We start from the raw sequence: 265,354 nt of genomic DNA, 5'->3' as shown, positions 1-265,354 counted from the left end.
TTATTGTTAATCTTTTGGATTTCTACATGCTGTCTCTCTATGGATTCTTGCAACTTATTAATTTTTCCACTATGTTCTTGAATAACCTTTTTGAGTTCTTCAACAGTTTTATCAGTGTGTTCCTTGGCTTTTTCTGCAGTTATCCTAATTTCATTTGTGATATCTTTAAGCATTCTGTAAATTAGTTTTTTATATTCTGTATCTGATAATTCCAGGATTGTATCTTCATTTGGGAAAGATTTTGATTCTTTTGTTTGCGGGGTTGGAGAAGCTGTCATGGTCTGTTTCTTTATGTGGTTTGATATGGACTGCTGTCTCCGAGCCATCACTGGGAAACTAGATTTTCCAGGTAATCAGCTGGTACGCTGGCTCCTAGTTCTGAAAACGATCGCTGTCTGCCTGTATTTGTTCGTTCTCCGTCTCTAAGTCTGTGTTTGTTGTTCAGAGTTCGTAGATTGTTATATATGTGATCGATTCACTTGTTTTTCCGAGTCTTTGTTGCAAGAGGGATCCGCGGTAGTGTCCACCTAGTCTGCCATCTTGGCCCCACCTCTTCCCTGCCCTCTTACATTGTCATGTTTGGCTTAAGGAAAACTTTTACCATTTGGTTTCATCTAGGTGGCTATTTAGAGATGCACAGTACTCACGAGTGATATTATTTATTTTATGGGCCAATCTGTCTTTTGGCTGAAAGGTGACCTCTGGGGGTGATTTGACTTTCAAGTTTAAAGGGTATCCCAGGGCTATAATTTTGGGGAGTCATTCAGTTTCTACCAGTCCAGTAAATCTGGCCTTTTTAAAGGAATTTCCGTTTTGTTTTACATTTTTCTCCTATTCTATCCGGGACCATTTATTGAGTCCCTATCTGGGAAGGTTGGTAGTGGGAGCCAGGCACCATCTAGTTCTTCTGGTCTCCAGGTAGGTGAGGACATTGTGTAGCCTGTTAGTTCTGTAGACTAGTTCCTTCTTTGAGTCTTTGGTTTCCTTCTTTCTCTTGTGCTCCAGAAGAGCAGAGACAAATAGTTTTATCTTAGATGGCCACTCGCAGCTTTTAAGACCCTCCCAGGGTTTTTTTTTATGCACATACAAGCAAAGAAGAATATATATTCCTGCTCTCATCTTTTTCTTTTTTTTTTTTTTTTTAACAAACTGAAGTTTATTTTCTCATAATAGAGTAGGCTAAAAGTCCAAATTCAGAGTGTCAGCTCCAGGGGAAGGCTATCTCTCTCTGTGGGCCTTCTCATCAATCTTCCCCCAGCCTGGGAGCTTCTCTGCGCAGGGACCCCAGGTCCAAAGGACGTGCTCTGCTCCGGCACTGCTTTCTTGGTGGTGTGAGGTTCCCCGTCTCTCTGCTCGCTTCTCTCTTTTACATGGCAAGAGATGGCCTCAAGACACAATCCAATTTTGTGGACCAAGTCCTGACTCACTAACACAACTGCCGCCCATCCTCCTTCATTAATATTACAGAGGCAGGATTTACAATATGTAGGAAAATCACACTATACCAGGAATCATGGCCCAGCCAAACTGATACACATATTTTTGGAGGGACATAATTCAATCCATGACATTCCACCCTTTGGCCTCCCCAAAATCACACTCTTACAACATGCAAAACATATTCATCCAGTCATATCACAGCAAAAGTCTTAACTCCAAGTCCTAAATCCAAAAATTCCTCTTCATCTGTGAAATCTAGAATACATGTTATCGACGTCCAAGGGTACAATGGCAGAATGGACACAAGCTAGATGTTTCCATTACATATGGGAGAAAGAGGAGGAAGAGAAAGGATAACAGGCACCAAGTGAGTCAGCAAAACACATTACACTCGCCCTCAAAGCTATGAAAATAACCCTCTGTTCTCTGAGACTGTTTTACACAATTGCCCTGCCCTCTGGACTCTAGGTATTGGCCACACTCTCTGGCTTCTGAGTGGAGGCCCCTCGGCTCTGGGCTTCAGCTCTGCCTTCCAGGCCCACTGGGACAGCAACTCTGCTCCCTCAGCTTTAGGCGCACCATTCTCCTAGGCCATCTGAGTGGCAGCTCCGTCCTTAGAAACACCAGAGGCTACGGCTCCACCCTTTGAGCCCCCTGAGGTCGTGGGCCTGCCTTTTGAGACTGAGGCAGCTCAGCTTCTTGTGTTGTCTCTTCAGCTTCTGTTTCCTGGTTTCTTGGCTTCTTAGCTCCTCAGGCCTCAAGCCCGCATCTCCCCTGCTGGGGCGAGTGTTCCAAAGCTCCGTAGCTCCACCAGTAAGTGCCTGGAGCCACCCCACTCCGCCAGGAAGCCTCCTGCACACGGGCACTCAGCTCTCTTGCTCCGTGGGTTGGCCCCAGTGCGGTCTAGCGCTGGTCTGTTAGTTCTGCTGCTGCCGCCGCTTCCGCATCCATTCGGTTTCAAAACTACTTCCACATTTTAGGTATTTGTTAGAGCACCCCGCTCTCTTGGTACCAGATTCTATCTTGGTCATCTAATGCTGCTATAACAGAAATACCACAAGTTGGTGGCTTTAACAAAGAGAAGTTTATTTTCTCACAGTAAAGTAGGCTTAAAGTCCAAATTCAAGGTGTCAGCTCTAGGGGAAAGCTTTCTCTCTCTGTCGGCCTTCTCATCAAACTTCCCCTGGACTAGGACCTTCTCTGTGCAGGGACCCCAAGTCCAAAGGAGGTGCTCTGCTCCTGATGCTGCTTTCTTGGCGGTATGAGGTCCCCTCTCTTTTTTTCCTTAAACAAAAGGCGGCATACCACACACACTGCTGTGAATTTTGCCCTTTCGTTCACCCACCCCCAAACCCAAACCAAACCCATCACTGTTGTGTCGATTCCAGCTCATGACCACCCCATGAATTACAGAGAGGAACTGCCCCACAGGGTTTTCTTCGGTGCAGTCTTTACAGAAGCAGGTCACCAGGCCTTTATTCCATGGCACCAGTGGGCGGATTCAAACCACCAATCTTTAGGTTGGTAGTTGAGAGCAAATCCGTTGTGGTACCCAGGGACCTTCACTCACCAAGGAACCCAGCGATTTTTCCCTTTCAGAGCAGCTCGTCTGTTTTTCACCTGCGAGGTGTTTCATTCTGAGGCTGTGCCATGGTTTGCTTGGCCTGTCCTCGATGATGTTTGTCTTGTTTCCATTCTTTCCCTATGAAATATGCCACCTGAACACCCGGTCTGTGCCTCTCCACTGACCTGTGCAGCTGTTTGTAGGATAAATTTCCAGAAGTGGGATGTCAGCCTCAAGGGCTGAACGCACTACTTGGTGCTTTGATGCTGTCTCTGCGTGGAGCTGACTCGACTCATGGCTACCTCACGGGCAACAGAACAACACGCTGCCCCGAGCTGCACTGTCCCTACGATCAGCAGCATGTCTGAGTCTGTCATTGTGACTACCGTGCCAATCCATCTCGCCTGGACTGGTCTCCCTCGCCCTCGCTGGCCCTCTTCTCCAGCGATTGATCCCTCCCGATGACGTGTCCAAAGTAAGAGAGTTGGGCAATGTTCTGTTGGGACAATAAGGTTTTCATTGGCTAATTTCAGAAGTAGGTCATCAGACCTTTCTTCCCAGTCTTTCTTAGTCTGGAAGCTCCTGTGCAACCTGTCCACCACGGGTGACCCTGCTGGTGTCTGAAATACTGATGACATAGTTTCCAGCATCACAGCAACAAGCAAACCACCACAGGACAGATGGGCGATGGGGTGTTTTGATAGATTTTGCCAAGTTGCCCTTCCCGGGGTTGTACCATTTTGCTTGTTCTCCAACCACGTGTGGGAGTGATGGCTTCCCTGTAACGGAGTGTGTCACCTGCTTTCTGATTAGGTGAGAAACGGCGTCTCACCAATGGGGTGGTTTTAATGTGCATTTCTTCATCATGAAGCAGAATGGGCATCTTTCCCTGCGTTTCAGGGCCACTTAGGAGTCCCTGGGTGGAGCAAACAGTTCATGCGCTCAGCTGCTAGCAGAAAGGCTGGAGGTTCAACTCCACCCAGGGCAGTCTCGGGAGAGAGGCCTGGCGCCCTGCTTCCAAAAAATCAGCCAGGAACGTGCTTCTTAGATCGATCGAGTAAATGAGACCAAACGGGCAACACCTGCCCCAAAGCAAAGACGAGAAGGCAGGAAGGGACAGGAAACCTGGACGAACGGACGTGGAGGAACCAGGGCGGAAAGGGAATGGGGGAGAGTACCGACACATTGCAGGGACCACAACCAATGTCACAAAATAGTTTGTGTATAAATTTTTGAATGAGAAACTAGTTTGCACTCTAAACTTTCACTTAAAAACACAATAAAATTAAAAATAAATAAACCAATAAATCAGCCATGAAAACCGTAAGGAGCACAGCTCTGCTCTGACACACATGGGGACCCCATGACTCAGAGGTGGCTCTACGGCGACTGTTGTTGTTTGTTTGTTTTTATGGGCCGTTTGTATTTCTTTCTCTGTGGAATGCTTGCTCCCGCAATCTGTTTTTTCTGTTGTAAAGTTGGCCTTTCTATCCCCCTCGGTTACAAAAGTCTTCAGATTCTAGGAAGATTAGCCTTTGGCCTTTGTTCCGAGTCCCAGTTTATCGTTTGTCTAGTGACTTCACTTAGGGAGGTTGGCTTGTTTGTTTGTTTGACTCTGCGGGCTGGTTCTTTTTCTCAATGTGGTAGAATTTATTAATCTTTTATTTGTGGCTTCTGGGTTTTGAATCTGCTAGAAAGAGCTCCCACTCCAAGCTTATAAAGGAATCAATCTCACTCTATTTTCTTTTAAAAGCTTTTGTGGTTTGGCTTCTACAGTTTAGTCTGCTATATAGGTTAGCTCGTCACTTATTAGGAAGTTGGTCTTAAACCCCGTCCCTAATTTGAGTGGGCGTAATGCTAGCTCCCCGTGTGTATTTGGGTTTATTTCTGGCTTTCCTATTCTGTGCCTTTGATCTGGCCAACTATTCATGTACCACACTGTAACCGCACTGTTTTAATTGTTGGGGCTTATAATACGTTCTTTGGACTTTCTTATTCCAAAAATTTTCGGACATTACAAAAAGTAGTTTATTAGTTTCCCGTGGCTGTGGTGACAAATTGTCACAAACTTAATGGCTTGAAACAACACAGATTTATTCCCTTGTAGCCCTGGAGTCAAGGGGTCTAAAATCGAGGTGTAGGCAGGGCTGTTTACTTCTGGAGGCTCTAAGGGAAAATCTGTTCCTTGCCTTTTCCAGCTTCTAGAGGCCTCCTGCACGCCTTGGCTCGTGGCCCCTTCCTTCCATCACTCCAACCTCTGCTTCCGTGGTCCCATCTCCTTCTCTGGCTCGGACCCTCCCGCTTCTGTCTTATCAGGACCCTGTGATTGCACCGGGCCCAGCCGGGAATCCAGGATCATCTCCGGTCTCCAAAGCCTTAACTTCAGCACACCTGCAAAGCCCCTTTTGTAGTAGAAGGCATCCTATTCACATGTTTGGGGATTAGGACACCTTTAGAGGTACATTCTTCTGCCGACTACTAGTAAAGAACACCCTTTAATGACCCCCTATGTGTCCATCGGAGTCCTGGTGGCTCAATGGTTAAGTGTTCGGCTGCTAACAAAATGCTCGGCAATTGGATTTTACTCGCCACTCCTTGGAAACCTTATGGGGCAGTTCTACTCTGTCCAATAGGTTCACTATGAGTTGGAATTGACTTGAGGGCAAGGGCTTGGGTTTATGTGTCCAGCGCCCCATTTCAATAACCACTGACTCCTGGCCAGTCTTGTTGAATGTATGCTGTCCTCACTCCTCCAGCCCCTTCAGCCTGCTGCGGTTGCTGGGTGCCGTCGAGTCGATTCTGACTTATAACGACCCCATGTGACAGGGAACAGCTGCCTCATAGTTTCCCAGGCCATAATCTTTACGGAAGCAGATTGCCAGGTTTTTCTCCCGCAGGGCCACTGGTGGGTTTGAACTGCAGACCTTTCCATTAAGCGCTTAATCATCGTGCCACCAGGGCTCCCTCTCCTTCAACCTACACTGGATTATTCTGAAGAAAATTCCAGGTGTCATGTCATTTTATCTGTAAATACTGCACTCTATCTCTGAAAGACGAGGATGCTCTGTCTTTTTTTAAAATATAACTGCTGTATTAGTTTCTAGCGGCTGCTGTGACTAAGTACCACAAACTGGATAGCCTGTAAGAACTGAAGGGGGTCCTGGTGGCGCAGTGGTATAGCGCTCAGATGCTAACCGAAAGGTTGGCAGTTTGAACCCACCAGCCGCTCTGCAGGAGAAAGATGCGGCAGTCTGCTTCTGTAAGGCTTACAGCCTTGGAAACCCTATGGGGCAGTTCTACTCTGATCTGTGGGGTCGCTACAAGTTGGAATCGACTCCACAGCGACAGGTTTTGTTTTGTTATAAGAACAGAAACATATTGTCTCACAGTTTTGAGGCTAGATGTCCAGGTTGAGGGTGTCAGCAGGGCCATGCGCTCTCCATAGGCGTCGGGGGGAAGAGTCTATTTTCTTCCCCCTTATTTTATTTTTATTTCATTTTTATTGTACTTTAGATGAAGGATTACAAATCAGTGTCTCATTAAACAATTAAGACGCATTTTCTTTGGTGACATTGGTTGCCAGCCCCACACCATGCCAGCACTCTCCCCTTCTTGACCTTGGGTTCTCTGTTCCCAGCCTTCCTGCCCTCTGGGAGAAAAGTCTTTCTTGCCTCCCTTGGCTTCTGATGGCCCTGGGTTTCCTTGGCTGGTAGATGCACCTGCCTCCTTCACGACAGGGCGTCTCCCCTCCGTTCTCTGTGTCTCTTCTTCTCTCTTAGAAGGACACCCCTCAGATGGGCTTAGGACACCCCCTCCTTCAGTATGATGACCTCATGTTAACTGATAACAACTTCAAGGGCCCACACAAGCTTACCTCCACAGGTGCCAGGGATTAGGACTTCAAACTAAATTTTAGGGGGAACCCAGCTCACTCCGTAACAGCCACAATTCCATTACCCTCCTTTAGCAGTCGCAGAAACTGTTGCTGAGTTCCTCCCGTCCTTTGAGAGTGTTCACAGCTATTCTTGCTTGTTCATTTTTCTGTATGAATTTTCAAGTTAGCGTGTCTAGCTCCAGGCAGAAGCTTTCCAGTATTCTGACCGAGATGATACTCCATTCACGAATTAACTGGAGCACAGCTGACGTCTTTACGTCCATAACTCCTCCCACTCCACCTCACTTTCTGCGTGGCTACTTCAGGGGTGTTTCAGGTTTTCTCCACACCGTATTGACTTGTTTCTTGCTATATTTATTGCTAGTTATTTTACCTTTCTGTTGCTTTTATTGTTGTTGTTAGCTGCCATCAAGTCGGCCCTGATTCATGGCGACCCCATGCACAATGGAAGAAAACACTACCTGGTCCTGCACCATCCCTAAGATCAGCCCTGAATCAGATCGCTGTAATCCATAGGGTGTTCACTGGCTGATTTTCGGGACTAGGTCACCAGGCTTTTCTTCCTGGTCTTAGTCCGGAAGCTCCACTGAAACCTGTTCAGTGTCATAAAAAGCCCATTGCCTTCTAATTGACTTTGACTCACTTCGACCCCATGTGTGTCAGAATAGAACTGTGCTCCGCAGGGTTGTTTTGTTTTGTTTTAATTGTGTTTTAGGTGAAAGTTGACAAAGCAAATGAGGGTCCCATTTGACAATTTTTATACAACTTGTTCCATGACATTGGTTAGATTTTTCACAATGTGTCAACACTCTATTTCCGTTCTGTTTGTTCCGTTTCCATTAATCTAGGTTCCCTGCCCCTCCTTAGCTTCTCATCTTTGTTTTAGGGTAATGTTGGCCATTTGGTCTCATATATTTGATTATTTAAAAGAGTACAGTATTCACAGGTGATATTATCTTATAAGCTAATCTATTGTTTGGATGAAAAGTAACTGTTAGGACTGGCTTCAGTTCCAAGTTGAAAGGGTATTTTAGGGCAATAGTCTCAGGGGTTCCTCTAGGCTCTATAGGTCCAGTAAGTCTGGCCTTTTTTTAGGAATTTGAGTTTTGTTTTACATTTTTCTCCCCTTCTATCCAGGACCTTCTATAGTGGCCCTGATTAGAATGGTCGGTAGTTGTAGCTGGGCACCATCTAGTTCTTCTGGTCTCAGGCTAGGTGAAGCTGTGGCTCATGTGGGCTTTTAGTCCTGTGGGCTAGTTTCTTCTTTGAGTCTCTGGTTTCCTTTCCAAAGGGTTTTCCAAGGCTGATTTTTCGGAAGGGGTCTGAAGTCTGGCAGCGGTGTCAGCAGTGGACACATCTAAGTTTGGTGCTGAGAACTCAAGCTCTCGGGTGGATCTCCCTCAAGCCTGTGCAGTAGGGCAGGGTGATTCAGCTCGCTCAGAGCCCCTAATGAGCTGATTTTGTGAAGATAAAAGGAAAAATGAGGGCTGGCCTAGCCCTCAGCCAGACAAAGGAGAGGGACTTTCATGTTCTCGGCATCCGAGAAGAATGGGGCCTAATTGTGGAGTACCAGCACCTCAGAGGCGAAGATCTCAAGCCGTCTGCCTCCTCTTTCATCTGGGGAAGAGCTGAGAAACAGGCTGGGGGACTCTGGGTGTGTTCGGGCTGAGAGCCCAGCCTCGTCACTTAGCTCAGAAAGGGCCCAACTAAAGCCGTCCTTTGCACCCTTGGCCCTCCCGAGCCCCATTCCCAGGAAGGGACACAGTGTTTCTTACTCATTTTGGGGGCACCTTTTAGCCCACCACTTCCCCACAATCTGCTACCTGTTACCTGAGAACCTTCCATAGGGGGAAGACTTTCCTCAGCCAGCAGGAGCCCAGGACAGGAAGGCCTGTTCCTTGGGTCCAGTCAGGCCGTGGCTCTGAGGCCTCCATGCTCCTTCGCTCCCACGGAGGCCCCCAGCCCAGCCCTTCTCCTTGTCTGGCTCCAGACATGAACCTTTTCTTTCTTTCTTTTTTCAATATTTTTATGGCTCTTGTTGTTGAAAATATACACAACAAAACATATATCAATTCAACAATTGCTTCAAGTAAAATTCAGTGACATGGATTACATTCAAGTTGTGCAGCCATTCTCACTCTCCTTTCCGAATTGTCCCTCCCCATGAGCATAAACTCACGGCCCCCTCAGCTTCCTATCTCACCTTTGAGTTGCTGTTGTCAATTTGATCCCCTATAGATAGAGCCTAAAAGAGCATAATGCTCAAGGCAGACGTTCTTTACTAGTTAAGCTAAATTATTATTTGGTTTTAAGAAGACTTTAGGGGATATTTTTGGTTTAGGGTCTAAGGTTTAAAGATTATCTCAGGGCAATAGTTTCAAAGGTTCGTCTAGCCTCAATGGCTCCAGAAAGTCTGGAGTTTATGAGAATTTGAAATTCTGTTCCACAGTTTCCCCCTTTTGATCAAGATTCTGCAGTAGATTTCTTGATCAAAACGCTCAGTAATGGCAGTTGAGCACCATGCGATTCTTCTGGTCTCGTGGCAAAGGAGGCAGTTGTTCCTGGAGGCAATTAGCCACACATGACGTGAAGCTTTTCTGAAGACACAAAGCAGAAGAGGGCTAGGGCTTGGCCCTGCTAGCGAAGAAGGGTAAGAGCCAGAGGACAGAGCTGGGTTCACTGTCAGAAGAGGGGAGCAGAGGACTGGGAAAGGGTGTGGGCCGAGAGACAAACCCTCCCTCCTGTTGACTCCCTACCCCCACATCCATCCCCAGCCCCACATGACTTTTCTCATTATTATTAATTTATTATTATTGTTATTGTTCGGAATTCTTTTTTGTTATTGTGGTAAAAACATACATAACAAAACGTTTGTCATTTCAGCATTTGCTGCGTGTGCAATTCAGTGACATGAATTACATTCGCTGTGTTCTGCAACACCCACGCTCCCTCTACGTTCCAGACAGCCTCTTAATGTGAATGAAAGGAAAGCTGAAAAAAAACATAATATGAACCCAGTAGTGAACTTTCAAAAAGGAGCAGGGAGTGGTGAGTTGAGGGTCTCTCTTTGCTGCTAGAAGTGGTCTGAGCTTCAAGCGAAGGGTGCTGAACCTGGGGCTACTTGACTCGGGGTGTGTGGACAGCTCAGGAGGAAATTTGAAGCAAGCCATATATATGCCTCTACCATCCATCTGTCTGTCTGTTGTGCTTTGGTGGCTTGCACGTTGCTGTGATGCTGGAAGCTATGCCACAGGTATTTCAAATACCAGCAGGGTCACCCATGGTGGACAGGGTTCAGCAGAACTTCTAGACCGAGACAGACTAGGAAGGAAAGCCTGGTGATCTACCTCCAAGAATTAGCCGATGAAAACCCTGTGGATCACAACAGAATATTGTCCGATACCGTGCTGGAAGATGAGCTTCCCAGGTTGGAAGGCACTCCAAATACGCAGTGGCTGCAACAACGGACTGGAGCACACCAATTGTCTTCCTTATCTAGTGCTGTGATAATGGAAATACCCCAAGTGGATGGCTTTAACAAACAGAAGTTTATTCTTTCACAGTCTAGGAGGCTAGAAGTCTAAATTCAGGATGCTGGCTCCAGGTGAAGGTTTTCTCTCTCTGTCGGCTCTGGGGGAAGGTCCTTGTCATCAATTGTCCCCTGATCTGGTAGCTTCTCGGCACAGGGGTTCCAGGTCCAAAGGATATGCTCTATTTCCGGCCCTTCTTCCTTGGTGGCGTGAGGTTCCTCTCTTCTCTGCTCGTTTCTCTCTTTTATATCTCAAAAGAGAGTGACTTGAGATACAACCTAACCCTGTAGATTGAGCCCTGTGTCATTAACATGACTGCCTCTAATCCTGCCTCGCTACCTTCATAGAATTTACAACACAAAGGATAATCACATCAGATCACAAAATGGTGGACAATCACACAATACAGGGAATCAAGGCCTGGCCAATTTGACACACATTTTGGGGGACACAATTCAATCCCTAACAACGATCATGAAGATGGTGCAGGACCAGGCACCGTTTCGGTCTGTTGCATATGGAGCGGCGATGAGTCGGAGCCACCTCAACACCAACTAACAACAACTTGCCTCTGGGAATGTTTCTGGGTTGGGGGGCCTCAAGGGCATTTCCAGGTTCAAAGACCTCTGCCCTCGATGGGAGCGCATTCCAGGGACCTCTGCGAGAGGAGTCCCCAGCACAGACAGAAACATGCTGCTGACAGGTGTCTCCTAAGAGATGTTTGCTTCGCCTGATTTGAAAGCACTTATTTCACTTTATCGACCGGTCAGTCTGCCTTCGTCAGTCCACGTCCCCTCTGTATTCCCCTCAAGCGGCCACGATAAGAACGGCCTATTTTGTACCATTAGGCTCATTATCGTCAAAACATGGTCAGATTAATGCAATTTGGGGTTTTTATGCTCATTTTTCTCTTCCAGTTTTGAGCCACAAAAGGACAGCGAGAAAGAACGGCGTGATTCGTTTCCGTAATGAAGAGAGTCACAAAGTCACCTGGAGATAATTCAGCCTTACTTCAAACCCATAACTGTGACAGGAAGAAAAGAAACCTGCATTTATCTTCTCCTTTTGAAAATAGTCGAGCCGTGGAAATGACTGTTTGCGTGATGACACGCTAACCAGGGAGATACTTCAGCATTATTTAAAAATGTTCTCTTTCCCAAGAAACCGTATGAAGAGATGGAGACATAGTTTCACCAAGAATAAGGCCTCCAAAAGAAAAGTTCTTAAAGACGAATGAATGACAATGGACAGAGTGAGAGAGTAGGAATGTGTCACCTCCTATGGGCCCAGGAGGGGCCTGGAGGGGGCTCACCAGGAAGTCAGACCCCATCCTTGCACCGCCCCATGCCAGCAATCCCAAACATGAACAGTTGAGCTTTGAGAAAGATGAAAGCCACCAGCAGATCTCAGATGTCTGGAGGTCTGGCCCACTCTGCCTGTTCACTTGCGAAGTTTGCTTACGTCCATTAGAGGCTAGCCTCTTTGCTCTGCTTTGAAATAAAATAATTTGGCTCCTTTGGGTCACTTTCGTGGTTTCATTTCCCTTTTCCCATCTCCCCACGTGGCCTGAGCACGTCCATTACAGGGACTTTCATCTGATGTTTTCTTTCTGAATCCAAGCTCTGGATGGCTTGGGTGCTGAGGCCGGGCCCTTTGAATTGCCAAAGATGACTGGGTGGGGTAATTTTCCTCAAAGTAATGTCATTCTTTGCAAAAAAAAAAAAAAAAAATTGGGGGCGCTGGGGAAGGTAATTTGGAAAAATGTTTTTATGAAGTTCAAAACCTAACTTCCAAATTACATTGTCTTCCTGGTCAAATTGGAGACACGGGTTGGCGACGTTGCATGACTAATGCCATAGTCACCAAGGCGTCCTCAGCCGGGCTGCAGGGCTATTTAATGTCGAAAACGCTTTTTCATGGTTATATAAATCTTTGCCTGTCAAGAGACTCACTGGGCGTCGTGACCCTGTTGATGGTATTATCCCAGCTTCTTGGAGTCTCACGTCTAGGTCATGGTGATGGAAGGGTTGAGAGATGAATACTGTCACTTAGATTTGAAAATCCCAGCTGAAATCTTGCTGGGTTCCATTTGGGTAATGGTTCTGAATACAGAACTGTCCCGGGCTCACGAAGCCCACGCCGGGTGTCTGGGCCTTTGTTTCCTTGGGGTGGTTAGGCACTGGGCTAGTTGGGGGCTGTCTTCCCAACGATTACTCTTCTTAAGGATTTCAGGACTACGGGGAGTTGAAGAGGGGCAAGGAAGACATTGACGCGGGAGGGTTGTTGTCGAGTGGGTTCTGACTCACGGTGACCCTCGTGAGTGGGGTAGAACGGCTCCGGCGGGTTTTAAGGCTGTGGCTGTTCAGAAGCTGATCGCCAGGTGCTCCCCAAACCCAACCCAATGACGGAACCCCTTTCCCTCTTCCTGCTGGGAACTAACCCACCGGCCACCCAGCCTGAGCCCCAGGAAGACCTGGATGCTTGTCGGTCGGCCCTTCACTTGTCTGCCCCCAGGACAGGAGGGTAGAGCCTCCTTGTAGGTGCCCTCCCCACCCAGGGCCCCTCTCTGCGTCTAGGCATCTGTCCCCCAGCCATCGTCCATGCTGAAGGCTCACTGTCAAACCTTTCTGGAGAACTGTCCTCAGCCAGTGGGACCTGCCTGTCTCCGAGGGGCCTGTGAGGCTACACCTCTTCTACTTGAGGCCAAGCTGCTTTCTTGTCTTTACCCCAACACCAAACCCATTGCTGTTCTGTCAATTCCGACTCATAGAGACTCTATAGGACAGAGTAGAACTGCCCCATAGGGTTTCCAAGGAGCGGCTGGTGGATTCAAACTGCCGACCTTTTGGTTAGCACCCGTAGCTCTTAACCACTATGCCACCAGGGCTCCTCCTGCCCTTGGGGGCCCAGAAATACACCTTGAATAAATTCTCCTTTTTAGTTACCTTCAACCAAAAATTCCTAGCTAATTCAGGGTTGAGATTACTAAACCGCTTCAAGAGTGAGGAAATGGAGGCTCAGAAAAGTTAAGTAGCTTGTCTGAGGTCCAGGAAGAAAGGGCTGAGTCAGGATTTAAGCAAAGGCCAGTGTGGCTCCAGAGATGTGCCCTCAAGATGGAGGGCTGCCCCTGCTGAGGTGACACTTCCAGGTTGTCCACTCTCTCGGTTGGGGGAGCTCTCCCAGGTAGCCCTGCTCCCACCCTGACCAGGCCTCTCCCTTCCTGCCCTCATCAACCGTCAGGGCTCTGTCCCCTCAGGACACCGAGCTCCCCAAAGCCGTCCTCCTCAGCACTCCGGAACTGAGGCCTTTCTCCGGAGTCCTGACTCATCGCAGTGAGAAGCCAGAGCAGGAGTCTCCGGAGACATCAGCTCCCTCTGGGAAGAGCTCCGCTTATCCGACATGATGTTCCCAGAACCTGAGCTCAGACATTTTCCAGACACCTGGTGCTGCAGCTCCCCAGGGCCGGAGGCCCCATCCTCTCCCACTTCCAGGCGCTTCCCGGCTGACGGGGCTCCGGGAAACTGCTCATAAGTTGCATTACAGACGGGACAACTGAGGCCCAGGTGCAAGCTGGCCGGGGACACAGGGTGAGCCGGGTCTGAGTCAGGCCCTGGACGTGGCCTCGGGCCCAGCTCATTCCTCCTGGGCCGATTCCTGGCCTTTCTCCCCCAGCCTGGAATTTCCAGGATCCCTCCCACCAAGAAGTTTCTGTATCAGAAGCCCTCCACACAGCGGGAGAAACAGCTCCCATTGTTTTAAAGGAATGTGATCGGTTTTCTTTTGTTTTGGGTTTTGTGTTTTTTTTTTTTTTTGGCGGAAATACACACAACAAAACATATACCCACTCAACAATTTTAACATGTCCGGCTTATTGACGGAAACCCTGGTGGCGTAGTGGTTAAGAGCTCGGCTGCCAACCAAAAGGTTGGCAGTTCAAATCCACCAGGTGCTCCTTGGAAACCCTATGGGGCAGTTCTACTCTGTCCTGTAGGGCCGCTATGAGTCAGAATTGACTCGACAGCAACGGATTTGTTTCTTTTTTTTAGTTCGTCGACAATGTTTACACCCTTCACACGGCGTCACCATCGTTGCTGTCTCTTCCCTCTATTGTTTCACCAACTTTACCTTAGACTCTCTGTCCCTCAGAGCTCTCGTCTGTGCTTTAGAGTTACTGTTGCCATTTCTATCTCATATAGGTGATTCTTCAAAAGGGCGAAACGCGCAAGGCAGGCTATTGAGCTAAGCTGTTGTTTAGTTTAAAGGTGACTTCACGGGACGGTTGTAGCTCAAGGTTCAAAAGTTGTTTCCAGGTAATAGATTTGGGGGTACCTCTGGTCTCAACGTATCCAGTAAGGCTGGTTTCAGTAAGAACATGAAGCTCCCCTACTGCTCTGACAGGGATCCCAATAGACAATCCCGGACAGAAATGGAGAAAAATGCAGAACAAAATTCAAATTCACAAAAAAAAGACAGGACTTTCTGGTCTGACAGAGACTGGAGAAACCCCAAGAGTATGGCCCCTGACACCCTTTTAATTTAGTACTGAAGTCACTCCTGAACCTTCAGCCAAAGGTTGGGCAGGTCTACAGGGCCAACAATAATACACGTGATGGACGTGCTTCACAGTTCAATCATGTGTACAAGACTAATGGGCACACAAGCCCAAGAGCAAAGATGAGAAGGCATGAAACAGGAAAGCTGGATGAATGGAAACCAGGGAACCTGGGGGGAGAAGGGGAGAGTGTTGACATAACATGGGGCTGGCAACCAACATCAAAAACAATTTGTGAAAAAAAAAAAATCTGTGTATTAACTGTTTAATGAGAAATGAATTTGCTCTGTAAACTTTCACCTAAAGCATACACACACAAAAAAGAATTTGAAGTTCCGTTTCACAATTTTCCTCCTTTTGATCAAGATCCAGCCATCTAGTCCCTAATCAGTAATGGTAGCCAGGCACCATCCATTTCTTCTGGCCTTATGGCAAGAGAGGTAGTAGTTTATGGAGGCAATTAGGCCTGCAAACCATTTTCACGAATATGTAGTCTTGAAATCACAGCAGCGTCACTGCACAATGGAACAACATAGCACGCACCAGGCGTCGTCCAGCTCACAGGACAATTTGCTGTCAGCCTGGAGGGTTAGCCTCAGCCACAATGGCAGCCAGCTGCCCTAATCTTTGTCCTGCTTCCAACTAGGAGCCAGCAGAGCAAGCCAAATATACTCCTAAACCAGCCACATAGGATGTCTGCTCCTAGTTAGCCGCCTCCAGACTCCCTCCACCAACCCCTCAGATCAGCTTCCTTTTGTCACCATAAAGCAGTCCCTCTCTGGCCTTGAGTCTCTGTCAACACAGGTGATGGCGCCCAGCCCTTTTGCTGCAGCTTGCTCTAAGTCAAGAGCCCCTGCTGGTTCTCATTTGGGTGGTCTTTGTTGATTCCCACAGGGCCTTCCAGGGACTGTGAAGGTCCAGTTTGACCTGGGCACCAGGTGTGGCTGGGAGAAAGTGGCAGGAAAACACTTAGCAGTGTGGTCTCCTCTGTTGGGTCTGCAGCAGCCTCACAACCTCTGTGCCACGTGGGTCCTTAAGCGCAGTGCTCTGGGCCCCCAGGGGAAGAAGAGAGGCCTCCACGATGGATGGTTGGGAGAACACAAGAGAACAAGAACTTCCAGAATTGCCCGCTGTCATCTGAACTAGGATTCTGAGCACCTGCTGGCCCCTGCAGACCTGCAGCAGATGGGTGTAGTGTCCGGCCCGTGGGCGCCTCTGCATGTGTGGTGTGCCAGTCCCTCAGTCACCCCCACATCCACTGCCAGGACACCTGGGGCCCCTACCTGGATGAGAAGCTTCCAAAGTCCTGACATATGTGCCCCACCGCCCAGCATCTGCTTACAGCTACCCAGGGGTCCATCCACTGTTCATCCCCCCGGGGGTCCATCCGCTGTCCATCGGCTCCTGATTCCTCCCAGGCCCATCTCCTGGGGCACTGACCTCTGGATGAGTCCTTCCCTCCAGCTCCTCTGAGACACACCCATCGCTTCTCCCCCCACAGCTGTCCCCGTGCTGAGATGTGAGTGTGTGAGCCTGAGCACGCCTGTGTGTGATGAGCCAGTGTGTGCATACATGCGTAATAGCTTGTGGCCTGAGTGAACACATGTGTATGAGTGTGCAAATGTGTGCTGACATGCATGTGTGAGTGTGGGTAAGGCTGTTTTATGGTGTTATGAGTGTGCACAGACATGTGTATGAATGATGTGCATGTGTGTCAGTGTGCATGCATGTGAGTGTGCATGTGTGTGAGTGTACACGTGTGTGCATGTGTGTCAGTGTACATGTGTGCGGGAGCATGTGCCACAGTGCATGTGTGTGTGCCTGTGTGTGTGGGCTGTGTGTGCATGTCAGTGTGTGTGCTGGTGACTGTACGTGTGTGAGCCTGTGTGCTGGTGAATGCGCACGTGTGTGGGCGTGCACGTGTGTGGGCGTGCACGTGTGTGGGCGTGCATGTGTGTGGGTGTGCATGTGTGTGGGCATGCATGTATGTGGGTGTGCATATGTGCAGAAGCATGTGCCACAGTGCCTGTGGAGTGTGGGTGTGCATGTGTGTGCATGTCAGCATGTGTGCTGGTGAGTGTACATGTGTGTGTGCTGCAGTGCTTGTATGGCAAGTGTGTGCGTGTGAGTGGGTGTGTGTGTGTGCACGTGCCTGGGTGGACTTTTAGTGTAACCTGACCCCAGGTCATGGCTCCTTGCTCGCCCAGGTGCCCCTGCTTCTCCTGCTGCGACAGCCCTTCCTGTCCTTGCACCCTGCCGTGGCCTCATTTCCGGGATCTCAGGTCCCTAGGCGGGGGGTATCCTCGAGCCTGGGGTCCCTGCTCCCTGAGTTCCAGGAGTTCCTGAGCAGGGGCCTGCCTGAGAGAGGGGACAAGGCTGGAGGGTCAGAGACCAAGCACCCTCTCCTACAGGGACTTGGGGTCTAAGTTGGCTACCCATCCCTCCCCACCCCCGTCCTGCCTGGCCCCACCCAGTGTCCCATGCCCCCTGGAAGCCTAGCCACCCACCTCACTGCCCCTGCCCGGCCTGTGTCCCACCTTCTTGGCCCCTGACTCCCAAATCCCTTCTTTTACTCACTCCCGGTCTGAGCCACGTCAACAGTTCAATTACACTTGAAAACGTACAGGCTCCAGTTTGCCAAATCAAATTGGTCTTATTGAGTTATTCTTGGCCTTTTAAAAGAGTGCAGCCATGCCTGGCGGGTCCCCTAATTGAATAACATATAGCAAATGAACTTTCCTTTAAACAACAAGGTCCTGAAACCATTCTAAAGTGAGGAGGTACTTCTGTCTCCTGTTTCTTGAGGGGTAAGTCCCTCCTCAGCAGAGAAGATGACCCTGACACCCCCAAACCAGGCAGACTACCAGGGCTGCTTCTCTCGTTACAGACTCAGTTCATTAGAGCAAGAAACCTCGCTGTGGCCAGGGGTGGGGTTCAATCAGGAGAGCTCGTGTGTCCCGGCAGGAGCGCACACTCACCCAGGCTCCAGGCTGGGTTTCTCCAAGGGCCTTTCTCTGCCTATTCAACAGGGGGCTTGACCACTGATGGGTGACAGTCCCCCAGCTGAGAAATGGAGATGCTGGTGAAAACGCCTGCCTCCACCCTGCCTAGACTCCCAGCTCCCTTCCCAGCTGTGTGGGGTAGGGATGCCGTTCATGCCTGGACCTCAATTTTTCTAAGCTGGGCCTGTGTAGGGGTTAACTATCCAAAGTCCCAGGAGCCCCAGAGTGGCACAAGCGGTTAATTGCTGAGCTAGTAACCAACAGACTGGCAGTTCAAACCCACCCAGAGTGCCTTGGAGGAAAGGCCTGGTGATCTGCTTCTGAAGGTCACCGCCTTGAAAACCCTACTCTGCACAGAGTCGCCATGAGTCGACAGCCACTGGTTTGGTTTTAGGCATCAGGATAAAGGGCAGAGGTGGCTCCTGGTTGAATATTCACCTTCTGGGTGGGAGACCGGGCTTTAATTCCCAGCCAGTGCGTCTCATGCACAGCCGCCGTCCATTGTCAGTGTGGGATTGGGGGCTGGTGTCTAAGGCGCTGCATCAGAACCCATTGCTTCAAGCAGAGTCCATATTTGCATTTTTCAGCAGCTCCCCGCTGCCCCTTATCTGGGCATTCGCGGTCCCCTGTTCCCTCATGGATGCTCTGTCCAGCCTGGCCTTTCGAGGCCCCTCCCCATGCCTTCCCTCATTCTGTTTCCTCTTGGCGGTGCCCTTCCAGCAGCCAGCAGTGGGCCAGTGGGTCCCAGGCCCTGAGCTCCCCAGCTGCCTCGGGCTTGCACCTCTGTCTCCAGAGGCCCCTCCTGGTCACCCCATCCCAGGGGCACAGAAGGGCAGTGCCTCACCTGTCACCAGCTCAGTACGTGTGGTCAGGGCTAGACTCAGAGCCTCTCCCCAGCTGAGCGGTGATCCCCTGAGGTCCCCCGAGCCTCCTCCTGGAGCTTGCCCCAGTGAGGAATGTGGGACCAAGCTTGCAGCCTCCACCCTTGTCATGGCGGGCAGAGTGGGGACCCCTCCCCTGCAAGAAGGGGAGGGCACGGGGGTCAATTTCCCCACCACCCCACCCTCCCAGCTCCTGACGCCGGAGGAAGACAATAAGACCCAATGCTTGCTTTACATCGATGAGGAAAGAGCCCAGCAGCTTACACATAATGGCCAACTCATGCTGAAATTATCAGTAATTTGGGCCATTGAAGCTCAGGGCTAATGACTGCTTTTCCTGAACGTGGAATAGAAACAAACTCTTCAGAGTCGCTGTTTCTGTGTTTATATACATATATATTTTTTCTTTCTAATGTTCCTCTGGGCTCCTTTTTTTATTTTTATTTTTTGCTGTGGTCCTGAACTCTTCTACTTGTATCTAGAAAATTGCAGCGACGCTTCCAGACTTGCCATTGTGTGGGTCAGGTTTTCTGAGCTTTGTGCAAGACGGTGACGCGGAGGGCACGCCTCGGCCACCCACTGCCTCTCCTCATTTCATTTGCATTTTTATTTCTTTAGTTGCCTCTCTGTTGGTAATGTATGGCTATTAGGGAAACTGTGAATTTCAGAAATGTTAATATATGGACCTGTGAAAGCCATGGCCAAATGGAGATATATATATATACGTATTTGAATTCGCTTTGGCGTCACCTAACAAGATTTGAGTTTCATTTGAAGCTATTAAAATCACATCTTCAGAATATTTGCCAGAATTAAGAACTCGAGTGGAGAACATTCTAGAGACTTGGCCCTTCCGGTGAGGGTCAGCACTGCGGATGTCAGGAGATGAGCTGGTAAATGAGCCAGTCACCTCACAGGAGTCTAGAGTTTTCCACAAAACCTGGCTGCAGGCAGGGGCCCCAGCCACAGCCTGGAATCCTGCCACACTGAGAATGCCCAGCGCTGGTGTCAGGGATCCAGGAGAACCCCACCCCTGGATATCCTCTAGCGTCAGGGCCCCCGTGGCTGCCCCAGCCTTGGCTGGGGAGGTTCTTCACAGCCCCCTGCCTGTCCCCTCCCTGCCTCAGACCTAGCAGGGCTGGGGTCTGGCTTCTCACAAGCCCCCAGGAGATTCCAACAACAAGCCCTGTTTGAAGAGCCCATTCCGGGAGACCTGGGGAGGGAGGTAGCAGTGTGCCCGGGGCCGCGGCTGAACGCCATTCAGTTACTCACTGACTCCGCAGCCCCTTGCTGGGTCACAGGGGACCCCCAGAGGAGGTGGCTGGGTCCCGGGCGAGGGGAGCTGAGAGGTGGACCAGGATGGGCAGGGTTGGGGTCCCACCGGAAGGCCATGGGGCAGAGGAGTCCCTAAGCCAAGCCTGAAAACAGAGGCGATTTACCACGAGGCAAAGGAAGCTAGCTTTCAGCCTCCTTTGCACAGACTCCTTCTGGAAGGGTCCCCTGTGACGTGTTCACATGGTCAGGTGTTTTGGTAAAATCTGCAAAAGTTATTTTAACCATAATCTGTCAAGACCCCTGTCTCGCTTCTTTCTGGCGCCCCCCCTCCCCACCCCGCCCGGTCTCCCTTCCTCTTGGTAGGATTGGGAGGTTCCCTATAGGGAAGCTGAGTTGGGGACACATTTGGTTTGGGTTTGGAGGGTGCGTTTATATGGCTCTCCATCATCTCTGTGTGCAGTTGGTTTGTCACTGGAGGAAGTTTGGAGATGGGACAGGGTGGGGGGCATATCCTGCCAACGAGCCTCGGTCCACTCCTCACCTCCCTTCCCCAGAGACTAGGGGCCAGCTGTCCCCAGGGGCTGGGACTTTCTCTCTGAAAGGGTCAGCTTCACCTGCTCTGCTCTGGAGAGACACACCTCGGGTCAGATCGGAGGGCCCAGGTGGGGCAGGCAGAGGGCTCTCAGGGACCTGAGCTCCTGACAGGGTCCCGGGCAGCTTCCAGCTAAGTTCCTGTCTCAGGGGACCTCAGGGGACCACTGCTTAGCTCTAGAGAGGCTCTGGGTCCCACTGAGCAGGCGTGAGTGTCCCTGGTCCGTCACCTGCGGCAGTGCCGAGCACCCAGCAATCCTGCACTGTTACCATGGGGATGCCCATACCACGCCAGCCTCGTTTTTGGAGCCAGATTCCCCCAGAGGGAGCTCCGTGATGCAAGAACGCGGAAAGGACCAAGCAGGTCATCTGTGTCTGGGCAGGAACAGCAGCAGAAGGTAAACTGCCTGCACGTTGGCACTGCTCTATAGAAAGTGTCTGGGGCTTCAAATGTCTGTGAGGAGGGCAGAGCCATCTGTGTCCGGGAATGTGCCTGGGGGCGCCATCTCCCTCCATGGTCCCACCTCTAGAGCCAACCTTGAACCACAGCTGATGGGGCCTGGGGTCCTCACAGACCCTGGGGCCACGTATCAGGCCTGGCCCAGGACCCTGGTCCCAGAGAGGCGTCACCAAGCTGGACATGACCAGGCACCGAGCAGGCACGGGGTAGGCAGGTCCACAAAGAAACAAGCACCCTCTTCCTGTCCCCACCTCAGAAGCACAACGTGACCCTGTGTGTCCGTCTCCACTGCAGCTATGGAGCTGTCAGCAGCAGCTCTGCTCCCCCCAGAGGCTTGGTGAGAGCAGATTTCAGCCCAGCCAGTTCTACTGGGTGTCTACCTCAAGTCAGGCCAGATGTGGGGCTGGGCAGAGGTGGGGATAAGGCGGTTGCTACAGGCTGGGGGAGACCCTGGTGGCACATATGGCTAAGTGCTGGGCTACCAACTGAAAGGTTGGAGGTTTGAACCCACCCAGAGGTATCTTGGAAGAAAGGCCTGGCAGTCTGATTCCGAAAACCCTACGGAGCGCAGTTCTACTCTGCACACATAGGGTCGCTGTCGCAGTCAACTCAACAGCAGCTGGTCCTGGGAGGGCCGGTGTCTTTTCATGAAGACGTTGCTCCTGCCTCAGTTTCCCTCTCTTGGCCAGACCTGGCCAGCCACCAGAAGCCAGAGGTAGGTGCCTCCACAATATCCATGGGGCAGTTTTAGCGACTGAACAAATGATGGGGAGTGTGTGTGTGCATAAATGCAGGATCTCAGGCCTGCGGTGGGAAAACACACTAATTGTGCCCTCTGACCCAGCACCCCAGCCTTGGACAGCCCTCCTGGGTGGCACTGAACAAGGAAAGGGAAGCAGCTAGGGTGTGAAGGGACCAGGCGGCCGGCGGATGCTGCGGGCTGTGCCGTGGTGTCTCTCACGTCAGGCCTTGAAGGGCAATCCTCGCATCAGCTCCTTTTGCTCTCTCAGGCCCAGCCCGGGTGCCCATTGGCCCCTTAAACATACCCTCTGCATGCAAATGGAGAGCTCTGGGCTCTGTGACGCCACTGTCCACCGCCCCAGGGTGGAAAATGAAGGGCAGTGCTTGTTCAGTGGGTGCTCAGGGCAGTTCCTGGGGCAGGCAAGTGGGCGCCTTCACAGAAAGTCCTGCATGAGTGTCCTGGGGCAGCCCTAACAAAGCCCGGCAAACCACGGGTCTGTTGTTCTCTCACAGCTCAGAGCCTCCAGTGCTTGAGTCAATTCCGACACATAGCGACCCTGTAGGACAGAGTAGAACTCCCCCACAGGGTTTCCAAGGAGCAGGTGGGGAATTTGAACTGCCAACCTTTTTGGTTAGCAGCTGAACTTTTTTTTTTTTTTAAACATTTTTAAATTTTATTTCGTTGTTGAGAATATATACAGCAAAACATATACGAATTCAACTGTTTCTACATGTACAGTTCAGTGACGTTGATTACATTCAAGTTGTGCCACCGTTCTCACCCTCCTTTTCTGAGTTGCTCCTCTCCCATTAACATAAACTCACTGCCCACTAAGGTTCCTATCTAATCATTTAAGTTGTTGAGCAGCTGAACTCTTAACCACTGTGCCACCAAGGCTCCTAGTTTGGAGGCTGGAAATTTTGGATTGGATACCAGCAGGGCTGCGCTCCCTCCACAGGCTCTAGGGGAGGGTCCTTCTTGTCTCTTCCAGCTGCTGGCGGCCCCAGGTGGTCCTCAGCTAGTGGCTGCATCACTCTGACCTCTGCCTCCGTCCTCACGGCCGTCTCCTTTGTGTGCGTCTTTTCCTCTCTTAGGAGGATGGCGGTTTTCAGAGCCAGCTTTCCCCAGAAGATGCTTGGTGCTGTGAGGCTGCAGAAAAGACAAGACAGGCTGTTCTGGGACTCGGTGACACCCTCAGACTCCAGTGTGACCCTATGTTCGAGTAACCAATCACATCTGCAAAGACCCGAGTTCCAAACAAGAGCACATTCATAGGTTGTTATGGATTGAATTGTGTCCCCCACAAACGGTGTGTCAGCATGGCTGGGCCATGACTCCCATTATTGTGTGACTGTCCACCGTTTTGTCATCTGATGTGATTTTCCTACCTCTATGATGTCAATGAGGTGGAACCAGAGGCAGTTATGTTGATGAGGCAGAACTCAATCTACGAGATGAGGTTATATTTTAAGTCTTAAATCAGTCTCTTTTGAGATACAAAAGAGAAGCGAGCAGAGAGACAGGGGGGACCTCATACCACCAAGAAACAAGAGCCAGGAGAATAGTGTGTCCTTTGGACCTGGGGTCCCTGTGCCAAGAAGCTCCTCAACCAGGGGAAGATTGATGACAAGGACCTTCCCCCAGAGCTGACAGAGAGAGAAAGCCTTCCCCTGGAGCTGACGACCTGAATTTGGACTTGTAGCCTCCTAGGCTGTGAGAGAATAAACTTCTGTTTGTTGAAGCCATCCACGTGTGGCATTTCTGTTATAGCAGCAGTTGGTGACTGAGACACCGTCCACTGTGGTGTTTCTGTTACAGCAGCACTAGGTGACTGAGACACCATCCACTTGTGGTATTTCTGTTATAGCAGCACTAGGTGACTGAGACACCATCCACTGTGGTATTTCTGTTACAGCTGCACTAGGTGACTGAGACACCATCCACTGTGGTATTTCTGTTATAGCAGCACTAGGTGACTGAGACACCATCACTGTGGTACTTCTGTTACAGCAGCAGTTGGTGACTGAGACACCGTCCACTGTGGTGTTTCTGTTACAGCAGCACTAGGTGACTGAGACACCATCCACTTGTGGTATTTCTGTTATAGCAGCACTAGGTGACTGAGACACCGTCCACTGTGGTACTTCTGTTACAGCAGCACTAGGTGACTGAGACACCATCCACTGTGGTATTTCTGTTATAGCAGCACTAGGTGACTGAGACGCCATCACTGTGGTACTTCTGTTACAGCAGCAGTTGGTGACTGAGACACCGTCCACTGTGGTGTTTCTGTTACAGCAGCACTAGGTGACTGAGACACCATCCACTTGTGGTATTTCTGTTATAGCAGCACTAGGTGACTGAGACGCCATCACTGTGGTACTTCTGTTACAGCAGCAGTTGGTGACTGAGACACCGTCCACTGTGGTGTTTCTGTTACAGCAGCACTAGGTGACTGAGACACCATCCACTTGTGGTATTTCTGTTATAGCAGCACTAGGTGACTGAGACACCATCACTGTGGTACTTCTGTTACAGCAGCAGTTGGTGACTGAGACACCATCCACTGTGGTATTTCTGTTACAGCTGCACTAGGTGACTGAGACACCATCCACTGTGGTATTTCTGTTATAGCAGCACTAGGTGACTGAGACACCATCACTGTGGTACTTCTGTTACAGCAGCAGTTGGTGACTGAGACACCGTCCACTGTGGTGTTTCTGTTACAGCAGCACTAGGTGACTGAGACACCATCCACTTGTGGTATTTCTGTTATAGCAGCACTAGGTGACTGAGACACCGTCCACTGTGGTACTTCTGTTACAGCAGCACTAGGTGACTGAGACACCATCCACTGTGGTATTTCTGTTACAGCAGCACTAGGTGACTAAGACACCATCCACTGTGGTACTTCTGTTATAGCAGCACTAGGTGACTGAGACACCATCCACTGTGGTACTTCTGTTACAGCAGCACTAGGTGACTGAGACACCATCCACTGTGGTATTTCTGTTACAGCAGCACTAGGTGACTGAGACACCGTCCGCTGTGGTATTTCTGTTATAGCAGCACTAGGTGACTAAGACACCATCCACTGTGGTATTTCTGTTACAGCAGCACTAGGTGACTGAGACACCGTCCACTTGTGGTATTTCTGTTATAGCAGCACTAGGTGGCTATGGCACAGGTACAAGGGCTAGGACTTCAACATAGCTTTTTGGGGGACACAGTTCAACCCCTAACAGGATCTAGTGCACGTCTGTCTATGGTGTCTGTCACTAAATTGGGATACCTTTTTTGGGGGGGGAGGGGACAGGGCTGGGGGGGCACTGTAGGGAGCAGATGTTCTGGGCATGGCTCCCGGGCTGTGAACACACCTAGAAATTCCCTGGTGGCTTGAGTGGGTTTAAGTTATACTGAAAACATGTGTTGAGCCTGTGGTCTGGGCTGTAACGAAGCGCACCGGCTACAGCCAAACCTGGGAGCAGGGTGTTTTGATTTTGGCTATTGCAGGTTCAATGTGTGTCACCCCTCCAGAGCATCCACTCCAGGGTGGCAGGGACCACGGGGTCCCAGCACCCGTGCAGGGTGTGCCCAGAGGGGATGTCGGGTGACAGGGGGGTGTGGGGGTGGCCACACCAGGAGGAGAGGAGAGGCACCAGCAGAAGGAAAGGACTTCTCAGCAGGACCTGATGTGGACAGTGGTGACGGGGCCCCAGGAAGCAAGCACTGTGCCTGTGGACAGGGCCCTGAAATGGTCCCTAATAGGCCCCGATGCGAAATGGGAAAATGGAGAAAATTGAACATCCAAAGTGTGATGAGCGATGGCCTGGCGTCAAGCACAGAGGAGAGGGGGAGTGGAGCCGTGGGGTGAGGCCCCAGTCCTGGTCCCTGGCCCTGGCTCCAGGCCCCAGTCCCCAGCCTCGGCTCCCAGCTCCTGTCCCAGGCCCCATCCCTGTCCCCAGCCACCGGCCCTAGTTCCCTTCCCCCCCTCCTATTCATTGCTTCCTCCCCCCATCACCTGCCCCCTGGCCCTGGCTCCCCACTCCAAGCCCAGGCCCCCAGCAGCCTGCATAGGGCATGCGTCCTAAGGGGACAGTGACTGAGTCCCCTGCCCAGAATCCCTCTAGACAGAGCTGAGGGCGTGCTGGGAGGGGACCTGGCTTTCTCCTCCCTCACCTCTGGGTGGGTGTTCTCCTCCCAGAGCAAGGATCCCAAGTCTACAGCATGAGCAAGGTGGCAGCTCGGCAGTGGGGAAAACAGCCAGGGGCCAGAGGCTGCAGGAGGCCTTGGCGAGGACCCTCAGGTGGGTCTACGGGCGCATGGAGCCCCCAGGCTGAGCTGCAGACAAGCGCAGCTTTGGAGCCTTTTTGCATTGTCTCCCTTAATGGGCTTAATGTCTGGGTCGGGCTCTAATGCCAGCAATTTTGCCTCCCACTCATAGATTTCAGGAAAAAGAAAAAAAAAAAAGTACAATGGCCCTGGTCCACATCAGCAAAGAAAATAAAATAGTCAAAAAATAAGTCAAAATCGCCGTACAACTTTCATCACCTTTATTTTTCTTATCTGCTCGCTTATGTTTTTCCCTCCCTTTTCCTGACTTCCTGACAATGATGGAGGTTGTGGGTAATTTCCGGACAGTGTGACCTTTTTGGAGATGTGCCCCTCTCCGCAAATGAACAAGCGGCTTGTGGTCATTAAAGCAATGCCACCCTGTGCCCAAACTGCTCGTGCTAACGAGGCTAATTGACAACAGCAGGCATCACCCGCGATTAGTCATACGCACTTAATAGCATCGCTGCGCCTATAATTTTCTACATAGATGGAATTTTACATCTGTTTTCAGTCACTGTCTGCTTTCAGGTTTTGGACTCTTGACTCTGTATTTCTGTCAAAAGGACCCATTTTGTGCCTGGCACTCAATAGCCGGTGTCTGTTTTCACGAGTCGGAGAATAGAGTGCTAGTATAGAACATTCCAGGTTGGCCAGTTTTGAAAATGAAGAATGTAGGCTCCAATGTCATCAGAACATTCTAGGACGTGGTATTTGTCAACAGGGACAAGCACAGAGGCCGTGGAAGACCCCCAGATGCTTGGGACTCAGAGGCAGAATTCACCCAAGAAATACCACATAAGAGAAGGAAGATGCTAAAACCTAATATGCTTTTAAAAAGGGAGCAAAACAACCAAATACATAATTTTTAAACCACCAAAAATCCTATTAAAATAATATATTTGAGAATCCTCACCAAGGAGCCATCTCAGAACGTGTATTGCTGACTGTTCTTTCTCTGTATCTTTTTCCCACCGGAGAGTGGAAGAAGCCCTGGGGGCAGGGCCAAGGATCTGGCTGGATGGAGTGAAAAAACAGTTTAGCATTTAACTTTGTCCCTCAAAAAGATGTTGGTGAAAGTTCATGGAACAGATGAGGGTGACAGTGGACACCCTGAAATCAAGCTTTCCATGGGTGTCCCTGAAACCCAGAATCACAGGCAAGAGTTCTCAGAAGGAAAAACATGGGCTTCCGTATGGGTTTAGAAAGAATATGTCAGGAGGTAAGCAGGAGGGTCATGGGGGGTGCATAGTAGAAGTCCTTTGTTTTTGTTGTCATTGGGCACTGTCAAGTTGGTTCCAACTCATACAGACCCCGTGTACAACAGAATGAAACATTGCCCAGTCCTGTGCCATCCTCACAATCATTGCTATGTTTGAGCCCATTGTGTCAATCCATCTCATTGAGGTTCTTCCTCTTTATCGCTAACCTTGTACTTTACTAAGCATGATGTCCTTCTCCAGGGACTGGTCCCTCCTGATAACATATCCAAAGTATGTGAGACGAAGTTTTGCCATCCTCACTTCCAAGGAGCACTCTGGCTGCACTTCTTCCAAGACAGAATTGTTCGTTCTTTTGGCAGTCTACGGTGTATTCAATATTCTTCACAGGGAACTGCCAGACATTCAGGCCAGATTCAGAAGAGGACATGGAACCAGGGATATCATTGCTGATGTCAGATGGATCCTGGCTGTAAGCACAGAATATCAGAAAGATGTTTACCTGTGTTTTATTGACTATGCAAAACTGTGTGAATCATAACAAATTATGGATAACATTGCAAAGAATGGGAATTCCAGAACACTTCATTGTGCTCATGAGGAACCTGTACATAGATCAAGAGGCAGTCGTTTGAACAAAACAAGGGGATATTGCATGGTTTAAAGTCAGGAAAGGTGTGCGTCAGGGTTATATCCTTTCACCATACCTATTCAATCTGGATGCTGAGCAAATAATCCGAGAAGCTGGACTATGTGAAAAAGAACGGGGCATCAGGATTGGAGGAAGACTCATTAACAACCCGCATTATGCGGATGACACAACCTTGCTTGCTGAAAGTGAAGAGGACTTGAACCACTTACTGATGAAGATCAAAGACCGCAGCCTTCAGTATGGATTACACCTCAACATAAAAGAAAAAAATAAAACAAAAATCCTCACAACTGGACCAATAAGCAACATCATAATAAACAGAGAAAAGACTGAAGTTGTCAAGGATTTCATTTTACTTGGATCCACAATGAACATCCATGGAAGCAGCAGTCAAGAAATCAAAGGACGCATTGCATTGGGCAAATCTGCTGCAAAGGACCTCTTCAAGTGTTGAAGAGCAAAGATGTCACCCTGATGACTAAGGTGCGCCTGACCCAAGCCATGGTGTTTTCAATTGCCTCATATGCATACGAAAGCTGGACAATGAATAAAGCCAAAGAAGAACTGATGCCTTTGAATTGTGGTATTTTTGAAGAATATTGAATATACCATGGGCTGCTGAAAGAATGAACAAATCTGTCTTGGGAGGAGTACAATGAGAATAGCTCCTTAGAAGCAAGGAAGGTGAGATTACATCTCCCGCACTTTGGTCATGTTATCAGGAGGGATCAGTCCCTGGAGAAGAACCTCATGCTTGGTAAAGTAGAGAGTCAGCAAAAAAGAGGAAGACCCTCAACGAGATGGACTGACACAGTGGCTGCAACAATGGGCTCAAGCATAGCAACAGTTGTGATGATGGTGCAGGACTGGGCAGCGTTTCGTTCTGTTGTGCACAGGGTCTCTATGAGAGAGAATCAACTTGACGGCACCTAAAAACGACAACAACGACAGGCAGACTCAGCAGCTTATTGGAGATGGCAGGAGAAACGATGAACTTGTTGATAAAGATAGAAACTATCTAAGCTAAAGAGCACAAAGAAAAATGATTGAAGGAGAAGGAACCCATGGGACAATATCAAGCAGTGCCACACATACATAATTGAAGTCCCAGCAGAGGTTTAGAGAAAGAGAGAAATATTTTAAGAAATAATGTTTCCAAATCTCCCATATTTGATGAAAACCATAAATTTACAGATCCAAGAAGATCAGTGAACTCCAAGTAGGATAATACAAACTAATAAAAACCTCAGGACATCATAGACAAACTGCTAAAAGACAGGAGGAAATCAAGATGGAAGAGAAAAGAAAAAAAAACATTAACACACAGAGGAACAATAAGAGTCCAGAAGGTAAAGAAACAACATAATGACATACTGAAAGAAAATAAACCTGGGAGAATTCTTTACCAGTTGGTTTTCACTATAAAAAATGCTAAAGGAAATTCTTCAGGTTGAAAGGAAATGACCCCAGATGAATCTATAGGAAGGTATGAAGAAAGCCAGAAATGATAAATAAGTACATAAATATTAAAGACCATTCCAAGCCATTTTCCTTGCCCACACAAACTTACAAAAACATAGACAATTACATGGGGACTTTTTTGTGTGTGTGCCAAATGACTTCCTCTTTTGTTTTTTTCCTTAAAGTACACTGACATTTGATTTTTCTACTTAAAATATCATGGACATCCTTCAGATCAGTAACTACACATTTTTAAATATTCACACCATTTTATAATTTTACATAGTTGGAATCATATCATCTATGCTGGGGTTTCTGTTTTCAGACAGAACTTATCACCCTCCTCTTCCTCGTGTTTTTTCTTTTTTGAAGCTGGACTATATGAAGAAGGACGGGGCATCAGGATTGGAGGAAGACTCATTAACAACCTGCGTTATGCAGATGACACAGGCTTGTTTGCTGAAAGTGAAGAGGACTTGAAGCACTTACTGATGAAGATCAAAGACCACAGCCTTCAGGATGGATTACACCTCAACATAAAGAAAACAAAAATCCTCACGACTGGACCAATGAGCAACATCATGATAAACGGAGAAAAGACTGAAGTAGTCAAGATTTCATATTGCTTGGATCCACAATCAACACCCATGGAAGTAGCAGTCAAGAAATTTAAACAATGCATTGCATTGGGCAAATCTGCTGCAAAAGACCTCTTTAAGTATTGAAAAGCAAAGATGTCACCTTGATGACTAAGGTGTGCCTGACCCAAGCCATGGTGTTTTCTATCGCTTCATATGCATGTGAAAGCTGGACAATGAATAAGGAAGAGCGAAGAAGAATTGATGCCTTTGAATTATGGTGTTGGTGAAGAACATGGAATATACCATGGACTGCTAGAAGAACGAAAAAATCTGTCTTGGAAGTACAGCCAGAATGCTTCTTAAATCAAGGATGGTGAGACATTCTCTCATAAAATTGAACATGGTATCAGGAGAGATCAGTCCCTGGAGAAGGACATCATGCTTGGTCGAGGGTCAGTGAAAAAGAGGAAGACCCTCAACGAGAGGGACTGACACAGTGGCTACAACAATGGGCTCAAACATAATGATTATGGGGATGGTGCAGGACCGGGCAGTGTTTTATTCTGTTGTACTTAAGGTCACTATGACTCAGAACCTACTCGATGGCACCTAACAACAGCCACATCCTTGATTTCAACTGAGCATGTGCCAAGACATTATCCTATAGCCTGCTTAGTACTCAAAGCACAACTTTTACTCTGAGGAGTCATGCCTTTCTCTAATTCTGGAAAACCACCAATATTTCTTCAAATATTGCTTCTCCGCATCTTCTGAAACTCTCCTGAGACCACACTGAAGGCTCTTGATCCATCCTCCAAGTCCCGCAACAGCTCTCTCATACCTTTATTATTTTTATGCAAGGTTCTGGATGAATTTCTCAGTGTTGTTGTTGGTATTTACCGCTGGGTTGGCTCTGATTCGTGGTAGGTAACCTTACGTACGGCAGAAGGAAATATCTGGTTCTGCGCCATCTTTACAATCATTGGTATCTGCAATGGTGTCATCCACTGTTGAGGCCATTGTGTATTTTGAGTGCCTTCTAACCTAGAAGCTCATCTTCCTGCACTATGTTAGACAACATTCTGCTGTGATCCATAAGGTCTTCATTGGCTCATTTTTGGAAGTAGATAGACAGGCCTTTCTTCCTAGTCTGTCTTAGCCTGGAATCTTTGCTGAAACCTGTTCACTACGGATGACTGTCTAGTCACTTAGTGCTGCTATAACAGAAATACCACAAGTGGATGGCTTTAACAAAGAGAAGTTTATTTCCTCACAGTAAAGTAGGCTAAAAGTGAAAATTCATGGTGTCAGCTCCCGGGGAAGGCCTTCTCATCAATCTTCCCCTGGATTAGGAGCTTCTCTGCACAGGAACCCTGGGTCCAAAGGACATACTCTACTCCCAGCACTGCTTTCTTGGTGATATGAGGTCCCCCCTCTCTGCTACCTTCCTTTCCTTTTACCTCTTGAGAGATAAAAGGTGGTGTAGGCCACACCCTAGAGAAACTCTCTTTACATTGGATCAAGGATGTGAGCTGGTAAGGGTGTTACGATCCCACCCTAATCCTCTTTAACATAAAATTACAATCACAGAATACTGGCAATTATGGCCTAACCAAGCAGATACACACATTTTTGGGGGGACACAATTCAATCCATGACAATGACCCTGCTGGTATTTGAAATACTGGTAGTATAGCTTCCAATGTCATAATAAAACTGACAGATGGCTGGTAGAAATTTCTTAATACTATCTTCTAAATTGTCAGTTCTCTACCTATATCTAATCCAGAGTTTATCTTGCCTATTGGAAAAAAAAAAATTTTTTTTTATTGATTTGTTTAGTTTTTTTTTGTTTCAACAATATACTTTTCATTTCCAAAATTTCCAACTGTTTCCTTTTTAGCCTCCTGTTTTAACGTTGTGCATTTTTTCCATAACTTTATGTTTCTCTAGGTAGGAAAAGATGTATCTTCATTTCTCTGCTTCAGCAGCCTAGGCTTATTTTGGTTTTTGTTATTCTATAAAATAAATTTCATCTGAAGTGAATTTTAAATACTGAGTTTGATAGCTATCTATTACTGCCAGAATTCTGGATGAATTTTGGAGTTTTGGTGTGTAAGCTCTTTGGAAGTGGCATGGTTTTCTGTGTCCCCCCCATTCTGTCAAATGATTTTAGGGTGGCCTCCCCTGACTCTGCGGTTCCCCGGGGACCCATCTCCTGTACGGCTGCTTAGTGCCCTGTGGAGACACAGAGTGTTCTGGGGTGTGTGTGTGTGTGTGTGTGTGTGTTCCTGCCTCCTGAGGCCAGCTGCCCTGCGAAAGCTGCAGCCTCAGAGGTTGCGTTCCTTTCTCTGCTCGCTCACCCAGCCTGGCTCCAGCCTCCTGTCTGCAGGGACCTCTGTTAACAGCGTCACCCTGCAGCACCTGAGCTCCCAGGTGCCACTGCCCATTCCTGGACTTGGAGCTTCAGCCCTCTATCCGATTCTGGTCCTTGGAGAAGTCTCCTTCTTTCTGAGCCCAGCACTGCCTTCTGTTTTCTCGTTTTCAGTTTCACGGGCCCTTGCTCTCGACTGTGTCTAACGTACCGAGTTTGTCCTGTCTGTTGAGATGACAGGTCACAGTGTGAACATACTGTATCTCCTGGGCTAGATGTTCAAATCATTCTTTTTAAAAAGCTCCATGAAATTCCACGGCATCAGACACTGCCCAGCTGATGGAGATGATTGTTTCAGAATTTTTGCCACAAGGAACAAGGCTGCAGTACACACCCTGGTACAGACATCCTTACCTACTTTTGCTTCTGTGCCATTTTAACAGCCTTTTACAATTTCCTAATTCATTCTTTTCGTAGTTTCAGCTTTTTATCTTTATTTTTTTTGTTGGAGTTTCTTTTGATAAATTTTGCTGATCTTTTTCTAAATTCTTAAAACAAAGACCTGTACTTTAAAAAAAAACAATCTTTCTTAAATAAAAAACCAGTTATCATTGAGTAGATTTCAACAGCTGAGTTTTCAGAAGTAGATCTCCAGGTCTTTCTTCTGAGGTACCTCTAGGTGGACTCGAACCTCCAGCCATTCACTTAGCAGCTGAACAGATTAAACGTCTGTACCACCCAGAGACGCCATTCAATTTACAGATCCCGTTATTCCAACACCATTACCTGAAAACACTATCCTTTCCCCCATTGAATAACCTTGGCAATTTTGTCAAAAACCAGTTGACCGTATGTTGGTGGGTCTATTCCTAGACTCTCTATTCTGTCCCTTTGATCTATCTGTCTAAGATCACTCCAGTATTAGTGTCTTGCTTACTTCCAGAAAAAACCAAACCCACTGCCATCGAGTCGATTCCGACTCGTAGTGACCCTATAGGACAGAGTAGAACTGCCCCATAGAGGTTCCAAGGAGCGCCTGGTGGATCTGAACTGCTGACCTTTTAGTTAGCAGCCATAGCACTTAACCACTACGTCACCAGGGTTTCCAGCTTAGTGCTATAGTTAAGTCTTAAAACCAGCAAGTATAGTTCTTCAGCTTTTTCAAGATTGTTTGGCTATTTAGGAACCTTCTCATTCCCATATAAATTTAGGGTGTTTGTTCATTTCTACAAAAAGGTCTGCTGGAATTGCTTTGAATCCACGTGTTGATTTAGGGAGGCTTGTGGTTTTAATCCACGTTTCTGCAATGATTAGTTTGAGCACTTTTTTATGTGCTTATTGGCCATTTGGTGTCAGTGAACGGTATTGAATATACCGTGGACTGCCAAAAGAACGAACAAATCTGCCTTGGAAGAAGTACAGTCAGGATGCTCCTTAGAGGCAAGGATGGCCGGGCTTTGTCTCACATACTTTGGACATGTTATCCGGGGGATCGGTCCCTGGAGAAAGACATCACGCTCGGTAAATCAGAGGGTTAGCGGAAAAGAGGAAGACCCTCAGCAAGAGGGACTGAGACAGTGGCTGCAACAATGGGCTCAAGCAAAACAACAGTTGTGAGGAGGGCGCAGGACCCGGCAGTGTTTCGTTCTACTGTACACAGGTTCGCTGAGTCGGAACCGACTCAACGGCACCTAACAACAACATCAAATGGCCACTGGGATATCTTTTTTTTTTTTTTTTTTTATGAATTGAGCGAGCTTTCTTTTTCTCTTTGATTTATCTTTCTTTGTGTATTCTGGATATGAGTCTGCCAGATATATTACTGCAAATATCATCTCTCAATCTGTGGCTTGTATTTTTCATTTTCCTTCTGGTGTTTTTGGTGAGCCGAAGTTCTGAATTTTAATGAAGTCTAGTTAATCTTTTGTGATTTGTGCTTTCTGTATTCTGTTTGATAAATCCTTGTCTACGCAAGGGCACGAAGACATTCACTCCCCTGTGCTACCTTCTAGAAGCTGTTTTACCTTTTACAGTTAGGTCTACAGTCCACCTGGAATTGATTTTTGGAGGGATAAATTCTACTGAAATATAACACATACACACACAGAAAGGTGCACAAATGTAAGTGCACAGCTCACTGACTTTTCTTTCACAAAGTGAACACACCCGTAGCAGCAGACCCAGGTCAAGTAGTTCATTCTGAGTCCCCAGGAGTCCCCTTGCGCCCCCTTCTGGTCAGTCTCCACACTCCCAAAAAAAGAAAAAAAAAAATTTTTTTTTTCAAGTGTAACTGAAATCCTGATTTCTAACACCACGTTAGTGTTGTCTGCTTATGTACTTTATATACGTGGAATCACATATCATATACTCTTTGGTGTCTGCTGCTTTCACTTACTATTTGTGAAATTCATATATATTTGTGTGTAGTTGTTCATTAAATCTGCTTGCTGTATGGTATTCCTTTGTGGAACTAGGTTGCCATTTTGATGGTTATGTACAAAGATTAAGGCTATGAACATTCTCACACACTGGTGAGCAAACACATACATGCATTTCCGTTGGGTACATACCTAGGAGGGGACTTGTTGGGTCATACGGTGTGTGCATATTCAGGCTTAGTAGATTTTACCAGTCTTCCCAACATTCTCCAGCAGTTTGAGAGTTTCCGTCACTTCACATTCTTGCCAGCCCTTGGTATTACCTTTCTCATTTTAGCAGTCTTAATTTGCATTGCCCCGAGGACTAGTGAAGTGGAGTATCTTTTCATACATTTAGTGGCCACATGGATTTCTTTTGCGAAGTGTTTAACTCTTTGGCAATTAAAATAATTGGTTTTGTCTCTTTCTTACTGGTTTGTAGGTGTTCTCTGTATATTATAGGTGCAAGTCCTTTGCTGGATGTATCAGAATTATTTTCTCCAAGTGTGTGGCTTGCCCTTTTCCTCTGTTAATAGCATCTTTTAATAAAAAGAAGTCTTAAATTTTAATGTAGTCCAGTTTAACTATTTTTTCCCTTCATAGTTAGCACTTTTTGAGTCATGGTTTAAAATTTTCGCCTACCCGAAAAACCAAAAAACCAAACCCATTGCCGTCGAGTTGATTCCCACTCATAGAACGGCCTCATAGAGTTTCCAAGGAGTGCCTGGTGGATTTGAACTGCCAGCCTTCTGGTTAGCAGCTGTAGCTCTTAACCACTACGCCACCAGGGTTTCTAAACCTGAAGGTCATGAAAATATTTTCCTATGTTTTCTTCTAAAATCTTAATTTTTTAACTTTCACATTTAGATTTATGACCTATTTGAAATTTATTTTTTGTGTTGGAAGTTACGAGTCGAAAACTCATTTTTCAATAAACGTGGTGGGTCGATTGGATACTCACGAGGAGAAGAGGTCACGCTTCCCCCAGTGCCCTAAAACGCCACGCGTGCAGCAAGTCAGCAGGTTGTAACCCGTAAGACAGTTTCTGACTCTTTTGTTCCTTGGATCTTTACATCTACTCTTGAACCAGGATCAGTAACTGTAGGTTTTTAATACACCTGGAAATGGCATCCTGTAAGTCCTCCTGTCTCAGTTTCCCAGTGCTGCTGGGACACACGTGGGTGGCTTTAAAGAGCAGAGATTCATTTTCTCACAGTTTAGGAGACTAGAAGTCCAAACCAGGGTCTCAGCCATGGCGATTCCTTCCTCGCCGGTAGCCCTGGGTGTTCCTCGGTCCCTCGGATTGTACACGGTCCTCACTTGGCATCTGTCTTCCCATGTGTGCGCGCCTCTCTGTGTCTTATTTGCTCCTTTAATAACTCATACCCAGGTATCGTCTAATTAACACAACAAACAGGATCACGCCTGTAGGTATAGGAGTTAGGAGTCCAGCGCATATTTTGGGGAGACACAATGCAATCCCTAACACCTCCTGCTTTGTTCTTCAAGACTGCCTTGACAATTCCTGAGTTTTGCATGTCCACACAAGTTTCAAAATCAGCTTGTCAATTTTCAGGAAAAAAAAGTTTGAATTTTGGTTGGGATTGCACTGAGCCTAGAGATAAATAGATTCCATAGCGAGAGCTGATACCTTTACAATACTGAGTCTTCCAAACCATGAACATAATATATGTTTATTTAGGTCTTCTTTAATTTCTCGCAACGTTTTATAGTTTACAGTATAGTAGTCTTTCACGTGCTTCATTCAATTTACTACTAATTTGTTTTTTAAGCTATTGTAAATAGAATTGTTTTTAAATTGCATTTTCTAGATGTGTGTGGTTAGATTATAAAAGTAGAACTGATTTTTTATACTGAACTTTTATCCTGACACCTTGTTAAATTCACTTAATTCCAGTCTGTTATCTTTAGATTAGTTTTGGTTTTCTACACGCAAGTAAGTTTTATTGCTTCCTAATAATAGTTTTTTCCCCCTAGCTTTGATGCAGCTTCAGGCCTCCGGGTACTGCTGGAAATAAGGGGTGACAGAAGACACACTTGCTTCATTCCCTAATCCCAGACGGGAAACATTTTATAATTCACATTACGCTTGACATCTGCTGTGGGATTTTTGTAGGTTCCCTTTAATCAAATTGGCAAGTTCCTTTCCACTTTAGTTTGCTAAAAGTTTTATTATGAATGGGTGTTGAATTTTATCTGATTATTTTTGTGCATTTGAGCATGATTTTTCTCCTTTATTCTCTTAACGGGCTTCTTTTTATAGTATTTAGAAAAGACTACACTACCTTGGACACGTTATCAGGAGGGACGAGTCCCTGGAGGACATCATGCTTGGTAAAGTAGAGGGTCAGCAAAAGAGAGAAAGCCCTTCGACGAGATGGACTGACACAGGGGCTGCAACGATGGGCTCAAACATAGCAATGGCTGTGAGGATGGTGCCGGGCCATTCTGTTGTACACAGGGTCTCCACGAATCTGAACCAACTTGACGACACCTAACAACGAGAGATTCCTTTTATGCCTAAAAAATTTCACTGGTGAAGCTGCGGTGGGTGGAAAATGGCTTCAAAGATGTCCATACATGTGACTGTTACCTTCCATGGGAAAGGCGGATTAAGGCGGCTCGTCAGCTGACATTCCCGTAGGCAGAGTAGCCTGGATTATTCTGGCATAATCGATGCAATCATCAAACCCCACTGCCGACAAGCAGATTCCGACTCAGAGCGACCCTAACGGACAGGCCAGATCTGCCCCAGAGGGTCTCTAAGGCTGTAACCTTTACAGGAGCAGACTTTCTCCCATGGTTTGGCTGGTGGGCTCAAACTGCCAACCTTTTGGTTAGCAACCAAGAGCTTTAACCTCTGCACCACCAGGGCCTCTAATGTCATCGCCTAAAAACAAACTGGTTGCCATCGAGTCAATTCCGACTCCCAGCAATCCTATAGGAATCAAAAGGATCCCTGCAAGTGGAAGAGGGTGGCAGAGGAGGTGAGCAGTCAGGAGGCTGTGGCGTAAGGATTCCATCGGCCCTTGCCAGCCTTGCAGATAGAGGACGGGGCCGTGAGCCAAGAAGTGCAGTCTCCAGAAGCTGGAAAAGGAAGCAATATTGCCTACAGCCCCCATGAGGACTGCAGCCCTGCTCATACCCTGATTGTAGGCTGGAGAGACGGGGCTGGGCTGCTGACCTGCTAAGCGGTAAAATAACCTAGCTGTGTTGCTCTAATCCACTAAGTTTGTGGTTCTTTCAGAAAGGACTGCAAATGGAGGACCCAGACGTACCCGGAATTTTTGTGGGAGTATTTTGAATTACAGATTAAATTTCCCTGATACTATAATGCCAATTAGATTTTTTCTCTCTTGTGTCAGTCTTGGTAAATTGTGTTTTTCAACAATTAGTCCATTCCATCTAAATTTCCAGGTGTTTTTTTGGCATAAATGTGTCCACACTGTCATCTTATATTTTTGATGTCTCTGGTATCTGTGGTGACTCTTTCATTTCTGCTGTTATGGTCTTTTTTTTCTTCATCAGTCTTACCGGTATAATCCAGGCTACTCTTCCTATTGTAGGACGTCAAGCTTGGTAAAGTAGAGGGTCATTGAAAAAGAGCAAGATCCTCAAAGAGTGGCTGCAAACATAACAAACATAACAACAATCCTGACGATGGTGCAGGACTGGGCAGTGTTTCCTTCTGTTGTGCACAGGGTTGCTATGAGTCGGAACTGACTCGACAGCATCTGACGACGACTCCCTATTGTAAAATCAGCTGATCAGCTGCCTTAATTCATCTACAACCCGAATTTATGTTGCTGTTGTTGTCAGGTGCTGTCGAGTCGGTTCCGACTCATAGCGACCCTATGCACAACAGAACGAAAAACTGCCTGGTCCTGCGCCATCCTTACAATCATTATTATGCTTGAGCTCATTGTTGCAGCCACTGTGTCAGTCCACCTCATTGAGGGTCTTCCTCGTTTCCACTGACCCTGTACTCTGCCAAGCATGATGTCCTTCTCCAGGGACTGATCCCTCCTGACAACATGTCCAAAGTATGTAAGACGCAGTCTTGACATCTTGCTTCTAAGGAGCATTCTGGCCGCAGTTCTTCCAAGACAGATTTGTTCGTTCTTTTGGCAGTCCATGGTGTATTCAATATTCTTCGCCAACACCACAATTCAAAGGTGTCAACTCTTCTTCTGTCTTCCTTATTCATTGTCCAGCTTTCACATGCATATGATGTGACTGAAAATACCATGGCTTGGGTCAGGTGCACCTTAGTCTTCAGGGTGACATCTTTGCTCTTCAACACTTTGAAGAGGTCCTTTGCAGCAGATTTGCCCAATGCAGTGTGTCTTTTGATTTCTTGACTGCTGCTTCCATGGCTGTTGATTGTGGATCCAAGTAAAATGAAATCCTTGACAACTTCAATCTTTTCTCTGTTTATCATGATGTTGCTCATTGGTCCAGTTGTGAGGATTTTTGTTTTCTTTATGTTGAGGTGTAATCCATACTGAAGGCTGTGGTCTTTGATCTTCATTAGTAAGTGCTTCAGGTCCTCTTCACTTTCAGCAAGCAAGGTTGTGTCATCTGCATAACGCAGGTTGTTAATGAGTCTTCCTCCAATCCTGATGGCCCCTTCTTCTTCATATAGTTGAGGCTTTCGTATTATTTGCTCAGCATCCAGATTGAATAGGTATGGTGAAAGGATACAACCCTGACGCACACCTTTCCTGACTTTAAACCAATCAGTATCCCCTTGCTCTGTCTGAACAACTGCCTCTTGATCTATGTAAAGGTTCCTCACGAGCACAATTAAGTGTTCTGGAATTCCCATTCTTTGCAATGTTATCCATAATTTGTTATGATCCATACAGTTGAATGCCTCTGCATAGTCAATAAAACACAGGTAAACATCCTTCTGGGATTCTCTGCTTTCAGCCAGGACCCATCTGACATCAGCAATGATATCCCTGGTTCCACGTCCTCTTCTGAAACTGGCCTGAATTTCTGGCAGTTCCCTGTCGATATACTGCTGCAGCCACTTTTCAATGAGCTTCAGCAAAATTTTGCTGGTGTGTGATATTAATGATATTGTTCTATAATTTCCACATTCGGTTGGCTCACCTTTCTTGGGAACAGGCATAAATATGGATCTCTTCCAGTCAGTTGGCCAGGAAGCTTTCTTCCGTATTTCTTGGCATAGATGAGTGAGCACCTCCAGCGCTGCATCTGTTCGTTGAAACCTCTCAACTGATATTCCATCAATTCCTGGAGCCTTGTTTTTCACCAATGCCTTCAGAGCAGCTTGGACTTCTTCCTTCAGTACCGTCGGTTCCTGATCATATGCTACCTCTTCAAATGGTTGAACATCGACTAATTCTTTTTGGTATAATGACTCTGTGTATTCCTTCCATCTTCTTTTGATGCTTCCTGCGTCATTTAATATTTTCCCCATAGAATCCTTCACTATTGCAACTCGAGGCTTGAATTTTTTCTTCAGTTCTTTCAGTTTGAGAAACGCTGAGCGTGTTCTTCCTTTTTGGTTTTCCATCTCCAGCTCTTTGCACATGTCATTATAATACTTTGTCTTCTTGAGCCATCCCTTGAAATCTTCTGTTCAGTTCTTTTACTTCATCAATTCTTCCTTTTGCTTTAGCTGCTCGACATTCGAGAGCAAGTTTCAGAGTCTCCTTTGACATCCATCTTGGTCTTTTCTTTCTTTCCTGTCTTTTCAATGACCTCTTGCTTCCTTCATGGATGATGTCCTTGGTGTCATTCCACAATTCATCTGGTCTTCAGGCACCAGTGTTCAATGCATCAAATCTATTCTTCACATGGTCTCTAAATTCAGGTGAGATATATTTAAGGTCATATTTTGGCTCTCGTGGATGTGCTCTGATTTTCTTCAGTTTCAGCTTGAACTTGCATAGGAGCAATTGATGGTCTGTTCCACAGTCGGCCCCTGGCCTTGTTCTGACTGATGATATTGAGCTTTTCCGTCATCTCTTTCCACAGATATAGTCAATTTGATTTCTGTGTGCTCCATCTGGAGAGGTCCATGTGTATAGTTGCCGTTTATGTTGGTGAAAGAAGGTATTTGCAATGAAAAAGTCATTGGTCTTGCAAAATTCTATCATTTGATCTCCAGCATTGCTTCCATCATCAAGGCCATAGTTTCCAACTACTGATCCTTCTTCTTTGTTTCCAACTTTCACGTTCCAATCACCAGTAATTACCAAGGCATCTTGATTGCATGTTCGATCAATTTCACACTGCAGCAGCTGATAAAAATCTTCTATTTCTTCATCTTTGGCCCTAGTGGTTGGTGCGTGAATTTGAATAATAGTTGTATTAACTGGTCTTCCTTGTAGGCGTATGGGTATTATCCTATCACTGACAGCGCTGTACTTCAGGATAGATCTTGAAATGTTCTTTTTGACAATGAATGCAACATCATTCTTCTTCGAGTTGTCATTCCCAGCATAGTAGACTATAGGATTGTCCGATTCAAAATGGCCAATACCAGTCCATTTCAGCTCACTAATGCCTAGGATATCGATGTTTATGCGTTCCACTTCATTTTTGATCATTTCCAATTTTCCTAGATTCATACTTTGTACATTTCAGGTTCCGATTATTAATGGATATTTGCAGCTGTTTCTTCCCATTTTGAGTCATGCCACATCAGCAGATGAAGGTCTTGAAAGCTTTACTGCATCCTTCTTCCTAGTCTGTCTTAGTCTGGAAGCTCAGCTGAAACCTGTCCTCCATGGGTGACCCTGCTAATATCTGAATACTGGTGGCATAGCTTCCAGCATCACAGCAACATGTAAGCCCCCACAGTAGGACAAGCTGATAAAAAAAACCTTAATTTATACATTGCATTAATTTTTTTAAAGAACCAATTTTGGCTTTGTTGACTTGTTCTTTTTCCATTCTACTAATTTCTGCTCTTTATTCTTTCCTTCCTTTTTCCTCCCTAATTCACTGTGCTTTCTGCAATTTTTTGAGATGAATAGATAACTGATTTTCAGCCTTTCTTTGTTTATATTATATACTTAAGGCTATAAATTTTCCCCCAAGTATGGCTTTACTGGAAACCCTGGTGGTGTAGTGGTTAAGTGCTATAGCTGCTAACCAAAAAAGTCAGCATTTCAAATCTACCAGGTGCTCCTCAGAAACTCTATGGGGGAGTTCTACTCTGTCCTGAGGGTCGCTATGAGTCGGAACCAATTCGACAGCAGTGGGCTTTATGGCTTTACTAAATTTCACAGAGTTTGGTATGTCTTGTTTTTGTTATAATTCGATTCAAAATATTTTCTAATTTCTATTTTGACCTATGGATTATTCAGAAGTATACTGTTTAATTTCCAAACACCTGGGGGGTTTCCCAGTTTTCTCCCCCCCCCCCCCCCCCCGCTGGCTTAATTCCACTTTGGCCAGAGAACATACTCTGCGTGATTTCGTTTCTCTGAAATTTGTTCAGACTTTTCTATTTCTATTTTCTATGGTCAAATTAGGAAATGTTTCGCGTGTACACAGGAAGAAAGTGTAGCTTAGAGTTGTCGTGTGCAATATTCTGTATCTGTCAGTTGGATCGATCATACTAAATTGTCCATTCTTCTGTCATCTCTACCTTAAAAAAAAATTAATCCTATCAGTTACTGAAAGATTTGTGTTTAATTTTTCCAGTGATTGTGGGTCCTTTTCTTTTAGATCTGCCAGATTTTGCTTTATATTTGAGACCAGGTTATCAGGTGCTCTTACTCCTACGATACGGAGCCCTGGTGGTACAGTAGTTAAGCGTTTGGCTGCTAACTGAAAGGTTAGTGGTTCAAACCTACCAGCTGCTCCATGGGAGAAAGACCTGGTGATCTGCTCCCATGGAGATCACAGCCAAGAAAACCCTACAGGGCAGTTCTACTGTCACACAGGGTCACTGAGTCAGAATCCACTCGACGGTACCTAACACCTTGTATGATGTATTCCTTTTAACGGTTTCAGCAGAAGCCGTGGGATGCTTACCAGAATGCCACCTCCTTCGTAGTCCCTGAACCCTAACCACCTCTGTTTCCCCAACGCTGAGACATCTGAAAACTCTCCTTAGCTTTTTAGCCTAGCTGCTGTTTTCTGCTTGGCTTTTCTGCCTTTTCCCCTACATAGCTCAGGAATCCTTGAAGGCTGAGTCCTAGTTTCTCCAGGATCTTGGCTCTTGTCTCGGCTTCCTTCGTTGCCCTAAACTCCAGTTTCTGTCCTCCCAGCCCTGTTAGACTGCAGAAAGCTCCGAGCCTGTGCCTTCTGCCTGGCCTCATGTCACTTAATCCGCAGAAGCTACAAGAGAAGTGGTATGGAGAAGCAGGCTTCCTTCCACGCACTTCCTTTCTCTCCAGGACATGGGCCCTTTGAGCACTGGTAGCCTTGCTTGCTCTCTGATACCTTTTAACAGCTGCTGTTAACCAAGGAAACCCCTGTGGCGTAGTGGTTAAGAGCTACAGCTACGGTCCAAAAGGTTGGCAGTTTGAATCCACCAGGTGCCAAAAAAAAAAAAAACACCCAAACCAGTTGCCACGGAGTCGATTTCAACTCATAGTGACCCTACGGGACACAGTAGAACTGCCCCACAGCCTTTCCAAGGAGCAGCTGGTGGATTCAAACTGCTGACCTTTTGGTTAGCAGCCTGGTTAGCAGCCAAACTCTTGACTATGAGACATAACTGACTTGACGGCAACAGGCTGGTGCTGTCAGTTCTGACTCATGGAGACCCCACGTGACAGAGTGGAGCTGCCCCATAGGGTTTCTAGGCTGTAATCTTTACTGGAGCGGGTTGCCAGATCTTTTCTCCCATGAGCCTCTAGGTGGGGCTGAACCAATCTTTCAGTTGGCAGTGAGCACTTAACCACTGTGCCACCAGGGCTCCTTTTTAAACAGCTAGTTTTTAAAACATTTAAATATAACTTTTATTGTTGTTTGCTGTCTGAAAAAACTGGAAGTAACTGTTACTTTTCTTGCCTTTCTAATATTATGTTTAGCTGCTGTATTTATGCTGTTTGACGCATTCTCTTAACCCTACACGGTGCTTTCAACTTGGAATCTCCTCGGCCTGATACAAACAGTCACACTTCTTTTTGTTTGTACTTGCCCTGTTTTCCCATCCCTTTACTTGCTGCCTTCATCACTTTCATCACTTCCATGTAAACAACACATTGCTGGGTTCTCTTTTTCAACCCGGGTCTGACCACCTGTCCTGTAAGGAGTGAATCCAGATTTAGGGCCACAACTTACATCCCTTCATCCTTGTTTTTCCTTGTTGGAGGCTGTTAGGGGAACCTGTCACTCCCACCCCAAGTTCAGAAGTGACTGAGAATCAGGACTTGAGAGACGAATGGAGAAAACCTTGTTAGAACATCTGGCTTCAGATGTGGCTACATGGGCTTGCTAACAGCTCACTCTTGACACAGAATTACTCAGGGCCACCATGAGTCGGAATTGACTCGATGGCAACGAACAATGTACCTCATCACAGGCAGAGCTGAACAACCACAGGTCTTGTGCACAGGGACAGACAGGTGACATATATGTAATGGGCCAGGCACACCCCTTGGTGGGCAGCCAGGCCCCAGAAGAGGCACATAAAGGGCTGAGCCAAAAATGCAGATCCTCCAAAAGCGGGGGAAGTATGGAACAGACCTTCAAACTCTCACGGACTTCAGAGCTTCTGGAGCAACTGAGCAGGATGTACCTGCAAAGCTCTTGTCCTGAGATAATTCTGAAACCTTAAACCAAAAATGAAACCCTCGACAACTTCAGTCTTTTCTCCATTTATTATGTTTATCAATATTTTTTACTAGTTCAGCTTGACTCACTACTGTGTAAAATGAAATCCTTGACAACTTCAGTCTAGGATACCATTTTTTTTTGAGGATTTCATTTTTGGTTTAAGGTTTCAAAATTGAAAATTAAACTGAGTGGTTTAAAGTCAGAAAAAGTGTGCATCAGGGTTGTATCCTTTCACCACACCTATTCAATCTGTATGCTGAGCAAATAATCCGAGAAGCTGGACTATATGAAGAAGAACGGGGCATCAGGATTGGAGGAAGACTCATTAACAACCTGTGCTATGCAGATGACACAACCTTGCTAGCTGAAAGTGAAGAGGACTTGAAGCACTTACTAATGAAGATCAAAGACCACAGCCCTCAGTATGGATTGCACCTCAATGTAAAGAAAACAAAAACCCTCACAACTGGACCAATGAGCAACATCATGATAAACGGAGGAAAGATTGAAGTTGTCAAGGATTTCATTTTACTTGGATCCACAATCAACACCCATGGAAGCAGCAGTCAAGAAATCAAAAGACGCACTGCACTGGGCAAATCTGCTGCCAAGGACCTCTTCAAAGTGTTGAAGAGCAAAGATGTCACCTTGAAGAGTAAGGTGCACTGACCCAAGCCATGGTATTTTCAATCATACCATATACGTGTGAAAGCTGGAAAATGAATAAGGAGACCGTAGGAGAAATGATGCCTTTGAATTGTGGTGTTGGTGAAGAATATTGAATATACCATGGACTGCCAAAAGAACGAACAAATCTGTCTTGGAAGTACAGCCAGAGTGCTCCTTAGAGGCAAGGACGGCGAGACTGCGTCTTACATACCTCGGACATGCTGTCAGGGGGGATCGGTCCCTGGAGAAGGACATCATGCTTGGTACAGGGTCAGTGGAAAACAAGAAGACCCTTACTGAGGTGGACTGACACAGTGGCTGCGACAATGGGCTCAAGCATAAGGAGGACTGTAAGGATGGTGCAGGACCGCGCAGTGTTTCGTTCTGTTGCGCACAGGGTCACTATAGTTGGAACCAACTCGATGGCACCTAACAACAAACCAAAAATATTCCCTGAAGTCTTCTTAAAACCAAACAATAGTCTAGCTTAACTAGTAAAAAATGATAAACATAATAAATGGAGAAAAGACTGAAGTTGTCAAGGATTTCATTTTACTTGGGTCTACAATCAACACCCATGAAAGCAGCAGCCAGGAAATCAAACGACATAGTGCACTGGACAAATCTGCTGCAAAGGACCTCTTTAGAGTGTTAAAAACTGTGGTGTCATGGATGACTTTCTGTGTGGTCTTCCTAGCCACGACCTTGTAACTCCCACCCAAGTGAGTGGAAAGGACCGTGCAGAATGGTAATTGTAGCCCACCAAAGGGATTGAAATGAGCGACCCCAGAGGTGGGGAAGATCACACTGGCTCCAGGGAAGAACCACCAGGAGCCAGCACGTGCTTTGGAACTGGGATCCCTGCACTGAGAAGCTCCTAGAAGCTGAGACAGAGTGAGTGACAACCCCAAAGACACTGAGGCCCAGCGGCATGCTGGCAGGAGAGCCCCAGGGGCAGGAGATGGCGCAGGAGGCTTCCTGGCCTATGGGACGGCTGGGAAGACGCTGTCCTGATGGAAGAACTGTATCCTAAGTGTTCCTGAGCCTGAATTATAACTGTCACCTCCCTGAATAAACCCCATAATCATGAGTATGGTCTGTGAGTTCTGCGTGGCCATTGCAATGAATTATCAAACCCAGCAGAAAAGTAGAGAGTATTGTGGGGAGGGACAGTTGGTGCCGGAACTGGTAAACATGGCAGAGAGAGGAGGCATGACTGACTTCCACCTCATAGGAACCAGCCTTGGGTTGTTGACTTTGTTTTCCTTCCCCCTGGTGAAGTGAGAGGTCAGATGCTGCCCCTAGGTCATTTTTACAAAAAGCAAAGATGCCACTTTGAGGACCAAGGAGAAATATTTTCAAATGCTCATATGCATGCGAAAGCTGGACAATGAATAAGGAAGACCAAAGAACTGATGCATTTGAATTATGGTGTTGGTAGGTAAATATTAAGGTAACCACAAAGGAGACTATCCTACACATCAAAATAAAATACAAGAAAAAAAAAATAGAGACTCAGCAGAAACAGAATCAACAATGAATAAGAGGAAAAGACAATACATAAACTACTCGGCACAAAAATTAAGTGGGAAAAAGAAACTCAACAACACACACACACAAAGATATCAAAATGACAGCATTAAATTCATTCTTATCCATAATTATGCTGAATGTAAATGGACTAAATGCACGGATAAAGAGAGAGTGGCAGAATGGATTAAAAAAACATTATCCGTCTATATGTTGCCTACAAGAGACACACCTTAGACACACAAACTAAAACTCAAAGGATGAATTATGGTGTTGGTGAAGCATACTGACTATACCACGGACTGCCAGAAGAACAAAAAAATTGCTTTCGGAGAAGTACATGCTCCATAGAAGCAAGGATGGTGAAACTTCGTCTTACGTACGTTGGACACGTTGTCAGGAGGAACCAGTCCCTGGAGAAGGACATCATGCTTGGTAAAGCAGAGAGTGAGTGAAAAAGAGGAAGACCCTCAACGAGATGGGCAGACATAGTGGCTGCAAAAATGGGCTCAAACACAGCAATGATTATGAGGATGGCGCAGAACTGGGCCATGTTGTTCTATTGTATATGGGCTCACTACGAGTGGGAGCTGACTCGATGACACCTAACAATAGTAAAAAATGTCTGCCTTGAGCATTACAATCTTTTAAGATCTATATGGGATCAAACTGACAACAGCAACTCAAAAAATTAGATAGGAACCTTAGGTGGGCAGTGAGTTTATGTTGATGGGGGAGGAACAACTTGGAAAAGGAGGGTGAGAATGGGTGCATAACTCAAAGAATGTAACCAAGGTCACTGAATTGTACATAAAGAAACTTGAACTGGAGTATATTCTGTTGTGTATATTCTCAACAATAAAATAAATTATTAAAAAAATGCAGATGTCCCCCAAATGTATCAGAGAAATCACTCTACCTCCTGTGAGAGAAGCGGTAGAGAGGCCCAGAGTGTTACTCCAGCATTAAGACCCCACAGGCAAATATGACACCACGTGGATGAGCAGTTACCAGAATATTCCACTGAACCATTGAGCCCGTGGCCAACCACACCTATGGCCGCTCCCTTAGAAGGGAATCAGCAGCCCGTCTGGGCACTTTCGCTCCCACCTTCCTGCCTCACCCACTACAACTGCTGCTCCATCGTGCTTTTCACTGTGACCAAAGGCTGGAGGCTTAGTGGAGAATATAAACTCCCCCTTCTGCCTCTCTAAGAGTCCTGGGTGGCACAAAGGGATAAGCACTCGGCTACTAACCAAAAGGCTAGCAGTTTGAATCCACCCACTTGGAAGAATGCCCTGGCAGTCTACTTCCAAAACCCTGTAGAGCACAGTTCTACTCTGAAGCACATGGGGGCCACGTGAGTCAGAACTGACTTGATAGTAACTGGTTGGTTGGATTGTCTACCTCTGTAAAGTTTGTAGTCGACTGAGAAAAATGACAGGTGACAGCTGACAATACCAAAAAGATGGAAGCAACCAAGGCGCCCATCAACCGATGAATGGATAAATAAATTATGGTATATTCACACAATGGAATGCTACACATCGATAAAAAACAATGATGAATTCGTGAAACTAAACATGGAAGAATCTGGAAGCACTATGCTGAGTGAAATTAGTCAGATGCAAAAGGACAAATATTGTATGACACCACTATTATAAGAACTCAAAATATAGTTTAAACAGAGAATATTCTTTGATGGTTATGAGAGCGGGGAGGGAGGGAGGAAGAGGGGTATTCACTAATTAGTAGATAAGAACTACTTTAGGTGAAGGGAAAGACAACACACAATACAGGCAAGGTCAGTACAACTGGAGTAAACCAAAAGCAACATTTCCTGAATAAACCGAACACTTCGAAGGCCAGAATAGCAGGGGCAGGGGCTTGGGGACCACAGTTTCAGGGGACATCTAGGTCAACTGGCGTAATAAAATCTATTAAGAAAATATTCTGCATCGCCGTTTGGAGAGTGGTGTCTTGGGTCTTAAATGTTAGCAAATGGTCATTTAAGATGCATCAAATGGTCTCAACCCACCTGGAGCAAAGGAGAATGAAGAACACCAAAGACAGAAGGTAATTATGATCCCAAGAGACAGAAAGGGCCACATAAATTAGAGACTACATCAGCTTGAGACCAGAAGAACCAGATGGTGCCCGGCTAAAACTGCTGAGTGCCCTGACAGGGAACACAACAGAGAACCCCTGAGGGAGCAGGAGAGCAGTGGGATGCAGACCCCAAATTCTTGTAAAAAGACCACACTTAATGGTCCGACTGAGACTAGAAGGGCCCCAGAGGTCATGGTCCCCAGTGGCTGCAACAAGGGGCTCAAGCATAACAAGGATTATAAGGATAGTGCAGGACAGGGTAGTGCTTCGTTCTGTGGTGCATAGGGTCGTTGAGTTGGAACTGACTTGATGGCACCTAACAGCGACAAGGACACTGAAAAAAGCCTTGCTGGCACAGTGATTAAGTGCTCAGCTGCCAACCGAAAGGTGGTCAGTTCAAACATACTGGACCCTCTGAGGGAGAAAGACATGGCGGTCTGCTTTGTAAAGACTATGGCCTTGGAAACCTTATAGGGCAGTTTTGCTTTGTTCTATAGGGTCAGAATCGGTTTGGTTTTTTTCATAATTTTTATTGTGCTTTCAGTGGAAGTTTACAAATCAAGTCAGTCTCTCACACAAAAACCCTTATACACCTTGCTACACACTCCCAATTACTCTCCCCCTAATGAGACAGCACGTTCTCTCCCTCCACTCTCTTTTCGTGTCCATTTCGTCAGCTTCTAACCCCCTTCACCCTCTCATCTCCTCTCCAGACAGGAGATGCTAACATAGTCTCAAGTGTCCACCTGATGCAAGAAGCTCACTCCTCACCAGTATCCCTCTCCAACCTATTGTCCAGTCCAACCCATATCTGAAGAGTTGGCTTTGGGAATGGTTCCTGTCCTGGGCCAACAGAATGTCTGGGGGCCATGACCACTGTGGTCCTTCTAATCTCAGTCAGACCTTTAAGCCCAGTCTTTTTATCAGAATTTGGGGTCTGCATCCCACTGCTCTCCTGCTCCCTCAGGGGTTCTCTGTTGTGCTCCCTGTCAGGGCAGTCATCAGTTGTAGCTGGGTACCATCTAGTTCTTCTGGTCTCAGGATGATGTAGTCGCTGGTTCACGTGGCCCTTTCTGTCTCTTGGGCTCCTAATCACCTTGTGTCCTTGGTGTTCTTCATTCTCCTTTGCTCCAGGTGGGTTGAGACCAATTGATGCATCTTAGATGGCTGCTTGCTAGCGTTTAAGACCCCCAGACGCTACTCTTCAAAGTGGGATGCAGAATGTTTTCTTAATAGATTTTAATATGCCAACTGACTTAGATGTCCCCTGAAACCATGGTCCCCAGACCCCTGCCCCTGCTACGCTGGCCTTCCACGGATTCGGTTTATTCAGGAAACTGCTTTTGGTTTAGTCCAATTGTGCTGACCTCCCCTGTATTGTGTGCTGTCTTTCCCTTCACCTAAAGTAGTTCTTATCTACTATCTAATTAGTGAATGCCCCTCTCCCACCCTCCCTCCCTCCCCCCACTCATAACCACGAAAGAATGTTTTCTTCTCAGTTTAAAGTATTTCTCAAGTTCTTATAATAATGGTCTTACACAATATTTGTCCCTTTGCAACTAATTTCACTCAGCATAATGCCTTCCAGGTTCCTCCATGATATGAAATGTTTCACAGATTCCTCACTGTTCTTTATCGATGCGTAGTATTCCATTGTGCGAATATACCATAATTTATTCATTCATCTGTTGATGCACACCTTGGTTGCTTCCATCTTTTTCTATTGTAAACAGTGCTGCAGTAAACATGGGTGTGCATGTATCTGTTCATGTAAAGGCTCTTATTTCCCTAGGATATATTCCAAGGAGTGGGACTGCTGGATCGTAGGTCTACCTCTAGCTTTTTAAGGAAGTGCCAAATCGATTTCCAAAGTGGTTGTACCACTTGACATTCCCGCCAGCAGTGTATAAGTATTCCTTCCACTCTCTGTACAGCCTCTCCAACATTTATTATTTTGTGTTTTTTGGATTAATGCCAGCCTTATTGGAGTGAGATGAAATCTCTTTGTAGTTCTGATCTGCATTTCTCTAATGGCTAATGATCGTGAACATTTCCTCATATATCTATTAGCTACGTGAATGTCTTCTTTCGTGAAGTGTCTATTCATATCTTTTGCCCATTTTTTAATTGGGTTATGTCTTTCTGCAGTTGAGTTTTTGCAGTATCATGTAGATTTTAGAGATCAGGCGCTAATCAGAAATGTCATAGCTAAAAACTTTTTCCCAGTCTGTAGGTAGTCTTCTTACTCTTTTGGTGAAGTCTTTGGATGAGCATAGGTGTTTGATTTTTAGGAGCTCCCAGTTATCTATTTTTTCGGTTTGGTTTTTAATGACATTGAACATCTTTTTGTGTGCTTACTGGCCTCTTATCTCCTGTGTGAACGAACCTATGTTCAGGTTTCTTGCCTATTTGTTAAATTGGGTTTTCATTTTATTCTATTTTTTTAAATTTCTTTTTATTGTGCTTTAAGTGAAAGTTTACAAATCAAGTCAGTCTCTCATACAAAAATTTATATGCATCTTGCTATATACTCCTAGTTGCTCTCCCCCTAATGAGACAGCACACTCCTCTCCACTCTGTATCTTTGTGTCCATTGGGCCAGCCTCTGACCCCCTCTGCCCTCTCATCTCCCCTCCAGACAGGAGCTGCCCACATAGTCTCATGTGTCTACTTGAGCCAAGAAGCTCACTCCTCACCAATGTCATTTTCTATCTTACAGTCCAGTCCAATCCCTGTCTGAAGAGTTGGCTTTGGGAATGGTTCCTGTCTTGGGCTAATAGAAAGTCTGGGGACCATGACCTCTGGCATCCTTATAGTCTCAGTCAGACCATTAAGTCTGGTCTTTTTATGAGAGTTTGAGGTCTGAATCTCACCGCTCTCCTGCTCCATCAGAGATTCTTTGTTGTGTTCCCTCTCAGGGCAGTCATCAGTGCCAGGCACCATCTCGTCCTTCTAGTCTCAGGTTGATACAGTCTCCGATTTATGTGGCCCTTTCTGTCTCTTTGGCTCAAAATTACCTTGGGTCTTTGGTGTTCTTCATTCTCCTTTGCTCCAGGTGGGCTGAGACCAATTGATGCATCGTAGATGGCCACTTGCTAGCATGTAAGACCCCAGGCGCCACTCACCAAAGTGCGATGCAGAATGTTTTCTTAATAGATTTTATTATGCCAATTGACTTAAATGTCCCCTGAAACCATGGTCCCCAAACCCCTGTCCCTGCTACTCTGGCCTTTGAAGCACTTGGTTTATTCAGGAAATGTTGCTTTTGGTTTAGTCCAGTTGTGCTGACCTCTCCTGTATTGTATGTTGTCCTCCCTTTCACCTAAAATAGTTCTTGTCTACTATCTAATTAGTGAATATCCCTCTCCCTCCCTCCCCTGTCTCATAACCATCAAGGAATATTTTCTTTAAACTATTTTTTGAGTTCTTATAATAGTAGTCTCATACGATATTTGTCCTTTTGCAACTAATTTCACTCAGCATAATGCCTTCCAGATTCCTCCATGTTATGTTTCACGGATTCATCACTGTTGTTTATGGATGTGCAGTATTTCATCGTGTGAATATACAATTTAACCATTCATCAGTTGATGGGCACCTTGGTTGCTTCCAGCTTTTTGCTATTGTAAACAGTGCTGCAATAAACTTGGGTATACACGTATCTGTTCGTGTAAAGGCTCTTATTTCTGTAGGGTATATTCTAAGGGGTGGGATTGCTGGATCATGTGGTAGTTCTATTTCTACCTTTTTTAAGGAAGTGTGAAATCGATTTCCAAAGTGATTGTACCATTTTACATTCCCACCAGCAGTGTGTAAGTCTTCCAGTCTCTCCACAACCTCTCCAACATTTAGTATTTTGTGCTTTTTGGATTAATGCCAACCTTGTTGGAGTGAGATGGAATCTCACTGTAGTTTTGATGTGCATTTCTCTAATGGCTAATGATCGTGAGCATTTCCTCAAGGATCTGTTACCTGAGTGTCCTCTTTAGTTTAGTGCCTGTTCATATTCTTTGCCCATTTTTTAATTGTGTTGTCTTTTTGTTGTTGAGTTTTTGCAGCATCATGTAGGTTTTAGAGATCAGGTGCTGATCAGAAATGTCATAGCTAAAAACTTTTTCTCAGTCTGTAGGTAATCTTTTCACTCTTTTGGTGAAGCCTTTGGATGAGCATAGGTGTTTGATTTTTAGGAGCTCCCAGTTATCTAGTTTTTCTTCTGCATTGTTAGTAACATTTTGTATGCGGTTTACGCCATGTATTAGGGCTCCTAGCATTGTCCCTATTTTTTCTTCCATGATCTTTATCATTTTAGATTTTATATTTATGTCTTTGATGCACTTTTAGTTTTTGTGCATGGTATGAGGTATGGGTCTTGTTTCATTTTTTTGCAGATGGATATCCAGTTATGCCAGCACCATTTGTTAAAGAGATTATCTTTTCTCCACTTAACTGACTGGGTGCTTTTATCAATATCAGCTGCTCATGTGTGGATGGATTTATGTCTAGATTCTCAATTCTGTTCCATTGGTCTATGTACCTCTTGTACCAATACCGGGCTGTTTTGACTATCGTGGCGGTAGAATATGTTCTAAAATCAGGTAGTGTGAGGCTCTTCTTTTTCAGTAATGCTTTATTTCATTTTTGATTTTTTTTTTCCCTTATAGTCACAAGTCCTTTATCAGAACTCAGATTCTTCTTTTCCTGGCATTCCATGCCTGCTAGCTATGAATCGGACTCAAAACCATGGTCAGTTTGGGTTTTTTTTTTTTTTTTTTTTGAAAACCAGAAAGTTTTGACAGAAGCCCAATTTCTTTGTTTTATGGTTTGTGCTTGGTGCCCTCTGAACCTTTACTCATCCCACAGTTGTAAAGATACTTTTACTTTCTTCTGGCAGCTTTACTGTTTAAGCACTTGTGTCTAGATCTATGATCCACGTCTTTCCATTCAAATCTTCACTTGTTCTTGTTGTTAGGTGTTGTCGAGTCAGTTCCAACTCATAGCAACCATTCGTACCACAGAATGAAACACCGCCTGGTCCCGTGCCATCCTCATTATCGCCGCTGTGCTTGAGCCCCTCGTTGTAGCCAGTGTCGGTCCATCTTTTCACAGAGCTTCCTCTTTCACTGACCCTCTGCTTTACCGAGCACGATGTCCGTCCCCAGGGATGGCCCCTCTGATAATACGCTCAAAATACTTGCAGTCCTCACTGCTAAAGAGCATTCTCATCGCTTGTTCTTTCGTTCTGAACACTTTCCTTATCTCACTGAATTGCCTGGACAACTTTGTTGAAAATAAATTGACCGTATACTTGTGGGTCTATTTCTGGATTCTATTCTGTTCTATTGATCTAGTTCAGGGGTTGGACAACTTTTTCCGTAAAGAGCCAGATTCTGGGATTTGTCATACGGTTTCTGCTGCAACTACTCAATTGTCATGGTGGTGAACAAAGCAGCCTCAGACGGTATGTAAACAGATGGGCGTGGCAATGTCTCCATAAACTTTATTCACTAATAAAGATGATGGGCTGGATCTGACACGATGTAGGACGTGGTTTGCTGAACCCAAATCAGAACAATTCAACCCATCTGGTTGGAGAAAAGGGGTTTATTTACTATAACCCAAGGGAAACCCTGGTGGAGTAGTTGTTAAGTGCTACAGCTGCTAACCAAAAGGTCAGCAGTTCGAACTGACCAGGTGCTCCTTGGAAACTCTATGGGGTGTTCTACTCCATCCTATACGGTCCCTATGAGTTGAAATCAACTCGACAGCAACAGGTTTGGTTTTTTTTTTTTTTTGAAAGCTAAGAGCTGCTCTAGCTACTTTACTGGTATTAAGTCTATGAAACTGGTGCTATCATTTCCCCCACCTGTCAGAAAAAGCCAAGGCAAAGAGAAGTTAACCTGCCCACAGTCACAGCATTACGAGTGGTTGAGCTGGGATCTAAACGGAAGCCTGGCGAGCCCCCTGCAACGGTCCAGGAAAGCCCAATTCCACGTCCAGGCTTGCAGCAAGGCAGTGCAGGGGGACATGGTGACTAATTGGCCACAGGGGATAAGAAGAACCAGTGGGACACTTTTTTATTCACATAGGTGGAAGGGCAATGAAGAGTAAGCAGCTGTGAAGTAGTATCAAATTCAAATTGTCATGGAAACCTGAGAAGTTCTACCAGGAAAGTGCTATGTGGAAGGTTGGGAGCCAAAAGTTACAGGTTGCGGAGGCCCCACACAGGAAGATAACAAGCTCAAGGACCAGATAGGAGCCAGTGGCAGGCAGTTCCTTGCCAACCAAAGGTCCCAAGCACCAGTACAGCCAGTGTAGAGCGGGACAAGCCATTGTGATGGCAGTGACGCATTTCAAGTTGCTCCAGTCTTCCCTGCACAGGGAGTGGGTGCACGTCAGCTCTGCCAGGACGCTGTGATCTGCCCGAAACCAGCAGTGGATCTCTCACTATAGTCCCACACCCATTTGCTTATTAAAGCCCAAGCAAGGTATAAGAGAAAAGGGTACGAGAAACAAAAATCAGGCTTTATTTTTGTTGATGTTACTTTTAATACAGGTATCGTAGACATCCGTTAGTCTCGCAATTCAGCATAGCCAATACACAGAAATTAAAGCAGAAATTAACTAAGTGTCCTTGCTCCTGGCCCATGGGCTGCCACCCTCCAACCCTCAAGGACTTTCTACCCTTGCTCATGGAGTATTCCTGCCATATAAGAAAGCAAAACAAAATACAACCCCAAAGAAATACCCCCAATGCCCATTCACCAGCAGCAGGTTGGATGAAATAAGACATTGTTACCTTGGGTGCAACGAAGAAGCCAACCAAATCAAAGCAGAGGCAGCAGTTGGGACCCACTGCAGCCTCGCCTTGGCCTCGGCCTGCAAAGCTCTCCACCGGCCGAGACAGGTGCATTATCCAACGGCAGTCCCGTGGTCCCGGCCACACAGCCAGGCGTCCTGAGACAACTGACGCTGGCTCTCCGGAGGAGCCAGGTCCAGGTGAGAACACAAGAGAACAGTCTCTTCGGAGAGGAGCACAGGGCAGCAAGAGGGTTCCTGAGGAGGCGTGCAAATGTCAAGTGAGCCACCCCTGCCATCTGTCCCAGGGGCTACCGCTGAGTCCACTGTCCTCGGAGTGCTAGGGTGGCCTGGGAAACCTCACGGAAGGGTTTCCACACCATTTAAAATGGAAAAAGGAAATAAGAAATAAGGCATTAGACGTTTGATTTCTTTATTTCCGTACGCAATGTAATGCTCAGGCACGCTGCTTGGGGCGCTATTTCTAAAAAAATCGTTGGCCATTTTTCAGAATATCCTTTTGGTTTTAAATACTGGTCAGGAAAAACAAATGATGTAAAAATACGTGAATAATTTTCTATTACAGAAATGAAAAACTGATTTGCATCTAAAAGTGCAAGAGGTGAAGTCATTTAACCCTTTCACCGGACGATATGGCAATATACAGTATATTGCTTCAGCTGTTTGAGAAGGCTATGATGTATTTTTATATTGACATAGAAAATTATAAATTACATTGAATTAGTATCCATAATCACTATATATACACAAACCAGCTCTAAAAAAAAATACACTGGTTTCGAGTTTATGAGTGGGGACCTCAGGCGGCACGCACGGAAAGCAATGGGCCCCCGGAGGTGCCAGGTCCTGGCTCCGCCTCAGCCCACCAGCCGGCTGTGAGCAGCAGGCCCGGCTCCGCCGACGCGCTGACAGAATCTCGGTCTGCTAGACGTGCAGACTGCTCTGAAATGTTCGTTGGTGATGCTTGGTAACAAGGGAAATTGTGGTGAATGGGTTAAAAAGGCAGATGAACTACCAAAACAAAAAACAAAACAAAACAAAAAAAACCCAAACCACAAGCCATAAACACTCCAAATAATCTAGTGTTTCACCTGTAGGAATTATCATTTCAAGCAAACAAGACCTTAACAGAACATATGGCTTTACAAGAACATCAATTTTTCAACTAAGTTGTAGCAATAAATACTTCATCTCTACCAAAAGACTTACATTTTTGATCCGTTTTAAACAATACAGAAAACAGTTACCAAATGAAAGCTGGTTATAAAAAGAACACCAAAGATTTCGTATTCAAAAATCACTTTTGTGAGTTAGAACCACCAAATTAACACTCAGAGGGCATTTGACTCCTACAGCTCCTTGTCGTCCTGGAGGAAAGATGAATTCAGAATTCTGTACAAGGTGAAAAATGTATGAAAACTGCCTAATCCTTTGGTCACACTAATAACTGTCAAATAGTTATGTTTCAGACACAATAGATCTGTGCGTTGACTTTTATAAACCTGTCCTTACAGCCGTTGTAACTACAGCATCACTACTATCCTTACATGGACGGCGAGATCTTATTTCACAGGCCACCCATTATTTAGAACAATACAATATAAACATACGCAAAAATTCTTGGTATTTGTCAATGTGCAATCTTTGTACACGTCTGAGTTTCTCTGTACAATGTCTTAGAATCTAGAGTAGAAAGGTTGCTGGTCCTGATCCTTGCAGAGTGAGTGCAGCAGTGACTGGCTGGGCGGGCTCCGAGGAAGCCCCCGGAAGCCCCGGGGTGCTGGCGGTCTGCGGTCCTCAGTCAGCAGCAGCAGTCACTCATCATACAGGGCCATTGACCGACGTGTCACCTGGCACGCTCAGCTGGTCAGTCCTGAGGGCGAGACACAGATGGGTGAGGCACCTGACGAAGGAGTGCAGGAGAGGAGATGGGCTGCACTTTGCTCCCTGACGGCTGAGCGCACTTGTTCTAATACTGTTTACCCAATGCCCAGCACAAGACCTGGCACTTACCCAAATCCAAACCAAACCCAGCGCTGCCGAGTCAATTCCGACTCATAGCGACCCCACAGGACAGAGCAGAACTGCCCCACAGAGTTTCCAAGGAGCGCCTGGTGGGTTCGAACTGCCAACCCTTTGGTTAGACTTAACCACTACGCCACCAGGGTTTCCACCTGGCACTTAGCAGGCACTTAAAGGAATCTTTGTACCTTTAACCTCCAACACAACACATCAGGAAACTGCCCTGATCTTTGCCGTGACAACAGTCTAATGTCACCTTCTCAGAGAGGCCTTTTCCCAGCCCCTCTCTAAAACGGGGCTCCTGTCACTGTTCTGTCACTCTGCTTTACTTAGTCTCATAAATGAGTTAATCTCGAACTCCACAAAACCCAACTGAGTCACACCTAAGGCTCCCCAGTGGCCACTGGGCACTCAGCCCAGACTGCAGCAGAGCAGGGTCCTGATGGAAACCCCCACCACCACCTCCTGAAAGCAGACTAGGCCAGCGGTTCTGAAACCGTTGCTTCCAGAGTTTTCAGGAGCCGTGTGCTCACCCTGCCTCAACAGAGCCTTTCTCCGCTGCGTATGTTGAAATCCACATAAAATTTCACTTGAAAAATAGGATTCTGCTACTGGAAAAGGGGGGAAAAAAGGAAATGAAAGAACAAGTTGTGAACACGGCAATTTGTTGAAATGAAGATCAACGACCGAGAAAACCAAGGTGTGCACGTTAATAAATGTATTTCCACAAAGCAAATGTCAAGGTTAACATGGGGTGGGGGGCACCACGTAAGCACAGTGATGACAGAATGTACAAGGCTTTGCCTTCCTGCAAAAATTCCAACCGGAACATAACTGAAATATTCCTTAAGGCTTGTCATGGATTGAACTATGTCCCCCCAAAATATGTGTCAACTTGGTTAGGCCATGATTCCCAGTATTGTGTGGTTGTCCTCCATTTTTTGATTGTAATTTTATATTAAACAGGATTAGGGTGGGATTGTAACACCACCCTTACTTAGATCGCCTCCCTGATCCAAGGTAAAGGGAGTTTCCCTGGGGTGTGGCCTGCACCACCTTTTATCTCTCAAGACATAAAAGGAAAGGGAAGCAGCAGAGTGCCTCATACTACTGAGAAAGCAGTGCCCGGAGCAAAGCACGTCCTTTGGACGTGGGGTCCCTGCTCCTAGTCCGAGGGAAGACCGAGGAGAAGGCCAACAGAGAGAGAGAGCCTTCCCTAAGACAAGGCTTTATCAAATTTATAAAGCGGCTGGCCTTGGAGAAGGATGCCCCAGCTGGGAAGCCACACACACTTCTGAACTAGCATTTAAGATTTACACAGAGAACGCCTTTGAGGAGACCACGGGAGTTCTGACCTGACACCTGCTAACTGTAACAGGAACAAAGGTGTCAGCTCCACACAAGATGCCCTCTCCTTACATCCGATGATGTCTCAATATACCAGAGACACGAGAACAGAAAGTTCTGGAGCCAGCTCACAGCCTGCCTTCACCACGTTTATAAACTGATCCTACGAAATTTCTGAACCTCTCTCAGTTCAGTTTCTAGCCCGTAAAAAGGGGGACGACACCTCCTGGCCCAGCTGAGTTTTACAGGTATACATGTATGCACAGGGCCTGGCACTAAGTACACGCTTGACAAACGTGGTGAGAAGTAAGTGACGGCAAACAGCACACCCATCTGCCACAGAACCACTCTGCTGACGGTCACAGGTGCCATGTGGCAGGACTGAACACCGAGAATCCCAAGTGATACCTTTAACCTCCGAAGCAGCACATCAGGAAACTGCCCTGATCCTTGCCATGACAACAGTCTAATGTCACCTCAGAGAGGCCTTTCCCCAGACCCTCTCTAAAACGGGGCTCTCGCCACTGTTCTGTCACCCAGCTTTACTTACGTCTTCGTTTGCACGCCTTCCTAGGCGGCCCTCTCTTAGCTGTGTGCCTGTAACTCCTTCATTGCCCTGCCTGGAACAGGGGCTGCCACGCTCACACACGTGCTGGGTGGAGGACAGATGGACCCAGGGACACGCGAGGGCCTCAGTGTCTCCCTCAGCCGTCTCAGCCTGGGATTTGAAAGGCAAGCTCTCCCAACCAGACATTTACTAGCCAGGGAAAAGAACAGGCAAAGACAATCCTTCTGCACTCTGGAGAGCGAAGGAGATGGCCCCAGGGTCTCCTGCGTCACTTACGTCAGAGAGAATGAAGAACGAACTCCTGAAGCAGCTTTTCCAAACTGACACAGAGGTGGATGACCCTGCCTACTAGGCCTCCCCCAAGTATAAAGAAAACCCACAGGCAGAAATTCGGAGGATGACATAATTAATTGGGAATCAGAATTACAAATACTTCTCAAAAGCCCACACACTGAAAACCCTGGACGTGGCCCAACCCTTAGAGTAACCGGGGGTGGGATTCCACAACGCTGAGCATCACCGCCTTCCTCCTGGGGCTACAGCCACTGCCTCAAATAGTTCCTATAATTTGTGAACATGCAGGATTTTTTAATCATAAAAATAAATTCCTTCTGGCTATAATGCCCACAAGAGAAATGAAAATGAGGTTTGCTGAACTCTGAAGATGCAGGTCTGCTGACCAGTGGAGAGAGAGCGCCCTCTGCTGTCCCCACTGTTGCATTACCCATAAAATACCTGGAGGTGTTGAGCTGGGAGGGGGAGGTGCCCCTCTGAAACGGCTTTAGAGGTCACCTAATCCTTAGGGACTGGATGTGATTCACCAGAAAGGTCAAATTGGGGAAGTGCTGACAAAGTTCCCTCTGGTCAAGGACAGGGCATCGCCTGCTGGCATGTGCTCTGGGGCCACACAAGGACACCCTCACTTGAGGAGCTCACTCCCCAAGGCCCAGCACCCACCTCGGCCTCAGTCTAAGCACAAGGTGACAAAGAAAACATCACATCCAAATCACATGGCTTTGGTGGTGGGATTTGAACCCTTAAACACACAAGATATTTTGAAAAAAACACCACCGAAACAGGGAGGGGCTCTTTTAAGAGTTGAAAACATTTAGCTACAGTTCCAAAGGGTCCCTGGGGATGCTGTCCTCTCATGGTGTCACAGGCCAGTGGAGAGAGGGGCCGCAGCAGTAGGCTCTCGGGGCGTCAAGAGCCACGTGTGGTGGCTGGGTGGCTTGGCAGGGCGGACTGGCTGCCAAGGCCCAGGGAACTCCCACCCTGGACGTAGCCCAATATCATTCTCCACTCAGAGCCTCACAGAAAAGGGGGCCTGCCACCCCAGTAATGTTTCTCAGAGAGCCAGGGGTGCTACTGGCTCTCTACTCCAAGTCATCCGAGACCAGTCAGCTTCGCCCCGGAGTTAAGGAGCTAAAGCTGCGTTTCTAGCTCCCGGCTGGCTCAGTCACCTTGATCCCCAGAGGACAGGGAGGACAGGGAACCGCCCGCCGTGGTGGCCCACCTCCACCCCCCCTCCCCAACTCCCCTCCAAGTGCCAGGAGTCTCAGCAGGCAAGGCCAGGGGCTCCGCAGGGCCTGGGGAAGCGGGCAGTTACCTCTGCTCTGGGCTACTGCTGGGGAGCTGGGCGGCCATGGACCTCGCCTCCGCCACCTCGGGGCTCTCCTCCACCACGTATTTACAAGCAGCATCTTGAGAGGTAGGCAGTTTTCCGTCCTCGCTGCAGTAGAGAGGGCGACACGGAGCGTTACAGGTGCTGGCACGGCGCCCTGCGGGACGCGGTCGCATGCAAATGGTGAGGAGTCATGGCTGCCATGGAGTCAGAGCCCTCGGGCGGAGCATGCTCAGGGAGAAGCACAGGGACAAAGACAGTGGCCAGGCAATCACAGAGGAGGGGACCGCGTGGCGGGAGCCCGAGGGATGGCGTGATGCAGCGGGTGTCGGAGGAGAAGGGCCCGGTTACCGCACATACCGGTAGCACTTCAATACTCTGAAGCCAAGTGTGCGAAACAGAAAAAGAAATGGACAAAAGTTTCAGAATACTCCCGTGAGTGAGGGACTGGGGACATATGTCCACCACTGCACGTTAGCAAAGCCGCAGGCGCGGGAGGTGGCAAACGAACCTGTTTGAAGGAACGAGTCTTTAGTTAAAGCGTTCTGCTTTCAGGGCCGAGCCCACTGTGGAACAGCTGGCCAGAGCCCACATCTGCTGGCTGGCCAGCAGCCCCGTCAGGTGAGGAGCGTGCCTGTCATCTGAGGCAGGATCTAACGCCTTCGCAAGCGGCTCTCAAATAATGCGTGAGAAGCACAAAGGTCACGACGGGGAGAAGCACAGAGAGCCCCCAGGACAGATAAACTGATGAGAGGGATGAGCGGGCCTGGGGAGACGGAAGGACGAGGCTCCTTGTCCTCCTCGGACCGTTCTCGGGGCAGAAAGGAAAGGGGCAGAGGCTGTCCTCAGCTGCCTTGGCTGGAACAGACCTGGCCTACCCTGGCTGGGACCGTCGTCCTTACAGAACACCACGGCCCCAGGTGCTGCAGAGGTTCCCTTTGGGAAGCCTGGATCTATCCTGGACTGGCTTATACAAAGCCTAATTTTAGGATGATTCCTGGCACAGCTTCCAGATGGTTCCAGGTAATTCGTAAGCAGAAAGTGAATTAAAGTTTAACGGCTTGCTGACCACCTGAATTGCCTGGTTCGTTACTTCTTTTTAACCTCACTCACCCTTATGCCATTCACCACTCCTCCCAGCGAGGCAATGGTTCTGCTGGGGCTCTGACTTACGACTTTCAACCTGCAGGACGTGCAGCCATCCGTCCGTGTGTGGAGTCACTCGCTAGCGCTGCGGCGCACACCCCGTTTTCCTGACCCCTCTATCTCAGCTAAGCGTGTAAGCTCCACCAAGCTGCTGCAGTGAGGACGGTGAGTCCGCTCCTCCAGACTGTGACTCGGTACTCCGCGCGATGCACCTCCTGCTTTCCACCTGGTTTCAGGCAGAGCTGGACACCCAGGCTGGCCCCAGCTCCACGCCTCTGTGACAGCACCTCTGTAACGGACATCGCTGTCCGCACCCCCTGACGGTACTGTGTGGGCATGTCTCAGAGCTCCACACCAGGAGCAGATGTGGGTCACCTTCCCACCTACAAAGCACGCCCACTCACCTCTCCAGGTACCTGACCCAGTCTGCGCTCCCCACGAGCCGGTGACAGGGTTCCGAAAGCCCCCAGGCTGCCACCACTCAGCAGCATCCACCTTACGTCTGCTGCTGTCTAGAAGAGGCGTGCCGTGGTCGCTGTGCGATCAGGGGCGAGTTCTGAGCACCTCCACAGGGGCTCTCACGGGGCTTCCTGTCTGCACGCTGCCTACTGCTGTCTCCTGCCTATTTTCTCCTGTGGGTTTTCTATCTTTTCCTTACTGGTTTACAGGAATTCCGTGAATGTTAAGTATCAGTCAGTCTCTTGATTTAGATCCTATAAATCATTTCTCTTTACCTGCCTCTTCGTTTTGTCCAGAAGGCTTCATCAACCAGAAAGTCCCAACATGGATGCAATCAAATTCAATTCTTTGCATACTGTTTATGCTTTTGAAAGTTGCTTTAAAAAGTTCTTTTCTGCCCTTAGGTCAGAAAGATAGTTCCATGTTTTCCTCTCTTAACCACGTGATGGTTGTGTGTCAATTTGGCTGGGCCATGATTCTCAGTGGTTTGGCAGTTATGTAGTCATTTAATGATGTAATCTCCTCCATGATGAGATCTGCTATGAACAGCCAATCAGTTGAAAGGGCATTCCCTTGGGGGTGTGGACTACACCTGATATACATGGACTTTCTGGCAAAGTTTGCTGGTTTTTTGCCGTGCTCTGCATCCTGCATTCGCCTTGTCATCATCTGATCTCCGGTTCTTGGGACCTGAGCCAACAGCCTGCCGTCTTACCTGCTGATCTTGGATTCATCCGCCTCTGCAGCCTGTGAGCCAGCGGCCTGCCATCTGATCTACTGACCTTGGGTTCATCAGCCCCTGCAGCTATGTGAGTCAGGAGAAGCCTCCATCCTGACGCCTGAACCAAGGACTTGGGACTGTGCAGCCTCTACAACCTCAAGAGCCATTTCCTGGGGATAAATTCCCCCCCCACCCCCCCCAAAAATATACACACATATACGTTTCACTGGTTTTGCTTATCTAAGGAACCCAGCCTAAGACAACAACCACGAGACTCTGACCACGTCACCCCACCCAGTGCCTGGCTTTGTCATGTGGAGAGTGGGGTGCTAATCACAGTACTGTACATGAAGCGTCTGGAGAGCAGTGCCTGGCACACAAAGAGTACCGTGTGTGTCTGCTCCGTTCTTGCACATGAAGTCTGAACCCATCTGGGGTCACTCAGCATGGGGATCAGGCAGGATCTTGTTTCACTCTTCCTTGTGGTGAGCTGGCCTCCCCAACACTGCCCACTGAACCGTCCTTCCTGTCCCGCATCGCTGAGCCTCTGGCCCACCGCTCCGGCTGCCGATCCGTCCCTGGGCTCCAGTCACACTGATCAGCACTGTGACGTGGCAGAGGACTGGCTACCTGGCCCTTATTTACTCTTCTTTACAGTTTCCTAAGCAGCGTGGGAACCTTTATTATTCCACATAATTTCAGAGTATGCTTTAAGGACCCAGCTGAAATTCTGACTGAGATTGCATTAAATTTATGATTACATTTTGTGCACATATGCTCAAACACAAAACGAGAATACACTTCATTTTTCCCTTTCCTGTGGTGTTTCTTTTGACATCAATGTGATCGTGGCCTCATAAACCGAGCTGGGAAGTCTTCCTTCTGCTCATCAAGAGTCTGTATGAGGACTGACCAACCCTGAAGCAGTACTGAAGCTGCATCTCAGAAGTTTCTTTATTACTCTCTAAGTTTTAAGTTTGTAGTTTCCATTTATGACCCCCTTTTGACCCATGAGTTCGCAAGTGAGGTTGTTTACTTCTCAATATAAGTTCTTTTGTTTTCTTAAAGCTGTCATTTTGCTAATCACATCTAACGACTTCGTTACATCTGGAGAAAATGACCTGTATGAGACGAACTTTGAGATGGAACCTTTGGTTCTGATGGCCCATGTGCTCGTCAATTCTCACAAGTCTGTCAGTTTTTTACTTTCATATATGCCGAATCCACCAGGCTCTTTTATTCTATTTCTGAGGAAACTACAGTCCTCTGAATACAAAAAGAGAGAGAGAAAACAGAGAGAGAGAGACAGACAGAGACATCGAGCACCCAAACTCTCCATCTCTTCATCACAATCTACCTTTGAGAAGCTCAGCGAGGACGTCAGAAGACGAGGGGCTGATGTCTGAGCCCGCACTGGAAGCAGATTACACACGGTCCCATCTGTGCCTTCTCCCCACCATCCTCCCAACAACCTGCAGCGGTAAGGGTCTTGCCCCTGGTTACCTTTTGAAGACCGCGGTTTCTGTCTTGGCATCTACAGTGAGGCTGAGCGTTTCCTTCATGCCGCCATTCATTACTGTCTCAGTTACCTTGTCTGCGCTCTCAGCATCCTCCTCCCCGTCAGAGCTGGCCTCCATGGCCACACTGCCTGGCACTGAAAAGAAAACACAGCTAACGGTCACACACGCAGAGCCAGGTGGGAGCCGCCGCCCCTCCTTTCTGCAGGCCCATCCACTCACATTACACCTCTGGCTCGAGGGGAGGAAAATGCGAGCTGGTCTGCCTGCTGCTGGCGGGCCAGATTCTTGGTGGGCAAAGACTTCTGAAAAATGTCCACTAGAGAGAAGTTCAGTTCCTGACTTTCCTTCAGCAAAGAGCTAGGTACGCCGCCCCCCACCCCCCCGCCAAGCCTTTCCAGCTCAGAGTCTACCTGTACTCAACTTCTCCTGGCACACGCTCTTGCCCCTCATTTTCCTGGGCACAGGAGGCAGTTCATACATACTCTAGCCTCTACCCACTTGAACCCTCAGGGTCTTGGCTGTGGCTTGCCCACTATACCATTCTAATCCACTCTTTTCCTTTCAGTTATCCCCATTCAGGTCCTTTTTTTTTTTTTAAAGTTACTTTCCTGGGGCTTCCTTGTAGATTATTTCTTTGTCCCGTAACAGGGGCCACGTGGGCCCACTGATTATGACCTTGTGCCCTGAGGTCAGACTACCTGGACTCAAATCCCAGTTTTACCACTTCTGAGCTATGTAAGCCTTCGGCAAGGTGCCTAATCTGCACCTTAGTTGTTTTATCCATGAATGGGGACAAGTGAGCCTACCTTCTACAACTATTGAGGGATACGAGGAAGTAATCTACATAAAACCTTTAAAAGAATGACAAGAAAACAAACCAAGTGCTAGTTCCTGGCTTTATTCCTCCCTGCCCCCTGCTCCTCACGCTGTTTACTGTGCCCTCGTTTCTGTCTAAGGGCTCACTTCTCCATTCCCTCCATGAGGTTCTTGCCCTCCACATCCTCAGTTCCCCATCACACCTCTGCCTGACATTCCCTCCCCACATAGCCCTGTTCAGATTGAAAACAGTTCTGTGAGCACATGTGAACATTCTGAGTAACAAGACAACCCACGGGACCTTTACGCAGACACCCTTGACCGTTCATCTGTTTCTGAAGGCGAGGAGAACACAGTTAATAACCCCATAGCCTGAAACATGCCCGGATATATATACACACACACACCCACACACACACACTCAAGCAAAGTCGACTCCAAGGGACAAAAGAACTGGCTGCAGACTGGGCGTGAAGGCCCAGGTCTAGTTCTGGTCTTAGCCACCCTGGGTGACGCAGGCTGAGGCAGTCTTCCTTTTGGGTATCAGTTTCCCTATCCGCACACTGGTACCTGAGACCCCTGCTCCTTAGAAAGTCAGCATGCTGTGGTTCTGGAATGACACACCCTGTTTCCTCTCATCAGTGACCCTGTGGACAGGAACCCCACCCACCTCCCTTGCCTGGTCCTTTCAATCCCTGAGCCTGAGAGTTAGGCCTGGTTTATGAACCTGCCATGCAGACAAAAACAGTTTTTCAGATCTAGAAAATGAAGCATAAAGCTCAGGCTTGAGAAATGCCACAACCCAACAACCCCGCAGTCCAGGCTCCCAGGGCCCCTGGGCATGCACCTTCTGCTTGTGCTGGGAGGGCAGCCGCACTAGTGGTCAATGGGTCCAGGGGCTCAGCGCTGGTCTCCATCTCCACGGGAGAATTACTCCTTAAAGAGTCTTTTGTACTGTTAGGAAAAAAGCAAATTCAGACATTAGCAGTGGGAAAAGTCCTTGGTTGTCATCAATCACACAAAACCTTTGAAAATATTTTCAGGCTCCATTAGGGAGATATGGGCATCTGCTGACAAGCAGTTGGATAACAGACGCCAACGACAAATTGGTCCAAGAGCAAGTGGCTATTTGAAGCAGGTTCGCATGGGGTGGGTACACATTCTGCTAAAAAGAAACCCAGAGACTTGTCAGAGATTTCTGGACAGGTTCAGAATGCCTCTTATCACCACCAGGAACGCCAGCTCCCAGGGCTCGGACAGCAGAGGTGGACATGAGACAATTTCAACTGCATCTATCACATCAATTATCTTCACAAAAATTCTTATCATGTTGACCTAAGCCGCCTGGAGGGCCTGCCGTTCTTTACTGAGGCTAGCTGTTGGCATTGTGCAAACACATAAGAAACACCGGATAACTGAATGGTGGCGCATGTGAGTGTGTTTAACTATAGTTTCTCTTTTACCCCCCACCCTATGTTTGCAACATCCTTCGGCAAACCCAGGGAACCCTGTATAAGGGGAAAAGGAAGGCAGGCTGCTCCAGCGACACTGGTGGGCAACCACAGGCTCTTACCTTCCAGTTACAAAAAGACAGAAAACAGGGATTGGAAACCTGAAGCTCCTGTAGCGGGGCAGGGTGGGTGAAATGACTCACTGTATTTTAGAGACACCTTCCCAAGTCTCACTTTTACCTCTGAGTAACAGCTGAATGTTAGGGAGACTGCAGAGAGGCAGGGGTGTTCACCTGCTGTCTGCTTTATCTGAGATGGTCACTGTCACCTGCTGTCTGCTCTATCTGAGATGGTCACTGTCACCTGCTGTCTGCTCTATCTGAGACGGTAACTGTCACCTGCTGTCTGCTCTATCTGAGATGGTCACTGTCACCTGCTGTCTGCTCTATCTGAGATGGTCACTGTCACCTGCTGTCTGCTCTATCTGAGATGGTCACTGTCACCTGCTGTCTGCTCTATCTGAGATGGTCACTGTCACCTGCTGTCTGCTCTATCTGAGATGGTCACTGTCACCTGCTGTCTGCTCTATCTGAGATGGTCACTGTCACCTGCTGTCTGCTTTATCTGAGATGGTCACTGTCACCTGCTGTCTGCTCTATCTGAGATGGTCACTGTCACCTGCTGTCTGCTCTATCTGAGATGGTCACTGTCACCTGCTGTCTGCTTTATCTGAGATGGTCACTGTCACCTGCTGTCTGCTCTATCTGAGATGGTCACTGTCACCTGCTGTCTGCTCTATCTGAGATGGTCACTGTCACCTGCTGTCTGCTCTATCTGAGATGGTTACTGTCACCTGCTGTCTGCTCTATCTGAGATGGTCACTGTCACCTGCTGTCTGCTCTATCTGAGATGGTCACTGTCACCTGCTGTCTGCTCTATCTGAGATGGTCACTGTCACCTGCTGTCTGCTCTATCTGAGATGGTCACTGTCACCTGCTGTCTGCTCTATCTGAGATGGTCACTGTCACCTGCTGTCTGCTCTATCTGAGATGGTCACTGTCACCTGCTGTCTGCTCTATCTGAGATGGTCACTGTCACCTGCTGTCTGCTCTATCTGAGATGGTCACTGTCACCTGCTGTCTGCTCTATCTGAGATGGTCACTGTCACCTGCTGTCTGCTCTATCTGAGATGGTCACTGTCACCTGCTGTCTGCTTTATCTGAGATGGTCACTGTCACCTGCTGTCTGCTCTATCTGAGATGGTCACTGTCACCTGCTGTCTGCTCTATCTGAGATGGTCACTGTCACCTGCTGTCTGCTTTATCTGAGATGGTCACTGTCACCTGCTGTCTGCTCTATCTGAGATGGTTACTGTCACCTGCTGTCTGCTCTATCTGAGATGGTCACTGTCACCTGCTGTCTGCTCTATCTGAGATGGTCACTGTCACCTGCTGTCTGCTTTATCTGAGATGGTCACTGTCACCTGCTGTCTGCTCTATCTGAGATGGTTACTGTCACCTGCTGTCTGCTCTATCTGAGATGGTCACTGTCACCTGCTGTCTGCTCTATCTGAGATGGTTACTGTCACCTGCTGTCTGCTCTATCTGAGATGGTCACTGTCACCTGCTGTCTGCTCTATCTGAGATGGTTACTGTCACCTGCTGTCTGCTCTATCTGAGATGGTCACTGTCACCTGCTGTCTGCTCTATCTGAGATGGTCACTGTCACCTGCTGTCTGCTTTATCTGAGATGGTCACTGTCACCTGCTGTCTGCTCTATCTGAGATGGTCACTGTCACCTGCTGTCTGCTCTATCTGAGATGGTTACTGTCACCTGCTGTCTGCTCTATCTGAGATGGTCACTGTCACCTGCTGTCTGCTCTATCTGAGATGGTTACTGTCACCTGCTGTCTGCTCTATCTGAGATGGTCACTGTCACCTGCTGTCTGCTCTATCTGAGATGGTCACTGTCACCTGCTGTCTGCTCTATCTGAGATGGTCACTGTCACCTGCTGTCTGCTCTATCTGAGATGGTCACTGTCACCTGCTGTCTGCTCTATCTGAGATGGTTACTGTCACCTGCTGTCTGCTCTATCTGAGATGGTCACTGTCACCTGCTGTCTGCTCTATCTGAGATGGTCACTGTCACCTGCTGTCTGCTTTATCTGAGATGGTCACTGTCACCTGCTGTCTGCTCTATCTGAGATGGTCACTGTCACCTGCTGTCTGCTCTATCTGAGATGGTCACTGTCACCTGCTGTCTGCTCTATCTGAGATGGTCACTGTCACCTGCTGTCTGCTCTGAGATGGTCACTGTCACCTGCTGTCTGCTCTATCTGAGATGGTCACTGTCACCTGCTGTCTGCTCTATCTGAGATGGTCACTGTCACCTGCTGTCTGCTCTATCTGAGATGGTCACTGTCACCTGCTGTCTGCTCTGAGATGGTAACTGTCACCTGCTGTCTGCTCTATCTGAGATGGTCACTGTCACCTGCTGTCTGCTCTATCTGAGATGGTCACTGTCACCTGCTGTCTGCTCTATCTGAGATGGTCACTGTCACCTGCTGTCTGCTCTATCTGAGATGGTCACTGTCACCTGCTGTCTGCTCTATCTGAGATGGTCACTGTCACCTGCTGTCTGCTCTATCTGAGATGGTCACTGTCACCTGCTGTCTGCTCTATCTGAGATGGTCACTGTCACCTGCTGTCTGCTTTATCTGAGATGGTCACTGTCACCTGCTGTCTGCTCTATCTGAGATGGTCACTGTCACCTGCTGTCTGCTCTATCTGAGATGGTCACTGTCACCTGCTGTCTGCTTTATCTGAGATGGTCACTGTCACCTGCTGTCTGCTCTATCTGAGATGGTCACTGTCACCTGCTGTCTGCTCTATCTGAGATGGTCACTGTCACCTGCTGTCTGCTCTATCTGAGATGGTTACTGTCACCTGCTGTCTGCTCTATCTGAGATGGTCACTGTCACCTGCTGTCTGCTCTATCTGAGATGGTCACTGTCACCTGCTGTCTGCTCTATCTGAGATGGTCACTGTCACCTGCTGTCTGCTCTATCTGAGATGGTCACTGTCACCTGCTGTCTGCTCTATCTGAGATGGTCACTGTCACCTGCTGTCTGCTCTATCTGAGATGGTCACTGTCACCTGCTGTCTGCTCTATCTGAGATGGTCACTGTCACCTGCTGTCTGCTCTATCTGAGATGGTCACTGTCACCTGCTGTCTGCTCTATCTGAGATGGTCACTGTCACCTGCTGTCTGCTCTATCTGAGATGGTCACTGTCACCTGCTGTCTGCTTTATCTGAGATGGTCACTGTCACCTGCTGTCTGCTCTATCTGAGATGGTCACTGTCACCTGCTGTCTGCTCTATCTGAGATGGTCACTGTCACCTGCTGTCTGCTTTATCTGAGATGGTCACTGTCACCTGCTGTCTGCTCTATCTGAGATGGTTACTGTCACCTGCTGTCTGCTCTATCTGAGATGGTCACTGTCACCTGCTGTCTGCTCTATCTGAGATGGTCACTGTCACCTGCTGTCTGCTTTATCTGAGATGGTCACTGTCACCTGCTGTCTGCTCTATCTGAGATGGTTACTGTCACCTGCTGTCTGCTCTATCTGAGATGGTCACTGTCACCTGCTGTCTGCTCTATCTGAGATGGTTACTGTCACCTGCTGTCTGCTCTATCTGAGATGGTCACTGTCACCTGCTGTCTGCTCTATCTGAGATGGTTACTGTCACCTGCTGTCTGCTCTATCTGAGATGGTCACTGTCACCTGCTGTCTGCTCTATCTGAGATGGTCACTGTCACCTGCTGTCTGCTTTATCTGAGATGGTCACTGTCACCTGCTGTCTGCTCTATCTGAGATGGTCACTGTCACCTGCTGTCTGCTCTATCTGAGATGGTTACTGTCACCTGCTGTCTGCTCTATCTGAGATGGTCACTGTCACCTGCTGTCTGCTCTATCTGAGATGGTTACTGTCACCTGCTGTCTGCTCTATCTGAGATGGTCACTGTCACCTGCTGTCTGCTCTATCTGAGATGGTCACTGTCACCTGCTGTCTGCTCTATCTGAGATGGTCACTGTCACCTGCTGTCTGCTCTATCTGAGATGGTCACTGTCACCTGCTGTCTGCTCTATCTGAGATGGTTACTGTCACCTGCTGTCTGCTCTATCTGAGATGGTCACTGTCACCTGCTGTCTGCTCTATCTGAGATGGTCACTGTCACCTGCTGTCTGCTTTATCTGAGATGGTCACTGTCACCTGCTGTCTGCTCTATCTGAGATGGTCACTGTCACCTGCTGTCTGCTCTATCTGAGATGGTCACTGTCACCTGCTGTCTGCTCTATCTGAGATGGTCACTGTCACCTGCTGTCTGCTCTGAGATGGTCACTGTCACCTGCTGTCTGCTCTATCTGAGATGGTCACTGTCACCTGCTGTCTGCTCTATCTGAGATGGTCACTGTCACCTGCTGTCTGCTCTATCTGAGATGGTCACTGTCACCTGCTGTCTGCTCTGAGATGGTAACTGTCACCTGCTGTCTGCTCTATCTGAGATGGTCACTGTCACCTGCTGTCTGCTCTATCTGAGATGGTCACTGTCACCTGCTGTCTGCTCTATCTGAGATGGTCACTGTCACCTGCTGTCTGCTCTATCTGAGATGGTCACTGTCACCTGCTGTCTGCTCTATCTGAGATGGTCACTGTCACCTGCTGTCTGCTCTATCTGAGACGGTAACTGTCACCTGCTGTCTGCTCTGAGATGGTCACTGTCACCTGCTGTCTGCTCTATCTGAGATGGTCACTGTCACCTGCTGTCTGCTCTGAGATGGTCACTGTCACCTGCTGTCTGCTCTATCTGAGATGGTCACTGTCACCTGCTGTCTGCTCTATCTGAGATGGTCACTGTCACCTGCTGTCTGCTCTGAGATGGTCACTGTCACCTGCTGTCTGCTCTGAGATGGTCACTGTCACCTGCTGTCTGCTCTATCTGAGATGGTCACTGTCACCTGCTGTCTGCTCTATCTGAGATGGTCACTGTCACCTGCTGTCTGCTCTGAGATGGTCACTGTCACCTGCTGTCTGCTCTATCTGAGATGGTCACTGTCACCTGCTGTCTGCTCTATCTGAGATGGTCACTGTCACCTGCTGTCTGCTCTATCTGAGATGGTCACTGTCACCTGCTGTCTGCTCTATCTGAGATGGTCACTGTCACCTGCTGTCTGCTCTATCTGAGATGGTCACTGTCACCTGCTGTCTGCTCTGAGATGGTCACTGTCACCTGCTGTCTGCTCTATCTGAGATGGTCACTGTCACCTGCTGTCTGCTCTGAGATGGTCACTGTCACCTGCTGTCTGCTCTATCTGAGATGGTCACTGTCACCTGCTGTCTGCTCTATCTGAGATGGTCACTGTCACCTGCTGTCTGCTCTGAGATGGTCACTGTCACCTGCTGTCTGCTCTATCTGAGATGGTCACTGTCACCTGCTGTCTGCTCTATCTGAGATGGTCACTGTCACCTGCTGTCTGCTCTATCTGAGATGGTCACTGTCACCTGCTGTCTGCTCTATCTGAGATGGTCACTGTCACCTGCTGTCTGCTCTATCTGAGATGGTCACTGTCACCTGCTGTCTGCTTTATCTGAGATGGTCACTGTCACCTGCTGGCTGCTTTATCTGAGATGGTCACTGTCACCTGCTGTCTGCTCTATCTGAGATGGTCACTGTCACCTGCTGTCTGCTCTGAGATGGTCACTGTCACCTGCTGTCTGCTCTATCTGAGATGGTCACTGTCACCTGCTGTCTGCTCTATCTGAGATGGTCACTGTCACCTGCTGTCTGCTCTATCTGAGATGGTCACTGTCACCTGCTGTCTGCTCTATCTGAGACGGTCACTGTCACCTGCTGTCTGCTCTATCTGAGATGGTCACTGTCACCTGCTGTCTGCTCTATCTGAGATGGTCACTGTCACCTGCTGTCTGCTCTATCTGAGATGGTCACTGTCACCTGCTGTCTGCTCTGAGATGGTCACTGTCACCTGCTGTCTGCTCTATCTGAGATGGTCACTGTCACCTGCTGTCTGCTCTATCTGAGATGGTCACTGTCACCTGCTGTCTGCTCTATCTGAGATGGTCACTGTCACCTGCTGTCTGCTCTATCTGAGACGGTCACTGTCACCTGCTGTCTGCTCTATCTGAGATGGTCACTGTCACCTGCTGTCTGCTCTATCTGAGATGGTCACTGTCACCTGCTGTCTGCTCTATCTGAGATGGTCACTGTCACCTGCTGTCTGCTCTGAGATGGTCACTGTCACCTGCTGTCTGCTCTGAGATGGTCACTGTCACCTGCTGTCTGCTCTATCTGAGATGGTCACTGTCACCTGCTGTCTGCTCTATCTGAGATGGTCACTGTCACCTGCTGTCTGCTCTGAGATGGTCACTGTCACCTGCTGTCTGCTCTGAGATGGTCACTGTCACCTGCTGTCTGCTCTATCTGAGATGGTTACTGTCACCTGCTGTCTGCTCTGAGATGGTCACTGTCACCTGCTGTCTGCTCTATCTGAGATGGTCACTGTCACCTGCTGTCTGCTCTGAGATGGTCACTGTCACCTGCTGTCTGCTCTATCTGAGATGGTCACTGTCACCTGCTGTCTGCTCTATCTGAGATGGTCACTGTCACCTGCTGTCTGCTCTGAGATGGTCACTGTCACCTGCTGTCTGCTCTATCTGAGATGGTCACTGTCACCTGCTGTCTGCTCTATCTGAGATGGTTACTGTCACCTGCTGTCTGCTTTATCTGAGATGGTCACTGTCACCTGCTGTCTGCTCTATCTGAGATGGTCACTGTCACCTGCTGTCTGCTCTGAGATGGTCACTGTCACCTGCTGTCTGCTCTATCTGAGATGGTCACTGTCACCTGCTGTCTGCTTTATCTGAGATGGTCACTGTCACCTGCTGTCTGCTCTATCTGAGATGGTCACTGTCACCTGCTGTCTGCTCTGAGACGGTAACTGTCACCTGCTGTCTGCTCTATCTGAGATGGTCACTGTCACCTGCTGTCTGCTCTGAGACGGTAACTGTCACCTGCTGTCTGCTCTATCTGAGATGGTCACTGTCACCTGCTGTCTGCTCTGAGACGGTAACTGTCACCTGCTGTCTGCTCTGAGACGGTAACTGTCACCTGCTGTCTGCTCTATCTGAGATGGTCACTGTCACCTGCTGTCTGCTCTATCTGAGATGGTCACTGTCACCTGCTGTCTGCTCTGAGACGGTAACTGTCACCTGCTGTCTGCTCTGAGATGGTCACTGTCACCTGCTGTCTGCTCTGAGATGGTCACTGTCACCTGCTGTCTGCTCTATCTGAGATGGTCACTGTCACCTGCTGTCTGCTCTATCTGAGATGGTCACTGTCACCTGCTGTCTGCTTTATCTGAGATGGTCACTGTCACCTGCTGGCTGCTTTATCTGAGATGGTCACTGTCACCTGCTGTCTGCTCTATCTGAGATGGTCACTGTCACCTGCTGTCTGCTCTATCTGAGATGGTCACTGTCACCTGCTGTCTGCTCTATCTGAGATGGTCACTGTCACCTGCTGTCTGCTCTATCTGAGATGGTCACTGTCACCTGCTGTCTGCTCTATCTGAGATGGTCACTGTCACCTGCTGTCTGCTCTATCTGAGATGGTCACTGTCACCTGCTGTCTGCTCTATCTGAGATGGTCACTGTCACCTGCTGTCTGCTCTATCTGAGACGGTAACTGTCACCTGCTGTCTGCTCTATCTGAGATGGTCACTGTCACCTGCTGTCTGCTCTATCTGAGACGGTAACTGTCACCTGCTGTCTGCTCTATCTGAGATGGTCACTGTCACCTGCTGTCTGCTCTATCTGAGATGGTCACTGTCACCTGCTGTCTGCTCTATCTGAGATGGTCACTGTCACCTGCTGTCTGCTCTATCTGAGATGGTCACTGTCACCTGCTGTCTGCTCTATCTGAGATGGTCACTGTCACCTGCTGTCTGCTCTATCTGAGATGGTCACTGTCACCTGCTGTCTGCTCTATCTGAGATGGTCACTGTCACCTGCTGTCTGCTTTATCTGAGATGGTCACTGTCACCTGCTGGCTGCTTTATCTGAGATGGTCACTGTCACCTGCTGTCTGCTCTATCTGAGATGGTCACTGTCACCTGCTGTCTGCTCTATCTGAGATGGTCACTGTCACCTGCTGTCTGCTCTATCTGAGATGGTCACTGTCACCTGCTGTCTGCTCTATCTGAGATGGTCACTGTCACCTGCTGTCTGCTCTATCTGAGATGGTCACTGTCACCTGCTGTCTGCTCTATCTGAGATGGTCACTGTCACCTGCTGTCTGCTCTGAGATGGTCACTGTCACCTGCTGTCTGCTCTATCTGAGATGGTCACTGTCACCTGCTGTCTGCTCTATCTGAGATGGTCACTGTCACCTGCTGTCTGCTCTATCTGAGACGGTAACTGTCACCTGCTGTCTGCTCTATCTGAGATGGTCACTGTCACCTGCTGTCTGCTCTGAGATGGTCACTGTCACCTGCTGTCTGCTCTGAGACGGTAACTGTCACCTGCTGTCTGCTCTATCTGAGATGGTCACTGTCACCTGCTGTCTGCTCTATCTGAGACGGTAACTGTCACCTGCTGTCTGCTCTATCTGAGATGGTCACTGTCACCTGCTGTCTGCTCTATCTGAGATGGTCACTGTCACCTGCTGTCTGCTCTGAGACGGTAACTGTCACCTGCTGTCTGCTCTATCTGAGATGGTCACTGTCACCTGCTGTCTGCTCTATCTGAGACGGTAACTGTCACCTGCTGTCTGCTCTATCTGAGATGGTTACTGTCACCTGCTGTCTGCTCTGAGATGGTCACTGTCACCTGCTGTCTGCTCTATCTGAGATGGTCACTGTCACCTGCTGTCTGCTCTGAGATGGTCACTGTCACCTGCTGTCTGCTCTATCTGAGATGGTCACTGTCACCTGCTGTCTGCTCTATCTGAGATGGTCACTGTCACCTGCTGTCTGCTCTGAGATGGTCACTGTCACCTGCTGTCTGCTCTATCTGAGATGGTCACTGTCACCTGCTGTCTGCTCTATCTGAGATGGTCACTGTCACCTGCTGTCTGCTCTATCTGAGATGGTCACTGTCACCTGCTGTCTGCTCTATCTGAGATGGTCACTGTCACCTGCTGTCTGCTCTATCTGAGATGGTCACTGTCACCTGCTGTCTGCTCTGAGATGGTCACTGTCACCTGCTGTCTGCTCTGAGATGGTCACTGTCACCTGCTGTCTGCTCTATCTGAGATGGTCACTGTCACCTGCTGTCTGCTCTGAGATGGTCACTGTCACCTGCTGTCTGCTCTATCTGAGATGGTCACTGTCACCTGCTGTCTGCTCTATCTGAGATGGTCACTGTCACCTGCTGTCTGCTCTGAGATGGTCACTGTCACCTGCTGTCTGCTCTGAGATGGTCACTGTCACCTGCTGTCTGCTCTATCTGAGATGGTCACTGTCACCTGCTGTCTGCTCTATCTGAGATGGTCACTGTCACCTGCTGTCTGCTCTGAGATGGTCACTGTCACCTGCTGTCTGCTCTATCTGAGATGGTCACTGTCACCTGCTGTCTGCTCTATCTGAGATGGTCACTGTCACCTGCTGTCTGCTCTGAGATGGTCACTGTCACCTGCTGTCTGCTCTATCTGAGATGGTAACTGTCACCTGCTGTCTGCTCTATCTGAGACGGTCACTGTCACCTGCTGTCTGCTCTATCTGAGATGGTCACTGTCACCTGCTGTCTGCTCTATCTGAGATGGTAACTGTCACCTGCTGTCTGCTCTGAGATGGTCACTGTCACCTGCTGTCTGCTCTATCTGAGATGGTCACTGTCACCTGCTGTCTGCTCTATCTGAGATGGTCACTGTCACCTGCTGTCTGCTCTGAGATGGTCACTGTCACCTGCTGTCTGCTCTGAGATGGTCACTGTCACCTGCTGTCTGCTCTATCTGAGATGGTCACTGTCACCTGCTGTCTGCTCTATCTGAGATGGTCACTGTCACCTGCTGTCTGCTCTGAGATGGTCACTGTCACCTGCTGTCTGCTCTATCTGAGATGGTCACTGTCACCTGCTGTCTGCTCTATCTGAGATGGTCACTGTCACCTGCTGTCTGCTCTATCTGAGATGGTCACTGTCACCTGCTGTCTGCTCTATCTGAGATGGTCACTGTCACCTGCTGTCTGCTCTATCTGAGATGGTTACTGTCACCTGCTGTCTGCTCTATCTGAGATGGTCACTGTCACCTGCTGTCTGCTCTGAGATGGTCACTGTCACCTGCTGTCTGCTCTGAGATGGTCACTGTCACCTGCTGTCTGCTCTATCTGAGATGGTCACTGTCACCTGCTGTCTGCTCTATCTGAGACGGTAACTGTCACCTGCTGTCTGCTCTATCTGAGATGGTCACTGTCACCTGCTGTCTGCTCTATCTGAGATGGTCACTGTCACCTGCTGTCTGCTCTATCTGAGATGGTCACTGTCACCTGCTGTCTGCTCTATCTGAGATGGTCACTGTCACCTGCTGTCTGCTCTATCTGAGATGGTCACTGTCACCTGCTGTCTGCTCTATCTGAGATGGTCACTGTCACCTGCTGTCTGCTCTGAGATGGTCACTGTCACCTGCTGTCTGCTCTATCTGAGATGGTCACTGTCACCTGCTGTCTGCTCTATCTGAGATGGTCACTGTCACCTGCTGTCTGCTCTATCTGAGATGGTCACTGTCACCTGCTGTCTGCTCTATCTGAGACGGTCACTGTCACCTGCTGTCTGCTCTATCTGAGATGGTCACTGTCACCTGCTGTCTGCTCTATCTGAGATGGTAACTGTCACCTGCTGTCTGCTCTGAGATGGTCACTGTCACCTGCTGTCTGCTCTATCTGAGATGGTCACTGTCACCTGCTGTCTGCTCTGAGATGGTCACTGTCACCTGCTGTCTGCTCTATCTGAGATGGTAACTGTCACCTGCTGTCTGCTCTGAGATGGTCACTGTCACCTGCTGTCTGCTCTATCTGAGATGGTCACTGTCACCTGCTGTCTGCTCTGAGATGGTCACTGTCACCTGCTGTCTGCTCTATCTGAGATGGTCACTGTCACCTGCTGTCTGCTCTATCTGAGATGGTCACTGTCACCTGCTGTCTGCTCTATCTGAGACGGTCACTGTCACCTGCTGTCTGCTCTATCTGAGACGGTCACTGTCACCTGCTGTCTGCTCTATCTGAGATGGTCACTGTCACCTGCTGTCTGCTCTATCTGAGATGGTCACTGTCACCTGCTGTCTGCTCTATCTGAGACGGTCACTGTCACCTGCTGTCTGCTCTATCTGAGATGGTCACTGTCACCTGCTGTCTGCTCTATCTGAGATGGTCACTGTCACCTGCTGTCTGCTCTATCTGAGATGGTCACTGTCACCTGCTGTCTGCTCTATCTGAGACGGTCACTGTCACCTGCTGTCTGCTCTATCTGAGATGGTCACTGTCACCTGCTGTCTGCTCTGAGATGGTCACTGTCACCTGCTGTCTGCTTTAACTGAGACGGTAACTGTCACCTGCTGTCTGCTCTGAGATGGTCACTGTCACCTGCTGTCTGCTTTAACTGAGACGGTAACTGTCACCTGCTGTCTGCTCTATCTGAGATGGTCACTGTCAGTTCACAACAGTCTGTCTGCCTATCTCCTCCGCTGCTGGTTACTGCTTAGAGGCCTTACTTGTTAGAACTGGGGAAGCAACAAAGTCTTTCGAATCAGTGGTGATGGATTTTTCAGCAGACAAATAGAACAACATTTACCAAATCAAAAAAAGCCAAATGAGACACAAAAGTCATGGCTAATACTCAGATGCTGAGAACACTTTTCAGGAACATTACGAAGTGACAGGTCTCTGTCACTGAGAACAACAGAAATAGCAAGACTTGACTTGGAGCACAAGAGCCACGCAAGTAAAACACAAACTCTCATTATCAAGATCTGGTGGCAATTGCCCTCATGTCCCTCCCAGGGGCATCTGCCAGGAGGCCTCTGCTCACGTCCCTCCCAGGGGCATCTGCCAGGAGGCCTCTGGGTGGTCTCTGTCCCCATGGCCTTGGTCCCAACCCCACAGCCTAGAGAAGCCATGGAGATGTCACCTTCCTCTGTCTCTGGCACACTCCCAGGACCTCAACGTCCCGGGCAACTCTGTCCAAGAACCAGTGCCTGGGCCGGTTCCTCCTGGTGAAAGGAAGGAGGAGGGTAATCTGTGTCACTCTCCCCACACTGAGGGTCACCCTCGTTGAAGGCACCATAGTCAGCTAGGATGCACACCGAGGTGAAGGTGGGGTAACTGCAAATGCACGCTAGGCCCCGCTCTAACTTGGGGAGTTTACGGAGCCCGTGCACGTCCACTCACCTCAGGGAAGACGTGAACTCGGAGAAGGAAGCCCAGCCTGTCTCCTTGGTGGGCATTGGCTCCTCCGTGCTCCAGACGTCAGACCCCACCGAGTCTAACGGAGCACCGTGGGTTGTCTCCATGGGGACATCGAAGTTGGCTGACCAGCTGGGAGCTAAAAAGAGGGGAGGAATTTCAATTGGAACATTTTCAAAAGTTTAATGTAATACAAGATATTTGTCAAGAACAGATTAGCAATGACAAAATAAGACAACAGCCTGTGCTGGTGGAGATGTCGAGAAAGGAGATTCTAACCTATCACTGGGAGGCGTGGGAATGGCACGAGCACTTGGAGGAGAGGTTAACAACATCCACCTATTATAAAGTCACCATGTTTCCACTGAGCCAGCAAGTCCACTTCTAAGAATTTACCCAACAGGAATGTTACACAGGGATGTGACGCTACGTATAAAGAATACACAGTTCAAATAGCAAATCCTTTGTTACGTATCAAAAAAAAAAAAAAAAAGAACCCCATTGCCATCCAGTTGATTCCGACTCATAGCAACCCCTATAGGACAAAGTAGAACTGCCCCATAGGTTTTCCAAGGTGGATTCAAACTGCTGACCTTATGGTTAGCAGCCGAGCTCTTAACCACAGGCCACCAGGACGCCTTTGTTAGATACACTGCACCACAACCAACACACATATGCTAACGTGGGTCTCTTCATCCTGACAGATGTACCAGTGACGCTCATACGGGGGCGGGGGGGGGTGTTGGCTGAGGGCAATACACGCACTCTCTGTACTATCTTTGCAACCGTTCTATAAATCTAAAATTATTCCAAAACAAAAAGTGTGTTTTAAAATAAGAATATGTTGGCTATTCAATCGCAATAAACTGGAAACAATCCCTAACGCTTCCCGAGATGGACCTGGACCCCTGTGGTACTTGTCATGGTCTCCCTGTGGCCCACTGCAGTCAGCACAGGCAACAGGAAGCTCCCTAATTCCTCAGACACAGGACTCGCCTCAGAGATCAGCGTGACAGCACTCGCCTGAGGCAGGCTACTACCCACCTGTACCGCTCTCTCATACTGCCTGCTGCCAAGTTTGGATCCAACCTGCAGGTCCCCATTTCAATGCTGCCCTCAGAGATGTGTCCCTTCAGACTAATCAGGTCTTAGTTTTCTGCTCTCCTGGCATGCCATGCCTCTTCTCCACAGGACTTACACAGACTCCCCTAATTGGAGCGGGGTGCAGGGGCCACTGTTCTCTGCTATCATGGATGCTTTCCACCACCAGAGAAACGTCCAGGCTGTGAGGAAGGAAAGCTAGGGAACCTGCTAGCACAGTGGTTAAAGCAATTGACTCCAACTGTAACGTTGGCAGTTCAAAACCACCAGCGGCTCTGAGGGAGAAAGATGTGGCAGTTTGCTTCCATAAAGACTTATAGCCTTGGAAACCCTGTGGGGTCCCTGTGAGTCAGAACTGACTTGAGAGCAGTGAGGTTTCGTTTTGTCTCCTAGAGACCAAGGACTGAGACATGTTCCAACTTAAAGACAGATCTTACTGGGGTTTGGGCAAGTTCTGTAATTTCCCCAAGTTACCGAACTGTCTACCCAACGTGGGCAGGAGCCCCTCCTCCGCAAGGATCTGCTGAGGAATAAACGGGGCCTGCCCGTGCAGTGACGTCATCAGGGTGGTGCTCTTGCCCTTCAAGCTCTGAGTGTGGCAGGGCTCCACTGGTGACGAGGAGGGACGAGCACCCTGACGGGTGTTTCTGCCTGCGCACCGTAAGCAAAGCTCTGGAAGCACGCCTCCAGAATCAATCTCCCGTCTTACAGCCAAGTGAGGTGACCGAACAAGTACCCCTCCATTGTTATCACTCTGGGGTCTCCTTCCCCAGATTAGCTCCCTGGAATTCTTATACTATTACCAACTCTGCTAAACAGACCACCAAACTTCCAAGAGCAGCCACAGAGGTCAAAGTCAGAGAGTGGGGGCAGACCTGCGGCCCAGGGAAAGAGGCCCCACCCACATCCCTGCACCTCCTAGCAACATGAGCACTGCCGGCGGGGCAGAGACTCAGGAGGGCAAGGACCCTGTGACACTGAACCCAGAGGTTGTAGGGGGGCTGTGACTTTCTCCAGAATGCTCCCCTTCGTCTCTCCCGGTCCCCACACACCCAGTTCTAGGTTACAAGGGCAGGGGCATGAAGAAAGTTAAATCGTATCTGCGATTACCCACCAGCCACCTCGAAGAAGCACAGATTCTGGAGCCAGAAGACAAGGGCATCTGGCCCACCTCTTCCTCTCTGACTGCTGCCTAGTCTGTGTCCTATCAGCCTCACATGTACCGTGTCGCAGGGGCTTTCCTGTCTCTGACATGCACGTTCTAATCCAGCCTCCACACTGTCACTACCAGTGAGCCTCTCCAAACAGATTCAATAACATTTTCTTAGGGTTCCCCGTAACCTGAGACTAAAATTCCCGGTCTGGCCCACCCTTCTAGCCCAGCAGCTCATCCTTTTATGAGCAGCACTAAACAGCTGGGGGGTCTCTGTGCTTTCACACTGTTTCCTCTTTCTCAAACAGACGGATCCGTTTCTGCAGACCCCTGGTGTATGCTGGGCCCCTCCTCTGACACGCACGGCACTGCGCTCTTCTGACTTGTACTGGAAATCCGTTTCCCAAGGGGACCCAAAGCTCCTGGAAGCAACGTCGGGCATACCGTAGGAACTTGATAAAGGCAGACTGCCTTGCCCTGAGTAAGAAAGAGAGAAGCCCCTTTCCTCTATCCTTCCCAAAGAGGACACGCTGGCAGGGTCAGGAGGCAGAGAATAAACCCCTTTTCTCCGGCTCCCAGTTTCTAGATCTTTAAGAGGTGAGGGTTTTCGGGATTACTGCAAAGGCCCCATGTGGTGCTGAGGTGACAGGTTCCACCCCCAAAAGGCCCTCCTGGAGAACAGGAAGCACTGGCAGTCTTCAGGGAAGTCCCAATGTCAACCCATGTGGCTCGTCCACAAAGACGTTTCCAACTTTCTGAAGTTAACGGTGTTTTTCAAAGGCCTGTTAAAAACTCGAATCTTCTTAGCAAGTAGCAGGGCATAACCAAGCGATGAGCTGTGCACATTTTAGGAATACAAGTTTCATAAACCATGAAGAACCCATTTAGAGTTGCTTGAGCTTTAAGGTGTTTTCTCTGTTTATTCCATCCAAGATTCTACAGAACACGTCTCCTCATCTGTCCATAGTCTGTGGTCTCCCCTGCTACAGCACCCCGTTTCCTGCACCCAGAGGCTCAACCCACCAGTGCGCTGTGTTCTCTGGCCAGACACACACAGGGTTTTCATACAGGAAAGCGATCTCCTGTCACCAAGGACAGGCATACCTTGTTCCTTCTCTGAGGTCTGGTCCTCAAAACTTAGACCTCCAGTTGTTGCCAGGTGCCATCGAGTCGGCTCTGACTCATAGAGACCCTATGTACAACAGAATGAAGCACTGCCAGGTCCTGTGCCAGCCTCACGATCGTTGCTACGTTTGAGCCCCCCGTTGCAGCCACTGATTCAACCCATCTCGTTGACCCTCTACTTTACCCAGCATGACGTCCTTCTCCAAGGACTGGTCCCTCCTGATAATATGTCCAAAGTATGTGAGACAAGGTCTCGCCACCCTCACATCTAAGGAGCATTCTGACTGTACTTCTTCCAAGACGATTTATTCATTCTTCTAGCAGTCCATGGGATAGTCAATATTCTTTGCCAATAGCACAATTTGAAAACATCAATTCTTTGGTCTTTTTTCATGGTCTAGCTTTCACATTCAAGGCCCAAACTACAGTGTGTGTTTCTGCTTCACTCTCCTTTCGGAAGTCACACAGGGCTGTGTGCCTACTTCCCAAGACACCTACAAGCCCAGCACACGGCACACAAGGCCCAGCACGCGGCACACAAGGCCCAGCACGCGGCACACAAGGCCCAGCACGCGGCACACAAGGCCCAGCACGCGGCACACAAGGCCCAGCACGCGGCACACAAGGCCCAGCACACGGAAGTCACACAGGGCTGTGTGCCTACTTCCCAAGACACCTACAAGCCCAGCACACGGCACACAAAGCCCAGCACACGGCACACAAGGCCCAGCACACGGCACACAGGGCCCAGCACGCGGCACACAGGGCCCAGCACACGGCACACAGGGCAAAAACGGCACTCACGTTCACTCAAGTCCACTTCCATTTTGTCCTCCGTGTTGGCACTACTGGATTCAAACAAGTCTTGTTTTGCTCCATCTTCTTCTTCAGAGTCTGTACTTTCCTCACTGTCTGTACTCCCTGAGCTGGGAAAAAAGAAAAAAACACCAAAATATTTAATGCTACATATCAGCCATCAGCTAAACCCAGAAAATTCCAAAGGTTAGACAACAACAAAACATTGTACTGCAGCTGGATCGCATCTGCCCACGTGTCATCTTGCTAAGACTTGGGGAGGATTTTGCTACATGGGCATGTATACGTATATAAGCAGCTCTGGTGGTGCAGGGCTTAAAGCCCTCAGCTGTCAGCGCTAAGGTCAGGAGTTCCGACCCAGCAGCCACCCGGCAGGGAAAGATGTGGTGGTCTGCCCCCGTGGACTACAGCCGTGGCAGCCCTACGCGGCAGCTCTGCTCTGTCCTACGGGGTCACCGGAAGCTGGAATCCACTCCACGACACTGGGTGCCCACGTGTGAGTGCCGCCTGCCTGACACAGCATATAAGTCGGTGTCTTTATCAAGAGCAGGTCTGTCCTGTAGACCAGGATGGGTGACCCCGACATGCCCAGTGGGCTCTGGCATCGCAATCTCTTCTAAGTCAAGAGAACTGGAGACCTGTGCGTGCTGGTCCCCAACAGTCTCAGACTGCAGTCCAGGGCCTAAGCAAAGCTGACCGTCCAGCAGGGGTCGGTAAACCTCCTGTAAAGGACAAAAAAACTCAAACCAAAGCCATTGCTGTCAATTTCAACTCACAGTGACTTTACAGGACAGAGAGGAACTGCCCCATAGAGTTTTCAAGGTTATTATCTTTACGAAAACAGATGGCCACATCTTTCTCCTGTGGAGCAGCTAGTGGGTTTAAACCATCAACTTTTCAGTTAGCAACCGAGTGCTTCATCACTGCACCACCAGGGCTCCTTGTAAAGAACGAGATAGTAACTATTTTCGGCCTTGTGGTCCACACGTTCTATGTCATTACTCAGTTCTGCCACTGTAGCATGAAAGCAATCACAGGCAAACTGTAAACAAGTGGTAGGACTGCCCCAGCAATTCTACTCTCACCAGCGGAGGCAGACCAGACGTGGCCCATGGTTTGTCGATCCCTCCTATAAGCCATCAACTGCTCTACCACTGGGGCTTTGCTTAATGATGTAGATGACAATCTAAACAACTGCTTTCTAATAGGGCTGTAGAGCCCCTGGTGGTACAAATGGCTAAGCACTGGCTACTAACCGAAAGGTTAATGGTTGGGGTCCGCCCAGCAGCACCTCCGAAGAAGGCCTGGTGGTCTGCTGAAAAATCAGCCAATAAAAACCCTATGGATCAGTTCTACCCTCACACACTTGGGGCCACAACGAGTCAGAATCGACTCAACGGTACCTGGTTTGATTTACCAGGGCTGCACTGCCATCTCGTTGTGGTGATAATCTGTATTGCTCTAATGGCCAAGGACATGGATCATCTTTTCTATGCTTACTTGCCTGCTGTCACCTCCTCTTCTGAAGTCTTTTCACATCTGTTGTGCACTGAAAAACTCGGGCTTTTTTTCCTGATTACTGAGTTTTGACAGTTTTTTTTTTTTTTTAACATACTCCACATACAAGTGCTTTATCAGATAAATGATTTGAAAGCTTTCTCCGAGTGTGTGGTTTGTCTTCTCATTCTTTCAACAGTCTTCGCAAGAGCAGAAATTTTTCATTTTGATGAAGTCTAACTTAACAAAATTTTCTTTTATGTACTGTGCTTTTAGGGTTATCTAAGAAATTTTTGCTTAACCCAAGGTCACAAAGATTTTCTCCTTTCCTTCTGTAAGTTTTATAGCTTTATGTTTTACTTTTTGGTCTTGAATCCATTTTGAGTTAATGCTGTATATGGTTAAGAGGTATAGGTTGAAAGTTCATTTCTTTGCATGTTGCTGTCAGGTACCGTTGAGTCGGTTCCGACTCATAGCGACCCTATGCACAACAGAACGAAACGCTGCCCGGTCCTGCGCCATCCTTACAATCATAATGCTTGAGCTCACTGTTGCAGCCACTGTGTCCATCCACCTCTTTGAGGGTCTTCCTCTTTCCACTGACCCTGCACCTTGCCAAGCGTGATGTCTTTCTGCAGGGACTGATCCCTCCTGACAACACGTCTAAAGTATGTAAGACACAGTTTCGCCATCTTTGCTTCCGAGGAGCATTCTGGTTGTACTTCTTCCAAGACAGATTTGTCCATTCTTCTGGCAGTCCATGGTATATTCAATATTCTTTGCCAACACCACAACTCAAAGGCATCAATTCTTCTCCGGTCTTCCTTATTCATTGTCCAGCTTTCACATGCATATGATGCGACTGAAAATACCATGGCTTGGGTCAGGCACACCTTAGTCTTCAAGGTGACATCTTTGCTCTTCAACACTTTAAAGAGTTCTTTTGCAGCAGATTTACCCAATGCAATGCATCATTCGATTTCTTGCCTGCTGCTTCCATGGCTGTTGATTGTGGATCCAAGTAAAATGAAATCCTTGACAACTTCGATCTTTTCTCCGTTTATCATGATGTGGCTTGTTGGTCCATTTGTGAGGATTTTTGTTTTCTTGATGTTGAGGTGCAATCCATACTGAAGGCTGTGGTCTTTGATCTTCATTTGCATTTATTTGCATATGGATGTTCAATTGTTCCTGCACCATCTGTTGCAAAAATACACTTTTGCCAGTGGATTGCCTTTGCATCTCTGTCAAGAACCAGTTCTGTGTTTGTGTGCAGGTTTATTAATGGATTCTCTATTCTGTCCCACTCATCTATATATATCCCTATCTTTTTTGCAAACACTACACTGTCTTAATTGCTGCATCTTGCCATTATTCTTACAGTCTTCTTGTAAAATCCAGCAAATATTCTACATTGACAACCACGTTGTCTGGAAATAAATATAGAAATAGGTTTCTTCTTCCTTTCTAACCTGGATGCCTTTTATTTCCTATTCTTGACTTACTGCACTGGCTAGAACATCCAGCGGAATACTAAGAAACTTACGTTCATTCAAGTCTACTTCCATTTTGTCCTCTGTAAAAACTGGTGACAGCAGACATCCTTGTCCTGTTCCCAATCCTAGAGGAAAATCAGTCTTCCACCATTAAGTACGATGCTAACTCTGTGCTTTATTTTTCTGTTCCCAACAAACTGATTCTGACTCATGGCAACTCCGCTTGTGACAGTCAAACTGCGCGAAGAGTTTTCGATGGCTATACTCTTAGAGAAGCAGGCTGCCAAGCTTTTCTTCTGCATGCTGCTAGGTGGATTCAAAACACCTTCCAGTGAGCAGCTGAGCGCAAACCATTTGTGCTACCCAGGCACCTTACGTATTTTGTAGATGCCTTTGAAGAAATCCCCTTCTAGTTTGCTGAAAATTTTTTATCAGGAATAAATGCCGAATTTGGTCACACACTTATAGATTTTTTAATGTTAAACCAACTCTGTATTCCTGTGATAAACCCCACTTTGTCACGATATATACGACTGTAGCATTTGATTTGCTATAGTTTTTAAAGGAATTTTTGCATCCATGTTGATGAGAACTACTGGTCACTTTTCTTACAATATTTTTGTCAGAGTTTGGTATCAGGTTACACTGACGTGGCCTCATTCGAAATACTCTCTCCTTTTCAATTTTCTGAAAGATTTTGTATAGAATTAGCATTTTTTTTCCTGAAACACTGGGCAGAATTTACCCATGAGGTTACCTGGGCCTAAAGGGTTTGTGTGTGGGGGAAGGGGGGGCGTGGGGGAAGCTTAAGCTAAAAAGTCAACTTCTTTAACAGGTACATAGATATTCACGTTATCTATTTCTTTTTGCTTCAGCTTTGGTAGTTGTGTCTTTCAAGAATCATCTAAGTTGTCGAATATATTGGCATAAAGTTGCTCATAATATTCCCTCGTTATCCTTTGAGGGTCTGTGTAAATCTGTAGTGATGTCTCCTCTCTCATCCCTGATATTGGTATTTGTATTTTCTATTTCCCCTGATCATTCTGGCTAAAGGTTTATCAACTTTATTGATCCCCTCAAAGAACAACTTCCGGTTTCACTGATTTTCTCTATTGTTTGTCTGCTTTCCATTTTATTGATACTCACTCTGAGCTTTATTATTTCTGTATTTTTGCTTACTTGGATTTAATTTGCTCTTTTTCTGGTTTCTTAAAGTAGAAGCTGAGCTCAGTGATTTGAGGCATTTTTCCTTTTCTACTATAGGTCACCATCGAGTTGCCGTCGAGATTCCAACTCACGGCAACCCTGCAAGCGTCAGAATAGAACTGCGCTCCACGGGGTTTTCAATGGCTCATTTTTTCAGAAGCAAATCACTAAGCCAAGACACCGCTGGGTGAACTTGAACCTCCAACCTTTCAGTTAGCCAAGCACATTAACTGTTTGCACTACCCAGTAGTTAGTGATAAAAATGATCCTTTCAAAGTACTGCTTTATGAATGCTTATTATCGATAAACTATGTTTTCATTTTCTTTCGATTCAAAATACTGTCAAATTTCCCTTTTGGTTTCTTCTTTGGCTCATTTCTTATTTGGTTTTAAAATACTCAGGAGATTTCCCAGAGACCTGTTACAGATTTTTTTAATTCCACTGTGGTCAAAGAGGAAATCCTGGTGGTGTAATGGTTAAGAGCCACAGCTGCTAAACAAAAGGTCAGCGGTTCAAATCCACCAGGCACTCCTTGGAAACTCTATGGGGCAGTTCTTCTCTGTTCTATAGGGTTGCTATGAGTCAGTAATCGACTCGATGGCAGTGAGTTTTTTTTTGTTTTGTTTTGGTGGTCAAAGAAGAGCCCTAGTGGTGTAATTAAGAGCTCAGCCACTAACCAAAAGGTCAGCAGTTCACATCCATTTCCTGCTCCCTGGAAACCCAGAGGCAGTTCTACTCTGTCCTATAGGGTCGCTATGAATCGGAATCAACACAATGGTGAAAGGTTTGGTTTTTGGTTTAGTGGTCAAAGAATATACTTTGTATGACCTGAAACCTTGGAATTTATTGAGACTTTATGGCTCAGTCTATGTTATATCTTGATAAATATTTCATGTGTACTTGAAAACAATATATATTTGCTGTTGCTGGATGGAGTGATTTGTAAATGTGCAGGTTGAGTTGGCTGACAGTCTATTATCAGTAAGGATATAGAACGCTTAAATATATCCTTACTGATTTCTGCCTGTTGTTGTACCAGTGACCGAGAGAAGGGTGCTAAAACAGCCAACTCTAACTGTGGCCTGTTTTTCTCTGCAGTTCTAACCATTTCTGCTCCATGTACTTTGAGGCTATTATTCGGTGTGAGGAGCCCTGGTGGCACAGTGGCTAAAGCGATTAACTGCTAACCTAAAGGTTGCCAGTTCAGAACCAGGAGCAGTTCCATGTGAGAAAGATGTGGCAGTCTGCTTCCACAGAGATTTATAGCCTCAGAAACCCTGTGGGGTTGCCAGGAGTCAGAATCGACCCGACAGCAGAGGGTCTGGGTTGGTTATTAGGTGTGTAGCCCTGGTGACGCTGTGGTTAAGACACTGGCTGCTAACCAAAAGGCTGGCAGTTTGAATTCACCAGCTGCCCCTTGGAAACCCTCCGGTGCAGCTGACTCTGTCCCACAGGGTGACTGTGAGTCAGAACCGACTCGCTGACAATGGGTCTGGAGGTTGGTTATCAGGTGTGAGACGTTTGGAACTGTCATGTCCTCGAACGGATCCCTTATCATTATGAAATGACCTTCTCCATCCCTCTGCTCTGAAACCTACTTTAATGTTAATAAAGACTCCCAGCTTTTCTCCTGATTAGTGTTGGCATAGTATATCTTTTCCCATCGTTTTCCTTTTAACTTATTTGTGTCTTTATATTTAAAGTGTTTCTTAGAGGCAGCATATAGTTAGGTCTTGCTTTTTATCCAATCTGACAAAGAGTTTGCTGTTTGTTTAGCTGTCCTTTATTCTCTTCTACTGCCTGCTTTTGGACTATGCTTTTATGATTTTTTTTTATCTCTTTAGTTGGCTTACTAACTGCAACTCTTAGTTCTGTTACTTTACTGGTTGCTTCCAGTTTATAGCATATGTCTTTAACTTATCACAGTCTACCTCCTAGTGATCTTATAGCCCCAAACTGAAATGACCCAAATGTCCATCAATGGGTGAGTGAATAAACAGAGCGTGGTATTGCACTAAAGGGACTACCACTCAGTGATACATGACACAACATGAATGGCCCTCAAAACAATTATGCTAAGTGAAAGAAAACAGACGAGAAAACAGTATATACTTCGTGTTTTCACTGACATGAAAGTCTAGGAAAAGCAAACTAATCTAGAACAGAGAGCCGAGCTGTGGGACAGAGGAGGGTATTACAAAACAATGTGAGGAAACTTGGGGGGATGGATACACTCGTGACCTTGACTGGGGTGATGCTTGCATGGGTGTATTTATGTCAAAACTTATCACACTATACAGCTTAAATAAATGCAGTTTTATTACATGTCAATTATGCCTCAACAGAACTGGTAAAAAAAAAAAAAAAAAAGAAAGAAAGAACTGCCTTCTGTCATCATCCTGTGCTCCCTCCTCCGAGACACTGTCTTATCTCCGCTCCTGGGTCTCTGCTAGGACATGCTGCGCAGCTGGGAGTGTGAGGAAGTCCACCTCCAGAGGACAATGGCACTAGGCAACGGCCACTGAGTGACTGCACTCCACGAGAGGACCAGAATTTCAGAGTAGATGATGAAAAAGAAGAGGGATGGGGGCTTTATGTTACAAAATAGCAACCACAAAGACACTGTCTCTTTTTTTGCTCCTCGGCCCTAGAGCTGCAGCACCTTCCTGGTGCTTGTAAGGCGATAAACCAACATGCTGAAGACAACAGACAGCATGGGAGTAAAAGGAAAAAGCTGGCTCTGATGACCTTGCTCTGGATCATGAGACACGTATACCTTTCCTTGGCTGAGTCACTGCAGGGTCTTCTAGAACTTGCAGCAATGAGCTTTGCTAAGAGACACAACCCAGCCGTAAGTGCAGGGAAAGGGCGATGCTGACAGCTCTATCCAGCAAGAGGAACTGGGTGGTGGAAAACGGGTTGGGGGTGTTTTACTTTTAATTGCATGCCCTTTTTGTTCACTTTGAATTTTATGCCATGTGAAAATACTACATATTAAAATAAAAAAAATAAAAACAAAAGTTCAGCTGCTACTCAAATATGTTCCTCTTAACTATGAAGATTCTGGTAATAAATATTCAGACAACAAGAACTGTTTGTTTATAGGAGTCTAATTTATTTAGGTTCCTGTGATAGGGTGATTTAAAAAAAAAAAAAAAAAGACTGGCTCAATCTTGGTGGGTGTCAACTGATAAGACCCCATCTCTCTGAGTTAGATGAACTTTTAGAAACAATTTTCTCCTCCTTTGGAAATGTTTAGCCTTTTCAAAGAGCTAATCCCTAAGCCAGCTGCCATTATTCCTGGCAGGGGGCGTTCCTTTACTGAGAGGCCCAAAAGGACTTCATTCCTCAGCATCACTTCACATTCAGAGGGTGCCGTGTCTCAACGCCTCAGGAACCTGCATTTTCAAGCAGATCACCCTGATGTGTACATACTCCCGTCCACTGCAGACTGGAGCACTCACGCCAATGCACACCAATGACCGAGGGCGTTTCTGACCATGACCAGAAAGTTGGTCTCTGAGTCAAACATTCTGGGATGACACAACGTGTGGAGAGAAGTACTATGATAATAAACCATCTTTCACCTGGACCGTCTTTGGGATTCCGGGGTAAATGCAATGTGCTTTTCCTCCCAGATGTCTTCCTCGTCAGAGCCACCATCATCAAACTGCTGTATTCTCTCCTTACAACAGGCTTCAAACAAGGCAATATTCCCCTAAATAAAAACGAGAGAGAGAGAGAAACAGAACAAACTTAAAATCAAGTCATTTTCTCCCAAAAGCTATCAATGTACACTACATTTTGATAACACTAGGAGATAGCTAAGTTTGATATTATTTAGTATTTGTTACTTATTACCATTTATGCCCGTTTTTCTATTTCCTTTAAAAAACAGAGCCTATCACATATGCCTCACATACACCTAAAGAAAACACAGACATCAAGTGGCAGCTTCTTCATCGTGGTAACATGACATTTCTCTGAAACAGCTGGACTCGAACCCAGCACACAGGCAGCACAGGTCAGGTCGTCCTTGGCTGCTCACTTCTATCTGGTAACATTGTCATTTCAGCCCCGTGTCATCCCCTGCCCCAAGGCCCCTGAAATGAGGGCATGGATCTGTCCTAACAAGGAAAAGCCACTGATATTTCCTCCACTTTTACCGCTCTGGCTAAGCAGTAATGAGTGCCAATGGGCTCCACCAGAGGTCTCTACTACCCTACCACATCAGCAAACAGACCGGTGGTCTCTCACGCCAATCAACATAAAAACAAAAGATTGTGCCGAGTCACCTGCCAGCGATCCAACATCACTTGAGGTGAAGACACGACTGAGCTGGTTTTCGGAGAACTCTCCAATGTGAGAGGCTTGCCCTGAACTAGCCCAAGTTTCTCTCGTGGTGACACAGAGCTGAAGTAAACAGCAGCCTTCTCTTTGAAGCAAAATGTCTATTCTGCAACCACAAGCGGCCCTGGCTTCATCAGCCCTATCACATCTTACAGCAGGGTGCAAGCTCACGTGCCCACAGGGGCCAGGCACGTAACTGAGCAGGTGAGCCATGAACAGCTATCTAAGAGGCAAGCTTCCCGAGAGCGAGATGGTCCCAGTACACACACACCCACACCTCCACCCCTCGTGCGCCTGCTGCCCGTGACAGGAGATGCCCATACTTACACTTTCGTTTGTGTTGAGAGTGAAGTTGATGTCCGATACCCGATCAAAAGAAACACTGTCAACAAAATACAAAGGTAGGAGAAGTTAATTACCCACAAACTCCCAGTGTTTGCGACATTTTCCACATTTAAAATATTCACGCTATCATTAAAATGCTCACAAACAGAAACCAAAAAGTTGCTTGCATTCAATTATGCCTCCTCCCTTGGTATTAGGATTGGAAGGCTGGGTTGGAAGCCTTTTGAGATGAGAAGCCTTCCTAGAAAACATTTTTAACGTCCATTGTTCCATGGATCATACTAATATAACCAAAGCAGATAACAAGTGAAAACATAAAAAAAGCACACAGAAGTCATCAGATAAGGTGCTTTGTCCAAGTATAGCCAAATCCATGTACAAAATACCCAGACACCTCTACAGTTTTAGGATGTGGCATAGCCCAGGAGGAAAGCAGGGCTTAAAAGAATTCATAGGCTGTCTATCAACCACAAGTTTTTTGAGTTGTTGTTGTTGTTAGGTGCCATCGAAGTCGGTTCCCACTCACAGCAACCCTGTGTACCACAGAACGAAGCACTGCCTGGTCCTGTGCCACACTCATAATCGTCGTTATGCTTGAGCCCACTGTTGCAGCCACTATGTCAATCCATCTCACTGAGGGTCTTCCTTTTTTATGCTGACCCTCTACCAAGCATGATGTCCTTCTCCAGGGACTGATCCCTCCTGACAACACGTTCAAAGTATGTGAGATGCGGTCTCACCATCCTTGCTTCTAACGAGCATTCTGGCTGTACTTCTTTCAAGACAGATTTGTTTGTTCTTTTGGCAGTCCATGGTATATTCAATATTCTTCACCAACACCACAATTCAAAGGCTTCAATTCTTCTTCAGTCCTCCTTAGAGGAGATGGGGCTATCTTACACTTCTTAAAAGATTTATTCCGATCAGTCATTATCCCAAGCACCCAATACAAACTTTAAAGGGATCGTGGACTCCTAACTAGTAATTATCACTGACAGTACAGGCAGGCCAAGGCCAAGATGCCACCTGGGGAACATGCAGGTATGGTACAATGTGGCGAATCCAGGCCCATGTAGAACTCTCCTGGGGGACAGGACAAATCCCCTGGGGAGAGCTCTTGCTCTTTTCTGACTGAAACGAGTCAATTCTGAAGGCCGGTGGGAACGGCAGCCTTCAACCCTCTGTTCCACAGTGCAACACAGCATGCTGTACGGCACAGTCAAGAGTGTGCGGAAAGTACCTCAGCTTTCTGTCATACTACAAATTACATTTGGTGACAAACAACAGCCACCACTGGCCGCGGCTAAACCAGTCACTGAGCATCTACAGCCGGCAAGGCACTGCAGCCGAGCCCAGAACCTGGTGCTCTTGGGCAGAACTGGCAAGTCTCCCACGAGAGCAATCGCCTGAGTTTCAAATACCAGGCTCCTTCAAATTTCTTAAACTCTTTCTCAATGAGGTATAATATCCCTTCCAAAAACATTCTGTTTATAGTATCTCGTGTCCCCAGGTCAACTGCTGGACCATGCGTTTTCACTCTTGGGAATCATCTACACATCTTCTGTTCGTTAACCTTGTACCCACCCATTCCACTGCTGTCGAGTGGACTCTGACTCACAGTGACCCTATCAGAAAAGTAGAACTGCCCCACAGGGCTTCCAAGGCTGTAATTTTTATGGAAGCAGACCGCCACATCTTTCTCCCGCTGGTGGGTTTGAACCACTGACCTTTCAGTTGGCAGCTGAGTGCTCAGCCACTGCAACACCAGGGCTTCTCTAATTTTGCACAGCACCAGGAATTTCCATTTCTCGGTCTCCCTTAGCCTGACTGCAGAATGAGTAGTTTGACTGTCTGGCTCTTGGAAAAAACCCTTATCTTAAAGTCGATCACACAGAGAAGAAAACATGCTCATGGCAGGGCTATTCCCACCGTTTTCAGAAGAAACTACGCAGCCAGGCCTGTGGTAATATAATGCCCCCTTGCAGAGCCCTGGTGGTGCAGTGGTTAACAGCTCAGCTGCTACCAAAAGGACAGCAGTTCAAATCCACCAGTTACTCCTTGGAAACCCTATGGGCAGTTCTATTCTGTTCTATAGGGTCGCTATGAGTTGGAATTGACTGGATGTCAACGGGGTTGTTTTGTTTTTGTGCGCTATAAATCAATGTGCCTCAAATCAGTTAACTAACAACACGAGGGTTAATTACCTCAGGTAACGCTACCTAACTTTAAGACCTAGAAAAGTAGAACAATGACTTGAGTTCCTAAAGGAAGTTTACTAAAAATCAACCTCTCTGAAAGACGTCGAGCCTGAAGGCCAGTGTGTTCTCTGTGGAGTGGGATTCTAGTGCGTGACTGCCCTCCGGTGCCTCAGGGCTGGACCAGCCAGAACTCAAGGCTACCCTGGAGGCCGGTGTGTTCTCTGTGGAGTGGGATTCTAGTTCGTGACTGTCCTCCAGTGCCTCAGGGCTGGACCAGCCAGAACTCAAGGCTACCCTGGAGGCCGGTGTGTTCCCTGTGGAGTGGGATTCTAGTTCGTGACTGTCCTCCGGTGCTTCGGGGCTGGACCAGCCAGAACTCAAGGCTACCCTGGAGGCCGGTGTGTTCCCTGTGGAGTGGGATTCTAGTTCGTGACTCTCCTCCGGTGCTTCAGGGCTGGACCAGCCAGAACTCAAGGCTACCCTGGAGGCCAGGCCCCTCCCTCCCACCTCAGGAGCGCTAAGGATTTCCAGGGACCCAGCAGAATCAAACAACGTCTTACGAAGAACAGGAGTGTACAAGACAGCCGTGACAACAGAAAAATATACTCACTTGCCAATGTCATCTTGATCTGCGAACTTCTCATCGTTGAAGCCAAACTGGTCAATAAAATTGGACGTCATTTGTTGCATCTGATAATCAGAAAAGGCCTGGCCACCCCAGGACCAGTGACAGTGATATAATGATTCTAATGACATTCTATACACTATTTGCCCATTTCTGTTCCAGAAATCATTTTATTTATATAGCCATAGGGCTTAAAAAGTTGGTGTGTTTTTCTAAAAAGAAAATCAAATAATTTCAGACACAAATTGCCCCCAAAAGGGAAGCATTTAAAATGTGGTCCACAAGTTGTTCTAATGTACATGTCACTGTAAGAAATGTAAAGTGACCACTCTGTCATCTATGACAAATTGTCTTTAGAGAGGGGTTTGGGTGACACCTAGTTCACAGAGGTGATCAAGCAACAGGTGACAAGTCTGAAATTATCAGGTGAACCATCATCACCACCTCTAGACACAACCAACCTTACCCTAAGAGCCAACAGTGGGATCTCCCGCCCTCCCTCCCTCCCTCCCTCGGTGCCATCTCCCCCACTCCTCCCCACCATGCCAACAGCACGGAGGCAAGTGACTGATGACCACAATCACAATCCTACAGACAGAGCTCCAGGGACACCTGGTTGTCTTAGAATCGTTTGGGTCTTAGAGGGTGGGGAGGGTATAAAACTGAACTTGTACCCTACCTACCTCGGCAAGGACGGAGTTTTAACACTCCTCTGTAATCACTCTGCAAAGAGCCAGGGAAGGCACTTCCAGTCCTCTCAGCATTTCCAGAAAGCACCAGGCTCACTTGGGCTTTCTCAGTTAAGCCATGGGGGACAGCTATAGCGTACTCCACGCAAACACCTCCGTCTTAAGCGGGGGCCCCCGCCACCACGCCTGGGAGCCAGGGAGCTCAGCGGGTGTGCACCCACGTTAGCCACGAGTGGGGAAGGTACGCAGACAAGCAAGCGCCCCTCCTCGTTCCACCCAGAGAATGAGCGGGGAGACCAGATGACAATGTGGTGTGGCCAGTGGGCGGGCTGGGAGGGGGCAGCTGTCCCACAGGCGATCATGCACATGGGCAAGCGCCTGCACGTGTCCCTGCTAAGGCCACTGCTGGACAGTGCTACGACTGAGCTAGGCTGGCTGTCCTTGTACTTGACACCCAAACCAAGTCCACGGGTCTGGCCCTGCCGACGTGTGCTACAGCGGTGCTTAGGCTGTTAATTCCAGGCGGCTCACTCTGGTAGTAGGGAATTATGGCATGGATAATCCAAAGTGCAGATAATTAAAAAAGAAACCTTATATTTGGCTTTGGAAGGCATCTTTTCCTGAGAACCTAAACCTCACTTTTCTCTAAGTGAAGATAATGGTGCCCCCTTTCTCTCTCTCTCTCTCACTCTCCCATGGCTTCTCTGCTGTCCCCAGAGAGGACAATGTCTGCGCACTTGGGGCGTGGGCCAGCATTCAGCTGGAGGTGGGACAGCCCCAATACAGCTGCAGAGGCTGCAAGCAGGAGGGTGGGGACAAGCTCTGGGAGGTTGGGCTGAGTCTGGACACATGAATGGAAAACATGGTAGGCAGCATTCAGATTCATTAACTCAAAAAAAAAAAAAACAAACAAAAAAACCCCTGAATTTTAGCTTTATCTTTGTAAGGAAAACCAGATGCAAACAGCAAAAGCTGGACTCTGAGTTTATTTACAAATTTGCAATCTGGTCTTCCTTCCACAAAGGAGAAGGTCCTCCAGTTGTTTTTGTTTGCTTCTCCCCCCAGCTCGCACCCCCCGCCTTTCCCATACCTCTATAGATCACATTATGAATCTTTTGGGTGTAGCAGCGGAGAAATATTTCCAAAGGTGCTCCTATACTTTAAACGCTTCACAGACGGAATATAAATACGAAATATACTGCACTGTCTGGGTGTGTACGTACACACACACACACACACACACACATTTGTATTCTATTTATCCACTGGTATGTACAGCTATCAACTGACAGACAGGTCACCTCCACTTAACACTGCAGGGGAAAAAAACAATGAACTGTAACGCTCACTTAGTTCTATCGGAGCTTCTAGGAAACTAGCAAACAACCTCAGGTTTCAAATCTGATCTTTACTCGTAAAGCCATCCAGGTTTACTAAACCCATGTAAGTGAAGACTGCACTATGTTTTACTGAAAGGTGTATAAGAAGCGCTTGGGACCCTGATGCTCAAATCTGGGAAGCGCCACATGGCTGTGTGATTGAGAACTTCAAGCACTTCCCAGTACTCTGGCCTGGCCAGAGTTCAGGTCACTGAGAAGTAAGCCAGCCACCTTAGTAAGTCCATCTCTTTGGAAGTGCCACCCAGGCAAGAGAAGCTACTGGTCAACTTCACATGTTCTGGCTCTGTCCACAGCCTGCACCACGGTGAGGGAGGGAACCACCTTGGTGCTATCAGCCCGACCTCACTTCTCCAGACGCCAGCCTTCTCCCCTTCACCTCTGCCGGGCAGAATTAGGAGAGAAGGCATCAAACGCCAGCCATTATAAATCCGGGGGGTGGAGGCAGGGGCACAAAAGCTGTGACCTTCTGAAATGGCCCACCATGAGCTCTCTTCACTCAGGGCCTTTGGGCCTTTACCAACACAAGCCCTGAATGAGAACGCAGATGACATGTGTAACCCAGGGCTGGACAGTAGTATAAGCTTCTTAAAAGTAACTGGGCATGTGGGCTCAATTTGTTTAAAAAAAGTGCTTTGGAGTGTATTTTTAATATTATTATGTAGACGTGGCTTACTTGGAGAATGACCCCCGACTGGTTCACAGTTTACACATACAAAGAAAAGGTCCCTGGAAGTGTGTCAATTAGAAAAGGGTGGCATCAGAGGTAGAGTCCTCCGTGGTCTCCAGGAAGCAGGTAAAAAGCAGAGGAAGGAGCCGGGAGCAGGGTGGGGGTGAGGCAGTTTTGTGACCGGGATTGCTTTACAGGTTTATCAGAAATCAATCAAACTCAAAGTTTTTAAGAAAATTCTCCCCAGAAGCAAATAGTGTGAGAAGTAAGGGGATCCAGTTTCCAGAGGCGTAAATGTAACCGTGTCTAGATTAAATCAGTAGCATTTCTATAAATAGACGTTTAGGGCATTCTTTTTCGGGCAGCAACATTACAGCTGGCACAGAATCACTCTGGTAATTTTCAGTGACGTCATCACGGTGGAAGTTCCTGACAGGTGGAGTGGGTCGTGTCAGTACCCCTAAGTGCTGCAGTGAGAAGCAGGCTGTGGGCAGGGTGACTCCTGGGGCAACACCAGAGTTCACAGCCAAAAAGGGATGCCTGTAGTCCTGAGAGGCCATGACAAGCGGGGGTGGACACCCAGGTGGCCACGGCAGGAGGGTGGCACTGAGGGGGCTGCACCCTGCAAGAAGGTGCCACTGCTCTCAACGGCCCCCCATGGGCTGACAGCTCCCTGACCCTGACCCCAGGGGGTTGCCTTCCAAAGGGCAGCAGTCTCAAGTACAGGAATCAGCTGAGAAGCCAGCCAAGTCCTGAAAGGCTACCGCAGACCTATCTGGGAAATGTGGGTGTGGAACAGTCTTACAACCCAAGCCAAGCAACTGCTTAGCCAAACCTCCCCAGGCGGGAGACAGGCGCGCTTACTTAGAAACAACCAGACAGGGCCAGCACAGTCCTCCTAAGCTCCATCCTGGCCCTGGTAAAAGAGAAGGCTTAGAGACTGAGAAAAAGAAGCCAGCCTGCACTCAGCGCCCGGTGGGTAGGTATCTACACTCGCTCTCTGGACACACCAAAGCTATGTGCGTGCTGAGAGCATCTGGTCCTGAGAACGAAGGACAGTTTCTCTGTTCCAACAGCTGAAGACTTGCAAAGGGGCTTCAATTTTTAGCTCCAAGCGTGATGCCCAAGAGGGATGGTGAACTCACCTGTCTCTCCAAGTACCACCAATGGACGCCAGGTCAGTTATTATTCATACTCTGTACTTTCCCCTAAACCATTACTAGGAGCTAATACATGGAGATGAATGAAAGGGCAGGAGGGCATGGCTGGCCATGAATTACTTCGACTAACACTCAACTTAACTGCCACAGTAATACAGCTTAAAGATAACGGTGGCACACTTACCGGGGAAGGGTCATTTTAATAAGCCAGTTAACTCAGGGTTATTTGTTATATTTGACTTACATTTAAAATGCCTTACTATTCTAATCCACAAATCTCTACTACATGAATCTTTAAGCAACAACCCAGCGATTTTAAAGGTTGGCATAACCCAAGGTGACTTACTGTTCAGTTCACTCACATTTTCTGAAAGCTGAGCTGACTCATTTTTATCAGGTTTGAAACATCTCCTATTTTAAACACTTCTGCCTAACTAATACGTAGTTCCAATCACACTCTTACGCATAACCTAACTCTGAAGCTGATTCATAAATGGCAACTAGACTAAGCATTTGAAATAAAAACGAAAAGCAAAGCTTTAGGCATGACTCACTTGCTGCAAAGAAGAATCCTGTGAGAAACCCGTTTCTTTAAAGTCAATTTCATCATCACTGGATGAATGAATATGGCAGGTTGTGACCTATATGCATAAAGATGTAAAAGACTATTTAACAGAGATGTTCTGGGCATTTGTATCAGCATTTTTATGGAAAAAAAAAATCACATTTAGTTTTCTTTTCATTGTACGTAACAGAAAAGCAAAAACAAAGTAAGACACAGTTAAAGTTGCAAAACCCACCCGGTGATCCAGGGGTCCACGCCACTCAGCCCTCGATGTGCTCAGCTGCCCACTTTTGTTCTTTCACTGCCCCTTACCAACACCACAGAAAACAGGTGAGGGAAGAGGCCAGTCACCCCATGTAGGCGGTCCTGATAATTATCTCCAAGTAAATGTTTAGAAGTGGGAAGGAAGAAGCAACGGCTCAGAGAAAACATTTCTTACTACATCTAAACCAGGTCTGAGCTGCCTGCTGCAAAGGCACCAGGCCCATAACTTGGCAATTCCCAAGGGTTACTAGTGAGTCACTAAGAAGATCAGGTTTAAATATAACCATTTTCACTTTAAATTCCTGCCTCTCTGGCCCACACTGAGGAAAGCATTGTCCATAAGGGCCTAATAGGGCTTGAGTCAACAGTCCTCTGCTCAAAGTACTCAACATCCTCTGCCCCTTAGTATGTCTCTTTCTCCTCCCTGCGGACTCATAGCCAACTCTCGGTAATTACGCAAAAACAGATTGCTCGCCAATTCTTCGTGACAAATGATTTACTAATTTATAAGTGTCACACAATTCTAATGGTGAATGTATAGACCACTAGAAATTGAAATTTGCAAGTAATTACGTACCTGCCAACTCTTGAAGCTGAGCCTAACAGCCTAGGTTAGAAACTGGTCCCGTCTGCTATGTGAAGTTATTCCCACATTAGTTAGTCCAAGGAGCCCAAAGCGAATGCAAACAGGTCTGCACGGGGTTATGAAATTCTGAATGCATCACTGCCTGGACCAGGTCAATGTACATCTCATCTCTTGACCCTTCCATGGCCATGCAGTGTCCTGGCCATCTTTGGTACTGAGCCCATGTGAAATGAAACTCTAATAAACCCATCTTTCCAACTGGGCCCCTCTTCGTCCTTCCTACAGTAAGCACTCACACTCTACTTCTGAATCAGGCCTTATGAGATCACAGGTAGAACGTGAGCAGTGAGGGAACCTGCCTGGGGCAACAGGAGCTTCGGTGGATTCTTGGGGAAAGATGTGGGGATGGAGGGCATCCCCGAAAACCCAACCAGAACGCAGCAAGGCCATGGAATACTGCTCGGTCACGGCAGCTAGCACTTAACAGGGTGACGGCAATTAGGGGCAGGTCAGGCATTTCTACCGCAGCAGACTTAGAGAAGCTCCTGGATGCTTGGCTCACCCAGCATGTGGGGCCCGGAGACAAAGAACGCAAAGAGAAAGCTAGGGGGTCAACGAGAGAAAACAAAAGAGCTGACTGCTCCTAACCACGTCTCAATATCCAAGTTCAAACAGGATACGATGTATCCTCATTCATCCTTTTACTTTTTCCTCTAAAATAAAATGTTACCCACTGCAATGTTATCGGCTCATTAATTAAAGATGGCGGGGGAACTAACGTTTGTGGAGCAGCTCCTATGTGCCAGACATTGTGACCCTTTACATAGCCTACTTAAACTGCATCCTCAAAACGATCCTGGGAGGTGTTTAAAATAATGTTTTTCTCCTCTCCACCCGCCAAAAAACCTACTGTTTTAGCAAGCTGTTCCTACAGTAAAACCTGCGCAAGTTGGAACGTCTGTAAGGTGGAAACCTGTCAGAGAAGGAAAACACAAATATCTCCCAACAAAAGGAGTAACAGGAAGGTGGTCAGACCGCACATCGTCAAGGGCGGAAAAGCTTGTGAAACCTGGAAAAGCGAGGCAGTCCTGTCTAGCTCCAGCTCCCACAGGTTTACTGTAATAACACAGTGCTCACGCGCCTTCACAATTACGTTAAAGACGCAGTGACTTCAACTCTGCCCACGCCATCCCAGCCTGAAATTACTATTAAAAACAGCTAAAAAGACCACTGAATTTACCCCCAGGGGAAAACCTGCTCAGCAGAATCGCACCAGTTCATCACTGAAGACGTCGCCGAAACTGAATTTTTGATCCACACTCCCAAATCCGCTCGTTCTGAAGCATCTCCATCCTGGTAAACGCCCCCTTCATTCTTCCACTTCCTCAGGGAAACCTCAGGCACCCTCTTCTCTTCCACCCACCCACATCTGTCCACTCTGCTTTCAAAGTACAGCCAATGCTCCCAGTGCTTCCACCAAGTCTGCTATCACCCCCCCCCCACCATTAATGGTGTAGGAGGCAAAGAGTCTGTCCCCCTGCATCCAGTTCTTGTCCCCTACAGTCTATCTCAACCCAGCGAGCTGGTGATCTCATCAAAACACACATCAAATTGTATCACCTTTTCATTTAACATCTAACGCCTTCCCATCTCACCAAGAGCAAAGACCAAAGTGCTCATCATGGACGAAAAAGCCGCAGAGATCTGGCCCGTCGCTGCCTCTCTGACCTCACGTCCCACCGTGCCCTCCGTTGCCTGCTGCTACAGTCACGCTGGACAGCACGTTAGGAATGACCCCCCTGGGCCCTCTGGACCTCACTCTTCCCTCCCTCTCATCCTTCAAGCCTCTCCATAAACGTTACCTTCTCAGTGAGGTCTTCCCAGGCCACCTGATTCGAAGCTGCACATGGCCCAAAACACTCCTTGACTCCCTCCCCTGCTTTTGCTTCGTGGCACTTACCATCTAAAATACAGGTGTGTGTGTATGTACAGGTGTCTACACACACAGACACTCATTTGCTGACCTGTCTTCAGCATCCCTCACTGGCACGGAAGCCCCACTGAAGGAGGGATTTTTGCCAACGTTGTTTAGTTCTGTATCGTCAGTGTCTGGCACATAGTAGGCATGCAAAAATTGTTAACAATACACAGTTCTAACTTTTTTAAAAGTAAGGTGTATATCAGAGCTCTCTTGCCAAGCGAGTCGTGTTCGAAGTATACCCTTGGTGCTGCACGGAAGAAGGCCTCCGGGATGTTACTTTCTTTCCTAATAACATCTCAGTTTTATTACCTGTTGTTACAGGAAAAAGCAAATGGGAGTCTTCTTCCCTTTGGCTGACTAGGCTGCTAAGGACAACCGTAAGCATGGCGTGACTGTGAATCTCTGAGGCCCGGATTACCCAAACGTGGAAGATGCAGACCTTTCCTCGTTGTGCCCTACATGACCAGGTAAGTCCTCGGGCCCAGAGCCAGTGAGACAAGTCAGCATTTGGTGTGTAAAGAACGCGTCCTCACTGTGAACAACAGTGCCGATGTACCGACTCAACACAGGGTACGGAGCTACGGGCCAATTCAAGCCCTGGGGACATACCTGAGCTGATTCCCAGGGAGGTACCTGAGTCATGCCAAGTCTCAGCAGTGCATCTAATCAAGTCTAGCTAGGTGAGGGGGGCAGGAAATAAGCAACCCATCACTTAACTGCCCGTTCCCGAGACAAGCGCTGTCTGAAGCCATCAAGGAGGTGAATGCTCTTCCTTGGGTTCTGTACCACACCACACAGATGGTGCTTTCTGTCATTTCTGCATGAGCAAGGCCCACTGGGTTTACTGACGAAACTGTGTTTGTAATAATATTCACAACAGGATGTTTTCCCTGGAACATGGTACCCAACTCAACCGGGATACTGCCTGGAAACATCCTGGGCAGGAAAATGAGGAGCCTGGAGGTTGCAGCTGAAGTTGTCCTTACAAACGTGGACCATCCCTAAAATATCACAAAGCGAACTTCCCCATAGGAAGGACCTAAGACGAAAGGGAAGCAGGTTTAGGAAAGGCTCTGGAGTCAATGAAGAGACAAGGCCTTGAGAGATCAGCCTGAAAGTCTCAGGACACTAGAGCTACCAAGTGGGGCTGGCTCGCCACGGACATCTGACCCTTTCTGCCATATTCCTCGACTTCTCCTTATCCCGTTTCCTGTAGATTCCTTATGCAGTACAAGTATGAGAGTGGGAAGTGCAACGATAGAAGGAGAACTGAGCTTCAATTAGCATGAAAGAACCTATGAAATGTTGCTTCTTTCTGCACAGATGTAGATGTTGACAAGTGTCTGAATGAAAAGGGACTAAGACTTCCCTCGACTGCGTGCATGCACACCTCTACAAAGGTATCCAGAAGATGTGCACACAATCACAGGCAGCTTTCCTGACAGGACCATGTGGAGGTACCGGGTGTTATTAAAGAAATACCCCAAGCAAAACAGAGTTAACATTCCTAAATACTGCCTTTTAAATAAGAAACAAGACAAAACTCCCTTAAAAGATATCACACTGCTTGCATTCCAAACAAGGAATCCATACGGGGCCTCTAAAATGAAAGGGCTTAACTTAATAGGGAGAGGACAATTTCACTCTACAAAAAGGTTAGGTGACACCCTGGAATCTAACCCAGCTTACATTAATCTAACAGGTCTGTTATGACGAATGTCGGCTTCTCTGTTGGACTGCAACACGCTGAGACACCGTGGGCCACTGGACCTGTTTAACTACACGGTCCCACATTGCTCTCTTGTTATAGTTATCTCTTAATTCATGATTCTTCCGACTCCTAAGACTTCCTAATTCCATCATTATACTCATCTTAAAAAACCATTCTCCACCGATTTGTCAAGAGTCTGTAAAAAGACAAGTGGCCTTGTCAGGCAGTCTGGAGAGGAGGAGACATGCCCCTCAGGGACTGTGGCAGAGCAGGACCCAGAGTCTGCTTGGTGGCGGCCAGGGCCTTTCTGTTTCCCTCTTGTTTCTAAGCCATGTTCTCAACGGGCAAGGTTGCCAGACACTCCATTCCTAACAGGCAAGGTGTTACTGTATATTTGACATGCAAGATTGCAGCCATGAATCTCGAGTTTAGAATTAAATGCCTGACACAAATACTTCAATGCAGAGCCAAGCACGACTTCTGTCCACGTCAAGGTTACCCTTGACTATCAGGTGGCATGCACTTAAGAAAGGAAACGCTTGTCTCTACCTCTAGAAGCAAAAACAAAACAATACTTACCTTCGAACTTAATGTGTTAAAAAATAAACAAAAAATACATTCCAAAGTCCAATATAATTTTTAAAAATTATTATCAATGCCATTATTCCCTGGCTAAATGTACGGATTCTGTTAAAGATTTTACAACTGGGGTCTGAAAACCATTTACAGAATTTTCTCCCACTAAGAATTAACTAAAGTGAGAGTAAACTCAACTCAGTAACACTAGAAATACCCAAGAGCTACTGAGTGTCTTTAAGCACCTAAGTTACCTGAGGTGTAAGGTAACACACCCAACACATCAACGGAGGGTAGGCTGCTTGGCTGAGGTGCTTAGGGAGCAGGGCATTGTGGGAAATGAAACTAAGCACGCTGTGAAGAAAATTGGTGGCTTCTGTGGACACTACTGTCTTCCCAGGCCCGAAATTAGGAGTTGACTAGACAAATTAGAAAGAATACTGTGAATACTGACCTCTCTTCCTGGTAAAGGAACATGAACTGGTCCTTGGTCCACAGCTACTGGGCCAAACGGAAGATCTTTTACATCTTTCTGAATAAATGAGCAAAGGCCAAGAGCACAGAAAGAATATAAACGTAACCTTGTAAAACCTACTAGATCTACCGTGTTCCTCTTGTTAGTTTCTCCTAAGGAGCTTGTGCAGAACGTCTCCCATCGCTCCCTGACTTCACCTGGAAGATCTTCAGAGTGAGAAAAGGAAAAAAGCATTATCACTACAGTGGTCTAAACACGGACCAGCAGAGTCAACAGGTAATACAGTGTGGGCCTCCCCACGTGGCTCACCAACGTGAACCTGCTGGCTCAGCCAAGCAGCTGGGCGGTAGCCCACGCTCCTGGAGGGACGGGGTATAAAGCCTCTCACACCGAGTCCCCACGGCTCAGGAGCCAGGACCCCCAAGCTGCCTGGGTGGATGGCAAGAGCCACGAGCAGCATGAGCAGCATGAGCAGCCCTGTGAATTTCACGAATTCCTCAAAATATTTTTGGGAGGCACGTAACCTAGAAAACGTCGAGTCTTTCCAAAGAGCTCCTCTAAGGTGACAGGTCTTTAAGGTGGGAGACCACCGCATCTGCATTAAGTTCGGGACACACTGCAGACAGACTGGCCGTGACCATTCCACGGTACCCAGTCTGGGAAGGACATGCTGCAGACTGGCCGTGACCATTCCACGGTACCCAGTCTGGGAAGGACACGCTGCAGACAGACTGGCCATGACCGTTCCACGGTACCCAGTCTGGGAAGGACACGCTGCAGACAGACTGGCCGTGACCGTTCCACGGTACCAAGTCTGGGAAGGACACGCTGCAGACTGGCTGTGACCATTCCGCAGTAACCAGTTTGGCTTCCCAAACTGCTCCAGGACATCCTCCTACGTACCTGCGCACAGGCTGACACATGGACACATATGCAAAAGTAACTCTATCTTCTAGAGAAGTTGTAAAGAAAAGGGCACACAAGTATTTTTCTCAGAAAGTGAAAGCACAGTTGTAATTTTGGAGGCTTTTCTAGAATAAACTTGTCATCGGGCAGTTCTGGTTTAAATACACACACGGCAAACAAATTCCATTAAAAAAAAAAAACCCACTGCCATCGAGTCAATTCCAACTCACAGTACCCCTAGATAACAGATTAGAACAGACCCCAAAGGGTTTCCAAGGAGTGGCTGGTAGATCAGAACTTCCACCCTTTTGGTTCAGAACTGAACACCTAGCCACTGTACAACCAGGCCTCCATGAAGTCCATAAAAGAAAGACTTATTTTAAAAACTCAGTCACTTCACATGGCCATCTCTCTTGGGTGTGGACATGAGGATAAACTGACGAGCAGGCGTAACACGTCTTTCAAGAAGCAAAATTCAAGGCAAGCTCGATTTTTCCGTCACTGGGAGGCAATACGCCTTGAGCGCACATTCAAAAGGTAACAGCCTCGTCTACACACAAATGCTCTTAGAAGAGAAACAGAAGGTACACTGGGGAGTGGTTTTCAGCAAGTTAATGAGGACGTCTGTAGCAGAGGTGTCAGAGACGGTTCCCATTCAGGCTGAGTTACAGGACTGGCCATCCGTGGTGGCACAAAGACCCAGAGGACATGGGGCTCTTAGTGCTATTGTTTCGGAAGAGATGGATTCACGGCCTGGGTGCCAGGGTGAGCACACCCACAGTGTCTTCCAAGCAGCCGTAGGCCCATTAAGTCCCAGCACAGAGAGTCCCTAAGAGCCATGACCCTCACTTTAGTGACGGAGACCAGGAAAAGCACAGACAAATGCCAAATATCCACCTTAGGGGAACTTAATCCATATACGCAGGGTCTTCAGAAGAAAATTTAAATAATCACAGCTCAAGCGGCTCAAACGCCAGCATAACGGGTACTTTAACTCAAAATTCTCAAAAGAACGATTTACTGAGAAATGCTTTTGAGAATGAAATTGGGGGACGCTGGCATGCCGAACTTGGCCAAGCTTGTCAATATTCATTAAAAGAAGCACAAATAAGAGCAGAGAGACAGCAAAGAGCTACACTGCTCAAACACAGGCTCGAGGCTCTCATCCAAAGTCTGCAGATAATGTGCATGACAGAAGGAGATCCCACAAATAGCTATTTAAGCACTCCGAGTTACTTCCACTTCACCCTTAGATCCTCACTCTAAGCCGAGAATGTTCACGAGGAGCCCGGGACTCACCTTTGATGAGCTGCTGCACTGACGCGCTGTTGGGGCCCTTGTCAGTGCTGTGCACGATGCAGTTGGCTATCCTCGTCAAGTGGCCCATGTACCCGTGCCGCCGTCCCCCCTCCGCCCTGACAGGGTAAAGGACAAAGGTTCAGATTCCTAATCCGACAGAGCAATGAAACGGCTGGGTCAATACCGGATATTAACGCAACCACTCTGAAACTCTAGGCAACGTGAAGACTGAAAAGGAAGGAATGGAGGTGCTAGGATATTCCCAGGCGGCAGAGGGGGAGGGAAGCCCCAGTGGTCTACTTAAGATTACACTGTATCACAGAATTAAACATGGAGAAATTGTTTGGGGAGGTTGTCTGCATTGCAGCCTTAACAAACGGGCCAGATCTTAGTCTTAAATACAAATCGAATCATTCCTCTTCAGTAACAAATTACCTTTCAAACAATAAACACAAAAAATATTCATTGATGCACAATGTTTCTGTACTTTATATTTTTTTGTAAAACAACTTTTCAGACTTTAATCAGATTGTAGTTCCCTACCCATAAAGATAAAAGGCAAGCCTGTTGTCGTCGAGTTGATTCTGACTCCTAGCGACCCTACAGGACAGAGTAGAACTGCCCCAGGGGCTTCCAAGGAGCGGCTGGTGCCTTCAAACTGCTGCCCTTTCGGTTAGCAGCCGAGTGCTTAACTACTGCACCACCAGAGCTCCTGCTGGTTCACTTCTCTAAAAGACATCAAATTTTAATCAGATCAATTAACTAAGAGAGATAATTAAGTACCAATGGCATTTCTCAAGTTAAAATATTGGTGGGTTTTCAGATTTGGCCAAGAAAAAGAAAGGGAGACAACTTGTACTTCTCCATAAACTGCTCAGAACACAGGTCAGTAACCTCGTCCGCATCCCTTCCCCAGGCTGGAAACCCTGGTGGCGTAGTGGTGAAATGCTGTGGCTGCTGACCAAAGGGTCCGCAGTTCAAATCCCCCAGGTGCTCCTTGGAAACTCTAGGGGGCAGTTCTACTCTGTCCCGTAGGGTTGCTAGGAGTCAGAATCGATTCGACTGCAATGGGTTTTTCCACACTCAAGGTCTATCTTCCCAATTATGATAAACTTTTACTCTCAAACTTTTCCTATCATTGTCACTTCTGTATTTATAAGTATTAAGGTCTTCAAGTCTATCAAACAAAAGTCTTTTAATTGCAAGCAGCAGCAAACATACTGAAGAGATTTTTGTGTAGAAGGAAAAGAAGCTTTCAGGAGGCACTACAAAAAAAATCCATTCGGTGCTTGAAGCTCACCTGGAAAAGAAAACATCTGCTACGTAGCCTTAGAGGGTCTGCAGATACCTAGGGGCAGGGCTCTGAACTGGTTCAGAGCAGCTCAGTCAAGCTGATGAAGTGAAACCGGAATAGGCCCGAATTTGTAACATTTCAGTGACCCACAGTAACCCAGGCTGATAGCCAGAACAAGAAAAATTACAGACTAAAGCCCGGAATGGGAAGCTTGGAAGAGGCAGAGTAAGCCCTTCCAGAAGCCCGGTGCGTGAGAGTGAATCGTGACCAGGGCTGTGGACAGTGACACACATTCAAACTGGTACAGCCAACCACCATCTTCAAGGTCAGCCGTCATCTTTAAGCCAGGCATTGTTCCCAACTCTACTCAAAACCCCAGGGGCAACAGGTCGCATTGCCGTAGAACGCGTAGGCAGCCCTCGTTTTCTAAGAGGGAGATTAAGCTTCTAGCAGGGCTCTGACCCATAAGTTGTTCCTGTTAGTGTTTCAGTTCACTCAAACTTTAAAAATTCAGGTCCGTTCCAGTGTCACGTACTCGTCCATGACTGAACCATGGAAAACCGGTTTGAAGCCCTGCCTAAGAGTCAGAGGCACAAGGCTGATCTCGACTTGAGTTGCTGGTCTCTTCTAGTGTCACAGTAACCCAGACGTTTCTCATAGGCAACTTCTTGGTTGATGTTCTTCCATGCTCCCCCAAGCCCCCAAGTGAAAACAAAGGCCCATCTGCAGGTTTTCTTAGCCCAGGGCTTCAATGTTCTTTAAGCAGGCTTCAAACCTATACAGAAGAATCACCTGGAGATCTTGTTAAAATGAAGACTCGGATGCCCTGTATCTGGGGTGCAAAGGCAAATTATCAGCAAGGAGTTGAACTGAAAATAACCAGTTCAAAGACCTGTCTTTCAGGCTTGTGGTTTGAAGAAACATCAGAAAAGCTGGTTCAAGGACCCTCCAGATGAGGGCCTACTAGCCACACCTTCAGAGAAGGCATTCATGGGGAGAGCAGAGTACACTCTACTGCGGGGCCCCTCAGCTCTGGCCAACGAGGAAGTAGGAGGTGGAAATCAGGGAGGGCACAAAGGGGCTGAGGTGGGCAAGACACATAAGCAGAGAGGATGGTCTGGGCACACACAGCACCCCCAAAGATGCGCCATCTTAAAGAGCACATAAGAGGCCTACCAGATGCACCCTCTGCGCTGTGGCAGAAGCGGAGCATCCACTTTCCCACACAGTCAAACCAAGGCTTGATCAGTTTATTAAGCAATTTACAAAAATTAAACTTCACAAAGTAAAGCCAACACCTGCCATGAGTGACCTAACTCTCCTGGGTGCTACAAGACGATTCTGAACAGAGATACATGGCAGGAAAGCTCCTGGTAGGCGACCAACCACAGAGGGGCATGGGACAACTTTTGGGGGGTGATGGAAATGTTCTACGTTTTCATTGTGGTGGTCACACACCTGGATACATCAGACTCCTGGAAAACTTCACCTTGCCTTTCAATTGTTTCAAAGTGAGGACAAGTTTACATAACATTACAAGGCAAGGTGAAGCTGTCCGTAAGTCTGACGTTCATAACGTGTTGTTGTAACCACTGTGTCAATCCATCTTGTTGAGGGTCTTCCTCTTTCTTCGCTGACCCTCCACTTTACCAAGCAAGGGCACAGGGTAGGGGGAGGGGCGGTATATTTTTCAAATTCTAAGTCAAACTGAATTCTTAATGGAAAACTACTTACTGTTTCTTCTCGTTCATCTCCCAGGCTTCAAGTATTCGTTCTATTAACTGACATTTTTGAAAAAGCTGAATAAAAAAGAACATTCTAATTAACAGCTGTATAAATGTCAAAGTGTCAAAACTTTCAAATGCAACAGAACTCTGGTGAAACCGAACAGTGGCATGCATAACATGGCAAGCTAAAAACAGCCGTAAAGTGACCGGCTGAACCAAACCAAGGCGATGATAAATTTACTTGAGGCCCCAGAACACTGCAGGGACTCCAAACAGAATCCCTGTTTTAGTAGCATGTCTACTGGGAAACTACATTGCTAGAGGCAGTTGCCACAGCCAGCAGGTGACCTAAGGCAAAGCCTGGCTTTATCTGCCGTAAAAATCAGGCTCAGAAAGACAGCACCTGACCAAAATTACAATGGAATAAAGAAAATCATGCCCTGGCAAAACATTAAACATGAAGTGAAGACTGCACAGCATTACTCGTACTTTGTAAGTGTGAGCAGGTGTGTCCTGGCGACGTTCTGCACGCCACGGACAACTGCCGGGCCGCAACAGTGCAGGGCGTACGCGGCCCGCTTTTCTCGGATGTCCCTCATCCCCTTACCCCTCGCCACCCCAGGATGGCCTTTCCTATCTTCCCAGTGTGGGCGTAAATGACCTCAGAGTGAAAAGGAACCTGAAGCCTTTCTTCAGAAGATGATCTCATACTTGACAGAAAACGGGCCCCGCCAAGGGCCCACTCGGCAATACTCAGGCCTCCTTTCTCCTGACTCTCGAGCATATACTCAGCACCAAAATGTCAACCTACAAATCTTCAAACCTACTAATTTTCTTAAAAGATTGTTCATTTAATAGTTACAGAATCACTGGTAAGAAGTTCAATGAAAACCTGAGTTAAACGTTTGGACTCTGAAATCTAACCTCACGCTCTTCAACCTTCATTCATTCCACACGGGGATGGGGAATGCTCTAACACGGAGACAGTGCAAGGAAGAAGGGCCCCAACAAGCTTACGTGTTTCAATAACAAATTGTCACCCGTGGCATCCTGATCAGTAATTGTGCCGTTTTCTGTGTTTTCGAAAGGACTTGCAAGAATCAGTGCCACACAGATCTCCACCTGTGTGTGCAAGAAGTTATTCCACGTGTACTTGAAGAACATGTCCTGCAACGAAGCAGAGCGCGTCGTGAGCTCAGCATTTAGCTGCCACTCTCGTGACGCACTTAACAACAGCGATTCCCCAAAGTAAAAACCATGGGTCTTCAGCCCAACTGGACTGATTTAAAGGAACGTAAAGTTTATTTAAAAGGTCGGAAACACCATTTCACAACCTAAATAACTGGACAGTTGCTTATGTGACATGCAGGAATTTCCCTGGAATCTGGAAGAAACCATCAATAAACATATGGAAAAAAGACAGTAAATAGTAAATTTCTCAGATAGAAAGGGAGGATCTTTTAATGTTTTCAAACCAACAAAGCAAACACCAAGTTCAGTAGATCTTAAAAAATCTTCAAAGAAATTTATGAGAATTTCATTTTGATTCAAGAAGTATCTACTGAGGCATCTGTGCAGGGCATTGTGTGGGGTGCAATATGGGAGATGGAGACAGATAAAACGATGGTCCCCAAAAGCACCACCACCAGGCATTCAAAGCCTCACAGAACTGTCAGCTGAATGGGGCAAAAGAGAAGTGAGGCCGGACAGGCAGTGACACGTGAGTCCCTGGAGCACAAAGGGTTCCCAAATTACATGAAAAGATAACAGCGTCACAAAAAGAAAGATAGCCCCTAAACCCCCAAAGGCACAAAACACATAGTTCAAGTACGTATTCAGAATGTCACCGAATCTGGTTATCTGACTCAACATTAATGACCCATCTAGGAGTTTTATCAAATTTGTCATCACTTAAAACTAGTGCTAAAGGTTAACAAAAGACTAATAACAGTTATACACCTATTACAGTCATGCGCCGTATAACATCCATGGGGGCGACGTCCAATCACACCTATGTCCGTGGTCCCATCAGGTTATAACAAAGTTCAGAAATACTGATCGGAGAACAGGGCAGTATCTTGGCTATTTAGTCAATACAGGTACACTACAGTATCCCATATAGCTTTGATGCATGTCACAAAGTAGTGCCCATTTGGTATCACAAACCACCGTACACGTGCCTCAAATTTTTAATGTAATAGGCTTTATGGGGGTTGGTTCCTAACTACTGGTTGTACATAAGTCGGACGTCACCCGGGACTGCCGGTATGTAACGTGGTGTTCACACAACGTTTGAATTACATAACGTCCTATCTCACAGAACATATGATGGATGTTAAGCAACACTGGCTGTGTCAGTAACTAATTGATCAGTTTGGGGGGAATCCCAGAGACAGGGAGAAGGGTAGAAATGACAGTCCTGGAGTTCTGTATGCCAGTCAGAGCTAGGGCAAAACTCTGTTCCCAGAGTCGATGATCATGCTACCAAGGAACCAGTAATCCTTTAAAGTTTCATCTCTCTCCAAAACGTTCCTGCTCTCTATGTAGCCTATAGTGATGTCATCAAGCCCAAAGATGAAATAAAAGAACTAAAAACATTTCAGTGACACCAGGCAGCGTAAAGGCCTGGTTGATAAGGCGTGCATGGGCGTGAAATGGGTGTGAATTCAAACTGTGGCCCCACTTCACAGCCACGGAATGTACCCCCCCTCCTCGGCCTGATCTGAAGAACCGACGCTCCACCTCACTCAGGTTTTTATCTTCAGGATTACGTGAGAAACGTACACAAGGTGCACCTTACGGTGCCTGTCAAGTAGTGAGCAAACACCAAGCCAAACTCTGAAACACCCCCCAAAACTCCCAAGATATATGGTGTGACCAAATGTTTTGTGAAACCTAACTGAAAAATTATAAGCATTCAAAATGTATAATAAACTCAAGACAAAACCTATATACAGGTCATCCCCGGCTTACAATGTACTCAAGTTACAACAAACCGCACTTAAAACCTTTTTGGGGGGATATCTCATTGTTAATAATACGTACAACAAAGACAAAGATCAGAACATAAAGATACTAGTAATAAAAGGCAATAATAATGAAAACTTAAGACAAAAAAGGTATTCGACTTATGCCAGAACCAACTTAGGACAGAATAGTCAAAACGGATCCCCGTCCTAAGTCAGGGACTACCTATACAAGACTATTTACGCTCAGATCAAAAAGTCGTTGGCACGTATTGTAAACATGTGAGGCTGTAACATGAGTTATAAAATAATATATCGAGGGCAAATTAAAACATCTGTGAGGGAGAAATCTTACCAATATGACTCCAATGCTATTCAGCTCAATAAGGTCCCCATTTATGCTGCTGGTATTTGTCTGCAGCAGGCTGGAGATCAACCTAATCACGTTCAGTCGAGTGTTCCCCACAGGAGGATCCAGTACACCCCATGTGGTCTTCATCACACTTTTCTGAGGCAGAAAAAGCTTTCCAATTAAATTCAGTTAAACAAACAGAAAATGTGCTAAGACACACCACTAGTCAACTGGCCTGAATTCGACACCTGAAGGAAGTCTGAAGCAGCTTCTGACAATGTGGGGAAATAACCAAGGAGGAAAATAAATAAATCCCCTAGACTACAAGTTTAAAAAAAAAAAAAAAGTCTCCCCTTGACCCCAACACCCCAAACTGCACAGGAAGAAAGCAGAGAGTTAAAGAAGATTGTGAAAAATATCTACAATATTTCAAAACCTAACCAGAAATTTAAGAAGCTAAAAGAAGTTATAAGTGGCTCTGGAACGCAGGCCTCAATCTTGGCCAAATCGTCGATAAAAACACAAACTCAGAAGTTGCCTCTGGGTCACAACCCTGCAATGCCATCAGCCTAAGCCCCATTCTCATCCATAAAAGGGGGTTTTATAGCTTGAAAGCACAAGAGACAGAAGGAGAATGTTTCAGAAGTTCAGCACTCTGACAGGGAAGAGTGACAAATTAAAAGCTGCTCGTCAGATTGTGCTTTCTGAGCGCCCATCCCCATCACCACCCTCACTCTCCTGCTCCTGTGTGACCCTGGCCCTCTCTTTGCCAGGCTTGGTGGGATGCTAAAAGCCCATTTTCACTCCAGGCAGGACAGCTCTAATTAAGAGACTTTGTAAAAAGCGTAATGGATCTACTTACACACCACACTATAAAGTCAAGTGTAAGCTGAACTCGCTCACACCTAGGGGTAAAAGAGCAAAAGTCCGAACAAGACACTGCCTTATCTAGGAATCAGGGAGAAGAAAAGAGCGAGAACCCATACTAGACACTGCCTTGTTTTCCCACCTAGGACTAAGCTGGGCAGGCCATCCAGGCTACTTCATGAGAACCACTCTTCTTTCTCAGATGCTTTCCCTGCCTCCACTTTCCACTTGTGAATGTCTCTCCTACACCCCTCAATTCTTTCCTTATTCTCTTACTCTTTTTGCTAGGTTTGGCATGAAGGATGCCACTGACCATCATCGCTGAACACCAACAGAGGCCGTTTCCCTGAGGGTGAGCACTCAACACTGCACAGGATGAAAGCAGGATGAAGGTGTGGCAGGGTGGAGATGTGCCGAGGTGGAGCTATGGGGGGTGATGGTGTGGGGGGAAGATGGGGGATGAAGGTATGGGGGTGAAGGTGTGGCAGGGTGAAGGTGTGGGGGGTGGGGGTGAAGGTATGGGGGCGAAGGTGGGGGGTAAAAGTATGGGGTAGAGGTGTAGCAGGGTGAAGGTGTGGGGGTGGGGTATGGCGGGGTGGAGGTGTGGCGGGGTGGAGGTGTGGGGGTGGGGTGTGGCGGGGTGGAGGTGTGGCGGGGTGGAGGTATGGCGGGGTGGAGGTGTAACGGGTCACTCAGCAGGAGGAGGCTACACTGAGGACAGAGGCAGAACTGCTGCTTGGCCACGGGTTGCATCACTCATTTTAAAAGACAACCTGGAAAGTGAGTGGGGCACTCTGGGTTATGAATATTTTCAAGTAATCTGTGTTCCTCCCTTGCCAAAAGGGTTAAATAAACAGAAAACACCTACAATCTGGAAGAAGAAAGTCAGTATAATAAATTCTCAATACCTCACCCAGTGACAGCCCCAGAGATTCATACTACAATGGTTAGGACCCTGCATCCAACGATACAAGGCAGGAAGAAAAAGGAAATGTAAGAAGTGAAGCCGGGAGCAGAACCCTTACCCACCTGGGTCTTCCATCCTATGGGTTCCAAAGAATCCGCATCTTTCTCTAATGGAAATTTCTGCGCCAACCCCAGGGACGTAGGTTTACGTAAGAGAAGCACATGACTTATGGACTTAGACACCCCTCTCTTGTAGGTCTTCGCTGTCTATGTTAGCACACGAATACGCTCTACTGAAAACCAAACACCCCAAGTCATATTCTTCCCATGTTGTACACTACAACTTCAACCTTTCCGTCCTTAAACGAGGCATCTGTCTGACAGACTGTTGTATTTGCTCCAACTCTGAATATGAAAACTCAATTTCAAAGATCAGTTTCTGAAAGTAACTTCACCTCAGGTATGTGAAATGAACATGCTAGAAGACAATGGCCTGTTTTACTACCACATAAGTACCCAAGAATTTACAAAAGGGAAGAACGAAAAGCTGAGTTTCCTAAGCAGATATATATTCACTTAGTTTTAATTCTAGCCCATTCATCCATTTAGGCAGTATATGAGATAGCAGACCTACCTTGGGTGGCTCGAGCAGAAGTTCATGGAAAGATCCAAGTCTTCCTCTGATGGCTTCTAGAACACTCTTGTTGACCAAACAAGCTGAATGACTCATGCCTGGTGGGCAGATCTCTATGTGGCCTTCGAATCTTGAAACAAAGCAAGTGAGTTTTACTTATTATAGTTTCAGAGCACATCACTCAGGGCGTCCCATATGAGTCGTGTAGGTACAGACACAGTATTATTAAGTACATACTGATTATATAAACATTTCTGGCTGCAAGGAGAAGGAATAAGAAGAGGGTATAATACTGTAAACTGGAAGAGGTATAACAAAACCTCGGTCAGCCAATATGACCTGAAATACAAAAGGCTACACTGTCAGGTGAGAAATTACATGTGACTTCTTCCCATTGTCCTACGCCTCCCGGCTCTTTCTAACTGCAGGTCTCTAACTGACCAGAAGTGTGACCAGCAAAAGGTGATCTGACCCTAGAGTCATAAGGCACGCCTTATCGCCTGTCAGTGTGGGCTGTAACGATAAATAGGCCTATCATTGTTCCACACAGCATTTATTGGGTAATTAACCTTGTTTCCTACAGAAAGCTCCATCGAGACTTATTACAACCAACCCTCACGGAGAAGCCACTGTATGTGTAACAAGACTCCCAAATCCCAACTGGGGTGGGTAATGACGCGGGCACAGTGGCCGTACATCCTCCTTACCAATCTGTGTGCCTGTTCTTTCCTCCTTGCCTTACTGCACTGGGTACGGTCTCCAGCAGGAGGTCGGATAGGAGTGGTAATGGGGAATATCCTTGCCATTCCCCAATTTTAAGGGGAAGTATCTCGATCTTTCACCATGAAGAATGATTAGCTACCAAGTGTCGTTTTTAAAGAGGCCTTTAACAGTTTCCAAGTTTTCCACTATTAATTTGCAAAGAGGGTTTTTATCATAAATGAACTTAATGGCTACAGAAACCTCCCTCTATCATTTCCTTTATTGTTGTGTTTTCTCAGTTTGCTCTGCTTAAATTGCACGATTGTTTTTCCCCCTCTCAAGAGCAAAAACATGCTTTTCCTCAGATTGATTGTTTTCTCAGTCAGAGTAGTCTCCATGAACCTCACAGCCTGCTTCCTGGGGTTCTGAAACCATTTTAAGAGATGGCACATTACCTTTCAGCACGGAGTGAGTACCTTTGATCAGAGCAGCAAGTTAACAGTCCTGCACCTTGACAAGAGTTACCCAATTACTGCTCACAGTATTTAAAACATGATTTTCCAAGAAAAACAGAGACAGAGTCAAAATGAGAGATACAATCACAAATGACAAAAGCAGGGCTGCACACTGCCTGTCCATTATTACTGACCAAAGGTAAGGCAACCAGGAACAGAGATCAGGAATTTGGCAAGTAGAGGTCGGTAAGGTTGGGTTCACTATTTCGCTAGCTAGAAATCAAAATTACATGATTAAAAGTAAATCCAGGAACCCTGGGCGGCTGAAGTTTGTATTCTGCTGGGAACAGGCCTTTGCTGTTCTCTTCACGGCCCTGGTCTCCCTGATGGACTGAGAGAGGGAGAAGATACAAATCGTAATCCAGAAATCCACGCGTTCATACCTCTTCAGATTCTTGTGCTCCCAGGAACAGTGAGAAAACCCTGACAATTACCAAGCGAATCAGCACTGGACACAAACTGTGAAGAGTAACACAGCAAACGCTAAATGGCTGGTCCATGTCTGATTCTGAAACATTTAGCATACATGTTTCCATAAGGCCTCAAGCCATCTGCCCATTTAAAAACGGCCTCATGAACTGCAGCAACTTCGCGTGTGAAACCAGAAAAAACCACCTAAAGGCCTAAGCTAGCATCCTTCAGAGGCCCACGAATGGGCAGAGTCCAGATCCCTAACCACCGCTTGGAGGAGAGCTGCCCACCGACCAGGAAAGCAAGCAGCAGCTTCACTGGTGTCTGACCTGTCAGTCGTGTTTTTGATTTGCTGCTGAGAGCAGCGCATTCCTACCTGCTACAGAAACCCAAAGGCTAGAGCGCCAATGTGGCCAACAAAGAACAGCAAAATCTCCATCCACCAAATTGTGTTTTCCAACATACCCCATCTACCATAATCATATAAAACTAACTTGCAGTTTATACAAGTAGAAAAATACTCAGCCCCTGAAATTCAAGGGCAGCTTTTAAAAAATCTAAAAGCAAGCAGGGATCAAAATACAGGGTCCCAGACAGGAGAAAAATGTAGAATATAAATTTATATACACACACATACACACAAAGAAACCAGGCTTGCTGGTCTAACAGAGACTGGAGAAACCCCAAGAGCGTGGCCCCCAGACACCCATCCAATCCTGTACTGAAGTTACTCCTGAGGTTCACCCTTCAGCCAAAGATCAGAAAGGTCTATTGGGCCAACAATAACAAACGTGAGGAACGTGCATCATAGTTCAATCACGTATATGAGACTAATGGGCACTCCAGCCCAAAAGCAAAGACAAGAAAGCAGGAAGAGACAGTAAAACTAGACGAATGGAATCAGAGAATACAGGGTGGAGAAGGGGAGAGTGTTGACAGATCGTGGGGTTGGCAACCAACATCACAAAACAAGTTGTGTATTAACTGTTTAATGAGAAACTAATTCGCTCCGGAAACTTTCACCTAAAGCACACACACGCAAAAAAAAAAAAAAAAAAAAACTACACAAATATATTTTTTAAAAAATCTAAAAGCAAAATAAAATGGCTCATATAGCAAGGGAAAAGGCAAGCTTACGTTGGTCGCCGTGTCTCAAGTAAAGTCAGCAGTATTTGGATTGCACTGACTATGGCTGATTCATTTTTCTCCTTGTGGAAAATATTTGATAGAAGCTGTTCTATAATTTCTTGCCTAGGGAAACAAATCAATAGTCAAGTCCCAACTGCAACAATCATTTAACACTAACAACTTTAGAGAAGGTCATGGTACAAGTCAGATAAATGTTATACACGAGTTCATCCTCACTCGAACGTATCTGTTTTACTTAACAATATTTTCTTTTTAATACATTTATTAAAGTAGGCAAGTAATTCTGCTTATTTAACTCATATATATACACTCAGTCATCACTCATGGACTATCTCATTATCCGACATGTAGCATTTATCACAACAGCAAAAATCCATTATCTGTTCTGCACATTAACAACACACGTCTGGCAGTACCGAACGCCGAGGTGCAAGGTAAGAGTAGCGCTGGCTGTGATGGTTACGGTTGTGTCAACTTGGCTGGGCCATGATTCTCAGTGGTTTGTCAGTTATGTGATGATGTAGTCATTGTCCACGTTTGTGATCCAACGTGATCGTCCTCTACTTTCACATAATGCCGATTTTCGCCTAACAGCCTGGTCTTTGGAACCTAAGCATGTTGGTAAGTGAGGAGCGGGTGTATAGCTACAATTAGGCAGACACAGCTATACATAGGCATATAGATAGTCCTACCCACCCCCCTCAGCAAAATAATCTGGGCCCTGCTTGCCTTTGCCAATCTTGTTCAGAGCCAAGAAATACTTCAAGACTCAAAGCCACCTCCTAATCAGGCCAGGGTGCTGCTGGTGGTGGTGGTGGTAGCGGTTGGGGGCAGTAAGAAAACTTAGAACCCTTTAACCGCACAAAAGGAAGAAAAGTTTTTAAAATCCTAATTATAACCCACAAATGCTTTCCCACATAAGCATCAGTGTGTAATGAACAGGTAAAAAAGAACATCGATTGCTGGATTTTATTCTACAATTAAAATTCGGTAAATCAAAATAATGCAGCAGCAACGAAATGCCTTTGAACTGCAGGCTATTCCCATTGTATCTCTGTCTTGCATACTCAAGATCCCAGTGAGCGTCAGCGTGAGTGATGTGTTAATTAAGTTTATGTGGACGCTGTCAAGAAAAGCCCCGGTTTATTAGGATCTGAGTGACCTTCGCAATCTGTGCTCCCCGACAATGTACCATATAGCTGGACTGTCCTTGGCTGCTCCTGTGGCAAAGATGCCAGCCACCCTCAAGATACGGCTGCACTCTGCTGTACCAGAATTCCCTTGACCGCCTCTCGGTCTGCGAGAGCAAGTGGGAGACAACCTCTGTGTATTTCGGGGAAGCCGAACTTCAGAGGGCTCCCCTTGCACGAAGTAGCTTTTCAAGTAATCCCAGATCAGCACAAAAAGTGCTTGGGAGGTCTCTATCCAAAGCAGCCCTGTGAAAGTCATTCAATACTCAGCGGTTGATAAAGTATTAGGTTTGGAATTAGACTCTGGAAAAGACTGCCTTTCGCAACACAAAGAATACGGTAGCAACCCGTGTATCATTTCATACAGCACCCCAGCGCAGGTGGAGTTGGGCTGACAACGGCAGCCCCCTGAAGATACCCACATTCCCCATTCGTTCACAGTGCTTACTCATCAGAGGGTGACATCACACTTCCGTCCTACTGATGCCTGCAGGGAGTGGCTAACAAAGAGGCCCTAGCCATTTCATGGCTGCATCACAGCAGAAGTCTACTGCGTCCAGGAGTCACTCTGCTGACTGACAACAACAGCGGAATAACCAGCAAACGTCTGACGGACAGGCGCCAACGACACAGTAGCTGTGCTGCATCCTTAATCTTACTCAAACATACGAACATCACCAAGTGCAGAAGAAATAAAAAAACTAAAGTACTGAGTTTTTCAAACAGCAAGACATTTACATGAGAGAAAATATATTCGTTACCACACTAAAAATACAGGGTTCTTGGATGAACACCAGTAAAGCTCACCATGTGGGCTGCGCAGGCACGAAGCCACCCAGGCTCCTCTCCACGCCTGTCAGACGATGGCTCACTTCTGTTTTTTCTGGTTTTCATGCGGGCAGCCAGAGAAAGATTCACCCTTGTAAACTAAACGGCTCAGCTGGGATCAACTCCCAACTCATTCTAAGCTCATTCGTATTGAGACTTCTGAGACGCGCAGTACAACCCTCTCCAACACAACCGGTTTTAAGGAAGTGTTGAACTTGAGACTTTCCTCAGAGCCACTGAATTGAAGGCATTTAATCCCAGACGACTTCCTGAGCGCACAGTCATCATCCGCCACTTTAGTCCACTTTATCAGGCCTCTTGGTGCAACCGCCACTCTTCACAGGGGGGTTGTCTGGTGTCATCACGTAAAGCGTTAGGAAATGTATCTGCACACCAAGTATTGCCAGTAGGCTGCCTTGATAATATATATTATTATGTATAATAACCTGTTACCGTCGAGCCGATTCCGACTCACCGCGATCCTACAGGACAGAGTAGAACTGCTCCACAGGTTTCCAAGGAGCGGCTGGTGGATCACAGCTGTCAACCTTTTGGTTAGCAGCCATAGCTCTCAACCACTGCACCACCAGGGCTCCATTATACAGAACAGTTCATTATAATTACATAATAGCTTATCAAATACATAGATATATCACATTATTACATAATAATATACTTATCAAATATATACGGATGCTATTGTGATCAATAAAACGATTAAATTCACAGAAGCCTTTCATCTCCGTGTATTTTCTGCATCAGCAGATACTGAGAGAACTACCACCATGCAGGGGCATGCCTGACATCAAAAAGGGGTTGTTTCTCATTCTCACAAAGAATGTGGGAAACCCTACCGGAGACTGAGTCTCCCAGCTGCTAAGGGCGGTGAAGGTTTGATTCGGTGACATCGCAGGGCCACTGACTCACTGGGCCCCGGTATTTGAAAAGATTTACTCCAACTAGCATTTAACAATGTAAGTTCTGAGCATGTACCTATCTTCATTCCAGAAATTACGGTTCCCTGATTCAGGACCACAGATTCAGCTGGAAACACATAAGCCAGCACACAGGCAGGCTCCAATGGCTAGGTCACAGGTCGGGTTCAGAGACAGCGGAGGGCTTCAAAGGCGCTCAAGGACTCCATGACGACTACTGATCAATCAACATTCAAGGTGTCCCACACAGGGGCCAGCGACCATATGTGGCTATCGAGCACTGGAAATGTGGCCTGTCTAAATCATGTTTCCTAAGTGTAAAATACGTGCTGCATTTCCAAGACTTCGTACAAAAAAAAAGAGTGTAGAATTATCTCATTAATAATTTTTTACAATGGTGACATAAAATACTATTTTGTATATATGTGATTAAATAAAATATACTAAAACCACTTTTACCGTTTTAAAACTTGTTAAATGTGGCTACTACAGAATGTACGCTTACGAGTGATCTTTCTGGTGGAGGGTGCTGTAGTGAACCATATCAAACTGATGATATTTTGACATTTTCTAACCTACTCAAATGGCAGTTTTACATGGTTCAATCTAATAACAGTGCAATTATTAGTAGTTCAATGTAGAATGTCTTCTACTTGTTTTAAGAAGGCATTATGTCAAGTCAAGAATACTGAAATGGGGCAGGAAAAATGACACTTAACTCAGAAGCTGATGAGCACTTTTAATTCTGCTACCTCAGAGAACTCCTCCACGGCTTCCTAGTCTATATTCTGGGAAACACAACTTTACTTCTCAGAAGAGAGAATGGTTAAAACAAGCTGGCTCATCTCCATCTGTGTCTTGCCTGTCTCCTACTAGCCAAGGAAATAATACACACCAGCGTTTTTTTAGTAAAAGGGCTTTCCCGGGAGTTGAGCCAAAAGATATAAAACAGCCTCAGTATATAGAAGGACTGACTAAGTCACTACCAGTATTTAGCAATGTAAGCATTTAACAGTGTAAGCCCAAAAGAAATAATGCCAGCCAACTGAATCAGGCCTGCCACTCATGCTTAACAATGTTAGCTTCGTGAAATCATTCCAGTTATTAACCCAAGGCGGGGGGCAGGGGGCTGATGCCTGATTTTCTCCATTAAAATAACTACCGGCAGCCTGGACACAGGTCACCTTAGTCATCTGGTGCTGTTATAAAAGAAAGACCAAAAGTGGATGGCTTTAACAAACAAACTTATTTTCTCACAGTTTAAGAGGCTGGAAGCCTAAATTCAGGGTGTCTGCTCTAGGGAAAGGCTTTCTCTCAGCTGTGGAGGAAGGTCCATGTCTCTCAGCTTCTGCTCCTGGAGGATCTCTCTTCCCCACCTCTGCTTGCTAGCTTACACTTAATCTCTTTTTATCTCAAAAGAGATCGACTCAGGACACACCGATACTAAGCCTGTCCCATTAACCTAACAAAAGTAACCCATTCGCAAACAAGATTATAACCCCAGGCATGGAGGCTAGGATTTACAACACATGTTTTGGGGGGACACAGTTCCATCCATAACATAGGTCAGTGCTATTTTCATTTTACAATGAAGCAAAAGTATGCCCATCTTTGAAGGTAAACATTCTTTCTGAAAATGTGTGAATCTAGAAAAACTAAATAAATATGCACAGGTTGGCCATTCACAAACTTCCAAACAGCACCCCATCCCCAAGTTGTCTTCCATCTCAACATGAGGTCACTGTTCATCAGAGACTAAGAATAAGGGCAAAAGAAGTATAAAGAAACAAAACCCTTCAAATCAGGTCTGGTCAGGTTGGCCCTAGTCAGCGACAAAGGTGTCTAAATCTTAAGAAGAACTTCGGATAAAAACTGCTGCCTAAAGTGGGTCAGACCAGCACATACCTAACACTACTCTCCATCAGAAGACCCTTGGAGGCAGTGACTACAGCTGTGAAATGACTCCTATATCTTATCACGGCTCTAGACAATGTGTGCAAACAATTAAAAAGGCCTGCGTGTAAACATTGTTTATTTACCTTCTGACTCTGAGCATCTCCACTGTACGTCACAAACTGCTGATTTAAGATAAGCAGGTTTTCGTACCTTCTCCTCCATCCACGGTTATTTTCCAGGGATGCGACTCCAACATGATTAAGAGAAACGTACCCACCACTCACAACGGCGGCACATCAGCAGCACCCACCCACAGAAAGAATGAGAACACAGCGGCAACGTACTTCTCCAGGGTGGCAAGCAGGGGGTCTGGCTCTGTGCTGTTCTGAATCTGTAACATCTGGTCTCTGCTCAGGCGAATAATTTCACAAAGTGACTGGGATGCATTTGAATGCCGCTAAAGGAAAAAAGGACAATTTTAACTATAAAACAGGTTAGAAGTTAAATTCATCACAGAAAGTTAGAAAGGAAATTATGTGCGAAGTAACACAAATTAATACCGGCTCTAAGCTCCAGTGAGTTAAAAGTTAAGACCAAAAGAAACAGTGTTATGTAAAACAGAAGTATTTTATTTCCTCAGTAATGATCTTTACTGCACAGTATCTGTTACTTTGTGTGGGTAAATGTGATCAAAGTTCTGACAAGGAAAACGTTTCATAATTGAGTACCTGGAGAAACTATATCCCCAAACTATATACTTTTATCAGCATACAAAAACGTACACACTTCTTTGATTAAAAAAAAAAAGGCAGACAGAATGTTCTGGAATATACCGATAGGTCAGCACTCTCAATCTTCTCCCAGTGCAGAGTGGGTGCCGCCTTACAGGCAAGCGCTAACATCAGAGTGCCCAGATGCGCTCCATCCTGCGGCCTGTGACTGAGCGTGGCTGAAGGCTGAGCCCTGCGCTCCTGGTCCAGGAGCAACAACGACATCCAGCAGAGATAACAGCGCAGGCCGGGACATCGGAATCCTCTGTTTGTACCATGAGCCTCGTATTTCCTTCCTAAATACAAACTGGCCACTATGCTTTTTTTTTTTCTTTTAATTGTACTTTAGATGAAGGTTTACAGAACAAACCAGTTTCTCAGCGAACAGTCAGTACACACATTGTTCTCTGACATTGGTTAACAGCCCCGCGACATGTCAACACTCTCCTTCTCAACCCTGGGTTCCCTATTACCAGCTTTCCTGTTCCCTCCTACCTTCCACGCCCTGCCCCAGGGCTGGTGCGCTCCTTTAGTGTTGTTTTGTTCCCTGGGCCTGTTCAATCTTTGGCTGAAGGGTGAACTTCAGGAGTTGAGCTGAAAGGGTGTCCGGGGGCCATACTCTCAGGGTTTCTCTAGTCTCTGTCAGGCCAGCAAGTATGGTCTTTTTTTTTGGAGTTAGAATTTTGTTCTACATTTTTCTCCAGCTCTGTCTGGGACCCTCTATTTTGATCCCTGTCAGAGCAGTCAGCAGTGGTAGCCGGGCACCATCTAGTTGTATTGGACTCAGTCTGGTGGAGGCCGTAGTAGATGCAGTCCATTAGTCCTTTGGACTAATCTTTCCCTTGTATGCTCAGTTTTCTTCATTCTTCCTGGCTCCCGAAGGGGTGATACCAGTGGAGTGTCCTAGACGGCCACTCACAGCCTTTTAAGACCTCAGATGCTACTCACCAAAGTAGAACGTGGGACATTTTCTTTATGAACTCTGTTGTGCCAACTGAGCTAGGTGTTCCCTGAGACCATGATCCCCACAGCCCCCAGCCCAGCAATTTGGTACCTCAGGGAATTTGGTGGCCAGTATACTCTTAACATGTAATTTATCACTTAATATAAAGCAGCAGTAGTATCAACGGGACTATCCAAAAGGCAACATTAACTTTCCTATAAGCCGGGCAGGAAGGTGGGAAACACAACTCCCGTCCACAACTTCTCAAAGAACGGGCTGTGGAGCTGCACTGCTCCCTGACTGATTTCTCTGGGGCCTGGCCAACAGATGCAACATCCTGCTGAGCCACCGAGCTTTTCTGCTCAAGAATACAACCCGAGGGCTGAGAAGCCTTGCTCCTGACTTCCTCCCCGGTGCGGGCCGTGCTCCTCTCGCTCTCTCCACTCCAACCAGCCACACAGCCTCCACACAGAGAATATGGTCCTGGAACTGCCACGCTCCCTGGGCCATCGTTACTGGCCCCACCCTACAGGAACAGGCCTTACCACCCCAACTGGACAGAAGGCTCCTTGTGAGCAGGGGTTCTTCCGTACCCGTATTCCCTCTAGAACTCAGAGGAGGTTCCCTAAACACAAGCTCCACGTGGCAAGATGACCAACTCTCACCAGAACACGTGATAAATACACTGCATTGGGGGAATGATGGGAAGCAGCTGTCACTTTAATAGTCAGCTGCTGGCTTTTTTGTTTTTTTTTGAAAGCCTGTTTGAGATGAACTTCAGGTACCAGAAGTCTGTGAACGGTCCCGAATGGACAGTCCTCCTTTGTGAGTGAGCACCTCCTCTGGCTGTACCCTTCCTGCTGTATACAGCTCCTCCCTGCTGCTCTGCCCCCCTCCTCAGATGTCACCTGTACCTAGGTGTCCAAGGAGGACCGGTGCCTGTGATGCAGCCCGCATCTCCCTCAAACCAACTCCTCTGCAGGTAACAGTTTGACTGTCGTGTCTGTAGGTAACAATGGCTGAAAACTGGCCATTTCATCCACTGTCACCTGATACTTAAGGTGGAAACAGCAGCAGCAGAGAGGCCCTGTGACCACCTGCTCTGCAGACACACACTGTCCCAGGCCTGACCAGCAAGCCCCGCCAGGCATCCCCTGAGAACGGGCTCAACAAGCAAGCTCCAGACCAAGCTTCGAGCCGGTCTTTAGCATCCAGGACAGAGGCCCCACGGGTCAGAGCACAGAGGCCAGCAGGTCCAGCATAGAATGTCAGCTCTAGAAACAAGACGGTCTTAAACCAGGCCCACTGTTCACATTTCTGGAAATTTTCTGGGTATTAGCAAACTCATATTTTTTAAAGCGTTAAGTGTTTAGAAAACCGTCAGCTTCAAGAATGCTAGGTTCCTGCTGTTCTGCCTGTCCTCCACAACGGTCTCACTTCTATATAGTCATGCTAGGCACCCACGTACACAGAGCTCTCCTTTTTTATGAGTTTACAGTCACACAAGAGTGGAACTTACATCTTCTTCTTGCGACGGATGAACTATTTCCACAAGCCTCTGGATAATTTTCTCCTCATTTAACCACTGTAAAACACATTGTAGAAGCAATCATAGCAATGAGTAGCTCTTGTTCTAAGCCCAATGAAGATTAACATACTTGGAAATATCCATCACATTTTAAGTAGAATGTTACAGGTTTTTCTGGACTTTGAACGCTACAGAAACTTGAAAGTCCCCCAGGGAAAATGCCAGTGACTATATGATCTTGACAGAGACCAACAGTACCAACAGCTCCCCCACACTCCCACAGCCACACACTAGCACTCCACAGCTCGCTTCTCAGTCGCGGGCGACACCCAAACTCTGCCCTAAAAGGGTCTGTATTTTGCTTAGTCAGAAGCTGGAGGATCGGGTTGGGAAGGGCAGAATCAATACATTTTCTGTAAGAGAGCATAAACCCTGAACTGTGGAAAAAAGGAGGAAAGCAGCATTCAGCATCAAGCCACTGGGTTAAGGAGGAAAACTACATGAAGAACAAAAAGTAACTTTTCGACTCCCAACCCAAAATCACCACGGAAAACATGGGGGCTGGGGGAAGAGGGAGGCTGGGGAGAGCCGCTGCCGAAGCGGGGTTTGCGGGGCGGGGTTTGCGGGGCGGAGTTTGTGAGGCAGAGTCTGCTCCGTGTCCTGTGCTGGCGATCGCTATCACCACGGCTATGACAGTCTCCTCTGAATCCATGAAGTACTGCTCTGTGAGCATTTCTGGCTCTGAAGAATAAAACTGTAACATTTTCAGATGGTGGTCTTGGGGAATTACGGAACTTCAAATAATAAATGGAGAAAAATCGGGGGAATCATTTTAAGAAAATGTTTTATTAGACTTAGAAGTAAAAGGGCCCAGAAGGAGAGAGGTGAGCAGAGGAATCTAAGCAAGGTACCCTGCTCCCTGCATTAAAATATGAAGGGAATGAGACTAAGGAAAAACAAGTAGAAAATCCACTGGCTTCATTCATATTAACTCTATAAGGAGCAGAAGTGCCATAATAAACTAGGCAGCTCACTACTTGAAAAGAACGCCAAGAAACCCCAAAGGTCAAGGGAGATAGAGTGGAGGTGGGGGAGCGGCACGGAGTGAACCCCTAACAGCCTGTCTGGATTCCTCAGGGAAGGCCTCAGTGAAAGGTCTCCACAGCTACTGACAAGCACCTCCATTCCAAGCCTGCTTCTGGACTAACCACCCCTCACTGCGTGATGGCCCCCAAATCAGAGTAAGACATTTAGGAGTTTCTAACTAGCCCTTCCCCAATCTACGCCTTTATTAACCACTATCGCTATATCCCTCCAGGAATCTATCTATTCCTTTGGAAACGGGCCCTGAAATTCAATCCAGACATGACCAAAAAAGTAAATCAACCAAGCAAACCATACGGAAGAAATTTACTTAGTAAAAGGAGGCAATTTCCCCTATAATAATCCAAATATAAAGATGGCCCTCCCCCTCGTTCTAAACACTCTTCCCCAGGTTCCTCAGCCTCTTTGGAGGAAGGCAGCACTTTAAAGGGAGCAGGTGTCCCCCTTTAAAACCCCTTCCCATGCCCATTTGGACACTCACTGCATTGGCTTGCAGTGACCCGCAGTTCTCAGGAGAACCTCTTTGCCTGGGTCACCTCTACGATCCAGCCCTGACCCTCAGAGACACACGCCTCCCATCCAGTGGAACACACCCTTTCCTGGGGCACCACCTGACAGGCCTTCCTTTCCAAGGCCCTCCAGTCTCTCCTCCTGGCCCTTGCAGGGCTTTGCTTAAAATTAGCATTTTCAACAAAACTCATTTGCAAAGAAATGAGTAAGTTCTCAGGTATTAAAGATGGAATCGATTGGGGAATGTTTCTGGAAGAAGACACTGCAGAGAAAGAAAGGGAGAGAAGAGACAGAAGACAAGGAGAGAAGGCACGAACAAGAGTCCTTGAGAAATCCATCTTCGGGTCACTCATGCCCCCCCGGCCCAGACCCTGAATTGTAAAATACGTGCCCTTGTGGAAGTAAGCTCTGTTCTCCTTCCTACCCCTGCTTCTGAGTATCCATGAGGAGAGAGTTACTTCTGAAGCCGGATTCCCTGGAAATACCTACACCTTTCCTATTTTAACTTTTGGAAAGACAGCCCTTCAAGAGTTTAACTATCCTGTCAGAAAAGAAGCTTCCCTCAGCATACTGAGATGAGAGTTAGAGTCCCCGACCTTCCTGTGTCTGCTCTTACCACCACCGGACCCAGCTTTACAACAATCCTCAACCCACTGCACCTGCCCAGCTCTACCAGCGAACAAACCAGCCGAGGGAAAGAACCACTCGGCCACACACCCCACATCCGGACAGGCACATCTCCAATTCAGGTCCTGAGAAATCGGAATCTCTTCCTCCCTTGCAACAGCCTTTCCCCACCCTGTAGACCCCCAGGCAGCCCTCCACCACAAACCCCAACCACGGAGCCCCTCCCCTGCACCCTGGTCTGCTCAGCCCCCACCTGGCCTCCCTCGGCAACAGGTCGCGATCCTACTCACATTCAACACATCTTGCCTGGGTTGTGGAGGCTCGATACATGTCAGGAGCCTGAGCAACAAGTCCATGATGGCAGAGGTTCCTATGTGCTTTATGGTAAGGTCTACAAAGTCGCGTTTCTTCTTTAAGAAATCCACAATCTAGAGGAGAACAAACCAGAAACTGAAAGATCTGGAACTGGGGAACCATCAACTTTAGAATGCTTTCAATCCTGACCCCTCTAAGTCCTCCCCGCTCCAAAATCCCAAAAATGCCTAATACAGAATTAGTACCAGGATGTCAGATTGGAAAGCTTAGGCTAATAGCTTCAATGTTCAAAAAGCCTCTTGGGCAAAAAATCTCCCCAATTGTCACATGTCCCCTAATATAAATACACCATAATGATTTCTTTTTCTCTTCACTTTCACATTATTAATTCTCAAAGAATGGGGGTCAAAAATTTAATACACCTAGGAAGAGCATGAGAATATGCCAGTTACTAACTTACAGACGTAAGACAGACCCATTAGACTTCACGCCAAAACGCAGGATACATTTTCAAAGTCTTCATTATATTCCAGCAAGTAAGAGAGAAAACATTCAAAACGTAAGATTTCTACTTCAGTCAAAGTAGCTACCTCACCTGCTACACAAACATCACGCTTGGGTTTTTTGCCAGCAACCGACCTGATCAGATTACCACAAGAAGGGCAAAGGCTGACAGGCACACTGAGGGAATCAGAAAGAGTGATGTACGTTATGACTCTGTCCCCAGAGCCTCTTCTGCACTGGCACAGAGGGGGCGTGTTTCATCCCACACCCCCGCAGACCCCCTGCTTCCTGCCTGTGTGCTCGTGTTACTCTACTCAAAATCCCACCCCCAGTCCCAGGAGCAGCATGGCCCGTGTTGCAGCTGCTCTAACTGAACCTCACTGAAGTCCCTCGACAGCCCCAGTGGGAGGGTCAATGACTCAAGGGCACAGATAAGGGAAGTGAGACTCAGACAGGTTAAAGGAGCTAGAGCTAAAAGGTAGCTGCCCTGAGACTGAAGTGACACGTGTATGACCCTAGGTGCCATAATCCCTCCACTAGGCCACACAGGAGAAACCTAAGAGCTGGAGATGACAACTAGCACTGCTCACCACAATATGCTTCTCTAGACAACGAGGTCCAACACTGTAATGTAAGCCCAAGGAAAGTCACACGTGGCCCAAATCCTCCTCAAGTCAGTGGCAAAAGCATCGGACCTGGAGCCCACAGGCACAAATCTAGGGCGACGCCATAGTCAGCCCATCACCTGTACCGTGGATGACAGTGCCTGAGGTGCTAAATCACCTCACACTGAAGACACCCTACAGCTGGACTTCCTGTTCACAGCTAGTACCTGTCCTTATCGCTAAGCCAGGCTGAGTGGGAACCGGTTCATGACTTGCAGCTGTATATACCCTAGGACATCACGCTAACAGGAACCCTTCATTTACACGGGTAATTCTCAGGATGGGGGTCCCAGGTTTGGCCTTTCCCTGTACCCAGAAGAGTAAGTTGCACTGAGTCCTCTCATCATCAGCCGGGCCCTCTTCTCAGAGTTTCGCGGCACCTGCCATCACGTGTGCACAATGCATGCTCTTGAGGCCCAATACAAGTACACAGGGCCCAGAAAGCTGTACGTGGGCTCTCGCTCTACGGTCAAATGCAGACTGAAAATCCAGTCCCACAAATCTGGGTTCCCGTGGCACACACGGACTGAGGGGGAAACACATGAGTAGAGGCCCATCTCATTACGGCTCCCGCTGCCCCATCTCTGAGGACTGGCCGGTCACCTCGTGTGGATGAGATGGCTTTCCCTTAACTCGAACAGCCACAGTGCAGTACTTTCAGAAGGCAGAAGAGGAAACTGCCTGTTTCACAGTGACCATGATTTCTGGATTATTATTCTGCTCAACTGTGAGCACAAAAGAAGAGGCTTTCTAAAATAAAACGTGCCCACTTATCCTTGGCGAAGGACAGAATATACAAAAAAAAAAAAAAACCAAACCCACTGGCATCAAGTCGGTTCGGATTCATAATGCCCTATAGGACAGAGCAAAACTGCCCCATAGGGTTTCCAAGGCTATAGTCTTTATGGAAGCGAACTGCCACATTTGAACTGCCGACCTTTCACTTAGCCACCAAGCACTTTAACCACTGCACCACCAGGGCTCCTGGGACAGAACATACTGGGCCTAAAATAGCTCCTAAAATAGTCTGACCGCCCCCCTGCACTTTGCAGGCCCTTGCTTGCTGTAGCTCAGGCAGGTCTGCCAGCTTGCACTTGAGCAGCTAAGGCTTCAGTGGTCCTTTGGGTGCCTAGGCCCATCAATGATTATAATCTCCTGGCAAGCAGGTCTTTTTTCACACTAGTGTCCACCAGAGCAGAGGTTCTCAAGCTTTCCCGTGCAGTAGAATCATCTGAAAGGCCTGTTAATGACCCAGACGGCTGGCCCTACCTTACCCCACCCCGCCAGAGGTTTTGATTGACTGGGTCTGGGGTGTGGTCTAAGAACTTGCGTTTCTAACAGATTCTCAGGGACCACATTTTGAGAACCACTGCGCGTACGATAGATGCTTGGGAAATACATGTCCCAAGTACATCTGAGTTACCGACAACACAGAGAAAACAAAGACGGTTACTGCCATAACATAAGACAGCATGAAACGCCGTGTGAGGGCGACGGCGGAGGGGCCCGTACGGGACAGTCTGTGCTCAGAGGGCACCGGCTAAGCATTTACATTTTGAGGGGAATCAAAATAGAAACCGTTTATACAAGCCACTCATCAGTTACATTTACAGGAAAGCTTTTTAATTTAAGCTTCATTTCTGATCATCATTAGGAAAAAAAAAAAAAAGCTGTTACTGTGCCCAAGACTCACTCATACTCCACTCAGACATCCAGCCACTGAGTAAGTGCCAAATGCTGCTGTCACCAAACGGGTCCCCAGCATCCTCACGCTTCTAACTACTTGTCAGAAGAGGAAACCAGTGTGTGCTGACAAAGTGAGTAAGGTGTGAGGCACTGGGAAACGGAAATGCCAAGTAGCGGAGCACCTATCTCGTTAACGTGTCAGTCGTGTGCTTTTCCAACCCTCAAGGTTGATGATCCATTTTCTCGTAGAACCTGGACTTAAACTAAACCCAGGACACATTTTCAGGCGGATCATCTCAAGGGGTGATCAACCCTAATACTTACCTTTTGGAAAACGATATTTACCTGTTCTGGTTTTCTGCTGATAAGAATACTTAGCACCTTGCTGAAGAAGCTGGCAAGTAGTGGGTTCAAGGGGGAATCGTTTAGGAGGAAGCTATATAATTTCATTAGCAAGGACTCGTCTTCTCCCAGTCTATCATTCATCTGGGAGACATCGGAAGTGAGCAGCTCACAAGATATATTTGGGTACCTAGAAGAACAGGATGCTTACATCATCATCTATCATCACAATTTCACGACAGATTAGAACACAAATCAGAAAGGCTTCCGGCCAAGTTTGTGAAAATAACAAAATCTTCTTCTGGAAATCAGAAAATCGTTTCAATGAATTCTGTCCAAACTAAAGTGAATTTTCTAACGTGTCAAAAACACTGCTTCTGTATCAAGCCTTAATAAACACACTGTCCCCAACAACACTAGAGAGCACCCAGGACCCATGAGTCGCGGGAGGCCAGGCTACAGCAGAGGGGAGATGGGAGCTCATATACAGCACCCTGAGAGCTGCTGACAGGAGCACTCGCCAGGCAAGTGCAGAGTGTTGCTCCCAGGACACTGAGCTGCACACAGCACCTGTGGGCACCGTGTAGACACCGGGGCAACCGTCTCTATTTCTAGATGGGATGCAAATGGTACTTCGAGTTGTTCTCGGGGCCTTACCAAGCGTTAAGTCTCTCTTGCATCTTAAAAGAATAGACACCCTTCTGTACTGAAGTGGAGAACAGCCCTGGGCCTGAGTTACCCAGGCAGAAAGCTGCAGACAGGAAATGTGCTCTTCATGCCCGCCGCCCCACCAGGTGCAATAAGCCACCCAGTCATCTCACTAGGGTCACGCTATGGCAGGACAGACATGCACAGAAAGCAGTGTGGCACCTGCTCTGGATGTGCTCACTGGCGCTTCTCAGACCCCATGGCTTTAGAAACACCTGCACCCCAACCAGACCACCTCTCTGAAAACTGGGCAGGTCCTTTTTCTCAACTTGCTGCAAACTACTATTTATCGTGTGATTTCGGCACTAACCATGAAGACCCCAAGCCCATCCTGCCTGCCCTCAACCTGACCCACAGGGCCCTGCTCTGCTCCTCCACTCCTCCCTGGAGAGCAGCCGGGGTCCAGAGCCCCAGCTAGCCACCAGGAGTGGCAAGCTCTAAGGCAGACCAGGGCAGGGAAGTGACCAAGCAACTACAAGCAGCTGTGTGACGAGAGAGAGGCGAGGCCTGCAGGTGGCAGCCTGCACGGCACAGTGCACGCACTGCACGGCACAGTGCATGCACTGCACTCCTGTTTTGAGACCCCCATGGGCTCACGGTGGCAATGGGGTTTTTCCTCCCTACAAAGGTTCATTTTGGGACATTCTCATACTGTTCAGCTTTCCGCCCTCACTGCAGACCCTCTTTGGTGCTATGGCTTTCTGGTGTCCAATCCCCTTGGTGGGCCACGAGCACCTTATTTGCATAGCCCCACCAAAAAAACCAAGCTCCCCATTCCAACTCACAGCTGTCCTATAGGACAGAGTAGAAATACCCCAGAGGGTTTCCAAGGAGGGGCTTGCTTTTGGTTAGCAGCCGTAGCTCTTACCCACGGCACCACCAGCACGGGAGGGTGTGTGAGCATGAAGATAACATTGTCAAGTGGCTGCCTTCTGTTGGTTTGGGGCTCAATGAATGCAAAGGGTCCCTCAAGGAACACGTGCATTCAAAGACAAACCATTACCCCAGGAGCAGAGAATGCAGTGGTCAGAGGTGCAGCTTCTCAAGTCACACCACTGGGTTTAAACCTGCCTCCGCTATTCACAGGCTGTATGACCTTGGGCAAGTCGTGTAACCTCTTTGGGCCTCAGTTTCCTCATTTGCAACATTAGGACAGCAGCCTATCTCCTGGGGCAGGATGGCGGGGCATGCACGCTAGCTGCCTTTATCCCTATTTTCTACTATAAAACTGCAGAACTGCCACCATCGCGGGGTTAGGAGTATTTCTCAGCTAGCCCAATTTGAAAACTGCTGGCTAGTAAAAACGTAGTTCTTGGTCCCGGCTGCGAATCAAATGCTTGGCTGCCTGCAGGCTCTGAACTCTGATGCAGAAGGTCTGGAGGAGGGCCTGGGAGTCTGTATATTGTTTGCGTCTCATAGGTAACTCAGGCTCACCCTAGCCAGAGAAGCAAGAGCGCGGGGGGCCTGGGCGTTACATGACAGGCTCAGAGTTCTGGTTCTGGGCAGGCTGGCTGCTCCCTTCTCCCTCCCTCCTGAACTTGAACCAAGCTTCACAAAGACCTGATGATCCCTCCACCCCCTCCCCCAGCACACCTTCAGCCAGATCCTCTGTCTAGAGACAGAGGCACTGAGAGGGGCGAGGACCCAGCCCTCCTGCCCCACCCCCACCTGCCGTGCATCTGGGCCTATTCCTCCTTCCCTAAGTGCGGGAGCTGTCCTGGCTCCTAAGGCTGCCCCTCCACTGTAGCACCGCGCATCACTAGATCACCTCTCCCTGGGTACCACCGTGTCCCTCTGTCCTGCAGCACTTTCACCAGCATGTAAAAAAAAAAAAAAAAAAAGCCATTATTTCTTCCACTGAGGGGGAAAAAACATACACACACCCCCTCTCCTGACTTGGGCATCTCCCTCTAGCTACCACCACTTCCCTCTCTGCCCCCTTTACAGGGAATTACTTGAGAGAGCTGACTCTGCTTTGTCTCCAATTCCACCTCAGAGGCATGCCAACCAGGCCTTCGCCTCCGCCACTCCGCAGACACTGCCCAGACGTGGCCACCCAACTCTACTCTGCAATGAGTCTCAGTTCCTGTCCTGCTTGGCCTTCCCATCAGAACTGACACCCGTCCCCTCATGCCCTCCAGAAGCAGTCTCCCCTTGGCTCTCTGGACATCAGCCCCTCCAGGCTCTCCTCGGACCTCTGGCCGATCCTTCTGGGTCCCTCTGTGGGAAGTGGGGCCCGACCAGTGGTCACAGAGTTCAGTCTCTGGACCTCTCCTCTACCTGTACCAACTCCCCAGGTGATCTCACGCGGTCACATAGCTCTGAATGCCATCCACCCCGCCCCCAGGGCTCACACAGCCACTGCCTACTGGTCATCACCTGATGTCTAACAGGCATCTCAAACTGGACGGGTCATACTCCAGCTCCCAGGGGTCCTTCTACAGCTTCCTCCTCCTCCTCCTCCAAGCTTCCCCAGTGCCATAAAAGGCCCTCCACACCTCAAGGTCCAGGCCAAACCCCTTGTGGTCATTCTTGACTCCGCCTCTTGTCTCACTCCATCCTTCCGCCATCAGGAAATTCCTTCAGTTCTAACTGCATCAAATAAGCCTGCACCCGACCACTGCTCGCCAGTCAGGTCCACTAAGATTTTCTCTTTTCCTGCTTGTCACCACAGCATCCTCACTGCCTAGAGGAGCCGTCCTGTCCTCCTATGGGCCACTGCCAACACTGCAGCCAGTGGCCATGTCACCCGCTGCTCCAAACCCTCCAAAGGCTTCCTGTCTCGTTTGGAGTAAAGCTCAAGTCCTGACTAAACCCTGCACCCCACCCCCATGGCCTCTGACCTCATCCTGGCCCTTCCTCCCCTACTCATCATGCTGCCCCCTCCCCAGCTCCCCTGCTGTTCTTTGAGGACACCAAGTACACTGCACTTTAGGGCTTTTGCACTTCCCCAAGCCAACATGGCATCCTCCCTCTCTCCCTGCACGTCTCTCAGTGGCCTTCCCTGACCGCCCTCCTCCCACCTCACCACTCTCAGCATGCTTGTCCTATGGAGCTCTCTGTCTCTCTGGAGGACTCACCTGACAAACAAGGGGTTCACGTTCTCATCCAGCTCACCCCATTAGACAGTAACGCGAACTCCCAGAGCAGAGGCTAGTACACATTAGACACTCAACGTGTGTGTTAAATCAGTGAATCTCAAGTAACAACTACATGCCAGGTCTATTAAACCTACCCCAAGATACTCAGATTGAAAGTGTTCTGAAGTAGTCTTAGCTTTTGGATTTACAATACTAATTAATGACTTATTTTTTAAAGTTCTACTAAATCATTTAAAATGAAGGGTGCCTGTCATTGAGATTAAAATGGCAAATCTCTAATATTTTGGTCATTGAGAATTAAGTTAAAATGATGATGGTCCAATCCACCCGTGTACCTAACTTATAGCTATGAAGTTCGTCAAACACAGGAATTAGTCCAGGAACTATAAAACCAGTCTAGACTTCCTTAGATGACTACCACCAAGCTTAACCCTGAAAAGCTTCCAGGTGCCATGTAAAAAGACCCCTCTGTTCTGGCCCCGCTCTTGAGTCTCTCGAGTGCGGGCTACACACAGTCAGTGACACTGTCCAGGCCAGAGGCACAGCAGAGAACAGCTCTGCCCAACTCAAGGCACGTCCCTCCAATCGCAGCTGACCGGAGGCTGTGTCCAGTGAGACACACCTGCTCTTGCCAACTTCAAGGTGACAAAACAGTGCTTCACAAACAACTTCAAAGGCGGCACAACAAACTGCCAAGCTGTGTTGTAACGGGAAAACCAAGCCACCACTTTTTTTGGTAATGTGAGCACTTTACATAAGACGTGCCTACTTTTTGCCAGATAAAGCAGCAACTTCATTCTACACAAGGACACAGGTCCGAGAAGGTGAAGCTCTCAAAGCGTGGAAGAGGGGAGCCTACAGACCCTTGCAGGTCTGCCTGCTCCCAAACCTGAGCTCTCACGCTGGCACCACGTTCCTCCTACAGAGGAACCCCTCGTCCTGTGGCCTTCGTGCACATGCTATAGAGGGAATTCCAGAGAGGGACATTTTCTTTCTAACACATGCTGGTATTTCTGCAGCCAAATTATTTCTTCTTTAGGATACTGACCTCTGAGTTGAAGCTTTCACTGAGTGCTAGTTGTCAACTTTAATGGCTGGCAGAACATGACATCCTCGAAGACACAAGTCACCAGCAACGTGAAAGCATTACAAGCACTATTTCCCTGAGAGCAGAACTCTCCCCAAGAAATGAAAAGATATCTGAAAAATGGGAAAGATGGGGACAAAGGGCAAAGGAGACTCTACTAAAAGCCACAGTTCTTTCTAATTTCCATTAAATTTATTTGATTCCATTATTAAATCCATTAAGTTTCTTGAATCAATGGCTTTTTGTTCCAGGAGTCTGAATAAGAAGCGTTAAGCATTAAGTGATAAAGGCTACTCACGTCACCGTTGTTCTGCCTGTAAGCAGATTAGACCCGTGACAGGTACGTGCACCCACTGAAGTTATCCATGAAGTTATCTACTTAAATTTAGCTATGCTAACGTCCACCAAGACCCAGGCCCTTAGTTTCGGTCAGCAAAGCCTAGGACCTGTTCTCACAGCAGTGCTGTCCGTGGCCCACAATCTGTCACGGATTTGCCGCGTGATCTGGGGTAGCCACGTCATCGCTCTCTTCCTATTTGCCATGCAGAGAAAACAGTTAATTTCAACCGTCTTGCTATTTTAAGAAATCTGTCACGGCTATTTATAAGGCACTTTGCCCTTCCATGAAGCCTCCCGACTTATTTAAAAATGACACTCATTGTTGAAATCCTGTCATTTCACTGGCCTAACTTCTAGCGACCACCTAAACGCTCGTACATGGTCTACGGCAGCACCAGTGCGCTACCAACAAGAACACTAACACTCTACCCCCCCTTCGCTTTACTCCCACCCTAGAGAGAAGAGGGAATTTTCTTACTTGTATCTGATCTTTTCATCCATGTCTTGAGGTGGTTCTTCTATAATGAATGAGACTAGATCTTCGAGACATTCTGCTTTTAACAGAAACTCTATAAGTTTGCGGTTCTGGGCTTTACATTCCTGTAAAACATCTTCCTCATCCATTAACTCCTTCAGTGTTACGTCTTCTCTTTCTAGAAGTGTGTCTATGTGGGATGATGAGTGAAGGTCAAATTTCCAAAACATGCTGGGCTAAACAAAACGCAAAGAGTAGTTCATAAAATTTCAGCTTCACGTTTTCATTTTCTATAATTCAAATGTCAGTTCAGTTTTACAGTCTACAATGATGACTTTGCCCACATAAGTAAGAAGCATATGGAACCTATAGAATACTGTTTTAATAAACAAAATTGGTAGGACTTTCTTTTAACTTCTCAGGAAAAAAGACAAAATACTTTCGTTGATACCAAAAAAGTTTTCACTTGAAGATGCTCAAAGCTAAAAGTTGGGATCACTTTGACCTGAGAAAGTAATTCAGCCACCATACCCGGTCAGGACTATACTGCTGGGGAAGGGAGAATGCAGCCCCTGCTTAGGGATGACAAACACATTCTTACACAGACCTAATATCTTTTTGAAATGCAACCTGAGCAACATATGAGAAGTAACAAGACCTACGTGCCTCATTCTCTTCAGAACACTAAAGAATTAAAGCAATCCGCTACAAACCAGCACTGCAGGCCACTGCCAGCACTTCCACTCACGGCTACAAGACTAAAGACGTAAAAGGGTAAAGCTTCTGCCAATTCTGGACCCAATTCATGAGGAATTAGAGAGACCAATTCTCTCCTCAGTTACTAGGAAACACATTTGACAATCAAACTTCAAACAATCACTCCACGAAGCCACATACATACATGCTCTTCCACCACCTTCCCCCACCCCCCTTCCCTTCTCCCTCAACAATGAAAACAGAAAGTTTATTTTCTTCAAGTTACAGCTACAGAAGGTATTTGTTACAGCTAAGAAGAAGAACAGGGTTCACTATATAATCTGAAGGCTGCCATGAAGAGACAATTTTGAAGGCCACTTTGAGCAATGACAAGATGCTAGAAACTACAACCATTCCTATCAGTCAAAGATGCTCACCACTGCAGACTCCCCTGGTAAGAACACACACTTGCTCCACATCACCCCAAAATGGAAACCTATAGATTGGGAGCGGTTTCACCACCCAATCCGTGTGGTGTCCCGTCATTACCATCACCAAAAAGCATGTTAATACCTGCGTGTGCTCATTAAAAGCCTGCACTGGAGGAACCTAGGTCATCTGCAGGTATGTATCACAGACATAGCTAGCTTTTTTTTTTATTTGGTTCTCTCATGAACATCTGTTTCAAAAACAATTTTAAAAACAAGGATCAGAGAGGACAAGAGGTTTTGACACCAGAGGTCATACTGATCAATCCAGTAAGCATGTTTGCCACGGCAGGTTACTCAAGGGTCTATAAAGGCATGCCCACTTCACAGAGGTACAAACCCTGGACCTTATTCAGTGTAACCAAAAAAACCAAACCCGTTGCCACTGAGTCGATTCTGACTTATAATAACCCTACAGAACAGAGCAGAACTGCCCCAAACAGTTTCCAAGGAGTGCCTGGTGGATTCAAAATGCCAACCTTTGGGTTAGCAACTGTAGCTCTTAACCGCTATGCCACCCAGCGTTTCCTTACTGAGTGTAGGATCATACTATTTAAAACACAAGCAGAGTTTTAAGGAAGCTAAAAGAAGAACTTTGAAGAAAAATATTATCAGATGTGAAGGGTGGTAAGAGCTGCCCCTGCTTAAAGCATCTTGAAGTGCTTCAAAAGAAACATACAGGAATACACTCACGTCAGCTAACAGCAACAGGAGGACCAGGACGTGTCTAGGTCTGAAAAGCGGCAGCGACCGTTCACCTATATCAGACTCGCTATACCTCACTGAAGAAGAGTCCGTGTGTGAGATTCACCTTCCACACAAGCTTGGCGTGGTGACACAAAGCAGTAGTCCACGACATGAGAAGGCACAGCTGTCCTTTCCGCGTAATGGTTAGGCTGACCATTTTGTGTAGAAGCCATCACAGAACATGCTAGAGAAGCTTCGTCACAACTCCCAGCACGTTCAGCAACCACCCACAGCATTAGGCTGGTGTGTGGCCTCTCCTTCAAGACGAGGATGGGGAGAGACAGCCCTGAAGAGGCCGCCGGTGGACAAGGTAACATTTGCTAGTGAAAGAAAAAAATGTATACTTCAGAGAGCACCCTACTTCTATTTCTAACACAATTAAAAAGGAAATAAGGACAAAGATGATCTACATGTAACAGAAAAAGTACTCTGGAAAAAACATCAGTGGGGATAAACCTTAGACATAAATGCTTCCCTGGGTTTCAGATTTGTGGAAAACAGCAAGCAAAAATATTTTTATTATACCATTTTATCCTTTAAAAAAAAAGACAAGCAGAAAGAAAGACAAAAAGATATCAAAAGATAGGTTACCAAAATAAAGGAAACCATGGGAGAAAGGAGAAAAGGTGGGCTTCCCTCCCTACGAAGAGGAAGGAGAGACGCCTTCCCTTGTCTGGGGCACATGTCAGCTTTGCCTCATGGGAGCAACACGGCCACTTTCTCTGTGTTTTACGCGGTCTCCACACCGATTAGAGCTCGTGATGTCTGAGCAGCAGTGACCTCGCAGCGCACAGACAAGAGGAGCTCGCCAGCACAGGCCTTGTTCGGGCTCCAAGGATACGGATGGACACGGGAGCTCTCATTTACCTTAAGTAGAAAATCACCTTAAAGAACTCCAAAAAAAACACTATTCATCCTCATCAGCCCACATCGTCTTCAAAGCTAGTCTCTGAAAGTGTGATCCTAGGATGTCTACGGATTGATGAAGTAACTCAGTTTATCTATTTTAAATATTGCAGCAAAGTGACTGAAAAGCTAGCAGGTGTATTAAACTACCTTCCCACACCACACCCACCGACGTTCTCAGGTTAGTGTACCTAATGCGGCCTGTAAACACTATCTGGCAATTCTAACACTCTCTCCATTTAAGTCAGAAAACTGCCTAGTTAAAAATCTAACTTCAAGCCTTTTTTAAAATTAAGTCTCATTTAAAGTAACAAGTCTTTTTTTTATCTGTAGTCTTATATGTAACAGAAAAGTATAATGAAAAATACTAAGAAATAAATCACAAAAAAGCCAATGTGATGTTGAGCTAAAAGCCTATTAGCTGGTTATGAACAGGAGGTTCATTTGTATCGATCAAGTGGCAACAAACTACAAATGTCCCCAAACTAAGCTATGCTTCTAATTTATGAATCAAAATATGACTTATCTACCTCAAGGTAAAAACAATTCCAAAATTTCAACCTCAAAGTTAACTATTAAACGCTGGATGTAATGAGCTAGCCACCTGCAGTGCCCAGCACGCAAGAAGTATGCAATGCCATCCTCAAGAGCAGGGATCAAGCTGCGGCCCACAGACCAAATCCAGCTACAGCCTGGGTGCCTAGTTTTTATGTTTTTAAAGACCTGTTAAAAGAAGAATATGATATGTGACAGAGACCATATGTGGCCAGCAAAGCCTAGCTTCCTATCTGGGCATTTACTGGAAATGTCTGCAATCCTCTGCTCAAGAGGAAATATAAAATTCCCACTGATGCTGTCCTTTCTGCCCTCTCCTGAACCCACGTCCCTCTGCCCAACCGCCATCATAACCTGCCTGGGAGAACAGTCTGTGCTGTGCACTGCTAGGCTGCAGACAGCTCAGCTGTCCTTCCAAGCCACACCCCCGTCTTCAGGCACTCAGCCAGACCACGTTTCCAACTTCTCTGGCAGGTAGGGACGGCCACGTGACAACGCCTTCTCCAATGGGATATGAACCATGAGAACCTCTGTGCTCTTCCCTGTACCTGGATGGATGCTGAAGATAAAGGCTGAGCGAAGGCAGAGCTGAAAAATGGAAGACACCTCGGTTCCCAAATCACCGCATGGAAGAAAGCTGCCTGCAACCCCAGCACCTACCCTGGACCATGTGACAATGAGCACGAGGTCATCTTGCAGTGCGTGGAGCCGTCATCCCTACCTGATAAGCACAAGTCCTCTAGCTCCCCGGCCTGGGACATGGCCTTCAGTATACTTGGTTTAAACCCAGGAGAGTGACACGTGAGATTTAAACACAAGAAAAGGATTTCTTGAGCAATTACCTGCTATAAAAAGCCCAACCCCTCTCACTTCCCACTACCCTGAATTAAGAACAGCATTTTTCAAAATCAGAACACTCTGAAACATGGGTTTCCACGGGAAATTTTCTTTATATTGGGTACACTCAAAAATAAAATTTAACTACAGTAGGCTGCTTAAGCCAACATTATGAATTTTATCTTTTAGCCAAAGAACAAACTGGCTGGGAACCAACAGCACTGGTAAATCAGCTACTACCAGCTTGGTTTGAAATCACAGTTACAGGGTCAACTGCCCTGGGCCCTGAGGTGAAACAGAGTCCTTTTTTAAATGCACCCACTCTCAGAAACTCAGAAAAACTGAAAGGAGCCAGAACTTCAAAATAAATACACTTTAAATCCACACCTCAGGCTAGTCTTGAATAGGATTCAGGGAGAAAAGAGAACACACTTCCTTACAGTGAATTAGCAAACTAAAACACAAGCTTTTAAATCAGTAAGACAAAGACGGAGATGGTAAAACCAAAACAGCCTCCATCCTTCTTCAGAGTGCCAGAGCAGTGTATAAACTGCATTAAGTCGTTCAAAACAAGATCTTTCCAGAAGGGTTAAAGATTAGGTGAGCAGATGACTGAGCAGTTAACTGTCACCTGACGCCGCATCGGATGACCCCTGCTGTCTTCTGCCCCCACCAGAATTGAAGACGCAAGTGAAAATCAAATCTTAGATGCACAAAACAGGACCAAAGGAGGCATTTGTTGACTAACTCTGCTCATCTCAGATCAACCACAGGCCCTCTAGATTGACGGAAGTATCTTCATGATACCAAAGCCTTTATTTCAACAGTGACATTTTTGTCTCTGAGAGAAAAGGTATTTCTCCCCAAACCTTTCTAGGACTATTAAGTATCTAGGCAGATGTGGATTCCACTACTCACCGGCCCTGAGGCCTCAGGAAAGCTCCTTCACCTCTCTGCATCCTCAGTATCCTCACAAGTAAACTGGTTACAAGGAGACCATGAGAAAGCACCAGGAAAGGCCCAGGGCAGAGGCTGGGCAATATAGACCCTGGGTACCTGGAAGTTACTATTCAATACACGCGGCCACCACTGACATCAGTGCGCTTTAAACCAGGACTTCCCAAACTGCAACGGGCACAGGAACCACCTGGGGGTCTTGTCAAAGCGCAGACACTCCGATTCTGATTCAATACCTCAGAGATCAGGCCTGAGAGCCTACATTTCTAACCAGTCTCCAGGTTTAGGCCGCTCTGGGTTTAAGCCACTGCACGTCATGTGTAATTCACAAAGGGAACCGCTGAGGGTCATTTTAGTCTGTGTCTTCAAAAATGCAAAGAGTATATTCAAAATAACCATATAACCATACAGTGATGGAAAATCGAAGGAAAGCAGGGCAGTGCAAGATTGTGTCAGCTCAGAAACTCCCTGTGGGCAAGCTGGTATTAGAGCACTTTCCTTCAGTCTAACACAGGAAGAATGTAACATACTGTATCACTTTCCAACAGAAGCTCAGAAAGTAGTAACACTATAAACAGGCTGGAAGACAAAGGATGAGGACTCTGAAGAGAGGAACTGCTGACTATCCTACCCACCGATGAGCAGTAAACCAGTAAACCGTGGGAATGACAGGAAGAACGTCACTTATTTAAAGTTCAGAGCCTTCTATCATATAAAACTGTTTAAATCTAGCAATGTTCTATCCCAGCAGGTAAACTATACTCTGCACAATCCCAAATCTATCATTGCTATCAACTGCGAGGTAACTGTAGCCAGGACCAGCTGGAGTCAAGAACAAAATGAAAAGGTGGGCCCTTGTTCGGGAAGTCTGCCCAATTTCCAGACAGCTACAGCAGAGCGTTAAACTGAGTGGTCCTGTGCAGGGCCTGTGCAGCTGCAGGGCACACGCCACCAGGTCAGCCTGCCTCCGCAACTCCTACCTGGCCCTGCTGTGCTCCCCAAGGTTCCACAGTCGGAGCTGAGCAGACCATGAGGACTTGTCATGAACACTCTAGACTTGTGACATAGGTGTATATTTCTAATTTACATAGCTGTGATTACTAAGCATATGGAGTGGAAACAAACAATACAAACATAGGAGTCCAGGAATACACACGCAGGGAAGACTTTAAGGCAGCAAAATGTGTTATAAACTCTTAACAGTATCTTTTAAAAATCTGCTATGATGGGAATGGGTAATTGAAATAAAAATTTTGCATTATCTTATATAAAAGCATGCAAGCACACACTGCCCAAATTCAAATTTTATACCCCCAAGTCTCCCTTCAGCACCCCTAAAGGTCCCTTCTCTCACCAACAGCACTGCTACATCAGAACTACGCTAGCTCCACCTGTCATCCAAGTCAGCGCTGTCCAAAACCACAAATGTGAGCCACACATCACTGTAAACTTTCTAGTAGCCACATCAAACAGTAAAAGGAAACCAGTGAAATTAATTTAAATAATATTTCAACGTGCACATTTTTTTTTTGGGGGGGGTCTTTAAATAATCTCATGTGTGCAATACAGGGGAAGTCAGCACAACTGGACTAAACCAAAAGCAAAGAATTTTCCTGAATAAACTGAATGCTTCGAAGGCGACTGTAGCAGGAGCAGGGGTTTGGGGACCATGATTTCAGGGAACATCTACATCAATTGGCATAATAAAATCTATTAAGAAAACATTCTGCATCCCATTTTGAAGAGTGGCGTCTGGGGTCTTCAACACTAGCAAGCAGCCATCTAAGAGGCATCAACTGGTCTCAACCCACCTGGATCACAGGAGAATGAAGAACACCAAGGACACAAGGTAATTATGAGCCCAAGAGACAGAAAGGGCCACATGAACCAGAAACTACATCAGCCTGAGACCAGAAGAACTAGATGGTGCCCGACCACAACCGATGACTACCCTGACAGGAAACCCAACAGAGAACCCGACGGCGCAGGAGAGCAGTGAGATGCAGACCGCAAATTCTCATAAAAAGACCAGACTTAATGGTCTTACTGAGACTGGAAGGACCCCAGTGGTCACGGCCCCCAGGCCTTCTGTTGGCCCAGGACAGGAACCTTCCCAAAGCCAACTCTTCAGACATGGGTTGGAGAGGGATGCTGGTGAGGAGTGAGCTTCTTGGATCAGGTGGACACTTGAGACTACGTTGGCATCTCCTGCCTGGAGGGGAGATGAGAGGGTAGAGGGGGTTAGAAGCTGGCGAAATGGAGACGAAAAGAGAGAGTGGAGGGAGAGAGCAGGCTGTCTCATTAGTGGGTGAGTAATTGGGAGTATGTAGCAAGGTGTATGTAAGTTTTTATGTGAGAGACTAACTTGATTTGTAAGCTTTCACTTAGAGCACAATAAAAATTATTTAAAAAAAAAATCTCGTGTGTGTTTCACACCTACAGCTCATGTTAGTACGGACTAGGCACTTCACAGGCTCGAGGGTGGCATGTGGCCCATGGCTGCCATACTGCACAGCGCAGGTCTAGTTAAATTAGCACTACGATTGTGATCCAAAGGCCCTCTCTTGGTACTAAAATACCTCCCACCCTTGATCTCCTCTCCACAGCCAAAGCCTACAGTTAACAACCTTCTTCATAAAAGGGCCAATTTGGGATAGGTGGGGAGGGGTTATGGGCCATGTTTCATGTTTTTCTTTCCGTTTAAAATGTAAATCTACATGAGAAGCCATGAATACGATATATTACAACCTAGGCAGACATTCTTCAACTCAAAAAAGTAGGCCACAAGAAAACTACAAGCGTTTAGCATCTAACATCTAGAAATATTTGTACCAAGAAAGGGACGTTTTCAAAGTTTTCATCTTGAAATAACGAAGCGAGCTGGATCTAAAATTGAGGGCCACAGATGGCTCATTACTAGTTTAGGTATAACCAGCCAAATTTAAAAATAGGTGCAAGTCCCTGGGAATTTATTTCATTTACAAGTGGATTTAAAAATATTTTAAGAGGGAGAAAAAATGCCCATAGCACTCAAACATGTTGGAAGGCAATGATATCCGATCAATGTGGGGGGGCGGGGGGGACCTATTAAACTATTAATGTTAAAAGGAGTCCTGGTGACACAGTGGTTAAAGTGATCAGCTGCTAACTGAAAGGTTGGTGGTTTGAATCCACCAGGGGCTCCTTGGGACAAAGATTACAGCCTTGGAAACCCTATGGGGCAGTTCTACTGTCCTACAGGGTTGCTATGAGTTAGAACTGACTCAGTGGCAGTGGGTTTGATTTGGGTTATTAATGTTGAATGACAAAGAATCCCTGCCTGCTCCTCCTGAAGAAAACTGAGCCCTTGTGGCCTCCACTTAGAACCTAAAACAATTTGCTTATTCTACAAGCAGCAGACACATTTATACCTCTGGCCACGCTTCCGAGCACTCAGGGCAACAGAACAAACCAGCTATGGGAAGGCTATCCTCCCGGGCTCATCTCCTCACACCAGCGTCCAGACACCTGGCATCTCAGGCTGGACTCAGGGTTGTGGGAACTGATCTGGGTAGTGTCTGACTACCGGGCTCAAGGAGGGTGTAGGTGGTTGGCTGGCCTGCTGAAAGCCGCATGCCACTAAGAAGGGCACGAGAGAAGGTATCTATAAATAGGTGAGTGCAGAGGCACTTAGAAGGGAGGTCACCTCGCAATGTTGCAAGTGAGCAATGAGGTCTTCGTCCTACCACCAAAGCTCAAAGCCCAGGAACACGTGACAATTTTCACAAGAGGCAGAAACATGGACCACAAAGAAAAATCTGGGCTTTGAAGGTAGTTCTTGCTAAGTACTAAGGAAAAAGATGGCAAAAAGGCTTGTATGTCCACCCAGTCTTACCAGTCTTAGTCACACCACTGCCCCCATCCCTCAAGACCAGACTAATGAAATCCAACCTGGATCAAATTATCAGAGTACCTATCACACAGAGGCAATGGAGTTCTTTAGAGGAGAGGGCAACATACACTCAGAGCCTGTTCACTGTATTTGCTTTGCAACTGCTTCTTTCAAAGGTGTTAATGGCACTCAACTTTCTACCATACGAGTCTTTCTAAATCTCTTCCAGTTCTAATTTGTAACTTCTTTGATATTTCAAAGTGGGAAATAAAGGAACGAGCTCTATTCAACAATTAACAGGTGATTCTGGAGCGTTAACATACACTGCAAGGAGAAATACAGTCCCCTGCCTTCGCCATACAACTGAGAAACACACGGTGATAAACACAGAGGACATGAAAGCACACACTCCAAGCTTATCCCATAGAAAGGGAGATGGCGGAAGGGAGATGGCGGGGGCGGGGGGGGGGGGCTGCGCCAGAAAAGGCTTCAGTGGACAGATGACTAAGCTGCACCTCAAGAGACAGGTAGGACGTGGTAGGTATCCCAGGCCAGGAGAAACATCTGAGAGCACAGAGGCTAGGAAGACCTCGAAGCTTCAAGCAGATTCATAGCACTGAGAAGGTCCCAATGATAAGAAGGAGCCTTTGGGAAGGCAGGAGGCATCAGGGCCAGCCATGCAATGCCAGCTTGTTGCAGAAGCAAAGAGGGAGCCAGGGAGACTTCTGAGTGAGAAAAATGCACATTCAAGTATCTATTTAAAAAAAAAAAAAAAAACTCATTGCAGTTGAGTCGATTCTGACTCATAGTGACCCTATAGGACAGAGGAGAATTGCCCCACAGGGTTTCCAAGGAACCGTTGGTAGATTTGAACTGCTGACCTTTTGGTTAGCAGCCTGAGCTCTTAAACACTGTGCCACCTTAGTAAAGATTAATCAAACTTTTAATAACATCTAGGAAGAAGCGATCCACTCTGAACTGAAGTTGACACGGGAAAGCAACCCAGAAGAGATGCCACGTAAGCTGTGGAAATGCCCTTGCAATAGAGGTGGCATTCCCAGGAAAGGAGAGGAAGCTGTCCAGTCTGTCCTGGGTATGTCAAAGTGCTTCATGCAGTGGAGGGACAGCAGTGGCTGAACGTAAGACCCCTAGGGTGGGGTGCGCCAGGATGCGCTGAGACCTAAGCAAGGAAGTGAGGTAAGGCTAGACAAACAAGTGACAAGATCAACTGTCAACATGTGCAGGTAGGCTGGAGAGGGATGAGCCCCAAAAGCCAGCGACCAACCCAGAGACTCACAGAAGACAGTGAGGCCCTGCAACGGCCTCTACTTTGAAAACCAAGGCACCCCAAAGAGATCTCACACCATCGCGATCCGCCTTCAATTCAAACATGATTCTGCCTTCTCAAAGCCTAATTTCCAGGCTTCCTGCATTCCTGAGCCGCACTTTAGTATCAGATGATATAAAGTCCCGGCTTGCCTTTAGAATTCTGAGCTGCCAGGGACCTGTGGGACAATCAGAAAGCAAACACCTACAAATACCCTGGGGTTGACTCCAAGCACACTGCGAAGATGGGAAGGGCAGAGCAAGAGGCACAGTGGGATCTTCCACAAGACTCTTATGTTAAAGAAGGCAACCACCGAGCAAGAGAAGTCCAGCCTCACTCCCGTCAACGGTCCAAGTCAAAGTGAGTACAGTACTGTGTTCCTCTACAAACCCTCCATGCAAATCCCAATGCACACACATTTCTACACATATTTTCCACAGTTTAAAAAACTCCAGCTCAGATCGGAAGGGCCTGGAGGTCACAGCCCCCAGACTAAAACCATTCCCGGAGCCAGCTCTTCAGACAAAGATTGGACTGGACCATAAGACAGAAAACGATGCTGGTGAGGAGTGAGCGTCTTAGCTCAAGCAGACACAGAGACTGAGTGGGCACCTTCCGTTCAGAGGCGAGATGGGAAGACAGAGGGGGACAGGAACTGGTTGAATGGATACGGGAAACACAGGGTGGAGAGGAGGAATGTGCTGTCACATTGCAAGGGGAGCAACTAGGGTCACACAGCGATGTGTGTGTATAAATTTTTGTATGAGAAACTGACCTGAACTGTAAACTTTCACTTAGAGCACAATTAAAAAAAAAAAAAAAACCTCCAGCTCAAGTATGTGCAAAACCAAGTTATTTATACTAAAAGCAAGTTAAAAAAAAAATGTGAACTGGGAGGTTGGGAAGAAAAAAGCAAGTAAGGAGGGTGACACAATGGTAGCTGCGTTTTTGCCAGGAGCCTGGCAGAAATCAAAGGAACAAAGGCCAGGAAACCCCAGGAATGGGAACCGGATCCAGGTGTCTCTTCTGTGTGTACATGGGCGGGCGAGCATGTGTGTGTTGGAGGGGACGGTGTGTGAATATAGATAAGAGAGTATGGTAAAAGTCAACGTCCAATCAGAAAACTCTACAGGCCCTAGTAAGGGGTATTCCATCCCAAGCATCCACGGTTCTCTGAATCTCTGAAACTCAGGTGGCACCCCAAGAATCCACAAATCTGAGGCAAACACCAGAAAGGAAGTGGCATGTAAACAGAGAGCAAGAGGAAACAGGGTTGTTATCAGCACCCCTAACATCTGCAATAACATACAAAGTCTCTCAACCTCTGAAAGAATTCAGAGGAAGGGGCCCCAGCAAAGAAATGGTATGAAAACTGCCAGCAAGAAAGGTAGGGGAAGACTTGGAAAGTACAATCCTCCCATGTTTTCACTAAGTGAAAGCAAGCTGCACTCAACTTGTGAGTCACCCAACTTGAAACAAGTGACAGTGGTCACTTTATGACTCACAGATCTATTGTAGCAAAGCCTCCCTGGGTGGTGCTGATGGTTTGCGCTCATCTATAATGGAAATGTTGGTGGTCTGAACTCACCCAGCAGCACCACAGAAGAGGAGCCCGGCAATCTGCTTCTGTAAAGATCACAGCCGAGAAAACCCTCTGGAACTGAGTTCTACTCCATAACAAATGGATTCACCGTGAGTCGGGGCAGAGCTGACAACGCCAGGTTTTACTGTAGACAACCCAGAGACAACAGCCTTTCAATCAAGTGGAGACTCTAGAACATACTAAGGTTCCTCTGAGGAAAGGTCAAAAAGAGCATTCATGCCTCATACCATATACTAATTCAAAATGGAACAAGGGCGTAAATGTTAAATCGCCACATCCTTCTCCCACAGAGTGGCTGCTGGGTTCAAACACTGACCTTTAGGTTAACAACTGAACTCTTAACCACTGTGCTAACAGGGCTCCTAAAACCGTAAAGTTCTTGGGAGAAGTATAAGGGCAAAGTTATGGGACTTAGTATTTTCTAATGACAGATTATCAAATACAACAATTGCACCAGCAGCTAAAGACCAAGTAGATCACAGGGACCTCATAAAAATTAAATACATATCTTCAACAAAAGACTTTACCGAAATAGTAATAAGACAGCCTACAGACTGGGGAAAAAATCTTCAGGCACCATATATCTAATAAAGGTCTGATATCCAAAATATACATAAAACTTCAACAACTCAACAACAAATTGTCAAATAACACAATCAAAAAAAGTACAAAGGACGTGAACAGATACTTCACCAAAGAGGAGATTCAAGTGGCCAACGAACACATGAAAACAAGCTCATCATCACTGGCCGTTAGAGATACAAATAAAAACTACAACGAGGTACTACCTCACCCCTACTAGAATGGCGACGATCAAAAAAAAAAAACAGAAAATAACAAATGTTGGTAGGGATGTGAGGAGGTTGGAACACTTATCCACTGATGGCAGAAATGTAAAATGGTACAACTGTTGTAGAAAACAGTACAGTGATGCCTCGAAAACTTAAAAACAGAACTACTATATGGCCCAGTAATTCCACTCCTAGGTATATATCCTCGGGACCTAAAAGTAGTGACGTGAACAGCCATATGTACACCTGTGTTCACTGCAGCACTACTCACAATAGCAAAAAGGTGGAAACAACCTAAGTGCCCAGTGACAGACGAATGGATAAACAAAATATGGTACATTTACACAATGGAATACCACTCAGCCATAAAGTGAAATAAACTCCTGATACATGCTATGACATGGCAGAACCTCGAAGACACTGAGTGAAACAATCAATCACAGAAGGACAAATATTACATGACCTCACTTACATGAAATGATAAGAAGAGGTAAATATACAGAGACCAATGGTTACTAGTGGTTGCCGGGGCAGGAGCGGGGGACTCATTCTCCAGGAAGTAGTGAGTTTTTGTCTACGGTGAGGGAAAATGAACATCAATTAAAGGCAATGGTTATACAACTTGACTAATAATATAACTGATAATCACTAAAAGCTACACCAGAAAAACAGCACAATGACAAATGTGTCATACATAATTTTATAGCAACAACAACAAAGAAGGTACAGCTGTTGATACTACTTAGGTACAACCTAACACCTCATAGGAATAGTTTTCTTAGTTCGACGGCTTAGGATCATGGTTTCATGGAACAATCCAATTTCTGTTCTACCTTCTAGTTCAGTGAGCAATGCTGAGGGTCTTAGAAGCTTGCAAGCAGCCATCCAACATACAAGAACTGATCTCTACTCAACTAGAGCAGCAGAAAAAAAGAGACCCAAGAATCAAGGAAGAGACTGGATTATAGCTCTAACTGCCTCCATGAACTACTGTCTCCTCTGACCTGAGATGAGACCAGCAGAGCTGGATAGAGCCTGGCTACCATTACTGAACATTTTGATCAAGGACTCAATAGATGGATCCAGTCGGGGGGGGGGGGGGGGGAAACACATGGAAAGGAATTTCAAATTCCTATAGAATCCAGACTTACTGGACCCACTGAGGCTAGTGGAACCCCTCAATCTACTGCCCTGAGATAATCTTTAAACCCTAAACCAAAACTATCCCCTGAAGTCATCTTGAAATCAAGTAACAGTTTAGCTCAATTAGTGAAAAATGTTTAATAGCAAAAACATGGAAGCAACCGAGGCGCCCATCAACGGATGAATGGGTAAATAAATTATGGTACATTCACACAATGGAATACTACGCATCGATAAAGAACAGTGAGGAATCGGTGAAACATTCCATTACATGGAGGAACCTGGAAGGCATTATGCTGAGTGAAATTAGTCAGGTGCAAAAGGACAAATATTGTATAAGACCACTATTATAAGAACTTGAGAACAGTTTAAACTCAGATGAAAACATTCTTTTGTGGTTACGGGGGTGGGGGGAGGATGGGAAAGGGGGCATTCACTAATTAGATAGTAGATAAGAACTACTTTAGGTGAAGGGAAAGGCAGCACACAATATAGGAGAGGTCAGCACAACTGGACTAAACCAAAAGCAAAGAAGTTTCCTGAATAAACTGAATGCTTCGAAGGCCAGTGTAGCAGGGGCAGAGGTCTGGGGACCATGGTCTCAGGGGACATCTAAGTCAACTGGCATAACAAAATGTATTAGAAAAACATTCTGCATCCCATCTTGAAGAGTGGCGTCTGGGGTCTTCAACACTAGCAAGTGGCCATCTAAGATGCATCAATTGGTCTCCACACACCTGGAGCAAAGGAGGATGAAGAACACCAAAGACACAAGGTAATTATGAGCCCAAGAGACAGAAAGGGCCACATAACCAGAGACTACATCATCCTGAGACAAGAAGAACTAGATGGTGCCTGGCTACAACCGATGACTACCCTAACAGGGAAACACAACAGAGAACCCCTGAGGGAGCAGGAGACCAGTGGGATGCAGACCCCAAATTCTTAAAAGACCAGGCTTAACAGTCTGACTGAGACTAGAAGGGCCCCGGTGGTCAAGGCCCCCAGACCTTCTGTTGGCCCAGGACAGGAACCATGTGTGAAGCCAAGTCTTCAGACATGGATTGGACTGGACAATGGGTTGGAGAGGGATCCTGGTGAGGAGTGAGCTCCTTGGATCAGGTGGACACTTGAGACTATGTTGGCATCTCCTACCTGGAAGTGAGATGGGAGGGTGGAGGGGTTAGAAGCTGGCGAAATGGACATGAAAAGAGAGAGTGGAGGGCTGTCTCATTAGGGAGAGAATGCGTAGCAAGGTGTATACGGGTTTTTGTGTAAGAGACTGACTTGATTTGTAAACTTTCACTTAAAGCACAATAAAAATTATTTTTTAAAAAAAGGTATTTCCAATAAAAAAAAAATATTTACCGTAAGCATTGCTCTTTTTTAAAGAATTATCCACATGAGATCAAATTGACAACAGTAACTCTAAAGCATGGGTAAGAAGTTTAGGGGGCAGTGAGGCTAAATTAATGAGGGTGAAATAATTTGGGTAGAGATGGCATGAATGATGATACAATGAAAGAATATAACCAATGTCACTGAATTATACATGTAGAAATTGCTGAATGGATGTATGTTTTGCTGTGTATATATTTTCAACAAAAATAAATTTCTTAAAAGGTCAAAAAGCAACAGGATTCAGAATGATTGAGAAAGGGCTAAAGGTGCTATCAGAGTTTATTTTCTAACTATAACCAATTCTACAGGAGAAGAAAGAATGGGTAAATCGGTCACAAAAATCTCCTAAAAGCCCCCTTTTGGCTTCGACTGTTTTCTTCCATTTTCCTCTCCCGCCACACTTCTATCAGACTGGGGACGGCCACAGAGCGTCGTCCAGGGCTGTCTCTGCAGTCCTAGCCTTGCAGCGATAAAGCAGTAACTTGCAGTAATGGGTTTCCATTCTGAACGGATTACCAGCATGCAGCCTAACGTTCAAGACAAGGAAAAGCAGGCTTATGAGCTGTTGAGACAGACTGCTTGGGAAAAATGTTCAGTGTGGATCAGGAGAGCTCAACAGCCCCTCATCTGTGTAACTTCAGTCTCTTCTAGCCATTCCACAATAACATTAGCTGTCCTGACACTGCGGCTTTCTACTAGAGATGAACACAGATTAATAGCAACTACCAATGATCAAGTGCCTACCATACACCAGGCTCTGGGCTTGATGCTTTTAGATACATTATTCCAATTCACAACCTCAAAAACACATCAAGGTAACTTTTATGACCCCATTTTACAGATGGAAAAAGGTAAGATTCTGCGAGGTCAGATGAGCTCACAAGAATTAGAACTCAACCCAAGTCTGTCTGGCTCCAAAGTCTGCACTCTTCCCATTACTCTAAACGGCTGTCATGGATTGAATTATGCACCCCCTCCCCAAAAATGTGTGTATTAACTTGGTTAGGCCATGATTCCCAGTATCCTCTGGTTGTACTCCATTTTGTGACTGTAATATTATGTGGACAGGATTCGGGTGGGATTGTACCACCACCCTTACTCAGATCACCTCCCTGATCCAAGGTAAAGGGAGTTTCCCTGGGGTGTGGCCTGCACAACTTTTTATCTCTCAAAAGATAAAAGGAAAAGGAAGCAAGCAGAGAGTTCGGGACCTCATACCACCAAGAAAGCAGCACCAGGAGCAGAGCGCGTCCTTTGAACCTGGGGTCCCTGTGCCTGAGAAGCTCCTCAACCATGGAAGATTGAGGACAAGTACCTTTTTCCAGAGCTGACAGAGAGAGGAAGCCTTCCTCTGGAGCTGATGCCTTGAATTTGGACTTTTAGCCTACTTTACTGTGAGGAAATAAATTTCTCTTTGTTAAAGCCATCCACTTGTGGTATTTCTGTTATGGCAGCACTAGATGACTAAGTCACGGCCTTCATAAGACCAGTGTGGGAACACCTGTTGAGCAACAGGCCAGAGCAGCAGGTATCAGGGCACCGCCTGGTGCAGGGTGCCAGCTCGTGTGTGCTTCTCCCCATGGAAGACAGCAGCAGCAGGGCAGCCCACAATCGAATGGCTCTTAGGACACGCCCACAAATGAATGGGAACCTAGTGTCTTTGTGCACAAGGTAAAGAGTTACTTTACAGGTCGGCTGGTTGGGCGGCTTAGCCTGAAGAGCACAAGCGGTGAGCTCAGCTCCATCGCCAGGGCCCCATCAGTGCTGACTAACCAGAATGCTGCAGGCTTGTCAAAACTACAGAAAACACAAAGCTAGGAGGGATAGCTGATGCTGGACAAGGGAGTCAGCATTTAAAAACGACCCTGAAATGAGGAAACTAAAAAAAAAATTAATTATACATGGATAAATGGCAAGTTCTTTTAAATAAAAACTGAAACACATATTGGGGGGAAAACCACGCGTAAGGAAACTATGAAAGTGAAGAAAAGAAACAAAAAAGTGTAAAGGTATTAGTTGATTACGAGTTCAACATAAACTTGTAACCGCAGGATGCAGTAATTGAGGCTTTGTGTCTAGCACAACGGGAGATACTAACCCTACTGTGGCCTGCCCTGGTCAGATCACACCACATCAGGCGATGCACCCACATCCTGCAATAGCAGACCCCGGGGAAACATGAATGGACTGCCAACCACATGGCACCCAAAAAGACGGCCTGGATGGCAGGAGGACTCGTCACTCGGGATAATATAAGAAGCTTTAAATAGCTTAAAGCTAGTGTTTTTGTTTCTTGGTTTGGGGGGGACGATGGGGAACTGATAATGTATATTCCAACTATAAGGTTGCTGCTATGAGTGGGAATGGACTCAGTGGCAATGGGTTTGGTTTTATCATGGATAAAAGAACACCTACAGCTCCCAAGAATAAAACGAGAGCTAATCAGTGGACAGCAGAGACTACCCGTGATCAGTGGAGGCAAGAGCTCGCTAAAGATCAGGCCCCGCTCAGTAGGAGGCACTCTGATAAAGCCTGGACGAGGTCTATCAGGCAACGGCAGAAGTTTCTGTATGGAAAGGATGGTATAGTAAACCACCACCATGTTGTTTTTATAACTCTCATCTCAAAGACCATCCGACATAAAAGGTACAACACACAGCTACCTTGGGGTGACACAGGCCCACATCAGGGAATTAAAAAGGATTATGCAAGCCTTCGACACTTGGTAGACTGAACCACACACAACCCTCCACTCCTCTGGAAACTAGAAAAATAACAATTAAGGACAAAGAAGAGAAAAAGAAACGACAGCCAAGAAGAATGCCAAAAAAACTGGTGAAAAGACAAAGGCAATGCAGAGACCGTTTAGGAAGTCCAACATTCAAATAACAGAAGGTTTAGAAGAACATACAATCCACAAACCCCCTCAAGCCCAATTTGATTGCCTCCCTTGCTGCAGTCACTGAGCTAGCTCCAGCTTGTGGCAACCTCAAGCATAACAGAACAAAATGTTGCCCGGTCCTGCACCATCTCCTTAATCTTTAACATATTTGAGCCCAGTGTTGAGTCTACCGTGTCAATCCACCTCATTGAGAGTTCTCCTCGTTTTCGCTGACCCTCCACCTCATCAAACACGATGTCCTTTTCTCACCTTAGAAACACAACATTCATGAGTGGTGAGACAGACCCACTGCAGAGGACGCTGTGAAGCTGCATGGCACTAAAAATTAACAACGTATCCTGAATTTTTCTAGAGAAAGAAAAGACACTAAAAAAATGGGAAATCAGAATATCAGTTTTCTCAATAGTAATTCTAGTTCAGACACTGAAGGTTCAAAACATTTATTCCCACTTTCTCAGGGAGCTGCTGGAAGATGTGCTTCACTGAAACGGGGCAATAAACCAGACAAGGAGAAGACCAGAGGTCCAACACAGCCAAGCAGCAAAGACGCCTCCCAGCTGAATGATGAGGGAAACACCAGGTCAACAACTGCACAGAAGGTCCCAAGAGCAACCAATCCAAAGTAAGGCACAAGGCAGTGGGTTCTGGAAGGTACGTGTCCAAGAAGATGGAAATGACAGACTGCCTGATGCATCTGACCATGCTGAGAAGAAGTTTGCAAGTAAGTCAGAGGTTCAGCGAATAAATAGAAAAGGCCAATTATTAACTCTAGGGAAATCAAATGTTATACAAAAGAATGCAATCACAGTTTAAAAAGCTGCATTACCGGCTTACAGCAATAATTAAAATATGCATGCCTTTAAATATTGATTATAGCCAAAAGTTGTGCTTTAACTATACTGGAAAATGGGCAAGGGAAGGAGGGATCTGTATAAGAGCTAAAACCTCATTTTCATAGCACATAATTTAGAAATATGGAAGTAAATATGAGAAAACAGCTAAGAGATGAAAGTAGTAGCCCTTAGCAATTACAGGCAGTCCCCGGATTACGAAACGTTCAACTTACAGACAACTCATAGTTAAGAACGGACTGCCATAAAGCCTATTAAAAATTTGAGTTAAATACAATGGTTCATTAATAATAAATGCACACACTACTTTGCGACACTCATGAAAAAACTGCACGGTTTGGCAGTGTTTCTTAAGTGTTTTATACGGACAAACCAAAAAGAAACAAAAAACCCATTGCCATCGAGCTGATTCCAACTCGTAACAATCCCACAGGACAGAGTCAAACTGCCCCATAGGGTTTTCAAGGCTGCAACTCTTTACAGAAGCAGACTGCCACATCTTTCTCCCATGGAGCTGCTGGTGGGTTTGAACCAAGAACCTTTCAGTTGCAGCTGAACACTTTAATATGCATAGAATTTTTTAATATGCTCTTATACACATTGTTGTTATTGTTGTTAGGTGCTGCTGAGTCAGTTCCAACTCATACGGAACTCATATGTACGAGAAAATGAAACACTGGCCAGCCCTTCACCACGCTCACAATCGTTGTCATGCTTAAGGCCACTGCTGCAACCAGTGTTGTCAATCCACTCATTGGGGTCCTCCTCCTTTTTGTATGTACAGAAAGGTAAAATACATACCATATACTAACAAACGCTTGACTAACTGATGCTAAATAAGAATCCTATGCACCTGTTCCGACTACCTACAGATTGGACTTACAGACAGACTTAGGAACAGATCGCATTCCTAACCTGGGGACTGCCTGTAATCTGGGGATGCGGAGGGGTTAGGATAGAGAAGTCTGGAGGAGATAATTGCTAATTTTCATTATAAACCTTGTGACACTATTTGACTTTTTAAACTCTGTACCTGTCACAGTATGACAAAGTAGGAAATTATGAACAAGACAACGCAAAGAGCACTGAGTACACTGCCTGGCAGGTAGTAAGGTATACACTCTGTAAACCTAAGCTCTGGCTAAGAAGTGGCTCTAAGGGGCCTGTGTATAAAAAAATTAAACAAAAAATCCAACCAACCAAACAACCCAGCCACAAAAACCCCAATGGTACCTCTTTCTGCCGTCCATGTGTGACCAGCCTAAGACTGGGGGGCAGCTGGGGGGAGAGTGCTGAGACTATAAGGGCATGGGCAGAAAAACCTCAGAATCCATTTTTAATACCAAACCTAGGCGGCTGTCCTGAAGCAAGGAGTACTTCAAAAAGAAACAGGAAATAACTAATTTTTCTAATAAATATCTTTCAAATATAATTGACTGGCCACACTGGCTTGACTATCCGCCTCAGCGGTCAGCCCAATCTGGTGTGCCACCTGTTTTTATACAGCCCACAAGCGAAGAACAGTTTTTACATTTTTAAATGGTTGGGCGGGGGGAGGGGGGAACGATAAAAAGGAAAAATATCGTATGGCCATGAAATTTAAATTTTAGTGTCCATAAATAAACTTTAATTGACTATAGCAACCCTCGTGTGTTCGCAGAGCAACTCAGCCGCTTCCCGCTCTGACGGCAGAGACAGACAGCTGCACCAGAAGCCCCACGTGCAGCTGGCTGGGCACCCTACAAACCGCAGAGACACACAACTCAATTGGGTTTTAAGCACCACAAGTCACACCCCAACATTCTGATTTTATTGCAAGTCATACGTGCATACCCATCACGTCAAAACAAGAAAATGTTCCGCTCCCAAGGCTGTGCTTCAAAGGCACGGGGGTGCAAGGTATTCTGTTACCAAATCAGGTGGGTAAAGCACTGTGTGTCACGCACTGACACCACACCTACGCTAAGAGAATACAATACACATCAACACTGCCAGGCTAAGCACTTGTCGCAATGTCACCAACTCACAGGGAAGCAACAGTTTAAAACAAGCGAGGGAAGCCATTTACCAATGGTGAGTGAATTAAATCATGTCTGATTGCAGCAGCTGAAGAAATGGGTCCAAAGAACATTAACTTGTTGAGACTACTAGGCTCTTGTCAAGAACAAGCTGCTCAAGGAGGTGAGGATATTGGCAGCAATACCGTTCTTGTTGTTGCTGTTGTGTACCTTCGAGTCAATTACGACTTACAGGGACCATATAGGACAGAGTAGAACTGCTCCATAGGGTTTCCAAGGAGTAGCTGGTGGATTTGAACCGCCAACCTTTTGGTTAGCAGCCTGAGTTCTTAACCTACACCACCAGGGCTCCTAGTCAACTAAAAAAGGTAAAGGGTGGTTTCCTTGACTCTGGACAATTCACAGGGCTCACTGCCACCGCTCAGCTGTTTATTTGAGGAGTCGAGGCTGAGTTGGAAGTGACTGAAGCAACTTTCAAAGCAGGGCTCTGAGCCAGTTCCTTCTGTTTGAACCCTGCTGAGAATCTGCATTTCTAACACCTTCCGAGGTGGTGCTAATGCTGCTGATTAGGGACCAGTTCTGAGAACCACTAGTACAGCCCAAACCAACCTAAACCCACTGCCATTAAGTCGATTCCAACTCTCGGGGACCCGATAGGGTTTCCGAGGCTGTAAAAGTCTATGGAAGCACACTGCCAGCCACATCTTTCTCCCATGGAGCTGCTGGTGGTTTCGAACCACCAACCTTTCGATTAGCAGTCGACTGCTTTAACCACCGCATCACCTGGGCTCCTTACTAGTAGTGCAGCGGTTCTCAAAATTTATTACACATAAGAATCACTTGAGGATCTTGTTAAAATCTCCAAGTGATTCTTACGTATAATAACTGTAGATTCTGACTCAGTACATCTGGGGGTGGGAATGCAAATTCTCAGCAGGGCTTTGAACCTGACCAAACTGTGTCAAAGCCCTGTTTCAAGTAAGCTGAGAAACGACTCAACTTCACTGGGATTGACTATTATATGCTACAACGATGGTGGTAAAATAATGAGGAAGTTATACTACATTAACTCATTTCAACAACAAACTTTGATCAAATCCTAAGTAACATCCAGCCGCTTTATACACTTCATATGCTTTCAAACGTTAAAATAAAAGTGAGTTCTCTATTTCCGTATGTATCAGATATATTTGTATCAGATATATTTTATAAGCTCAAACTACAGTTAAACAGCATTTTTTTAGACCTTGACGTGAATGCAAAGCAAATTTCCATATTTCAAAATACACTTAAGCGTGCGACTGAGGAGCTTCCACCCCACCTTCAGCTGCAGGTGATGAGTCTGCAGTGTCATGACATGCTAACAGGCAAATATCAAGAGAAGAATAAAACCGAATTCTGCAAATGCTTTCTCTGTGGTCAGTTAAAAGCACCTGCTCTGGACAGAGATCGCCATTGGCAGTGTGTGAAAAGACATCTCCAAAGACGAGAGACATATTTAAAAAAAAACTCGTTACAGATGAGTGCTAGTAGATGTGACGAATATTTGCAATTAATTTTGATGAGAGGGAAACTCTAACTTTGAACCCCGATTAAGAGAAATGCTATCCCCCCAGAAAAAGAATTCTGTTCTTCTCATTATAGACCTGTATTACAAGAAATTAAACTCAATTGTTATTGTTTCAAATTTCATCAAAAAAAAAAAAAAAAATCTATGAAAATATTTTCTGTCATCACATTAAGTACCTTCATAGTATCTTTTTTTTTTTTAATCTCTTGACCCACAAAACCTAAAATATTTACCGTCTGGAGGTAACTGACACCCTCAAGTCTAAAGCGACTTCTGCCTGGAGTGCTGTTCCTCTTTGGGAACCCTTCCTGACACCTGCACTGATTCCAGGGCCCCTGGAGACTTCTGGCCGACTTCCTAAGAGAAGAGCACACCTATTCCAAGTGTGCGTTAAAAAAAGAAAAAGGAGGAAGAGCTGAGGGTAAGGAATTCATGTTTAAGCTGCCAAAGCGCAAGGTCTGTCAGCACAAATAAAAGAGGAGGGAGCAAGACGGACAGAAAACCTTAAAACTATTATCCTGAGAAATGTCTAAAATTTTAACTCCTATCGCCAAACAATTACAGAAGCTCTAAAAATATAAAGTAGAAGTCAAAATTTCTTGTCAAAATGCTTACAGTTTAGAGAGGAAAAAAGGTCCTAAAATACTTCAACGAGCTACTCCTAAGAGTTCACAAAAGCCTGCTACTTCAGAACTGAAGCCACTCCCAAAGTTCACCTTCCAGCCAAAAGTGAGCCAGGCCCGTAAAATAACCACCACCACGAGGAATGTGCTTCTTAGTTCAGTCAAGTGTATGAGACCAAATGCATAACATGTGCTCAAAAGCAAAGTGAGAGGACAAAGAAGGGACAGGAAACTAGATGAAGGGACAGGAGGGACCCAGGGTAGAAGGCGGGAGAGTGCTGACACATTGTGGGGATTGCAACCAATGTCACACAAAAAATTTGCGTATAGATTTTTGAATGAGAAACTAATTTGTGCTAGAAACTTTTACCTAAAGCAAATAAAATTAAAAACAAAACAAACAAACAAAGATTCTATAAGAATCCCAACCAAAAGGAGGAAAATGCAGGACAGAATTTCAAGTTCACACGAATCCAGGTTTTCTGGAGTCAGAGAGGCTGGATGAACCCCCACAACTATGGTCCTAAGATAATCTTTAAACCTTAAACCCAAACTATCCCAACATCATCTTAAAACCAGACAATAGTTTGGCTTAACTAGTAAAGAATGCCTGCCTTGAGTATTAGGCTCTTTTAAGATATACCTATACGGAATCAAGGAAACCCTGGTGGCACAGTGGTTAAGGCTTAAAGCTGCCAACCAAAAAGCTGGCAGTTCGAATTCACCAGGCGCTTCTTGGAAATCCTATGCGGCAGTTCTACTGTGTCCTGTAGGGTCTCGACGAGTCGAACAACTTAATGGCAACAGGTTTGGTTTTGGTTATATGGAATCAAACAGACAACAGCAACTCGAAAAATTAGACAGGAACTTTAGGGGGTAGTGAGTTTATGTTAATGAAAGTGGAACAACTCAGAAAAGGGGAATGAGAATGGATGCACGACTCAAAAGAATATAATTGATTTCACTGAACTATACATGCAGAAACTTGAGTTGTTATATGTTTTTGCTGGGTATATTTTCTACAACAAAAAAAAATTATTTCTAAAAAGGAGAGAAAAAAAGAGTTCACCAAAGAGTGGTGGCAAAGGAACTGGAATAATCCAGAAAGGTTTGACAAAGGAGGCTGAAAAAAAAAAAAGCTGAGCCCTGGAAGTCATTACATCAAATACACAGAATAATATGAGACAAGGAGCCAAAATCACAAATTCATGCATGAGAATAATATGGGGTTACAGCTGAAGAAATCAGAAGGTTTGTACAAGAACCTGAATGTCAGAGAAAGCGGATGGCACTTCACCGTGTACGCACAAGCGGAGCCCCAGGAGTTGGGAGTGGTCACGGGCGAGGCGCTGGGGCTGGGAGCACACCCGCACAGTGGTGTCTCTGATTCTGAGGAAAGATGCACCTGGGCTAAGCAAAGACCGGCTGCAGGAGAACAGCCTGTAGTAGTCTCCTGCGATGACGAGGCCTCACCTGGCTTCCTGGCAGTGGAAAAGTGGAACGGAAGAAAAAGCCAGCTGCACCAGTCAGGTCAGAGTAGAACCAAGAGGCCTTGGTAAATGACTTAAGAAGGAAACGCCGTTAAAAAAATGACTAAAATGTCAAGTCTTGGAACAGAAAGATTACATGGCTTGTGCTCCTCCCCTTGCCCTGGAGATTCAAGACAATGGAGCTAAGGAAATCAGATTAAGTATACATGCATGTCCCATAAAGACCCTACTGGGCCACTTCCTATCAAGCACCAACTGAGACGAAAGTAAAATAAAAGTCGACCTCTTATCAATCCCTCCCCCTCCCAAACTGGGAATCTCATGGGTGCTGGGATTCCAAGAGATCAAGGTGAACTACAGAGGATGCTATTTAACTGCACCTGGCTCAAGGAGACTGACCTAGACCTGGTTAACCTAGACTCCAGGGTCTGACCACAGAACACTGCTTTCCTTGAGGAAACTCCGGATAATGAGTCTTACCTTTCAAACCAAAGTTTAAAAATTAAAAGAAACGTTTTCTTCTCTGTGGCTCCTTGCCCATTACAGGTTATCCTGGCAACAGTTGTCTTCCAAGTTACTGCATTAGCAGATGAGCAGGAAGAGAGTGGGACGGGAAACAGAAGCTCTCCTAGAAGGAAAAAAGAGCATCGTCACAGCATGTTCTCCTTCGGTCTTCTGGGAGCTGCCATTAAAAGACTGGCTCAGGGTCTTGAGTAACACAGAGCTGTACCTCAGAGGGCTGAAAAGCTTTACTGAATTGAAATTTCTATAGAAAACCAGGCAGTTTCCATCACCCCACCTCAGCTTTTAACCTACACTAAACAATAACCCAGAAACAACCACAAAGAGCATAACAGTGAGATCAGTGAGTGAAGAAAAAAAATTCTTATTTTTATCCTCTGAGAACATCAATGATATTCGACAAAGGCACCATACTTTAAAATACTAAAAACAAATTTACAAAGTATTTCCCTTAAATGCCCCCAAGTAGCTCCATGTAACTCCTTTAAACAATCCTAACTTTTCCCAGGTCCTGTGGAAGAACACTGAGGTGCCTGAAGTACTAACTGTGGACAAATTCAGTCACGAAATGTTAATTAACCAAACACCCACGTGAAAGGCATAAAGACCGCCTTCCAGGCTCTGCGTAAAGGCTCTGCGTTGATCGCGTACTGCTGCGGAAGAAGGCTCAAACTCTGGACGGTGTGCTAATGACAATGCCAACTACAAGGCCTCCTTTAAAAGTACCACTGTTCATGGAAGCCCTGGTAGAGTAGTGGTTAAGTGCTACGGCTGCTAACCAAGAGGTCGGCAGTTCGGATCCGCCAGGTGCTCCTTGGAAACTCTATCAGGCAGTTCTACCCTGTCCTATAGGGTCGCTATGAGTCGGAACCGACTCGATGGCAGTGGGTTGGTTCATCTAATGCATTTCTTCCATAAAAGTCACATTCCTTTGTGATCTCAACTCACTGTTTTTCCTCAGATAATAGAAACACTGCTAACTGGTTGTAAAACCAAAAAAATCAACCAACAACAAAAACAGCAATCCCAGGTGAAAATGCAAAGGAGAATATTTCATTCTAAAAACAAAACATTTTACCACCTAAGTGCTTTTGAATACACACTTGAAAAAGTATAGTTGATCTTCTGAATTTATGCTTGAAATTAAAGAACAGAGCAGGCACCCACACAGGCAGCTCCAGTCCTGAGACATAACAAGCTGAGCATGTTAGTGTCAAGTTGCACCCTCATTGATGTCAAAGGTAAGTCTAAAGTCTACCTCGACACAGTCATTCTCTCTCTGTTAGGGGTTCCAGACCCTTTGAAGAATCTGACAAAGACAGCTACCCACAAAATGCACATACATACAACTTTGGCATTTAAACTGGAACAGTTCCAGACCCCTGGGAGCCAATCTGCAATCACCCCTCCCCTCCTCCCCAGCAGGCCAATCAATCACAGCTCTGGGCAGTTTTCCCAGCATCACCTCCTCACCCTGTCACTCACTCCCATTCAGAGTCACCAAAAGAAACCTGGCTCACATACCTCTTCACATCAGTAGGATCCCAGGTGCTTATCAAGGTATAATAAGGACGCTGAGGAGCAATTCACTCTTCTGGAAGAGGGTCTTTTCTTTCAATTGCACATAATCAGAGAAAAGACTGGGTCTATGTTACTGAGTTTCTAGACTAAGACAGACTAGGAAGCAGGACCCGGCAGTCTACTTCTGAAAAGCATTAGCCAGTGAAAACCTTATGAATAGCAGTGGAACACTGTCTGATATACTGCTGGAAGATGAGCCCCCCAGGCTGGAAGACACTCAGAAGATGACGGGGAAGAGCTGCCTCCTCAAAGTAGAGTTCACCTTAATGACATGGATGGAATAAGGCTTTAGGGACCTTCATCTGCTGATGTGGCACGACTCAAAATGAGAAGAAACAGCTGCAAACATTCATTAATAATCGGAACCTGGAATGTACCAAGTATGAATCTAGGAATATTGGAAATCGTCAAAAATTAAACGGAATGCATAAACATCGATATCCTAGGCATTAGTGAGCTGAAATGGACTGGTACTGGCCATTTTGAATCGGACAACCATATACTCTACTATGCTGGGGATGACAACTCGAAGAGGAATGGTGTTGCACTCATTGTCAAAAAGAACATTTCGACATCTACCCTGAAGTACAACGCTGTCAGTGATAGGATAACATCCATATGCCTACAAGGAAGGCCACTTAATACGACTTATTCAAATTTACGCACCAACCACTAGGGCCAAAGATGAAGAAATAGAAGATTTTCATCAGCTGCTGCAGTCTGAAATCGATCGAAAATGCGATCAAGACGCATTGATAATTACTGGCGATTGGAATGCAAAAGTTGGCAACGAAGAAGCAGGGTCCGTAGTTGGAAAATATGGCCTTGGTGATAAAAACAATGCCAGAGATCGAATGATAGAGTTTTGCAAGACCAACAACGTCTTCATTACAAATACAGTCTTTCACCAACATAAACGGCGACTATACACATGGACCTCGCCAGATGGAACACACAGAAATCAAACTGACTACATCTGTGGAAAGAGACAACGGAAAATCTCAATATCATCAGTCAGAACAAGGCCAGGGGCCGACTGTGGAACAGACCATCAATTGCTCATATGCAAGTTCAAGCTGAAACTGAAGAAAATCAGAGCAAGTCCACAGAGCCAAAATATGACCTTGAGTATATCCCACCTGAATTTAGACACCATCTCAAGAATCGATTTGACGCATTGAACACTAGTGACCACAGACCAGACGAGTTGTGGAAGGACATCATCCATGAAGAAAGCAAGAGGTCACTGAAAAGACAGGAAAGAAAGACAAGACCAAGATGGATGTCAGAGGAGACTCTGAAACTTGCTCTTGAGTGTCAAGCAGCTAAAGCAAAAGGAAGAATCGATGAAGTAAAAGAACTGAACAGAAGATTTCAAAGGGCCTCTCCAGAACACAAAGTAAAGTATTATAATGACATGTGCAAAGAGCTGGAGATGGAAAACCAAAACCGAAGAACATGCTCGGCGTTTCTCAAGCTGAAAGAATTGAAAAAAAAAAATTCAAGCCTCGAGTTGCAATACTGAAGGATTCCATGGGGAAAATATTAAACGATGCAGGAAGCATCAAAAGAAGATGGAAGGAATACACAGAGTCATTATACCAAAAAGAATTAGTCGATATTCAACCATTTCAAGAGGTGGCATATGATCACGAACCGATGGTACTGAAGGAAGAAGTCCAAGCTGCTCTGAAGGCATTGGCGAAAAACAAGGCTCCAGGAATTGATGGAATATCAACTGAGATGTTTCAACAAAAAGACGCAGCGCTGGAGGTACTCACTCGTCTATGCCAAGAAATATGGAAGACAGCTTCCTGGCCAACTGGCTGGAAGAGATCCATATTTATGCCTATTCCCAAGAAAGGTGAGCCAACCGAATGTGGAAATTATCGGACAATATCATTAATATCACACACCAGCAAAATTTTGCTGAAGATCATTCAAAAACAGCTGGAGCAGTATATCGACAGGGAACTGCTAGAAATTCAGGCCAGTTTCAGAAGAGGACGTGGAACCAGGGATATCATTGCTGATGTCAGATGGATCCTGGCTGAAAGCAGAGAATACCAGAAGGATGTTTACCTGTGTTTTATTGACTATGCAGAGGCATTCAACTGTGTGGATCATAACAAATTATGGATAACATTGCAAAGAATGGGAATTCCAGAACACTTAATTGTGCTCATGAGGAAACTTTACATAGATCAAGAGACAGTTGTTCAGACAGAACAAGGGGATGCTGATTGGTTTAAAGTCAAGAAAGGTGTGTGTCAGGGTTGTATCCTTTCACCATACCTATTTAATCTGTATGCTGAACAAATAACAAGAGAAGCTGGACGGTATGAAGAACAGGGCATCAGGATTGGCGAAAGACCCATTAACAACCTGCGTTATGCAGATGACACAACCTTGCTTCCTGAAAGTGAAGAGGACTTGAAGCACTTACTAATGAAGATCAAAGACCACAGCCTTCAGTATGGATTACACCTCAACATTAAGAAAACAAAAATCCTTACAACTGGACCAATGAGCAACATCATGATAAATGGAGAAAAGATTGAAGTTGTCAAGGATTTCATTTTACTTGGATCCACAATCAATACCCATGGAAGCAGCAGTGAAGAAATCAAAAGACACACTGCACTGGGCAAATCTGCTGCAAAGGATCTCTTCAAAGTGTTGAAGAACAAAGATGTCACCCTGAAGACTAAGGTGTGCCTGACCCAGGCCATGGTATTTTCAATCACATCATATGCATGTGAAAGCTGGACAATGAATAAGGAAGACTGAAGAAGAGTTGACACCTTCGAATTGTGGTGCTGGCGAAGAATATTGAATACACCGTGCACTGCCAAAAGAGGAAACAAATCTGCCTTGGAAGTAGTGTGGCCAGAATGCTCCTTAGAGGCAAGAGTGGCAAGACTGAGTCTTACATACTTTGGAGATGTTGTCAGGAGGGATCAGTCCCTGGAGAAGGACATCATGCTTGGCAGAGTACAGGGTCAGCGGAAAAGAAGAAGACTCCCAACGAGGTGGACTGACACAGTGGCTGCAACAATGAGCTCAAGCATAACAAGGATTGTTAAGGATGGCGCAGGACGAGGCAGTGTTTCGTTCTGTTGTGCACAGGGTCGCTATGAGTAGGAACCGACTCGATGGCACCTAACAACAACAACATGTTACTGACACTAAGAAACCTGGCTATTTTAAAGCATAAGAGTATGAGCCACACAACAAGCATGTGAAAAGATGTTCGACATCAATGGTCATTAAGAAAATGCAAATCAAAACCACAATGAAGTACTACTTCACACCTACTGAAACCAAAACCAAACTTCCACTCACTGCAACATGTGTGTCGGAGCACAGCTGTGCTCCATAGAGTTTTTAATGGTTGATTTTTTGCAAGTAGCTTGCCAGGTTTTTCTTCTGAGGTGCCTGCGGGTGGACTAAAACTTCCAACCTTCTGGTTAGCAGCCAAGCACATGAACCATCTGCACCACCCAGACTCCTCACACCCACTTTAAAAAAAGAATAAAACCAAATGCATTGCTGTTGAGTTGATTCCAACTCATAGCGACCCTACTGGACAGAGCAGAACTGCCCCGTAGAGTTTCCAAGGAGCACCTGGTGGATTTGAACTGCTGACCTTTTGGTTAGCAGCGTAGCACTTAACCACTACTCCACCAGGGTTTCCTCACACCCACTAGGATGGCTTTAATCAAGAAATCAAAAAACAGCCAAGTGCTGGTTTGCAAGGATGTGGAGAAACAGAAAACCTCACACGTCACTAGTGGGCATGGAAAATGGTACAGCCACTTCAGAAAACAATTTGGCCATTCCTCAAAAAGTTAAACTCAGGATTCTTATAAAAAACAAACCAAACCCACTGCCATCGAGTCAATTCCAACTAACTCACAGTGACTCTACGGGACAGAACAGAACAGCCCCATGGAGTTTCTAACGAGCCCCTGGTGGATTTGAGCTGCCGACCTTTTGGTTAGCAGCCGTAACACTAAACCTACACCACCAGGGTTTCCCACAAGGACCGGAAAACAAGAAAACTGGAAGGTGGCAGAAGGAAAATCAACTGAAAGCTGCTTAAGGAACACTTAGATCCCTAAATATCCTCATTCTCTCTTACCCTCCCCGCCCCAGCAGATGGCCGGACACGGAGGGCCCAGCCAGTGGGGATGGGAATGCCACACAGAAAACAGAGGGTCAGTCTGAACTGCCAAATGAATGCTGGGACACGTGCCCACCCACTGCCCAGCCCAGCCCTCCTGGGTCCCACATTTCCTGCCGGCAGCCAAGACCTCTACTCTCCAGGCTGAAAGCTGAAAGTGTCTTGCGTTATATGACTGACCTAGAGAAAAAAAGGCCTGGACACACTGACCTGAGGGGCTTCCCGACCAAAAAGCTCAATGAATCTCTATGCTGAAACGTCCACAGCCACAGGCCCCACCCCCGAACACAGCTTCCAGCCAGCCACTACTTAGTCTAACTTTTAAAAAACATTTTTTTATTTTAAATTAATTTCAAATTTGCAGAACAGTTGCAAGAGCTGTACAAGAAAATCCCTAACTCCTTCAGCCCATTCACCCACCACTGACACTGCCCCTGTGCCACTCTGTCTCCACAGGGAGCCCACCCCAAACATCTAAAGGCAGTGCAGATACCCTTTTGCCCTTAACACTTCAGTGTGTTTCCAAAGAACAAGAACACTGTCTACACAACCACAATGAACACACCACGATCGGGATTTCACCCCAGCAACTGCCAAACAGGGACTCATGCTCCAATCTTGCCAATTGCTCTATGAAGTCCTTTGTAGCAATCTCCCTTCCCGCCAACCCAAGATCATCCGTTACATCCACTGTCATGTCTCTTTATTTCCTTCCATCTGAAACAGCTCTTCAGCATCTCTGTCTTCAGTACACTGACATCTTGGAAGAATACAGGCCAGCTCTGTTGTAGACGATCCCTCAATTTGTGTTTGCTGGAGACTTCTCTGTCATGAAAGTTCCGATTATGCATTTCTGGCAGGTCTACTACATAAATGAAGTTTCTGTCTTTCCCAGTGTATGACATAAGGAAACAGATGATGTCAGTGTGTCCCGTTCTTGGTGATAATGTTGACTACCTGGTTAAGACGACATCTGGCAAATTCCTCCACTGTGACCACTTTTCCCTCAGAATTAATTAGTATGTAATCTGTCAGAAGATACTTGGAAACTATGTTCTTAAAATGTTCACTCAATCGTTTTAGTGCCCATTGAGCGTTCCTGTCTGAATCAATTATTACTCTGATGATTATGAATATGTGTTGTTTTTTGTTTTGTTTTTTTGGGGGGGGTAGCACTACTTTTGTTTTTGTTTGTTTTTTGGGGGCGGTGTAGCCCTACTGTTCCTTCTGCATTTACTAACTGACATTCTAGCTCTAATAAGGCATTTTCCTTTCCCCCTACTCATCCTTTCTTTAATGCATTATCAGTATGGACTCAGGGGATTCTTATTTTATTCATTAATGTTATCGTTCCTGCTAACACTCACACTGCCCCAGGTCAGGCCGGCGGGAGCCCCTTCAAGCAGCTCCTGTGTCCTTCTGATGTTTTTTGAGCACTTCACTATTTTCTGGCACAACACCATGATCTCTGTTCACCTCGGACATGCCCTGCCCCACCTTTGATATCAGCCATTCTTCCAAAGGGCCCTGGTTTCTGTTAGTGGAGAACGTTATTTAGAAAAGAAGGCCTGGATGCTAAGTGTGTTCACAGCTACTGGTGTCACTTTTTCTATGTCTTCTTATAGTGGACAAAGCTGGGAAAAATTATAATTATATGATTCAATTGTGTTTGTGAGTGTGTGTATCCCTCAGCATTCAATATGAGCAAATTACCAAACATCTCTGGAAACCCTCTATCATGAGAGGGGGAGAGCAAAAACAAACAGAAAAATACAAGTTGGAGGAAAAAGACTATGCAGGAAAAGGGGGGAAAAAGGATATCCTCAGAAATATAATACAATACATCCATTAAACACAAACACAACATTCTTTAAAAGGGTAGAGAGGATAAAAAGACCCCTTGGAAATTAAAAACTTCACATCAAAAATTAAAAACTAAGTAGAAAGTTTAGAAGATAAAATACGGAAGAAAAAAAATTAGAGGCAGAAAAAAGATAAGGGAACAGGGAGTCCAGATGGGACATCGAACATCCAAGTACCAGAGATTCCAAAAAGAGGAAACAGACAACAGAGATAGGAAGAAATCAGAGAATCTATTCCCCAAAAAGTCCCTGAAATGAGTTTCCCACTGAAATGGTTCTACCAAATGCCAGCCAAATGGATAAAAACAGACCTACACCAAGGAACATCACTGTGAAATTCCAACGTAAATGAGCTGCAACCCAGAATTTTACACCCAGACAAACTATCACTCAAGAGTTCATACAAACATAAGGTCAAACCCTTCACCTCCTACACACCTTTCTCACAGAAAACCGCGGCAGCTGTGCTCCAGCGAAGCGAGGGAGAACAACGAGAAGGGCGCCAACACGGAAATCTGCTGTGGGAGAGGCAGAGAGGGTCCCCAAGCCCAGGAGAAGGGCGGGCAGGGGGTGGTGACTCCACGCCAAGCAGGGGGGGCAGGCAGCCCCGACTGGAGCAGAGAAAGATCTCTCCAAAGAAGATAAAACTGATGAAATACCTGAACATTTGACCGGCTTAAAAATTTGAGGCTTAATTAGTAATAAGTACATTTTTTTTTTTTTTTTAAACAAACAAACAAAAAAATACAACCATTTCAGAGAATGCCAAAAGCAGTTTCGGAAAAGCATTTCTAATTTACCACGTGAGAGCTACGACCACTGACGCAGTTACCACGCTGACAGCTAAATGCTGATCTAACCAGAACTGCAATAAAGCCACGTAGGGAGGACAGCAACAGTGTAAGTGGAGAGGAGGGTGCAGCGAGGCAAGGACGAAACCAAGAAGAAAAAAAAAAGACAATATATAGCAATACTACTACGCTCCTCAGACATCTGGCAGTAAGTGCTGGTTTTTAACCTGCGGATTCATTTCTTCATCTATAAAATAAAGGAATTGTAATCTAAACTTTCTTCTTGCTTCAATAATTTGAGTCTGCTCTAAGAATAAGGTAGTCAAAGCTTGAAATTTAGTACTAGTGGCCACAGACACTGGACAAATTAAATTACAGAAAGAATTAAGCAGGACTTGATGAAAGAAGACACGGAGTGAGAAGTAAAAAAAAAATCCATCTTAAGCCTGTGAGGACTGACAGGATGCTGACGCTGAACAAGGAGAAATGCACTGTTTCAGAAATGAAAACACAGGGCTCCTGACTCTGGCCTTTGGTGGCGGGGGGGGGGCGGGGATGTGACTGAAAGTACCCAGACAAACTGTCACATGAGACCACTGATAAGGAGCTAACTAAGCTGAAAGAGAGGCTCATTTTGATAGTTAAACACACGCACATGATAGTAGAATCCAAGTGGATGATGAAAGACTCTCCTCAAAGAACACAAAAAAAGGAAAAGGGGGAACTCCCCCCAAATCCTTAATCTTCTAGGAAACCACAACTTTTAGGCAGTCATTAACACAAACGAGAAAGGGGCATGGCGAGAGAGCAGACTATTTTGAAGATGGGGAGCAACAATGCAGTGTCACAGAAGCCAAAAGAGGGAAAAAACGGAGTTGATGGTCAATAAAAAGTCGTCTTGTTTTAACAGTTGACATCATTAGATTCCCCCATGTACGCGTCAGTTTGTCCTACTGTGGGAACTTGCGTGTCGCTGTGATGCAGGAAGCTATACCACCGGTATTCAAATACCAGCAGGGTCACCCATGGCGAACAGGTTTCGGCTGACCTTCCAGACTAAGACAGACTAGGAATAAGGACCTGGCAGTCTACTTCCGAAAACAATTAGCCAGTGAAACCCTTATGAATAGCAACAGAACACTGTCTGCTGTAATAAAAAAAAAATGCCGGAAGATAAACCCCTGAGGGTGGAAGGCACTCAAAAGATGACTGGGGGAGAGCTACCGCCTCAAAGTAGATAGAGCCCACTTTAATGACCTGGATGGACTCAAGCTTTTAGAACCTTCGTTTGCTAATGCGGCACAACTCAAAATGAGAAGAAACAGCTGCAAACATCCATTAATATGAGAATGTGGAATGTACGAAGTATGAATCTAGGAAAACTGGAAGCTGTCAAAAATGAGATGGAATGCATAAACATTGATATCCCAGGCATTACTGAGCTGGAATGGACAGGTACTGGACATTCTGAATAGGACAGTCATATCATCTACTATGCCAGGAATGACAAATTGAAGAGAACGGTGTCCCATTCATCATCAGAAAGAACACTGCGGATCTATCCTGAAGTACAAGGCTGTCAATGATAGGACAACGTCCACACGGCCTAGAAGGAGGACCAATTAATACAACTATTATTGAAAATTACGCACCAACGACTATGGCCAAAGATAAAGAAACTCAAGATGTTTACCAGCTTCTGCTGTCTGAAGCCGATCAAACATACAATCAGGACGGACTGATAATTACTGGTGGTTCGAATGTGAAAGCCGGAAACAGAGAAGAAGGATCAGTAGTTGGAAAATACGGCCTCGGTGATACAAACGATGCTGGAGATCACATGATAGAATTTTCCAAAACCAACAACTTCTTCCTTACACAGAAATCAAATCGACTACATCCATGGAAAGAAACAATTGAAAAGCTCAATATCATCAGTCAAAACAAGGCCAGGGGCCGATTATGGAACAGACCATCAACTGCTCATATGCAAGTTCAAGTTGAAACTGAAGAAAATCGGAACAAGTCCACGACAGCCAAAGTACAGCCTTGAGTATATCCCACCTGAATTTAGAGACCGTCTCAAGAACAGATTTGATGTGCTGAACGCTAATGACCGAAGATCAGATGAGTTGCGGAATGATATCATAAACGAAGAAAGCAAGAGGTCATTAAAAAGACAAGAAAGAAAAGACCAAAACGGATGCCAGAAGAGACTCTGAAACTTGCTCCTGAACGTTGCATAGCTAAAGTAAATGGAAAAAACGGTGCAGTAAAAGAGCTGAGGAGAAGATTTCAAAGGGCGACTCGAGAAGACTATTATAATGACATGTGCAAAGGCCTGAAGTTAGAAAACCAAAACCGGAAGAACATGCTCAGCATTTCTTGAGTTTAAAGAACTGAAGAAAAAAATTCATGCCCTGAGTTGTAACAGTGAAGAATTCTAGGGCAAAATACTGAATGATGCAGGAAGCATCAAAAGAAGATGGAAGGAATACAGAGTCACTGTACCAAAAAGAACCAGCTGACATTCAACCATTTCGGGGGGTAGCGTACGATGCAGAACTGACGATACTGAAGGACGAAGTCCAAAGCTGCACTGAAGGCACTGGCGAAACGGTTCTAAGAAGTGATGAAATACCAGTTGAGATGTTTCAACAAATGGATGCAGCACTGTAAGTGCTCACTCATCTCCGCCAAGAAATTTGGAAGATAATTACCTGGCCAACCGACTGGAAGAGATCCATATTTAAGTCTATTCCGAAGAAAAGTGATCCAATCAAATGCAGAAAATTCTCGAACAATAAATATCACATGCAAGTAAAATTCTGCAGAAGATCATTCAAAAGCGTCTGCAGCAATACATCGACAGGTAACTGCCAGAAATTCAAGCCAGATTCACAGGAGGACGTGGAACCAGGGGTATCACTGCTGTTGTCAGTGGATCCTGGCTGAAAGCAGAGAACACCAGAAAGATGTACCTGTGTTTTAATGACTATGAAAAGGCATTCGACTGTGTGGATCATAACAAATTACGGGTAATACTGTGAAGGATGGGAATTCCAGACACTTAATTGTGCTCATGAGGAGCCTGTACATAGATCAAGAAGCAGCAGTTCAAACAGAACAAGGGGATCCTATGCAGTTTCAAGTCAGGGAAGGTGTGCGTCAGGGCTGTGTCCTTTCACCATACTTATTCAATGTGTATGCTGAGCAAATAATCCGAGAAGCTGGACTATATGCAGAAGAATGGGGCATCAGGATCGGAGGAAGACTCATTAACAACCTGCGATATGCAGATGACACAACCTTTCTTGCTGAAGGTGAAGAGGACCTGAAGCGCTTACTAATGAAGATCAAAGACCACAGCCTTCAGTATGGATTACACCTCAACATAAAAGAAAATAAAAATCCTCAGAACTTGACCAATAAACAACATCATGACAAACGGAGAAATGACTGAAGTTGTTGAGAATTTCATTTTACTTGGATCCACAATCGAAATCCATGGAAGCAGCAGTCTAGAAATCGAAGGACGCACTGCACTAGGCAAATCTACCGCAAGAGACCTCTTTCAAGTATTAAAAAGCAAAGACGTCACCTGGAAGACTAAAGTGCATCTGACCCAAACCGTGATGTTTTCAATCATCTCATATGCATGTACAAGCTGAACAATGAATAAGAAGACCGAAGAAGAACCGATGCCTTTCAATTACGGTGTTGGCAAAGAATACTGAATATACCATGGACTGCCAAAAGAACAAACAGATCTGTCTAGGAAGAAGTACTGCCAGAATGCTCCTTAGAAACGAGGATGGAGGAACTTTGTCTCACATACACGTTATCAGAAGGGATCAGACCCTTGGTAGAGCAGAGGGGCAGTGAAAAAGAGGAAGACGCTCAAGAAGATGGACTGACACGGCAGTCATAGCAATGGGCTCAAGCACAACAATGAGTCTGAGGATGGCACAGGACGACAGGGCAGTTTTTCATTCTGTTGTACATAAGGTCACTGTCTCAGTTATCCAGTGCTGCTGTAACAGAAATACTACGAGTAGATGGCTTTAACAAAGAGAAGTTTATTTTCTCACAGTAAAGTAGGCTAAAAGTCCAAATTCAGGGTGTCAGCCCCAGGGGAAGGCTTTCTCTCTCTGTCGGCCTCACCAATCTTCTCCCGGAATAGGAGCTTCTCTGTGCAAGGACCCCGGGTCAAAAGGACGCGCTCTGCTCCTGGCACCGCTTTCTTCGTGGTATGAGGTCCCCAACTCTCTGCTTGCTTCCCTTTCCTTTCATCTCTTGTAAGATAAAGGGTGGTGCAGGCCACAACCCAGGGAATCTCCCTTTACACTGGATGATACTAAGGGTTTTAAAATCCCACCCTAATCCTCTTTAACATAAAATTACAATCACAAAATGGAGGACAATCACACAATACTGGGAATCATGGCCCAGCCAAACTGATACACACATGGTGGGGGGGGGGGGACGACACAATTCAATCCATGACAGTCACTATGAGTTGCAACTGACTTAACAGTACCTCTAACAACCAACAATCATTAGGTTATTCTCTCAGAGGAAATGGATCCAGGCCTCACCCCGCCAACAAAAAAAAAAAGAGAATCAAGGCTATAAAAAATAATAATAACATACTTTCATTCTTTTATTTTTGTTTCTTTTCATCAATCATTCCTTAAAGGAGTCACATTTTCTTCAACAGCCTACAACCTAAGTCCATCACAAAGCTTCTCCTCTTTTCAATGCTACTGACTCTGATTAAGGCCGAAGAAGAGAATGCAAGCGCAACATAATTATAACAATATCTTTCATAAGGAGGACCAGTTTGGCCTTTAACAGCAAAAAAGCATTCTAAACTAAACAGCACCCAGCAGTAAAAATTGGCTCCCTAAGCTCTCACACAAATTTTTATTATAAATTATCAGGATACTCCTTGCTGATGCAAATTCACACGAGGAAACCACAGCCATTACACCTCCCTACATCACATATCATACAAAACAACTTAAAAATGCACTCTCGGTTACAGGCAGGGGACACCCAGAGCCTGGACACAAAGAAGCAAGTACAAGAATTGCTAAGGTGGGCCAACTCCACCAGGGCGGCATCTCCATGTGGATCTCAAGGACCCCAAGTCTCGTGGCTGGGAAGATAATCCATCACCCGTGCACCATTTTATCCTAATGCCTAGGACACTGTGAGTACAAAAACTGTCTACAAATTTCAGAATACAAAAACCATCCAGCAAAAAGAATATGCAAACAGTGGTAACTGGGAGAAACAACCTAGTGAGAAAAAAAAAAAGAAAAAATCGCTAACTCTATCAGCTACTTTCAGAGACACCAATCATTTCAATACAAGCCAAGGCAAGAAATCAAGACTTATAACCATTATTCAAAAATCACTCTACCAAGAATCAAAAAACAAAACAAAACAAAAACTACTTCTTAAAGTACAAAATACCCAAGGTAAACCCATACAACCACCTTTTAAAAGCAAAATCACGTATGTAAAGTGCTTTAAGTAAAAACGTTGGCACCTGACTAGATTACATCATCGTCTGGCTATGCACCTTGATGGACACTCAGATCACTGCAGTCATGCATGAAGTTAACCCTATCTAAGCCACCGTTAAAACAGAGCCAAGTCATTAATTACTAAACTGGTATCCAAAGGAAAGCCTGGGGAACCAGCTCTGTCTCTGTTTTAGTAACAGCATAAGCAATGGTTCACAGGACGACACGATCCCCGTCACCAAGCTTTAACAAGTCGGCTCAGCCAAGGTATATAGTCAACTTGATTTTACATAAAAGGCGAAAGTTCCATAGTCCACATTACAATAGCAAGAAAGACACCAAAACTTTGTGTATGGTTTCTTGGTAACCTAAGAGATTAAATATGTGAGATAAGTCTAGAGTCTGGACAACACGCTGAGTACCATGAAGCTGAATGAACGTAGTCACTCCCAACTCAAGACCAAAGGTGGGATTTACTTAACTGGCAACACAAGATACCTGCAGTGCAGTGAATTACTTAATATGGCCCTTCTAGCCACAGTCTCTGTGACTTCCCCACAATGACTGTGTGGGACTATGCAAAATAAGGTGCTTGTGGCCCACCCAAAGGACTGGACTGCTTGGTAATAACGCAAGTAAGGTTCGTGGAACCCTGAGGGGGGGTGGGAGGGTGGGGCCATGCAAATAAGGTGTACTGAACCCCAACAAGGGGATTGGTCAGTTTTACATCCCACTAGGCTTAAAATGAGCCATCCCAGAAGCAGACTGGGGACCTCACTAAGAAGAAGAGATGGAAGTGAAGTGCATCCTTTGGACCCAGGGTCCCCATGCTGAGAACCTCCTAGACCCAGGAGACACACAGAGAGGGCTGTGACATGGAAGACGGTGAGAGATGGAGCCACAGAAGTAGCAAGAGGGACAGGAGGGTAAGATGGAAGGAACCAGGAGAACAGCGCGAGATGGCTGCTGTGGGGCTTGCCAACCCACGGAGCTAGGAACTTTGTAACACTTGCTCGAGCAGTATAGAGGCAAGGCTGAGAGGCTGGAGAGAGGCCTTGTCTGTGGGCATGGCTGAGAAGAAGCTATCCTGATCAAAGAACTGTATCCTGAGTCGTTTCTGATCCCAAGTTGTAGCCTGTTACTTCCCTAATAAACTCCATAATCATGAGTTTCGTCTGTGAGTTCTGTGTGGTCACTACGATAAATTATCAAACCTGGCAGAGAAGTAGAGTGTGCCATGGGAGACATAGCTAGTGTCAGAACTGGTAAAAAGGCTAGAAGGAGGAGGCATGTCTGACCGCTGCTTCATAGGAATCGGCCTTGGGCTGACGCTGGTAAGTGATTTTGTCTTCCCCTTGTGAAGTTAGGGAAACCCTGGTAGCAGAGTGGTTAAGTGGTACGGCTGCTAACCAAAAGGTCACCAGTTCGAATCTACCAGGCGCTACTTGGAAACTCTATGGGACAGTTCTACTCTGTCCTATAGGGTCACTATGAGTCGGAACTGACTCAACAGCAACAGGTCTGGCTTTTTTTTGTTGTTGTTTTTTTGTGAAGTCAGAGGAGGTCAAAATGACACCCGTTATCTTTTTACAAGTCGTAAGAAATGGCAAATAAATTTCACATAGGTTCTTGATTACCGAACTAAAGAAAAGCACAAAACACAAACCAAGAAAAGCCTAGGCCACAACCAGTCATAACCTTGTCACAAAATCTCCGTCCCCTCCCACTGTTTTGAACATAAACCTTCTAATTTATAGCTGGCAATTCTAGTCCCACTCAGATGCGTTAGCCCCCTCACTAAGGCTTCCAGAGCGCTCAATGACAGGAGAAAGTGTGAATGCTCTGGACCCACACTGTTCCTTACAGGAGCCACTAGCCACACCTAGCTGCTGAGCACCTGGAAGGTGGCCAGAAAGGCTGTGGAACTGAATTTTACACCCTGTTTAATTTTAACTAGTTTAAACTTAAATAGTCACATGGGATAGAGTGTCACTACCATAAAACGTTTTACTGGACAGCACCCTCCTGGCTCACAAGAGAAATAAGCACAGAATAAATGTTTTCAGTTTATAATTTCAGATGAGCAAATTCACATCTCTAGGCCTTTGCTTTCTCAACCAAGACATGTAAGAAGAGTTAGGCTGGATTGTCGCCATGATTCTAACGAACCAGTGCAGCCTACAGGTTAACAGTCTTCATTAGAACAGTTCAGTGTAATTAAAGCCACACACCCCTTAACATTATGGTGGAGAGCTAGCCCTGCTGATGCCAGCGTGTCATATTACCCCTCTCCATCACCGTACTTAATTGGGAAGGCTAAGAGAATGTTGGTGCAGTTCAGTCAATATCTGGATTTCTGTGAGCAAGTCAATGTACCTCTCTGGCTTGTTTTCTTATCAGTAAAATGAGAGGTTTAGGCTAAATGATCACATAAGGCTCTTCAGATCTCCAAATTCTTCATTTCTATGAATCTAAGTAGTGAATAAGCAGAAAACACTTATATAGAAACCAGACAGTCAAAGAAATGAAGATAAAAAACCAATGACTGCCACCATCTCAAACTCTAAGAAATTAACAGCAAATGTACCCAAGGCCTTAAGGTAGAGTCCCAGCAGAGGAGACCAGGAAGTTGTACAGTATCACTGTCCTCTGCTGGCAGGCTGACTTGGTCCACTTGGCTGTGGCCAGTTGTTCTTTTTGTATGAAGTCCATATGTAAGCATGCTGCTATTGGCAAAGAAGGCGAAACCACAGAAAGGTGAGCGGAGCCAGGCTATGCAGGTGGCTGCAGAACACACAGCTCATAAAGGTCTCTACTGTCCCTTTCTCCCACCAACAGTTGAAGGAAGTCTTCCTCCTCCATCAGACAGCTACAGTATAACCCCCATCGCTACATTCAGGGTTCTCAAAGAACATCATATGCCGATGACTCAAACCAAGTAAAAGTTGATGCTCTCTTCATAGGAGCTGTGGCTATTTTTAGGAGCAATAAGGTAAACTGGAGTTTGAATTCATCCACAAAGCTTGTAAAGACACGTCATACTCACCTTTCACGTGGTGTACAATCCAGCATATGTAAACATATATAAAAGCGGACAAGGTCCCCTGGAAATAATCCTAACCGGTCTGGGGAAGGGAGTACAGACCAAAAACTTCCATGAACTGTGTTAAAAGGCGGGGAGTAAAGGCTGAATGATACCCTCAATACAAGCCTTCAAAGACACCATTCCACACATCTCTCGTGGCCTAATCTAGACCTACTGAAACATTTCTCAATCATTAAAAAGAAGGGGAAAAAAATCACCCCAAAAGCTTAATTTATAGCATGCTAGAAACAAGATTTTTTTCTTTTCTTTTTTTCTTTTTGAGAATATCACCTTTTACCCAGGTACAGAGTTTTCCTTCATAGTATTACAGTTGATTTAGCCAGGCCACCATTGACAACCATTTCATTTCCATTTTTGCTATTACCCCACTACCAAAACACAAAAAAACAAAGTAGGAGTTCCTAGGAGCAGAGCTGCTGAATCAGAGCACGTGTGCTGCTAATTAAACGCACGCTGCCAAACGGTTTTCCAGGGAGGCTGGACTCAGCCATATTTCCACAGCGCACGCACTTCTCTGAGTGAGGATGAACATCACTCATGTGTTTGAGAGCCATTTATACTTCACTTTCTGCCAAATGTCTGTTTATATCCTTTGTCTGTTTTTGTATTATGTTTCCTCAATGATTTGTAGCAGCTCTTTCAAAGCAAAAAAATCAGCCCCTTCTCTGACAGTATCCCCTCTCCAACCCACTGCAATCTGGTGTCTATCTGTACCCCTCAACAGAAATTGCTCCTTCAAGTCACCAATGACCTCCAGCTAGGGCTAAACCCAAAGGACACTCTTCTGATCCATCGTCACCTTGTACCCAGCGGCATTCAATGGCAGACTCTCCTCCTTAGAACACGCTCCTCACTTGGCTTCTCTGATTTCACAGCCCCCGTTTGCTCACCGGCCCCTTCTTAGTCTCCTCTGCTGTTGTTCCTCTTTGTACAACTGCTAGCGCAGGAGTTCCCACAGCACTTAGGCTGTGGACACTCTCCTGAGTTGGCCACATTTGGTGGGATGAAAATTCAAGTTTGTCTGACTCTGATTCCCCAGAAACTGACACAAAGTCTGAGGAGACTCAAAGTTTTATTGAACAAATAAACCCAATGCCATTGGCTTTTAAAATCTCTATAAAGAAAGTTGAGACCCGAATTTATAAAACCAGCACTTCAAACACAGGTATGCAACTACTACCAGACATTTCCCCTTGAGTGTCTCCCAAGCACCTCAGATTTAACACCTCCTAGACAGAGCTCTTGCTCTCCATCACACTCCAGCCACACGACCAAGCCTTGCTTGCCTCAGCAAAAGGCACTGTCCTGGTTGTGACAGACAGAAGCCTGGAAACTGGCCCTGGTTCCTCTGTCCCCTTCCAATCCAACTGATCAAAATTCTATCAATGCTACCTTCCTAGAATCTCCCAAAGCAGCCCTGCTGGAGCAGTGGTTAAGTGTCCGGCTGCTAACCAAAGTATCAGTAGCTCAAACCCATCAGCCACTCTGAGGAAGAAAGACATGGCAGGCTGTTTCCATAAAGCTTTACAGCCTTGGAAACCCTGCTGGGCAGTTCTACTCCGTCCTACAGGGTCGCTATCAGTCAGAACTGACTTGATGGCAACGGGTCCGGTTCGGTTCGGTTTGGTTTGGTTTAATTTTAGTATCTCCCAAAGGCAACTATTCTCTCCATCTTCTGCCACCACACACACAAGACGGAAACAGCCTCTTAGTTCTTCACCCCGCTACTCCTCTGGCCCCCTCCAAACCGTTTTTCACTTAGGCTCTTGGTCAGCGCCCCCGCTACTCCATGTGGACAAGGATAATGACGGCAACAATCTGGCAGCTGACACTCACCGAGCGCTAGAACTGCACTGTCTACCATGCTCAGGCTGTTCAGCATTTTAAAGATGGCTCATTCAAATTGAGATGTACTTATAGTGGTTAAGTGCCCTGACTACTAACCAAAGGGTCGGCAGTTCGAATCCACCAGGCGCTCCTTGGAAACCCTATGGGGCAGTTCTACCCTGTTCTATAGGGTCCTTATGAGTCGGAATCAACTCGACAGCAATGGGTTTGGTTTTTCTGTTTGCTACTTGAATGTACAATACACACTGGATTTTAAAGGATGAAAATATCTCATTATTAATAATTTTTATATTGATTACATGTTGAAAGGAATAGATTTTCAATATGCTAGGTTAAATAAAATATATTCAAGCTAATTTCACCTGATTCTTTTTCCTTTTTTCATGTGGTTACAAGAAAATTTAAAATTACCTATGTGGCTTGCATCGTATTTCTACTGGACAGCACCGTGCTAGAGGACTTCACTCAGGGTACCAGCACCGCGTCCATCTTCTTCAACCGTGTATTACACCAAAGCACAGAAAGCACTGCGCCTGGCACGGGGCAGGCCTCCAGACACGTGCTGAATAGTCAGTGGTCAAAAGTCAGTATCATTTACACACCTTCACTTAAAAATAAAACATTAAACCTTAATTCTTACTTAAAGTTGAACGATACCTTTTAAATACAATTGGTATTAAGAAAACAATTTTTTAATTTTAAACTTCAGGCATAACGTGCATTTTAAGACATAATTTGTCTACTTCTCTAACGTTCATGCTAATCACACCTACGTAATTTTTCTAGTCTTTCACTGCTAACATTTCTGTTGCAAAGAAAAGACTGGAAAGACGGAGACTAGGGAAGACTGGAAATTCAAGGTGGTCTAAAACGAACTGAAGAATTCTGAGTCATCAACCCTTACACCACTGGTCATCATCACTCAAGAAATCAGCAATGAGAGAGAGAAAGGCAGTGGTAGTACAAGGAGAAAAACACGGAGACAATGAACAGGAAAAGTCCAGTTAAGGTGAGTTGGGCCACGTGCTGACTATGCCCTGCAACTCTGTAAAACACACAGAGAGGGTGTGGTACACCAAGAGAACATGGCTGACGACGAGTGTGTCCTCACTCTACAGAAAACACAGGTCCATATGACCTCTCGAACACCCGGAGAAGTCATGGGGTAGAAAGTGCATTCCACAAGGAACGTCTTCACATTTGAAGAGTAGAGCAACTCCAATCTGAAGGAATCTCAACGTGATTTAGGTTGGAAGCCGTTTAAAAAATTCAGTTTGAGTCCACATTCATTCTCCAGAGGCAGACCGGGAACCAAGCAACACCAGTTCAAGATGGAAGTTATAAAGTGCGGGTGGAACAAAGTTCACCAAAATAAACAAACAAAAAAAAAAGATCCACCTACCTGCATACAGGAAACATATGCCAGAGGACACTGTAGCCAACGCCACCGGACAAACAATCTAGGGTTGTTGGCCAGTAAAGAAGGAGGGGGAACAAGGAACCTACTGATTTTTTTTTAATGAGCAGAACTTATTTAGATCCTGACTTATCAAAATTAGGAAATTATAAAAAAAGATATCCGAAACAAGTAGAAAGTTCAATTCTGACTAGGTGTGGGGTTTGTTGTTTTTTTTTTACGATGTGATAGCTTTGTGGTTTGTGATGGTACGCCATCGCATAGATTCGAACTCATAACGACTCCATAGGGCTGAGGGGAACCGCCCCACAGGGTTTCCTATGCTGTAATCTTTACGGTAGCAGATCACCAGGTCTCTTCTCCCTCAGAGCTGCTGACGGGTTCAAACCACCAACAGTCCGGTCAGCAGTCAAGCCCTTAACCACTGCACCACCAGGGCTTCTAGTTTTGTGGTTAGGTCATGGTTAAAGGAAAAAAAAAAGAGCCTTTATCTTTTAATATATACAGACATACTTACACAAACCAAATAACAAAGCCCATTGCCATCGAAGTCTATTCTGGCTCATTAAAAAAAAAAAACCCCATTGCCGTCAAGTAGATTCCAACTCACAGAGACCCTACAGGACGGGATTCCAACTCGTAGCAACCTTACAGGACGGAGCAGAACTGCACCATGGAGTTTCCAAGGAGCACCTGGTGGATTCAAATTGCCAAGCTTTTAGTTAGCAGCTGTAGCTCTTAACCACTGTGCCACCAGGGTTTCCTTCTAGCTCACAGCAACCCTATAGGACAGAATAGAAAGCTCCATAGGGTTTCCAAGGAGCGACTGGTTAGCAGCCAAGCTCTTAACCACTGCACCACCAGGACGTACTTACAGAAGAAACAAAACAGTGTTTGGGATTTTCTTCAAAATAATAGGGGAAGAGCTAACTATAACGAGGAAAAAATGATAAAGTGAATTATATTAACTTCTCTCCCTCAAAAGATACCAGATAACCCATGGAGTAGAAGATATTCACAATACATATCTGCTGAAAGACTCAAATAAAGAATAAAGACACTCTACAATCATTAAGTGTTGTTTTAAAATGTCCACAAATTCTTCATCACTCCTCCTTTCAAAAAGGGGGAACTCAGCTGCCCTCCCAGGTAAGCTGGGACTTAAGTGACTCTCTCCCGATGAACACAGTGAAACTGATGCTACGAGACTTCTCAGTCCCCTTCTCCCCACCTCCTCTCCGGGGCGCCTGGCAGAGGCCCATGGGAGAACAGCTGAGGCCTCCCCGCAACCAGGACTAACTCGCCAGGCAACTGCACGAGCCCCCTTGGAAACAGACCCTCCCTCCCCAGCCAAGCCTCCAGAGGACTGCAAGACGGGGTTCACGCCCGAGCCACTCCTGAATTCCCGGCCCGGGAAACTGCCAGATAATAAATGGTTGTTATTTTAAACCACTAAGTTTATGGGTGAGGGAGCCCTGATGGCACAGCGGTTAAGCACTGGGCTGCTAACCAAAAGGTCTGCAGTTCGAACCCACCCAGCCACTCTGCAGGAGAAAGACCTGGTGGTCTTCTTCTGTGAAGATCACAGCCAAGAAAACCCCATGGGGCAATTCTACTTTGTAACACGTTAAGTCGAAATGACTTGTCAGCACCTAACGACAACAAGTTTGTAGGTAATTCGTTATGCGGCAATAAATAACTAATATAATAAGAAAAACAGATAATACAATAGAAAAATGAACAAAAGACCTGAATATACTCTTCAGAAAAAAGGGATATCCAAATGATCAAAAAAGCAGGAAAAGGACCACAACTTCACTAGTGTCAATTCAAACCACCGTAACGCATTACTACACAGCTACCAGCGTGGCCAGAATGAAAAGGACGGAAAACATGAAGTACTGGAAAAGACATAGAGTAACTGGAACCCTCATACACGGCTGGTAGAAGTGTAACACCATACAGTTCTTTTAGGAGATAACACCACTTTTCCAAAACTGAATACACGTAGACCTCTGTGATCTGGCAATTCCAATCCTTGCTATGCTGCAAACAGAAATGCATTCATACATTCACCCGAGACACATACTTTTTTTTTTTTAATAATTTTTATTGAGCTTTAAGTGAACGTTTACAAATCAAGTCAGTCTGTCACATATAAGCTTATATACACCTTACTCCATACTCCCACTTACTCTCCCCCTAGTGAGTCAGCCCGCTCCCTCCTTCCAGTCTCTCCTTTCATGACAATTTTGCCAGTTTCTAGCCCTGTCTACCCTTCTATCTCCCCTCCAGACAGGAGATGTCAACACAGTCCGAGACACACACTTTCAATGTTCAGAGCAGCACTATTCGTAATAGTCCAAAATATGACTCAAATGTCCACCAAGAGAACAGATAATAACTCCATACAATGAAATTTCACACAGAAACGGGAATGAATAATGAACTACACGCAACATAGGTGAGTCTCACAAAACACGCCAAGAGAAAGAAGTCAGACACAAGGATATACACTGTAAGAGTCTATTTAAGGGTAAAACTAATCAATGCTGTTAGATGTCAGGATACTGGTTGCTTTGGGGGAGGAAAATTATGGCTGGCAGTAGATACAAGGGGGGTTCTGAGGGGCTGATTTCCCAGGTAGGCTTCTGCTTGTGAAAATTCACTTAAGTGTGCACTTTCCTATATTTCTATTATAATTCAATAGGGTTTAAAAACAGTAATACTATAGGAGAAAGGTGGAAGGAAGAAATGAGACAGGATTGGCCTCAGGTATGTGGCTGTCAGAGCTGGGTAATGACGATTCATTATACTATTATCTCTATATTTGTGTATGCTTAAAATTTCCTCCAATTTAAATATATATATACATAACTGGCTGGAATTTCTGGTAAAAGTATAAACTGGATTAATTTTTCTGCTATAGATTATCAAAAGGTATTACAATCTACATATCCTTAAAAAAAAAAAAAAACCAATTATTCTACTTCCATGAATTTATCTTGGGTATTTATAAAGGTTTATATACAACAATAGCCAAAGAGTTTATAACAGAAAAAAAGAGAAATATCTAGATACAGAAGACACAGGGCACTGTGGGAAACACCACAGAACAATCCGGGCCATCCGCAAATTCACGGTGCCTAAATATCCAACAATAAGTAACAATTTTCTCTGAACTAAGATTCTTCTATCTATCCGATGAAATACAGTCATTAAAAATAAAGTGATGAAGACTTTTAGAAAACAAATACAGGCGTAAACCCTCACACCCTTGGATTGGCAAAGTTTTCTTAGACACGGCACCAAAAGCACAAGCGTCAAAAGAAAAAGAAAATGAACATCAAAATTTTAAAATTTTGTTCCAGGCAGTGAGTTTATGTTAACGCGGTAGGACCGACTCAGAAAAGGAGGGTGAGGATGGGTGCATGACCTGAAGAACGCGGTCACTGTCACTGAGTGCACTCGTAGAAACTGCTGACTTAGTGTATGTTTTGCTGTGTATATTCTCAACAACAAATGTTTGTTTTTTAATTAAAAAATTTGTGCTTTAATGGACCCCATCAAGAAAGTGAAGGACAACCCACAGAATGGGAGAAAATATTTGTAATTCGTGTAGTATCTGATAAGGGACTTGAATCCAGAATGTATCAAGAATTCTCACAACTCAATAAGAGACATATAACCCAATTTAAAAAAAGGTAAAGGATTCAAATACACAGACATTTCTTCAAATATATACAAAGAGCCAATAACCACATGGAAAAAATTGCTCAAAGTCATTGGCCGTCACGGAAATGCAAATCAAAACCACAATGAGATACCATTTCACACCAACTAGGGTGGCTATAACCCAAAAAGACAGACGATAACAAACGTGAGCCAGGATGTGGAGAAAAGGGAACCGTCGTCCATTGCTGGTAGAAATGTAAAATGGTACGGCCACTTTGGAAGACACAGTGGAAGTTCATCGAAAACGCTAAACATAAAGTTAGTATGTTGTCGTTAGGTGCCATGGAGTCGGTTCCAACTCATAGTGACCCCATGAACAACAGAATAAAACACAGCCCAGTGTGCACCATCTTCACAACCGTTACACTTCAGGTCATTGTTGCAGCCACTGTGTCAATCCATCTTGTCAAGGGTCTTTTTTGCTGACCCTCTACTCTACCAAACACGATGTCCTTCTCTAGGAACTGGTCCCTTCTGATAACACGTCCAAAGTATATGAGACAAAGTCTCGCTATCCTCACTTATAATGAGCGTTCTGGCTGTACTTCTTCCAAGACAGATTTGTTCATTCTTCTGGCAGTCCATGGGATATTTAATGTTCTTCACCAACACCATAATTCAAAGGCATCGATTCTTCTTCGGTAGTCTTTATTCATTGTCCTGCTTTCACATATATATGAGAGGACTGAAAACACCATGGCTTGGGTCAGGCACACCTTAGTCCTTAAAGTGATTATCTTTGCTTTTCAACACTTTGAAGAGATCTTTTGCAGCAGATTTGCCCAATGCAACGTGCCGTTTGATTTCTAGACTGTTGCTTCCGTGAGTGTTGATCGTGAATCCAAATAAAATGAAATCCTTGACAACTTCAATCTTTCCTTCACTCATCATGGTGTTGCTTACTGGTCCAGTTGTAAGGATTTTTGTTTTCTTTGTGTTGAGGTGTAATCCATACCGAAGGATGTGGTCTTTGATCTTCTTCAGTAAGTGCTTCAAGTCCTCTTCACTTTCAGCAAGCAAGGCTGTTTGTGTCTTCTACATATTGAAGGTTATTGATGAGTCCTCCTCCAATCCAGATGCTATGTTCTTCTTCATATAGTCCAGCTTTTCAGATTATTTCCTCAGCATACAGATTAAATAGGTATGGTGAAAGGATGCAACCTTGGCACACACCTTTCCTGACTGGAAACCACACGGTATCCTCTTACTCTGTTCGAATGATGCCTCTTGGTCGAAGTACAAGGGTGGGGGTAACCAGCTGCTCTGACCCACTGACCCCTCTTGACCGCAGGACACCAGCAGCCAGAGATGGGCACCCGGCCCTCAAGGGGGCAGCAGCCTGCATACCTGCCCATGGCTCTGGACTCACTGCCCCATCCCGGTTGCTGGTGCAGGCGCTGAACCATGTACCACCCCATCTGCCGCACCTGACTCAACGTGATGAACGGGACCACCGCGTGGCTGCTGCAGCTGGGCCACGACTACAGTGCCAAGAACCCCATGTTCTATGACCCAGCAATTCCACCCCTAGGTATACACCCAAGAGAACTGAAAACACATGTCTACAGAAAGACATGTAAGTGAACAATCACAGCAGCATTATTCATAACGGCCAAAAAGTGGAAACAACTCAAGTGTCCGTCAACTGACAAATGGATAAACAGCATGTCGTATACCCACACAACGAACAATACAAAAGAATGAAGTACTGATGCATGCTAGGACACAGATGATCTTGGAAATACTATGCTAAGGGAAGGAAGCCAGTCAAAAGGACCACATACAATCGCATTCGTATGAAATGTCTACAAGAAGCAAATCTACAGAAACAGAAAGTAGGTTAGCGGTTGCCTAGGGCTGAGGGGTTTGGGAGGAAATGGGGAGGCTGCTAAAGGTACAGGGTTTCTTTTCAGGGTGATGAAAATGTCCTCAAAGTGACTGTGGTGATGGCTGCACAGCTCTGTGATAGTACTGGAAACCCATAAACTGTACACTTTAAATGGGTGAATTCTATGGCATAGGAATAAATAACAAAGCTGTTGTTAAAAAGTTAAATTAAAAAGTTATGTGGTTTATATTTACAAAGGAAGGTGCTCAGAAACGGAAACTTGTTTTTTAAGGAATTCAGCATCTGTAGTTTGCCTTACCAAGCATATTCACAAACCCCCTCATTTGAAACTTACAACAATCCTATACATTACATCAGTTTTTTACAAGTAAAATCTGAGGTGCAGACAGGTCCCAGAGACAGTGTGAGGCTCCGAAAGGCCGTCCTCCTTCCAACCATGCTGCGGACTCTCAGATTGTCACAAAGGAGGCTTCTGCATGTGGAATGAAAACCACGGCGCTACCATTTACAAAGGACCTAATACGTGCCAGGCAGTTCAAAAACATTAGAAGACATTCAAGTATGTGTTGAATACATCTCACATCTCACAACCTGTCTTAGGTATCTAGTGCTGCTATAACAGAAATACCACAAGTGGGTGGTTTTAACAAACAAAAATTTATTTTCTCACAGTTGAGGAGGCTAGAAGTTCAAATTCAGGGCGCCGGCTCTAGGGGAAGGCTTTTTCTTGTGACTCTGGAGGAAGGTCCTCATCTCTTCAACTTTTGCTTCCTGGTTCCTTGGAGATCTCCACGTGTCTTGGCATTTATCTTACTCCATGTCTCCTCTGCTCAGTTTTTCAATCACTTTTATCTCTCAAGAGGCTGACTAAGATACACCCTACACTAATTCTGCCTCGTTAACGTAACAAAGACAACCCATTCCCAAATGTGATCATAACCACAGGCATAGAAGTTAGGATTTACAGCACATATTTTTGGAGGACACAATTCAATCCATAACACAACTCCATTTATATTTGAAGACAAGGACTCAAAGAAATTAACCTTCTCATCACTGTATTCTAGTAAACTTTTCTGACATAAAATTGGTTTTTCAGGGCTTGTTCGAAATCCTCGTGGCATAGTGGTTTAAGAGTTCCGCTGCTAATCAAAAGGTCGGTGGTTCAAATCCACCAGGTACTCCCTGGAAACCCTACGGGGCAGGTTCTACTCTGTCCTATAGGGTCACTATAAGTCGGAATCGACTCAATTGCAGTGGGTTTTGTTTTTTCGGGTTTTTGTTAGAAACACATTTTTCAATACTGGGGTGGTAGAGAGGCAGAGGGGATACAATACAGAAGATAAGAGAAGTAATGGTATATAGTACAAGAATTAAAACAAAAGAGGAAGTCCTTTCAAAATATGAAGGGGGTAAACTCAAATCGCCAGAGGGTAATTTTTAAGTTTATACAATGCCTAATAGGGAGTCAAAAAAATAGAAACCTAACGGTCAAAAGATCTGAACAGAACATTAAGAAAAAAACAAAACAAAAACTGCAGTACAATGAATTGCTTTTATGTGGCCTTTCTCACCATGGTCTTGTAACTCCCACCAAATGACCAGGTGAGAGTATTCAAATGAGGTGCTTATGGCCGACCAAGGGGATTGGATAGCATGCTAATAATGCAAACAAGGTGCGTGACACCCCATGGTGGAGTAGGACCATGCAAATAAGGTGTATGAAACCCTAACCAGGGCATTGGTCAGATTTGCCATTCCACTAGGCTTAAAATGAGCCATCTCAGAGGCAGAAAGGGGGGATCTCACTACAACCAAGAAGAGACAACAGTGGGAAGTGTCCTTTGGACCTGGGATCTCTGCACTGAAAACCTTCTAGACCCAAAAGACAGACACAGATAGAGAGCTGTAACACCAGAGACGGCAAGAAACAGCAAAAACCAACAGCAGAGAAACCAGGGCGGTAGCAGAACCAGGAGACCAGCAGGAGACAGTACAGCGGGCTTCCCAGCCCAGGAGGAGAAAGCTGAGCGCCTTCGGGCAGGCAGCTTGCTGGTGAAGTGGGGTGCCTCTGGGCACTTATCAGTGGAGATAAAGAGCTTTGTAACACTTGCCTGAGCAGGGAAGAGGCCCAAGGGGCCAAGGAAAGGTCTGCCCTTGGGCACAGCGGAGAAGCTGTCCTGACTCAAGGACTGTATCCTGAGTGGTTCCTGATCCTGAATTGGAACCTGTTACTCCCCTAACAGAGGAGTCCTGGTGGCATGGTGGCTAAGCACTCAGCTGGTAACCAAAAAATCAGCAGTTTGAACCGACCAGCCGCACCACCAGAGAAAGATGTGACGGTCTACTTCCATGAAGATTTACAGCCTTGAAAACCCTACGAGGCAGCTCTACTCTGTCCTACAGGGCCGCTATGAGCCGGAACTGACTCAAAGGCAGTGGGTCTGGTTTTTGGTTTTCACTTCCCAAATAAACCCCGCCATCATGAGTACTTTTTGTGAGTTCTGTGTGGTTACTACAACAAATTATCAAACCTAGCAGAGATCAGAGTGTCCGAATGGGTAAAAGGTTAGAGAGAGGAGGTATGTGCGCCCTCCGCCTCACAGTGACCAGCCTTGGGCTGCTGACGCTGATAACGATTCCCTCTCCCTCGTGAACTCAGAGGGGGTCAAGTGACGCTGCCGCCACACCATCTCTGCACAAACCAACATTTGAGAAATGGTCAGTGTGGCTCATTTTTCAGTAAAATTTTCTACCTTGGTGAGTCAGCAAAAATAATGATTAAACCTAAATTAATATCGGGGAGACAGGGCCAACATGGTGGAGTAGTCAGACGCCTTCGGTGAACCCTCTTACAACAAAGACCTGAAAAAACAAGTGAAATGATTACATTTATGACAAGCTAGAAGCCCTGAACATCAAAGGCAGTTAGAAAACAGACGGAGCGGCAGAGGGAGGGAGAGACGGTTCAGAAGTGGAGAGGAGTTACCAGACCTGAGTCCCCAGGATCCCCCAGGCACCATTCCCGAGAGCGGGTGCAATGGCTGGAGGTAGCATTCAGCCGCAGTTTCCTCAGGGAGAAAGAGCCAGCCACAGAGCCTACTCACACCTCTCGAACCAGAGGAAAACCGCGCTCTCAGCAAAAGCTAAGTACTTGCAAGGTTATTCAGTGGCTGTTGATTTCCCTGGGCCTGAGATAGAAAGGAACTGCTGAGTGCCCTGAGCCATTCTCCCAGCCTTGGAGAAGGAAGAAATTCACAATTGGGGAAAAGATAATCTGCCAGCTCCATCATGGGGAGCTCAGGACAGAAGCAGCTCCTGTCCAGGCATGAACAGTCTGTGGACTTTGAATACCCTTCCCCCTGCGCGGACCTCTACGGGCCTATTTCAGGAGAACAGGCTCTTGTGGGCAGACTGCAACTGTTTCAGCTGTGCGGTGGAGAGGCGGGTGTTTGATGTTTGACACCACTTTGCCTATTAAACAAGGTCCTCACCTACCCACATCAGGGGCATAAGGACTGGTGGCTCCACTCAGGTCACCCAGCCACCTGCGAATGGGGCCCCAGGATAACTGGTACCTCCCAGTCCTTACAACCAAAAGCACTGGGTGCCCAAGGTCCATCTGCAGAACCCACCCGTGTGCTCTAGGGAACAGGGACGTGCTTTCTTCACAGACACTCAGGGGACAGTTATCAGCCCCCTGCCTTGTTCAGAGCGTGACCCCCTGCTGCAACCAGATACCTGTACCTACACCAATCACCCTTTCCCCTCTAAGACTGTAGGACAGAGTGAGTACCACACACTTGATGACCAACTACCTGGACACCTGAGGTGAATCCATACAAGAAAAGTGAATGGACTCCTAGGCTCATATACCTGGTAACACTCTAGCCATCTGGTGACAGGGTGTTAGAGCTTCAAAGGTGAAAATAATCAAGCAAGCTCACTCAAGCAACCTATCTGGACATATCAAAACAAAACAAAACAAAGCAAGAAGCTAGGATACGGTTAGCAAACATAAAATAAACTAATACAGTAACTTATAGATGGCACAGAGACAACAGTCAATATCAAGTCACATAAAGAAGCAGACCATGATTACCTCAACAAGCTAACAAAACAAAGAATCAAGGGATCTTCTGGATGAAGGTACATTCCTGGAATTACCAGATGCAGAATACAGAAGATTAATATACAGAACTCTTCAAGACATCAGGAAGGAGTTCAGGCAATATGCAGAACAAGCCAAGGAACACACAGATAAAAGCAGTTAAGAAATTAAGAAGGTTATTCAAGAACATAATGAAAAATAATAAAGCTGCAAGAATCCACAGAGAGACAGGAATCAGAAATTCCGAAGATTAACAATAAAATTACAGAATTAGACAACTCAATAGAAAAGCCAGAGGAGCAGAACTAAGTTAATACCGGGAGGGCTATGGAGCAACAAGTACACTCATCCACTGTTGATGCACTGTAAATGGGTACTAGATGTTTAACAAGTAGGACAGTGAAATCTCTGAGAGCTAGACTGGACAGGACTGCCTTGTTTTTCTGGATCTCGCAATTCTGCCCTTGACAGGCGTAGTCTTACCACTTCTCCATCGCTCCTCTTAGTGGGGAATATTTGAGTTTTCCTTCTCTGACAGGTTTCAGCCTTACACAGGCTCTGTACAACAATATAGTGAGTCCTCGGGGTGATGCAAATGGTTACGGCACTTGTCTGCTAACCGAAAGGCTGGCAGTTCAAGTCTACCCAGAGGTGCCTCAAAATAAAAATCTGGCAATCTACTTCCAAAAAATCAGCCACTGAAAACCCTGTGGAGCACGGTTCTACTGTGACACATATGGGGTCGCCAGGAGTCAGAATCAACTAGATGGCAACTGGATGGGAAGATAATATATGAGATTAATAAAAATGATGGTACCTCTTGATTAGGTCTCATTGTAACAATTAAGGAATTTCTCAGAAAGGCAGGGAATTGCTTGTATAAAGAATAACAGCTATAATGGCTAACACTTCTTAACCCCGAGCTATGTCCCCCAGGCGCCCCCTGGAAACTCTGTGGGGCAGTTCCACTCTGTGCTACAGGGTCGCTAGGAGTCGGGATCGGCTCGACGGCAGTGGGTTTGGTTTTGTTTTTTTTTTTGTATGTATGTATATGGTAATGTGATCGTTATACGAACAGTCATTTAATTCTCATAACAACCACATCATCCCTACTGTACAACAAAACCTGCGGAAGCCAGAACCTGTTCAAGGCACCGTTAGAGAAAGAAAACTCAAATATTTTCCACTAAAAGGAGCGAAAGAAAAGTGGTAAGACTTCACCCTGCCAGAGGCAGAAAACTTGCGAGGTCCAGAACACCGAAGCAGTCCCACTGAGTTTCGGCTCTCACAGGGTTCACCGTGTAAGCGAAGAAAGTGAGGTTCACAGAACGAAAAACTGTTATTTGGCAGTATTGGGGTTTACACTCACTAGCATTTAAACCCTACACTACCAGGGCTGTAACTCAGTCTGGGGTAGAATAAATGTGAGTCGAAAAGTCCAAGAGGCAGGTGGAACTCCAGAGAAAATCAGGCCTAGAGAACAGACCTGGGCAACATTAGCACATACAGGTTGAGTTTAGCCGTGGAAGTGGAGACTACTCAAGCCACAGTGTGCAAATTAAGGGCTGAAGAACAAAATTCGAAACTGGGCTGCAGTAAAATTTAAAAGGAGAGGCCAAGAAAAGTAGGAAAATATGGTATCACAGAACTTGTAAATTCAACAAGGAAACTATTCCCTGGATTTGCTGCCAGAGAGACTTAAGCAACCAACAATGTTTTGAACATCTTTGTATAACTCATGTATAGGTACTCATATACATTTACTAAATAATTGTTCATTTATAGAGTTTAAAAGCAATTTCATATCTTATTTTTCAAAGGGAGATAAAGAGAAAGCTTTCAAAGAAAAGGCTTCTTCCAGTTGCTCCACAGTTGTACATCATGGGCAAAGAAAAAGAGCAAAAAACAAACCACCCCAGCTTACATCTTAGTAGGTATTTTACTGATTTCTCTGCTAAACATTGCACTAAACCCTCTGTTCTTTCTAACACTGTGTAGTCCAAAGCCAAACCCATTGCCATCCAGGTCTAAAGGCTTGTAAGAAGTAAGTGTTTTATACAAAACTAAAAAGAAAGATTGTAATAACAAAAACAAAATTGTGATGACAAAAAAAGTCCACTGAGAGGGAAATGGCTAAATAAAATACTCTGCAGCAGTAAGAGCCCAGGCGGGCGGTGGTTAACGGCTGAGCCGCTAACCAAACAGGGGCCTGCTTCCCTGCTTCCACAAAGATGATGGCCTTGAGGCCCCACGGGGCAGTTCTACTCTGTGCCTGGGGTCGCTAGGAGTCGGGACGACCTGGACGGCAGTGGGCTTCCCTTTGGACTACACAGCATTACAAAGAAGAGAGAGGATCCACATGGACTGTATGGGTGTATCAGAGAAACATGGTGAATGGAAGAAACTGCAAAACAGTATGGCATTATTTATGCAAAATACATATTCTGCACCACACGGCTCCTATAAACACACACATATATATGCAAACACATGTAAGAAAGGTCAAGAAAGTATACCCAAAACTAATAACAGCAGCTTATCTGGAAAAGAAGGGCTAGAAGGGAATCTGAAGGGATTTTCGCCTTATTTAAAATTTTGATTTTCTACAAAGTAAATACAATCACACACATCTTGAGTAATTTTTTTAAAAAGCTATGCCTTTCTGTTCTACACAGAAAAATGGCAGTGGAATAAAAAAGAAAAATTCACAATATCCTATCTCTCATCAAGATTTCAACACAAAGGCCAAGAACAGAGTTCCTAAAATCAGCTATTACACATTAACAAAAACAGCCTGGCCTTAACCACTTGTTCTATAACATTTAAGACTTCTACATTAGAACACCTGCAAAACCACCACGAACTCGAATTACCCAGTCATTTTCTATGGAAAGGGAGGAGGACATTTACAACTACTGCCATTTTACACATGAAGAAACTGGGGCTCAGAGAGGTGAAATAATTTGCCAAAGGTCACACAGCTAGCTAGGGGTCAAACCAAGGTTTCAAGCTTAATGAGCCTTCTTCTTAACCATTCTGCTTCTACTGCCTCCTGAAGGGGCTTCTGCATCTGAAGACCCCACACTCCCCAGAAGGGCAGTCGTAAATAACCCATTCAGAATCAAGCACGATGATGACTACAACAGCGGACACTCAAGAGACAGAAGAGGAAGGACAGTAAGTCACACCTACCCAGTGTAGTGTGAGTAAGTGAGCTGTTGGAGGGTTCTCCCGAGGCGATGGAGTAGTAACCGATGCGGAGAACTGGAAGCTTGGCTTAGGCCTGACAGTAGGGGAAACGGCAGCAATGGACCAAGCCGACTTTTTTCTGGAAAGAGACACAAACACAGGCATTAACGTCTACTTTAATCCTCACAGGCATTCTGCTCCGCCAGCTCTCTCTAACCCATGTCTCTACAATCCTTCCTCATTCTTTCCACGCCACTGTGGAAGTTCAGTGAAAACAACAGCTAGGTTGCCTGTGCATTTCAAACTCCCTGGGCTCCTTGAATATAGCCGAGACAGGACTACAGGTAATGTTAACTCGGCTTCCTTCCGGGATCAGCAGGGCTGCCCAGGAGGGCTACGGCAGACCGCCAGGCAAGCAGGGACAGAACAGCCACGCACAGTGCTCCTCAATCCGACAGGGTCTCCTACCAGGGCCAGGTTAGGGCTCATGAGGTCCTGAACACTGACAACCTGCGGTGCCCCCTCCTCCGCTGACTCACACATTTGAACAGGATATGTGAGTTAGATACGTACATGCACGAGTGTGAGCGTGCGTGTGTGTCCTCGCGAGCCATGATATAACTCCTTTTTAAATGCGACTATATTAGCACTGGCTGAATGCAAAAGTGCCGTGTGCCATCTTAGCGGAATGAGATGAGCTAGATTATTAAATTTTTAGTGGATGCGGGGTACTAAGATTTTTACTATATACCACATTTTCCATGAAAAGAATATGCTACAACAAGAAAGTGCGGCAGTGAACTTAGGTGTCTGAACAATCACTGTAAAATTCCACTGATCGCCCACGACGAAAACTGACTTTCACCAGTTTTGCTTTAAACGGCTCATACTCTGGTTTTGATGCCTGTTTCATAACAAATGCTATAATTATAAATGAACAAAAGGGAGATGCCGTAAAAGAAAATTTAATGATCAGAAAACAAATACTACCCAAAAATCACTGTTTTATCTTTAGATAGATCTTTCATTGCTAACGTTTTATATAATTAAAAACACTTCTATGGAGCCCAAGAGACAGAACCAAAACCCAAACCCAGTGCCGTCAAGTCAATTCCGACGCATAGCGACCCTACAGGACAGGGTAGAAATGCCCCACAGAGTTTCTAAGGAGCACCTGGCGGATTCGAACTGACCCTTTCTTTGGTTAGCAGCCGTAGCACTTAACCACTACGCCACCAGGGTTTCCAAGAGACAGAAAAGGCCACATAAACCAGAGACTACATCTGCCTGAGACCAGAAGAACTGATGGTCCCCGGCTGCAACTGACGGCAACCTTGACAGGGAACACAACAGAGAAACCCTGAGGGAGCAGGAGAGCAGTGGGATGCACACCTCAAATTCTCATAAAAAGGCCAGACTTAATGGTCTGAGACTCGAAGGGTCCCAGAGGTCATGGTCCCCAGACTTCTCTTAGCCCAGGACAGGAACCATTCCCAAAGCCAACTATTCAGACAGGAATTGGGCTGGACAATACGATAGAAAACGATACTGGTGAGGAGTGACCTTCTTAGATCCAGTAGACACATGAGACTGGGGGCAGCTCCTGTCTGGATGGGAGATGAGAAGGCAGAGGGGGATAGAAGCTGCCTGAATGGACACGGGAAATACAGGGTGGAGAAAAGGAGTGTGCTGTCTCATCAGGGCGAGAGCAACTAGGAGTTTACAGCAAGGTACATACAAATTTTTGTATGAGACTGACTTGATTTGTAAACTTTCACTTAAAGCACAATAAAAATTAAAAAAAAAAAAAAGGCCTGAAGTCTCAGGATTTGAACTCTAACATCTAAACTAACATCATACTTCTTAACTCTGATTTTCTAATGTTAAATAAATGTCTTCAGGTCTTACTTGCATGCCTTGCCACGAGTACCTTACAATAAAGTAAACGAGTTTATTCATGGGAAAAAAAAAAAAATTTCTATGCTTTGCTCTCCCCCACGTGTCTGTCAGTTTGTCGTACTGTGGGGGTTTGCATGTTGCTGTGATGCTGGAAGCTAATCCACCGGTATTCAGATAACCAGCAGGGTCACCCACGGCGGACAGGTTTCAGCTGAGCTTCCAGACTAAGACAGACTAGGAAGAAGGACCTGGCAGACTACTTCTGAAAAGCATTAGCCAGTGAAAACCTTATGAACAGCAGCAGAACACTGTCTGATATAGTGCTGGAAGATGAGCCCCCCAGGTTGGAAGGCACTCAGAAGACAACTGGGGAAGAGCTGCCTCCTCAAAATAGAGTAAACCTTAACGACGTGGATAGAGTAAAGCTTTCAGGACCTTCATTTGCTGATGCGGCACGACTCAAAATGAGAAGAAACAGCTGCAAACATCCATTAATAATCAGAACCTGGAATGTACAAAGTATGAATCTAGGAAAATTGGAAATGGAACGCATGGACGTCGATATCCTAGGCATTAGTGAGCTGAAATGGACTGGTATCGGCCATTCTGAATCAGACAATCATATAGTCTACTATGCCAGGAATGACAACTTCAAGAGGAATGGTGTTGCATTCATCGTCAAAAAGAACATTTCAAGATCTATCCTGAAGTACAACGCTGTCAGTGACAGGATAATATCCATACACTTACAAGGAAGACCAGTTAATACGACTATTATTCAAATTTACATACCAACCACTAAGGCCAACTTCTGCGGTCTGAAATTGATCAAACATGAAATCAGGATGCATTGATAACTACTGGTGATTGGAATGCAAAAGTTGGAAACAAAGAAGAAGGATCGGTAGTTGGAAAATATAGCCTTGGTGATAGAAACAATGCCGGAGGTCGAATGATAGAATTTTGCAAGACCAACGACTTCTTCATTGCAAATACCTTCTTTCACCAACATAAACGGCGACTATACACATGGACCTCGCCAAATGGAACACACAGGAATCAAATAGACTACATGTGTGGAAAGAGACGATGGAAAAGCTCAATATCATCAGTCAGAACAAGGCCAGGGGCCGACTGTGGAACAGACTATGAACCACTCATACTGCAAGTTCAAAGTGAAACTGAAGAAAATCAGAGCAAGTCCATGGGAGCCAAAATACGACCTTGAGTATATCCCACCTGAATTTAGAGACCATCTGAAGAATAGATTTGATGCATTTAACACTAGCGACTGAAGAACTGACGAGCTGTGGAATGACATCAAGGACATTACACACAAAGAAAGCGAGAGGTCACTGAAAAGACAGGAAAGAAAGAAAAGACCACGATGGATGTCAGAGGGGACTCTGAAGCTTGCTCATGAACGTCAAGCAGCTAAAGTAAAAGGAAGAAATGATGAAGTAGAAGGACTGAACAGAAGATTTCAAAGGGCAGCTCAAGAAGACAAAGTAAAGTATTATAATGACATGTGCAAAGAGCTGGAGATGGAAAACCAAAAGGGATGAACACGCTCGGCGTTTCTCAAGCTGAAAGAACCGAAGAAAAAATTCAAGCCTCTAATTGCAGTGTGGAAGGATTCTATAGGGAAAATATTAAACGATGCAGGAAGCATCAAAAGAAGATGGAAGGAATACACAGAGTCATTATACCAAAAAGAATTAGCCGATATTCAACCATTTCAAGAGATGGCATATGCTCAGGAACCGATGGTACTGAAGGAAGAAGTCCAAGCTGCTCTGAAGGCATTGGTGAAAAACAAGGCTCCAGGAATTGATGGAATATCAATTGAGATGTTTCAACAAACAGATGCAGCGCTGGAGGTGCTCACTCGTCTATGCCAAGAAAGATGGAAGACAGCTTCCTGGCCAACTGATTGGAAGAGATCCGTATTTATGCCTATTCCCAAGAAAGGTGATCCAAGCAAACATGGAAATTATAGAACAATATCATTAACATCACACGCAAGCAAAATTCTGCTGAAGATCATTCAAACACGGCTGCAGCAGTATATGGACAGGGAACTGCCAGAAATTCAGGCCAGTTTCAGAAGAGGACATGGAACCAGGGATATCAATCCTGATGTCAGATGGATCCTGGCTGAAAGCAGAGAATACCAGAAGGATGTTTACCTGTGTTTTATTGACTATGCAAAGGCATTCGACTGTGTGGATAATAAATTATGGAGAACACTGCGAAGAATGGGAATTCCAGAACACTTAATTGTGCTCATGAGGAGCCTGTACAGAGATCAAGAGGCAGTTGTTCGGACAGAACAAGGGGATACTGAGTGGTTTAAAGTCAGGAAAGGTGTGTGTCAGGGTTGTATCCTTTCACCATACTTACTCAATCTATATGCTGAGAAAATAATCCGAGAAGCTGGACTATATGAAAAAGAACGGGACATGAGGATTGGAGGAAAACTCACTAATGACTTGCGTTATGCAGATGATACAACCTTGCTTGCTGAAAGTGAAGAGGACTTGAAGCACTTACTAATGAATAATGAAGATCAAAGACCACAGCCTCCAGTATGGATTGCACCTCACCATTAAGAAAACAAAAATCCTCACAACTGGACCAATGAGCAACATCATGATAAACGGAGAAAAGATTGAAGTTGTCAAGGATTTCATTTTACTTGGATCCACAATCAACAGCCATGGAAGCAGCAGTCAAGATTCAAACAACGAAGTGCATTTGGCAAATCTGCCTTGGAAGAAGTGCAACAAGAATGCTCCTTAGAGGCACGGATGGCGGGACTGCATCTTTCATACTCTGGACATGTTGTCAGGAGGGATACGTCCCTGGAGAAGGACATCATGCTTAGCAAAGTACAGGGTCAGCGGAAAAGAGGAAGACCCTCAGTGAAGTGCACTGACACAGTGGCCGCAACAAGCTCAAACAAAACAACGACTGTAAGGATGGCGCAGGACCAGGCAGCGTTTCGTTCTGTTGTACATGGGGCCGCTGTGAGTGGGAACCGACTCGACGGCACCTAACGACGACAACAACATGCTTTGCTCTTACAAATTCTTCAGTGATTTTGTCACAATTAAGCTGTCAGAAAACATCTACTTCCATACACGGTAAGAATAACAAATCGAACCTTCCCGAATCATTGTTGTGCACTCACTTTTCCTTTTATCCTGTCTGCTTGGCACCTGCGGGTCTCTGCTTTGGACAACCAGTACCTGTTTTGTCGATGTCCTAAGCACGTGCTGACGTTGCTTTCTGGGTAACCCGTCCCTGGCTCCGATCCTAGCTCCGGTTCACATGCCATTGTGTCCCTTGATGACTTTTTCTTTTCTGATTGCTTCTTTTTAATTTATTTGTCGGAGGAAGAGAAGGCTTTCAGTACAAAGAAGTTTGAAATAGTCCCTCCGCTCCCTTGGGAAAGGCTACATATTATAAATGATAGATTTGGCTCAGAATCTATTTTGATCCACATCTCTCTTGCAGATTGTTTTTGGTGTTCTGTACTTGGCTAGAGTTGCACTTAAGGTTCACATAAATGTTTTCTAGCAATTGAGTGATTCGATTTTAAAAAGGTAATCATCCTTGAATTCCTTCCCATTTCTGAATATGAGGAGGAGCTAACTAAGGCGAAGCGGTACAAAACCTCTAGGAAATGCCTCGCTGACATAAAAACACTCCACACTAAAGCAGAATATGCACATTTACCAGCTCTATTATTCATCATTTTTAAAGGTTTTTTTTTTTTTTTTTAATACTTACTGATATCTAAAACATAAACGGGCAGTCCTAGACTTACGACACAGACAACGAGCCAGACTTGTGCTGGTGGTTTTGTTTTTGTACATCTAATCATTAGCAGCACGTACAACATACAATGTTGTGGGGCGTGATCTGCTGAAGGTACCATTCTCAGATGTCTGCGTGCAGGTGTCCGATGTTACGATTTATGGTCAGAACACTGCTGTATGGCAGGTATGGCCTGGTCTACAGTAACGTCGGCGCCGGTATCTACCTGCCAGAACGACGGCTGTGATGCAGCCTACGGATCAAAGTACAACCGCCCCTTTCAAGGCACACTGCCTACAAACTATATTTGCGCAGGCAATAGCTGCAGCAGGTAAGAGTACAGTAACATTATGCAATTTCTGGAAAAATTATGACATTCTTCAGTGTATCCAGAATATTACATCTTCCTGGGAGGAAGTTACAGGAAAATGCATGCAGGAGATTTGGAAAATATGTGAACATGCTCCAAGCAGTTATCAGGATAATATGACGAAATAGATTGGTGAAAAAATATCACCCATGTGGAACAGCCCATAGATCACAAAGAAGGGGAACTGACAGATCAGGATTACATGGATTTTGAAGAGGAAAGAAATGCTGAAGAAGAAATAATGAGAAAGAAGAAGGAGAGAAAGTGTCAAGAAATTTTACAGTGAAAGAATTAGCTGAAGTTTTTCTAAACTAAATCAAGAGCTTCAGTTCCTTGAAAACAAGACCCAAGTGCTGATTGTTTTGCTGAAGTCGATAGCCAGATTCAGTAAGCAGTGAGATGTTACCATGAAATATATGATGGAAAAAAGAAAAGGACCATACAGACAACTCCCACTAATTTTCTGACTAGAAATGTTATCCCCATTCCCAGGTATAACCCCGATGATCCAGAATCTTCCACAAGTGGACTTATTTCCGCAACTAACAAAATGCCAACGTTGTCCAACTCTTCTTCATCAGAGCTAAATTTTTATGATGTATTTTCTTAGGTATGTATGTATTAAAATATATCTGTAAGTTTAAATGTAACGTTTCCAACCCCCAAAGACGAAGACCAGATTTATAAAGATACTGGTAATAAAAGGGGCTAATAATGAAAACTAAAAAACAAGTATTTGACTTACAACAGAACTGACTTTTGATGGAGTCGTCAGAATGGAACCCCATTGTAAGTCAGGGACTATCTGTAACCTATCTGGTACTTGGTTATTCTGAGACAGCAAGACACCATAAATAGTAATCCAAAAATAGCAGATAACGCCCCATGATCATTGGCTGGGCCATGATTCTCAGTGGTTTTTCGGTTGTGAAATAGTTTGGCAGTCACATGATGATGCGATCACCTCCGTGATGAGATTTGATATAATGCGATCCCCCATGATGGGATCTGCTGTGAGTAGCCAATCAGTTGAAAGTAAGTTTCCTTGGGGGTGTGGCCTACATCCAATATAGGTGGACTTTCTGGCAAGGGCTTCTGTTTGCTCTGGATCCTGCAGTTGACTCCTGTTCGTGTGACCTCCAATTCCTGGAGCTTGAGCTAGCAGCATACCTGCTGTCTTGCCTGCTGATCTTGGGATTGTCCCATCTTTGTAACCTGTAAGAGCCCTGCTGTCTGACCTGCTGATCTTGAGTTCATGAGCCCCATGAGTCGGGAGAGGCCTCCAGCCTGATCCATGGAGTTGGGACGTTCCAGCCTCTACAAGCTCATGGGCCATTTCCTTGATACAAATCTGTGTATTTATTTATTCCCTTCACTGGTTTTGCTTCTCTAGAGAACCCAGTCTAAGACATCCCCTAAAAAACCAAACCCACTCCCACTGATTCAATTTTGACTCACAGTGACCCTACAGTACAGAGTAGAGCTTCCCCATAGGGTTTCCAAGGACGTAATCTTTACGGAAGCAGACTGCCACATCTTTCTCCCACAGAGCGACTCGTGGGTTCGAACCACAGGCCTTTAGGTTAGCAGCTGAGCAATTTAACCACTGTGCTACCAGGGTTCCTTCAGATAATACCAGCAACCTAAAAATAAAACAGACTAGACACTTCTGCTGCACTGGACAACATGAGAGCCACTTTAGGTACAGACATCTCAAGATTCCACATATGCTATTAAATTCTCTCTTTAAATGGGCTGACAAGAGCAAGAGGGAAATTCTCACAGCCACCTCCATCTCCATTCAAATCGGTTTCACTAGAAGTTAAGCTCCACAAAAGTCATGGAGTAACGTCTGTTTTGTTTTTTGATAAATATTAAGCACCTAGAATAGTGCCTGGTCCACAGGTGGAGCTCAGTCAGTATTTGTTAAACACTGACTGTGAATGTCCTGAGAGCATCTGGCCATCTTCAACAAACCAGAATGTGGTGGACAAAAACTGTGACCACATAATCAAAAATAACACAACAGGAAATTAGAGATTAGAAATAAAAAATGAGACCTGAAAAGCAGGCAAACACTGGTAATAACTACATAATATATGGTCAATTTATTTGAAGAAATGACACAATACATAAACTATATTTAAAGACAAGAAACTGTCATCAAGAAACAAGGAGACTTGGTAAAGAACTAAATAAAACTTATTGAAATGAAAAGCTATGATGATTGAAACTAAATTCAATGGATGAATGAAGAGCAGACTGGTCAAAGCTGAAGAGGGAATTGCTAAACTCAAAGATGAAGTTAAAGAAAATACCCAGGAGGCAGCACAGGAAGATGAAAAACATTAAAGAGAACATGGAGGACAGAATGTGACGTTCTCATATGGGTCTAAACAAAATACCAGGAAGAGGTCATTGGAAAAGCAGGTGGGACAACATCAAATCAATGCTGGCAGAGAATTTTTAAGAACTGAAGAAATAGACCGATCTTCAGACTGAGGAAGCATGAGAAGTAAGAAACTGTTACATAAATAATTCTTAAGTGGACTGCAGAAGAGGGCAAAAAATGTTTCAGAAATGCTGGAGATGACCTGGAGAGGAACAAGTGACAGCTGGCTTCTAATCAACCTCACTAACGAAAGGCGGGGGGACCCACTGTCAAAGTGCTGAGAGGAAGTAATCATCAGCCTAGAGTGGATGTCAGGCAAAGCCGCCTTTCAGAGACGACAGTGCACAACAACAACAACGCCCGTTCTGTGGGGCCATAAAAGCCCCAGAGTGAAACGTAGGCAACAGCAGCACCTAAGTCCGAAGGGGTGATTGATAAAGGTCCTCACGAGAGTAAAGATAATTAACTTGAGGCTCTAGGTTAAACAAGAAATGTCTAAGGTTACTAATTAATTAATTGAAATACATAATTTCTATATTGCTAGACATGGGTGGGGAAAGCAGGCATGAATGAAGAGAAGAACCGTACAATATAAAACAGAGGGGAAAAAAGTCAAGTTAGAAAACACAAAATAAGATAGTAGAAACAAATCAAACATTTCAATCACAATACAAATGGACTGACTTAGTTTGACATCAGGTTATAAAAACACAATCCCGCTACTTATAACAAAAAGTGTGAATCTAAAATGGCAGAAAAAGGTATCTCAGGCAAACACCAACCAAAAATCACTTAATACAGCTATGCCAATACCTGACAAAACAGACTTTAATGCAAAAACCATTCCTACACTCACTACAACAGGACAAACTGTCGGAAGTCACTGAGAATTTAACAACTCTCAACTCACAGGCATAAAGCAAAAACTGGGAGAACTTCAAGAATTTGATAAAATCTCCAAATTAACAGAGAATTTTAACAACACCCCGCTCCGTAACTGATAGAACAAGCAGACAAAACCAAGTAAGGATAATAATGTGAATTTAATTAATGGATTTAATCTAAAGGCCATATGGAGAAAGCTCACCTTAAATTTGGAGAGCACATGTTCTTTTTAAACAAACACGAAATATTAATGAAAATCTGCCACAAGCTATACACTGTTTGATGTCACCTTGAAGACTAAGGCGCACCTGACCAAAGCCATGGCTGTCTCCAATCACCTTATATGCATAGTAAAGATGAACAATGACTAAGGAAGACCGAAGAAGAATTGATGCCTTTGAATTATGGTGCTGGTGAAGGATATTGACCATTCCATGGACTGCCAGAAGGACGAACAAATCTGTCTTGGAAGAAGTACAGCCAGAATGCTTCTTAGATGCAAGGATGGTAAGACTGCGTCTCACAAAGTTTGGACATGTTATCAGGAGGGACCAGTCCCTGGAAAATGACATCATGCTCGGTAAAGCAGAGGGTCAGTGAAAAAGAGGAAGACCCTCAACGACATGGACTGACAAGTGGCTGCAACAATGGGCTCAAGCATAGCAACGATTGTGAGGATGGTGCAGGACCAGGCAGTGTTTCGTTCTGTTGTATAGAGGGCCGCTGTCAGAACCGACATGACAGCACCTAACAACAATATACACCATTTAAAAACAAGTCTCAACAATTTCAAAGAACCAAAATCACACTAAATCGAAAAAAAAAAAAAAAAAACCCACCAAAACAGCTGCTGTCAAGTCATTTCCAACTTACAGTAACCCTATAGGACAGAGTAGAACTGCCCCACACGGTTTCCAAGGAATGACTAGTGGAGCTAGATCACATTTTATTAACATGTATAATTAAGTTAGCAATCAAGGACAAAAACTTAAAAAGACAAGTTTTTCAGTATACCTTCTGAACTCATAAAGAAATCATAATGAAAACCTGAATATATCCAGAACTGAAAGACAAAAATTCTGCACAGCAAACTTACGAAACGCAGCTGAAGTGGTAGCTACATGTAAATTACTACTTTTAAGTTTTATTTAGATACATATGTACATTTAAAATTACTTATTTGAAAAGGAAAGCTTAAAATCAATGAGCTAAGAGTCCAATTTAAGAAATTAAATTTTAGTGTTAATTACAAATACGGCAGAGATTCTAAAGAAATCAGAATTTTACACCAATGTATTTGACAATGTAGACAAAAATGGACACGTTTTTAGAAAAATGTAAATTTCCAAATGTGACTCAAAAGAAAAAATACTCTAATGATCCTATAAATATTAAAGCAATTTAAAGAAATTTAAAAATCTCTGAAAGAAAACACTAGGCCCTGATGGATTTACAGGTGAATTCTACCGAACCTTTAAGGAACAGACTTAATTCCAATTTGGAGCGCTGGTGGTGCAGTGGTTAAGAGTTATGGGTGCTAAATGAAAGGTCAGCAGTTCGAATCTACCAGCCCGTCGCTCCCTGGAAACCCTATGGGACAGTTTATTCTGTCCTGTAGAGTCGCTATGAGTCAGAATCAACTCGACGGCATATTAGTTTAATTACAATTTATATCAACTCTCAGGACATGGAAAATGAGGGGATACGGCAGCTCATTTCATCAAGCTCATCAAGGCTGATACAAAAAATGAAAATTACAGACCAATTTCTCCATGGATCTAGACACATGTATCTTAAAATACTAACAAATCAAAAACTGAAAAACACAGTATTAAAAAGAAAAAAATGAAAGGCTACATCATGGTCAAGCTGGGTTTATCCCAGAAACGCAGGGCTAATGTCAACATTACATTTTAAAGCAATTTTTTACGTCAGTAGATTAAAGGAAAAGAAATCATATTGTCATCATCTCAGTAAATGCACAAAATGTGTTTAATTGAATTTAATACCCACTTCTAAGATTGAAGGAACCTTCCTTAACCTGCTAGAGTATCCGAAACAAAAGTACACATATATTTAGTGGCTAAGGGGTAAAAGTATTTCTCTTAAAACCAGGAATATGACAAGGACGCCTGCCACTAACACTTAATATTCTCCCTTAGAACGGATGTCCTATGCAGTGCAATGAGACAAGAATAAGAAATAAAAGTAAAAACATTGGGAAAAAAGCAGCTCATTATTCAAAGATAATATGTTTATCCACATTAAAAAAAACCCAAGAGTACACAGCAGACTGCTGCATCTCAGAGCTGCATACAGAAGTCAACCGCATTGCTGTTCACTAGCAAACAGAAAATTTAACTTGTGTGTATGTGTGCTTTAAGTGAAAGTTTACAGCTCAGGTTAGCTTCTTATACAAAAACTTATACACACATTGTTATGTGACCCTAGTTGTTGTCCCCATATTATATCAACACACTCCTCCTTTCCACCCAGAATTTCCAATTTCCATTCAACCAGCCCCTGTCGCATCTACCCTCTCATCTCGCCTTGGGACAGGAGCTGCCCATTTAGTCTCATGTATCTACTTGAACTAAGAAGCACACTCTTCCCAAGTTATCATTTTATGTCTTATAGTCCAGTCAAGTCTTTGTCTGAAGAGTTGGCTTTGAGAATGGTTTTTGCTCTAGGTTAAAAGTCCAGGGGCCATGTCTTCTGGAGTTCCTCCAGTCTCAGTCAGACCATTAAGTCTGGTCTTTTCACTAGAATTTGAGTTCTATACCCCGCTTTTTTCCTGTTCCATCAGGGACTCTCTGTTGTGTTCCCTGTCAGGGCGGTATTGGTGGTAGCTGGGTACCATCTAGTTCTTCTGGTCTCAGGCTGATGGAGTCTCTGGTTTATGTGGCCTTCTATTTCTTGGGCTAATATTTTCCTTTTGTCTTCAGTGTTCTTCACTCTCCTTTGCTCCAAGTTGGTTGGGACCAACTGACGCATCTTAGATGGCTAGCTTCTAAGACCCCAGATGCCACTCACCAAAGTGGGATGCAGAACGTAAAAATTTAACTTGAAAAATCATTTATGATATCAACAAAAATCACAAAGTATCCACGGAATAAATTTAACAAAAGAAGGCCTGTAGGAAGAAAAATCGTAAAACTTTATTAAAAGCAACTAGCTATAAACCAAAAATCTGTTTCCTCTTCTATCTGGGTACAGCGGTAAACTACATTTCCCAGACCCCCCTGCAGTTACGAGTGGCACGTGAATAAGTAAAAGCCAACGGGATATGCGTAGAAGTAATGCTTGCTATTTCCTGGAGCCCTGGTGGTGTAATGGTTAAGAGCTCAGCTACTAACCAAAAGGTCGGCAGTTCGAATCTACCAGCCACTCCTTGAAAACTCTACTGGGCAGTTCTACGCTGTCCTATAGGGTCGCTATGAGTAGGAATCAACCCAATGAAAACAGTTTTGGTTTTTGAGTTTTTTTTTTTTTCTGGTTTTTAAGTAGTAGTTATGTCTCTTCTCTACAACCCAGGCCACTGACCCTGGACTCAATGATAAGGCCCGAGGGGACAGGTGGCCACAACAGAGGAGGAGCGCAAGTTGATGAATCATCCTATACACACAAGTCCACTGTAACCAGAAATGCCCACTTTGAACTGCTGGTTACATGAGCAAGAAATATTGTATTTGAGCCAATATATATTTTGGAGTGTCTATTTGCTATGGCAGCCACCACTATTATCCTAATAAAAAGATTCAAATAAATGGAGCGCTATATAATTTTCTTGGAAATGAAGACTCAATATGGTCAAGTTGTCGAGTGTCTCTGGAAGCAATTTAAATCAAAATCCCAACAGAAATTTTCATGGAACTTGACTGATACTAAAATTTATATGGAAGAACAGGCCAAGAGGTTGAGCCACTACCAAAAAACAAAAAGCTTGGTTAGCTTACCCTGCTGTTGTTAGCTGCCATCAAGTCGGTTTCAACTCACTGGGACCCTATGTACCACAGAATGAAACATGCCCAGTCTTGTGCCATCCTCATCACTGTTGTTATGCTTGAGCCCATCATCGCAGCCACTGTATCAATCCATCTCATTGAAGGTCTCCCTCTTTTTCACTAATCCTCTACTTTACCAAGTATGATGTCCTTCTCCAGGGACTGTTCCCTCCCAATAACATGTCCAAAGTATGTGAGACAGTCTCACCATCCTTGCATCTAAGAAGCGTTCTGGCTGTACTTCTTCCAAGACAGATTTGTAAGGCAGAGGTCAGACATGACTCCTCTCTCTGCCATTATTTACTAATTCTGACCCCAATCTTCCCTCCCACAGCACTCTCTACTTCTCTGCTGGGTTTGATAATTCATTGCACTGGCCACACAGAACTCACAGACAATACCCACAATTATGGGGTGTCTTAGGCATCTAGGAAACCCTGGTGGCGTAGTGGTTAAATGCTACAGCCGCTAACCAAAAGGCTGACAGTTCGAATCCACCAGGCACTCCTTGGAAACTCTATGAAGCAGTTCGACTCTGCTTGACAGCAACAGGTTTTCTTTTATTTTGTTTTGGTTAGGCATCTAGTGCTGCTATAACAGAAATACTACAAGTTGATGGCCTTAACAAAGAGAAACTTATTTTTCTCACAGTCTAGTAGTTCAGAAGTCCAAATTCAGGGCATCAGCTCCAGAGGAAGGCTTTCTCTCTCTGTTGGCTCTGAAGGAAGGTCCTTCTCGTCAATCTTCCCCTGGACTAGGAGCTTCTCCAGCAGGAACCCTGGGTCCAAAGGATGTGCTAGGCTCCCAGTGTTCTTCTTTCTTTGTGGTATGAGGCCAACTCTCTGCTTGCTTCCCTTTCCTTTTATCTCTTTTAAGATAAACCATGGTGCAGGCCACACCCCAGGGAAACCCCCTTTACACTGGATCAGGAATGTGACCTGAACAAGGGTGTTACATCCCACCCTAAACCTCTTTAACCACAGGCAGAGATTATGATTTATAACACAAAGAAATATCACAAAATGGAGGACAACCACATAATACTGAGAATTATGGCCTAATCAAGATGATATATTTTGGGGGGACACAATTCAGTTCATGACACGGGGTTTATTAGGGAAGTAACAGGTTACAATTCAGGTTCAGGACCGCTCAGGATACAGTTCTTCCATCAGGACAGCCTCTTCTGAGCCACTCATGCCTTTTCCTAGACCCTCAGCCTCTGCAGAGCTCTTTTAGCTTGGCTGGTAAGTGCCCAAACATGCCCCACTCTGGCTGGAAGGTACGCAGCTCCGGCCCCATGGATCAGCAAATCTAGCTCCACCAAGTGCCCGGAGGCACCCTACTCTGCCAGCAAGCCTCCTGCCCAAAGGTACTCAACTTTCCCACTCCATGGGCCGGGAAGCCCAATTTGCTGTCTCCTGCCAGTCTCTCCTGCTGCCGTTTCTCTGCCACTGCTTCTCCACCTCTTCAATGTTACAGCTCTCTCTCTCTCTGGAATTGGCTCTCTTTTAAGCCTAGCAGGGTGGCAAAACTGGCCAATTCCCTCGGTGAGCCGTAATTTGCACAGTCCAACCCAATCACTTGGGTGGGGGTTACAAGACCACGGCGACAAAGGCCACACAAAAGTGATCCACTGCACCGCAAACACTATGTAGAGAGACTGGACAGAAATGTAGCAAAATATGAACAGCTGCTTAATCTGAGTGAAAAATAATGACAGTCCATCATGCTATTCTTTCAATTTTTCTATGAATAGAAATTTTTTAAGATAAAAAGTTAGGGGGAAGAGAAGAGTTAACACCACTACTACTAAAGGTATTTCAGAGCACAGAAAAGGACAGAATACTACCAAATTCATTCTATGAAGCCACCATATCCCTGATGCCAAAACCAGGTAAAGAAAACTACGGACCTATATCCCTCATGAACGTAGATGCAAAAATCCTCAACAAAATTCTAGCCAACAGAATTCAACAACATATCAAAAAAATAATTCACCACAACCAAGTGGGATTCATACCAGGTATGCAGGGATGGTTCAACATTAGAAAAACAATTCATGTAATCCACCACATAAATAAACCAAAAGACAAGAATCACATGACTTTATCAGTTGATGCAGAAAAGGCATTTGACAAAGTTCAACACTCATTCATGATAAAAACTCTCAGCAAAATAGGAATAGAAGGAAAATTCCTCAACATAATAAAGGGCATTTATACAAAGCCAACAGCCAACATCATCCTAAATGGAGAGAGCCTGAGAACATTCCCAATGAGATAGGAAACCAGACAAGGATCCCCTTTATCACCACTCTTATTCAACATTGTGCTGGAAGTCCTAGCCAGAGCAATTAGGCTAAATAAAGAAATAAAGGGCATCCAGATTGGCAAGGAAGGAGTAAAAGTATCTCTATTTGCAGATGACATGATCTTATACACAGAAAACCCTAAGGAATCCTTCAGAAAACTACTGAAACTAATAGAAGAGTTCAGCAGAGTATTGGGATACAAGATAAACATACAAAAATCAGTTGGATTCCTCTACACCAACAAAAAGAACATCGAAGAGGAAATCACCAAATCAATGCCATTTACAGTAGCCCCCAAGAAGATAAAACACTTAGGAATAAATCTTACCAGAAACATAAAAAACTTATACAAAGAAAACTACAGTACACTTCTGCGAGAAACCAAGAGACTTACATAAGTGGAAGAACATACCTTGCTCGTGGATAGGAAGACTTAACATTACAAAAATGTCTATTCTACCAAAAGCAACCTATACATTTAATGCAATTCCGATCCAAATCCCAACGACATTCTTTGATGAGATGGAGAAACAAATACCAATTTCATATGGGAGGGAAAGAGGTCCCTGATAAATAAGGCATTAGTGAAAAAGAAGAACAAAGGGGGAGGCCTTGTTTTACCTGATTTTTAGAATCTATGATATCACCACAGTAGTCAAAACAGCCTGGTACTGGTACAACAACAGATACATGGACCAATGGAACAGAATTGAAAATCCAGACATAAATCCATTCACATATGAGCAGTTGATATTTGACAAAGGTCCCAAAACAATTACATGGGGAAAAGACAGTCTTTTTAACAAATGGTGCTGGCATAACTGGATATACATCTGCAAAAAAATGAAACAAGACCCATACCTCACTCCATGCACAAAAACGAACTCAAAATGGATCAAAGACCTAAAGATAAAATCTAAAACGATACAGATCATGGAAGAAAAAATAGGGACAATGTTAGGAGCCCTACTACATGACATAAACAGTAGACAAAACATTACTAAGAATGCAGAAGAAAAACTAGATACCTGGGAGCTCCTAAAAATCAAACACCTGTGCTCATCCAAAGACTTAACCAAAAGAGTAAAAAGATCACCTACAGACTGGGAAAAAGTTTTTAGCTATGACATTTCTGATCAGTGCTTGATCTCTAAAATCTACATGATACTGCAAAAACTCAATTACAAAAAGACAAATAACCCAATTTAAAAAGGGGCAAAAGATATGAATAGACACTTTGCTAAAGAAGGCATTCAGGTAGCTAACACACACATGAGGAAATGCTCACGATCATTAGCCATTAGAGAAATGCAGATCAAAACTACAACGAGATTTCATCTCGCTCCAACAAGGCTAGCATTAATCCAAAAAACACAAAAAAATAAATGTTGGAGAGGCTGTGGAGAGAGTGGAACACCTCTACACTGCTGGTGGGAATGTCAAATGGTACAACCACTTTGGAAATCGATTTGGCACTTCCTTAAAACGCTAGAAATAGAACTACCATACGATCCAGCAATCCCACTCCCTGGAATATATCCTAGAGAAATAAGAGCCTTTACACAAACAGATATATGAACACCCACGTTTATTGCAGCTCTGTTTACAACAGCAAAAACATGGAAGCAACCAAGGTGCCCATCAACGGATGAATGAATAAATAAATTATGGTATATTCACACAATGGAATACTACGCATCGATAAAGAACAGTGAGGAATCTGTGAAAAATTTCATATCATGGAGGAACCTGGAAGGCATTATGCTGAGTGAAATTAGTCAGTTCCAAGAGGACAAATATTGTATAAGACCACTATTATAAGAACTTGACAAATAGTTTAAACTGAGAAGAAAACATTCTTCTGTGGTTACGAGAGGGGGGAGAGAGGGAGGGTGGGAGAGGGGCATTCACTAATTAGATAGTAAATAAGAACTACTTTAGGTGAAGGGAAAGACAGCACACAATACAGGGGAGGTCAGCACAATTGGACTAAACCAAAAGCAAAGAAGTTTCCTGAATAAACTGAATGCTTCGAAGGCCAGTATAGCAGGGGCAGGGGTCTGGGGACCATGGTTTCAGGGGACATCTAAGTCAACTGGCATAATAAAATCTATTAAGAAAACATTCTGCACCCCACACTGAAGAGTGGCAACTGGGGTCTTAAACGCTAGCAAGCAGCTATCTAAGATGCATCAATTGGTCTCAACCCACCTGGATCAAAGGAGAATGAAGAACACCAAGGACACAAGGTGATTAGGAGCCCAAGAGACAGAAAGGGCCACACAAACCAGTGACTACATCATCCTGAGACCAGAAGAACTAGATGGTACCCAGCTACAACCGATGACTGCCCTGACAGGGGACACAACAGAGAGCCCCTGAAGGAGCAAGAGACCAGTGGGATGCAGACCCCAAATTCTCACAAGACCAGACTTAACAGTCTGACTGAGACTAGAAGGACCCCAGTGGTCATGGCCCCCAGACCTTCTGTTGGCCCAGGACAGGAACCATTCCCAAAGCCAACTCTTCAGACATGGATTGGACTGGACAATGGGTTGGAGAGGGATACTGGTGAGGAGTGAGCTTCTTGCATCAGGTGGACACTAGAGGCTATATCTGCATCTCCTGCCTGGAGGGGAGATGAGAGGGTGGAGGGGGTTAGAAGCTGGCGAAATGGACACGAAAAGAGAGAGTGGAGGGAGAGAGCGGGATGTCTCATTAGGGGGAGAGTAATTGGGAGTGTGTAGCAAGGTGTATATGGGTTCTTGTGTGAGAGACTGACTTGATATGTAAACTTCCACTTAAAGCACAATAAAAATTATTTTAAAAAAGGGGGGGGGATATTGAAAGAGTGTGGATCAAACAGATTACCTACAGCTCAGAACTCACCATAGCATAGGAACATGGCCTAGGCACAGAGGAGGGCACCAGTAAGCCTGAGTTCTAATCCTGCATCTGTTGCTGACAGCTAGTGCAGTGTTTGGTTTCTACTTTCTGGGACACTGTTTGCTCATCTGCAGTATGAGGATTAGAAGAAGAGATTAGACAGCCCTGAGATCCTTTTCTGCCCTTATATCCTATGGTTTCAATAATTCTTTTTTAAAAAAAAACCATAAACAAAGTAAAAGGAGAATCCACAAATTGAGAAAAGACATTTGCCATATTGATAATTAACAAAAGATTTATCCATAATACACAGAGAATTTCTACAAAACAAGAAAAACCAAACAACTCAATAAAAAATAAACACAGGAAGACATAGGCATTTCACAAAACGGAAATCCAAATGGTCAAGAAATAAGATGCTTAACATCATTAAAGGTCAGAGAAAAAAATTTAAAATGGGCAAAAATAAATTAATAAAAATGGACAAAGGATTTGAATAGAATTTTCTCCAAAAAAGACATACAAATAGCCAGTAAGCACATGAAAAAATACTCAACACCATTAGTCTTCAGGGAAATGCAAATCAAAAGCACAATGAGATACGACTTCACACCAACTAGGATGAGTATAATCAAAAAAGACAACATCGAGTGTTGGCAAGGATATGGAGAAACTGGAACCCTGATACACTGCTGGTGGCAATGTAAAATGGCACAGTCACTTTGGAAAACAGTTGGGTAGTTACTCAAAATGTTAACATAGAGTTATCACCGTGACCCAATGATGTCACCACTAATGTATATTCAAGAGAAATGAAAACATATGTCCCCAGAGACTTGTTCACAAATGATCATAGCAATATTATTTAAAAAAGACAAAAAGTGAAAACAACTTAATGTCTATCAGTTGATGAATAAATAAAATGTGGTATATCCATACAACGGAGTAATAATTATCAATAAAAAGGAATGAAGTACTGATACTGATATATGGTACAATATAGATGAATTTGAAAACATCATGCTAAGTGAAAGAAGCCAGATACAGAAAACCACATACTGTACAATTCCAATTACATAAAATGTCCAGAACAGGCAAATCTACAGAGACAGAAAAAAGATCAGTGATTGTTTAGGTCTGGGGCTGGAGACAAGGGGTGGAGGAAGTAAGGAGGTAACAGCTAAAGGGTACAGAGTTTCTTTTTGAAGTGATGAAAATGTTCTAAAATTAAATTGTGGTAACGGTTACCCAATTCTGTGAATATACTAAAACCAAACCAAACCTGCTGCCATCGAGTCAATTCCAACTCTCAGCAACCCTACGGGACAGAGTAGAGCCGCCCCATAGGTTTCCAAGGGAAGGCTGGTGGATTCCAATTGCCTACCTTTTGATTAGCAGCCAAGCTCTTAACCACTGTGCCACGAGGGCTCCATAAATATACTAAAAATCATTACACTGTACTCTTTAAGTGGGTGAATTATATGGTATGTGAATAATAACCCAACAAAACTTATTTCAAAACCCACAACACACAAGATATAAGTTCATACTCACCAAACTGGCAAATATAAAAATGTCTGAAACCACCCAGTGTTGGTGAGGATGTAGAACAGTGATGGGAGGAGGGTGAACTGGCACAAGCATTTTAGAAAATAATTTACATCACCTCACCAAAGCTGAAATATGCATGTCCTACCATTCTGCAGGAAACCCTGGTGGCGCAGTGGTTAAGTGGTGTGGCTGCTAACCAAAGGGTCAGCAGTTTGAATCCACCAGGCGCTCCTTGGAAACTCTACGGGGCAGTTCTACTCTGTCCTGTAGGGTCACTATGAGTCGGAATCGACTTTACGGAAACGGGTTTGGTTTGGAGTATCCTGCAATTCTCTCCAAAGTCCACACCCTGAAGAAACGTTTTCACGATTGTTCACAGCAGCACTGTTTCTTTACAGAAAACAATCTTACTCTCCAAAAATAAGACAATCAACTGAGATATATTCATAGTCTGAAACACACCACAGCCCTGACAAGGAATGAACTACAGCCACCTGCATCAATGTGGGCAAACCTCACTGTCCCCATAGTCACTCCCTCCCTTCCACGTCCTACCATTAGAATCACTCCCTCGCCCCTCTCTTGCTTTGCCATTTTCACTTGGAAATTCACTACCCAGTTAACTGCAACACTGACTGCTCTGCTTCTGGTTAAAAAAAATCACGATGGGTGCTGTTTTCATGTTAAACTCATGACTGCTTACCCCAGAAAGGCTAATCCATTCACACTCTTACTTTTCCACAGAACTATTTCTTCTCCTCTCTCCTCATACTCCACCAGCCAACACCCCACCTCATTCACACCCACCAATAACTTCTTCTATCTCACTGAGAAGAAAGAAGAATGGTCTCCGGGTTCCACCACCCCACTTTTCTGCACCTGCCCCGCTCTGCTCCCCTCCTCTCACCAAGGGCAGGCTTATCAACACCAATTCTCCACCTGGGCACTGGGCCAAGAGCACAACTCCAGCAACTGTCCCTTCTCCCGCCTCATCAAGTTATTCGCTCTCAACGGAACCATTTCCCATCAACATTACAAAAATGTCACAATTTCTCCCATCTTAACAAAACCCCTGCATCCCAAACCTCCTTGCAGCATGACAGCAAATCCCCATAAAAAGAGCCTTCTCTATCTGCTGCCCTCTTCTCTCCATCCTTCCAGGCTTTTCCTGCATGGTAACTGCTCATCAAAGTCGCCAACGACTCCATGCTGCCAAAGGCACCAGCCAGTTCTTGGCCCTCATCTTCCCTGACCTTACGGCAGCACTCAGCAAGGCTCTCACTCCCTCCTCCACCACAACACTTTCACTTGGTTTCAAAGATGCCAGCTAGCCAGGTGTTCCTCCCACCGCAGGGGCTGCTGACCAGCCCCCCTCCCTCAGGGCTCTCTATCTCGTGACTCTTCAATGCCATCTAATCACTGAAGACTCATGAATTTCTATCTTTATCCCCTAGCCTCTCTTGGCCTCTCTCCTGAACTCCAAAAGCACATCTCCACAAGCTTAACATGTCCAAAACCTGCTCCTCCCACGGTCTTCTCTTTCTTCATAAATGGTAACTCTTCCCTTCAGTAAAACCCTTGGCATCGCCCTTAACGCCTAACACCCACATCCAGTCTGTCAGTAAATCCTGTCGGATTTACCTTCAAGGACCCAGAATCCAGCCACTTCTCACTCTCACCCCTGTGTCCTCAGTCCAAGCCCCCATTATGGCTCAGCTGGATCACGGCAATGGCCTCCTTCTCCAGCCCAGGGGCTGCTATTCTTAAAAAAACATAATTCAGATAATGTCACTTCTCTGCTCAAAATGGTCCAATGGCTTCCCATCTTAACAATGGTCTGTGTGGTCTGCCCCCAGCCTCCCGCCCCCTCATCCACTGGCCCTCTATCATGGATTGAATTGTACCCCCCAAAAAAATATGTGCCACCGAGAACCCAGGAGAACAGTGGGATCCAGACCCCAAATTCTCATAAAAAGACCAGACTTAATGGTCTGACTAAGACTAGAAGAATCCCGGCGGTCATGGTCCCCAAACCTTCTGTTGGCCCAGGACAGGAGCCATTCCCCAAGCCAACTCATCAGACATGGATTGGACTGGACAATGGGTTGGAGAGAGATGCTGATGAGGAGTGAGCTACTTGTATCAGGAGGACACTTGAGACTGTGTTGGCATCTGCTGTCTGGAGGGGAGATGGGAAGGTAGACGGGGTTAGAAATTGGCAAAACCGTCACGAAAGGAGAGACTGGAAGGAGGGAGCGGGCTGACTCATTGGGGGAGAGTAAGTGGGAGTATGTAGTAAGGTGTATATAAGTTTATATGTGAGAGACTGACTTGATTTGTAAACTTTCACTTAAAGCACAATAAAAATTATTAAAAAAAAAAAAATGTGTCAACTTGGTTAGGCTATGATTCCCAGTAGTGTGTGGCTGTCCTCCACCTTGTGATTGTAATTTCATGTTAAAGAGCATGAGGGTGGGATTGGAACACCACCCTTACTCAGGTCACCTCCCTGATCCAAGGTAAAGGGAGTTTCCCTGGGGTGTGGCCTGCACCACCTTTTCTCTCTCAAGAGATAAAAGGGAAGCAAGCAGAGAGTTGGGGACCTCATACCACCAAGAAAGCAGGACCAGAACAAACCGCGTCCTTTGGACACAGGGTCCCTGCATGTGAGAAGCTCCTCAACTAGGGGAAGATTAAGGACAAAGACCTTCCTCCAGAGCTGACAGAGAGAAGAGAAAGCCTTCCCCTGGAGCAGACACCCTGAATTTGGACTTGTAACCTACCAGACTGTGAGAAAATTAATTTATCTTTGTTAAAGCCATCCACTTGTGGTATCTCTGTTATGGCAGCACTAGATGACTAAGACATCCTCCTACTCCGTTCCCTCCGGCAACCGTCACTCCAGCCACACTGGCCTCGCTGCTGCCCCTCCTTCTTCTCAGTGCTTTTGTATGCTGGGCCCTTTGCCTACAATGCTCCCTCATGTCTTCTGTTCAAAGGTCCACCTCTCAGGGAGGCCTCACCACCACCACCATCACCACCGCCACCACAGAATTTCAATCTGTAAGCAGTCCCCACCCCCACCCCCACCCCCGCATCCCTTGCTTCACTTTTCTCCCTGCCCTTATGTCCAGATGACTACAGTACCTTTTGCTGACCTGTTAATCATCTTCCCCCACGAACTGGTATGCTCCATGCGGGCAGGGACTTTTGTTTGCTTTGCTCACAGCTAATACGCCCAGCGCTAGAACAATGCCTAAGACGGAGAAAGGACTCAAATATCCGAATAGAATAAATGAATCTCAAAAACAAAGCTCAGTGAAAAAGTATCAGAACACAATGACTCAATGTACATAGTTTAAAGGCATGCAAATATTAAGTTACATTATATATGGTTACATTCATATTTACATTCGTAGACCCCAAAGCCATAAAGTAAAGCAAGAAAATGATACATGCAAGTAGTACTTGCCTTGGGGGGACACAGAGGGCATTAAAAAAAACAAACCAAACCCACTGCCGTCGAGTCAATTCTGACTCATAGTGACCCCACAGGACAGAGTAGCACTGCCCCATAGAGTTTCCAAGGAGCGCCTGGCAGATTTAAACTGCCAACCCTTTGGTTAGCAGCCGTAGCACTTAACCACTACGCCACCAGGGTTTCCGAGGGCATTAAAGGTAGAGGTGGTATTCAGTGCACGCACAATGCTGGTTTTAACGTCTAATAACATCTGTACACATGCTGATGTACACTCTTTGAATATATGAGCTTATTTAAATTTAAAATAAAAAACAGACTGAAGCAGGGGTTAGCAGATTACAGCCCAGAGGCCAAACCCAGCCCACTGTCTGTTTTGTAAATAAAGTTTTATTGGAAGACAGCCACATTCATTTCTTTACATACTGGCTGTGGCTACTTTCATGCTACAACGGTAGAGCTGAGTAGCTGCAGAGACACTACAGCCCACAAAGGCTAAAATATTTACTAACTGGTCCTTTACAGAACAAGTTTGCAGACCCTCAAACAGTTGTCTGGTTATGATATGGAATCTACAGAGAAATGAAGTGCAAAGTCAAAAAGATCTGATCACCTGTTAAAATAAGTTATAACAAATTAATCCTTCAAGGGATATGTGATTATCCTCAAGAGCACACTGCGCTGGAAAAACCAGATTCTATACAGCGTGGGAGACTCCATGGCGAACTGAGCTGCCTTCATAACGTCCCGTGTGCCAGGAAGAAATGTAGACTTTAAAGGCGAACGTTTTAGAGCACAAACTGCAAAACCTTAACTTTATGATCTCTGCTCCAGCCAAGTCAGAGAATACTATCCCACTTAAGCAAATAAAACATATATAACAACGCAAATTCCGAGGGAAATAAAGGTGGCCGCTAACTCCATAAGCACCTCCTGCCCACGTCACCACCCAGCATACTATGCCAGAGCAGCCCGTCAGACCTCCAGGCTCCTCTAGCACCCCACGAACTCCGTTTCTCTCCATCAGGGCGTTCGCTGGCACTACAGTCATTCATGTACTTATTTCTATCGTCATCAGGGAGACGACAGACAAAACTAATAATATGAATACAAATATTACTCTGTGGGGGGCGCTGTGCTCACAGATAAGGAAACTAAGGAGCAGAGCTGTTAACATCAAAGTCACGCAGCTGGCAAACTGTGACCCAGACCTCAAATCCAGCTATTTCAGACCCCGGGCAGTCTCAATGACCACAGTACACTCTGAACTGAGGACAGAGACCAGGTACTCATCTGTGAAAACTCTCTCAGCTGAAAATACCATGCCGATGGTCGGTACCAAATGTATAACTGTTTAATCCACCTAGAATGCAATAAAGCCAGAACAAGAAACCCACACAGCAAAGGGGTGTCATTCAAAGAGGGCTGTTTAATCCAGAAGAGGCAGGGTCTCACCTCACAGGCAACAGAACCAGATGACACCTGCTGTGCCCCTCTATGTCCTCCAGGAGACTCTGTCCCCTTATCTATTACTACATGACAGAAGACTGACATGTACTACTGCCAAAATGAGACAGAAATACTTAGAAGAACATTCTTCTCAGCTCTCAGGAGTTAACCATATTCTGAACGTTCAGTGAGATCCAGTTGTCACTCTTGAAACAAAGGACATTTGAGATGGTAGCCTGGTGGGGCCACCACGACCCCAGGCAATCGCCCTGGAACTGAGACTTCGTCACTGCTTCTGGATCCGTTCGCCAGCACGGCCTAAAATTTTCTCTAGCAATCAGTGGCCTCTAAGTTCTGTTCCAGCTCCAAAATCACCATTTTCATGAAAGGAAGCCCTCAAGTGCTAATCAAGTCAAAACTTGTCACCAATGTTCCTCCTGTCACCGCCCGCACCTCAGGGCTTTCAGTCCTGATTTCACCAAGGCCCAGCAAGTGTCTACCACTAGGCCACCACGTGTAACCCTGGGGCTGCCTTACTTGTCCCTAATTAGGGTCTCAGAGTGCCGTGCCATGCATTCTTGGGCAAGCTCTTTCCTTCCTCTGCTGACACCAGTATTCTAGTTCAGATTTGCACCCAAGTATTAGAAATATAACCCAAAAGCTCCTTAGAAGTGAGAACTGTGAGACTTCAGCTTACTTACTTTAGACAAGGCATCAGGAAAGACGGATCACTAGAGAAGGACATCACGTTTGGTGAAGCAGAGGGTCAGTGAAAACGAGAGAAGCCCTCAATGGGATGGACTGGCATAACAGCCACAACAATGAATTCACACACAGCAAGGACCAAGAAGATGCCACAGGACGGGACGACTTTTCATTCTGTTAAACATGAGGTCACCGTGAGCTGGAGCTGACTCGGGGGCCGCTAACACAATAACCAGGAGCTCACGGCTCTAACTGGCAAACCACACAGCCTTCTCTAAGGCTGACTCAGCATTCAGTCACACTCCCGCAGCCTTCTTAGTTCTGCTCACTAATGTTCTCAACAACCTTTCACTCACCTTGCCACTGGGCCACTGGATTTCGTTGAAGTCAACCTCTCAGGCACACAAACCATTCAATTTAATACAGTATCCCCACTGTAAGAAATCCTGGAACTCATAACACCTTAGTTTCCTCCAAAGTTGTGAGAGGTCCAAAATCAGAGCCTCCTTACATCAGTAAAAAGATGTTCAGAGCCCATCACACTGTATTTGTATAAATTCAACACACAACAGGGTGGTCTTCATTAACATGTCTAAAACAGGTCACACTAGCCAGCTGCCGTGGCACGTAGTAAACAGTCCCTGTTGGAGGTCAAGCCAGAGCTCTGCCAAGTCTGTGACGCGAGAGCATTCTACTTAGACAAGTACAGCCAAGGCTCCCTTTATTGCTGCTTCGCCATCTAGCCAAACTACCTGGTATCCAGATGTCAGTCTATCATCTCTCAACCCCTGAAATAAACTGGGTATTGATCTGACAGTAACTACTCTCCCAGTGAAGAAAAATGAATGGGGTGGGGGAGCTTCCACGGCAATTCAGTCTAAGCAAAAGTCAAAAGACCAGAAAAACAAATCTCTAGTCCACCTGGATCCAGAATGCAGCAGGCAAAAAAACCCCACTCTAAGCCTGATCAATTTCCAGGATGCATCGAGGTGTTTACGTGAACCTACATCAAGCTTGTGGTGGGTATCCAATCACAGAGAGTCAGTGTTTCAAGTCTGATCAACTGACAACCCATGTCCATGGAGCAAAAGCCGATATGGATCAATCTTGTTTGCCATTATAAAACAATCCCCCCGGCACGGGAAGAATGGCATTGCTTCTTTAAGACACACCAAATCAATGAGGCAAGTCAAAGCAACCGCTTAGTACATATAAGAAACAAAGGTGTTACTATTTTTTTCTTTTGCAAGATACTTCTGGCAACTTTAACCATCCAACCCTAAAATAAAACCACCAACCAACCAGCAAACATGAACCCTTTCCCCTCACTAAGAGCCCATGTACAATCCTAATAAGCTTTGTTATCTGGTCTCCCAGGCCAAACGAGACCTCTCTAGTAATAGCTTACTGCTCCCCCAGACTCAAAGTCCTGAAGAGCCTGTTCATGATGGAATCCCTAGTACAGCTCCTGACAGGTTATGGACTCAATATATTTGCTGAGGACATAAAGATTAGAAGAATCTTCTAATTGGGGGCTGGGGGCCTGTGGTTCCTAACATGACAGAATTTCAGGGTGAAGGATTAGAGGGTACTTCCACGATCTTCTGCCTTTTATATGTCCAGATAGTGACAATCAATTGCTGAGAATTTGTAGTTTTTATACTAACATTCTTCTATTCAATAAATTAGATCTCCATGGGAGAATGATCTCTGCCCTTCTCTCCACTACTGCATCCCACTTTCCCAGTGCAAACTCTCTCTGAACAGGGCTTCATTTATTTAAAAAAAAAAAAAAAGGATACTGATGAAGCTGGCATCTAAAACCTGCACTGACAGCTGACTTGAGAGCATGAGGGTGAAAGATACAAAACTCAAAAATCGACCCTAAACACCACAGAGTGTTGCTGAGATTCCACACAATATGGTAACGTATTTTCATGAAGTAAAGGGGAAAAAAAGTTTCTATTTTATAAAATCAATTCACTTCATGTTTCTTTTAAAGTTCAGTCCTCAGGCATCTAGAAAATTATTTATGTAGACCACCTCTCTCCGCTACTAAATAACCCCTAAGGTTCCTTCCAGGTGCTACAGACGGAGCTCACAGGTCACCAGAAGGATCCCTTAACGTGCCAGAAGGCCCTAAAATCTGTGGTCTGGAACGGCGGCTCCAAAGCCCAGAAGGCCCTAAAATCTGTGGTCTGGAACGGCGGTTCCAAAGCCCAGCTGTGCTCCGGTGTTGTCTTCTCAGCCCACCACGGATTTCCACAGGGAGGGTCCAGCATCCCACGATTCCAACACAGGCCAGTCTAGCATCTGTCTAAGCAGGGTTTCTCAACCTAGGCTATTGGTATTTGTGGCAGAATAATTTTCTGTTGTGGGGGGCGCTGTTCTGTACATTGTAGGGTGTTTAGCAGTATCCCTGGCCTCTGCCCTCTAGATGCCAGTAGCACACTCCCCACCCTCTCCCAGCTGTGACAAGCAAAAATGTCTCCACACATGGCCCCATGTGGGGGGGGGGGTCGCTACAACTGAAAACCAACCATCCAGAGGAAATCAAAAACCAATTGTTTTAGGTTCTCTTAAAAAAAGAAACAGGAAAGCTGTTTAAGGTCAGGACAGCAGGTCTATTTTTTCAGTATGTTCTCACCTAAAAAAAAAGTCCGTAACCCTACTCAGACCACGCTGGGCACTCAGAGACTGACTTACCGGGATAAGCCAGATTCTTGTGATTTTTATGAAATAAAGACAATGCAACTTTTAAATAAGCAAGCCAATGGTTAGGAGAGCTTCGTTATTGCTACCATTTACTCCTTAAGTGTAGTAAAACACTGTAAAATTTTAGACCAAAATATCAAAAACAAACACAGAAAAAAAAATTCCTGGTGTTAAGTCGATTCCGACTCATAGCGACCCTCTAGGACAGAGCAGAACTGCCCAGTGGGGAGTCCAAGGAACGGCTGGAGGATTTGAACTGCCAACCTTTTTGGTTAGCAGCCTGAGCTCTTAACCACTGTGCCACCAAGGCTCCAGACCAATATATAATACTGCCTCTCAAATACTGAAAACACAAAAGTGGAAGATACAGGTTTATCACAGAAGCCAAATACTGGTCCTGACAAATATTCTGCTTTATAAATAAAAAAGATGGTTTACTTGTAATAAGCACGTTACTGCTGCGCCAAACAGGCAAAAATGTGGCCTCCAACAAACCCCACCCTCCGACAAACCCCGCCCTCCAATAAACCCCACCCTACATCAAGTCTTAATTCTATTACTATTCATTTCCTGTCCAGCTATGGCCAATTCTCCATCAGCAAAATGAAACTAGGGAGTTTGAAGGTTTTTTGCTATACTTTACATAAAAGAAGTCAAAGCTTTCTAAACCCAAAAACAATCTTTTTCCTGTTCTTGAGTCCTGATACAGCAGCAAGTTGCTCATCTCTTCTAGGCACAGGAAAACACACTTCTCCAGCGCAGCCAAGCAAGCTGGATCCCAAGCAACCACCACCCAGGGAAGGCAAGCAGGGCTCTGGGCACCACACTGGAGAAGAACACAGGGCGTTAAGTAAGACTGTAAGGGTATGTGTGACTGGGTGGCTGACATCTTGTAAAACATCCTAGACTCCCTGATCAGACAGGGACAAAATAGCTTTCCAAGTATCCATTATCAAGGACTAGAATTATTTCCCAAACTATCCTCACTGAAGTATATCTCAATACCCAGTAACCTTTCAACATCTTAGCTGTGTTAATCCAAATCTCAGTTAACAACCTACGGGGTCCACTGAGAAACGCCTGAGTTACTTATTTGGCGCCGAATACTGACTCGCCAGTCACACTCGTAAATGGTATCCAGAAGCACAGGAGGAACAGAGTCCCACTCAAGCTCTTGACAGGCTCTTCTGTATTTAACCACCTGGTACAGAGAACATCCTGAGACAGGCCACCAATTGCTCTGGCAAAGTATGTAGCTGAATCTCCAACTACCCCTTCCCAGAAAAAATGACAATAACTTCCAGTTCACTTTCCCAGTTCCAACGAGCTCCTAATACACAGAGCTTTCTGAAGATGGTTACCAAGAGCCAGGGCTTAAGCACTCATCTGACTTCTTAAATCACTGCCATGGAACTGATTACAACTCACAGCGACCCTGTCTGACAGCAGAACTGCCCCACAGGGTTTCCAAGGCTGTGATCTTTATGGAAGCAGACTGTCAGATTTTTCTCCCTTGGAGTGGCTAGCGGATTAGAATTGCTGGCCTTTCAGTTCGCAGCCCAGCACTTAACCACTGTGCCATCAGGGCTCCTTCGACTTCCTAACAGTATCTAAATATTTAAAAATCAAATTTAAATTAATAATAGCCACAAATTACTGCGCTGATTCTATGTGCTAAGCACAGTTCTAAGTGCTTCATATGTATTAAATCATTTACGCCCAACAACCTTGTGAGGTAGACACTATTATTATTTCCATATTTCAAAGGAAACAGAGAGGTTGAGCAACTTGCCCAAGGTCACAGAGCAAGAAAGTGGTCAAGCACTGGAGTTAGAATCCAGACAGTCTAACTTCAGAGTGAAGAAAGCTCAACCACCACGGCTAACCGCGTATCACACACTTGCTACTGAGGGCACATTGCAAGGGCGGAAACCTGGAGTCCCTTTCCCACTTGTTGTCCATTTCCAACCTGACCTTGAGGACAAAATCAAAGTACCCGTCCCATTAATTAAATGGGATAATATCGACCTTAACAAGAGCTGCGAGGATGAGAGAAATCAACCACAAAGTGCCCCTCCCATAAACCCAACACAGAAACCACAGCTCGACCCGTCTACGGAGAAAACGTCCAGAACCGAGGAAATTCCATGAAGTTATGAAGCTAAGGAGTCAGGACGCAGAGGTCCACCCTTTAAAGGCTCGTTCTGTCCACTGCCTGTAATCAAAGCCAGCAGGACCCAGCTAGGAGGCACGACCTCCGAGTTAGCAAGGACCGGGGCTATAGGGTCGCTAGGAGTCGGACAGAGGGTCTGGTCTTTTTGGTTTGGGGCTTCTTTAAGAGGGAGGAACTCCCAGCCACAGGAGGACCATCCCCCAGGCTCGCACTCGCCCGGGAGGCGTTCGCGACCAGGTCTGCGTTCGAGTCACAGCAGCGGAGTCTGAGATCACCTGGAAAGGCGTCTAAATACCCCGAAGGGACCCGCGCGGCTCTCCCGACTCTGCGGCGAATTACCTGGAACCGACAAAACTTGTCTCCCGGGGAGCGGGGTCCAACAATGGCCTTCGCGCATCGCCCCCGAGCTGCTGCCGCTCCCGCGGCCCGACCGACAAGTTCCCAGGGAGCGGCGGCCGGGCCCGGGACTCCGGGGACCCCCAGGCCCCGCGCGGGACCCCGGGCGGCGCTCCGGGCGGCGGGACGCCTGGAGCCGGAGCCCCGAGAAGAGCGCGCCTCCGCTGGCCGCCTCGCCCGCCCGCCGCCGCCGCCGCCGCGCAGGCCGCGCCCGTCCGGGCGGGAGCAGAACTGCCCGCCGGGCTCGCCGCCCGCCCTCGGCCCGGCCCGACGGGGCCTCGGCGGGGAGCGCGGCCTGACAGGGCGGCCGAGGACGGCCGGAGGACTCGCCGCCTCCGGGCCGCGGGGCGAGCTTATTCCGGGGGGGAGGGGAAGAGGGACCGGACGCTCCTGCCCGCGCCCCGAGACCCGGCCGAGAGCCCCGCCGCGCGCCCCCTGCGCCGCGGCCCGCCCGCCGCCTCCCCCCGCGGTTACCTGGAGGTGCCCGCGACCTGCCGCAAGTCGCGCTCAGGCGGGAAACGCGCTCACCGACACCATCAGCGAAGCGCCCAAAATGGCGGACGTATCAAGCAGGCCTTGAGCTCCCCGCCCTCCCTCCGGCCGCCTCGCCGCCAATCGCCGCTCTGCCCCGCCCCCAGCTCAACGCGCATTGGCCTGCCTTCCCCGCCCCCTGCGGCCTATTGGGTGGGTCCTCAGCTCCGCGGCCTCCACTCCGATTGGCCTGTGGAAGGCATCAGTCAAGTGCGAAGGGCGCATTCTTTTCCCATGGACTTGACGGATCCGGAACCTCTAGAACCCTGGAGCCTGAGAAACAAATCAGAAACCAGGAGAAGCCTGGTGGAATCCCCCTGCGCCATAGCAACAGCAGGGACTCCGCCTGACGGACGTTGCTGACCACCAATCCGAGGAAACAATGCCTTTTAAAACTGAATGGAGCCAAACCAATCCTGGCCGCGGGCATCGGGCGGCAGGGGAGCCAATGGATGAACCCGATGTCCAGGGGCGGGGACGCGGCCACGGGGACGCGAATGATGACGTGAGCGCTATGTGCTTCCCGGCGACGGAAATGGGTCAGAGCTGGGGAATTAGCTCAAGTGGTAGAGCGCTCGCTTAGCATGTGAGAGGTAGCGGGATCGATGCCCGCATTCTCCACGCTGCATTTTGTAAAAAGGTGCCGTTGGCCATTCATCCGCGCCAAGGGGCAGTGCCGGGATTCGGGTCAAGGTGGAAAGCTGGCTTTCCCTCTCTCGCTGTGGCGCCCACCTCCGCGGGGGAAAGCAGGACTGATGGGGTGGCGTGTCCCTTTTGTCGTCGAGAAGGATTTACACTCGAGTGGCTCACAGAACCGCCGGGGCTCCTCCTCCCCGAGAGGCTTCCCGGCCACAGGACCCCCTTTCCTTCCGGTGAACCGGCCCGAGACACCCACGAGTCCCGGGCGCCCGCCGTCGGCGCTTCCTAACAACCTGCCTTGTCCCAGCGTGGACTGGAGGCGCCTTTCAGAGTCGCACGGAAATCAACAAGAGGGCAACAGTTAGAAACAGGAGATGAAAAGGACAAACAAGGTCCGCCGAGTGGAGTCGGATGCGAGGTCGCACCCCAAGGATGTGCTTGGGATGGGGACCTCAGCAGGCAGGCTGGCCTGTCCGTTCGTGCAGCAGCTCTGTACTGGGCGCTGCGGGTGTGCAAGGACTGTGGGGTACAGGGGCGCAGACGTCCTCGCGCCTCGGACACTCAGTCCGCAGCCAGAGAAACATCAGGGAAGCCGACCGGCTGGTGGCAGAGAGTGCTGGACGCCCTTCCGAGGAGGTGACATTTCCACCAAAGCCCGCAGGACAGGAGGGACAAGCCGTGGGCTCTTGGGTCGGGCGTGGCAGGGATTGAGACCCGCGCAGAGACCCCAAGGTGGGGCTTTGGAGTGCTCACGGTACAGAGGAAGCTGGGGGTGGCAGGAGAGGGACAGGACAGGAAGAGTGGCAGTGGTGAGCAATGGGGCAGGGTCACGGAGACCTCTTAGAACAGTGCCACAGGCCTGGGGGAACTCAACAGCCCCTGAGGCGCATTACTCAGAGGACTCCGGGCCTGGAACCACAGAGGGGGCTCCAGGCAGGGGGCTGGCAGGTCTCCCCCAGCCTCTGCCAGCAGCTGCTCCTGTAGTGCCAGCTTGGTCTTTCCAGGTCAAATAGGGTACCTGGGTGACTGAGACTTCCCCAGGCTGCCTCCAGGGGTAGAACTTGGCCACTGCAGGTGGGGGCGGGGGCAGGACCAGCCGAGTGGGTGCCACGCTGCGTCTTCCGCCTCCAACCTCCTTTGGTTCTGATCGCCTACCTACCTCTGGGCTCAGTATCTGTCTGCACCCCTGCCCTCGCTCCTTACACAGGCCCCAGCTGGCCTGAACTCGTCCAGCTCACTGAAGAGTCTGGTACTGCAGGGCGAATCTGGCCCAACTTGGCTTGTTGGGTCAGCTCCGGGGAACCGGGTCTCTGGAGCAAACATGGGCACACCTCCCCAGCTCAGCCCTTCGGCAGACCCTGTGGCTGGAGGCAAACTCTCCAGGAGGAGCTGGTTGCCGACAGCTCCAGAACAATGTCTTTGTTCCCGTTTTACAGATTAGTTAGCTGAGGCCTGGAGAGCATTTAGGAGTACCTGGTGGAGTCAAAATCGACCCCACCGCAAAGGGTTTCTTTTTTTGTTTTGTTTTGTTTTGTTTTTGTGCTTTAGATGATGGTTTACTGACCAAGTTAGTTTTTCATTAAACAATTAATACACATATTGTTCTGACATTGGTTGCTGACCCCACATGTCAACACTCCCCTTCTTGGCCTTGGCTTTCCCATTACCAGCTTTCCAAGCCCCTCCTGCTTTCTCATCCTTGCCCCTGGGTTGGTGTGCTCATTTAGTCTCCTTTCACTGTATGGGCCTGTCTAATCTTCAGCCGAAGGGTGAACCTCAGGGGTGACTTCAGTACTGAGTTAAATGGGTGTCTGGGGGCCATACTATTGGGGTTTCTCCAGTAAGTCTGATCTTTCTTTGTGAGTTAGAATTTTATTCTACATTTTTACCCAGGTCTGTTCAGGACCCTGTATTGTGATCCTTGTTGGTGGTGGTAGCCAGGCGCCATCTAGTTGTGCTGGACTCAGTCTGGTGGCAGGTTTGGGTTTTTCTTGTTTGTTTGGATGGTGCAAAGGAGCCCTGGTGATGTAGTAGTTAAAAGCTTAGCTGCCAACCAAAAGGTCAGCAGTTTGAACCCACCAGCTTCTCCTTGGAAACCACGTGGAACAGTTATAGTCTGCCCTACTGGGTCACTATGAGTTGGAATTGACTCAACGGCAACGGGCTTGGCTTGGGTAGTACAAAAGGAGCCCTGGTGATGCAGTGGCTAAAGCGCTCAGCTGTTAACCTAAAAGTTGGCAATTCGAACCCACCAGCAGCTCTGCAGGAGAATGATGTGGCAGTTCACTTCCATAACGATTTACAGCCTTGGAAACCCTATGGGCAGTTCTCCGTGTCCTTTAGGGTCTCTATGAGTGAGAATCGACTCAACAGCAGTGGGTTTGGTTTAGTTTTTTGTGTGGTACAAATGGTTAATCACTGGGCTACTGACAGGAAGGTTCGCTGTTTGAACGTACCCAGAGGCACCTCAGAATAAAGACCTGACAATCTGCTTCCGAAAGGTCACAGACTTGAAAACCCTGTGGAGTGCATTTCTACCGTGCAACACTCGGGGTCACCAGGAGTCAGAATTGAATGGACAGCAACTGGTTTGGTTTTTTTAGGAAGCATTTGGGCACCAAGTGCTACCCAAGTGGCTGGGTGATCTAACTTCTCTGACTTTATGGTTTTTATGTGTAAAGTGCAGGTGGTAACATCAACCAGCCTGTGCCCAAGCCCTGAGGGTGCTGGGCCTCTAGGGAGGCAGAAACCAAGGGCAGATGTTGCTCACACTGACTCTGCTGCTCACTGAGGCTAGTGAGGGACACAGTCAAGAAGGAAACAGATTCAGAAGGTGTGCTCAGTGCAGGGGAGGGCTAGGGACGGTGTGTCACAGATAACCCGGGGCGGGGTGGAGCAGTGTGGGAAATGCACTTTTTTGGAGGACAGGGCTGGGGATGGCAGCGGGGTTGGGGCTGGGAGAGGGGTTGGGGATGAGAATAAGAATAGGAATCAGGTCGGGAACCAGCCAGGGAGTCCTTGGAGGACAGGGGAGGAAATTTGGGGTTTATGCTCAGACGGGAAGCCAGAGAAAGCTTCAGAGCAGGAGAGGGACCTGTTCAGGGCTGCCCATACTTCAGGAAGGTCAGGTTGGAGCAAGAGTAACAGGGGGTGGCACAGGAGTCCAGGCCAGAGGGCCTGGTCCAGGGAGCACAAGAGGGGCTCCAGGGAACCCTAGGGCACCTAAGGGAAGCTGGGCAGGGGGCAGGAGGGACAGCTCAGTTGGCGTCTGACATCTGCCCTGCCCTCCTGGGGGGCCTGGGGAGGTCCCAGCCACCACTGATTTACCCACATCGATTTACTCACTCAGGGAGTCCCTGGGTGGTGCGAACGGTTAAGTGCTGGACTATTAACCAACAGGTTGGAGGTTCAAACCCACCCAAAGGGGCCTCGGCAGTAAGGCCTGGCAGTGTGCTTCCAGAAGGTGACAGCCTTGGAAACCCTTCAGAACCCCGCCGCTCTGCACACATGATGTCGCCACAAGTCAGAATCGATGGCGACTCACAGCGTTGACTCGTCATCATCAAAGCATCAGCCAGTACCTGCTTCAGCTCCTCCGTCCCGGACCCTGAGATGGGTTCTGGGCTGTCTGCATGGCGAGTAAGACAAGGCAGTACCTGGCCCAAGATAAGAGTGTTCCAAGCACCTCCGGTAACGAAGAGGCCAAGGTTAGGGTGGGCTTCCTAGAGGAGGAAGCACCTGTGCTCAGCGCGTCTCCTGAAGGAAATCGCTTTGAAGCTTTGTATTCTACCCAGAATGGCCTCGCCATCCTGGAACCCACCTTCCCAGACTTCCGGATTTCTCAGTTCACCGCCGTCCTGGGTCACATGTCGTTGTTGGGCGCCCCTGAGTTAATTCCGACTCATAGCAACCCTACGTGCGACAGAACGGAACAGTGCCCAGTCTTGTGCTGTCCTCAGAATCGTTGCTGTGTTTGAGCCCATTGTTGCAGCCACCGTGTCCGTCCATTTCGCCGAGGGTCTTCCTCTTTTTTCGTTGACCTTCTACCAGGCATGATGTTCTTCTCCAGGGACCGGTCCCTCCTGACAACGTCCGAAGCATGTGAGACAAAGCCTCGCCATCCTTCCTTCTAAGGAGCATTCTGCTTATACTTCTTCCAAGACAGATTTGTTCGTTCTTTTGGCAGTCCATGGTATATTCAATATTCTTTGCCAACACCACAATTCAAAGGTGTCAATTCTTCTTCAGTCTTTGGGTTAGATGGTGGCCCCTAAAAAAAAATAGGTCCACACCCTGAAATCTGTGAATGTGACCTTATTTGGAAAAAAGGTCTTAACTAAGTTAAGGGTTTCAATATGAGGTCATCCTGGATTATCCAGGTGGGCTGTAGATCCAACAACAAGTGTCCTTGTAAGAGACAAAGAAGAAGAGGCCAGGTGAAGACAGAGACAGAGACTGGAGTGATGCAGCCACTGCCAAGGAGTACATGGAGTCACCAAAAGATGGAAAAGGCAAGAAAGGATTCTCCCCTAGAGCCTCTGGAGAGCTCACGGCCCTGCTGACACCTTGATTTTGGACTTCTGGCCTTGAGAACTATGAGATGATAGATTTCGGTTGTCCTAAGCCACCTGGTTAGTGGTCATTTGAAACAGGAGCCCTGTTACTGCAAGTGAAGAGGACTTGAAACACTCATGAAGATCAAAGACCACAGCCTTCTGTGTGGATTATACCTCATACAGAGAACAAAAATCCTCACAACTGGACCAATAAGTAACTATGATAAACAGAGAAAAGATTCAAGTTGTCAAGGATTTTGTTTTACTTGAATCTACAATCAATGTCAATGGAAGCAGCAGTCAAGAAATCAAAAGATGCATTGCATTGGGTAAATTTGCTGTAAAAGATCTCTTTAAAGTGTTGAAAAGCAATGATGACACCTTGAAGACTAAAGTGCACCTGACCCAAACCGTGGTGTTTTCGATCACCTCATATGCATGTGAAAGCTGGACAATGAATAAGGAAGACCGAAGAAGAATTGATACCTTTGAACTGTGGTGTTGGGGAAGAATATTGAATATACCATGGACTGCCAAAAGAACGAACACATCTATCTTGGAAAAAGTACAGCCAGAATGCTCTTTAGAAGCAAGGATGGTAAGACTATGTATGGCTCACATACTTGCACATGTTGTCAGGAGGGATCAGTCCCTGGAGAAGGACATCACGCTTGGTAAAGAGGAAGAACCTCAATGAGATGGATTGACACAGTGGCTGCAACAACAGACTCAAACATAGCAATGATTGTGAGGACGGCGGAGGACCGGGCAGTGTTTCATTCTGTTCTACATAGGGCTGCTATGGGTCGGAACTAACTTGACGGCACCTAACAACAACAACAACATGGGTCAAAACTCACTCAACAGCAACTAACAACAACAACAACTATTCGAAAGGGAAGAACATGCTTGGCATTTCTCAAGCTGAAAGAAATGAAGAAAAAATTCCAGCCTTGAGTTGCAATATTGAAGGATTCTATGGGCAAAATGATGAATGACGCAGGAAGCATCAAAAGAAGTTGGGAGGAGTACACAGAGTTGCTGTACCAAAAAGCATTGGCTAACGTTCAGCCGTTTCGGGAGGTAACATATGATCAAGAACTGATGGTACTGAAGGAAGAAGTCTAAGTTGCACTGAAGACACTGGCAAAAAACAAGTATCCAGGAACTGGCAGTGTGATGGCTAATGCTACGCGCCAACTTAATGAGGTTATGATTCCCAGTGGTTTGGCAAACGTAGAACTGATTGCTTCTTCACTGTATAATGTAATCACTTCCATGATATTATCTGATGTGATCAGCCAATTCATTTTAAGAAGAGTTTCCTCAGGGATGTGGCCTGCATCCTATATAGACGGACGTTCAGGCAAAGCTTGCTCGTTTGCTCTGGATCCTGGATCTGAGTTGTCATCCTCTGACCTCTGGTTCTTGGGACGTGAGCCGGCAGCCTTCTTGGGGTTCACCAGCTCCCACGACTCCGTGACCCAGCAGCCTTCGGGCTGAATCTTGGGGTTCACCAGCTCCCACGACTCTGTGAGCCAGCAGCCTGCTGTCTGACCTGCTGATTTTGGGTTCATCAGCCCCTGCAACCGCCTGAGTCAGAAGAAGCCTCCAGCCTGACCCCTTACCCATGGATTTGGGATCTGGCAGCCTCGGTAACTGTGTGAGCCATTTTCTTGAGATAAATCTATGTATCTATCTATATATGGTTCACTGGTTTTGCTCTTCTAGAGAGAGCCCAGCCTAAGACAGATGGAATACCAATTGAGATGTTTCAACAAATGGATGCAATGCTGGAAGCACTCACTTATCTATGCCAAGAAATTTGAAAGGCAGCTACCTGACCAACCAGCTGGAAGAGATCCATATTTGTACCCATTCCAAAGAAAAGTGATCCAACAATGCAAAAATTATTGTACAACATCACAGCCAAATGAAAGTTTGCTGAGGACACTTCAAAAGCAGCTGCAGCAGGACATCGACAGGGAACTGCCAGAAATGCAAGCCAGATTCTGAAGAGGACGTGGAGCGAGAGACATCACTGCTGACGTCAGATGGATCCTGGCTGAAAGCAGAGAATACCAGAAAGATGTTCACCTGTGTTTTAGTGACTATGCAAAGGCATTCAACTGCGTGGACAATAACAAATTAGGGATAACATTGAAAAGAATGGGAATTCCAGAACACTTCATTGTGCTCATGAGGAACCTGTACGTAGACCAAGAGGCAGTTGTTTGAACAGAACAAGAAGATACTGTGTGGTTTAAAATCAGGAAAGGTGTGTGTCAGGGATGTATCTTTTCACCATACTTATTTAATCTGTATGCTGAGTAAAGAATCCAAGAAGCTGGACTGTATGAAGAAGAATACAGCATCAGGACTGGAGGAAGACTCATTAACAACCTGTGATATGCAGATGACACAGTCTTGCTTCCTGAAAGTGAAGAGGACTTGAAGTACTTACTGATGAAGATCAAAGAACACAGCCTTCAGTATGGATTATGCCTCAACATAAAGAATCCTCACAACTGGACCACAAAGGAACATTATGATAGAGAAAAGATTGAAGTTGTCAAGGATTTCATTTTACTTGGATCCACAGTCAGCACCCATGGAAGAAGCAGCAGTCAAGAAATCAAGTGGCTCATAGCATTGGGCAAATCTGCTGCACAAGACCTCTTTAATGTGTTAAAAAGCAAAGATGTCACCTTGATGACCAAGGTGCACCTGATCCAAGCCATGGTATTTTCAATCCTCTCACATGCATGGGAAAGCTAGACAATGAGTAAGGAAGACCAAAGAAGAATTGATGCCTTTGAATTGTGGTATTGGCGAAGAATATTGAATATACATGGACTGTCAAAAGAACGAACAAACCTGTCTTGGAAGAAGTACAACCAGTATGCTCCTTAGAAGCAAGGATGGCAAGACTGCATCTTACATACTTTGGACATGTCAGGAGGGATCAGTCCATGGAGAAGGACATCATGCTTGGCAGAGTACAGGGTCAGCAGAAAAGAGGAAGACCCTCAATGAGGTGCATTGACACAGTGGCTGCAACAATGAGCTCAAGCATAACAACAATTGTAAGGGTGGCTCAGAACCAGGCAGTGTTTCGTTCTGTTGTGCATAGGGTCGCTATGAGTCGGAACTGACTCAACGGCACCTAACAACAACAACAACATGGTAATTCTATTTCTAGCTTTTTAAGGAAGCGCCAAATTGATTTCCAAAGTGGTTGCACCATTTTACATTCCCACCAGCAGTATATAAGTGTTCCAATCTCTCCACAGCCTCTCCAACATTTCTTGTTTTGTGTTTTTGGATTAATGCCAGCCTTGTTGGAGTGAGATGAAATCTCATCGTAGTTTTGATTTGCATTTCCCCAATGGCCAATGATTGTGGGCATTTCCTCATGTATCTGTTAGCTACCTGAATGTCTTCTTTAGTGAAGTGTCTGTTCATATCTTTTGCCCATTTTTTAATTGGGTTATTTGTCTTTTTGTAGTTGAGTTTTTGAAGTATCATGTAGATTTGGTGTCCACAGACTTTGAATGCCTTTCACTCCTGCATAGACCTGTATGGGCCCATTTTAACATCGTTAGACCCTCATTAGCACAATACAACAGGGTATATACCTGAAGCCTAACTTCACTGTATCAGCTATATGGTGGAGTGACAGATTTGTGACATCAGACACTGCTCTGCCCATTAAGCAGTGTCCTCACCAAAAAGTTTTTTTTTTTCACCTACCTGCGTCAGAGGCCTGAGGACTGCTGGCTCCACCCATGCCACCTAGCTACCTGCAACAGGAGTCCAAGAATAGTGGTGCCTCCCAGTCCTTACAGCCAACAGTATTGGGTATCCATAGTCCAGGCGCAAAACCCACCCACCTACACGCTGTGGGGAACAGTGACACACTTTTCTCCAAGACACTCGGGGCAGCCATCAGCCCCTTGCCTTGCTCAGCATGTGACCCCCTAGAGTAGCCAGACACCTGTGCCTACTCCAATCACCCCTGCCCATCTAGGACTGTAGGTAAGAGCCTACACCACACACTTGGTGACTGACTATCTGGACACCAGAGCTGAATCTATACAAGAAAAGTAAACAGACTCTTGGGCTCACATACCTAATAACAAATCTAACCACTGGGTGACAGGACATTAGAGTTTCAAAGGCACCAATAATCAAACTAGCTCACATGAGCAGCCTATTTGGGCATATCAAAACAAAACAAGAAGCTAGGGCAGAGTAAGCAAACATAAAATGAATAAATATAATAACTTATTGATGGCCTAGAGACAAGAGCCAATATCAAATCATATGAAAAGGCAGACCATGATGGCTTCTTCAGCAAGCTCTCAAAACAAAGAATCAAGAAATCTTCCAGAGGCAGATAACTTCCTGGAATTACTGGAGGTAGAACACAAAAGATTAATATAGAGAACTCTTCAGGAGATCAGGCAAAATGCAGCACAAGCTAAGGAACACACAGAGAAAGCAATAGAGGAACTTAAGAACATTATAGAAGAGCACAATGGCAAATTTAACAGGCTGCAAGAATCCATATAGAGATAGCAAACAGAAATCCAGAAGGTTAACAATAAAATTTCAGTTTAGACAACTCAATAGAAAGTCACAGGAGCAGAACTGAGGCAATGAAATTCAGAATTACTGAGATTGAAGATAAAGTACTTGATACCAGCTTATTTGAGGAAAAATCAGATAAACAAATTAAAAAAAATGAAGAAACCCTAAGAATTACACGGGACTTTATCAAGAGGAATAACTCACAAGTGATTGGAATACCAGAATGCGGCAGAGGGAGATAATAGAAAGTACAGAGAGAATTGTTGAAGATTTGTTGGCAGAAAACTTCCCTGATAACGTGAAAGATGAGAAGATAGCTATCCAAGATGCTCATCATACACAAGGTAGATCCCAAAAGAAAGTCACCAAAACATAAACAAACTTGCCAAAAACAAAGATGAAGAGAAAATTTTAAGAGTGGCTAGGGATAAACAAAAAGTCGTCTATAAAGGAGAGTCGATAAGACTAAACTCTGACTACTTGGCAGAAACCATGCAGGCAAAAAGGCAATGGGATGACATATACAAAGCCTTGAAGGAAAAAATATTGCCAGCCAAGAATTATATATCTGGCAACACTGCCTCTCAAATATGATGGTGAAATTAGGGCATTTACAAATTAACAGAAGTCTAGGGAATTTGCAAAAACCAATCCAAAGTTACAAGAAATACTAAAGGGAGTCCTCTGGTTAGAAAATCAATAACATCAGATAACAACCCAGGACTAGAAGACAAGACAGAGCAACGAGATATAAATGCAGTTAGGGAAGTCACAAAAATAAATCAAAGCAAAAACACTGGAAACAGGGAAACAGAGACATCAATATTTAAAAGAAGACAACATTAAAACAATAAAGAGGGACCAAAAATGTAGTCATAGATCTTTCATATGGAGAGGAAGCCAAGGTGATATAAAGAAATAAAAGATTGGTTTAAACTTAGCAAAATAGGGGTAAATATTAAGGTAATCATAAAGGAAACTAACAATCCTATACATCAAAATAAGAAAAACATAAAGACTCAGCAAATACAAAATCAGCAACAATGAAAAAGATCAAAGGAAAATACATAAAGAAAAATGACTCAGCACAGAAAATCAAGTGGAACAAAGAAACTGTCAACAACACACAAAAAAGACATCAAAACGACAGCACTAAACCTATCAATAATTACGCTGAATATAAATGTACTAAATGCACCAATAAAGAGACAGACAGTGGCAGAATGGATTAAAAAAAAAACACACACACAATCTATGTGCTGCCTACAAGAGACACACCTTAGACTTGAAGACATAAACTAAAACTCAAAGGATGAAAAAAATATATGAAGCAAACAACAATCAAAAAAGAGCAGGAAGGGCAATATTAGTCTCTGACAAATAGACTTTAATGTAAAATCCACCACAAAAGATAAGGAAGGACACTATATAATGATTTAAGGGTCAATACACCAGGAGGACATAACCATAATAAATATTCACACACCCAGCGACAGGGCTCCAAAATACATAAAACAAACTCTAACAGCATTGAAGAGAGAGATAGGCAGCTCCACAATAATAGTAGGAGACTACAACACACTTCTTTTGGTGAAGGACAGAACATCCAGAAAGAAGCACAACAGAGACACAGAAGATCTAAATGCCACAATCGACCAACTTGATCTCATAGATATATGCAGAACACTCCACCCAAAAGCAGCCAAGTATATTTTCTTTTCCAAAGCACATGGAACGTTCTCCAGAATAGACTACATGTTAGGCCACAAAGCAAGCCTTAACAGAATCCAAAGCACTGAAATATTACAAAGCATCTTTTCTGACCATAAAGAAATAAAAATAGAAATCAATAACTGAAAAAGCAAGGAAAAAAAATTAAATACATGGAAACCGAACAACACTTTGCTCAAAAACTACTGGGTTATAGAAGAAATTAAGGACAGGATAAAGAAATTCACAGAATCAAATGAGAATGAAAACACATCCTACCAGAACCTATATGGGACACAGCAAAAACAGCACTCAGAGGTCAGTTTATAGCAGTAAGTGCACACATACAAAAAGAAGAAAGGGCCAAAATCAAAACATTAACCCTACAACTTGAACAAACAGAGAGCAGCAAAAGAAGCGTTTGGGCACAAGAAGAAAGCACATAATAAAAATTAGAGCAGAATTAAATGAAATAGAAAATAGAAAAACAATTGATAGCATTAAAAAGACCCAAAGCTGGTTCTTTGAAAAAATTAACAAAATTGAAAACCATTGGCCAAACTGACAAAAGAAAAACAGGAAAGGAAGCAAATATCCCAAAAAAGAAATGAGATAGGTGATATCACAACAGACCCAACTGAAATTAAAAGAATCATAACAGAATACTATGTAAAACAGTACTCTAACAAATTTGAAAACCTAGAGGAAATAGATGAATTTCTAGAAACATTTCTATCATGGGGGTGATCACATATCAGGTTTCAACAGGGGTGTGATCACAACGTTATACAACTGCCAAAACACTGAGAATCACGGCCCAGCCAAGCTGACCCACAATCTTAGCCATCGTAGTCCACCCCTTGTCAACCTGGCATCTGTACACATCTCCCCAAACCATACATAATCTTTGAATTAAACACAATTACAAAGTCATACTTGTCCCTAACATGATACAACTAACACATGTACAACCGGAAACTCACTAGTCCCAGTTACATTTTATATCTTATAAGTGAAGAAGACAAAAATATCTGATGCACGCATACAAAGCAGAAATACTCAACAATTACAGTCCTCATTTCTGCAACTGGCCACATGGCTGGAACTGGTATTTTGAACTACCTTCTCCCACCACCTATTCCGTATTCCCTTTGCCCTTAGCAAGCACCTCAGCTCCTCATGGTTCTTTGCCTGGTGTGGTGACCCAAACTTTCATCCCTGAAGGGTCTGGGCCATTAGTAGTCATGTTGGAATTGGGTTGCTGTAGTTTTCCATTGACTTTAATCACGGGAGATGGTAACACTAACAGACACCCTAAGGGATCATCTACATTCCAAACATGCTCTTCTTTACCTCCATTATGTAACATCAATTCGATTTCCTCTTGGTAATCAGTCACACCAGCCAGTATGGTAACTCCCTTCTTTGCCTGTTGATCCAGAGGCATAAGGAGCCCAAAGTTGCCAGGTAGCATTCTTAGCTTCCAGTTCAATAGGATTAGTGATGTGTCTCCAGGTGGGAGCATTTCTTCCTTTGGAACTAAGACCTCTAGACCTGCAGAGCATAAGATCGTGGGGACAGGAAGCAAAAATCTTGCAAGTGGGTCACTAGGGGTAATACTGAGTGGTGCCATTTCCACCCCTTGATTCCTGGCTATGGGAGAAACAGCACCATATTGGATGCTGGTTTAGAGCATATACAACCTCCTGGAGAACACCATCCCAACCTTGCAAGGTATCGCCACCTAGCTGGTGCTGTAATTGTGTCTTTAGGAGGCCACTCATTTGATCAAGCCAGATGCTTCAGGATGATGGGAAACATGGTAAGACCAGTGAATTCCATGAGCATGGGCCCACTGCCACACTTCATTCACTGTGAAATGAGTCTCTTGATCAGAGGCAATGCTGTATGGTATACCATGCCGGTGGATAAAGTATTCTCTAAGTCCATAGATGGTAGTTTTGGCAGAAGCATGGCATGCAGGGAAGGCAAATCCATATCCAGAGTAAGTTTCTATTCCAGTAAGGACAAAATGCTGCCCTTTTCATGATGGAAGTGGTCCAATGTAATCAACTTGCCACCAGGTTGCTGGCTGATCGCCTCAGGGGACGGTGCCATATCAGGGATTCAGTGTTGGTCTCTGCTGTTGGCAGATTGAGCACTCAGCAGTGGCTGTATCCAAGTCAGCTTTGGTGAGTGGAAGTCCATGTTGCTGGGCCCGTGCATAACCTCCGTCCCTGCTACCATGGCCACTTTGTTCCTGAGTCCATTGGGCAGTGACGGGAGTAGCTGGGGAAAGAGGATGAGTGGTTTCCACAGAAGGCATCATCCTATCCACTTGATTTGTAAAATCATCCTGTGCTGAGCTCACCCTTTGGTGAGCATTCATATGAGACACAAATATCTTCACTTCTTTAGCCCATTCAGAGAATTCTATCCACATACCTCTTCCCCATAAATCTTTGTCTCCAATTTTCCAGTGATGTTCCTGCCAAGTCCCTGACCAGCCAACCAAACCATTGGCCACAGCCCATGAATCAGTATACAGTTGCACATCTGGCCATTCCTCCTTTCAAGCAAAATGAACAATCAAGTGCACTGTTTGAAGTTCTGCCCATTGGGAGGATTTCCCTTCACCACTGTCCTTCAGGGAGTTCTCCAAAAGGGGTCGTAGTGCTGTTGCTCCGCACTTTCTAGTGGTGTCTGCATATCGTACAGAACCATCTGTAAACCAGGCGTGAGTTTTCTCTTCTTCAGTCAACTGGTCATAAGGAACTCCCCAGGAGGCCATAGGTGCAGACTGGGAGATGGGAGGTAATGTGACAGGAGTGGAGACCATGGGCATTTGGGCCACTTCCTCATGCAACTTACTTGTGCCTTCAGGTCCCGCTCCGGCCTGATCTCGTATATACCACTTCCATTTAATGTGCAAATCCAGTATTCTGTGGTTATCCTCCATTTTGTGGTTGTAATTTTACGCTAAAGAGGATTAGGGTGGGATTGTAACGCCCTTAGCCAGGTCACATTCCTGATCCAGTGTAAAGGGAGTTTCCTTGGAGTGTGGCCTGCACCACATTTTATCTCTCAAGAGATAAAAAGTAAAGGGAAGCAAGTAGAGAGTTGGGGACCTCATACTGCCAAGAAAGCAGCACTTCAAAAAGAGCGTGTCCTTTGGACCCAGGACTCCTGCATAGAGAAGCTCCTAGTCTTGGGGAAGACTGATGAGAAGGCTGACAGGGAGAGAAAGCCTCCCCCTGGAGCTGACGCCCTGAATTTAAACTTTTAGCCCATTTTACTGTGAAGGAATAAATTTCTCTTTGTTAAAGCCATCCACTTGTAGTATTTCTGTTATAGCAGCACTAGATAACTAAGATACCGTCCCATAAATAAAAGACAAGAACCACATGATCTTATCAATTGACACAGAAAAGGCATGTGACGAAGTCCAACACCCATTCACGATAAAAACTCTCAAAACAGGAATAGAAGGGAAATTCCTCAACATAATAAACGGCATTTATACAAAGCAACAGCCAACTGTAAATAGAGGAAGTCTGAAAGCATTCCCCTTGAGAATGGGAACCACACAAGGATGCCATTTATCACCACACTTATTCAACACAGGCTAGAAATTGAAATAAAGGGTATCCAAATTGGTAAGGAAGAAGTAAAAGTATCTCTGTTGCAGCTAATACAATCTTATACACAGAAAACCTGAAAGAATCCATAAGAAGACTACTGTAACTAATAGATTTTGGCAAAGTATCAGGATATTAGATAAACATAAAAAATCAATTGGATTCCTCTACACCAACAAAGAGAACTTCAAAGAGGAAATGACCAAATCAATACCATTTACAATAGCCCCTAAGATAATAAAATACTTAGGAATAAATCTAACCAGAGACATAAAAGACCTATACAAAGAAAACTACAACACACTACTACAAGAAACCAAAAGAGACCTACATAAGTGGAAAAACATACCTTGCTCATGGATAGGAAGACAGAACATTGTGAAAATGTCTGTTCTACCCAAAGCGATCTACAGATACAATGGAATCCTGATCCAAATTCCAATGGCATTTTTTAATGAGATGGAGAAACAAATCACCGACTTCATATGGAAAGGGAAGAGGCTCCAGATATGTAAAGCATTACTGAAGAAGAACAAAGTGGGAGGCCTCAGGAAGGCCTGCCTTTAGAACCTATTATACTGCCACAGTAGTCAAAACAGCCTGGTACTGCTACAACGACAGATACATAGACCTATGGAGCGGAATTGAAAATCTAGATGTAAATTCATCCACCTACGAGCAGCTGATATTCGACAAAGGCCCAACGCTCGTTAATTGGGGGAAAGACAGTTTCTTTAACAAATGGTGCTGGCATAACTGGATATCCATCTGCAAAAAAATGAAACAAGACCCATACCTCACCCCAGGCACAAAAACTAACTCAAAGTGGATCAAAGACCTAAATATAAAATCTAAAATGATAAAGATCATGGAAGAAAAAAAAAGGACAATGCTAGGAGCCCTAATCCGTGGTATAAACAGAATACAAAACATTACTAACAACGCACAAACACCAGAAGAGAAACTAGATAACTGGAAGCTGCCAAAAATCAAATACTTATGCTCATCCAAAGACTTCATGAAAAGAATAAAAAGGCAACCTATCGACTGAGAAAAAAATTTTGGCTAAAACAATTCCGATCAGCATCTAATCTCTAAAACATACAAGATACTGCAAAACCTCAACCACAAAAAGACAAATAATGCAATTAAAAAATGGGCAAAAGATATGAACAGGCACTTCACCAAAGAAGACATTCAGGCAGCTAACAGATACATGAGGAAATGCGAATCAAAACTACAATGAGATACCATCTACCCCCAACAAGGCTAACGTTAATCCAAAAAACACAAATAATAAATGTTGGAGAGGTTGTGGAGAGACTGGAACACTTATACACTGCTGGTGGGAATGTAAAATGATACAACCACTTTGAAAATTGATTTGGCACTTCCTTAAAAAGCTAGAAATTGAAGTACTATATGATCCAGCAATCCCACTCCTTGGAATATATCCTAAAGAAATAAGACCTGTCACACAAATAGATATATGCACACCAATGTTCATTGCAGCACTGTTCACAATAGCAAAAGATGGAAACAACCTAGGTGCCCATCAATGGACGAATGGATAAACAAATTATGGTATATTCACACAATGGAATACTACACAACAATAAAAAACAACGATGAATCCGTGAAACATCTCATAACATGGATGAACCTGGAAGGCATTATGCCAAGTGAAATTAGTCAGTCACAAAAGGAGAAATATTATATGAGAGCGCTACTGTAAGAACTCAAGAAAAGATTTAAACACAGAAGAAAACACTCTTTGATGGTTATGAGGCTTTAGCAGGAGGGAGGGGGTATTCACCAATTAGATAGTAGATAAGAATTACCTTAGGTGAAAGGAAGGACAACACTCAATACAGGGGAAGTCAGCACAACTGGGCTAAGCCAAAAGCTAAGAAGTTTGCTGAATACAACCAAACACTTTGAGGGACCAAGTAGCAGGGGTGGGGGTGTGGGGACCATGGTTTCAGGGGACATCTAGGTCAGCTGGCATAACAATATTTATTGAGAAAATGTTCTGCACCCCACTTTGGTGAGTGGTATCTGGGGTCTTAAAAGCTAGTGTGCAGCCATCTTAGGTGCATCAATTGGCCTCAACCGACTTGGAGCAAAGGATAATGAAGAACACCAAAGACACAAGGAAAATATTAGCCCAAGAGATAGAAAGGGCCACATAAACCACAGACTCCATCACCCTGAGACCAGAAGAACTAGATGGTGCCTGGCTACCACCAATGACTGCCATGACAGGGAACAAAACAGAGAGTCCCTGATGGAGCAGGAGAAAAGCGGAGTACAGAACTCAAATTCCAGTAAAAAGACTAGATTTAATGGTCTGACTGAGACTGGAGGGACCCCAGAAGACATGGCCCCCAGACTCTCTGTTAGCCCAGAACTGAAGCCATTCCCAAAGCCAACTCTTCAGACAAAGATTAGACAGTACTATAAGACGTAAAATGATACTTTTGAAGAGAGTGCTCCTTAGCTCAAGTAGACACATGAGACTAAATGGGCGGCTCTTGTCCCAAGGTGAGATGAGAAGGCAAAAAGGGACAGGAGCTGGCTGAATGGACACGAGAAACCTGGGGTGAAAGGAGGAGTGTGCTGTCACATTACAGGGAGAGCAACTAAGGTCACATGTGTGTATAAATTTTTGTATGAGAAGCTAACTTGAACTGTAAACTTTCACTTAAAGTGCAATAAAAAAAATTAATAAAACAAGATAGAAAATAAGACGAAAAAAGAATATCAAGACGGCAACAGAAGAACGTTAAACCAAGGGTGGGTCCTTTAAGACTGCACAGGCCTCATGCCCATGAAGCCAGCCCTTTCTGTGTCTATCAAAGGTGCTAGATGAATAAATTTCTTTGATAAAGATCAGCACAAAGCTGGTTCCTGTGAGGTGGAGTTTAAAGATGTCCCGAATGTCCAATTCTTCCAAATTGCTGTCCCACCCCATCACCTCTAAGGTCAACTACTCCTCCTCCCCTCACCACTCTCCCTTCCATCTTTGTGTTTGTAATTTGCTGCAACGTCTCATAGAACACATGGACGGTACTTACAGTTAAGTGGTTTATTAGGGAAGTAACAGGGTACAACTCGGGATCAGGATCAACTTGGAAGTAACAGGAACAACAACTCGGGACACAGCTCCTCAATCAAGACAGCTTCTTTTCACCCTCAGCCACCAGGCCCTGCTGGGGGCCATCTTGGGCAAGCGTTACAACTCTTGGCTCCATGGGTCGGCAAGCCCCGCCACCATTTCACTCTGGTCTCCTGCCTCCTGCAGTCTTGCGCTGCCTCTCTCCATCTTCCCTCTTACAGCTCCTCTCTCTCTCTCCCCATGTCTCCCTTCAAGCCTAGCACGATGGCAAAACTGACCAATCCCCTCGCTAGGGCTCTATATACCTTATTTGCATGGTCCACCCCTGCAAAGGTGCCATGAACTTTATTTCCATTATTAACAAGCTATCCAGTCCCCGTGGTGGGCCACAAGCACCTCATTTGCATAGTCCCACCCAGTCATTGGAGCTCTGGTGGCACAGTAGTTAAGAGCTCAGCTGCTAACCAAAAGGTTGGCAGTGTGAATCCCCCAGCCATTCCTTGGAAACCCTATGGGACAGCTCTACTCTGTCCTACAGGGTCACTGTGAGTTGGGATTAACTCTATGGCAACAGGTTTGGCTTTTTTGGGTTTACTCAGTCATTTGGTTGGAGTTACAAAGACTATGGCTAGAAGGCCATATTAAGTAATTCACTGCACTGCAGACCACCCCTAGCTCTTCTAGCCATTGGCCCTTACATACCTGAAGGATTAACTTCCCCCTCTCAATCATTTTACCTGCCCAAAAGAGTCATAACGACTAGTCCTTTAGTAGGGCAGAGTCGTAAGGGTGGTTCTCAGGTATCAGCCATTTAGGTCTGCTGCAGGTATCCATCTGATGTGGTCAGGTTCTCCAAAAGTCATCTCTACTTCACCCTCTCCGGCTTCTGATAAAATTTAACTGAGAGAATATTATTCCCTGGCTCTGAGTCTCTCCTGAGGTATCAGCATGATGTTAGATTTTCCCCACTGGATATGCCATTTATTCGTTCCTTAACTTCAGCTATTATTTTTCCTTCCTTCCATTTGGATTTATTTTTAACCAAACTTTTCCACCTTGGGAAGGAACTTCAGGTCCAGCTGCTGTGCCAGTCGAGATTACTGGTAGCAAGACCAGTCTAGCAAGTGCTTCCCCTTCAATCCACTTCCTTTCAGGTTGGGTAGGCTTACGTAAGTAAAACACTAGCAGGCTATCTCACCCGCTAGGCAATACGGCAGCAATCACTGTCAACCTCAATTCTGGCGGATTGGGGGGAAGGTACAATCCATCCCGCCAGGCCCTTGAGAATTCTGGCATACATGTTCAGGGGTTACAGTCTCTTGCTTAGGGATCACCCCTGCTTCTGGCACCTGCAGCTGCAACCCTGGTCCTGGAACTGAAGCTCAGCAGGAAAAAAGCAATTTTAGGTGACGTGGGGAAGAACTGTACGGTGGCACCAGCGTTCTCCCCCACCCCCCTTCCCCAGATGCCCGAGAGAAGTGTAGGAATCTGTTCAGTGGTGATCCTCCCTTTGCCCCCCTCACGTTGAATGTGAACACACACTTACGAAGGTGTGTGAGCCAGCTCTTCATGCCTTTATCTCCCTGTTTTAGATAACGAGTGTTTCAATTGTTCATTCCAATTCTCTATCAAATCTTTACTCTGAGAGTGGTATACAACGTGGTATGTCCACTTAATATGTTTCTTGGCCCGTTGCTGCACTCTGAGGGCCGTAAAGTGTGTTCCTTGGTCTGATGAAATATAACTTGCTGGCCCAGATTGGTACAATATCTTTTGTTCCAATCCCTTAATGGTGTTTTCGGCATTTGCATGTCACGGGATATGCAAAGCCCAGTTCGGAGTCTATTCCTGTGAGGATCCACTTGTAGCCACTAGTGCCACCAATGTCATTGGCTCAATATAATCAACTTGCCGGCCATGTGCAGGAAATTCCCCCTGGGGAACCTGCCCCTTAGCTATCTGCAACCTCTGTCTTTCTTGCTGGCAGACAGAGCAGTCTTTGTTTGCATTTTGTGCCTCAGACAGCGCAAGGGGGATGTATCTAGATTCAGCCCATCTCTGCATTGCTGCAGCACCCCCATTTCTGCTCATTTCATGGACCCAATTGGCTGTCTCAAGTAAGCATACCAACAGATCCACTTGCTGATTCCAATTGCCTTTTGACCCAGGAAGGGGATTTTTCTGCTGGGCATTGACATGTCCTACTCAGATGCACCCTCTAAGTACCCAGAGGGCTTTCCATAGGTTTATGCCTCACACGGGTGTCCCTTTAATAGTCCAATTTTCCACTGCCCATTTGCCTGACCATATAGCCAGGCTGTTGGCCACTGCCCATGAATCAGTAAAAATCCAAACATATGGGCTCTCACCATTGGGCAATTCTTCCATCGCAGCTAGGAAAACAGCACGCAGTTCAGTCCGTTGAGCTGACCTGTTCTTACCCTCTTCAATCAGAATCCTTCCATCTGCTGGTCTTAACGCACACAGCCTTTCACATCACATGCTGTTCATGTACCCTGGAACTGCCATCCGTGAACCAAGCAGCCTTCTGCTGGTCAGCAGAAAGTTGTTCATAGGGTACTGTCCATGTAGCACTAGGCTCTGGCAGCTTCTCAGGTGGTTCCGTTGCAGCACCTACGGGAAAAGCGAGTACTTGCTCATGGATACGGTGAGTACCTCACTGCATTCTCCAAGTAGCTTGTTCTTATTTGAAACATTGCCATTTTATATGGAACTATTTTGGGCATTGCTTCCCTTATTAGGGTGTTTCTCTGACATCACCCAAGACACGATAGGTGTTTCAGGTCTCGTGACGATTTTACGTCCTTCTGTCATTGAGGTACTCTTAATCAATGCCCAATAGCAGGCGAGTAATTGCCTTTCAAATGGCGTGTATCATGCTGCAGCATCTGGAAACATTCTAGTCTAGAATCCCAACAGTCATCATAGGGTAGTGTTCTCAGGTTTTTGCCATAAGCTTCAGGCTGCTTATGCACATGTGGCAGATACCTCCAAGATCATGTCTGAATGTGGATTATAAAGTCCTAAAGGCAAGAAGAGTGAGACTGCTTTCTGTAATTTGGACAGACCCTGCTGTTGCTCTGGCCCCCATTCGAACACAGTTTTCCTCCAAGTGGTTTTATGGATGGAAGCCAGCAATATTTCCAGATGTAGAATATACAGTCTCCAAAATCCAAATAGACCAACCAAACATTGGGCCTCCTTCTTAGTCTACTTATCCTTGGTTGCCTGCAGAATGTCATGGGTGGCAAAAAAAAAAAAGAAACAGGACTCACACTTCACACCATGTACATAAACTAACTCAAAATGGATCAAAGACCTAAATATAAAGCCAAAAACTATGAAGTTCATAGAAGAAAAAAGAGGGGCAATGCTAGAGGCCCTAATATATGGTATTAACAGGATACAAACCACAAGCAAGAACACATAAGCTCCAGAGGATAAGCTAGGTAACTGGGATCTTCTAAAAATTAAACACTTATGCTCATCAAAAGGCTTCACCAAAAGAGTAAAAAGAGAACCTACAGGCTGGGAAAAAAATTGGGGCTATTACAAATCAGACAAAGGTCTAATCTCTACAATCTACAAGAAAATCCAACATCTCTACAACAAAAAGACAAATAATCCAATTAAAAAATGGGCAAAGTAAATGAACAGACACTTCACCAAAGAAGACATTCAAGCGGCCAACAGACACACGAGGAAATGCTCATGATCACTAGCCATTAGAGAAATACAAATCAAAGCCACAATGAGATACCATCTCACCCCTGCATAACTAGCATGAATCGATAAAACAGAAAAGAACAAATGTTGGAGAGGCTGCAAGGAGATCAGAACTTTTATGCACTGCTGGTGGGAATGCAAAATGATACAACCATTTTGGAAAATGATACAGTACTTCCTTAGAAAGCTAGAAATAGAAATACTATATGATCCAGCAACCCCACTCCTAGGAATATATCCTAGAGAAATAAGAGCTGTCACACGAATAGATATATGCACACCCATCTTCACTGCAGCATTGTTCACGATAGCAAAAAGATGGAAACAACCTAGATGTGCATCAACAGATGAATGGATAAATAAACTGTGGTACATACACACAATGATGTATTACACAACGATAAAGGATAGGGATGAATCTGTGAAGCATCTCATAACATGGATTCATCTGGAGGACATTATGCTGAGTGAAATAAGTCAATCATAAAAAGATAAATATTGTATGAAACCACTACTGTAAAAACTGATGAAAAGGTTTACATACAAAAAGAAACAATCTTTGATGGTTATGAGGGAGGGGAGGGGTGGGGATGCAAAAACACTTAATGCACAATAGATAAGCAGTAACTTTTGTGAAGGGTAAGACAGTACACAATACTGGGGAAGCCAACACAACCTGTGCAAGGCAAGGCCATAGTAGCTCCAGACACAACCAAACTCCCTGAGGGACTGAATTGCTAGGCTGAGGGCTGTGGGGACCATGGTCTCGGGGAATATCTAGATCAATTGGCATACAGAGTTTATAAAGAAATGTTCTACATTCTACTTTGGTGAGTAGTGTCTGGGTTCTTAAGAGCCTGTGAGCGGCCATACAGGATACTCCGCTGGTCTCACCCATTCGGGAGCAAGGAATAATGAAGAAAACTAAAGATGCAAGGGAAAGATTAGTCCAAAGGACTAATGGATCACATCTACCAGAGCCTCCACCAGACTGAGTCCAGTACAATGAGATGGTGCCTGACTACCACCACTGACTGCTCTGTCGGGGATCACAATAGAGGTGGAGAAAAATGTAGAACAAAATTCTCACTCAAAAAGAAAGACCAGACTTGCTGGCCTGACAGAGGCTGGAGAAACCCTGAGAGTGTGGCCCACGGACACCCTTTCAGCTCAGTAATGAGGCCACTCCTGAGGTTCACCCTTCAGCCAAAGATCGAACAGGCCCATGGACAAAACAAGACTAAAGGGGCGCACCAGCCCTGGGGCAGGGACTGGAAGGTAGGAGGGAACAGCAAAGCTGGTAATAGGGAACCCAGGCTTGAGAAGAGAGAGTGTTGACATGTCATGGTGTTGTTAACCAATGTCATACAACAAAGTGTGTATTAACTATTCGATGAGAAACTGGTTTGTTCTGTAAACCTTCATCTAAAGTTCAGTTGAAAAAAAAAAAAAGAATGTCATGGGTAGCACCTGACCAAGTTGCTCCCAAGAATTTCACTGTTTGGGCAGGGCCCTGGATTTTTCTGGATTTAATAACCAGTCTCTGTTGGTCATGTAGGCCACCACTGCATTCAAATCAGCCCTAACCTATTCTTCAGTATTTGATATTAACATAACGTTGTTAAGTTCATGTATCATTACACTTGAGATCTGCACCAAGTCCAAGTCTCTTCTAACCAAACAATGACAGTAAGCTGCTGAATTCAAATAGCCCTGTGGCAGTGCAGTAAAAGTAAATTGGAATTCTTCCCTCATGAAAGCAAACTGAGGCTGGCTCTTTTCCAAGACTGGGATGAGAAAAAGGCATCTGCAAGATCAATCAGTGAGTATCAGTCTCCTTTAGCCTGCTGTATTTTCTGCACCATTGATACCATGTCTGGAACAGCTGAAGACACAGGTGGCAGTACTTTATTTAGGCCTTGATAATCTACTGTCAGCCTCCATGAACCATCTGCCTTTTTCACGGGCCATACAGGACTATTATACAGAGAAGTTGTTGGCATCAACACTCCAGCCTTTACCATGTCTTTAATCAATGCAATAATCTCCTTTTGTCCGCTGTTACAAATTAACAACCTGAGCGGGTTTGGGCAATTCTAATGGTTCCCATTTTGCACGTTCAATCAATACCGACTGAAGGGCAGACTTACACAGCTTCAGTTTTACAATATCAGGTAGAGGGAGTGTTCCCCAATTAGACATAATATCCATATCAGTAATACATTCAGGTAAGGGGCATGCAACTACTTCATACAACTTCTCAGTTCTCATCTAAACTTTCACCTTAATCCCATCAGTTGGTGCATCCCCAAATCCCCCCCGCCCCTGGCCAACCTTAGGCCCCTTAAGATTTTATTGACAGGATTTGGGATTACAGTACATTGGGCTACTGTGCCCAGGAGCCCCAAGAAAGTCTTCCCCACCCCCAGACCATTTTACCCACACATGTGCTGCTAGGGGCTGGACCAGAAGACCCTAGCCCCCTTGTCAATACTTATCTTGATCAAGTAGCTGAGCTTGGTTTCAAATGGCCCCGGGGGAACTTCTCGTCATTAAATTCCTCCTGACTAGGGTGAATAGAATGGACTTGCTTAGGCCTCTTTAATGTTGGGGAACCAGCAAGAGTTTCCATTGCTCCACCCAACCTCCTGTAATACTACATTAGAACCTTCGTCTCAACTCAGTCAATGTTCACTCTATTCATTCCATTTCTTAGTAACCATCTAAAAATTTCTGTCCTGCTGGGTTAAGTTCTTTCCCTATTGCCTATTCTAATTTTCCTATGAATCACCTTTTGTTTCTTGCATCTGTAAGACCCATGCAGGCAAGCTGTGCCAACAAATCCAACAAGGCTTCTCAGATTGTGCTTTGTTTCTCAGTAGCAAGGTTACATGGAGGTGCCCATGTAGAAGGGGCTCCCTTGATTACCATATCTGCCATGACCTGTGTCGGGGGGCATAGTCATGGATGGATATCCCGATCACCATAAGGTCATTCCACCGCGGCTTGCATCAGCAGCACATCAGCTTCTTCCTCTGGAGTGTTCCACTGGGCATTTAGAGGGGGAGAGGGGCAGTTTCCCCTCTCAGGGAAAACTAATCTCCCCACAAATTTTATCCAGTCCAACAGGCTGGCCACCCCCTCTGGGTTATATGTAACCGGATCTTGTATTACTAATTGTGCCTGTTCCATAGTGAGTTGTGGGTCCTGCATCAACCCAAACATACTCTTCCATTCTACAGCATTCAAAACTGAAGATACTGCCCCTAAATCACTCTCTCAATCCTCGGGAAGCCAATGGTTCCTCAGGAAAGCCAACGATTCCAATCCTACAAATTGAAGCAACTCTTTATACTACACGCCTGGTTTCAACAGTTCCTGGGTTTATGCCTATTCTCCTCCTGAACTACCTTCTTGGTGACCAACCATTCTACAAAGGAAGGAACTTTCTGGTGTTCCAACACATGTTTTCCTTTCCGGGTCGACCCTGAGAATAGTGGTCATAGCTCCAACCAGAACAGATCTGGGCTTCTTTCAGTACCACAATCCACTCCTACATTTTTTTTTCCCTGCCATCACAGCTATTACTGATAACAGAAGCCAAGGAATTATCTCTGCTGTCCTTATCATTCCGTATTTCCATATGCATCCAACTAGGCTATTCCTCAGGAGTTAGATCCGCCCCTCCTAACTCCCTTGAGAAGCTTCTGCCTTGGGTAACTGACTGCAACACAACAGCTGCTTCAATCCATGGGTGTTTTTAATCCCATCCAGAAAACAATGGTTTCTCATTCTCTCGCTTACCCCCTTTTTCCCAAAACCGAATATTCCAGTGAGTCTGGGCGATTGCAGTAAACCCCCCAATTCTGACAACAACTAAATGAATAATTTCTTTCATAAGGATCAACGCAAAGCTGGTTCCTATGAGGCAGAGGTTAAAGATGTCCCCAAATGTCCAACTTCTTCTCCAAGCTGCTGTCCCACTCTGTCATCTTGTCATCTCTAACTTCAACTGCTCCCCCTTCCCTCAGCACTTTCCCTCCCATCTTTGGGTTCTGTAACTTGCTGCAACGTCTCACAGAACTCACTCATGAATTGTACTTACAGTTAAGTGGTTTATTAGGGAAGTAACAGGGTACAACTCAGGATCGAGATCAACTTGGAAGTAACAGGGAGAACGCAGGACACAGTTCCTCGATCAGGACAGCTTCTTCTTGCCCTCAGCCTCCAGGTCCTGCTGGAAGCCTTCAGCCGCCAGGCCCTGCTGGGGGCCTTCTTGGACAAGCGTTACACCTCTTAGCCCTGCGGGTCAGCAAGCTCCACTGGAGCCATCTTGCTCTGGTCTCCCGCTTCCTGCCATCTTGTGCCACTGTCTCACTGTCTTCCGTGTTACAGCTCCCCCCTCTTTCAGTGCCTCCCTTTAAGACTAGTGGGATGGTAAAACTGACCAATCCCCCCCTTAGGGTTCCACGCAAGGGTGCCATGCACCTTACTGACATTAGTAGCAAGCTGCCCAATCCCCTGTAGCCTTGGTGGCACAGTGGTTAAAGAGTTCAGCTGCTAACCAAAAACAGGTTGGCTATTATGAATCTACCAGCCACTCCTTGGAAACCCTCTGGGGCAGTTCTGCTCTGTCCTATAGGGTCACTATGAGTCGGAATTGACTTGATGGCAACGAGTTTAGCTTTTTGGTATCTAATCCGCTTGGTGGGCCACAAGCTCCCTCTTTGCATAGTCCCACCCAGTCATTTGGTGGGCACTACAAAGACTATGGCTAGAAGGGCCATATTAAGTAATTCATTGCACTGCAGGTGACTCCTAGTGAACACATCACCCTCTCCCAAAGAGGTCTTGGCTAATCCTGGTGGGAATCCGGCAGAGACAGAGACAGAGCCCCTTGCCCAGGAGGACAGGTGCTCTGGAGGTGGGCCGGAGCCCGGCATTTGCTCCGTGGGAACACCAACTTGGGATTTCAACTCAAACACACACATGGCACGAAAGAAAAGCAGTTACGTTTAAAAAAATTAAATTTATAAATATTTTCTCCACTGTACAAAGTTCTCCCAGCCCTGTCCACCCCATCATGTTCACATTTCTTGCATTTAAAATCCCAACTATATTTTTTTCTTAAGTCATAAAATATATATTTTTTCTTTGTTCATATTTAAAAATATTTACAGAGGCGCAGAGAGGCCGGGGCGGCCGGCCGAGGTCAGGACGAGTCCGTGCAGGGGGACGGCGGGGGTGGGAAGAGGTGAAAGTAGCTCCTCTCTGTGGCGGGCGATGGTGGGCAGCTGTCTTCCGCCGACAGGTACTGGCTGTGGGGCGTGGGCGGGGGCGGGTAGGGGTCTGAGTCCGAGTTCAGGTCCAGGTAGTACTTGCTGGCCTTCCAGCGGCTGGCGCTGTAGTCGCTGTCACACACGTCGGTGCTGCAGGGTGTCGTCGGGGGCGCCATGCCGCGGATGATATAAGGCCTGCAGGGGACACAGGAAGGGGTGGGCCCTCGATTCGGGGATGCCCACGGCCATGTCCGCCTCAGCGGGTGAGGTGCCCTGGAGCAGTTAGCAGGTACAAATTCCAGAGCAAGGCGGGTCCGACTAGGGATCCACCCCAGCTGAGCAGCCTGGGCACATCACTTCCCTCTCTAAGCCTCACCATCGTCACCTGTAAAGCAGGTGTGACTGTACCTACCCTGCAGTTAGTACACAGATTGTTCTATGAAATGGGTTACCAACCCCACGACACGTCAGCACTCTCCCTTCCGGACCTTGGGTTTCCTATTACCATCCTTCCTGTCCCCTCCTGCCTTCTTGGCCTTGTCCCTGGGCTGGTGTGCCCCTTTAGTCTCGTTTTGTTTTATGGCCCTGTCTAATCTTTGGCTGAAGGGTGAACCTCAGGAGTGACTTCATTACTCAGCTAAAAGGGTGTCTGGGAGCCATCCTCCTGGGGTTCCTCCAGTCTCTGTCAGGCCAGTAAGTCTGGTTGTTTTTTTTTTTCCAAACCCATTTGGTCCCTCCAAGGACCAAGGCCCCAAGAGGTGGTGTCATTTCCAGGGTCCCACAGATCGGGTTTACACCATGCCATCAGAGCCCAAGCCCTTCACCCCTGTGCATCAATCTCCCACGGCATCCCCCCATGGCATCATTCAAAGTACACAACTCCACGCCGACACCTACCGCCAGCATGTCCCACATCACAAACTACCCTATGAGCTAAGAGAGCCTGCTCAGAACACGCAGCCCAGTGCAGCTTGCTCGGGAGGCAGCCAGGAATGGTCAGGACAGGGCCAGCAGAGCCCAAGCGCACACCCACCAACTCCAGCCCCTGACGCCTTCCCTCGGTTTTCCCATCCATGAAATGGGTCGATCCTCCACCCAAGGGCCCATGGAGGGCTGTGGTGGGGTTCTTACCTGTATGGTCTTGTGGAGGCAGGAATGTTTGAAGAGTAGAACGTGTCCATGTTGTACAAGGAGGGGTCTGTGGCAGGGGACGGTGGTGGGTTCAGGATCTGGAGGGAGCAAAGAAGGGGTCACCCAGTACTCCTCGGGAGCTACCGTCCTCACCCTAGGTTTCCCGCCCCCAGTGTGGTGGCTCCGTGCTGTGCCAGCTGGCTAGCCTGGCACCACGCATCCCTGGACCCCTCCTCTGGATGCGGTGGTACTGGGCTAGTGTCTCCTAGCACTGCTGTACCAGGAACACCACATGCGGGTGCCTTGACCAATAGAAATCCACTTTGTCACAGGTCAGGAGGCTAGAAGTCTGAATTCAGGGTGCCAGCTCTCGGGGAAGGGTTTCTCTGTGGTCTCTGGGGGAAGGTGTTTGTCTCTTTGCAGCTTCTGCTCCTGGGTGATCTTCATGTGGCGTGGTATCTCCCCCCATCTCTGCTTGCTCGCTTGCTTGTTTAATCTCTTTTATATCTCAGAAGGGACCGAATTAAACCATACCCTACACTAAAACTGCCTCATTAACGCAACAAAGAAAATCCATTCCCAAATGGGATTTTAGCAGGTATAAACCCATTGATTCCGACTCAGAGTGACTCATAACAGCTAGGGTTGATGAGACCAGAGGCAGCGTGATGGGGTGGGGTGGGCGGTAGCCATCACACCCTGAAGTTCTCTGCAGAAGGGGAGGGAGTGGAGGTGCCTTTGGAATCATGACCCCAGGCCCACATTGGATGGTAGCTCAAGAACTCAGGGGCCGAGTTTCAAAGAGGCACCAGTCCTCCTGTTATGGGTTGAATTGTGTCCTCCAAAAATATGTGTTGTAAATCCTAATCCTTCTACTTGTCTGAAGGAACCCTGGTGGTGCAGTGGTTAACCACTTGGTTTCCAATCAAAAAGTCGCCAGTTCGAACCCACCAGCTGCTCTGCAGGAGAAAGATGTGGCAGTCTGCTTCCATAAAGATTACAGCCTTAGAAACCCTGTGGGGCAGTTCTACTTTGTTCTGTAGGGTTGCTGTGAGTCGGAATTGACTCAACAGCACACAACAGCAACAAATTTGTAAATGGGATTAAGATTTTCTTTGTTACATTAATGAGGTCATATCAATGTTTGGTATGTCTTCAGCCAATCACTTTTGAGACATGAAAAGAGCAGCTTAGGCACAGAAGCAAGGAAGCACAAACAGCAGATACGAGCCACGTGAAGATCGCCAAGGAGCCGAGGAACAGAAGCCGAAAAGACAAGGACCTTCCCCCAGAGCCGACAGAGACAGAGAGAGTCTTCCCGGAGAGCCAGCGCCCTCAGTTCAGACTTAGCCTCCTAAACTATAAGAAAATAATTTCAGTTTATTAAAGCCACCCACTTGTGGTATGTCTGTTATAGCAGCACTAGGTAACTCAGACACCCCCTCTGTGCCCTGCCCCCAGCAGCAGGACAGCCTGGCTTCCCAAAGTCCCATAAGCTTCCACATGTCTCCCTGCCCCTGGGGCGTAGGAGCCGTGTTTCCTGTAAAATTCACTTCCCCAGTTGGGCGGTGACCCAGCAGCTCTCTGCTTGGGAGCCTGAGATGCCAGGCTATTCCATGGAGGGAAGAAAAAGGAAGCCACATTTGGGCTCAAGTATGACCTCTCACCTTCTGTGGAAGAGGAAAAATGGCCTTATTTCAGCCTTTCAGCCTTGTGAGGAAGGCATTGCTATTTCCATGGTGTAAAGATCAGAGAGGTTAAGTAACTTGGCCAAGGTCACACAGAAGGTGGCCACATGGGATGTGAGCCCAGCCTGTAACTCCAAACCTGGTGCTCTGCCCATTATGCACCATTGTGGTGGAGACCCAGGGGGAATCGACTGAGATGGGCTGGCCCAAGACCACAGGAGAGGCCACAATAGGCCACAGACTCACCAGGGTGGGTCTCCTGGGACCTTGCACACAGTAGACCACACAGGATGGTGAACACCCCAACAAACCCTTGACAGACGACTCACCGTTATTCAGCACAGTCAGGGAACAGAGTGTTAGTTAACAGAGCTTCTGGATAAGAACGTTAGTGTTCAAAAGAATGGCCTTCAAGCTTCTTTTTAAGTAAAGAAACATTAAATATTTCCTAGAAAAGCTCTCTTAACTCTTACGGGCCAATTCCCCATTATTTCAACACCTTGTTAACCATTCTGTATACTGAAATTTCCTTGTTCAAATTACTGGGTGGGCCCTATCTCCTGAATGGACCGACCAACACAGGTCAATTGGGAGTTATCAGCAAAGAAAGCGGGATGCCGACCTCGTACAGTACATCTAATGACATTCTAGGGGGACCAAGGATCTAAACGTAAAACATGAACGCGTAAGAACACTGGGAAAGATAGCATGAAAGGAATTTGTCTTAGTGATCATGATACAGAAGGCCTTTCTGAGCATAACCAAAAAAACCCCTCAGACTCCATGAAGTCACAGACTGATAATTTCACTGTATAAATGGCCAAACACATCATAACCAAATCATAAGATAAAAAACCGGGAAAAAACATTTTCAGCACATACCCCAGGCAATGGACTAATATCCTTAATATATTTATATTTACACCTGTACCTGTATCTAGTCCTTGGGTAAGGAAAATGGTAAAGGACTCAACAATGAGCTGAAAGGTTGGTAGTTCAAACCCACTCAGAGGCACTTCAGAAGACAGGCCTGGAGATCTGCTTCTGAAAGGTCACAGCCCTGAAACCCCTACGGAGCACAGTTCTACTCCGCACACGTGGAGTCACCATGAGTCGGAATCAGCTGGGTGGTGTGACTCACAGCAACCCTGTGTACAACAGAACGAAACACTACCCAGTCCTGTGCCATCCTCACAACCGTTGCTATACGGATCATAACATTATGGGTAACATCGTGCAGAATGGAAATTTCAGAACACTTAATTGTGCTCATACGGAGCCTGTACACAGACCAAGAGGTAGTCATTCAAACAGAAGAAGAGGATATTTCATGGTTTAAAATCAGAAAACGTTTCAGGGTTGTATTTTTTCACCACACCTATTCAATCTATACGCTGAGCAAATAATCTGAGAGGCTGGACTATATGAAGAGGAACTCAGCATCAGGACCGGAGGAAGACTCATTAACAACCTGTGATATAGAAATGACACAACCTTGCTTGCTGAAAGTGAAGAGGACTTAAAGCACTCACTGACGAAGATCAAAGACCACAGCCTTCAGTATAGCTTGCACTTCAACATAAAGAAAACAAAAATCCTCACAACTGGACCAATAAGCAACATCATGATAAATGGAAAAAAGATTGACGTTGTCAAGGATTTCATTTTACTTGGATCCACAATGAACACCCATGGAAGCAGCAGTCAAGAAATCAAAAGATGCATTGCACTGGGCAAACCTGCTGCAAAAGGCCTCTTTAAAGTGTTAAAAACAAAGATGTCACCTTGATGATTAAGGTGCGCCTGACCCAAGCCATGGTATTTTCAATCGTATCATATGCATGTGAAAGCTGGACAACGAATGAGGAAAACAGGAGAGGGATTGCTGCCTGTGAATTGTGGTGTTGGCGAGGAATATTGAATACACCATGGACTGCCAGAAGAACGGACAAATCTGTCTGGGAAGAAGTACAGCCAGGATGCTCCTTAGAAGGACGGATGGCGAGACTTCATCTCATGTGTTTTGGATATGTTATCCGGTGGGATCAGTCTGAGGAGAAAGACATCATGCCTGGTCGAGTGGAGAGAAAGCGAAAAAGAGGAAGACCCTCCACGAGATGGACTAACACAGTGGCTGCAACAGTGGGCTCAAGCACAGAGACTGTGAAGATGGCGCAGGACCGGGCAGTGTTTCATTCTGTTGGACATAGGTTCGCCACGAGTCAGAGCCAACTGACAGCACCTAACAACAACAACAACTAATCCAGTATGATCTCATTTTAACTGATTTCATTTGCAAGGACCTTATTTCCGAATAAAGCCACACGCTGAGGCTGCTAGGGAAATAATCCGAGAAACTGGACTACATGAAGAACGTGCCTATATCTATTCATATTGAGAGAGCTTACAAATCAATAAGAAAAATACCAATAATCCAATTTTTAAAAAGACCTGAGCAGACCCATCTGAAAAAATAAAACTGCGAAGTTCTTAAACACACCAAGATGTTCAGTGTTATTTGTCGTAAGAGCAACAGAAATTAAGGTAACGTGATAGCCTTTTCACACCAAATCAGACTAGTAGAGAGAAAGTTGGGTAGGGATGGTGTTAGCCACTGTGGCCTGTGCTAGTGGCAAGGTGGACTGGCCCTCTCTGGGGGGTCACTCGGGCATTCTTCCTGTTATCTTCACACAGGAGGGCAAACCACGGGAGGGACCATCAGCATCGGCCTGGCCACACCACCTCACAAGGGGCGCTACGCAGCCAAACAAGATCTGGGCAGCTGAAGGTGGGACCCCGGCAGCACAAACTTCAGAATGCAGGAAAGCAAGGGCAAGGTGCAGGTCAAGGGTCAGGCAACCGAGCTTCACTGCCTACCGACAGGGTGACCACACCAGCATCCACCACTTGTTCCTGGCCTCTCCTGCTCGGAAACGGGGAGAATGACAGTGCCTCCTTGCAGAGCTGGGTGAGGGCCGCTGCACGGACCCGGGCCATTAGGACCGGAGGGTCAGGACGCTCAGTACATGCCGGCTCTCGTACATTACTAGTAGCAAAAAGCAAAGCTCAGAGTGGATTCTGCGGAGGCTGCCGTTTGGCTTTAAAAAGCACAGGAGTAAAGCAGGTGATAAATCTGAACAAGGCGAAGGAGTGTATCAAAATTGGTTTCCTGATTGGGATACTTACTGTTGTTGTCGTTAGGTGCTGTTGAGCTGGTTCCGACTCATAGCAACCCTATGTACAACAGAACGAAACACAGGCCGGTCCTGCACAAGCATCACAATCATTGTTATGCTTGAGCCCAATGTTGCAGCCACTGTGTCAATCCACCTCATTGAGGGTCCTCCTCTTTTTCACTGACCCTCTACTTTACCAAGCACGATGTCCTTCTCCAGGGACTGATCCCTCCTGACAACATGTCCAAGGTATGTGAGACGTAGTCTCGCCATCCTTCTTTCTTAAGGAGCATTCTGGTTTTATTTCTTCCAAGACAGGTTTGTTCATTCTTCTGGCAGTCCATGGTATATTCAACGCTCTTCGCCAACACCACAATTCAAAGGCGTCAACTCTTCTTCGGTCTTCCTTATTCATTGTCCAGCTTTCGGATGCATATGAGGTGATAGAAAACACCATGGCTTGGGTCAGGCGCACCTTAGTCTTCAAGGCGATATCTTTGCTCTTCAACACTTTAAAGAGGTCCTTTGCAGCAGATTTGCCCAGTGCAATATGTCTTATTTCTTGACTGCTGCTTCCATGGGTGTTGACTGTGGATCCAAGTAAGATGAAATCCTTGACAACCTCATTCATTTCTCCATTTATTACGATGTTGCTCATTGGTCCAGTTGTGAGGATTTTTGTTTTCTTTACGTTGAGGTGTAATCCACACTGAAGGCTGTGGTCTTTGATCTTCATCAGTAAGTGCTTCCTCTTCACTTTCAGCAAGTAAGGTTGTGTCATCTGCATAACGCGGTTGTTAATGAGTCCTCCTCCAATCCTGATGCCCCATTTTTCTTTATAGCCCAGCTTCTGGGATTATTTGCTCAACATATAGACTGAATAGGTATGGTAAAAGGATATAACCTTGACGCACACCTTCCTGACTAAACCACGCAGTATCTCCTTGTTGTGTTTCAACAGCTGCCTCTTGATCCACGCACAGATTCCTCAGGAGCACAAGCGTTCTGTAACTCCAGCCTGAGTTCCTGGCAGTTCCCTGTTAATGTACTGGTACAGCTGCTTTTGACTGATCTTGAGCAAAATTTTGCTTGCGTTTGATATTAATGATATTGTTCGATAATTTCCACATTCGTTTGGATCGCCTTTCTTGGGAACAGGCATAAATATGGATTTCTTCCAGTCAGTTGGCCAGGTAGCTGTCTTCCAAATTTCTTGGCATAGGTGAGTGAGCACCTCCAGTGCTGCATCTATTTGTTGAAACATTTCAATTGGTATTCCTTCAATTCCCGGAGCCTTTTTTTTTTTTATTGTGCTTTAAGTGAAAGTTTACAAATCAAGTCAGTCTCTCATACAAAAAGTTATACACACTTTGGTTTGTACTCCTAGCCGCCTTCCCCCTAATAAGACAGCACACTCTTCCTCTCCACCTTTTATTCCCCATGTCTACTCAACCAGCTCCTGTCCCCCTCTTCCTTGTCATCTCACCTCCAGACAGGAGCTGCCCACATAGTCTCGTGTATCTACGTAAGCCAAGACGCTCACCCCTCACCAGTATCATTATCTTATGGTCCAGTCCAATCCCTGTCTGAAGAATTGGCCTCAGGCATGGTTCCAGTCTTGGGCTAACAAAGGGTCCGGGACCATGACCTCCAGGGTCCCTCTAGCCTCAGTCAAACCATTAAGTCAGGTCTTTCTATGAGAATTTGAGATCTGTATCCCACTGTGCTCCTGCTCCATCAGGGATTCCCAGAGCCTTGTTTTTAGCCAATGTCTTCAGTGCAGCTTGGACTTCTTCCTTCAGTACTATTAGTTCCTGATCGTAAGTTACCTCCTGAAATGGCTGAACATCAACCAATTCTTTTTGATACAGTGACTCTGGGTATTCCTTCCATCTTCTTTTGATGCTTCCTGTGTCATTTAATATTTTCCCTATAAAAGCCAACACCTTTCCTCTTCAAGCTGTCATTCCTGGCATAGTAGACCATATGATTGTCCGATTCGAAATGTTCATTTCAGCTCACTAATGCCTAGGATATCGATGTTTATGCATTCCATTTCATTTTTGACAATTTCCAGTTCTCCTAGATTCATACTTTGTACATTCCCCGTTCTAATTATTAATGGAGGTTTGCAGCTGTTTCTTCTCATTTTGAGTTGTGCCGCATCAGCAAATGACGGTCCCCAAAGCTTGACTCCATCCACGTCATTAAGGTCGACTCTACTTTGAGGAGGCAGCTCTTCCCCAGTCGTCTTTTGAGTGCCTTCCAACCTGGGGGGCTCACCTTCCAGCACTATATCAGACAATGTTCCGCTGCTATTACTGGCTAATGCTTTTCAGAAGCAGACTGCCGGGTCCTTCTTCCTAGTCTGTCTTAGTCTGGAAGCTCAGCTGAAACCTGTCCTCCATGGGTGACCCTGCTGGTTATCTGAATACCGGTGGCATAGCTTCCAGCATCACAGCAACACACAAGCTCCCAGAATACGCCCAACTGACAGCCGCATGATTGGGATAGTATACCAAACTAATCCATGATGTTACCACTGGAGGAGACATCCCTGGGTGGTGCCAACAGTGAACCAAAAGCTTGGAGGTTCCATTCCACCCAGAAGCACCTCGGAAGAGAGGTCTGGTGATCTCCTTCTGAAAAATCAGCCATTGAAAGCCCTATGGAGCGCAGTTGTACTCTGATACACACGCAAT

General features: G+C 45.9%; 2 protein-coding genes, 1 long non-coding RNA gene and 1 other non-coding gene across 9 annotated transcripts in view; 1 reads left to right on the top strand and 3 right to left on the bottom strand.

Moving 5' to 3' along the window:
* Positions 1-53,457: 53,457 nt before the first annotated feature.
* PPP6R3 (protein phosphatase 6 regulatory subunit 3) lies at positions 53,458-229,439 on the bottom strand. Of its 5 annotated transcripts, XM_049892684.1 has the most exons (25): positions 229,321-229,439; positions 197,811-197,946; positions 164,557-164,704; positions 139,304-139,536; positions 133,594-133,780; positions 130,369-130,506; positions 127,829-127,894; positions 124,941-125,053; positions 119,736-119,849; positions 116,971-117,100; positions 114,567-114,719; positions 112,263-112,412; positions 111,253-111,317; positions 108,225-108,340; positions 106,140-106,225; positions 100,416-100,502; positions 95,931-96,010; positions 93,105-93,159; positions 92,015-92,145; positions 84,216-84,337; positions 80,018-80,171; positions 66,956-67,062; positions 65,276-65,426; positions 61,432-61,554; positions 53,458-57,758 (listed from the first exon to the last, which is right to left on the bottom strand). In XM_049892684.1, exons 4-25 carry the CDS (start codon positions 139,528-139,530, stop codon positions 57,707-57,709), a joined length of 2,607 nt encoding a protein of 868 aa, XP_049748641.1. In that variant the 5' UTR covers positions 139,531-139,536; positions 164,557-164,704; positions 197,811-197,946; positions 229,321-229,439; the 3' UTR covers positions 53,458-57,706. The 5 variants fall into 5 exon arrangements, with proteins under 5 accessions (XP_049748641.1, XP_049748638.1, XP_049748637.1 ...); XM_049892681.1 differs by lacking the exons at positions 53,458-57,758; positions 61,432-61,554; positions 65,276-65,426; positions 66,956-67,062 and adding an exon at positions 183,918-184,068 and having other exon boundaries at positions 79,249-80,171; positions 95,931-96,028; XM_049892680.1 differs by lacking the exons at positions 53,458-57,758; positions 61,432-61,554; positions 65,276-65,426; positions 66,956-67,062 and having other exon boundaries at positions 79,249-80,171; positions 95,931-96,028; positions 229,321-229,438.
* Positions 77,316-78,090, bottom strand: LOC126081152 (uncharacterized). The gene is made up of 3 exons (XR_007518292.1): positions 78,017-78,090; positions 77,376-77,410; positions 77,316-77,340 (listed from the first exon to the last, which is right to left on the bottom strand). It is a non-coding gene; the product is annotated as an uncharacterized LOC126081152 (long non-coding RNA).
* Positions 229,440-229,925: 486 nt separating the features above from the next.
* On the top strand, positions 229,926-229,998 carry TRNAA-AGC (transfer RNA alanine (anticodon AGC)). Its single transcript has one exon. It is a non-coding gene; the product is annotated as a tRNA-Ala (tRNA).
* A 23,905-nt stretch (positions 229,999-253,903) lies between these two features.
* The window catches only part of LRP5 (LDL receptor related protein 5), a 131,392-nt gene continuing 119,941 nt past the window's right edge, over positions 253,904-265,354 (bottom strand). For both annotated transcript variants that reach the window (XM_049892662.1, XM_049892663.1), the window contains exons 22-23: positions 257,789-257,886; positions 253,904-256,852 (exon numbers count right to left, since the gene is read on the bottom strand). In XM_049892662.1, the coding sequence (XP_049748619.1) occupies positions 256,591-256,852; positions 257,789-257,886 (360 nt within the window). In that variant the 3' untranslated portion in view covers positions 253,904-256,590. The remainder of the gene's footprint in view (positions 256,853-257,788; positions 257,887-265,354) is intronic.

The sequence above is a fragment of the Elephas maximus genome, chromosome 7 (assembly GCF_024166365.1).
Source record: "Elephas maximus indicus isolate mEleMax1 chromosome 7, mEleMax1 primary haplotype, whole genome shotgun sequence".
NCBI lineage: Eukaryota > Metazoa > Chordata > Mammalia > Proboscidea > Elephantidae > Elephas > Elephas maximus.
Note: the sequence above shows the minus strand (reverse complement) of the source record. Positions and strands in the feature narration are given on the sequence as shown.

Bases quoted from the DNA above. Each gene is read 5' to 3' on its own strand.
- PPP6R3 (XM_049892684.1), bottom strand. From the start codon at position 139,530: ATGTTTTGGAAATTTGACCTTCACTCATCATCCCACATAGACACACTT. The intron at 127,895-130,368 runs GTGAGTAGGATC...TGTGTTTTACAG, and splicing joins CCAGGCAAGATGTGTTGAAT to TGGTTAAATGAGGAGAAAAT. The intron at 80,172-84,215 runs GTGAGTGCCGTT...CCCTCTTTTTAG, and splicing joins GGAAGTGGACTTGAGTGAAC to CTCCCAGCTGGTCAGCCAAC.